Source organism: Rhinolophus ferrumequinum, chromosome 2 (assembly GCF_004115265.2).
Source record: "Rhinolophus ferrumequinum isolate MPI-CBG mRhiFer1 chromosome 2, mRhiFer1_v1.p, whole genome shotgun sequence".
NCBI lineage: Eukaryota > Metazoa > Chordata > Mammalia > Chiroptera > Rhinolophidae > Rhinolophus > Rhinolophus ferrumequinum.
In genome coordinates this window covers 10,558,297-10,846,654 of record NC_046285.1, presented here as the reverse complement: position 1 = coordinate 10,846,654, position 288,358 = coordinate 10,558,297, and the positions used below count along the sequence as shown (strand labels likewise).

The following is a 288,358-nucleotide window of genomic DNA, read 5'->3' as shown; positions in this document are numbered from 1 at the left end:
TATTTTTTTCATTTAAACAGTAGATTCAAAATATACAATGACAGTGCAATGACTGTAAGAGACAAAGATCTTAAATTACTTTAATTCTGTCATTCTATGTGACCACTTGGCATCTATCTTTGTGTTAAAAACATAAAAAAGTGAAACAGCATTCCATTTGCTAAGCACCAATTTTAATTTACACATATTGATTAGTACCTCTAAATTTGAAATTTATTCTTTTTAAATTAGAGTTTTAAACTAAAAAAAAATAAGAAAACAACATTTTATCAGTATTACTACTGTTGATTAAATTTTGGTTTTAATAAAAATTACTAATTATCAGAAAATTACTTACATAAGATATTATAATAGAATTATAACCAGGTGATTAAAGTTCAAACTGTTAAATAGATATAAAAACAATGAGTAGCTACATTTATCCATTTTGGTGCTGCGTTATTTATTTTATCTTTCACTTCTTTTTAATTGGCATGATACAAAGTTCAGTGAAAGAAATTCTTCCTTGTCTGTTTTTTTCTAGCCATTATCATTATAAGCTGTTTGTTTTATTTGATGATTATTTCTGAAAATAGTTTTGTCAAGTGAGGAAGTATTTAAAAAATGAGACACCGGTGTTAAATGTGCTAGGTGCACCTCTGTTGCCTCCACCCCCCAATCCTGCCATTGTTTTTTCTCAAACCACAGCATCCACTTCCTCTCTGGGCTTCTTCACCCTTATGATCCGTTTTCCGTACAGGAGTCAAGATGACCTTTTCAAAATACTGATCTGGTCATACCTGCTCCCTTCTCTTCAAATCCTTTCATGGCATCGAAAAGCTCTTCGGATAAAGACACATCTCCTTAGAATGGCCCCACTAGTTCTGCCCCTTTCCCATCTCTCACAGGGCTCTCATTGCTCTCTGCTCCAGTCACACTGACCTGACTCTCAGTCTCCTCTACTTCCATACTCCCTCTGGCCACAAGATCTTTGAAGCTGTTTTTCCCTTTGTCAAGAAGGCTAGTCCCTCTGCATTTCTTCTACTTAGTTCTTACACATCCTTCAGAGTTTCATTTAATTATGCATCCTTCATTTAATTGGGAGCTCTTCAAAGAAGTCTTCTCTGATCTCCCTTGGCTAGATTAAAACCCAACAATTACAGCCACACATAGCACCTGGTAAGTGTCCCTTCAGCAGCTGCTATAATTGCATTTTACTGGGTTTGCTTATGGATTAATGTTTGCTCTCCTGTTAGACTCTTCTGCTTGCTCATATCTAGGACCTAGCACGAGAGAGAGAGAGAGAGAGAGAGAGAGAGAGAGAGAGAGAGAGAGAGAGAGAGAGAGAGAGAGAGAGAGAGAGAGAGAGAGGAAGGAGGAAGAGGAGGAGGAGGAAGAGGAGGAGGAGGAGGAGGAGAAGCAGGAGGAGGAGGAGGAGGAAGAAAGAGAGAAAGGGAGAAAAGAGAGAGGGAGGGAGGGAGTTTAAAACATCAGGGAGAGAGGAAGGGAGAAAAGTGTGACAAAGAATACAAAAAGACACAGAAAACTAAACAAAATGTTAACTGCCAGGTGTTGGAATGATATGAGATCATTTGCAGACTTGAAACTTATGCTTCTAAATCTGTAAAATACTTGGGAAAGGTTAACTCACTCTCAATATTTATTTAGCTTAATCTCTTATACAAATCTCTTCTCCAATAATTACTTTGTGAGGTCTTCATTTTAGAAAGATACAGTCAAAATAAATGCAAGAAAATACCAAAATAAAGTAAAATTGCAAAAACTAAAACAATATAGTTACAAATTACATCACAGATAAAGTGTTAATTTTGCTATTATAAATGACCTTCTGAAAAATAAGAAGAAAAAGACTCACAGCCCTATTTTTATAAAAGGACAAAACATAAGAAGAAAGAATTCACAAATAAACACAAAATCTTACTCAGTCTCGCTCATAATAAGAGAATGCAATTGAAACTACCCAGATGAGATAGGCATAACTTCAAAAGTTTGACAACATACTTTGTTGGAGTGGCTATAGGGAAATGGGATCCCTTATAATTTGTTGGAAAGAGGGATCTACAAGGATATAATCCTTATGAAGGGTAATTTAGTACTAAGTGGCAAAATTACATCTGTATAATTTTGATTGCCCTCTAATAAAAATCTTATCTAAAAACCTATTTCGACGATACTCTAGGGGAAGGGTCCATCCAGTGAATTGTTCACAGGGTCCTATATTTTATGCCTCTATCTACTTTTGTGACTATTTATAAATACCCATAATGAAAAGATTTTAAAAATTGGTATCTACTGGTGATTTCTTTTGACCGCAGTAGTCTAATGTCTTCGCTTGGGTCTCCCCAAAAATTAAAGCCCAGATAAAAGCTGCTGCATGATTGCACTATTTAGAAATGTGGTGGCGGGGGAATGGTAAACAGGGAAGAACAGAGGGTCCTTACGAAGGTGCATCGTTGAGTTGGCCACCACAAGAGATTGCTCAAATGGAGGAACTTTCTGAGAAGCCTAAAGGAATGAACCTCAGAAGCAGACAGTCAGCCTCAGGGAGCCCCCAGGGCAGACAGCAGCACACCTGAAGCGCTTAAGTTCATGCCCTGTTAGGGTACCCCTGTTCGAAGCCAAGCCTGTGCAGAACTAGTTTCTGCTTTGGTGGCTGGACAAAGAGAATTCAGTATGGAGCACAAAAGGTATACCTTCCAGAAAAAGGGATGATTCTCATTTGGAGATGAGTTTTAGGACTTGCCTTTGATTAGGCAGAGTGAAATGAATAATATGATTAATTTTAGGAATTTTGGTATAAAATTCAGCCGAATTTTATACCAAACACCAAACACCGAAACACCAAATAGATCATTTCATTATTAGCAACTTTACCAAGTTACTTTACCAAGTTCTTCAGGAAAGAATAACACATACTAAAGCTAGAAAAGCATAATATAGATGTTAAGAGTTCAAATATGTACCAATATTTAAGACTAAACCAGTTGTAACTGATTTTCAGTGAAGCAAGTATAAATATTTAGCATACGTATTTAGCATATTAAATATGCTAATGAGGGTAAGAGAATCCTCTTAAATATATACTATAATAATATACAATAATATCATATAATATAATATGTATGTATATTGATTTTGAAAAGCTTGATAATAAAAAGAGAGGGAACGTAAGCTGGCATATCATATGCTGCATAAGTAGTTATTGAGGCGACGCTGAAACAGAGGACACTTTGAAATGCTGATTATTTCTCTATGCCAGACAGAAGTGGGAATCAGAATGATTTACTCTACAAACTTTGATGGTATTACTGTGAAATCACTTATACACTGTTAAATGATCTGAATACCCTCTAAGTCTATGAGTCCCTCAGACATGTTCCTTTGCAGTTCCCTGAGATTCTTCCACCAAAGCCAAATATGATGTGACGTAATGAGTCTGGAATTCATAAGCAGATAAAATTTATCTTGGTTTCAATCATATGCACTAGCTAAAACGTTGTTATCTTCTCAATATGGTCTTCTTATCTGTATTAATTTCCTATTGCTGTCATAACAAATGACCACAACTTTGGTGACTTAAAACAACAGCAATTTATTTTCTCACACTTCTGGGATCAAAGTCTAAAATCGAGGAGTCAGGAGGGCTGTGCTTCCTCCTGAGGCTGTCAGAGAGAATCCATCCCTTGCCTCTTCTAGCTTCTGGTGGCTTGGGGTTCCTCAGCTTGTGATCTAAATCAGTCCAATCTCTGCCTCTGTCTTTACTCTGCCTTCTCCTCTGTGTGTATTATCAAATCTCTTCTACCTCTTTCTTATAACGAGATGATGACATTTAGGGCGCATTGGGATAACCCAGGCCTATCTCTTCATCTCATTTATCCTTAACATATTCACATCTGCAAAGATCCTTTTTCCAAACAACGTAGCATTTACAGGTTCCAGGGACAACCTGATTACTTTGGGGCCACCATTCAGCCCATTACGCCAACCATGAGTTAATCTACTGAGATACTAGTTTCTGTTTTACTTATTGCTACTATAGAACAACAATTGAAAAATAAATTCTGCTCCTCCCATACTTATCCACATCTCCATCCTAAGATTAGCCATAATTGTGTAGAGGTCAGCACAGTTTTACTGCAAAGACCCAGATAGTAAATATTTAAGGATTTGTGGACCATCTGGTCTCTATCACAACTATTCAACTCTATTTTCGTAGTGAAAACAGTCATACAAAATATGTAAATGAATGTGTTCCAATAAAACTTTATTTTCGGAAACTGAGGACCAGAATTGGCCTGTGGACTGAGGTTTGCTGACTCTTGCAAAAGGTCTAACTTTCCTTGGGGAATATAAAAATATTTTTTGTATTTCAAGATCTGTACTACAGAAATTTCCCTGCATTTCTACAATTGCCCTGAAAGAGGAAAGAGCGGACATGCTGGAATTGAGATAGAAGGAAGCAAACTGTGTCAGAGAGAGTTGTGGAGCGAGGCGTCCCATGTCTAGGAGAAAGAGAAGTAGCAGCTCCAGCAGTACATCAGTTTCCTACTGCGGCTGCCACAAATCACCACAAACTTAAGTTTAAAACAACACAAGTTTATTATTCTACACTTCTGTAGGTTAACAGTATCACAGCAGTCTCCCTGGGCTAAAATCAGGATGTTCTTTCTCGATGTTCTAGAGGAAAGTCTGTTTCCTTGTCTTTACCAGTTTCTAGAGGCTGCCTAAGTTCCTTGACTCGTGATCGTTTTCTTCCATTTTCAAAACCATTGACAGCAGGTTGAGTCCTTACCTTGTATCTCTCCACCCTTCTTTTTTGCCTCTCTCTTCCACGTTTAAAGACCCTTACACTTACATTGGGCCCACATAGGTAATCCAGGATAATATCCTTATTTTAAGTCAGTTGATTAGCAACCTTAATCATTTCAGCAATCTTAATTCTCCTTTTCCATATCATGCAACGTAGTCATAAGTCTTGGGAACTAAGATGTAACATCTTTGAGGGACCATTATTCTGTCTACCACAAAGCACAAGCAGAACCCATATTATATTCCAAGCAAAGCTCAGCAGATGGCAGAATTTCTGATGGGGGAAAGTGAATGAAGAAATCCAAAGATACTGAAAACTAAAACCCCTGGCCCTCAGAGTAGCTACCATCTTCTTGGGGCAAAAATTACCACCATGTGAAAAGGCATCTCTGCAGCTCTCAACAGAGTTGCTCAGTAATAAAATCAACAAGAAAACAATGGTGGCCATCATGAAGTAAAGACCAGGGACCTCTTCTATTTTCATGCAATAATATAAGACTTAGCTTCTCAGATGAAAATAAAGACCAATTTCCAATACTGATAGAGATGTCCTCCCAGTCAGATGATTAGAAACTCAGAAACTTTTTTTTTCTTTCTTTACAAAAGCAATCCAATTCTTTTATTTTTTCTTATAGGGCCTATTTTCTATATACTTAATAATTTTCATAATTCTCTACTAGACCAAATTCATGTCATTAATATCAGACATTAATTGTGGAATACTTAATGAATACAGAACTCTCATAAAAGCTTATCGATAGCTGAATCTAGAAGATCATTCTCTCAGGTGCTATGTTGGATATTTTATACCTTTGTTCAGGTTAAATTTTGTTTAGAAAAATAGCAGAATACGAGCACTGGCAAGTAGGTTTGCGAACTCATCCTAGAAAATACTTCATTGTTGAACATCACTATAGTTACCTTCCAAGTACTCCCCTTGGGAAGGTATGCACTGATGCCAGTGCCTAGTACACTCTTCAAAGCAATTTGTGGAATGTCCATCACAGCTGTTGTCATATTACCTCGATGTCCTGAATGTCATCAAAATGTCTTCCTTTCAATATTTGCTTTATCTTCGGGTAAAGAAACAAGATATTTGGGGCCAGATCAGGTGAGCAGGGAGAGTGTTCCAATACAGTTATTTGTTTACTGGCTAAAAACTCCCTCACAGACAGTGCTGTGGGAGCTGGTGCATTGTCGTGATGCAAGAGCCGTGAATTTTTGGCAAAAAGTTCAGGTCGTTCTTGTCTTTTTCATGCAGCCTTTTCAGCACTTCCAGATAGTAAACTTGATTAACTGTCCAGTTGGTACAAATTCATAATGAATAATCTTTCTGATATCAAAAAGGCTTAGCAACATTGTTTTGATTCTTGATTTGGACTGACGGAACTTTTTTGGTCATGGAGAATTGGCTGACTTCCATTGTGCACTTTGACGCTTTGTTTCAGGGTCGTATTAGTACACCCATATTTTATCACCAGTGATAGCACAGCCCAAAATCTCGTCTTGCCTCTCCAAAAGGTCTTGGCAAACTTTGACTCTCCTTTGCTTTTGTTCATCGGTGAATTCCTTTGGAACCATTTTTTGCACACACCTTTCTCATGCTAAGATTTTCAGTTAATATTTTCCTAACTATTTCTCTGTCAATGTTTACTTGGACTGCTATGCTTCTCATAGTCAGCTGATGATTATGACGCACAAGTTGATGAATTTTTGCAATGTTTTCATCAGTTCTGCTCATTACTGGATACCCTGACCGCTCTTTATCAGTGACATGTTCTCTCCCCTCAGAAAAACATTTAATCCATTTGTACACTGCCTTTTTCTTCATGGCATTATCCCCATAAACTTGGAGTAACATGTCCCTTCTTCACTTCCACTATTGCCAAGTTTAACAAGAAATTTAATGTGTGTTCATTGCTCTAATTCAAGCTCAGATATTCTCCTGACGGCACACAAAACCACGCAACAACAATAATGAACGCCACTCAGCAAGACACCTCCACCTAACACAGCTGTGAGACACTGATATATCAAGGTTATGAAACTTTACCGAGCTGTTGGTACAGTGCTGCCAATGTATACATACAGTGGCAAGTTTGTGAATGTAATTGTCAGACCTCGTATGACACCCTTATTATCTCTGGGGTAACACAGAACTTACTCATGCTCACTACATTATCTTCCAAAGTATGGGTCTTCAATAATGTGTTCCTTCCTTTCCTCCTCTGACCTAATATTGCAACCCTGCTACTCAAAAGCCTTTAATGCTTCAGCAATTCTGATCTGGCATCAAAGATCCCTAACCAAGATCTAATCCAATTCTACTTTTGCAAATTTATCACCAAGTATTAACTTTGACACATTATGATTTCCAATATAATTACAATATTTTGTGTTTTCATTAATGAGTATTTTTCATAGTGCTTTCATGCCTTAAAAGGCTTTTTTCTTGACTTTGGATAGTGAACATACAATGCAATATATAGATGATAGAATACAGAATTATACACTTGAAACCTGTATAAGTTTATTAACAAATTCACCCCAATAAATTTAATAAAAAGGCTTTTTTCATCCCATCTTCACACTGCGAAACACCCATACTCAAGGTCATTTGCAAATGCTACTTTTCATCATAAATCCTTCCCTGATTTTCCCAATCAAATTATTAGAGAATCCCACTCTATTTGCATAGACCTTGAACTGCTACAGTCTTCTAGCAATATATCAGTTAAATGTCATCAGAAAACAAACCACCATAAGTATTTCAACAAAAATATTTAGTATACAGGCTAGCTATATTGGTGTTTGAGGGCTGAAAGAGCAATAGAGAATACTAAAAATTACCCACAGATAACAAGTACTTATTATCCATAGAGCTTGGGGAATAAAAAGAAAAAGGATAGATTATTAGAATTTAGGATCTCAGAGTAGAGTCCTTGCAGAACTGTGACTCAGCCCTCTAAGGAGGGGGCAACACCTGATTGCAGTTGGTACTTAGGGAAGGGAGCAGTAAACTAATTTTGGAATTCAAAGAAGATGGAGGTGAAAACCAAGTGTCACTGTTAAAACCAACTTGAAATGTCTCTGATGCAGCAAATTGTCACTGTCTAGGTGATAGCAATCAGGATAGCAAACAGGAATAAGGAAGTCCCTTCCTCCTTCTTCTTGTGCTTTTTCACTCTAGTGGTTCTTGGCAGGAACTAACAGGAAGCCAGCTGGCAAAGGAGTCTGGGAAATACAGCTGGCTATGTCTTAGCCTCAGAATAATAAGGCAGATATATAAGGTGGAATTGAAGTCAGACAGGGCAGGCATTCTGGAAGACTAATGAGGAAGAAGCTTTGGGGTAGCAATTCTTTCAGTATTTTTAAATTGCACCATATAAACGTTGACCATATGGTCAACACATAGGGCTGGTCCAAGTTCCAGTAGAAACTCTTATCTCTTCATGAAAAATCTTCCTTTTACAATTATCTGTTTCCATTGATAACACCAAGAAGAGCTCCAGACACAAATCAAAACTCTTGTAATCCACTAATTTTTTCCTCTCTATCACAGAATACTCATTTACCACCAAAATCCTATTCACTTTCTTTATAATGTCTTTATCTCTATCCACACTACCATCACTCATTCCCAGTCACTTTATATTTGGAAGGCTGCAAATTACCCAGCCAGTCTTGTTTCTTTCAATCTCAACAGGTCTTTGTTGAGTAAGCACTGTAAGTTAAATACTATGCAAAAATAAGATGGTTGTCATAGAAATAATTATATTGGATAATGCTAATGTGTATTTTTAAATTATGCAATCAATCATATAATAATATCAGTGAATATTTTGAAATTCATAAACAAGAGGAAGCAATAAGATTAGAGGTATCAAAGCAAGAAAATAGATAGATATTGAGGAATGATACAATTTGGTTCGGCAAAGACAGGAATAAAACACAGGAAGGAGACACTCCAAATTAAAGGACAACATAAGGAAACTCAAGAGGCAAAAATGATCATATTGACTTCTTTTGAGCAGATAGGACTTTTGCTCCTATCTTTTGAAGGAGATAGGACTAATCATACCTCAGGATGTGTGTAGGAAGTATCATAAGGTCCTTGTTGAGATGGCAGCCACTTTGTGAATAGATACAAATGAGTTGTTGAAAACACACATCCAAATTACTCTGAAAGTACCAGTAAATATAAGTGTACTTCCTATTTCATTGAGTCTAACCATGACAGATAGATCACTGTCTCCTTTATTCTGAACACGCTCCCTGTCTCTGAGATCACAGACTGATAGCAATAGCTTCCCTAATATCCAAACAATTTTGTTGACTTCTATTTACTGCCGTTTGCTTTACTCCTCATTAAAACAGTATTTTTATATCCAGTTCATTTAAATCATGTCTTTTCTCATTTTATAATATATGGGACTTTTATTTTTAAAATAATGAGAGCGCTTGAGTATCAGGATGCTTTTGTCACCACCAAAAAGAGAAGAGTAAAAAGATGGCTGGAACAAATAAGGAAAATATACTCTGTGCATAATAAGAAAACCTAAAGGAACACTTCCATGGTTGGTTAATTCAGGCACTAAACTACATCATGAAGACAGTGTAGGCTACTCTGGTAATGACTTTGAATGACTGCAGCAGCTCCAGGCATCCCATATTCAGCACCAGTGTCTAAAATCCAGAAGAGAGGAAGAGGGCACCACCCTCCCATGTGTGACTTTTTAAAACATAGGAACATTTCCAGGAACCCCCCCAGATAAGACTTTCTTCTCATGTCTCTTTGGCCAAAATGGTATATGTGCCCATTCCTAAACCAACCAATCCCTTAAATGTGAATGGAATCAGTGGGATAAGTTCTGAATAATCAAGATTCAACTCTTGGGGTATAGGAAAGGTCCTTTCTCCCTTGAAGCCAAAACCCACCCAATACTTGAAATAAAATCAGGGTTCTGTTAGCATAGAATAGGGGTTAAGGAGAGGTGAAGGATTGCTGTTGAACAGGAGTCCCTGCTCATTCTTCCCTGAACTTTAATTTCTTCTTAATTAAAGTTGTTCCACCCCTTCCATTTTTTCCTTTCCAAATTTGATTTTATTTTCTTGATAGAACATTCTATGTATTAAAAAGGTTGATAATATATATAAAAAGAAGTGTTGACCTGCTTTCTCCCTCTCACCCATCAGCCTTGTACAATCAGCCCCACGTACACATTATTTTTCCTCTTCATATAGCCTGAACACTGCACTGTCCTTAGCATTTTTCACACCAGTGGGTTCATATAGAGGTTCCGCTACCTGACATAGTCTCCCTAGATCTGCTCTACTCTTTCACATGGCTCTAATTATTTATGGCTCCTGCATCTTTCCCACATTTCTTATAAAAATCTGAGATTACCACAGACCTTCCTATATCACCACACTGATTTCTTTAAGTGTGTCTGTCTTTTCCTCCTCATTGCAAATTTGTGACTGTTTTGTCAGATTTTTCACGTTTGTGATTTTTCTAGCCTTTTACAGTCATCTTCCCCTTTAAATCTCTCTATACAAAATTATTAAAATTTTTCTATGAACTTCCTTAACTCTATTTTTTTTAATTAAAGTTTATTGAGGTGACAATCGTTAGTAAAGTTACATAGATTTCAGGTGTACACTTCTTTAATACATCATCTATAACTCTATTTTTCAAATGTTTATATTATATAACTACCTTCTGTATTATAATTCTTAGCTATGAGATACTTACTAAGTGACTAACAGGATAGTCACTTTCTTCTAAATTTCTGGTTATTTCCACAAGAAGCTTAAGTAAAAGAAAAAGTCCCTAAACTGAGTTAAAATTTTGACTTTTTCACTTAGTCGTTGAAGAAATGACTTAATTTCCCCAAGTCTAATATATAGTGTATCATATATATCATATGATATGATATATATATCATATATATATTTATATATATATATTCATATATGTATATATGTGTATATATATATATATATATATATATCTCAGAATTGTGTTTGCAGCAAACAATCCCAAGAGAGAAGTTTGTGTCCCTCTCTGAGCCAAAAAAAGATCTTGCTTATTGCTTGTTATAAAACGGTGATTTTCCCAAACTCAGTGTTCCTCAGCTGTGATACAACTCTACTGTGTACACAGCATCCATCTGGTTCCAGTTGCACAATTCCCATGCAAAATAAGCTAATGTTCATACTGCCTGCTGTGCTGGGCATACAAGAGAACCTTGTCTCTGACCCAACAGTTTCATGTCTTCTGCCAGCAACATGAAACAGTAACAGGGTATCTATCTTACAAATTTCTAAGTAGGTAAAATCCCAGATTACACCACAACATTATATTATTAACTTAATTATTATGTTTATTACTAATTCTTTGTCTCTTCATACTAAAGTGTTATTTTCTTGAAAGTGTATATACTTGATTTATGACCGCCATTAAGTTAAGCCTGGCATATAGGAAAACACTCAGGACGTATTTCTTGATTAAATGAAGGAACAATGAACAAACTTCATCACAAAGTTTAAGGACCTAAACTTAGTTGTGTTTAAGCTTCCATGCTGGGAGTAGGAAGCTATTTTAGATAATTTCTATGTTCTACTGTTAAGATTATATACTGCTATGACTAGTTTATAAGCAACCAATACTATAAAAATTACAAAAAGTAGAGTTAAAATATAAGGCACGTATGAGAAATACTGAGGAATCCTGCCTCCAAGAAATTCAGGAACATGACAGCATAATTTTTTTCATAAATTATTATATAGAAATGTGCCATTTGGATACATTTCATCATGAATATGGTGTGTGTGTGTGTGTGTGTGTGTGTGTATGGTACAAATATCTGCTTCATAAATTGTGAGAATTAAATGTTTTGTGTGTGTGTGTGTGTGTGTGTGTGTGTGGTCTGAGTGGCTTCACTCTTATTCTTTTTCAAATGTCTAAGAGGTTGAAATGTCAAAATGCGAAGTTCCTCAAAACTACCGTGAAATAGGAGCTACAAATTAAATAGGAGCTGGTGGCAATTAGCCTTGATATGGACCGTCACTACTATCCTTTCTTCAGCCTGTAGCTTTCTCCCTCCGTGCTACCACTGAAGTCTACTTGAGTAGTTCAAAGCATGTTTGTGTGACAAAGTCCACCTTTGCCATCTCTTTCAGGACCTTGGAAAGGTCAGACTCCCCAAGGGCAGGGCCGCTCTGCAGACACTGGGACATCTTTCAAAATTGCAATAGTTAATTTGTGGTCCCGCTTGGCTTTTCCTGTGTCATTTCAAGTTTACAGTTTATTATACAATTTACTTTTTTTTTTCCTTTCCAAGGAAGAGAGATCCCTCTAGTGGTTCAAGTGAGTCTCTATTTTTCAGTGCCCAAATGAGAACAAGGGAGAGAGCCCATTTAATTTCTAAGAGCTATGAGAGTTGATGAGCTGGGAGGAGAGAGAGCTGAACTGCAAAAATCTGAGACACAAAGAATCATGACTTGATGGGATACCTTTCTTTGCAACTATCATCAAAGAATTTTATGGACCTTTAGAGACACTAGATCCTTGCCACTGATTTATCAGGATCTTTCTGATTATCATTTATGATTTACTACCATTTTCTCATTCTTGTTATTTCAGTTCATTTCTCTCCTATCTGCATTGCTTTTGGAGGATGAAAATTCTTCACACACAACTGCCAAGTCTGCATACAGCATCCCATGCATAATTTCATATGGAAAGAGGTGAAGACAAAGAGTTGGTTATCATTCTTATGTTTGTATTAAAAAAAAAACAGTCAATTATGCTAAGTAAAATAAGACAGAAAGAGAAAAAACAAATACCATATGATTTCGCTCACACATGGAATTTAAAAAACAAAATAAGTGAACAAACAAAACAGAACAAACTCATAGATACAGAGAACAAACTAATGGTTGCCTAGTGGGAGAGGGTTTGGAGGACTGGGTGAAAAAGATGAAGGGATTAAGAAGTATAAATTGCCAGTTACAAAACAGTCACAGGGTGTAAAGTACAGCATAGGGAATATAGTCAATAATATAGTCAGTAATAATTATGTATGGTGTCACAGATACTAGACTTATTGGGGGATCACTTCATAAGTTATATAAATGTCTAACCATTGTGCTGTACACCTGAAACTAATATAATATTGAATAAAAACTATAGTTTAAAAATAAAAAATTGTAAAGAAATAATCAAGAAAATCCATGTGCATTTCCAGTTTTGTGACTTTTACCTCATTAGAATGAGAGAGGAGGATCATGGAATGATATTTCTCTCCCTTCAATTCTAATGAAGCAGCTGGACAGATTAAAAAAAAAATCGTTCTGCATTGTCCAAACCAAATTTAAAAATGCTAGCAATCTGCAAGTATGCACATTAGAAAAAAAAAGCCTGACATTTAATTGGATTGAATAGAAGCTTCTTATCTTCCAATAATATTTTAACCAATTATTCGCTGCAGACATTTTGCCAAAGTAGTTCATATGTTTTGTATTTAGCCTGTGAATGGTCACTTGGTAAACCTGAGCTTGCACTTTTGTCTTCTGAAACAATACCTACCTCCCTTCCAACAGCAGCAAAGTGGAAGATCTTAAGAATGAAGGACAGATCCACAGTCCTGGGGTTGGTTCCTGAAGTGACCCTGGCAAGGAGAAAAGACAAATCTCCCATGTTCAGGGGGACTTTGTGTAACAGCCACGCTCCTTCAAGTGTCCCAGGGATAAAGGGAGTGAGTGTCATTCATGCAAATGATGACTTATCTAAAAACCACAGTCATTGGTTACAGGACGTTGTTTAAATGCTGTGGCGATAAATCATTTTTGTAAGTTAATATGTTGAAACATATATTGTCCTTCAATATAAGTAATCAACAGCGATGGTGTTTTTTGTTCCACTTCAAACTGCTGGTCCCTGGGAAATTTAGAGAACAAAATGTTTCAATGTCACAGTATACTCTGTGTTTCAGAAATTCCCACTTCTCCCACTTCAGTTCATGTTGAATGAATAAAAAGGCAGTCAGTAAATGAAAGAGGTAAAACCAAAAACAAAAACTAACCTGGCTAATTCATGAACCAGGTAATCTGTTATTACACTAGTTTGAGGATGACTATGAAGTGATAAGGACCAGTGCTAGATACTGTTCTTCATCAGTCTTCTACTTTAGCTACAGTATAAAGTAATCCTCTACCCAGCTCTCATGATTCAAGCTTATTTTTGAAGCATTATACCTAATATGTTTGACTCATCTTTATTAATTTAGTAATAAAGTACGAACCTCATTTTCGATCCTCAAAGTTCACAGAGGAAGATTGACACATGGAGTTTCTAGAAAAGATACTAGATGGGTCCCATGAGTCATTTCCATTCTAAGAAAAGGATCAAAATACTACCATGAAGTCACTAGCTTCAGTATCACTTATTTATTTAACAAACAATATTGAGCATCTGTGATGGATTCATATTGTGTCATCTTAGCTAAAATGAAACTCCATCTCCCAGAATTCTCTTCACTGTGTAATTTATGCAGACCACAAGTGACATTTGCATACTATCTCAGAGGTGGAAGTGAATCACCAACCTTTTTTTAATACTTGGAAGATCTGTGTAGGTTCTCTGTTTGGCGCTACTGCAGCTCATGCACACAGGGCCCACCTGCTGGCTCACCTTGATGGTGGGGGCATATCCCAGTCCACCACTTCTCCTGTTCCCATCAAATACCTCTTTCACGTCTCCACCTCCTGAGACAAGAGAATGTTTAGTTCTGTGACAAAGGACTCAAGTTTCTATTACACGTCAACTGCAACACTGAAATTGGAGATTTAGAAAGACTGACATGAGTTCTAGTCCATTCTTAAAAGTTCCAGCCTCCTTCTCATGGGTTCCAGTTTCTCCTTGCTCTTCACCACTTCACCTCCATTCTTTCTTCCTAGGTGACTGACCTCTTAATTAAGACACCAAGACAACAGACTTTATAGACTATTTAACCAGCACTCACAATTACACAAGGTCAACTCCCTATAATAAATTCCTTATTGTATATCACTCCTCGTGGTTCTGTTTCTCTGGTTGAACCCTGATAATATAGAGCCCACTATGAACATACCACTACAACAATAGGGATAAAAAAATAAAAGTCACTCTAGTGACAAAGACTGTTAGTTTGCTAGAATACCACAGCTTAGTGGCTTAAACAACAGAAATTTATTTTCGCACAGTTCTAGAGGCTAGAAGTCCAAGAGTAAGGTGCCAGCAGGCTTGGTGTCTCCTGAGGCCTCTCTCACTGGCTTGCAATGGCCGCCTTCTCACTGTGTCCTCATCTGGTGTCTCCTCCTCTTCTCATAAGGAAGCAATTCCCATTGGATTAGGGCCCCACCCTCTGCCCTCACTAACCTTAATTACCATTTTACAGGCCCGATATCCAAATACAGTCACAATGCCATCAGGATTTCAGCATATGAATGTGGGGAGAACACAATTCAGTCCCTAACAAAGATAAACAAGTAAATAGAAAATTTTAATTGCATGTGAAAATGCTAGATGTAATTGTAGAATGACATGGAAGGCCATAAGAGGGGTACGCCACAGTTCTGGGATTGTGGATTCAGAGAGAGGACGATTATATAATGCATCATCCAAAGTGGGACACTTGGGAGGTTGAAAGGATGCATTAAAAATAAACAGACACTAATTAATCTTCATCAGACATAATCTAGAACTGTCACAGCAAAAAGAGGAGACATAGACGTGCTGTTCAGGGAAGACCTGATGGAGGAAATATCATGTAAGATGACACCTGAAGAGGAATACAAGTCAAGGAAACAAAGGTGAGAGGGTGGGGAATGTATTCTAGGTGATCAGGCCGAAAGAACACAATCAGCAAAAAACAGCAGGCTGGAGAAACGGTGCCACGTTTGGGGAACTACAAGAGACCCCATGTGGCTAAAGTTTAGCAAGGGCAGGGGGCCAGACAAGAAGCAAAGTAAGCAGGATTCAGAGGAAAAGGGGGCTCTTTAAGGACTTTGGACTTGGTTCTGAAGTCAGCTGTGGACTATTACAAGTTTCAATCATGGAAGTGGCATAATTTGATTTACATTTTAGAAAGAGCTCTAAGAGATTAGATCAAGACGTGGTGACTATTGTCAATAACACTATTATGTAATTGAAATCTGCTAAGAGAGTAGAACTTAAATGTTCTCACCAAAAAAAAAAAAAGATAAATATGTGACGTAATGGATGTGTTAATTAACTAGATGGGAGAATCCTCTTATAACGTTCACTTATATCAAATCACCATAATATACACTTTAAATGTCTTACAACCTTATTTGTCAATTACACATCAATCAAGCTAAGATTCTTTAAAAAGATAGCAAACTTCCTCAATTCCTGACTCTTTTCCCCCAGTTACCTCATTTCCCCCTGGGACAAAAAGATACTGTTTTAATGACCAAATAAGTAACAGTTTTAGAAAACAAAAAGAAATTCCATTTACAACACAGAAACATGGAGAATCTGAAAAAACAAAACATCAAACAGGATCAGATAAGACAAAGGAAACTCAGTCCAACTCAGTATGAACCCCCAACGTCTGGGGAGAGTAAGGAGCCAGGTTTAAAATGCTCTCACTCACCAAAGGGGACAATTGGAGTGTCAATAATGATAATAACTACAATAGATTAAAGCATATCAAATGTTTCAGTCCATAAGTCTATAAACATATGATACAACTAATTGGTTGTCACTAAGAAGTACCACTAAATTATTTTGAAAACTGTTAAATAAAGAGAAAGAATGAACATTTTTCTTGCCTTTCCTATATGAATTGTATGAAGGGGTAACCAATGTTAGATGAGGGAAAGTTTCTTTGTATAGAAATACTCCAGCTACATGAGGAAGGAATGATTTAATTAGTACATCCTCATTTGAGTTAATAAAGGTAGGTATTGATCAGCAATAGCTGCTAAAACTACAAATGATAAACAACTAGATTTTAAATGCCTCCTGATAGAACATAACACTATCTGTGAATTAATTTTGCTAAAAAAAAAAAAAAGTTGAACATGAACCTAATCATACCTTAATGAAACCTCCAGAACAGTTACTAATGTACAGGGAATTTAGAACAACACAGGTTACAATCAGCAAAATCAGCCTACATTACAAAAGAAATGGAAGAAGACTATAGATTGGAAGTGTGTTCAGGGACATACCTACAATCACAATGTGTAGACTCTATATTCTGATTCAAAGAAATAAATGATAAGCCAAAATTGTAATATTAATGCCACAATTGCAAATCTAAATACTGGCTGAATATGTGATGACTAAATATTTTGAGTTTGGGGGATATATGAGGAGATATTTCGAGAGGGTGGGTGCATATTTAAGTTTACAGCTCTTGCTAGACATCTAGACTAGGGATATAAATGTGAGAATTGAAATCATCTATGGATTTTGCTGAACACATGGGAGTTGATGAGATATTCAGCTGTCTATAGAGTAGTTTCTCATCCTCAGCACTATGGAGATTTGGGGCCAGAGAACTGTCTTCTGTGGAAGGCTGTGCTGGGCTTTGAAGAATATCTAACTGCACCCATGGCCTCTACCCATTCTAGATGCCAGTAGCATTCCCCCACCCAGCTGTCACAACCGAAAATGTCTGCAGACATTGCTCCAAATTGCCCTCATTTAAGAATCACTGATGTAGAGTGAAAAGAGAAGAGGGAGGAGAATAAAGCCTCAAGGAATCAAAAAGACCTGGGACTACATTACAACTCCTTCCTTTACTACCTGCGACAATCTCTCCAGGCCTTACTTTTCTCATCTAAAATATGGAAATGATGTTGACTAATTCACAGAGTATTTATGGCAATTGTTTAATATGGAAAAGACTTCATTAATGAGAAGATATGTGACACGCCTCCCCTCGTAAGTGCACATTCTCTTTCCCTTCTCCCTCAAATCTCTTGGTCCAGCTTAGCTCCACATAATTCCACAACGCCACTTCTCTTTCTCTTATGGCCAAGAAACCTGGAGCTGGACTTTGTAGCTAGTGTGCTAAAGCAATCCTGCATCTGTGAAGCTGCCTAAAGATCCCACCAAAAAAAATGTGAATATCCACTTTCACCCCCTTCCCAGCCCTCCACATGAAGGTACTTGGCAGTAACAGAAACAAGTAAACGATCTCGAAAACCAAAGGTGAGCTATTGTTCTCTCTGGAGTCCAGGGTCAGAGCCCACACATACACCTCCCAGAGGGCTTTCCTAGTCTGACAAAGAAACAATAGATTCACTGAAGTTCTTCAGGTCAAAAACTAAAGAAAAACATATATTTTCGGTGAATGAAAAAGATTTGGCCGGGAGTAAGTCACTCTGTCATAAAAAGAGGCCCCATTTTTTCACTTAGTCTTTGAGGAAAGGTTCATGCTCTACCTCTGTTTACCCAACAGTTTAGCAGTTATTAACTCTTTTTATTAACAATGTTACTGAGATATAATTCACATACCATACAATTCACCAATTTAAAGTGTGTGATGCAATGGTTTTTAGTATATTCACAGATACGTACAATCGCCACCAGAGCAATTTTAGAACGTTTTTATCACCACCAAAAGAAATCTCATAACATTTAACTATTTCTTCATTTTTCTGTTTTCTATTTTTCTAATCTCTTCCTGAGTCTATAGATTTGCCTATTTGGTTATTTCATATAAATGGAATCATGTAACATGTAGTCTTTTGTATCTGACCTCTTTCACTTACAAAATTACGATAAAATTATGGAAAATATAATGTTTCCAAGGTTCATCCAGGTTGTAGCTTGTATCATAATCTTACTTATTTCTTGTAAAGGTAGAATAATATTACATTACATAACTATAACACATTTTGTTTATCCATTCATCAGTTGATGGGCATTTGGGTTGTTTCCACCTTTTGGCAATTGTGAATTAATGATGCTATAAACAGTCATGTGCAAGATTTTGTTTGAGCATCTGTTTTCAATTCTTGGGGTACATACCTAAGAGAGGAATTACTAAGTCATGAGCAACAACACCCAAACTATTTCCACAGTGGCACAGTCATTAACTCACCCAAGAAAATAATTTTTTATTGTTTATATTAGTTTCAGGCTTACAATATATTGATTGGACATTTTTTATACCTTACAGTGTGATCATCCCACTAATTCTAGTAATCATCTGTTACTGTGCAAACTCATCACAATATTATTGATATATTCCGTTTCCTCTTTTCACCCACCCCTCAAATCCCTCCCTTTTGGTAATCACCCCTTTGGTCTCTGTTTTTGTTTTGTTTGTTTTATTTTTAGATTCCACATATAAGTGAAACCATATAGTATATTTCTTTCTCTGCCTGATTTATTTCACTTAGCGTAATACCCTCTAGATCCATCCATGTTGTCACAAATGGCAAGATTTCATTCTGTTTTACTGCTGTGTAATAGTCCATTATCTACACACACACACACACACACACACACACACACACACAGAGGGTGCCAAAAAAATGTATACACATTTTAAGAAAGGAAAAAGCTATTAAAATTTTAATGCTCGATGTATACCGATAACAAAAGATGAATACAAGTCACGTTTGACTTCTGCAGTTACAAGAGGTGATAAAAATGGTTACCATCAGTATCCAGACACTTCTGATTATGGCGAACTACTGCTTGAGCAACGTTGACCAAAGTGTCCACTTGTATGCATTTTTTGGCATATATATATATATATATATGGCATATATATATATCTCACATCTTCTTTATCCATTTATCTATCAGTGGATCCCTAGGTTGCTTCCATATCTTGGCTATTGTAAATAACGCTGCAATGAACATAGGGGTGCATATACTATCTTTTCAAATCAGTGTTTTCATTTTCCTTGGAAAAATACCCAAAAGTGGAATTGCTGGATTGTATCGTACATCTATTTTTAGGTTTTTGAGGAATCTCCATACTGCTTATAGTAGCTGCACTGGTTTGCAATCCCACAACAGTGCAAAAAGTTTCCCTTTTCTCCACATCCTCGCCAACACATGTTATTTGTTGACTTTTTGATAATAGCCATTGTGACTCATATGAAGTAGTATCTCATTGTGGGAGAAAATAAATTTTAAAAGTAGGATAACACTTCTCCACACTCTAGAATAAGACATCTCTGCTTGGTTTGGTTGACTAGTTAAGTCAAGTCTCCAGAAAAGAAATAGTAGACATGTAATATGAACATACAGTCACTTTGAACCTTTCTGCACTTATAGAAACTTCTCATCTCTTTTGTTGTTCTTGTTGTTTCAGGGTTTGTTGGTTGACCTAGTCACCAAAACACCATTAAACCTTGTTTCTATGGAGAAATGTATTCTGACTTACAATTCAAGTTCTAGCAAAATGCGCATTCTTAGTCATGATAGCACTTAAGGCCACCTGACCAGGATAGGTCCCCCCTACCTCATCCTGCAGCCTCAACAGACATTTAACCTCTAACAAGGGACTCTACTAATCTTGGAACTGCAAGGCTGACTAGGTAGAAGACATTCTTCTTTCTTTATTTTCTTCACAATCTAACAGTCGCTGGCCACCCACCCAATAGATATGTGGAAATTTATAGACATACATCTGCTTCTGGAGGGATTCCATTTTCTCTTCCCTCTCCCGCTTACATGGTTCACAGACCTTGCATATAGCTGAGATATTCATCAGGCAAGCGTTCAACAACGAGGGAGCATCTTGACTCCAGGTGAATTCCTTGGCTTGAGGTTATTCTAATGGAGAAACTGATCAAGAGTAGAAGGCTAAGTCATGTTTCTAAATAAAGCAACAACAGCAGCCTAGACCACGAGGGATCACAGGTGGTGACCCGGGAGCTCAAGGACAAGGATTAGGAGTACAGTGAAATCATAAATAAAATAATGACCTCGTGCTTATAAAAATCAAAAATAGGTTGTGAGGTAGAATGCAGAGGGTCAGGGAGTGTGGATTAAGATAGAGGCTGTAAATACTAGGATGCCTGTGGTGGCAGCATTCTGAGATGGTTCCCCCAAATCCTAGTCCCCTGTTTTACATGTTTCATATATGAGTAATTCCCTCCTGAGGGCAGACAACCTGTGATTATCATGAGATATCAACCCTACAATTAGGTTCCATTATATGGCACAGGTGAAGGGATCTTACAGATAGAATAAAGGCCCCTAATTAGTTGGCTTTGAGTTTTGAGTTCATTGAAAGGGAAATTATGCTGGGTGGGCCTGCCCTAATCAAATGAACCTGTAAGGCTGTCCTTGAAGAAGTAACTGCCCTGTTGTGGGAAGACCTAGGGAAGGAGCCTTCTGGGTTACAGAAAGCAGCCTCTACTAGCTGAGAGTGATCCCTGGCTGACAGCTTGCAAGAAAATAGAAACCTCAGTCATATAGCTGCAAGAAGATGAAGTCTGCCAACCAACTCGGGGAGCTTGGAAGTGGATTTCAGGAGCTGAACCTCCAGACGAGGAAGTAGTCAGTCGAGACCTTGATTTCAGCCGTATGAGACACTAAGCAGGGGACCCACCTAAAACATGCCAGACTCCTGGCCCATGGGAGCTGTGAGATTATGAACTAATGTTGTAAGCTGCTAACGTTGTAGCAATTTGTTATGTGGAAATAGAAAACAAATACAGCCAGAGGCCATAGTGTGCATGTGTGTGTGTGTGTGTGTGTGTGTGTGTATGTGTACACTTTGTGCCCTAGGAGAACTTAGAGACGTTGAAACAATGGGCAGGACCTAATACATATTCTTGCTGTTGTTCTATATGCCTTTTGTGCACTTATCCGTGATTTATGTTTTATGTCTACATAGCTCTTTTCCTAACCTGTTTTTTTCCATATTTTACCCATGTCTCTTACTTTTTTTAATCTTTATTAAATTTATTGGGATGACATTGGTTAGTAAAATTATATAGGTTTCAAGTGTACATTTTTATAACACATCATCTATATATTGCATTATGTGCTCACCACCCAGAGTCAGTTCTCCTTCCATCACTATATATTTGACTCCATTTGACCCTCTTCTACCACCCACCTCATATGGTTCTTGACATTTTCTGTCTGACTTATTTCACTTAGCATGATAATCTCAAGATCCATCCTCTTATGTGCACACCTTCTATAATTAGATTAATTTTTTCTCATCTTAATGATCCAATGATCTACACAAAGCTTTTGTGTATTATTTTGTTTTGTTCTCAAAGGTGGAGTTCTAAACCCCTAAGCCTTGCAAATGCTTTTCTGCTTTGAATCCCAAGTTGCACTTATACACAGAATAGGAAGTAGAAGAAATTAGCGACTGGCTACAAGGAGATTTAAAGCTCCTCTGGGAGTGGTAAACCTAACAGAAAACCTGCAGTTTGTGTGTGTAAACACACAAACCATTTAGATGTGGATGTTATTGTTTAGTTAGCCCAGAATTACAGAGGGGGCCTGAAGCAACTTTATTTTGGTGATTTCAGAGTACAGAGTGGTATAAGTCTGTGTCATCGGATGGCAGTCTGAATAAAAACACACTACAAGATAGACTCAGGACTTTCTATTGCATTGCGGTGCTTGTCCCCTATTTTACCCAAAGACAGATGGACAACAAATGTCCTTCTGTTACTGGTACAAAGCTCAAACTGAATGGAATTTATCAGGGTTTTACTTCTAATCCCTCTTCTTAAGGGGCTCTGGCTGTTAGCCTTGGCAGGCAAGAGAAGGGGAACCAGATGCTCGAATGCCGAGGGCAGAGTTCTTAGATTAAAAACGACTTATTTTCATGTATTTGCATGTGCCATTCTAAGCACGAACATATCTAACTGATATCAGTGAATTTTAATGATGAATTAATATAAATAGCCAATCCCTCCCCCGCAAATAAAACCAGAATGTGTCATCTAAATCTTTAGCAATAGACATTTCTATGCTTATTACCCCAGATAATAAAGCCAGTTGAAATTTCTAAATAACACTGGTAAAAATATATTCATGAAGTAGAACATTTTTATTTTAAAATTCCCATAAAATGCATTCCCTCCTGGCCGTGGAACATCCTGTTCATGAAAATACTTGCAAAGCCTGCAGCTGTTCCTCTTCATTTTCCCCACATCATTTCCACACTATCATTTTAAAAGGCATAATAGGATTTTCCCAAATAATCACCAACTCATGATGAAATCACTTCTCCAGATCTAAGAACTCCAGCAAAGAATTTATAGGGGATTACTCTCTTATTTTCAAATAGTGCCCTGTTCAGATGTATAATCACCCTACAGTTAGAGCAATAATTTCAGAAAGTCCTCAGTTATCTTAACAACTGCCATGAGATTCTAAAGGAAAAATTAATTTAAATTTGCTCTCATAATAAAGACTACAACGTACGCTGTTATCCTTAGGAGTTGGAATGGAAGAAGAGTTCTAAAATCAAAAATAGAATAATAAGACATCATAATCACAAAGTATAGTGATTAGAACAGTGACATCAAACCTGGTGAGTCATAAAAAGAAAAATCTTGGAGAGGGATTTAAAATGCATGTTCCCAGGCCCACACATACCTTCTAATTCAAAATCTCTAAAATAGGACTTGAAAATCTCCAATCATGAAGCAATCCTGAGGTATTTCTGATGCAGTTAGTCTGTAGACCAGACTGTAAGAACTACAAAAATTAGGAGATATATCAATGTATCCCATTGATTCGATAGAGTTTTAATAAGCTATTTAACTTAAAATTTAAAAAAAACAGACTTTTGGTCTAAATCCTTGCGTTTAACTTTTCAATCTCCCAAATTCCCAAGAACCAAAGGATTTCAAAAATTGTGGAAAGTTTGTATCAGCTCTGAAAATCAAGGAAGAAAACCCAATTATTGTAGGAAAAGTCAAGAAATTCTGAAGACTATTGACAAGCAGACTAGATTAGGAGAATTGCTGGACAACTCACTATTCACAAACTGACCCCAAGTACAGAATAGCAAAGCCTGGAGTGGAAATGGGCATTAGAACAGTGATGGGCGGTGTGGGGAGGGTGTTGCAAATCCAGATCTAACAAGGGTGAGATGACTCTGCATAATTTGCTCCCAGTTTATGTTTGAGCCATAGAGTAAGCCAAGGAAACTAAGGCCCATGCCACAGCTGGCCTCTGAAGAGACAGGCTGTGCCAGTTAGCGAACAGGGATATTATTCCAGCAAACAAAGAGGGAATAGTCTTTTTCTGGCATAGGGCAAAACTCCCTGACGTGGCTGCCCCTGGCTTTAATCCACACCCTATTCTGTAGCGGTAATTGCCCTGTACTTCTGCAATGTAAAACCGTAGGAAAGCTACACCTTCCTTCCTCCCTTCCTTCCTCCCTCCCTCGCTCCCTTCTTTCCTTCCTTCTTTCTTTCCTTCCTTCCTTCCTTCTAGATGCCAGTAGCACTCCCACCCCCAGCTATGACATTCAATATATTTCCGTACATTGCCAAATGTCCCCAGGAAAAGCAAAATCACCCCCAGCTGAGGAGCCCTGCAACTGATAGTAATGTTAAAAAATGTATAACTCTATACTAATAACACTGACAAGCTGAATTAAAAAATAATTTTTTAGGAAAATACGCATTATCAAAAATTGAATTTTAAATATAGCTCAATAAACAAAAATACAAAGACATTAAAGTTCCTATTAAAGTCTCATTATCCAAAAAAGGTAAATTCCACACTTCCAATGCATTACATTGATTTGTCTATCTAGTCTTGCCCTCATACCACACTGTTTTAATTTTTGTAATAAACAATTCCTTTCAAACTTCTAAGGACTAGACCATTCACCTCCTATTTAGAATGTTATAGATAGGAGTATACAACAGAAAAATAATGAAGTTACATATAAGTAATAAAAATTGGGCAAATTTAATAATATATGAATAATTTAAATACTATATTAACTAAAAAATTAGATTTTATAAAAGCCAATATGTCTGAAATATTATTCCAACATATAATCAATATAAAAATGAGATATTTGCATTTATTTTTAAGGCTAGGTCTTTGAAGTCCAGCATGTATGTTACACTTACAGAAATTTTCAATCCAGATTAGCCATATTCTACTGCTCGATAGTTAGCATGGTTATAAAATATATTTAAAGACAAAATTTCTCAGATTTATTTTCTGAAGATATTATTATAGAAGCATGAAGTTATAAAAAAGAAAAGAAAGAATCATAATCTCATTTAAGAATTCAGATAAAAACTCCACACAAAATATTAGCGAATCACTGACCATTACCTTAAAATGATAATATGTTATTCATGATCAAGTATGGTTATTCCTGAAATGCAAGCTATAATTCAAACTTGGACTCTATTAATATTATATATATATATATATATATATATATATATATATATATATAGATAGATATATATACTATGTAAATAAAGAAAAATTATATGATCATCTTGATACAAGAAACGTATTAAGTTAATAAAACTTAGTTTCTACTCCTGATTAAAAAAAAGCAAAACAATTTTTAGGTAGCTCTTGGATAGGTTCTTAATATGTTACATACTACAGTTTAAAATTCAAAGGCTGATGTCAAGGAGAAAAGTAAAATACAAGCGTCATTTCCAATAAAGCCAAGAGTTAAGAATAGGAATATCTTAATGTTTAAAAGATTCACTATTTTTCAAATGTCTAAGTGTCAAACTTATTAAAAATATTATTTGGAAGATTAAGTGAGAGAGTAGCAGAGTTAAATAATAGAAAATAAGTAAAATAGAGTGGAACAAGTATAGTAAGAACAAGCAGACAATGAAACAGTATAAAGAAAGACTCTATCAATATGTGGTAAAAGTTACTTCTCAATTCCAGTAGAGAATAGATAGAATCCTTCAATAAATGTTTGAACATTTTGCTGCAATAAATGTTTACCGAAATACTATTGATATGTGAAAAACTGAAAGTAACTAATATATGTGACTATGAAATTTGTTATAGACATGATAACATATTTATGTAATTAAATATATCCAGCCATTTTAAATTATGTTGTGGAAGAATATTTAAATCTATAGAAAAATGTTTATTATATAGTGTTCATTAAAAATAAAAGTTTACCAAGTAAGCACTGTGAGGTTCTACTTTTGTATTCTCTCTGGTGTGTGTATAAAAATTGAGAAAAGACTAGAATGATATACACTAACTAAAATATTAAGATTAGTTATATACATATAGTAGACTTTTAGTTGATTTTTATTTTCTTCTGTGAATTCGCTATACTTTCTAAATGCTCAATATAAAAATATATAACTTCTCTAATCACTGAAAAAAAATCCAACTGTGTTTCCCAGAAAATAAGACCTCGCCAGACAATCAATTCTAATGCGTCTTTTGGAGCAAACATTAATATAAGACCCGGTATTATATTATACTATATTACATTACATTATATAAGACCGGGTTTTATATTATTTTTTCTCCAAAAGACGCATTAGAGCTGATTGTCCGGCTAGGTCTTATTTTCAGGGAAACACGGAAGTAGGGAAGTTAAAGCACACAAAAAAATATACTCTTTAACACTAAATCTACTGAGAAACATTGATCAATATATTCTAATGACCATTTTTATCAGTGTTACTACCCAACATACCCACCTGGATAAAAGTTCTGATTTTTGGTCAATGCTTATTCCTATATTTGGAACATCCTTTCTGTCCCTGAACATCAACTGTCAAAATTCCATCTAAAAACTCAAAAGCCAATGAAAAGGAAGATACATGAGTATTCAATAAGTACATAAAAAGTGTTAAACCTCAGTAATCATTAGAGAAATGCAACTTAAGACCATAATAAAATAATACAATACACAAACTAGAATATTTAAAGTTAACAAGACTAACAACACCAAAAGCTGGTGACGATATCGAGAAAACGTATATACTGCTAATATAAGGATAAAGTAATAGTACAACCACTTTAAAAGAATATTTGACAGTTTCTTATAAAGTTAAACATATGCCTACTCTATGACCCAACAGTTCCACCAGGTAGTATTAACCAAGAGAAGTATAAGCATATTGTACAAAAAGATTTGTACCGGAAAACTGCGTCATCTTTATTCATTAATGTTAAAGATTGGAAACCATCAAATGTTCATCAAAAAACATAACAGATAAACTTTGGTGTATTCAGAAAATGGAATACTACTTAGAAATAAAAAGGAATGAAACTGACATATGCAGCAACATGGATAAACCTCAAGAGTATCTGCTGAGCAAAAGAAGACAAATACAAAGGGCTATTTGCTATGCTATTCCATTTAGATAAAGTTCAAGACTAGGCAAAATTTACCAGTGTTTTGCTCTAGTAGGAGGTACAAAGATTGTCTGGGAAGGGACACGAGAACTCTGGGTAACAGCAATGTTCTGTAAGTGTGTGTGTTGCATAGTGTGGGTCATACCTTTCTCAAATGCATTAAACTCTAACACTTAAGATCTGCCAATTTACATAAAATATACCTCAATGAAAATAAATATGAAGAGGCAAAGAGAAAAAGGCCATGAAGCCCTGACACCTTTCCTGATCCCCACATGGGATTTGATCTTTCTCCTATTAAGCTCCCTCTCTAAGATTCTCCTCTGTTTGCCCTTATCTCTCACATTCATTTATAACCTGGCTTCAGTCCAGGACTAGACCTTATTTAATTTTTTTTTCCTTTTTTTTAAAATCCAACATATTTCTAGCAGGGTGTCTTAGTGATCCAACCAATAGATGGATATAAGGAAAGTACTTGCTTAATCATACTGACCCAAATATTTCTCAACTTCCACAGTTCAAAGGGAATACGTTCATACCAGTCCGTGGTACAAGCATCTTCAAGACCTCGTTTCTTTCCAGTGGTCTACAGGTTTTTCTTGAGATTGTGGTTATGGATTGGAAAAAGCCACTGTTCAGGGACACACACACATTCACTCACCACATACTTCTTTTCCAAAGTGTACTCTGTTGGATCCATGAAAAATCTTCTAACAACTATAACATTGTAAATCCCCTAATGTCTTGGACTGATAGTGGAGAGAATCTTAATCAAACTGGGATGGAGGCATGGCGCTGAAGGAAGTCAGACATGCCACCCCAAAATATGCTACCTTGCCATATTGACTATTTTGAGTTCAAGGCACTTAAGAAACAACAAATACAAGAAAAACTCTCTGAACTTCCTTGTTCTGAAAAGTGGGAGATAAAATTCCTATGTGAAAGATGTCCTCCCTGTACCAGAAGGAAAGTAACATTTTTATCATCAAGGACAAGAAGTTGAGACCTAGAGAATTGTACACAAACTGACCTTGTTAAAATAATTTTTGTTTTTCCCACGAGTTTAGTCACTTTTCCACAATTGCCTCTCTTTATTCAGCCTCATATAAAAAAAAAAGTAGGTTGCTCCATTTCTTTGGATTTTCATTCCTTAAGAAGGCTCCTGGGTCACCTCAAACTTGTATTAAATAAATGTGTATGCTTTTCTTCTGTTGATCTGTCTTACATCAATTTAATTCTCAGGCCCCGCCAAAAAGAACCCTAAGGAGGTAAAGATAAAAGTTTGCCTTTCTTATACCACTATCCTTGTTGTTGTATATCTTCCCCTCACATACCTAGATAGCAGTATATACTACTGCTGAGCCAGTCAGTGGCATGAGACCACCCAATTGTTAAACACTTCATTCAAAACCTGTGGAGCGGATAGGTTCCTTACATGTTGCCATACAGCATATTTTACAATGAAAATTTTTTCTATGAACTTTCATTAAAATTTGGAGAAACAATTTTATTTGAAAACATTTAGTTCCCAAATATATACAAATAATAATCTCTAATAAAGCATGCACTTGAAGAAGAAGAAAAAAATCACTGTAATTATGAAATGTCACAGGTATTAAAAATAGTTTCAAAATAGAAGTGAAAATATTAGGAGTTGGTATCAGTTGGGGGAGGTAATCATGTGGCAAAAGCAGAAGTAAGCCCCAAATCTTTCACCCTTTGGCTTCTCATAATCACCTTCTATTGTCCTAACACTTCTAAATTTTCATCCCATATAATTTCTAAGGATCTTGTTGTATTCTCTTTAATTTTTCCTTGTATTATCAAATCTCTAAGATATAATAGAATCAAATTTGAGATTTTTACCTAATATTTCAATGAAACTTTGATATTTTATTTCCCTATCACTCCCTTCCCTTCTGCTTTGTGGCCTTGTAGGCTTTCAGCAAGTTTTATTTAGCCTTTCTTGTTTTTCCCATTTTCATTCACCAAATTGGGAGCAATTCTGAAAATCATTTTAGAAGTTATTGCTTATGGGAAGAAATTATTAGCACATCACTTTATCTTGCACTACTCAGTCCTTCACTGCTCTTCATAGGGACTTCTATAACGCACCCTCCTTGCTACCAGCCTCATCCCCTGTCCGATCCAAACCTTAGCCTGAATGACCTTTCCAGAACACTGCACATTCATCTGCTGTCAGGGACAGGGAGAATTTACACACGCACGCACGCACGCACACACGCACGCACGCACGCACGCGCACGCACACACACATTTTTTTACTTTTTATGGCTAGACTCGTAGTAAAATTGAAACAAGACTAGATTAACAAGAGAAAGCCCAATTTCATATGTGGGTCACATGGAAGGTCGAAATAAGATGCTCAGATCATAACATGAGGCTCAAAGACACGACTGAAGCAGGCACGTTTTTAGACTTTTTAGACTAAGAAACAATACATGTGCGAGAAATTGACAGGACAATAAAAGGTAGAGCTCATTAGAAAGCAATCTAAGCAAGGTCTGGGTATTTGCTCATGAAAACTTTAAATAAAGGAGTAAATTAGAAAAGAGGCAACAGATTTGTTTTTTCAGACTTTCTGGCTCTGAGTTGTTTAAATCTAGCAATAGGTGGTAACGCCCAGGTACAGAGAGGATACCTTTCGCCTGGGAGATTTACTTCCTTCATCCAAAGAGACAAGGGAGGGTCCAGCTGCCCTTCGGGCACTAGCTGCTTGTGAAGTAACTTTGATTCAAAGTCGTCAATACGCCATTGTGAGATATTTTGGGGTGTCCCACCTTGGATCCTGCCACTGCCTGTAGGAGAAAGTTAGAATTCCTGAGAATGGCTTTAAAAGCCTGTGACCCCAACCTGACTTTCCATCCTCACCTGAGTTTACCACTCCCCACCTGCCACACCAAACCCCATACATCTTAGAGATACAGGACCTTTTGAAGCAGTGCTTCTGATAAAACAGTTTCAACACCATGGACATTTTGCCAACTGCTGTATTTTTTTTATTAAGTTTATCAAGGTGACATTGGTTAGTAAATTACATAAGTTTCAAGTGCACAATTCTATAATACATCATCTGTATATTGCATTGTGTCTTCAGCACCCAAAGTCTAGTCTCCTTCTGTCACCATAAATGTGACTCCCTTTACTCTCTTCATACCCCACCCACCCACCTTCCCTTCTGATAAACACCATACTGTTGTCTGTGTCTATCATTTGTTTGTTTTGTTTGTTCTTTTTCCGCTTTCTCTTTTACATCCCATATATGAGTGAAACCATATGGTTCTTGTCCTTTTCTATCTGACTTATTTCGCTTAGCATAATAATCTCAAGATCGATCCATGTTGTTGCAAATGGCAGTATTTCATCTTTTCTTACAGCAGAATAGTATTTCATTGTAGATATTTAGCATATCTTTTTTACACAATCATCTATCAAAGGACACTTAGGTTATTTCCACGTCTACTGTGTATAATACTGCAATGAAACAAGTGTACATATATTCTTATGAATAAATGTTTTCAGTTTGGGGGTAGATACCCAGAATAGGGATCGCTGGGTCATGTGGTGGCTCTATTTTAAATTCTTTTAGGAACCTCCATACTGTTTTTCATACATCTTCGCCAGCAATATATGAGGGTTTCTTTTTCTCCACAACCTCTCTGACACTTCTTACTTGTCTTATTGATAATAGCCATTTTAAGAGGTATGAAGTGGTATCTCACTGGGGTTTTGATTTCCATTTCACTTGTAGCTAGTGAAGTTGAACATCTTTTTATATATCTATTGGCCATTGTATGGCTTCTTGTAAAAATACGTGTTCAGGCCCTCTGCCCATTTTTTAATAAGATTGTTTTTTTGTTGTTGAGTTATATGAGTTCTTTATATTTTGGGGGTATTAGCCCCTTATCGGAAGTATTGTTTGCAAATATCTTCTCCCATTACATTGGTTTCCTTTTTGTTTTGTTAATAGTTTCTTTTTGCTGTACAGGAGATTTTCAATTTGATATAGTCCCATTCATTTATTTTAGCTTTTACTTCCCTTGCCTTTGGGGTCAAGTTCATAAAATCCTGTCTGAGATCAAGGTCCATAAATTTAGTACCTATGCTTTTTTCAATGTATTTTATTGTCCCAGGCTTTATATTAGGTCTTTGATCCATTTTGAGTTAATTCTTTTTGTACAGTGTCATATAGCAGTATAGTTTCATTCTTTTGTATGTCGCTTTCCAATTGTCCCCACACCATTTATTGAAGAGGCTTTCTTTTCTTCATTGTATGTTTCTGGCTCCTTTGTCGAAAATCAGTTGCCCCATACACTTGTGGGTTTATTTCTGGGCTTTCAATTCTGTTTCATTGGTCTGTGCATCTGTTTTTCTGTCAATGCCATACTGCTTTGATTATTGCAACTTTGTAGTATCATTTGAAGTCAGTGTGATTACCTCCAGCTTTGTTTTGTTTTGTTTTTTCAGGATTGCTTTGGCTATTTGGGATCTTTTATAGTTCCATACAAATTTGATGATGATTTTTCTGTTCTATTTCTTTGAAAAATGATATTGGAATTTTGATGACAATTGCATTAAATCTGTATATTGCTTTAGATAATATGGTCATTTTAACTATGTTGATTTTTCCAATCCATGAACACGGAATATCTTTCCATTTCTTTGTGTCTTCTTCAATGTCTTTCAACATTTTTAGCGTATAAGTCCTTCACATCCTTTGATAAGTTTATTCCTAGGTAGTTTATCCTTTTTGTTGCCATTACAAATGGAATTTTTAAAATTTCTTTTTCTAATATTTTTTGTTATTATAGGAACACAACATATTTTTGTACATTGATTTTATATCCTGCAACTTTACTGTATTTGTTTATTGTTTCTAATAGTTTTTTGGTGGAGTCTTTATGGTTTTCTCTATAAAGAATCATATCATCTGCAAAAAGTGACAATTTTACTTCTTCATTCTTCCAGGACTATGTTGAATAACAGTGGTGAGAGTGGGGGATCCGTGTCATGTTCTTGATCTTAGATGGAAAGCTTTCAATTTTTCACCATTGAGTCTTATATTAGCTGAGGGTTTGTCATATATGGCTTTCAGTATGTTGAGGTGCATTTATTTTTTACCCATTTTAATCATAAATGGCTGTTGTATATTGTCAAGTGCATTTTCTGCATCTATTGATATGATCATATAATTTTTATCCTTTATTTTGTCAATGTGGTGTATCACATTGATCAATTTGCCTATCTTGAACCATCCTTGTGCCCCTAGAATGAACTCCACTTGATTGTGATATATTATGTTATTAAATATTGTTTTATTTAGTTTGTTTGTATTTTTTTTTAGGGGTTTTGCATCTATTTTCATCAGAGATATTGGTCTGTAATTTTCCTTTTTTGTGTTGTCCTTGACTGGTATCAGGGTAATATTGGTCTCATAAAATGACTTAGGGAGTATTGTCCATTCTTCAATTTCTTGGAAGAGTTTGAGAAGGACAGGTATTAAATCATCTTTGAATGTTTGGTAGAATTCACTACTGAAGCCATCTGGTCCTGGACTTTCACTTTTTGGACAGTTTTTCATGACTGTTTCAATTTCCTTACTGTTGATTGGTCTATTTAGATTTTCCAATTCTTGATGATTTAGTCTAGGAAAGCTATATATTTCAAAGAACTTGTCCATTTCCTCTAGGTTATCAAATTTGGTGGTATTCTTGGGTAATCCTTAGTATTTCTGTGGTGTCCATTGTAACTTCTCCTTTTTCATTTCTGATTTTGTTTATTTGAATCTTTTTTTTCTTTTCTCCTTCGTGAGTCTAGCCAGAGGACTGTCAATTTTATTAATCTTCTCAAAGAACCAACTCTGCCTGGGCATTTGTGGAAATAAAATCTTCCTTTCTTTTTAAGTATTTGCATTAAATTTTTTTCTACAGTCTTCTTGTTCTCTATTTTATTTAATTATGTTCTAATTTTTATTATTTCCTTCCTTCTACTGCTTTGGGCTTTGTTTTTACTTTTACTTTTCTTTCTTTTTTTTTTTCCTAGTTCTTTAAGGTGAAATGTTAGGTTGTTTATTTGAGATTATTCATGTTTCTTAAGATAGGCTGTAATGCTATATATATTTCCCTCCTTCACATCTAAATGATAACTTTGCTGGATATATTACTCTTGACTGGTGATTTCTCTCTTTCAATAATTTGAATATTTGATTCCACGCTCTGCTAGCTTGCAGTGTTTCTGTTGAAAAATATGATAATGATCTAATGGGATTTCCTTTATAGACTTACTGTCTTCTTTTCTTTGGATGCCTTGAGAATTCTTTGTCATTAATTTTTCACTAATTAATTAATTTTCATTAATTAAGTTTTAATATAATGCCTTAGAGAAGACTTCTTTGGACTGAGATAATCATGTGTTCTATTAGCTTCTTGGATACAAGGATCCAGTTTTTTCCATATGTTTGGGAAGTTCTCCTTGATTATTTCTTTGAATAGGCTGTCTGTTCCCTTCTCCTCCTCTTCTCCCTCAGGTATACCCATTATTTTTATATTGCTGTTTCTAATGGAGTCAGATAGTTCTTGTAGAATTCTTTCTCTTTTTACTCTTGATTCTTTCCCTTCTTCCACCTGAGTCAATTCTAGATTTCTACCTTCAAAATCACTATTTCTTTCCTTCATCTTGTTTGTTGTATTCCCTAAGCTTGCTAGTTTGTTCTTCATTTCATTTATTGAGTTCTTCAGCTCCAGAATTCCTGCTTAGTTATTTTTTATAGTTTCAATCTCTTTGGTGAAGTACTCCTTTTGTTTATTGATTTCATTTCTGAGCTCATTCAATCGCTTTTCTGAGTTTTCTTTAATATCATTGAGTTTTTCCAGAACTGCAGTCTTGAATTCTCTGCCATGTAAATCACAGTCCTCCATGTCTTTAAGTTTATTTAGAGATTTTTTTCTTTCTGAATTCCCTGTTACCTTGATTATTCATTACGCTTGATGTGTTATTTCTCTGCCCGAGCATTTCCATTTATGGGAATGAAATCTTCCCTTCTTTTTTAAGTATTTGACACTTCACTGTTTAGCAGGTTGATAAGTAGAGATCTTTCTTTTGTTTTCCAGTAGGTGGTGCGGAAGAGTAAGTTTTTATTTTCTCTTACCTGCACTACTGGGGCTTCCAGGATCTCTGGAAGTAGTGTCATCTGGGCCACAGGAAACACCTGGTATTCCCTGAGGAGGTAGGAGTCCCTTTTACAACCAGGTCACCTCAGTCTCAGGCACCATTCCTGTGAATTGAAATGTCAGGCTATGGTTTTCCTGGCCTGTGTGTTCCCAGCACAACCTTCCTGTAGCCAGAAGCCATCAGCACAGCCTCTCCGTCTGAATTGACCCAACTACCTCTACCAGGTAGCCATGGGAGCGTGGGGGAAGGGTGGGTGAGGGAAGTAGATTCATGTTTCTGAGGCTCTGTTTTCCCATGGGGTTAGCCACAATGAGGATAGACCTCTTAGGCTGGAAAGTGTTTTTCAGCCCTTTGTGATCTGCCAATCTGCCAAGTGAGGATTTTACTGCTGGGCAGACCCAGGGGGTTGGGGTGTGCAGGTTTCTGAATCTGCAGGTCCCTTTGTCTTGTGATGGCAGTTTATGGAATGCTGTGACCTTTTGTACTGCTTATCTACCCGTGACCCTGGGCTCAGTCTAAATGTGTGCTGGCCACCCAGGCCCAGTTGCTGACTTTGCCCCTCTGGTTTGCCCAGTGGAAACTGCAACCCAATCCTAAATTACTGTCACATCTACTGGAGCCTCAGTGAGTGCTGGACTGTGGGTGGCTTCAGCCTCTGTCCTCACCACCTCCACTCCTGTCCTATCTCCTCTGTTTGCTCCAATACCTCCACCTTCAAATGTCTCAGCGTGCAGATCTCTCAGACATGTTTGTGTGTGAGCAGGGAATCCTTTCTTGAATTATAGCTGTCCAGCTTGTTGTAACTTCAAAGGGACAGACCTGGAGATCTCAAACCACCATGCTTCTTTTATCACTCACCAACTGCCATTTTGATACCACTGCAAATTTAAAATGACACTTTGTTTTCCAAGCATTTATTTTTCACTTAACCATCTCTGACCTTTTTAGTAATAGTAAATTTTAGTAAAATTTTTCAACTGTAATTTGTTTACAAAGACCAAGTGCTATTAAATCTTCTTCATGCAAATACATTATCATCTTTTAACTTGTTTGGCCCTAACCTCATCCTACATGCTTTTCCTTTTGAGCAGAAACATGCTTAGAGGTTTCACTCCTATTTCATTTGTTAAAATATCCCACACTGTTAAACAAAAAATTATTCTTCCAAATGACCTATATTTTTTCATACTTCTCTTTTTTTGCTTATGTTATCTCTCCCTGAAAATTTCTTGATATTATTCTCCACCTAACTAAATCTGACAGTTTATTCAAGGTGAAAGGTACTAGAACATATGATCTCAAATATGCCTCTTTAGCATACGGGTTATTTTGAGCTGAAGGCAATTGAGAACCTGCAGACCCAGAGAAAGCTCTTTACCTCCCTTGAACTGCCTTAAAAAATAATGCATAAATTTTCCCTTTTGTGAAGGAAATTTACATTTGTAGAGATACCTCCAAACCAGAAAGAGAGTTACTCCAGGGAGAAAGCAGTCACCTGAGAGACTCTTATCTGCATAACAAAACATCCGTTATTTACCATATACTTTCTCCCCTTACTTTCCCATAACTTGCTACTTCCATGCAGAAGCCCCAAACCTCTTTTCCTTTGTTTAGCCAATAATGGCATGTAAGCATTGATCCTCTGGCCACATTTTTGTGACACATTTTTCTTTGTGAACTCCCATGCATTTATACGTAACTACAACTTTTTTTTTTTCCTCTTGTTCATGTCTCTTTTGTCAGTTGCATTTTGTGACCCAGCTATAGAATCTAGGAGGGTAGAGGAAGAGGGGTTTTCCTTTTCCAACAAAGTTCCACTCTAAACATTACTCCTCCTCAAAGTTTGTCCCTCTTGATATTCTTAACACATCACTTTAAACATGAGTAGAAAGTTGAATTAACTTAATCTCCTCATTATTTCCATTAACAGAGGCTCAAAATTGAAGATATATCTATATCAAGGCTCTAGAAGTAAAATTTTTAAGGTAAATAGCCTACCTTTGTTCCCAGCTTATACATTACTCAAGTTTCACTCCACTCTTCCTTTTGCATTCCTATCGTTTTTTGTTACCACTCCTTTGAAACATTTAACATACTCCTTGTCTCACTATACACAAAAGCAAGTATAATTTATATGTGACTTTTCAGGCCCAGGATAATTATCACTAAGAGTTGTTGAACATGGAAGGAAGGAAGGAAGGGAGGGAGGGAGGGAGGGAGGGAGGGAGGGAGGGAGGGAGGGAGGGAGTGAGGGAGGGAAGGGAGGAAGGAAAGGAGAAAGGAAGGAAGGAATAAAAAAAGGAGAAATGAGAAATTGTAAGGGAGGAAAGAGTTTTCTTCAACGCTCGTAAAGTCCCTGGCTGGATCTGAAAATTAAACTGACAAAGACTAATTGGAGAAAACTATACAAATATACTTAATATAAGTTATATGTGATATGGCAGCCTTCATAAGGAGAAGATCCAAAGAAACAGTAGGACCTGAGTATTTTATGCTAGGTTTGATAAACAATACACAGCCATGGAGGAACATGACAGGTTAAAGAGTATGAGGTAAGTGCAGTCAGTGAGAGAAACTGTTTGTTGAGATTTTTTTTTTTTAAGTTTATTGGGGTAACAATTGTTAGTAAAATTACAGAGATTTCAGGTGTTCAATTCTGTATTACTTCATCTATAAATCCCATTGTGTGTTCACCACCCAGAGTCAGTTCTCCTTCCATCACCATATATTTGATCCCCCCTTACCCTCATCTCCCACCCCCCACCCCCCTTACCCTCTGGTAACCACTAAACTATTGTCTGTGTCCATGAGTTTTTGTTTCTTCATTTGTTTGTCTTGTTTGTTTGTTGTTTTTTGTTTATATACCACATATCAGTGAAATCATATGGTTCTCTGCTTTTTCTGTATGACTTATTTCACATAGCATTATACTCTCAAGATCCATCCATGTTGTCACAAATGGTCCTATTTCATCTTTTCTTACCACCGAATAGTATTCCGTTGTATATATATACCACAACTTCTTTATCCATTCATCTATTGAAGGACATTTTGGTGGTTTCCATGTCTTGGCCACCGTAAATAAAGCTGCAATGAACATTGGAGCACACAAGTCTTTATGTATAAATGTTTTCAGATTTTTTGGGTAGATACCCAGGAGAGGGATTGTAATTCTATTGGCAATTTTTTGAGGAACCGCCACACTGCCTTCCATAGCGGCTGCACCAGTCTGCATTCCCACCAACAGTATATGAGGGTTCTTTTTCTCCACAGTCTCTCCAACACTTGTTACTATTTGTCTTGTTGATGGGAGCCATTCTGACAAGGGTGAGGTGATATCTCATTGTGGTTTTGATTTGCATTTCTCAGATGATTAGTGATGTTGAGCATTTTTTCATATGTCTATTTGCCATTTGTTTGTCGTCTTTGGAGAAATGTCTCTTCAGGTTGTCTGCCCATTTTTCAATTGGGTTGTTTGTTTTTTCGTTGTTGAGTTGCATGAGTTCCTTGTATACTTTGGATATTAGCCCTTTATTGGAGGCACTCTTTGCAAAAATCTTCTCCCATTCAGTTGGTTGCCTCTTTATTTTGTCGATGGTTTCTTTTGCTGTGCAGAAGCTTTTAAGTTTGATGTAGTCATATTCATTTATTTTAGCTTTTACTTCCCTTGCCTTTGGAGTCAAATTCATAAAATGCTCTTTGAACCCAAGGTCCATAAGTTTAGTACCTATGTTTTCTTCCATGCAGTTTATTGTGTCAGGTCTTATTCTTAAGTATTTGATCCATTTTGAATTAATTTTGGTACATGGTGACAGATAGCAGTCCAGTTTCATTCTTTTGCACGTGGCTATCCAATTCTGCCAGCACCATTTATTGAAGAGGCTGTCTTTTCTCCATTGTATGTTTTTTGCTTCTTTGTCAAAAATTGTCCATATTTATGTGGTTTTATTTTTGGATTCTCAATTCTATTCCATTGGTCTATGTGTTTGTTTTTCTGCCAATACCATACTATTTTGATTATTGTATCCCTGTAGCACAAGCTAAAGTCAGGGAGTGTAATACCTCCAGTATTTTTCTTTTTTTCTTAAGATTGCTTTGGCTATTCGGGGTCTTTTGTGGTTCCAAACAAATCTGATGATTTTTTGTTCTACTTCTTTAAAAAATGCTGTTGGGATTTTGATGGGGATTCCATTAAATCTGTATATTGCTTTGGGTAATATGGCCATTTTAACTATATTGATTCTTCCAATCCATGAGCACGGAATGTCTTTCCATTTCTTTGTGTCTTCTTCAATTTCTTTTAAAAATGTCTTATAGTTTTCAGCATATAGGTCTTTCACATCCTTTGTTAAGTTTATTCGTAAATGTTTTATTCTTTTTGTTGCAATTGCAAAAGGAATTGTTTTTTATATTTCTTTTTCTGAGATTTCATTTTTAGTATATAGGAATGCAATGGACTTTTGTACGTTGATTTTGTAGCCAGCAACTTGACTGTATTCGTTGATTGTTTCTAATCGCTTTTTGGTGGAGTCTTTAGGGTTTTCTATATATAGCATCATGTCATCTGCTAAGAGTGACAATTTAACTTCTTCATTCCCAATTTGGATGCCTTTTATTTCTTTCTCTTGCCTGATTGCTCTGGCAAGGACTTCCAACACTATGTTGAAAAGCAGAGGTGATAGGGGTCAGCCCTGTCGTGTTCCTGAACTTAGTTAGAATAAAGGGCTTCAGTTTTTCACCATTAATTATGAGATTAGCTGAGGGTTTGTCATATATGGCCTTCATTATGTTAAGGTATTTTCCTTCTATAACTATTTTATTAAGTGTTTTAATCATAAATGGATGTTGTATCTTGTCAAATGCTTTTTCTGCATCAATTGATATAATCATATGATTTTATCCTATATTTTGTTTATGTGATGTATCACATTGATGGATTTGCAGATGTTAAACCATCCTTGTGCTCCGGGGATGAAACCCACTTGGTCGTGATGAATAATCTTTTTAATGCATTGTTGTATTCGATTTGCTAGAATTTTGTTTAGAATTTTTGCATCTATATTCATCAGAGACATTGGTCTGTAGTTTTCTTTTTTTGTGTTGTCCTTACCAGGTTTTGGTATCAGGGTAATGTTGGCCTCATAAAATGAGTTGGGGAGTACTGTCTCTTCTTCAATTTTTTGGAAGAGTTTGAGCAGGATTGGTATTAGATCCTCTTTGAAGGTTTGGTAGAATTCACTAGTGAAGCCATCTGGTCCCAGACTTTTGCTTTTGGGAAGGTTTTAGATGACTGATTCAATCTTGTTACTGGTGATCCGTCTGTTTAGATTTTCCAGTTTTTCATGGTTCAGCCTAGGAAGGCTATATGTTTCTAAGAACTTGTCCATTTCTTCTAGGTTATTGAATTTGGTGGCATATAGTCCTTCATAGTATTCTTGGATGATCCTTTGTATTTCTGTGGCATCCGTGATAACTTTCCCTTTTTCATTTCTGATTTTGTTAATTAGTGTCTTCTCTCTTTATATCTTAGTGCGTCTAGCCAAGGGTTTGTCAATTTTGTTAATCTTTTCAAAGAACCAGCTCTTTGTCACATTAATTTTTTCTATTGTCTTTTTGTTGTCTATTTCATTTAGTTCTGCTCTGATTTTTGTTATTTCCTTTCTTCTGCTGACCTTGGATTTCATTTGTTCTTCTTTTTCTAGTTCTTTAAGGTGTAATGTGAGGTTATTTATTTGGGATTTTCCTTGTTTCTTGAGATAAGCCTGTAATGATATAAATTTCCCTCTTAAAACTGCTTTCGCTGCATCCCAAAAAATTTGGTAAGATGTATTTTCATTGTCATTTGTTTCTATGTATCTTTTGATCTCTCCTCTAATTTCTTCTTTGACCCGGACGTTCTTTAAAAGTATGTTGTTTAATCTTCATGTACTTGTGTTTTTTTCCTGCTTTCTTTTTGCAGTTAATATCAAATTTCAAAGCCTTGTGATCAGAGAATATGCTTGATATGATTTCAATCTTCTTAAATTTGCTTAGGATGATTTTATGTCCCAATATACAGTCTATCCTTGGGAAGGTTCCATGTACACTAGAAAAAAATGTATAGTCTGATGTTTTAGGATGAAGTGCTCTATGTTTGTCAATTATGTCCATTTCATCTAATGTGTCGTTTAGGGCTGCTATTTCGTTATTTATTTTCTGTTTGGATAATCTATCCATAGCTGTCAATGATGTATTTAAGTCCCCTAGTATAATTGTGTTTTGGTCAATTTCTCCCTTTAGTTCTGTTAGTAGTTGCTTAGTATATTTTAGTGCTCCCTGATTGGGGGCATAAATATTGATGACTTTGTGTCTTCTTGTTGTATAATCACCTTTACCATTATGAAATGTCCATCTTTGTCTCTTGTTACCTTTTTCACACTGAAGTCTGTTTCATCTGATATCAGTATGGCTACACCTGATTTTCTCTCTCTATTTGCTTGGAGTGTCAATTTCCACTCTTTCACTTTGAGTCTATGCTTGTGCTTGTAGCTGAGATGTGTCTCTTGGAGACAGCATATGGTTGGGTTTAGTTTTGTTTGTTTGTTTGTTTGTTTTTTTAAGATTTTATTGGGGAAGGGGAACAGGACTTTATTGAGGAACAGTGTGTACTTCCAGGACTTTTCTTTTTTTTTTCCAAGTCAAGTTGTTGTCCTTTTAATCTTAGTTGTGGAGGCTGCTGTTCAGCTTCATGTTATTATCCTTTCAGTCTTAGTTGTGGAAAGTACAGCTCAGCTCCAGGTCCAGTTGCCATTGCTAGTTGCAGGGGGCACAACCCACCATCCATTGTGGGAGTAGAACCAGCAACCTTGTCGTTGAGAGGATGCGTTCCAACCAACTGAGCTGTCTGGGAGCTCAGTGGCCGCTCAGGTCCAGGTGCCGTGTTCAATCTTAGTTGCAGGGGGCGGAGCCCACCGTCCCTTGCGGGACTCAAGGAGTTGAACCGGCAACCTTGTGGTTGAGAGCCCACTGGCTCATGTGGGAATCGAACCAGCAGCCTTCGGAGTTAGGAGCACAGAGCTCCAACCACCTGAGCCACCGAGCCGGCCCTGGGTTTAGTTTTTTGATCCAATCTGCTACTCTGTGCCTTTTTATTGGTGAGTTCAGTCCATTTACATTTAGGGTGATTATTGATATGTGAGGATTTCCTGTCATGCTATCTTTAGTTTTCTGGTAAGGCTGTGTCTCCATTGTTTCTTTGTCTTTTTGTTGTTGTCTATTATTTCTGTGTGGTGATATTCTATGATGTTTCCCTCTGTTTCTTCTTTCATTACACTATATATTTCAGTTCTGGATTTTTTTTTTTTTTTTGAGTGGTTATCCTTAAATTTATGTAAAAGAAAGTTTGATATTTAGGGTATTCCATTTTCTTCAGCACGCTTACTTTCTCCATTCCCATATTCCGGTTCAGGCCTTACTCTCCCCCTTTTAATGTTTTGGTTGCCACAAATTGTCCCTGTTGATGGCGGTCAAATAGCCTCCTTTAGTATTTCTTATACTGCAGGTCGTGTATTAGAAAATTCCCTCAGCTTCTGTATGTCTGGAAAGGTCTTTATTCCTCCTTCATATCTAAAGGATATCTTTGCTGGGTATATATTCTTGGCTCATAATTTCTCTCTTTCAATAGTTTGAATATTTGGTTCCACTCCCTCCTGGATTGTAGAGTTTCTGCTGAAAAATCTGATGATAATCTAATGGGCTTTCCTTTGTAGGTTACCGTCTTCTTTTCCCTGGCTACCTTGAGGATTCTTTCTTTGTCATTGATTTTACACGGCTTCAATACAATGTGCCTTGGAGAAGGCCTGTTGGGATTGAGGTAATTAGGTGTTCTATTTGCTTCTTGGATTCGAGGATCCAGTTCTGTCCACACGTTTGGGAAGTTCTCATCAACTATTTGTTTGAATATATTCTCTGTTCCCTTCTCTCTTTCTTCTCCTTCTAGAATGCCCATTATTCTTATATTGCTCTTTCTGATGGAGTCAGAAAGTTCTTGTAGAGTTCTTTCATTTCTTTTAAGTCTCAAGTCTCTTTCTTCTTCCATCCGTGTCATTTCCAGGTTTCTATCTTCGATGTCATTGATTCTTTCCTCCATCTGGTCAACTCTACTACCTAAACTGGCTATTTCATTCTTAATTTCTTCTATTGAGTTCTTAATCTCCAGACATTCTATTTGGTTCTTTTTTAAAATTTCAATCTCTTTCATAAAATGCTCATGTTGTTCTTTGATTGTGTTTCTGAGTTCATTAAACTGCCTTTCCGTGTTTTTTTGTATCTCGTTCAGTTTTTTTAAGAACTGCAATCTTGAATTCTCTGTCAGTTAAGTCACATATTTCCATATCTTTAAGTTCCTTTTCTGGAGACTTTTCACTTTCTTTCTGAGCTGTCTTGTTGTCTTGGTTATTCATGACAATTACTGATTTATTATTTCTCTTCCTAGACATCTACAGGAGTGGCCTCTGCAACAGGTCGATAGGAAGAGGTCTTTCTTTTGTTTTCCAGTAATTGATGGTAGAATGTTTTATTTTCTCTCTTACTGCAGCCTTTTTTTCTCTCTCACACTGCAGTGCTATGTTTTCTCTGCACTATTCCAGCTTCTCACACAATGGGGGGATTCCCTGGGAGACAGGTTTCTCCTCTGTTAATAGTTCTCCTGTGTCACAGGGCGCAGTGTCCGTGTGGGTACTCGGAGAGCTTTTGAAGTTCCAAAGCTCTTCCTGCACCAGATTCAGAGCCCATGAGTTTCAGCAGTTCTGTTTACTCCTGCAGGGATCCAACCAGATAGGTGGGGCCAGGGACAGGGTGAGTTGTGAGAGGTGGCCCAGAGCAATGGCAGAGACCACCACCACAGCCGGTCCTGCTTCCACAGCTCCCTCCCCTTTGCTGGAAGTAGTTGGGCTGCGAATCTGTGTCTGCGGTCCACAGTTCTCAGGACAGCAAATATTTTGTTCTTTTGATCTGACATTGCTACTGTTCTGCTTCTAGCACTGGGCCGGTGGGGGCAGGGCGAGCTCTGGGAGGGTAGGGAGGGGGCAGCTAGTCTCAGGGCTTAAGGTTTCCGTTCTCTGCTCGGCAGTGAGGGCTTAAACCACCGTTTTCAGCCTTCTTCCCTCAGTCTTTTCTCTGAGCGTTGGGTTCAGCCGTGTTATATGCTGCCCCTCAGCCCTGTGGGCCATAAGCGGAGCCCTAGCAGTCCGAGTTCTTCCCTCTCCCTCAGCTGCGGTAGTGCCGGGATGCAGCGAGCTCAGCGCACTGAGCTAGGTCTGCGTCTTGCGCCCCCGCGGTTCTGTCTCCGCACTTCTCTCCTCCTCCCCTGCTCGCGCGATTCGCCCACATTTAAGTGAATTCAGTAGTGGGCCTCTTCGTCTTGCCTGTCTCCTGTGCAGGGAGTCCTTTGTGGAGTTATAGTTGTTCCATTTGTTGTAAATTCCAGGAAAGATTCACAGAGGCTCACATTACGCCGCCATTTTGATGACATCTCTGTTGAGATTCTTCTTGGGATTCCTTTATCTTCAGAGATAAGGATGCTCCTTTCCTCTAGGTATAGAGAGGGCACTTCTCAAGTGAGGGTTTTACCAAATGTTTCAGGGGAGAATAGCAAAGAAGTGGGGAAAATGAAAGTGGCCTTCCTGCTTCTGCCATTTTCTCAAAATCCTTCAATTTAAATATTCAATATTTCAAGGTACCATTGAGGGGTAGTGTGTCCTAAATCCCATCAAAAACATTCTATTCAAAATTCTAAATAGCCTATCCCTCTAAATTTTGAGTGAGAGAATGAATGATCAAAGAGGTGAAAAGGCAACCTGGATATCCTTAAGCTAAAAGTGAATTCCTGCAAAGGTGGAAGTATATAATCAAACTTCCACACACACACACACACAAAAAGAGTTAAATTACTTCTTTCTCTTCCAATAAGCTTCTGTTTATTACATTGAGGCAAAAGTTTGTATATGGAATTGCTTTTTAACAACAGGAAACCTGCTTCTCTACAAACATTGGTTTGTACATTCTCTTTCACTTTCTTGACTAAAGTCAGCTGTGTAAATTGTTGTAGATACTCAATAAACAAGAGCTAAGTTGTGAGCTCCCTGAGGACAACCATGTCTTATTCAGTGATATTTCCCCAGAACCTCATGAATACTAAGTGAGCAAGATTACCTACACTTAATTGAGAATATATGAGTATTGTTGCTAATTTTCTTAAGACCAGTGGGGGACATATTCAGGCAATGTCCATCCACATGGCAAAACTGTGGGAAGAATAACAATAGACAAGTCTCAAAATTGCTCATTTGATGTTTTTTCCTGGTACATGAAAGGGTAAAAGTATAAAAAACAAAACAAAACAAAACAAAAACCCTTTCTGCTGCATGCTACTTGCCTCAGATCAATAATATGCAGAAAATACAATCACAGGACAAATGAGAATCATCTTGCCTTCAACCACAGCACAAAAGGAAAAACGATATAATGATACAACTTTTGTCAAAAAAAAACATTCTCAGTTAAAATGAATTGCTTTTAGAAAGCTTTCTTTAATGCCTCTTGCAGTTGTTTCTATTATACTCTAGCAATGGCTAAGATTTAGATGTTCTAATATGAGATAGAATGTTCAGGAAACACAGACCTCGCTGGCCTTATGATTGTTAACTTATGGAAAGGCATTGTAACCACTGGACAAGCCAAATGAAGTCACTGACATGCTTCTAATATTTTATGGTCCATTTGTCAAATTGACTCAGAGCCAATCTCACTTCTTGCTTTCTTATCCTGTGCCTGGCTTTAATCTCAGATTTAGTTTAAATAGTTAATTGCCTTAGAAGGCTGGTAAATTGATTTTAATGTTTATTAAACACCAAATTTAAGTGAATCAGTCTGCTAGATGCTTTACATGTTCTACCCAATTTAGCCGTTAAATAACCCTTCTGAGGCTTATGTTTTTATTCCTATTTATATTTGAGGAAACTAAGAGTTAAGAGATCAAGTACCCCCACCACATTCCCCAGTCAAACAATTCTAAAGTGGCATATTAGAAGTCCCATCAGAGTTCATGACCTTTCCACTGCCAGACCTACCTCCATGTTGATCTGACCTGTGGTAGTTTCAAATGGTAACCTCTTTATAAAACACGGTTAAACTATGTAGGAATTCTCCCCCTGTCCCTTTCCCCAACAAAAATTCTAAGGTATGAGAGCAATTTGCCTTATTACTTCAATCTCCTAGGCAAACCAACTTCAAAATAGGTATAACCAAGAACAACTGTGTGTACCCCAAAGCTCCGTGCCAGCTGAGGAGTTTTACTGTCTGGGTTCCATCCACCCCTCATTCTAACTGGCTATGTAACCTATGCCCACTGGCTCAATTTCTCTTAGCCTCACAGTCCTCCTCTTTAAATTAGAAGGTTAACCATCCAAGGCCATAGGATATTTTAGTTTGATTTATAATGAAATTTCTGGGAGAGTAGGTATATTTTGTAAGTCTCCTTTAATTAGCATTTAATGAGTACATTGCAAAGTAAGAACATTGCCTACAACCTGAAAAAAAGAAAGCATAGTCTCTCAACTGCACTCTAATGTCATTAGGCTTATATTTGTATACCCCAAAATATCTCTTTATTAAAAGAATCCAATTACTTAAAAAGAAAAACTCATTAACATGTTTTTGTTTATTATTTGGCATTTAAAATGTTCTGCTCCTATATTGAAATATCCATATCCAAAGTCTACCAAAAGAGAGTGGATTCCTTAAGAGGTTCCAAGTACAGCAGCAGCATTTTAGCTATCAAACAATAATAAATTGGGAACGACAGAGAGTGCTGACCGTTGGTGATTTCACAGTGAGAATGGTAAGGGCTTAGCAGCTTCCCATTAAATTAATGAGAAACTCCAGCCTTTTTGGCCAGGAGGAGTGAGCAACGTAACGGAGACATCTGAATACCTTTCTACCACCCTGGGAACAGAAGGCAAAATTGAAAGGACAACCAATTCAGTTAAGTGTTTGGCTTTCCATGCAATTTATCCCCTCAATCGGGCTGTTATTCCATTATTCCCTCAGTTCAGTTTTCAACACCAGCAGCAGCTTAAATAGCCTTTAAATGTATTTTAGGTTGTTGACATCCCTGTTTCCTGAATAAAGAAGAACTAAAAAGACCAGGAATCCCTCCAGATCTCTAAAACTGTCCAATGATGGTGTCCTTTTGAGTTCATGAAGTGGGATTTTCATTTTATGATCTTCTTGCTTTTTACCATCAGCAAATCTTTGGTCTGCTATATAAAGGAAGGTATCACAATTAGTTAAAAGTAAATAAACAAACAAACAAACAAACTAGAATCTAATTGTGGGTTTTATCTTGAGGCAGAATTCAAAGATCAAAGAAATATTAGATCAGGAATCAGGCATGTTGTGCTACCAACAACCTGTGCGTCCAGGAACAACTCATTTCTTCTCTCAAGGCCTCAGTCTCTGTACTGGTAAAAGAATTGGTTTGACCAAATGATGGATAAATTTTTCTGAGATTTTTGAAAGATACTGCTCCCTTGGAAAACTTAGAGAGATATAGTGAATAAGCAGGTAGCTGATACTATTGTTGAAACAACTAAGCCAGGATTTGTCATTTTAGATTCATGTATCCTTTTCTGTAGTATTCCATACTACCTATTTTCCTATTATTGATCACACAGGTTGTAACCCATGGAAACACTGTTTATGTATTGAAGAGAATGCACACAGAACATTCTTCACATTGCTGCCATTAGTATTCTTTACCATGACTTGAATCACCTGTTTAGTCAACATTGATCAACTAGTCTTGACGCAATTCGTTTGTTTTCTGACTTACTTTAGCCCACGATTTAATTCTCTTAACCCTCAGGAAAAATCCTTAGACATCACTTTGAAAGAATTCATTTCTTGTAATCTTTTTCAACATACATCATGCAGTGGCTGCATTTCCATTTAGTGGATTAATCCCCTATGTCATTTCTAATGCCTTAGACTGCAACATCTTACCCAAAGAATGGAAGTTGAAAGGAAGCTCCTGAAGATTGAAAATATTTTATAGGTTTGGATAAAAGGTTTTAAAGTATGAAAACCTGCAATATTAACATTTACATGAAGAAAAATAAAGGTGTTTGTTTGCTAGATCTGCATGTTCTATACACTCCTGAGAAAGCTCAAGCCCTGATTTTATTATTTAAAAAAAACAAAACTTCAATATACAAAGTTGTTGTTGGTGTTTATAGAAGTCTGCCAAGAAAAGAAATAGCAGTCTTGAATATCTACTGTTTGTCAAACATTTTACATGTGTTAGCGTGTTTCATCTCGTATTAGCCCTAAAAGGGTTATGAGTTCTGATTTACAAATAAAGAAACTGAAACTAAGTGATGCAAAGTAATGAATGCATGGTCTTATTTATAGCTAGTAAACAGCAGAATCAGGATTTCAACTCTGGTCTTTATGACTCTAAAAGTAGTGCTCTTTTTTCACTGTGTATCACTGCTTCTCTTGCAAAAAGTTGTTAGATAATTCCCCTTTACCTGTCCTTTGTACTTTTCTTTCTCTTTCCCTCTTTAAGCTCAAGGTGAAGACACTTTATTTGAGTCCTTTCCCACGTGCCAAGACTCTGAAACTCATAATAATGTCATTTAATTATTAGAGCTAGCATTAATTCAGAACTATGTGGCCTAAGTCCCTGCAAATGTCCTCTAATTTAACAAACAATAGGGGTGGGTGCTCTAATAAGTGTTTGCAGATTTGAAAACATCGGTTTCAGGAGATTTAGCAATTTGTCTAAGATAAAATTGTTGGATTTTCTGAAGAAAAAAATTCAATCCTATATCGGTCTAATTATTAAGCTTGAACTCCAGGCTAATATAAAGAAATCTAAAACTGAGGAAGAAAATATGTGGCATAATTTCTTTTATTTCGTGTAGGGGGAATTTAATTATATTCAACCAATATATATTTTTTAAATTGGCTGTTTGTTTTTGTTCAAAAAATTCCCGTTAACATTTTCCTCTTCAAAAAACCACTTGTTCTACACCTAGGGAACACAAAAGCAAAAGAAAAACCAAAGGAAACAAAATGCCACTGATATGGTATACTACTGCCATCCAGTGGCCATTGAGGAAAACAAATTGCAAATGCTTCATGGTTGCCAAGGACTGTCAGCGCTTTTATTTAAATATGAAATGAAATGTTGAAATTGAAGGGAAATGTTTAAGTAATAAAGTTCGATTTTATTACTTTTCCTAGACATGAGCCTTTCTCAAAGTGAATAAACTGACCCGGTGTGTCATGATGTAATGCTAGTGTTAGGGTCCTTTAAACAATTTAAAAACATGAAATAAAAAATGAACACGTCATGTTCAATTGTGAATTTCTCTTTAAACTTTGTAAATTTTTTGGTTCAACACACATTTTTATTAGCATATATGTTTTCAAAAGCATTTTGGAGTAGCCTGTGTAAATGCAGTGCTGGGCTTGGTAATTAAGGTGCATACACAGTGAGCAAAACCACCTGCGTTTTGGTCCTTGGGGCATGGATGCCACTATTGAGTACAGCATGTTGAATTTCTGCAAGGTGGAAAATAATACAATCAAAGGCATGCAGATTAATGTACACACTTCATTTTTCATTATCTGTTGGCTTTGTTTTGTTTCTATATTTGTTCAAACACTTTGTTTTCTTTGTTGGCTTATTTAAGCCACTTGTGCCAAAGACACTTGTTCATAATGGAGGGCAGAAGCCAGAATGTTTGGGTTCAAACATATTTAGGAAACATGAGTTGGACGCACCTCTGATTACTCATTTAGCAAATACTAAGTTTATTCGTAAGATGTTGCATATGTAGTAAATACAGCACAGTCTTGCCTTCAACGTAATTACTGTTTACTACAGAAAACAGAAACACAAATAGACAAATACAACGCAGTATTCACTATATTAGGAATAGGCCTAGAACAGTGTCCCCTTATTCCTATGAGACCATAAGTGCTTCACACGTGGTAGAGACCCAACGGTTGTTGGATGAATGACTGGAGTAGTATGACTGAAGTAAGCTCAATGCATCACTAGACACTGAACCACAATTGGGAAGGTTGCGGGTGGGCGTCTGGGGGAAGAAAGCGAGCTAAGGCGTGATTAGGCATGAGCCGTCAAGAGAGGAGAGTGGAGTCATATGTTTCAGAGATCAGTAGGTGGAAAGGTCTGGAGTTGACCCGAGAATTACCTAAGTCAAGTCATTTAAAAAGTAGGGAAACTACAAGTAAACAACTTAATAAAAGTCACATGATGGGCAGTGTCACAACCAAGTTTAGACTGGGTCTCCTAATTCCCTCTCTAATTTTCTTTGATTTATTCTAGTGTAACTGTGAATGAATTTTTCTGGGGGGAAAGAAAGAAATGGGTTTCATATGTGATGGTAATGAAAATAGAAGGAAAGGAACTAATGAAAAAGACATGTTACAGGAGGAATCTGCAGTGCTCAGTTGGACACAGATGGACATTGAGGATGTTCTGCTTCACAAGTAAACGGACAAAGAAATGAGAAGAAGCAAAAATGAACCATCAGCTGAACAGTAAGAGCATTTTGTCTACCAGCTATACGCCAGGTCATTAACACCATTACCGTCAATAAGAATAAAATCCACTCAGGAAGGGAACAGCCCGGAGGGCAAGATTGACAAAAGGTTGAGGAACAGCCTCTGAGACATAATACACTGTAGGCAGTATTTACTCAAGACACATTTGTGGAGGGCCTGTAACACAATGCCACTGTTGGGGAAGCAAAGAAAACAGAAGAAATAATTCCTTCTTTCAAGTAACTTACGAGGTCTGACAATTAAATTCGCGAACTCATCCTAGAAAAAGTGCTACATACCTCATTGCTGAATATCACTGTGGTCACCTTTGAAGTACTCCCCTTGGGAAGCTGTGCACTGACACCAGCGCCTAGTCCATCATCCTTCAAAGCAATGTTGGAACTCTTTATCTGCAATGGCCATCAGAGCTGTCGTAATATTATCCTTCATGTCCTGAATGTCATCAGAATGTCTTCCTTTCAATATTTCCTTTATCTTTGGGTGAAGAAAGAAGTCATTGGGGGCCAGATCAGGTAAGTAGGGAGGGTGTTCCAATACAGTTATTTGTTTACTGGCTAAAAACTCCCTCACAGACAGTGCCGTGTGAGTTGGTGCATTGTCCTGATGCAAGAGCCATGAATTGTTTGTGAAATGTTCAGGTCGTCTAACTTTTTCACGCAGCATTTTCAGCACTTCCAAATAGTAAACTTGGTTAACAGTTTGTCCAGTAGGTACAAATTCATAATGAATAATCCCTCTGATATCAAAAAAGGTTAGCAACATTGTTGCAAGAAGTTTGTGAACTTAATTGTCAGACCTCATATGTTCCGTTTGAAGACTTAAAAAGAAAAACATGCAGAAATGGGGTATTAAAAGAAAACCCCAGGGCAGCAATAGCACAATGAGGAGACATCGTGGTGCATGTGCACTGGTCTTAGCCCAAAGAAGCCCATGTTTCAGTCCCAGCTCGGCTGCTCCAAAACTGCTGAGCGGGGCTGTTCTGAGTCTGTGCTGGTTATGCTTTATTTGCACTGTTGTCATACATTTGTATACGAGTTGTTGATGTAAAAGTTTCTGGCTAATAGAAGTAAAATAGCTTGAGGAAGACATATCTTTTCAAAACTCTCACAAAATAGCCAATTTGGCAAGTGTGAGGGCTACCCTCTCTTGATCTTTCTGTTCCTCATAATTTTCATCTCTACAATGAGTGAGTTGGTCTTTCAATGTTCTACATTGGCTCTCTTTCTACTTAATATGTTAATTTTGTACAGACTCCACTTGGCTGTTGAAAGAAGATAAAATGAAGAAAAAGACCAGCATACTTTCTGTAGCCCCTGTGATCAGGCCAAATGTTGGTTTTTGAATCCTGCTCCCTTGGTCAGATGCGGCCACTTGTTCCTCAGCACCGATCTGTCAAAACCAGCCTCTACCTTGAGCTCTGTGGATTAAACACAGCACTGCAGACGGGGGCCCACTGTTTACGGCTCATCGTCCCTGGTCCATGACTTGTATTAGCATCTATACCCTAATTTGTGATTTGTTTTATACTTTGTATGTCCCTCTGACTTTGCTGGCCTGCTGTTTCTAAGAAAAATACACTATGAGGTCTGCCAATTAAGTTTGCGAACTTGTCGGTGCATAGCTTCCCAAGGGGAGTACTTCGAAGGTGACCATAGTGATTTTCAGCAATGAGGTATGGAGCACTTTTTCTAGAATGAGTTTATGAAGTCAATTTTCCGAGCCCGTATGAAGACACTATTGTTCTTTGAAAACGTGAAGTGAGTGCAGTAGACCTTGAAGAAACTGTTGGACTTAGGGTGGTTAAGAGAATAGCTTGCAGCATTGGTATGTGGGGAGAGCTTATAAGAAAAAGAACAACTCAAGAAAATACTGCTATTCGTTGATGTGGATTACTATAAACTTTGTATAGTAAATTTTGTATGTGTGGGATATTTAATCATTTAAACCTCAAATATCAATAGAATTGGTTCTCAAAATCTGTAGCGTCCTTACTTTCATTATGAAATAGAATAATTTAGTTTAAAGAAAGATAATTTAACGTGGGATATTTAAAATTGGAGTATTTTTCCATTTTTTTAGTTTTGATGTCTTAAAATTTGTGATGAAAAGCAAAGCTTGTATTGTGCCTGTTTCCCTGACAGGAAGGTTGGAGGCCTGAGAATTGTCTTGCCTACTTCATGGGATCTACTAAGGCCGACTTGCCTGGGCCAATGAACAAACCTGGACTCATTCTGACTGAATCTGGTGGCTGATGTGTTAAGCCATACTTCCGGGGACTGAGTTTGTTTCTTATAAAGAGTTGCTTAATGATAAAACTTTCACATATCCTGTAAGTTGAACTGACCACAATTGTACTAGTAAGAGGCACTCAAATGAATCCCCATATCTGATTTGAGGGCCTATCCTCAGACACCTTAAACATCGCTGTGATGTCGTTTGTCACTTATCGATGCAGGCTGAGTGAATGACCAGATACCGCTTTTTTCCTCTTTTTCCTCCTTAGGTGCAGAAAGTTGCTTTGATTATATTGCTCAGTTCGTGGCACATTTCATTCTTGCAAAACCTCTCTTGCTTTTCATTCTTTCTTCCTTCCCATCATTACTTTTATTTCCACCATGGAAAGTGGCAAGTGCTACAAACCAGAACATTTTTTTCCTACCTTTTTCTTTTTTTTTTCCTCTTTGGAGATCTGTTTTTTAAACATTTATCAGCACATGAATAGTTCTAATCCTCGGTGTCATTACTTGTATCTTGAGAAAAATCTCTACCCTGCACTAGACCTCAGGTCTTCATCTGAAGAATGAAGAATGTAAGGGTTAAATTTTATGTGTCAACTGGACTGAGCCACAGGGTGTGGAGATATTTGGTTAAACATTATCCTGGGTGTTTTTGTAGTGTGTTTTGGGATGAGATGAACACTTAAATCGACAGACTGTTTAAAGCAGATTGCCCTCCATGGTCTGGGTGGGCCCCATCCAGTCAGCTGAAGGCCTGAATAGAACAACAGACTGCCCCTTTCCCAAGTAAAAGAAAATGCTCCAGCCCGACAGCCTGCAAACTGGGACATCAGTTCTTCCTGCCCAATCGTCTTCGAATTGGGACATCAGCTCTGCAGATTTTAAACTTGTCAGCCTCCATAATCGCCTCAGCCAATTCCTTTTAATAAATCTCTTTATAGTACATGATTATATATTATATAATATAGTGTTATGTATTATAATTGTAAAAAACTGTCTCTATACATTTATAAATAAATTTATATATTATATATGTTATAAATCTCTTTATACATAAATATATTAAAGAGACTTATTACATATAAAGAGATATATAATGGTTTATTATAATGTATAATATTATAAATATATATATGTATATATATCTTATTAGCTCTGCTTTTCTGGGAACCCTAACTAATATAAGGAAATTGAGCCTAGGTGATCCAAAATCTTTTAATTATGTGGTTCTAGATAGTACTGACCAGACAAAAATGTACTGCCTGTCTTGTCAAGATCCCTTCTTGTCTTGTGTTTCTATTTTATATTAATATTCAAATCTTATATTGATATTTGCTGTCTCAAAATGCAACCTACATCTAATAAAACTTCAGTTAACAGGAACCCAAGATGATTTTAGAATGACATATCTTCAATGAAAGAAAAAGATAAAACAGGAACAATTCATCTAAAAATTAAAAGGAAAAGAATAACCATTTGGGGAAGCTTACTATGTTTACCTTAGCTTCAATCCCTAGGAAAATATTGGAATAATATGATCAGTTTACCAACTTCAATAAAATGAATATTGCAGACCAACTGAACTTGATTCAACAAGTATAAGTTGGGGATGTTGCTGTAATCAGAGCCAACTCCCTGCCCCAATCTTTAAAAAGTGACTTTGGAGAAAGAGAGTTCAGATCTGTTTAATGGCATTGTGTTTTGGGGTGAGCTATAGACTGACAGTTTATGCTCCCCCACATTTGTATGTTGAAATCCTAAATCATGCTGGCAACCTATTTCAGACTTTCTGTCTCCAGAACAGACAGAAATAAATTTATGTTGTGTGCAAAACACCTAGTCTATGGTATTTTGTTATAGCAGCCCAAATGGACTTAGGATGGTTGGAGAAACGTGTCAATTAGTCAAGAATATGAGTGCCTGCAGGTAGTCAGTGTCTAAGAAGCAACAAGCTGCTTTGGAGGAAGCAACTATCTCTTTTTATATAAGTATTTATAGCAGGTACTTTGTGTGTAGTGTCTTAAGTCTCTTTAAATAATGATATTATCCTCATTTTAAAGAGGAGGAAACTGAGGATCTGTCACCCATGGTCACAGAGGAAACAGTGTAACCAGGACACAAACCAAATCTACGGTATGTGGCTTCAAACTCAATCTACTTCCCTTTCCATAGCATTCTGAAAAATAGATATGGGACCTCCTTCAAGGAAATTGCTCTAGCTAAAGAGAAATATAATAGTTCAGATCTCCTTTAAGAGCAGAAGGTATTTGGGATACTGACCAGTCATAATTGGAGTTGAAGCATTTAAGCAATTAAAGAAATACGAATGTTTATTAAAGTAATTTTAACTGGAAAGCCTCCTTCCTTATGATAACCTCTTGTACACCTCTCTCATTATCCACTGCTTTAGAATCCTAGAGAAATGGTAAGGAAAGATACTTGGAAGAGGATTCCACAGGTTAAAACAATTACAAGATGTAGACTGAAGTTTTCTTATTTGAGTTACAATGCCTAAAAGTATGCTTCCATGTTCGTCTCCTATAACCTACTCTGGAGTAGATTCTGAAGTGTGCTCTATTATGGAATACGTGTCGAAAGATCAAAGACAACTAGTAAAGTACATAAATCAGTGTTTCTCAAATTTTGATATTCTCTGCATTCATTATCTATTGCCATAATAATGCCACTTTACAAACCTCAGTGGCACACCATAATAAATATTTGCTTTTGCTTCTGAATCTGTGGGTCAGCTGGATGGTTCTGTTGATTTGAGCCAGTCACAGCTGACCTTGGCTAGGCTCACTTAGGCATTTGCAGCTGGGTGGGCCTTCCTTGAGAGCGAGCCAACCTAGGATTTCCACAGCTGGGAAGACCCAACTTTACTCTATTTGGTCTCTCGTCATCTTGCAGACTAGCCTTTGCTTGTTCTCATTGCTTGGCAAGGTTGCAAAGGAACAAAAATTGCAAGCGTTCTGAAGCCTGAGCTTGGAACTAGCATTCTATCACGTCTGCCACCTTCTGGTGGCTGGAACACATTACAAGGCCCAGATTCAAAAAGTAGGGAAATGGACGCCACCTCTTGATGGCAGGAACTGCAAAGTCAAATTGTGATCAAATGGGAACTATTTTTGTAATCAACTTACGACACTGATCGCCATCATCATGAATTTTGCAAAATTCCTTTATCTACTTATTGACATGCCTATTATTCATGAGGTCTACATTACCATAACCATAGTTGTGAAATCATGGGTTTCCAGTTTTATTATTTCATATGCATTAAAAGTCATAACTATTAAAGACTGAGGAAAAAAACCACCACATACCAGTTAAAATTCTCTCAGTAAAATTGAATTAAGATAATATTCAGAAGCTTCTATGGGATCCAGAACGCTATGAAAAATCTCTAACTTTCAGTGAGATGGTCAAAGTGATCCCTCTAACAAGTGCTAGATTCCCTATTGTACGTAAAGCACTCAAATAAATTCAGAGACACGATGTGTGTTATACAGAGAATAAGTAAAATGATATTTCAGAAAAGGAAGTGATCAAGTGGAGTGAAGGGGTAGAAATCATGGCTAGAATTAGCTGTAAGCTGGACCTTTAATATGGGTAGAAGAATAGGCAAGCTTGAGGTAGGGAGGCTCTTTACATCAGAAGAAAGCCCCTGTCAGAGGCCCAAAGGCAATTGTCTTGCGGGGCGGCCTGCAGGGTCTCTAGTCCCGCTCCCCACACAAGAACGCAGGACATGGTGAGGCCAAAAAGGAACACCCACAGAGCCATAGATAGGGAATCATACCTCTATAGTCTCCTTGGCGGCCAGAGTCACACGACCTGCAACGTGCTGTCCGCTTCTCTGCCTGCCAACCGACCAACTGACTCGACTCTCGACTCTCTCAACTCTCTCCACTCTCCAACCAGCGCAGCCGTGGCAGTTATATCAGGGGCTAATTGGCTAACTGGGAACAGCTGATGGTCAGTTAGCCACAGCTGACTCCCATCTACTACCCGAGTCAGCACCTCTCCATGTGAGGCCGAGAGCCTGGAAACTGCTCCCTGGGACTCTGTCCCCACAGCAATCAATAAACAATCGTAATTCAGGCTCAGGAAAATGAGACAATGTTAAAACCATTATCTACATTATAGTATGTAAATTAGATTATATAACACTTAGCCTTGATCTTCAATATGGTGGTCTCTGTGTACATCCGAAATTAAGAGAGAGAAGGAAAGATATAAGAGTTGAGAAATGGGGATGGACTCTACTTCTCGCAAAGGTGGGGCTGCATATTTTGAAGCAAAATTACTACTAAAGATAAGGACCAAAACTGAATAGAATGTAAAAGCCATTAGTTAGATGGCATTGGAAACCTCACAAAATAATGAAGAATTATCAAGTCAAAGTCTAAAAGAAGATTAAAACCCGGAAAAGTGACCTCAGTCGGTGGGGGGCAATTTTTCTTTTGGAGACATTAGCTACCACGAGCTTTACCAGCACTTTGGACAGCCTCCCAGGGAAAAAGACACCAAAAATGGAGTCCTGGCTCTCGTTTTAGGTTGGAGGTCTAATGGCTACATCCTGAGTCAAGTTCAAGTAAAACTTCCCATTCACAGACTATGGCGCAGCTACACAGCATCTAAATCTCTGAAATAGAGTTACGGTGTCCCAGAGCTGCTGGCACTTTAGAAATTTTGTTTTTATTTCCATCTCATTTTCCTTTCAGCTCAATGCTCCTACTACTGACACAGACAGAATCATGATGAGAAAAAACATTCATGAAAGTACTAAGGTAATATGAAATGACTTACCACATGTGCTGCAAAGGAAATTTTACTTACCACACTAAAGAATTCAGAGCAAAATATTGCATCTTTATTCAGTATAAAAATAAAAATAAAACCTTTTCATTAACCTCAATATGCATCATTCATATAGGGGGCTTTCTTTTATTTCCTGTATACTTGATCATCTGTTTAGATGACTTTTTTAATGTGCTAAATGTTGTGATTGAGAGCAAGATGTAGAACAAAAACAATTCTGAGTGGCACGTGAATTATCAAGTCATATTGTAAGGATGGTGGTATCCCTTTAAGGATTTAGCAATCTTGCTTGGTTTACTGAATTAGAGTTTGATTCACTTTATTTTGTAGTGTTTTTTTTTTCTCCTTCTTTGTTTCCCTCCCTCACTGCTCAATTTAATTGCTCTGCTTTCCCAAGGCTACATGCATACCTTGTTAATCTAGTTAATCAGAACACTAACTTGCAAGAAACTGAGTCAGCGCTCAGCCATCTGGACACCAGCAAACAGGCTGCAATTCTGGACTGTGATTTTCTGTCAGATGACAAATGAAATCACCCATAATACCAGGTTCAAGATAACCATCACAGAACAAACTGAACCCCAGGAGTAGTCCTCCTGGATGAGTTGCGTGACTAACTCCCCCTTTTCTTTGTTCTACTTCTTACCTATAAAATCTTCTGACCATTCTAGTAAGGGGGAAGGTGGTTTTGGGAGGCAGCAGTCCACCATCTTCCCTGGCTGCCGGCATCTAGAATAAAGAAAATGCCTTTTCTCCTCACCAACTCTTGTCTTTCAAATTTTGGGATTTCAGGCAGCAAGTGGCATCAAACCTGAATTTAGTAACAATATCAGAGAGAAACATTCCAGTTTCTGAGGAAACAATACAGTAGCCTTGTGCCATTTAACTTGGATGAAATTTGATTTTTTTGAAGTATGGATGTTTTCAGAAATTCTTGATACATAGTCTCCAGATGGAACTAAGAGTAGGCTCTGCTAAGCAACAGAAGTGACTTATAACACACGACAGTTACTATGTAGGTTTATAATCTGCTACTCAAAATATCCTAGTATGTCTTCCTGTTTAATTCATTTTTCTGGTTCTCAAATATGTCAGAACAAAATGTTCTCATTCTTTCACTTTTGAGGACACAATTCTTATTTGTATAATTTTAATTGGCACTTGTCTACTCTGTTCTTTACACTATTTTTATATGTGGGCTGCTGTGTTATGTAACTAAGCAAAGCGTGAGCCACCAGATGCTGGCTTGCAGAGAAGAATGGGCCTACTGCATTCAAGAATATTCGGTGCTAAAATTTTCCATGGCTGAATCTTAGAGGATAATGTACTAAACAGGAATCTGTATCTAAGATATTCAAAACCATTTCAAATATTTAGTAAAATCAATTAAGAAAAATAACCATAAAAGAAAAAGAAAAAAACCTCAGGCAGTTATAACCAGATTAGATCGAAAATGTCCTTTCCCTCAAAATCTTCTATGATCATTAATTTTATGGGTAAACTTGACTCAACTACGGTGCCCAGTTGTTTGGTCAAACAGTAGTCTGGACGTTGCTGTAAAGGTATGTTGTAGGTGTTATTAACATTTGAAGGTATGTAGGTGTTATTAACATTTGAGTCAATAGACTTTGAGTAAAGCAGTTTATCCTCCAAAATGTGGGTGGCCCTCATCCAATCAGTTGAAGAGCTTAAGAGGAAACACTGAGGTTTTCCAAAGTAGAAGGAAATCTGTCTCCAAACTGCAATATAGAAATTCCACCTAAATTTTCAGCCTCTAAACTCAAAATTGTGACATCAGCTCTTAACTGAATTTCTAGCTTTTCATTCTGCCCTACGCATTTCAAATTTGTTACCTCCCACAATCATGTGAGCCAGTTCCTGAAAATAAATCTTTCTCTCTATATACATATGTATATATCCTATTGATTCTATTTCTCTGGAGAACTCGAATACACCTTCCAAATCATAGAATGAAGGTGCATGCAATAAATTTCAAATACTCATTTGCAATACTTTGGGTAAAGTTATAGAATGAGCTGAGAATGAATTCTTAGAGTAATATTTTAATATTATATCTTCGTAATTTTTTAAAAAAACAATTGGATAGTGACAACTTACCACAACCCATTTATTATGAATAATTGTTTTAGATTCTCCAGGAGGATATATTCTTTTGACTCTCCTAGGTTTCTTCCCTCAGTCTTATCTACTGTGGCTTTCATACTAATCCTCAAACAGCATTCAAATGTATTATTTTCCCACCTGAATAAATGAAAGAATTATAATTATGTATCTAATGGCCCTTTGTGGATTTCAGGCCAATGTTTTATTTTTTTCTTTCATGAAAATTACTATTGACATTAATTTTTTGTATATTGTAAAACATTAAATTGCAATATATTTTGGGGTTCATCCCAGGGGCTCAAGGATGATTCAACATATTGAAACCAATCAACATGATACTGAGACACGTTAGTTAGCATGTCCCTAGGTAATAACAAGATAGCAATATTCTGATACTCCATGTTTTGAAATCATTCCTTCGCTCCAGGACATAATGTAACAAGACCTTGAGATTAATCATAAAATTCCATTTGGCCTGACAAATGGAACAGATCTGATAGATAAGAATGGGTTACTTTGCTAATTCCTTCAGGATGGATAAACAGAACAAACCTGGTAGACAAATTTCATTAGACGGCACCAGTTCCCTTCTTCAAACAGTTCCCCTTCCCCAAACACATAAGGGAAGGCATAAAAATAAGAGCTTTTGCCTCAGTCATGGGGCACCCCTATTCAGGACCCCCTCCCGCTGGGGAGCTCTGACTCTTTGCTTTCAATAAACTGTCCTCTTTTTAAAACTCTTTGCCTCTTTTTGGTCCATGTTTCCATTCTTCAGTCTCACGAGACACGATCACAGCTCACACCCAGAAACTGCGGGCAGATCCAACATCATCTACATCATTTGGGGTCTCACAGAAAATTATTCCTTCTTCAATACACCACATAAACAGAATAAAACATAAAAATTATATGATTATATCAATAGATGTAGAAAAAGTATTTGACAAGATACAACATCCATTTATGATTAAAACACTTAATAAAATGGGTATAGAAGGAAAATACCTTAACATAATAAAGGCCATGTATGATAAACCCGCAGCTAATATTATAATTAACCATGAAAAACTGAATGAAGCCTTTTGCTCTAAGTTCAGGAACTAAACAGGGTTGTCCATTATCACTACTGTTATTCAACATTTTATTGAAGTCCTAGCCAGAGCAATCAGGCAAGAGAAAGAAATAAAAGTCATCTGAATTGGGAATGATGAAGTTGTCACTTTTTGCAGATGACATGATTCTTTATAAAGAAAATCCTAAACACTCCACCAAAAAGCTATTAGAAACAAATGAATACAGTAAAGTTGCTGGCTACAAAATCAATGTACAAAAATCCACTGAATATATACAAAAAATGAAACTTCAGAAAAAGAAATGAAAACAACAATTCCTTTTGCAACTGCAACAAAAGAATAAAATACCTAGGAATAAACTTAACAAAGGATGTGAAGGACCTATACACTGAAAACTATAAGACATTTTTAAAAGAAATTGAAGAAGACATAAAGAAATGTAAAGGCATTCCATGTTCATGGATTGAAAGACTCAACATGGTTCAAATGGCCATATAGCCCAAAGAAATATACAGATTTAATGCAATCCCCATCAAAATACCAATGGCATTTCTTAAAGAAATAGAACAAAAAATCATCAGATTTGTATGGAATCACAAAGATCCCAAAAAGCCAAAGCAATCTTTAGGGGAAAAAAAAACAAAACTAGGCTAGAGATATCACACTCCCTGATTTCAGCTTGTACTACAAAGGGACAATAATCAAAGCAGTATGGTTTCAGCAGAAAAACAAACACAGAGACCAATGGAATACAACTGAAAACCCAGAAATAAACCCACATACATGGGCAGATAATTTTTGGCAAAGGACCCAAAAACATACAATGGAGAAAAGAAAGCCTCTTCAACAAATTGTGCTGGGAAAATTGAAGAACTAGGTGCAAAAGAATGAATCTAGACTGCTATCTATCACCATATACCAAAATTAACTCAAAATGGATCAAAGACCTAAATATAAGACAATAAACTGCATAGAAGAAAGCATAGGTACTAAACTTATTGACCTTAGGCTCAAAGAGGATTTTATGAATTTGACTCCAAAGGCAAGAGAAGTAAAAGCTAAAATAAATGAATGGGATTATATCAAACTAAAAACTTCTGCACAGCAAAAGGAACTATCCACTAAACAAGTCAACCAGCCAAATGGGAGAAGATGTTTGCAAACACTACTTTCGATAAGGGCCTAATATCTAAAATATGTAAAGAACTCATACAACTCAACAAACTACAAAAAAAAACAATCCAATTAAAAAATGGTCAGAGGACCTGAACAGACATGTTTCCCAAGAAGACATACAAATGGCCAACAGATATATGAAAAAATGCTCAACTTCACTAGCTATTAGGGAAATGCAAATCAAAACCACAGTGAGATATCACCTCACCCCAGTCAGAATGGCTGTCATCAACAAGACAAGTAATAACAAGTGTTGGAGAGGCTGTGGAGAAAAAGGAACCCTCATACACTGTTGGTGGGAATGTAAATTGATGCAGCCGCTATGGAAAACAGTAAGGAGGGTCCTCAAAAAATTAAGACTGCAATTACCATATGATCCAGAAATCCCTCTGCTGGGTATCTATGCAAAAAATCTGAAAACATTTATTTGTAAAGATATATGTAACCCAATGTTCATTGCAGCATTATTTACAGTGGCCAAGACATAGAAACAACCAAAGTGTCCTTTGATCGATGATTGGATAAAGATGTGGTATATATACACAATGGAATACTATTCTGCCATTAGAAAAGTTGAAATACTGCCATTTGCAACAATATGGATGGATCTTGAGATTATTATGCTAAGCAAAATAAGTCAGATAGAAAAAGTCAAGAACCATATGACTTCACTCATATGTGGGATACAAAACTGAAAGCAACAAAGGAACAAGACAAAGAGACAAAAACTCATAGACATATACAACAGTTTAGTGGTTACCAGAGGGTAAGGGAGGAAGGGAGTGGTAGAAGAGGGAAAAGCAGGATCAAGTATATGGTGATGGAAGGAGAACTGACTCTGGGTGGTGAACACACAATGTGATATATAGATGATATACTATAGAAATGTACACTTGAAACCTATGTAATTTTACTAAGCATTGTCAGCCCAATAAATTTATTTTAAAAAAGAAAAAAAATGCAATATATTTAAATCTATGGAAAAAAATACTGCCCATTTTATGAAATAGTTCCCAGAAAATTATTATTAAGGGCAATTTACCAAAGGCATGAGTGTGAAGTCCAACTTAAGGACAGCTCCTAGTGGTGGGAGGGAACAAAAGCAATTTATCGAAAAAGAAAAGTGAGTTAGAAATGGAGAAGTCTGGAAGAAAAGTGTTGAATGAGTGTATGAAGACACATTTTGATATTTTCATGCTCACCTCTCTCTTCCTTCTGTGGCCAAGCGAAAGAAAAGACTTGGATTTTAGACAATATGAAAAATTCTAAAAGATACGTGTTAGGCCATTGTTAGGCCGGGAGCAGAAACCTTCTTATCTTAAAAGCCATCTTGTCTTGCTTTGTACCTTGAACCTGCCGGCTTGCATTTACCTTAGGCCTGGAGAAACCACCTGGAATGTGGAAACCATCTTATCCTAAAAGCCATCTTGTCTTGCTTTGTCCCTTGTACCTGCTGGCTTGTGTTTGTCACCTAGGGGCTTATGATCAGCAGCCTGGGTGATCTGGATGGTGGCACAGGAGCCAGGATATGGAGCAGGAGGGTTTGGTGACACCCTGAAACCTTTTGTTGTGAGACACAGTGCAACAAAAAGCCCCTTGAAGGGGAATAGCCTCATTTACCCTCCTTCTATAAAACTCCATACCCCTTTTTGCTCGGAGAGGTTATGGTCCTTTCTAGCCTGACCTCCCTCTGCTCAAACACGCCAAATAAATTCTAATAGACAAATTTTGGTCTCTCGCGACTTGTTCCTCCGGCCATGCCTAACAATACACATAAAGTTGTTTCTTAATCTTTTCTCATACCCTAGTGAGACTGAATGTATCACTGATAGTTATTCGTGGAAAATAAACCAAGTGTAGGCAGTTAAAGGAAGGATATGGAGGGACAGAAAAGAGAACAGTTGTCAAAATGTCCAAAATTGCATAATCCATTAAACTTGTAATTTGTCAAATGCATTTCTTTATATAGTCACTTGGACATGATGATTAACTAACTACATTAGTTTCTTCAAAACACACTTGAAAAGAGTTTAACAAAGTTATATAAGTACCCACGTTCACAGGGTGGCAATAGAAAATTTTATCTTAGCAACTGGTACCAGTGATCTAAAAATGTTTCAGCCTTGAATGAGCACCCTAAAATCTGTTCTTATTTATACATACTCTCTAGATTTTGCCAATATAAATTGGCAAGTTGTTGATTCCTTTTCATGGGTATACCATCAACTGGATTTACAAGGCTTTATTTGTTGTTTATCTCCTTTGCTATACTGACACCTAACTCTAGTAACAGGTCTACATAAAGTAGGGATGGGAACAGATGTGGGTAATGGACTTCCTCTTCAAGGAAATCATTAATGTGAGATAGTAACAGAACAATCTTTAATTACATGAGAAAGAACCATCAGACACGAAAGGGGAATCTGCTTCTGAAGGCAGGGATGCTTAGTGGGAGGTGGGCGAAAGCCACCTATATACTCTATTTCTAGTTCTTGAATTTAGATACTTGAATTTTGAATTCCCTTTCTCTAAATTAACAAATTTAACCAGAAGGAGCCTTGCAGTCCTTGAATTCTTCCTACCATACTTTCCCGGCAGCAGTGCTGTCCCCCAGAGCTTGTTCCCAGGTAAACACAGGGTGATTGAGTTAGGAGTTTCACAACCTGTGCCATGGATTTCTAAATTCCCATACCAGAATATTATAACACTTTTAACAGATACATCAATCCCAGGTAATCAGTCCCATTTTCTCCATATTTCCCCAGGGATATTTTGCTCATGTTGATCTAAGTTCTATATTAGTTGGACACTGTTCTATAATAAGTAACAGAAAGAAATATATCGTAATTAGCTTAAGGTGATTGGTGATAGATCAATCGATCAGTATTGATACATTTCAGGATATATATACAGAGGGTGCCAAACAAATGTATACACGTTTTAAGAAAAAAAAAAATTGTATTAAAATTATAATAATTCTATATATATCGATAACAAAAGATGAACACAAATCATGTGTATACATGCTTTTAGCACCCCCAGTATGTGTGTGTGTATGTGTATATATTTTCTGATACTGTTTGCATGTATACACATCATATATATATATATATATATATATATATATATATATATATACTCTATGACATATATATACTCTCTATATATATAGTACACACACACACATATATATATATATATATATATATATATACACGTACTATATATATATAATCAAAGCCTAACTATATCTTGATAGAAGGCTCATCTGAAGGGGCATATCTTAGCATTTCCTCTGGTCCAGACGTGGGTACTGCTGTTCAGAGTGAATTGCCTCTATCCTTACATGCATCACAGAGTAAAGATTCCAAGTCATTTGTGAAAAAATCCAATTGAGGGGATTAAATCGCTATCACTATCCGGCTGCCAGGGTGTGCCCTGTTCTTCCAGCCCTATGTAGGAGAAAATAAGATACTGCCTCCGAATGAGATTACACACCACGGGAAATTACCCCCAGATAGGATATTATAACAGACAGCCTCAAAATGCAAGTGTGTATGTATTAAAGCTTAGGTATCTTTATGCCCGGCATAGCCTCTACACTGAATAAAATGCACTCTAGCATAGCTAACTTGTATATGCCTCTGAGAACTCTGAATGACTTCCACCCTGGATATGTCTTGGTCTTTTTTTCTTTTTTTTTATTCTTAGCAAGCATGAAAAACAAGCTTTTTTTTTTTATTATTATTGTAATTGTTCAGTCATCATGAACCTATTAACTTGTGTTGATTTTTGAAGCAGCAGTCAAATGGTTGTCACAACAGCAAAAACCAAGTCTCCTTTGATCATAGAATCATCAATGACGTTCAGTCACTGGTCTCTGGCATGCAACAACTACTTTTCTACTACAAAAAGTCCATCTTAACTGAGTTTGTATTTCCTGTTTCCCAGGCATTTTGAGAAGGAAAGCAGATCTTCCCTATCATCTAATGCAGTGGTTTGCATCATTTTAATTTGATTGCAGTCTTACACCCCCTAAATCCTGATTGTCTGCATTCCAAGCTGTGGGGTGTGGCAAGCAGCCTCGTTGTTTTAATTCCAGAAACTGCTTGATGAGGTTTTGTTAAGCCTGTTTTATTTATACACCCTCATGGAGGGTGGGACAATTTTGAACTCTGTGTTTCAGTTCATGTGTTACGTTTATTGAATATGCAAATAATCAAAGCACATTTGTTTACTTGGTTTTGACAATTTCAGACCTTAGTGATACTTTTCTCAACACACATAGATAGAATGCAAATGAATGTTGCTCATCACTTGTTCCCAATAAAATTGAAGAAACAAATGTTTGAGACATTAAAGGATAAAAAAAGATCATATGTTAAGTACCAAATGAGTAACAAAAGGAGCAAGAAAGAATTTTGGCAGTGGTGTTGGCAGTGGTGGTAATGGTGGTTATCACTTCCTCCAAGTTCTACTTCAGAGAAAACAGGTCTCTTTTTCTTATGTGTTCAAGTATAACCAAAAATTGTTTTAATTTGTTTCATAAATAATTTGCTACATAAATTTTAATTTGCTACATAAATATTTCTGCCTTTATGACAATGGGGGAAGATACCTATAAACTTATTCCATTTTTAGAAATATCTGTTCAAACCAAAGTTTGAATAAAGACTTAGCCCTGAAGCTGAATCTATTGCATTTTGCCCTTAGTTGCCCTCCTTAACTATATATAACTTGGCGTTGCACCCCAGGTTAAGATCTTTGGGGAAAAAAAAAATCCCTGAATTGCTATATCCACAGAAAAATGTTTCAGAATATGACATGGAGCGTTACAACTTTTTGTCCAAATGCACACAGAAACTGCATCTGTTTTTAAATCGTATCTCCTTCTGCGAGTTGATGATTCTTATAAAATGAATGATTTTATGGGACTACCTGTGTTCACAGCTTAAGCAGAACTATAGAGTTATACAAACGGAGAAAGAAACAGCTTTTTAATAAACTGGTGTTACAGGGTTTTCCAGTATGAACTCCAGAATACTTCCCTATAGCCCTTCTGAGTCAGTTGTATGAGTGTGAAAGAATAAACAACAAAGACTTGTTGGACTGGTTCACGCTCATTCACCAGCACCTACGAAATTTGACAATTGAGTTGGCGAACTCATCCTAGAAAAAGTGCTCCATACCTCATTGCTGAATATCACTACCTTCACCTTCGAAGTACTCCCCTTGGGAAGCTGTGCACCAACTCCAGTGCTTAGTCCACCCTTCAAAGCAATTTTGGAACTCTCTTTCTGGAATGGCCATCAGAGTTGCTGTTGTTTTGCCCTTGATGTTCTGAATATCATCAAAATGTCTTCCTTTCAATATTTCCTTTATTTTTAGGTGAAGGAAGAAGTCATTGGGGGCCAGATCAGGTGAGTAGGGAAGGTGTTCCAATACAGTTGTTTGTTTACTGGCTAAAAGCTCCCTCACAGACAGTGCTGTGTGAGCTGGTGCATTTTCCTGATGCAGGAGTCATGAATTGTTGACAAAAAGCTCAGGTTGTTTAACTTTTTTTTTTTTTTTTTTTGGGAATATTAGGGAACAGTGTGTTTTTCCAGGGCCTATCAGCTCCAAGTCAAGTCGCCATTTTCAATCTTTAGTTGCAGGGAGCACAGCCCACCATCCCATGTGGGAATTGAACTGGCAACCCTGTTGTTCAGAGCTCATGCTCTTACCAACTGAGCCATCCAGCCGCCTGGGAATTAACTTTTTCACGTAGCCTTTTCTGCACTTCCAAGTTGTAAACCTGGTTAACTGTTTGTCCAGTTGGCACTAATTCATAATGAATAATCCCTCTAATATCAAAAAAAAAAAGGTTAGCAACATCGTTGCAACAAGATAATGAACTTAGTTGTCAGACCTCGATATATAGAGGATTCCTAAGTGCCAAGCACCATAGTAAACAGATTATGGGCACATAAGTATGTGGAATTCTTCCACTAGGGGCAGAAACCTCCATGGGAACTAGTGCTGGGGTAGGAAAACCTGAACTATAATTGATGAAGTGCTGGAGGCTCAGTGTGGACTACTCTGAGAGATAGAAACTCCAGGGGAACCCAGTCATCGGGACCCCCCCCCGCCCCCAATTTATTGAGTCCTACTTACTAGAGCTCTACCAGGTTTTCACAGTAACTACAGGAGAAAAATCCCATCTGCTTCCAGGAGGCAGGAGGAAAAACAACCATAGTAGAATAAACCACATCATTTTTTTTTTCATTTTAATAAGGTCTGTCCTCAGGAGAAATAATTTAACCAGAGCCTACCCACTATAATTTTATCACAGCCTATCTTACATGTGGGAAAAGAGAAATAACCCAACTCCAGTTCACTCTAGCCATCCTGTTCTCACCTAAGAGACCCACATTCAATTCAAAGCCACATATAAAACTAAATGGATGAAGAAAGATATACCATGCTAATACTAATTAAAAGAAAGAGGAAGTCACTATATTAATTTCAAAGCAGACATTAGAGCAAAGAAAGTTATCAGGGATAAAGAAAGGCCTGACATAATGACGAAGTTGTCAATCCTTCAGAAAGACATAACAATCTAACATGTATGAAACTAACAACAGAACATCACAATATGTGGGATAAAAACTGATAGAACTGCAAGGAGAAATAGATAATTCACTATTATTGTTGGAGACTTCAATACTACTTTATCAGAAATGGCAGAGCCAGCAGGCAGAAACTCAGTAAGGACATAGTTGAACACAACACCATCAATCAACTAGATATAGTTGACATTTGTATACTACTTCTTCTAACAAAAGCAGAATACATATTCTTCTCAAGCTCATATGGAACATTCACTAAGACAGACCACATTCTGGGCCATAAAACATACCTTCACAAGTTTTAAAAGAACATAAATTATGCAATGTTTACTCAGACCACAATGGAATTAAACTAGAAATCAATAACAGAAAGATAGTTGAAAAATCCCAAAAGATTTGGAGATTAAAACACACACACACACACACACACACACACACACACACACACAAACACTTCTAAATAACATATGGATCAAGGAAAAAATCTACAGAGAAATTTTAAAATATTTTGAACTAAATAAAAATGAAAACGCAACTTATCAAAATATGTGAAGTACAGCAAAAGCAGTGCTCAGAGGGAAATTTATAGCACTGAATGCATATATTAAAAATGAAGATCTAAAATAAATAATCTAAGCATTCACTTTAGGAAATTAGAAATAGGAGAGCACATTAAATCTAAAGTAAACAGAAGAAAATAAATAATAAGAATTGAACAGAAATCAACGTAATGAAAACAGGAAATCAATAGAGAAAACCAATGAAACCAAAAGCCAGTTCTTTGAAAAGATAAATAAAATTGACGGGTTAACTAAGTAGGATAACTAAGAAAAAAAGAGAGAGAACATAAATCACTAATACCAGAAATGAAAGCAGGATATATCTACAGAACATATGGACATTAAAGAGATAACAAAAAAAATACTATGAACAAATCTATGACCCCAAATTTGATAACTTCGGCGAAATGAAGCAATTCCTTAAAAAATACAGTCTGCTAATATTCACTCAAGAAGAAATAGACAATCTGAACAAGGCTATATCCATTTAAAAAGTTGAATCAATAATTAATAACCTTACAAAACAGAAAACAACAGGCCCTTGCTGTATTCACTGGTAAATTCTACCAAATATTTAAGGAAGAAATGATGCCAATTCTCTACAACCTCTTTCAAAAGATGGAAACAGAGAGAATACTTCCTAATTCATTCCATGAGGCCAACATTACCCTATTACCAAAACCAGAAAACTACACTATAAGAAAACTACAGACGATATCTCTTATGAACATACATGCAAAAATCCTCAACAAAATATTAGCAAACTGAATGCAACAATGTATAAAAAGAATTATATACCATGCCCAAGTGGGATTTATCCCAGGTATATCAGGCATGTTCAAAAATCAAACAGGAGTTCATGTAATCAATCACATCAAGAGGCTAAAAGGACATTTGTATGTCTTCTTGGAAGAAGTATTTGTTCAGATCCTTGGCCTATTTTTTAATTGGGTCAGTGGGTTTTTTTGTTGCTGTTATTGAGTTGTATGAGTTCTTTATATATTTTGGCTATCAGCCCTTTATCAAAGGTGTTGTTCGCAAATATCTTCCCCCATTCGCCTGGTTGACTCTTTGTTTTGTTGATGATTTCTTTTGCTGTGCAGAAGCTTTTTAGTTTGATATAGTCCCATTCATTTATTGTTTTCTTTTATTTTCCTTGCATTTGAGGTCAAACTCATAAAATCCTCTCTGAACCCAAGGTCCATAAGTTTATATCTATGCTTTCTTCTTGACTTATGTGTAGGTCTTTGATCCATTTTGAGTTAATTTTGGTACACAGTGAGAGATAGCAGTCTAGTTTCATTCTTTTGCACGTGACTTTCCAATTTTCCCACCACCATTTATTGAAGAGGGTTTCTTTTCTCCATTGTATGTTTTTGTCTACTTTCTCAAAAATTATCTCTCCATATATGTGTGGGTTTATTTCTGGGTTCTCAGTTCTACTGGTCTGTGTGTCTGTTCTTCCATCAATACCATGCTGTTTTGATTATTGTTGCTTTATAGTATAAATTGAAGTCAGGGAGTGTGATACCTCCAGCATTGTTCTTTTTTGTCAGGATAGCTATTCGGGTATTTTTGTGATTCCATATAAATCTGATGATTTTTTGTTCTATTTCTTAAAAAAAAAAAAGAGAATACTATTGGGACTTTGATGGGGATTCCATTAAATTTGTATATTGCTTTGGGTAATATGGCCATTTCACAGATATATGAAAAAATGCTCAACTTCATTAGCTATTAGGGAAATACAAATCAAAACCTCAATGAGATACCATCTCAGACCTGTTAAAATGGTTATTATTAACAAGACAAGTAATAACAAGTGCTGGAGAGGTTGTGTAGATAAAGGAACACTCATATACTGCCGGTGAGAATGTAAATTGGTACAACCACTACGGAAAACAGCATAAAGGTTCTTCAAAACATTAAAAATACAGTTACCATACAACCCAGCAATCCCTCTTCTGGATGTCTACCCAAAATTTCTGAAAGTATTTATCCATAAAGATATATGTACCCCTTTGTTCATTACAACATTATTCATAATAACCAAGACATAGAAACAACCAAAGTGTCCTTCAATAGATGATTGGATAAAGAAGACGTGGTACATATATACAATAGAATATTACTTGGCCAAAAGAAAAGATGAAATACTGCCATTTGTGACAACATGGATGGATCTTGAAATTATCACACTAAGCAAAATAAGTCAGACAGAAAAAATGGAGAACCACATGACTTCACTCATATGTGGGATATGAAACTGAAAGCAACAAAGGAAAAAGACAAACAAACAAAAACTCATAGACACAGACAACAGTTTAGTAGTTACCAAAAGATGAGGGGTAGTGGTGGTAGAAGTAAAGGGGGTCAAATATATGGTGATGGAAGTACAATTGACTCTGGGTGGTGAGCACATAATGCAATATATAGATGATGTATTATAGAATTGTACACTTGAAACCTATATAATTTTACTAGCCAATGTCACCCCAATAAATTTTATTTAAAAACTAAATTTAAAAAAGAGGCTAAAAGAAAAATGCACATGCCAATATCAATGCATGTAAAATTCAACATGTTGACAAAATTCAACACCCTGTCATGATAAAAAAAACTCTCAGTAAACTGGGAATAGCTTAATTAAGAATATCTACCAAAACATACAGCTAAAATTATACTTAATGGTGAGAAACTTGAAGCTTTCTTCCTAATATCAGGAACAAGACAAGGTGCCCCCTCTCACCACTCCTTTTCAACATTGTACTGGAAATCCTAGCTAGTACGATAAGACAAGAAAAGAAAGGAAAATGTGTACTGGTTGGGAGAAAGAAGTGAAACTCTCTTTGTTCACAGATGACAGATTCATCTATTTAGAAAATAAAAAGAATCAACAAAAAAACTCCTGGAACTAGTAAGTGATTATAGAAGGTTGTAGGATACAAGGTTAATGTATGAAAGTCAATTACTTTCCTATATACCAAGTGGAACAAGTGGAATTTGAAATAAAAACACAATACCATTTATATTAGCACCCAAATAGATGAAATACTTAGGTATAAATCTAACAAAATATGTACATGATTTATATGAGGTTAACTACAAAACTCTGATGGAAGAATAATTAAATAAATGAAGCTATATTCCATGTTCATAGATAGAAAGACTCAATATTGTGAAGATGTCAGTTGTTCTCAACTTCATCTATAGATTCAATGCAACCCAAATCAAAATTTTACCAAGCTATTTTGTAGATATCATCAAATTGACTCCAAAATATATATAGAGAGGCAAAATACCCAGAATAGCCAACTCAATACTGAAGAAAAACAAACTTGGAGGAATGATGCTACCCAACTTCAAGATTTACCACAAAGGTACAATAATCAATACGGTGTGCTACTGATGAAACAATAGACAAATAGATCAACAAAACAGAACAGAGAACTCAGGAATAGAGTCATGTAAATATAGTAAACTGTTCTTGACAAAGGACCAAAGGCAATACAATGGAGAAAATATGGTTTTTTTCAACAAATGATGCTGGAATAATAACTGCAAAAGGTGACTAGACACAGATTTTACATACTTTACAAAAATTAACTCAAAATGGATCACAAACCTAAATGTAAAATGCAAGCTTAAAGTTCCCAGAAGACAATATAGGAGAAAGTCTAGATGACCTTAGATTTGGATTTTTATAATACCAAAGGCATGATCCATGAAGGAATAAACTGATATGCACAACTTCATAAAATTAAAAATTTGTGTTCTGTTAAAGACACTCTCAACAGAATGAAAAGATAGCCACAGACTGGAAGAAAATATTTGCAAAAGACATCTGATAAAGGAGTGTTATTCAAAATCTGAAAAGACCTCTTAAAACTTAACAATAAAAAAACCTACCAACCCAATATAAAAATGGGCCAAAGACCTTAACAGACATCTCACCAAAGATATAAGGATGGCAAATAAGCATAAGAAAAGATCTTCCACATCCTATGTCATCAGGGAAATAAAAATTAAAACAACAGTGACATACCACGACACACCTATCAGGATGGCCAAAATCCAGAACACCGACAACACTAGATGTTGGTGAGGGTCTGGAGCAACAAGAACTCTCATTCATTGCTGGTGAAAATGGAAAACAGTGCAGCCACTCTGGAAGACAGTTTTGTGCTTTTTTATGAAACTAAGCATAATCTTACCATATGATCAAGCAATCATGGTCCTTGGTATTTGCTCAAAGGAGATGAAAACTTCTGTCCACACAAAAACCTGCACATAGATGTTTATAGTAACTTTATTCACAATTACCAAAACTTAGAGACAACCAAGCTGTCTTTCAGTAGATGAATGAATAAATAAAGTGTGATATTATTCAGTGATAAAAAGAAATGAGTTATCAAGCCATAAAGAATCATGGAGGAACCTAATGAAAACCATTGACCATCTCTGCAGAGAGATGCAGCATATTTTACACACCCACTAAAGTCTGTGGAGGGGGTCCCAGGTTAAGAATCTTGATTTAAATGTTAAAACAATGCTTCTCAACACTTTTCACACGATGACATCCATAGAAATAATATTTATAAAGCACATTGGGATAAATTAAATGGGATTTGGAGACAACAATATGGAGCTAGATTAATTTTTTTTCCTTTTTGTTATATCATATAATAAAAATAAAGTAAACATATTAAGGATAATATGAAATGTTTGTATAAGCTTCCAAATGAAGTCTTAGAAAATACTAAAGAAAAAACATAGAGGAAACTTAAATGCGTATTACTAAGCAAAGGAAGACAATTTAAAAAGGCTATATCATTCCAACTATGTGACATTTCAAAAAGGCAAAACTATACAGACAGTAAAAAATCAATGGTTGTTCAGTGGGAAGGATGATTAGGCAAATTACAGCAGATTTTTAGGATGGTGAAACTACTCTGTATGCTACTATAAAGGTGGATACCTGTCGTTATACATTTGTCCAAACCCACAGAATGTATACGCCAAGAGTAAACCATAATGTAAACCGTGGACTTTGGGTGGTAATGATGTGTCAATGTAGGTTCATCAATGGTAACGAATGTACCATCTAGTGTGGGATGTTAACAATGGGGCAAGATATGCATGTATGAGGGAAGGAGGTATATGGGAAATCTCTGTGCCTTTCACTGAATTTTACTATAAAATTAAAACTGCTCTAAAATATAAATATAAAATAAAAATGTAAAATCTATTGTCTACTGTGAACCACAGACCTGGTCCCTGGGGACCATGGATAAAGAATCCTTTAAGTGAACTTTGCATTTGTATACCAGCTCTATGATAAAACTGAAGTACTTGAACTCCTGTGCCTATCTCCTCATATCTACACTTCTTACATGAATATTTCTAAGCTTTCGTTCAATAACTGAAGTGTGAAGAGAACAAAAAGGAGAAGAAAAGATATAAGTTAAAGTGTTAGTAGCATCAGGTGTCTGGAGAAATACAGAAGAATGCTTCTCACTTCTAATGAGTTTTTCCATGAAAGGACCAAGGACTGAGCCAAACATACGGTGTTGCAACTGAATGATTTAAGCTTCTTGGACAGGATTTCACTACATAAAGCAGGAGAGGTTAGTAGCCCTGGACTATAGATAGAAGCCTGCAGAGGGTTATACCAGTGATTTCCCTCCGTATTTTAATTCCTGAACTTGACTTACTCCTGAGACAGCAATTTAAGCCTGGTGATGAAATACAATGGTGACTGGAACAAGTCAGATGGTAAGACCTGAATCCACAAGGAACTCCTGGGTCTTTTAGAGGTCTGCTTATGCACTGGAAATATTAAACAGTTGGCCAGTAGGGGGAATAAAGATGAGAAGAGAAAGTTACTAAAATCATATTTGATTATTTTACCTTCTGAAAATAGTTAACCCAAAGGTGAAATATATTTAGTCTCTATCTCAATTGTGCCTCATCATTCTTGCCTAAAGGTTTTGAAAGAGCCTCTAGTCTTTTCCTATTCTAATCAATTGTCTACATTATTACTTGAAATTATTCTAATTGATGAATAGGATTAGTGCCTGGTAATGACAAACACTCAAATTATTTGTTGAGTAAGTGAAGTTTCCTCTTCTGATTAAAACTCTCCCATGACCTCTAATTGCCTATAGCAGAGAGTATAAATTCCTTAGCATGATGTCTCTAAGACTTTAAGACTTCACGCATCCCCGCCTTTTCTAAGATTTTATCACATGTATCTCTGTGACTTCCTGACTTTGAGATGCTGTTTTATGTTTCAAAATGATTTACATAGCAGTTGCTGTCATACCCTTTTTTTCTTTTTTTAATTTTATTGGGGAATATTGGGAAACAGTGTGTTTTTCCAGGAACCATCAGCTCCAAGTTGAGTTGTTGTCCTTCGGTCTAGTTGTGGAGGGTGCAGCTCAGCTCCAAGTTCAGTTGCCACTTTTAATCTTAGTTGCACAGGGTGCTGCCCACCATCCCATGGGGGAACTGAACCTGCAACCTTGTTGTTATGAGCTAGTGCTCTGACCAACTGAGCCATCCATCTGGCCACCCCTCAAGGGACTCAGTGGCAGCTCGTTGTCTTCAATCTAGTTGTAGAGGGCACAGCTCACTGACCCATGTGGGAATTGAACCGGCAACACTGTTGTTCAGAGCTTGCACTCTAACCAACTGAGCCATCCAGCCGCCCCGTTGTCCTACCCTCTTTTCTGTTCAATGTTGAACATTTCTATTCCTAGCGTTAATAAAATCTTCCCCAATTCTAAAAGCAAATTAAGTTGGTCCCATCAAAATGTTCCCATGATGTAAACCTGCAGTTAGAAGATGAATAAGTTGTGGCGATCTAATGCATAGCATAATGATGATAGTCAACATTTCTGTATGGTATACTTCAAAGCTGCTAAGAGATTAGATCATAAACGTTCTCACCACAAAAAAGAAATGATAATTATGTGACGTGATGGAGGTTGTTAGCTAATGTTAAGGTGGTCATCGTATTGCAATATATAAATACATCGAATGAATATGTTGTATACCCTAAACTTGCACAACATTATATGTCAATTATATCCCAATAAAAAAATAATAAAACAAATTTTTAAATTTCCCATGAAACTAGTAAAATTTATCTTGCTTTTCAAGTGTATTATAAATGGTTGTTTACATATTTTCCTCTACCTTTAGACTGTCTTTTGAGGACAGACATCACAGCTTAATTGTCTATGTCATGGCATAGAGCATGGTGGAACAAATAAAAGCAGTGGTCTTAGGAAAACGAATAGACTTCTAGCTCCCACCATCTAGTTGTGACCTTAGTTCAGTTCAGTTTTCTTCTTTATAAATAAAAAATAAAGTTACCTTGGCTGGTAAAATACTTGATAGATAAAATTTATATTTCTGAATAAAATGCAGTGAGAAAGAAGCAGTGAGTGTGTGTGTGTGTGTGTGTGTGTGTGTGTGTGTGTGTAAGATTTCCAAAAGATTATTTTAACATTTAATGATTTTTAGATTTGTCAAAACTTAGTCCCATTCAAAACTTGTGACAAATGCTGTAATGACAAAGTCTATTGTAATTATAGACATTTGAAGTACCTGTAATTTTTGTGAAAATGAAAAACTGACTTATGAGGTATGCTTTTAGTTTTTCTTCAAAATACTGTTTCTAAAATGTTTCCTTTTTATCATCTGACTTAGGTCATTTTCTTATCTTGGGTTTTAGAATCAGTTGTTCTTATTCACAGAACACACTATTATTACATCATAGAATCAAAGTGAGTTCACTAAGACAATAACATAGATCTGAACTAACCAATCAAGTCGAAATACACAGTTCAGATGTTAGAACTGCAGATTTTACATGTGAACCATGCTCGTGCCTGGTCTCTCAGGAATAAATGATTAAAAGCTTGTAAAGTACCCAGGGTTTTACATTTGTTCCAAGCCGTCCTGCTATATCTACGTTTGCTTCTTTGATTCGTAAGTGTGAAAGTCAGGATAAATGAAGGGAAACTAAGATAAGCGAGCTATTGTGATCAGCGATTTAAAATTAATAATTGCATTTAAAAATCATGAAATTTCAAAGCCATTCTCAATGAGGAAATGTGTTGCTAGGTCCATGAAAAAGGATATTTCAACTTGAATTTAGTATGTGGTATCTCTGTTACAAAGTAATTGCAAACCAGTGTACTTTTGGTTATATTTCAGGAACATAACTTAGATCAAAATATAAAATTTATCCTCAGTAAATTCTTTACCTTTAAGAAATTAAAATTCCTGGGGGGCCAGTTGGCTCAGTGGTTGGAGCACAGTGCTCATAACACCAAGGTCTACAGTTCGATTCCCACATGGACCAGTGAGCTGCACCCTCCATAACTAAATTGAAAACAATGACTTGACCTGGAGCTGATGGATCCAGAAAGACACACTGTTCCCCAATATTCCCCAATTAAAAAAAACAAACGAAGTTAAAATTCCTTTTATTATATACATACAGAATAAAAAAGAATAAAAACCAAACCTGCCATTTTTAAAAAACACCTCCACAATTTGGAAGTTTTGGTTGTTCTTAAAAGATAAAATTTCTGCCAAATGGATGACAAGCTATTGTCAAGGCATAACGGGAAGCTTCTGCGGGAATATGCAAAAGATCAATGCACAGAAGCTGCGTCACATTTTGAGTTCACGTACTCTTTGAAATAGAATCTAAATTTCAAAGCTTTTACTAATATTTCTAAAGAATTCCAACATTTTATTCACAGACATCCAATATAAACTTGTAGCATTATGCCTAGAAATGAAAATACTTTTTAAAGAAATATTACAATTATTTTCAATGGCTTTTTACCTTACTAATTTCTTGGAAATCTGAAGTAATATGTCAATGAAATTAAACCATACTTATCTTACAGGTTCATAAAATGAATTCCCAAACATAAAGATAAGAGAAAGAGTAGGAACCAAGACTTATTGAGCATACTGTGACCAATGACAAAGATTCTTCCCTTGACCAAACTTTAGTCAGTCTCCGGAACCTTCTCCTAGGTCCACCTGTGCACGTCCTTGTAAAATCCAGTTTTAGGAAGACCCCCTAAGAATTCAGTTCAGCAAGACTTTCCCATGCTCCATATCTGATCATCCTGGATAGCTCATTGGGTTCCTCATCCTTTACCATCCCCCAGGTGATGCTGATCACCCTGGCCTATATAGCTTCAGCAAAGACCCGTCAGGTTGGGCTAGCCAGAATCTCCATTACCTCTGATGTGTCCTCTTAGTAAAGCACTGACTCCACTGGGGTCCTTGGCGATAGATTCCCACTTGTCCATGCTATATTTGAAGTAAGGCCAGTTCTATAGCAAGTTCTTTTTCCCTATTGCAATAGCTATGAATAAAATCTGTTTTTACCATTTTAACTATTGTCCAGCTTTGGTTTTTCTTTGACACCAAGAATAGTTAGGTCCTTTCACATACTTTTACCATTAAGTCCTTATGGCAACCATAGTATGTTTTATTATTCTCATTTCAAGTTTAGAAAGTAAAAGGTAGAGAGATTAAGATTTATTGAAGATCAAATAACTAGTTGATGGTGGAGACAAAACTCAAGTCCAGGGTTTTTGTGGATTTTTAAAAGTCTTATTTATTGCAAAAGTCATTTAATTTTAATTTTTCTAGTGTTTCAAAATTTTCCCAAATATAGAAAACACAGGAGCAGTTAAGTTAAACAGGCAGTTTTTACAATATAGGAGACATAGATAGCTTCTTGTTTTAAGATATCGTAAATTTATTTCAGCATCAACACATTTTGAAAAAAAGCCATCATCATTATACAAGGGAGTTCCCAGAACCTAGCCAAAACAAACCCCTTGAAAATAGAATCATATGAACCTTCACTTCATATCCTCTTGGGAAATAAATGAGGAATCTTTATCCCACGTGGTAATACTCCCTGCTGACCATCCGTTCTTTGGGAAGGGTTATGCTGCATTCCTAGAGTGTTTGAGGTCATTATGAGGGATTGGCTGCATTCCTGCCCACATTAAGAAAAATAGTGTTCAAATTCATCTAGCTGATGATTACAGACTAACCCTTTATAACATAGAGCTCCCTTCCATTCTTGAATTTACAAAATGGCCTTCAATGTAATCTTATACCAATAGCCTACCATTGATTTCTAAGGAAACTCATCTTATTTTGTTGTAGATAATGATAATATATTGTCTATTAACCTCATAATAGCCAGGTTAAATAATTTAAGCAATTATTTGACTCCCAGGCTTAAGAATGAGGCATTTTACCTCCAATTGGAGGAGGAAGTTTCACCTTGTATATGGAAGCATAGCACTACAAAGAGCAAAAAACTACTTACATAACTTAGATTGGCTCATACATGTCTTTCTCGTTTGTTGGAATTTGTGTTTGAGAAGTCAAGGGAACCCACTACATGCACTTTGTTAATTAAGGATAGTAAGTGAAATATCACATTCTAGCGGTCTATCTCCTTAAACATATCATTTCTATCTCATATTCAATGGATGTGATTATGGATTTGAACCATGACCAGTATCGAGGAGGAAAAAATAAAATATCCCTCTATGCTCTTAGTTTCTATGGCTGGGCCTGAGAATTAAGCTGACAAAAAACAGATTAACAAGGAGAAAATTATTATTTACTTTTATTTAAATTTTATTTAATATTTTTATGTGCACACAAGAGGATTTATAGGAAAAAATGAACACCCAAAGAAGCAGTTAGGTCTGAGAGCTCATATGCTTTTATTTTTTCAATCAAAGAATGGTAATTTTGTGAAGAAATGACTAGACAAAAGAAAAGGGCCTGAGCTTTTAGGGGTGGTAAATGGTGGGAAAGTGACTAGGACATATGTTGAAAAGACTAATGGAAGACAGGGTTTATTTTAGTAGGTTTGTTTATACAGATCCATTTTGGCATGGATTCCCAGTCTTTACTGATAAGAATGTTCTTTTCCTCGTACACGGAGAGCACCTTTCTCATGGGAAATTTTATGACCTGTTTTTAGATAGAAAGTGGGAAGTCAGAGAACCCTTTCTGCATCTTCCGTTTTTCAAATGCCTTCAGCTCGAAATAGTCAACATGCCAAAGCGGCATATTTTGGGGTGGCAAGTTCTGAACCCCTCATCACTAGCAGTAGAATAAATACGTACTTTTAGGTCTTTAGTCTTGTGAGAAAATATAACATAACAAATTATAAGATTCCATTTAACACACACTCATCATCAAGTAACATAAAAGTCACTAGAAGGAAAACTGGGGAGAGGCATAAACCTCCAATTTCACAGTAGGTTTTGCTTTAATAATTGACCACCTTAGAGTCTAAGAGTTCAAACAAGTGAACTGCATTGCATACAACTGATAAAGGAGAACTTTCCAGGGAGGAGACATAACCAATAGCAAAAAGAAGAAAGAGTTTGTTTTCACAGCATTATTCTCAATACTCATAGTAACGATTTTATATCACAGCTCTCAATTTTCTGAATTAACTAGGCAATTGCTGGTTGACTTGAAAGCATACGAGTAACTACTATAAAGGAAGGCGTAAACTGATGGGAAAATCTTGGCTGTATCACACCTACCATAGGACACCAGTACAGAGCACTCTTGAGCAACTGTTTGGTGAAACGCCCAGTGAGAAAACGCAAAAAATGCCCTGGAGAACTAGAACTATATTTTACATGGAAAAATGAATATGATAAATGCTGTAATGAGTACAATTGGGGTTTTATATTGTTTCTAACAAACAGAATTGGGAAAGACCCTTGGAGGCAGACCACTGTACCTTGAAGTCTCTTTGAATCCCGATTTCAACCTAAAGCCACAAATGTGAACCTTGAATAGTTGACCAATACATCTTCCATTAGATGGTCAAAGCACATAATTTGCTACATGATAAATGCAAAATTCTTTTTCCCCTGCCAGTATTTACTTTTAGAAATGCCAGGAACCCATTTTAAGGAGAAGGTTGATGAAAAAATAAGGCATTTGAATACTTAATGGAATACTGTAAAGAAGACATTACTTAATGAGTTGTTCACAGAGTATGCTTATACAACTCTAAAAACATACAACCAAGAAAACGGCCAGTGTCAGAGACTACTTGCCTGATACTTGATTCAAATACAGATGTTTTATGATCAATGAACTCAATCATAAATAAGGCCTAAAGCTCAGTAGTAAGATAATTGTCTTGTCTGATACTGTGCTTCCCCGAAAATAAAACCTAGCCAGACAATCAGCTCAAATGCATCTTTTGGAACAAAAATTAATGTAAGACCCGGTCTTATTTTACTGTGATCTAAGACCAGGTCTCATCTAACATAATATAAAACCGAGTCTTATATTAATTTTTGCTCCAGAGAACGCATTAGAGCTTATTTTCCAGCCTGGTCTTATTTTGGAGGAAACACCGTAATTGATTCATATAAACAGTACTGGAAATTACCTGCTTGATCACTTTTAAGGGAGCACTTGATGAACAGGAGTTCCCTGGGTTAAAAGATGTCAGAAAATTCTTTACACATCATAGTGACCTTGGGAAAGGAGAGGTATCGCCCCTCCCTCGTACCTCAACTTTGTCTATTTTAATAGAGATCTATCAGATTAAACTTGTGAACTTTCAACGTATTGTTTTCTCAAGCCTATAGCCTTCAATTGACTTCATTAGGGTTAGTGTGCAGAAACATCCATATGACCATATGGAACTCAGGTCAGAGCACAGCCCACCATCTGTCCATGAGAAACGGACTGGGAAGGTGTCCATTACTGATCAGGCATGTCTTGGCACTAACAGCAGAAATCGGTCATCTTCTGAATCAGAGCAGTTCATGCTGGACACAGGAAATCATTTTCACATTAATGTATAATAGGCCATTTATAGAGGACCCTTTTGAACAGACATTGACACTTCCTGATCATGTGGTGTTTATTACAGACTCTTCAGGGGCATTATCATTAAATCAGGCATTTGTTTGACTTTGTCGTAAGGACTTGAAGCTTATTTCTGTCTTTGCTACAGGTCCCAGAGCCTCTCTGCTTTGTATGAGAGGGAGAACAATATATAAATTAAACAAATTCAAAGAAGGCTGGTTTGCATTCTAGATGATAATATAGTAAATGTGATCTTAACAAGGGCCATATATGTACCAACACTTTAAAAAAAAATCCCCAAACACCGAGAAATACATATTTAGACAGTCTTTTAGCTTTCTTAAAAATCTCCTTTCTCTCAAGAATCACGGTATTTCTGTTTATTACAATACCTACTTGGGAAAACAACAGTGCTTTCCAAGAAACAAAAAAGTGCTTTTCTTCCCGGAAAATATGTGCACCCCTAAAAATTTTCTCACAATATACATAGAATAATGCAGGCATATAGAGCACGTTCTGTTTAGAATACATCCCAATGTAAACTTAATGTGCGAAGTCTTTGGGAAAGCTATGCGTTTATACTGTCACAGTAGTGACAGCAGCCATGATACCATTAATCACCTTTTGTTTACCATCTCAGTCCCAATGGCCTTTGAGAAATAGCTTTAATAATGAGCAGGCACTCTTTTTAGAACCAGTTCTGACCCACGTGATTATATTGACTAAGAAAGTGTTCTGACCCAGGGAATGACTTAGGGCCCCTTATATCACATTTGTTTCTTAAATCACCTATTCTCAGTAAAAGGTTATTATTTTGAAGTTGTACATTTTTCCCCGTAATTCAGTCACTCAGTCAAGAACTGAGGTATATGCCATTTATTCTTCTGTAAATTTTCTATTTTAAAGATTAGTTCTTGGTTTTTTTTTTTTTAAATCAATGTAAAAAATATCAGCTCTCATGTCTGAGATGATTATTTTTTCACTATGTCTTTTAATTTTACTTGTAGTCTTTGAAATAATTGTTTTTTTGGTAGTACTATTTCTTTACTTTTATTTATTTATTTATTTTATTAGTTTCAGGTTACAAAACGTTGCAATAGTTGGATATTTCACCCCTCACAAAGGAATCATTATTTTTGGTAGTAATAGTTATTTTCTTTTTATGTTACAAAGCCTTTCCAATCCATATATCTGAAAAATAATTATTGAAACTTTCTTATTCTAAAGGTTATTTTTAACTTTAATTCTTTAGTTCATCTGAATTTTCAGTAGTGTGAAGTATGGAACCACATACTATTTTAACATCTTTCTCCTCCATCTTGGAACTTTTGGAATTCTAAGACCTCTGTTTTCCACAAGAACTCACAGGTGGCTTCTGGCTCATTTCAGCTGATTATGCTATTCTTTGAGCTTTAGTTTTCAACAGAGATGCTGGACAACCCAAATAAGTTCAGACCAAAAGAACTGGGTATGTAAGAAAATTATATAAATTGCGAATGATAAGTAAAGATCTCCATATATACGAACTGGAGCACCTCCGTAGAAATCCTAAAATCCTGCCAACTAATCTTCAGCCAACGTGAACAAGTCACTTTTTTCTTATATGAGCTCTTTCTGAAAATATGTGTTGTTAAAACTCCCACATGTAATATGTTAGCACTTGGAACCTACTTACAATCTTAACTCTGATTTAGACAATGTCAAACATTAGACATTTTAAATATTAGAAGGGACCCATCCAAGTAGAAAATGGGACAATCTAATATTTCGCCTGTTTCAATGCATTCTTAAAATCCACCACTTTGGTCAATATTTGCAGGTAATCTTTTGGCTAAAACTACTAGATTATTTCTAATTTCCTTACTGCGTGCCTGTGTGTGTGTGTGTGTGTGTGTGTGTGTGTGTGTGTGTGTGTGTGTGTGATACGAGGGATCTGTCCAACTTTGTCCACTGATATTTGATTAAATCTGGAAGCCCATTTACCTATATTTAATTAAAGCACTATGCAATGCACTCATGAGATCTTTGAAATGGACTGTTTCCCTAAAAATCTGGAATTCCAAAGGGCAGGGTAGAGTTCCAGAATATTTTAGTACCTCTCCTGTACTTAAACAACACATGACTAGAAACTGAAGTGACTATATAACAAAGGGATTGAAATAGTGTCCAGTCTTAGAGGTGCATTTTGATTTACCCCATATGTAGTAAATCCAAGAAGTATGAATAATTGCAACTAAAAAATTATCTATTTCAGAATCTGTGTTGCTTGACCTAAATTAAGTTTTCAGATAAAATAGTCTCTTTAGTTGAAAGTACAAGTATAAATCAAATGGAAAAAATTACAAAAATAATTTTGTAATTTGCCTGTACTCAGTTGAAACTGTATACCAATTGTATAAAATGTATGGGAGACAGAGTTAACAACAAAATGTACTTAATTTTACGGAAATCTCTATCTGGAGTATAACTGACTTTAACTATAACTATGACCTATTCAACTGAATGCCATTTTATTAAAATAAAATATTAGAGCAATAAGAGAAAAAATAGACAGATTGGACTGCATCAAAATTAAAAACTTTTATACACTAAAGGACATTGTCCACAGAGTAAAAAAGCAACTAAATGGGAGAAGATATCTGTAAATCATATATCTGATAAGGGGTTAACATCCAGAATAAAGAAAACTCAAAAAGAGCAAAAACAACAACCTGATCTTAAAATGGGCCAAGAATCTGATTTCTCAAAAGAAGTTAAACAAATTGTCAATAAGCACGTGAAAAGATGATCAACATCACTCATTGTTAAGGAAATGTTAATCAAAACTACAATGAGATACCACTTCACACTGATTAGGATAGTTATTATAAAACAAAACAAAACAGAAGATAACAATTATTTGCAAATATGTGGGGAAATTGGAACCCTGTGTATTGCTGGTGGGAATGTAAAATAGTGCAGATGCTATGGAAAATATAGTAGTTCCTCAAAAACTTAAACATAGAATTACCATTGATCCAGAATTTCACTTGATATTATACCTAATAGGAGTGAAAGCAGGAACTTGAACAAGTATTTGTACACCCATGTTCACAGCAGCGTTATTCACAACAGCCAAAAGGTAAAAGCAACCCAAGTGCCTATGGACAGACAAATGGATAGACAAAGTGTGGCATATGCATGCAACGGAATATTGTACAGCCTTGTAAAGGAAGTTCTGACACATTCTATGGCATAGATGACCATTGAAATCATTATGTTAAGTGAAATAAGCCAGTCACAAAAGAATAAATGTTGTTTGATACCACTTATATAAGGTACCTAGAGTAGTAAAATTCATAGAAATAGAAAGTAGAATGGTGCTTGCCAGGGAGGAGGGGTGAATAAGAAGTTATTGTTTAATGTATATGGAGTTTCAGTTTTGCAAGATAAAAAGAGTTCTGGAGATGGATGGCAGTGATGGTTGCACAAAAATGTGAATGTATTTTAGTGGCACTAAACTGTATGCTTAAAATGGTTAAAATGGTAAATTTTATGTTGCCCACATTTTAACATATTTTTAAAATAAATAATAAAATAATTGAAAATGAAATACAATATTTAACAAAATTTGGGCTTTTAAAAATTACCTGTGTTTCTATGAGAGTGGCTCTTGATACCTTGATGTCTCACCTAGAAAATTCTTTAGCATTTCTTGTTTTGTAAAATGAGGTAGTGATATTTGTACCATTTCAGCTTCTTCTAAAATAGAAATGTAATTTACAATTACTTAGAGATTATAATCTATTGAAATCTTCTGTTTGAGAAAGTATGTGTGAACAGGTTTGAGTTTCATAATCCAAAGATGACATATTATTAAAACTATCTTATAATTAATTAGTACTTTTGCAGTTTAGTCTTCAAAATGTTTATTTCTACTTCAAAAACTTCTTCATGCAATGCAGGAATTTTACTAGGTGGTAATATGTCTTTATTACCTGTTCCAAAATGCTTTGTCCCATGCTCAATACATGTATGATTCTCTTCTTAACCACTCATAGATTTAACCTTTTTTTACTAAAATCACATTTTGTTACAAAGATTGAAATCAAGCAGATATCAAAGGTGATACCCAGATATTTAGGCATTGGTAAAAGCAAGGTTGGAAAATAGTTATCTTTGTGCATTTTCTACTAATGGTAATGACGGCTATCATTTGTTGACTACTTTCTTATTGCAACCTCATGTAAACTTAACCAACATGGTTTAATTTTTTTCTATATACAACAGTTTTTCAAGTCAGGTCATGACTTCATTTTAAGGGATGCATTCTGTGATGACATTCACAGCCTCTGATGCAAATTTCCTTTGTATTTTAAGCCTTTCCTTTTTTTCAAGCACTCAAAAAATTAGATCAAATTAGCATCTACTCTGAGAGAGAATTCTTCATGAATATAATGCTTCTGATAATAGAAAGTTTCTCTACCACTTTACACTAAAAAAGGGGGCGTAGGGGGAAGAAAATGTCTTTTGACTTCAGTTTGAAAGTTGCTACGCACTGTGTATGTATGACAGAAGAGGAGTGTTCTTCTATGAGGTTGGCCTAGATGAGGGTGACTTAAAAACATCTGGGAATCTTTAGAAGTTCAAGTTAAGAAGTCAAAGAAGAGACTAAATAATCCAATCTTACACTCATGAATTTGGTGTGAGAACTTCTCCCTTCTTATTGCTCTGTATGATGAGTTTTTGGGTAATCATTGCCGCTGTCTAACATTCTTCATTATCCTTTGACTTCAGAATGTTTTATAGTTGCCTTTTGTGTATCAGGTTTGGTATTGGAAATACGTGTTCTTCATTTTGGTTTGTACAATCTATGCAATCCTAGCTTAGCATCGATGTCACATCTTTAGGAGCATGTGACTGGCTCTGTGCAATGTTCAGGGTACTCAGACTCTTGAGAATATCTTGAAGCTTATAGTAGTTTTCAAATACTGAGCATTGGTAATGTGCCCTTGGCATAGTAACAACTCAAAAATCACCAAATGGGATCCTCAAAGATAAATACCAATACCACCTCCTTCAGCTCCCATGAGAATACTCTAACTGCTTATGGGATGTGGGTTACTTAAATGATGAGAAGTGGAATGATCTAGAAGGAATTCAATTCAGTTGCATGATGGGGAAGAACTTGGACTAGTTGTTTTTTATAAAAATTCACTTCTTTGAGATGGGCTTAAAGATGTTGCCATGACGCTGGCATCCCTCATGCCATCAATAGTCTCCCAGGCTCAGACTGGCCTTTGTTTAAACAAAAAAGTCATGACTACTGTAATACTGGTGATAACATTTATTAAATTAGGTGTGAATAAGACAAAATTTCTTTATAAATGTACTTCTTTTAATGTTTTAAATGGTAAATTTCTTGCAAAATGTTTTAGCATTATTAAATTTTTTTTTAAGCATACACCCAAAGATGCCACACTGAAATTATTGTGGTAAGGATGATTCTCCATATATTGGAGCTCTTAATTCAGAATTATATGGGCCTTTAAAAGGCCTTAAGCCCAATTTCACCCTCAGTGTGGATGTGTCTTCTAAAGCATCCTCTGTAATGTAATGTAAACTCTGCTTGGATACCTACAAACATACAGCATGCAGTCTTTCAAGAAAACACACTGCAAATAAATAAAATGTATATCCATTTTTTTAGACATGTCTTACTGTTATACTTACCTTTGATATCCATCTTAGTTAAAAATTCCCAGATTACAAGAAGTATGCCTTGCTTGTGGAGGGTTACTACATGATTGCACTATGTCTTAAAATGTAAAAAAGGAAATTCAAGTAGAGGGGAAAAACATGGGAAAAATCTTCTTCTCTAGTTGCCACCTCTTTCTCTCCATAAATGTGCCACTGAAGGTTTAGCAAATGCTTTTAGCAGTTAAAATAAACCTAATAAAAATTTTCTAACAGCATTACTGAGATAAAATCTATATATCATAAGAATCACCCATTTAAAGTATATAGTTCAGTTCTTTTAACATGTTCACAAAGTGGTACAACCATCACCACAAACTAATTTCAGAACACTTCCATTGCCTCCACATAATTTTTTACTTCTTTTGGTCTTACTTTATGAATTCTGGATAACAATGGTTATGTCAAATCTAAAATGAAGAAGCAAATATGCAAAAATTTAGACACTTGACAAGACAGAGGCAATAATAATTATTTTATTTATTGTCTTTAGAAAGGTAAAGGTTTGGGGGAAGAATCCTCAAATCTTAATTGTCAGTAATGGGAATTCTAGAAAGTAAAATATGCCAAACAGCAAATGTTATCATTCAATTGTTTTTAAACAATAATAGTCTGTGTTTGGAAAGTAAATTTCTACCTAAGATTACAAAGTCATTGGTTATAGATCCCCTTTGAAGGATTTGTACTATTCTAAGGAGAAAAATGAAGTTACTTAGATTTAATACTAGCCTTTGGCTCTGTCAATACATAAGATACATATATGCATGTTATCATGTGATTACATAGTAATAGAGTGTTTTTATAGTGCCTATTCGTATAAAAATGTTTTCACAGTCCTATGCAAACTGTTAAAGACAGCATATATACTATATTACAGCATCTAACTAGCAAAAAGGACGTGCATTCATTTGATATTCACAAGTCTTATATAATTCTTACTAATTGGTGTGATTTATTTTAAATTTGTACTGCATGTGTTGAAAGAAAGATCAAAGGTCAAGTTACTTGGGAAGATTAGTCATTATTCTTTATCATGGTCATTGCTGCACGTGGTTAAATGATCTTTGATAATTTTCTTCCAAATATGATTTAATGTGCTTATTCAATCAATGCTTGGTCACTTGAATTTTTAGATATTTCCGAATTTTTCTGATTTTCAAATGTTGCCCCCCTCAAACAAAACACACTTTTAAAAAGTGTTTTTAAGAACACTTTAAAGTCGTTTTTAATAATGTTGAAACTTTTTAAAAATAGAAATTCCTGGTTCAGTCTTGCCTACTGAAAGGGAATCTGGGGATTTAATAGGCTGAGAATTCAAACTGTCAAACATCCCAGGCAGTTCCTCATGGAATTGTTTGATCCCCTTCGGAGAGAGAGATTTGGGAAACACTGGGAAAATATGCAGCATGATTTGGAAGGGAACTTGTTCTTTGGTTGCGATGTTTCAGGGATTTGGGGCTATGATGTTTCAGGACAGAAAACCATTAGGATGAAATTCCCATGAAGATAGACACCTTCGCTGCCTCGTTCTCTACTCTAACACTTAGTACCACATCGTGTGCACACAAATACTGAGGGTGCCGAAAGATGTGTACTCAATTTAAGAAAGGAAAAACTGTATTAAAATTGTAGTACTCAATATATACCGATAACAAAAGATGAATACAAGTCATATGTATACATTTTTGGGGGGGCACCCCCGGTATTTGTTAAATGAAGGAAATTTCTTTACAGCAGATGAAATTGAAGTCATTTCAGAAAAATGTAGGCATGTGGACAAAGGAATCCGGAATGAAATGAATATTTCGTATGACTACATTAACAAGGAACTCTGGTTATTTCAGAGTTAAGAACATTCTAGACATTTTTGTAAAAAGTACACCCTGATGAGATTCACCTTTCTGGATGTTCCCTAAATCAAAAGAAAACTGACAAAGAGACTGAAGAGTATGGTGGAAGCATTTCCTATACCCTGTAATCGTTATTTGAAAAATCAGTTTTTCTAGAATGCCAACAAAATGCCAGCTTTACATCCAGTGCTTTGCCCTTGTTTGCTGTAAATGAGGGAGCACTGTGCAACATCTTACTCACTCAGCAATGGTACCTGTTGACTATCTTAATTGTTTGGGGACACAGCCCCCACTCTGTCTGGAGAGAACAGAGAGAAAGCAGAAGGAACAGCACATCTGGTTCCTCAGGCAGCGTGGCTGGAATTCTTTCTCAGCTTTTGTGTTCACATAGAAATGTTATCTTAATCTCAGTTGACAAGAGTGTTTTTAAAACAAAACTCACAAGTAGAAGGCTAGAGGAATGCTTCAGGGATCTGAGAAGGACAAGACGAGGAAGCTCTGCACAGGAATTACATTTAGAAACTGAAACGTGTTGCCCACAATGTTAGACACTAGAATGAAAGACAAGTTGTTCCGTTCTATTTTGGGGTGAAGATGACAAAAGATCATGAGTGGCTTTGCACCTTAAATAATGTCTTTCTGTTTCTGTAAAAATGCCTTAATGTCAAAAAGGAAGGAAAATCACTTAGTCACACTTGTGGGGAAAAAATAACTCTATGTAGTGGCAATATTTATTTATTTATTTATTTATTTATTTATTTATTTATTTATTCCTCCATCCAGAAGTTATTAAATATCTATTGTGTGCCTGGTTTTTTCTAAGCATCAAAAGAGTTAATTATCCTGAGGGATCTAAGGAGAGAATCTCAGGGTATACTGAAAACCTTTAACTGGGGGGGACCTCCAAGACCGGAGATGAGGAAGAGATGAATACTTAAAAATAGGCAATATGGAGATTTTAGAAATTGAAATTTGAAACATTTTAAAGCAGTATCATTAAATTATATTTCTATGTAAATTCACCTAATATTATTATTGAGATCTCTGTGTGTCCTAAGCATATATAACTCCCACAAGGGGAAAAAGAAGTAGCTCAATGCTGTGTATGAGAAGCAGGTGTTGTATTTAAATGTTTCTAATAATCCAGTCCCCATTAGAAAGACCTATTGATCTTCACATTGTTCAGACATTATGTTGATAACTGAAATTAGGAGAGAAGAAGAATTTTTAGGAGTACATGGGATGTGTAGTCTTGAATCATAAATCTTGGTCTGCTTGTTTGTTTTTAATCTTTAATCATCATTATGAAATGATTAAATGATTCACTTTATTCTCTAAGCATCCAAGGACACTTTTTTTACTTTCTTCCCTTCCTTCCTTCCTTCCTTAATTCATTCCTTCCTTCCTTCCTTCCTTAATTCATTCCTTCCTTCCTTCCTTCCTTCCTTCCTTCCTTCCTTCCTTCCTTCTCTCTCTTTTGCTTTATGTAAACCTCAGACCTCCAAGAACGATAACTGTATCACAGTCACTAGGAATTACTCTTTTGTGCCCACTCTACAAGTTCCATGACATTGCAGAGGAAGCAGGACACTTCGGCATTGAGTGATGATTGGGGAGGGGTAGAGATAAGGGCTAAGACATAGGAAGCTAATTATAGTTAGCACAGAAGGGTATCTGAGCAAGGAGAGCAAAGACTAGAAACAATATTAAACATCATGTTTTCAGCACTGCTGATACTGCCTCTACTCTTTCCTATAAGATACAATGTTTAAAATGACAAGCAGCAAATGATTGATAATAATATCTCTATACTCCTTTATGCTGGTTCTGTACTACTCAGTCCTTGTGATGCTACCAGAGTCAGGGGAAATTTTAGGCCACAGGCTAAGAGGAAAAGAATAATCACAGAGAAGGTTGGTGTGGTGAGAAGGGAAAATGCCATAGTCTTCAAAGCAATAATCATGTCCCGTTGTCTTCCCAGGTGGAGACTGGGGGAGGAGGAAGATTAAGACTGCAGCGAATCTGATTGTATAACAACTGCACTCAATTCGTAATTCTCCACTTGCAACCAGTGTTCTCAAACTTCAGTGTTTGTGGAATGGGAGTGGTGCTTGTTAAAACTGCGAAATACTAAACTCCATTTAAGTGTCTGTGACAGCGTACCTCTCTTTAAGAAACACTGGCAAACAAATGAAGTACAAGTTCCTTAAAGCTCCATGTAAAGTCTTTGGGGAACTGAAAGAAGCCAAATGGACCATTTAATAGTCATCACGTTCTTTTGGCAAATAGTCATAGCTCCCAAGGATTAGAGGTCAGTATTGCCTGGTGTTCCTCTCCCACATAACCTCGCTACCACACAGTGTATTAATAATGAAAACAAGCTTTAGATTAAGTCCTGTCTAACATTTACTAACACGCAAACACAGTCATGTGAACTGTGCTTGTAAGCTTGGGGTACACAGTTTGTTAAGACATTCTGAAAGCAGATTAGCCAACCTTCTAGTTGGAGTCAAGCAATGCTGCCCTTTCTCAGTCAAAGCTGCACGACCACATGGAGCTACTGCAAAGACATCAGCCGTGGCTAGGCTTGCCACCTCCTTACACCGTGTTCATACATAGGTGTTGATGCTTGTTTACTCCTCCTAGCTGATCACATAACTCAATTGTAACACATTTTACTACTTACTATGTTTTTAAATGTTTCTTATGTGAATTAAAAACTCTCTGGTGCAGATTTCCATAATGATACTTGAAGATTTTGTGTTGCTACCTCTGAAGTGTGATTACCTGACTACGGTACTTCAAATGTTAAATATACTCTTAGAACAATGAGCATAGTAAGCATTCAAATCGCAGCTATTACTATTTTCCTTATAATTACCATGGTTGTCATTTCCATATCTATTATCGTGTATGACACGTTAAGCTATTTCTCTGCCTAGCTAACTTAGTCACTGAACCAGTGTTTTTCAAACCCATGAGTGGGTTATAAAATCAGTTTGGCAGTTTCTACATAGCATTTTTAAATGAAATAAACTAGAAGAGAATAAAAAATGTTAGAGTGTATCAAATTTTGGCTCAGTCTTGTAAAAGCATATATATATATATATATATATATATATATATATACTGAGTTGCAATAGAAAATGTATTTTCTACTGTGCGACATGGTCAAAAGAAAAACACTATTAATTGTATGCCTTATAACAAAGAAATAAGAAGTACTGTCTTATTTATGTTGTTATCTCTAGTGTTTAGCATATGTTTAGATGATCAGAAAATGTTTGAATAGTTTCTTCTTTTTTCTGCTAAGAAGAATTTCTCTCTAAAATGGCCAAAGATATTTAAACATTTTGCAGAATCTGAAACAGAGCATATGTAAGCATTTATAACTGATACTTGTGGAACCAAAGAGTGGGAGTGTTCTCTACTGCTCTGATTTGAAGAGTACTGTAATTATTTCCCTGGAAATCTTCATAGCTCACTTTCTCTTATATCACAGGGTTCTGCGTTTTTTAAAAAATTATCCATTGCTATGAAATGTATTCCTGTACCCTTCATATTTGTTTCCTATTGTTGCTGTAACAAAATACCACAGATGCAGTGGTTTAAAATAATGCAAATTTCTTATCTTACTGTTCTATGAAATAGTCGTCCGACACGAGTCTCACTGGGCTAAAATCAAGACGTTCGCATGGCTGCGGTTTTTTGGGGGCTCTAGAGGAGAACTTGTTTCCTTGCCTTTCCCAGCTTCCACAAGCATTCCCTGGCTCACAGCTCTTTTCCCATCGTTAAAGTCAATCGTGTAGCCCTCTGACCTCTGCTTCAATGGTCACATTTGGTTCTCTGACTCTGACTCTCCTGCCTCCCTCTCTCACTTTTAAGGACCCTTGTGATTACATTGGGCAAAAACTGAATTCAGAATAATTCAGCTGAAGGTCCCTCTTTAGTCATGTATGAAAATTCCCTTTTGCCATTTATTATTCGCAGACCAGGAATAAAACTTGGGCGTCTTCGGGAAACCATTATTCTGCTTACAACACCATCAACTATGTCAGCTAAGAATTGCCCCAGTGAATGACCATTTGCAGAGCATTTTTGATAATTTCATTTACTTGATTCATAGATATCACGATCTAACAAATTTCCTATAAACCTGTTTTTTGATTTCATATGAATTTGGAGACAAGGGCCGATACAGTAACACCTTACATCTGTGATTTTAGCATCTGTGCTTTTGAGAATTTGCTGAAGTTTGTGTAACAATTCTAATTCGTATGTTGAAATTTTTAAAATTGTTAACTTTTAACATCTATATTGTTTAGTTAATATCCTTAAAGGAAAAAAAAAGAGAGAAATAGAAGTGCAATGCACAAAATTCTAAGCCATTAAAGCATGCTTTGACAGTTTATAAAAACGCATAATCTGCATAATATAAAACTTTGGAGAAAGAATATGGCTGTCCAGAACAAAGGCACTGCTGGGTTTCCTGAACAATTGAAGAAAGTGACTCGTAAGAGTTGCTACCTGTTGGCAGAACATTATATAACCTTGTCCACTCTGGTTTGCTTTGGAAGCCAGTTCCTTCTAACATGCTTATTTTCATTGACCAGCATTTTAATATTTTCCTCCAGCTCCCTATCTTCTATGAGAATTTGGTCTTGTCAATCAGATTGTTCCCAATCATGTGACTTAGCAACACAGATACTTGGCCAGAAATTATGGTCCTTCACTTATTTATGGCTCCTTTTAAAATAAAATGTGCTCTGCAAAGTAAAATTGAAAATCAAACATCTATCAAAAGAGTAAGTATTTCTTATTATCTCAGAGATGTTAAAGGGCTCTTATAAATTACTTTCCCCTCTCCTTTTCCAATCTCATCTTAATTTTCCTTGGTTTTAGTAGCAAGGTGCACTTGCTGCTTTCACTTGGCTTATTGCTTCCCCTAAAAATAATTTTAATAGCTTAAGTAGGCTTGAAAATTTGATTCTTTCTAACAGTTTCATATATAAGTGGTCACATTTTCTCTCTCAAGCACAATTTAATATTTCTATTGCAAATTGGGCTCAGATTGGTTTTTAAATTTGGCATCTAATTCAGTTTGAAGCTACTATTCTTTGTAATCAATATTAACTGAGGCAGATGTAGCAGAATCTACCTTAACCAAATGTTTCTTGGAATGATTACACTAAGGGTTCACTGAAAATTTGTTTGAGTCCAAAGAATTAGGCTGTAAAGCAAGCAGAACACTTCTCCTAGTGTCTGAAAGAAACCAACTATGATCTCTGAAGTCAAACCAGGTTTGAATCTGACTTTACCACTGACGAGAAATTACCATTGTTTATTGCAATGATTTCTGGTAAGTTCTTTCTTCTCTGTGAAACTCAGATTTCTCATCTGTGCAATCTGAAAAGCAGCTACTTTGCAAAAGTGATGTGAGAATTATATGACAGAGTGTAGGTAAATAGGATGGAGCCCACAGTAAGCGTCTAATCAGCAGCAACTATTATTACATTAAATGTTTTACTTTGGCTTTAAAAAAAATTCGAAGTATTTTAGAAGATTTTTAATGGATACATGCTATAAATAGTAGTTAACATCCACAAGGAATACACAACATCCAAAATAGACGAAGATCACAAAAATATATTAAACTTTAAAAATTCAATACATGAAAATTAAATCAGTATAATTTTTAATTTATTTTAATTTAATTTAATATTTTAGCTTAACAAGAATATTTTAAATAGAACCTTTTTATGAATAGACCCGTATTGGAGATGTTTGTGATGAGGGATGGATTTTTCTATAAACGTGCTGAGACCATTAATTTTCTGCATATAAAACAATAAAACTGGTGCCCTATCCCAAACCATATTAAATATCAATTCCAAAAAAAAAAAAACTTAAATGAGAATGAAAAACTGTAAGACTAACCCAAAGTACAAAATAAGTATATACGAATATACACTAAATATACATGAATATGTATATGTATATATATATGATAAAGATAAGTAAATGCACAAACAAATTGGGAAGAAGAGACAAATTTTCATTACAGAAGAATTCTATTTAACATTTGTGGATACTTTCTCCTCAAGGAGGAAGAGCTTAATCACCACCACTACCCTTCCTCATGAGTAAGATAGATGTGGTAACTTGCTTCCAAGGATTAGAGTATGGAAGGAGAAAAACAGTCATTTTTCAGTGGAGAAATCTGGCAGGTGTACTTAACCAAGTGATTAAGGTTAACATCCCCAGTGATGTAGACATGTACGCTGTGATATTTTGGGATGAAAAAGGCACTTCACATATGAGGCTTTTTTTTTTTTAACTCTTAATCCCACACTAAACATGAGAAAAACATTTGAAAAATTTAGATTCAAGGAGATGCTATAGCATACCTGGCCAGTATTCTTCAAGATTGTCAAGGTCAAGAAAAAATTGTCAGAAATTGTCACAGACTAGCAGAGAATGGTAAGAAATAACAAAGAAATGCTATCTAACTCAGGATTAGATTCTGGAACAGAAGAGAAAACACTACTGAAACCCAAATAAAATCTGGAGTTCAACAAATGCTAATATACTAATATTGGTTTTTTTAGCTTTGACAAATGTAACATTGTAATGTAAGATAGGAGCAAAGTACGGAACTGAGGGAGGGAAACACTGGGACACTGTATTATTGTTGAAAGTTTCCTATAAACTTAAAATTATTCCAAAAATATAAAGTGTATTAAAGAAAAATTCCAAGACTTAGAAAACAACATAAAAAATATCTGTATATTCTTAAGGCATAGAAGGATTTCTTAACCTAGAAAAAAGTGCAGGAAAATATTGATAATTTTGACCACATGAAATTCTAGAACATCTGTTCATCAAAAGATACTGCAAAGAGAGTAAAAAATATGTCACAATTCGGGAGAAGATATCTACAACAAATACATTTCAACAGCACAGATCTCTTGCAATGAAAATTGCAAAAGACAAGAAACTGTAGAAAAATGAGGAAAAGAATTAAATAGGCACTTCAGAGAAAAATAAATCCCAAAGATGGATGGCTATATAAAAGGTGTTCAACCTCATTACTATTCAGGAAAAATCCACAGTGGGATATCATTTTATGTTTTCCTTATTGGAAATTTTAAAGACTGAGAATATCAAGTGTTGTCAAGGATGTGGAATGCTAAGACATTTATTTATACACTGCAGGTGGGAGTGTTAAGCTATATTGTCACTCTGGAAACAGTTTGGCTGTATCTAGAGTTGAAGATGTATCTATCTATATATGGCAAAGCATTTGCCCATCCATGTTTATACCCTAGAGAAATTTTTCTATATACGAACCAAGAAACATGTACCAAAATACTCCCAGAAGCTCTGTTTGCAATAGCAAAAGCAAACAAACAAACAAAACCTAGAAGCAACTCAAATATCTATCACAACACAAGGCCATCCAACAATGAAAATAAACCAATAGTAACGAGCAACACCAAAGATGCATTTCAAGAATGTAAATTGGAGTAGGGGAAACTGCAGAAGAATGCACAAAGAATGATTTCATTACATAAAATTAAAAAATGGAGAACTAAATAGTTTAGAGTTTAGGATTACAAAATGTGGGAAAGCTGTAAAGAATAGCATGAGAATGGTAAATATAATTCTTAGAGTTATTGCCTTTAAGGGCTTGGGGGAGTAGAGCACAGTGAAGATTAATGCAATATTCTCTGTTTTTAATGGGATGATGGATTCATGGGTGTTTGTATTGTTATAATGTATATATTATGCGGTATAAAAATTATTGTATATCTATTTAATACAAAATAAATGAGAAGAAAGAAAAGGAGAGGTGGAGAAAGGAAGAGAAAGATGAGAGAAAGACGGAGGGAAAATGTGGTTTATGATTCCCATCAGCAACCATACCCAAGAAGTGTGGTTACCCCAACATACAAAGGGATTCCCAAGATTAGAACAAAGTTTGCTAGTTTGGTAGATTGCACTGCCTCTTTATACGATGATTCCATATAAAAGCTTCATTAAAATTAGCTGGGTCTAAAGTACAGAAGTGAAAACACCATTATCCACTCCCTCTAGTAGATTCTGTGACACAGCGTTCCAAAGCCCAGCCCCATGCCTGCTTTAGCAGAATCACAGCCCTCTTTTTCCTCCTCTCTTTGTAACAACAGAGATTCAAAACGTCCCTATCTACACACCTGGGCTCTTCAATGCTCTTAGAAGCCATCCTTCCTGAGGATTCATCCCCAGAGCCTCGGCCGCCTTTTCCTTCCTCCCTAGGACCTCCTTCCTCTTCACTTGTCCGGTGATATTAACACAGTGGTAATGGAAAAATGTCTAATGCAAATCTGGCCAATCATTGCCAGAAACACCTCTTATCTCTTCCTGTTCAAGACATCTATCAGGAATCCTGAAAAAGTGGCCTGAGAGAAGTGCAGACCTCTTCTTTTAAATGAAAGAGTCCATATTAGATTTGAGAATATCTTGTTTTGCCTAGGATGCCAGAAACAAGTGTAGAGGTAGGGAGACTAAGGGACCAATCTGGATAGAGAAGATAGTCTGAACCAAGCAATGGATGTGGCTGGAGAAAAAATAGAAAGGAAGGGACAGATATGAGAGAGAGTTGCCTGGAGGCTTGTTTATTAGTAGATGAAAAGCTGTCTCGGGGGAATGATGTAAAAGTGAGCCACTATCTCTATGAAACAACAGTGGGTGGACAGATTTAAACCTTTAAACCCTAATTTACTGTCTAACATGAGGGAAGAAGAAAACAAAAAAACATATGAAAGATATAGATTATTGGAGAAAAATGATTACTGGAGGACCAATTCTGCTCTTGCCTTCAGGAAGCAACAGAAAGAACATTACTTGTAACCAAGTAAAACCTTAAGAAACCAATGACTTTTGTTCATGACTGACTACAATTATTATGTTATACATAGGTTAGACTAATTTTTTGAATTACACATGGATTGAACCTATGTATCTGAAAATTCTCAACTCCTCACATTTATCCTTCTTGTTCCATAGAAAAGAAAAGTAAGCACTATATTGGAAAGCATGAATGTGGTTCATAAGATTCTTTGGGCTGGATAATTTATTCTTTTAATATTACAAGGGCTTTCTGACAAAATGTGAGAAAACTATCAAGAAAACAATTTTAAGTGTAACATATAAATGATGATAAAAAATCTGGAGAAAGGAAAGTGATCTGCTTAAGTCAACAACTGGTGCCATAAACAAAGTTTTAAAACAAAAATTAATTCCAAAAATAAAAAGAATAGTTCAGTCACATTGTTTTCACCAAGGAGACTAAAGCAGCATTTAAACTGCAGGAAAAAAAGAAATTGGGTAACTTTATTTTATGATGCTGAGTTCATCATAAAAAAAGAGCCCCTGAATTCCAGGCAAATATTTTTGTTTTCCCATGGGATAAACATATTTTTATAACATAATTTGCCACATTTTATAGCCACAGTAAAATAGGCAAAAAAAAAAAAAAATACACTGTAATATCAACGATACTCTAAAAGCAAACTACGTGAGGAAAATTATCCAAATATCTATTAAGTAGAATTCAAGGTAAGTGTGCTTTTTTTCTCTTGTTATATGTTTTTTCTCTTCTTAATCTACCCTACACATTAGCTCAAAATGTGTATTCCCTGAACAGAAGTTATTTCTTGTAGGTCTGTGTATCTCTCATCTTTGTACTTCAATTGATACAATGTCCCAATACACAACTTTTCTTATTGCTCTCATAACGTTGTACTATTTTTTTCTTTTATAGTTTGTTTTCTCCCTTAGAACATTAGTGCATTGAAGACAGAAACTTCCATTTTTACCTGGATCTCTTTAGTTTGCACAGTACACAGCACACAGAGGTTGTTCAGTAAATATATAATGAATTGATTTACACATACATAATATCTATTCTCAAGATATTTAATTTCCCTAAAAATAGTCAGCTCTAAGTATGAAGTCAGATAAGTAATATAGACATTCTCACCTTTGTAAGTGCTTGATTAGAATCTATAATTATATACAAGCTTTGTGTTAAAAACTTTGTACAAGCTCTGTAGTGAAAACTTTTATTCATCCTTCTAAAATGTTACGTAAATTCTATAAACCAAAGAAAACTTCAAAGTGCCTTTTCCCCATGAAACACAGTACAAAATTCAATGGCTTTCTTATATTTTGGAAAGGGAGTATCTCATCCAGATAATGAAAAATCATGAATTTTAACATTTTCATAAAATGTACCATATAGGATTGTGAATCTTCTTTTTTCTCAGGCATACATGTTCTGCTCTGTGGGTTGCTAAGATACACTAAACTTAAAAGTACAGAAATGTGATTTGGTTCTTTAAAAATAGCCTAGGCAGCTTTCTTATTTCTGACAAAATTAGTTTCTAGAAAATATATATACAATCTAGGTAAAATTATTTATATTAGTTATTTTCTGAACATAATTAAATTGTGTGTGTAAAGATTTTAATCTTAAGTTTAAATGTGGGATCAGCAAAATTATTTGCAAGCATTAACCAAATATCGCTGCCTTTTGGTTGCCCATCCTTTACTTAGGCAATCAGTAGACAACAAGTCAGATTCATTCCAATGAAAAGCCACTGATAATCAACTTCCACAAGTAGCTAATTCATGTCCTCTACCATGTCTTCTCCCTTTTGCAGAAAAAGAAAGTTTACACTATAGGACAGAAAAAACACTTATTTTGAGGTGGAGTAGTGGTGAAAGTGGGTGTGGGAATACCATGCTGAGTTCTTAGGTTATGACAAATATCAGCAAATATATTTTTCTCGTGGACCCAGACAATGAGCATTATGGATATCTTTAAAAGGTTCAAATTATTCTTATTGTGGAATCTGACCTCAGAACCTTTCACTTGTTTTCAATTGCTAGTTTTTTCTAGCTAAATGTCCCTGGCCGCAGCCTTACAATCTGTTCAGGGATAAGAAATAAACAGAGTTGATTTTTTTACAGGATCCCTGTCTTAGGTAGAAGCTATGAAAGTAATATATACATATACATATATATATGTGTGTGTGTGTGTGTGTATATATATATATATAAAACAAAATTAGTATATATACACAAATTTTATTACATATAATATAACTTGTATCTCTGAAAACTTAAAAGCAATAATATATATTCTTTGTGTATTACATATAAATGTATGTATATAAATTCTATATATTTTATATATAAATTTTATATATCATATAAACACTACATATACATATATACATATATAAACATATATACATATATGTATATATAGTGTTTATATGATATATATACACTTGTGGCTGGGACATTCAGCTAGAAAAAGCTAGCAATTGAAAACAAGTGATAGGTTCTGAGGTCAGATTCCACAATAAGAATAATTTGAACCTTTTAAAGATATCCATAATGCTTTTTGTCTGGGTCAACTAGAAAAATATATTTGCCAATATTTGTCATATATATATACATATATGGTGTTCTAGGATCCCTATACATAGAGATAGATTCAGATCAGAAATCTCTGCCATGGGAGATATCCAGTCAAGAAGGTAGAGTAGGAAAATGCTGTGCTTGTCTCGTCTCAGAACCACATCAAAATTACAACTAAACTGCAGAAAAAACATCATTGAGAATTACCTGAAGTCTAGCTGAAGTCCTACAACTAAGGACATACAGAAGAAGCCACCTCAAGACTGGTAGGAGGGGCAGAGACACGGAACAGATTGATCTCACACAAGCCTGTGATCATTAAAAATCGGGAGAGCTATCTCAGTTGCAGAGGTCCCCCCACCCCTGAGCAGTAAAGGGTCCCAGCCCTACACGAGGCTCTCCAGCCCAGGGTTCCAGTGCCAGGGACAGAAGTCCCCACAACATCTGGCTGTGAAAACCAATGGAGATTATAGCAGCGGAGGGCAGTTGCAGTTCCAGGTGATCCTCTTAAGGGCCTGTCCACAGACTTACTCACTGATGGACTCACTTGCTCTGAGCTCAAGTACTAGGGCAGCAGCTCAAAAGGCACTAGGAGCATACAGGGAGGAATTGAGGTTTATGGTTTCAGGGTGAGGCCTGGAGGTCCTGTTTTCTCCCAGACAGAAGTTCTGAGAGAATCCATTGTTTCTTTGTTGAGTCCTCCCGCCTCCCAATGTGAAGACTCGGATGGCAGCCATATCTGAGTCTCCATCAACCTGGCAAACACAGTTTGCCCCACCCTGAGAATTCCCTAAGACCCTGCCCCACCCAGCTTTTGGATTCACCCAATCCGCTTTCCATACAAACATCTGTCTTGGCTCATGCTGTGGACTTTCCTAAAATCTCTCAAAGGTTCACAAAACCCAAACAAGTAGCATCTGGCCTCAATGTGCCCCATACCTCTTGCTAAGCAGCCCCAAGCCTGGCACTAGCAGCAGCTGGCCTCAGTTTGTGGCTTGGCCTCTTGAGGTACCTCCAAGCCCAGCAAGAGTGGCGGCCATCTACAGACTGCACTGTGGCTCATGCCAGGTGGCCCTAGGTAAGGCACAGGCTGTGGCTGAACTTGGCCTTTGGTTGGGCTCCTCTGAGGGGCCCCAGGTGTGGCATGTCCGGTGGCCAGTTTTAGACAGAGTCAGAGCACCATACAGCTATCTCCAAGGATGAAACACCCAAAGAGCAAACTCAGCAGGCACCAGAGTTCTGCTAAAGTGAATCCTCCTCTGTAGGGTCAGTCCCTGAACAACAGCTCCTCCACAGTGGTTATGGCCAGTCCTTACAACCAATCAGCCCAAAAGTTAATCCCTTTGATTGACATGCAAAGAGTAACTAAGGCTCAACTACAACAGGAAGGCACACACAACTCATCCAGAGACTTACCTGGAGCTCTCAGCTCAAATGACCAGGGAAACTGTACCACTGGGCCCAGCATGACATCTCCAACATAAGGCCACTCTACTAAGACCAGAAGACATAGCAGCCCTACATAATACATAAAAACAAAAACAAGGAGGCAGCCAAAATGAGGAGACAAAGAAACATGTCCCAAATGAGAGAACAGAACAAAACACCAAAAAAAAAATAAATAAATAAACAAAATGGAGGCAACCAATCTATATGATGCAGAGTTTAAATCACTAGTTATATCTCAGTGAGAACTTCAACAAAGACATAGGAAACATAAAAATGTAGACAGAAAACATAAAAAAGAACCAGTCAGAAATGAAGGCTACAATAACTGAAATGAAGAACACATTTCAGAGGGAATCAACAGTAGATTAGATGAAGCAGAGAACTGAATCAGTGATTTGAAAGATAAGGTAGCAGAAAACATCCAAAGAGAACAGGAAAAAGGAAAAAGAATCCAAAAAAAATGAGGATAGTATAAGGGGCCTCAGGGACAACATCAAGTGTACCAACATTCACATCTAGGGGTACCAGAATAACAGAGAGAGCGAGGAACTGAAAACCTATTTGAAGAAATAATGACAGCAAACTTCCCTAACCTGATGAAGGAAGTAAACATACAAGCCCAAGAAGTACAGAGAATCCCAAACAAGATGTCCACAAGATGTACATCATAATTAAAATACCAAAGGTTAAAGAAAAAGAGGGAATCTTAAAAACAGCAAGAGAAAAGCAGTTAGTTACCTACAAGGGAGTTCCCATAAGACTGTCAATTGATTTCTCAACAGGAACTTTTCAGGCCAGAAGAGATTTGCATTAAATATTAAAAGTGAAAAAAAGCTAGGACCTCCAAAGACTACCCTACCCAGCAAAGCTATCATTTAGAATTCAAGGAGAGATAAAGAGTTTCCCAGACGAAAAAAAAAAAAAGAAGCTAATGGAGTTCATCACCAACAAAGCATAATTGGAGCAAATGTTAAAGGGACTTCTTTAAGAAGAAAAAAAAGAACAAAAATATGAATAATAAAATAGCAATAACTACATATCTATCAACAATTACTTTCAATGTAAATGGATTAAATGCTCCAATCAAAAGACAGCATTGCTGAATGGATAAGAAAACAAGACATTTACATATACTGCCTACAAGAGATTCACTTCAGTTTGAAAGACACCCACAGACTGAAAGTAAAAGGATGGAAAAAGATATTTCATGAGAATAGAAATAAAAAAAATAAAAAAAAGCTGAGGTAGCTATACTTACCCCAGACAAAATATACTTTAAGACAAAGGCTATAACAAGATAAAGAAGGACCCAGTAATCTCACTCCTGGGTATTTATCTCAATAAACCCAAAACACTACTTCAAGGGGGTGTGTGCATCCATATGTTCTGGCAGCATTGTTTACAAGATGTGGAGGCAGCATAGGTGCCCATTGCTAGATAAATGGATAAAGAGTAGCTGGTACATACATACAATGGAATATTACTTGAGCAGGGAAGAGAATGGGTTCTTGCCATCTGCAGTGGCACGGATGGAACTGGAAGGTACAGTGCTGAGTGGAGCATTAGACAGAGAACAATGTGATTTTCCTTACGTATGTAATCTAAAGAACAAAATTAACAAACAAACAAGACAAAAACAGACACAAACTCATAGATAGGGAAAAAATTTTCATGGTTGCCAGATGGGAGGGGTTTGGGAGTGTGGGTGAAAAAGAGAAAGGGATTCAGAAGTACAAATTGGTTCTTACAAAGTAGTCATGGGGATGTAGGGTACAGCATAAGGATTATAGTTAATAATATTGTAATAACTATATATGGTGTCAAATGGGTGCTAGACTTGTTGGAGTGATAGATGGGAGGTGGTTGGGGAGCAGGGTGATAAAGGGGAAGGGATTAAGAAATACAAATTGGTAGTTTAAAATGTCATAGGGATGTAAGGTAAATATATGGAATATAGTCAATGATATGGTAATAACTATGTATACTGCCAGGTGGGTACTAGACTAGTTAGCGGATCACTTCTTAAATTATATAAATGTCTAACCACTATGCTGTACACCTGAAATCAATATAAAATAATATTGAATGTCAACTGTAACTAAAAAATTTAAAAAGGTGAGGGAGAATAAGAGGCTCAAATTTCCAGGTATAAAACAAATAAGTCATGGGGATTTAATATACAACATAGGGAATACAGTCAATAATATTCTGATAGCAGGTACAGTGTCAGATGGTTGCTGGACTTATCATGGTGATCACTTCTTTAGGTATACAAACGTTGAATAATGACGGTGTATACCTGGAGCTAATATAATATTGTATGTTAGCTATATTTTAATAAAAATCTTTTAAAAAATAAAATAAATTGAAAAATAAAATGAAACTTCAAGTGCCTATTTCTCTTTTAGGAATTTCTCCACACAAAAAAATTCAAGGGTCTCTACCAGAGATATTTGCATTTGCTCACAGCTACTTCAGGTACAATGCTTAATGTTTTGGTTTTTCTGTATTCAAGGTACTATGTTTGAAAATCTTTATTATCCTTAAAGACATATGACAATCTTATTAGGTACAAGGAAAAGGAAAAAACAACTGATTCTGTGAGCTTTAAAATTAACAACCATTCTTTCTTTTTCTTGTATCATAAACAAAGCTCCATATTCCACTAAGAAAAATAACCCTAATTGCCCTAATCAATTTCAAAAAAAACTCAAATATAAAACTTCAAAAATGTTAAAGAAACAAAATATTCAATGCTTCTGGAGTGAAAGTCTGAGGACACTCAGACGAAGTCCTACCCAGACTGGTGAAATCCTACCTTTTCTTGATAGTTCAGAAATCTAAACAGATGGTTTTGACATGTTTTTTATAGAATATATTTAACAATTTCTTTGCACCACACACTTAGATTGCTTAAATATCTGGTCCAAGAGGATAGCAAAAAGATTCTCGAGTATGTCACTGACTTTTATATTCCGTGTTCCTCTGGGCTTTCTCACCAGAAGTCACTTTGTTAGCCACCCCTAAGTGATGACTTCTTATATTTCATGACCTGATGCTGCCCTGGGAATGCCCACAGCACAGCTGTCACCACCATCTGTAGATTTTCATTATCTCTGTGAAATATGTTTCTCTTCGCATGTGATATTCTGCTGCTTCCTAGTTATTCCAGTGGGGTAAAATATTTTTCCATCATCATTTTATCCTGGTGATCTGGTAGCATTGACTCACCTCCACAGTTTCCTGTATTAACAGTGATTCGACTATTATTTTATTTACTCTTCATCACAGCTTTCACCTCCTAAGGACTTGGGCAATCATCCAAAAAGGAATAGACCACAAATCAAACTGAATATCTTCACATTATTATGTACCAGTTATGAAAATAAATATGTGAATTATTCGTTCTTCCTTCTTTAGGGTGTCATTTGGTCAAGTTAACCCTCCGTTAACCTTCATGTCAACAATCTCCATTTAGGATCATCTGCATTAACAAGTTCATGTTTACATCTCAGACAACATTAACTGCTCCCTTCTCTGTGCTCTCTTCCATAGCATTGACGCCTGGCGCGTCAATATTTCTTTGTGTCTACCTGTAACAGATGTTTTCGGCAGAGCAAAAGAGCTATTGACATTGGCTAAGTGCTACTGCACATACCTGACTCTCACTGCCCTCCTTTAACCAGCACAAAAATCCAATGAAGTAGGAGCTCTTACTCTCCCATTTTACAAATGCAGAAATGGAAGCAAACATAGGCTAAATAATTTGCGCATGCACAGTAAGTGGTGGAGCCAAGATGAGCATCCAAGTACTGCAGTTCCAGAGCTGGCATTTTTAACTAGAGCTAAACTGCTTCTCTGAATACAACACACAGAGCCACTGATTTCTGAACCAAAACCAGACTGATGGACATTTAGGTGGATTCTAATCTTTTGCTTGTAGGAACAATGTCATAATGAATATCTTTGTTAATACATTGTTTTACACATGAGAGTTTATCTACAGAATAAATATCTCGAAGTAGAATTTTTGGATCAAAGAGAATGTACATTTTACATTTTGACAAATATTGTCAAAATGTTCTCCATAAGCAGTGGTAAGAATTTATATTCCCAAGAACCATACACTAGAGTAAAGCATGTGAAGTGAGGGGTTAAAAGCTGCTACTAGGGCAGTGAAAAAAAGACAGAGTAAAGCAATGTATTTCACAAGATTTAAACTATTTTTGGAGCGTATTCATGTGTTCTTCGCTTTTCTTCTCCCTCAGGTTCCCTCCTACACTAAATGGATGCAATTATCCAAGGACTTGGACCACACATTGTTTTGTTCAAATATTCAAAATCTAGGCAAAAGTATGTTTTAGGTACTTCTGAAGGATAGGGAAGGGTGAAGTTATCTAGATAATTAGATTTGTCTCCCCATTTCAACTAGTATGCTTAAATTAACAGATGTTAAATATACGCGTGTGCACATATATATAGGGAGAGGCAACTATATCCAAAGAATTTTCCAAAATTACTTCCATACAGAATATAACATTTATTAAAGAGGAAGTAATAAAAAAAGTGTGCCAACTTGAAGCTTGCATGCATGTTATTAAAACTTCATACTGTACTTACTACAGCAATAGTTTAGAATTTAGACCAACAGGAGACCTTTCCCTGGCAGGAGTATTTTATCATTGACATTGTTTGGAGATGCTGAAGCTGGTGATTATAGAAAGCAGACCGAATTTAGTGAGTTTTATAATTGTTTTTGAAATCTCTACATGTAGTGCTCTCGCTTGTCTGCCCTTGTTTTTCCACTACCTGAAACCTACTATTTTCAACTGAGATAATGAATATGAAAATACCTAGCACCAGCCCGCAACAAGTTATTTTATGGTGGTAACAGCAGGAGTGAGTGTTAACCATTGGCAGAGTTTATCCTTTACAAAGTACACAGTGGCTTCTTTATAAGCCACTTTAGCATCTCAGATTATGATTTTTGTTTCCACAGTCACTGCAAATAGATTTTGACCGTTTTCTTAATAATACTACGGATTTTATTTTAATGCAAGTTTTTAGCTGTTAAAATTTATTAGTAAAGAAAAGGCCTCCCTTCTCACTTTTCTTTTGCTGTAATGTTAATATAATGAAGACATTAGGAGAGTAATTCCAGAGTATAGCTTATAACTGAGCTCCTCAGCCAAAGCTGCTGCTTCTTTTCCCCAATTTCATGGGCTTTGAGCAGTATGAACTTGGGCAAATTTCTTAACACCTATAAGCTTCAGTAAAATGATTATAGTATTTGCTTTCATAAGATTGTTAGGATTAAATTAGATAATTCATAAAGAGGAAGTAGCACTGGTATCTGGGATACTGAATTACAAAACATTCTAAATTATTAGCTAATACTATTATAAACATCATAATAATTAGATAAATCAAACTAGTTTCTTTTACCCCACCCCGCCCTTCCTGTCCCTAAATTCTACATTGCTGCCACCCAAATAGGGTTAATTTGTCAAGACTCTTTTCTTTTTGTTCTCATTCTTTGTCTCTCTGGTCTTTAAAAATCCTCTTAAATCAATTCCCCATACAATCCTTTATCACTGAATAATAGCAGTATTGTTGTGTTTTCAATTCTTGTTTGCAATTCTCTAATAAATAGCACTACTTTGAATACTAAAACTCCAACCATTTTGTCAGTGGAATATTATTGATTCTGTATTTTAAAAATCTGACATCTGAGTTATGTAAGTTTTGGGGACTCTTTAAGTCAAGAGACTTAATTTGTTAAGAAAAAAAGAAAGAAAGAAAGAAAGAAAGAAAGAAAGAAAGAAAGGAAGGAAGGAAGGAAGGAAGGAAGGAAGGAAGGAAGGAAGGAAGGAAGGAAGGAAGGAAGGAAGAAGAAAGAAAGAAAGAAAGAAAGAAAGAAAGAAAGAAAGAAAGAAAGAAAGAAAGAAAGAAAGAAAGAAAGAAAGAAAGAAAGAAAGAAAGAAAGAAAGAAAGAAAGAAAAAGAAAGAAAGAAGCCATGGGGCAACCTGCATGTCTGGGCAGAGCAGTACCCATGTAAATCTCAATAAGTAACCATATCCCGGAGTTATCAAGAGTCAGATGCAAGAAAAATTATTTCTTAGTCCAAAGACTTTCAGAACAAGTGAAATATAACTGTTGCCATGGTAGTGCACCAAAATTTCTATCAATGAATAATGAAAGGAGAGATTGCAAACCCAAAATGCTTTATTTGGAAACAAACAACCTCAGCTTGACACCAATAGGATGTTACAGCATTTTCAAAAGCAAAAAGTTGTTCAAAAAGCACATCACAAAGTTATCAAATGAGATACTGCATTCTTGAAGATAGTACAGAGGGAAACATTTTGATTGGCTAAAAAGAAACCCCGCCCCCAACTAGTTTAAAATAAGAAATAATGTTATTAGCATATGGGAATTTTTTCACAAAGATTAGCTCATTATTTAACTATGACACAATTGATTCGTGTTGGTTAAAAAATCAGTAACATTCCATTAATATATCATGATTACATTGTCCTCATATTATGTAATGTTGACTTTATTTTTAGTTAAAACTTTACTTTTATTAACCTTACCTGCTAATCATTTACTACATTAGAATAGTAATTTATATTGATTCTCTTGTTATAAAATTTAACTTATGTAGTACCTTTACAAGTGCTTTATAAAAGTAAATACCTATCTATAAATATTTTATATATTTGTACATAAATCTCTAGTACTGGTGTTTTATTTTCTTAGTTCTAAGAGTTGTTAATGAAAAACGAGTATAAATAGCAATATTTCAGCATTTTTTAAATTAAACAAATTAAACTGCCTCAAGATACAGCTGTTGCTGTCACTGTGTATGGTGTCCTAGCTTACTCTGGAGGGAAAAAAGAGTATTTAAAAATCATCTTCAGCTTATCTTCAAACTCAACTGATCTCGTCTGATTTTTGGTTAAGCAAGAAACATGCCATAAACATGCCCGATTAAAGTATGATGGTACCAATTTTTCTTCTATATTAACTTTTTTTCTTCTGCTTTTAGAACTCTGTTCTATGGTTTTTCAGTACATTTCACACAAGGCCGTTGAGACAAATTTAAATGTGTCCTGAACATTCACTTATTTCTGCACATAAGTCAATTGAATGTCTGGTTTTCTTTCCATTTTGCAAATGAAAATATGATCTAATATATTGGTGTTGAAGGAAACAAGAGGGGATTCCATGGAATGTTTTTGATATCACCTTGAAGAAATTGTCATACACCATCTGCTGGTTTATTGAGCGTACAGAATGGCAATGTTGATGAATTCTTCTTTAATAAATGATACATATTGACAGAGCCATCAGCCATATCCTAATGACCAGAAGCGTGCCAAGGTGCTTTGAAATACATCCAGCTTAAATTATCCATAGGTCTTTGGTATTTGTGAAGTGACTAACACTCTAAATAATCTATTTTGGTTTGTGCTGTGCTTCGTTTATAAATGCTGGTAAGTATGTCTTCAATGAAAGCTCACAAATGAAAAGATTCACAGGCTTCTCTGTCTTCTTTGTCCTTGTGGGTTGTCATCTGAGAATTCTCAACCTGCTAAGAATGTATATATATGAGGTCTGACAATTAAGTTCTCGAACTTTTTGCAACAATGTTGCTAAACTTTTTTGATATCAGAGGGACTATTCATTATGAATTTGTACCAACTGGACAAACAGTTAACCGAGTTTACTATTTGGAAGTGCTGAAAAGTCTGCATGAAAATGTTAGACGAAAATGACCTGAACTTTTCCCCAACAATTCATGGCTCTTGCATCACGACGATGCACCAGCTCACACAGCACTGTTTGAGAGGGAGTTTTTAGCCAGTAAACAAATAATTGTATTGGAACACCCTCCCTACTCACCTGACCTGGACCGCAATGACTTCCTTCATTACCTAAAGATAAAGGAAATATTGAGAGGAAGATAAGTTGATGACATTCAGGACATCAAGGGTAACAGGACAACAGCTCTTGATGGCCATTCCAGAAAAAGAGTTCCACAATTGTTTTGAAGGGTGGACTGGGCACTGGCATGGATGCACAGCTTCCCAAGGGGAGTACTTCGAAGGTGACCATAGTGATATTCAGCAATGAGGTATGTAGCACTTTTTCTAAGATGCGTTTGCGAACTTAATTGTCAGACCTTGTGTGTGTGTGTGTGTGTGTGTGTGTGTGTGTGTGTGTGTGTGTGTATATGGTGGTTTGATTAAACTTCTTACTTTAATCAGAAAATAATTATTCCTTACCTAACATTTTAACGACAGACCATAATCTATACTTCAACTAACAGAACGAAAAAACAAATGGAAAGATTTTCTTTTTCCTAAATATTCTTCATAGCTGAGTAATTTTTAAAAGATCCACCAGGAGTGAGAGGACTGTAATTCAGCTTCTCTTTGTCCCAAAAACCTATTGAAATTTAGTCTCTAAAATACAATTTAAAAAAAGACCTCAAAATAAATCTGAGCAAGTACTCAGTATTACTTAACTGCAAAAAACGATTGATTAAGATTGGTTATTGAACAAATTTTCTTTCTTTTTTTTGTTTAGTTTTGATTTAGTTCTCTGAATGAGATTTTGTAGTAAATCAAATATGATTATGAAATTTTTACAATTGGTTAAGTCTTTTTTGAGACTAAGAGGCTCCTATTTAATTCACATTTGATGCTATGTGTTCAGAGATGAATCACTGAGATTGACATCTTTGCTTGTGTTTTAATTTCTAAAAATAGAATAATAATTATGTACTGTCCAAGAGGACGCTAGAAATAATTATTATTGAATTAATATGCCAGGGGTTATCATTGATGTATAATCTGGTTATAAGGCCATTGTATGTTTTTCCCATCTAGCTTCAAGTATTATTTTTTTAAATAAAACCTTAAATGCTGAAGTATGTATTAAATGAAGTTAAGGCCTGTACATTTGAAACACAGTTTATCTTAAATACTTAGAAATGGATAACTTTATTTTTTATGCCAATAAACTAGAACTAAGATAACACATTTTTCCTTCTGGGACCTTGAAAAACTACACATGCACACATATGCATATATATAGCTAAATAATTCTAGTTCAGATAATGTGATTTTTAAAAGCATGTCAACTTGGTTGTAAATTATTACACTACTAAGATATAATTAGCCAATCATTTATTTCCTTCATGAGTATACTAAAAATTAATAATACTATTCCTCCTCAAATGACCTTTCAGACTTCACCTCTGGACTCTCGCATCGTGCTCTGCATAATGTTATTCATACCTTGGCACTGAATTGAACTCCAATTTAAGGCGTTAAGTCATCCTGAAGAAATCAGTAAATACTATACATAAACACAAATCTGAATATCCATGGATAATTTATAGCTTCTACGTCAAATGTTGATGGAACGCATTTGAGAATAGGTTGTGGATTAAGCAGAGATGAAATTTCAAGGGGATTGAGTGGGGATTAGCTGCTACTCTGTTGGAATCTCAGGCCTGTGGAATGCTAGACTGCTCGACCTCACAACTCAGATGTTCTAGCCCAACTGATTTTTTAATTACCAGTGCCAGTCACCCCAATAGACTATGCCATCTTCAGTGGCATCTTGATATTTGTTTCCTAAGGGCTCACTCTTTCACCCCAGGATATATTCTGATCCCTTTCAGGAATAATTATTGTGTACTCCCAAGCTCAGCAGTCTCCTCTCTGACTCTCTATCCAAAAATGGACATTAGCCAAGACACTCTTAGTGGAAGATTGGTAGTCTTCATTACTGTTTTTGGCAGCATTGAAAACCTAGATGGACACACAAGACACTCCTACAGTGGTGATCACACTGTAGTCAACACTCCATTGATAGTTATGTGGCCTATTTAGCTTAACTATCATGGCTCATTTTTTTGCTATCACTCTTCCCCATCCACCCACCAAAGTTATGAACTTCCTTTGCTTCCAAGTAGTACTTGTGTTTTTAGAGAATGCAAGCAGATATGACTATTTGCTCAAACAAAATACTATTATGTTCATCTATAAAGCCATGTCATGGCCAGCCCAGAGAATACAGGAATTCATTCATTCCTTCATTCATTCATTCATTTGTTTATTTATTTATTTGCGGGGTTGGGGGGGGATTATATTTATTTAGAATCATGAAATTTTCGATTTGGGAGAATGATGCTTCTTCGTGTGGCAATAACTAAGAGATATTAATCTTTAAAGGATTGGACATAGGGATGTACATGTGAATTTGAAACAGATGGGGAGAGTGGGCAGATGTAGGCTCAAGAATTCAATTTCAGGAAAACACGAAACCAGAGATACAGGTTTCTATAAATCCCCATAAGCACTTCTTCCTTACTTTTCCTTCATGTTTTCTGTTCGCTTAACTTCTGTTACCTTGAAAGCCTTAAGTGGTAGAGGCATATGGATAGGAATGGTGAGGTCAGGGAAGAGAAGGGAGAAGAGGGAGTAGAGAAGGACAGAATTTTGAGGATTTTCAGGAGATGCAGAAGGACTAAAGTTTTCACCATCACTGAAGGAGTAGCAGGGTTGCCTGCTGGGAGCTGAGCAGCTGGTGATTTCATTACAAAGGCAGCCATAGCAAAGCTCTTTCCAAAGAAGGAATCAGTAACTGTTTATACAAAGGGCAGAGTTGCCCAACTGCAGTCCCAAGAGAGTTACTTTACCTGTTTGTGAGATGAGTGTCAGAATGTTTTGGGACACCTCCCCCTAGTCCCCATGCAGGGAGCAAGTTAACATGGTTGGTGGAGGGTTTGGGTGACATGTTTGACACGTACGTCCCCAAACCTTTCAGAGAGAGACAAAACAATGCTTATATCAGTGATGTGAAAGAACTGTTAAAAGTACAGTAAATCACCGAAGTCAAAGGTGAGCCTGAAGTTGCAGTTGGATTTAACAGTGCAAAAATTGCATTGAAAAAATCAGTATAGCTATGCCAATCTAAATATAGCGTGAGCACTTTGACCCAGGGATAGTATAAAAATATTTAACAACTGGTTCAACGTAGGTAATGACCAGTTAAAATGGACACAGGCCAGAGTGTTGGGAAAGAGCCCTAGGAGGTCTGGAGGGCTAACCTAGACAATAACATGTATTTCATTACTCTAACCACCTGTACAGGCAAAACAATGTGTGTACCACCTTAATTACAGCCCTGCCTTGATGTAATTCAACTGTTGATGACATTCCATTCATTGTCTCTAGCAGCCTGACCTTCTGCCTAACAACTGTGTAAAAGGAACCTGCTTGTTTACAGTGGCACATATCCTCGTATCATTTGCTATACATACTTTGCTCTACATCAATCATTTTTTGTTTTAATATTGGCTAGTTATGGTTTGTTTCCCAGAAACTTTGATTCCTATGAAAATAATGTCAAAACAAATTCTGTTGCTTTTCACAAAAATTATAAGTTTGGCTGTTACATTCTTCAAGGGTAATAATGTGTGAAATAATGGAATATTTCATCAAATGTTCACTCAGTTACAGCTAAATGCCGATATATATAAATATATATAAATGCCGATATATATAAATATAGCTAATATAATTTCACATCAGCAGTTCGCACTCAAATTTATCAATAACAACAAAGGTCAAAATAAAGCTTGAACTTTTCAAGAATAATGGTATTAAAATTTAGGTTTCTTAGATTACTTTATATATGTCTTATTCTAAATATGTAAAAGAATTAGCTATGCTTTCTCCAGTTCAATTAGGTATGGTTTTTATGTGATTATTGCAGCCAATTTACTGTTTAACATGGTGATTATGGCAAATTTATCAAATTAATAATGTCAAGTAATACATAGGTAAATAACTATAAGAATTACGTGTATTTTTTCAACACTTACTGAATCTTTAAAATTAAGCTCAGAAATTCACACATTGCTATATTATACACCTCCAACTATTTTGAAGTTAAGAAAGTGCATAAAACTATTTATGAGAGTTTTGTGTCTTCCAAAGCATTTTTATGGGAATTTAAATTATAAATAATGCTGAATTCTTTTTGAGAACTTTAAGAAGAAACCTAAATAAAATAGAAAAAGAGAAATTAAAATAAACTAAAAATCAGGACAAAACGCTTTCCCATCTAAACCAGAAATAGTTTAGAAGGGAGCAGAGAGCAATTGAAAATGAAGAGTCAGGTGCTACAACACAAGTCAATATGGAAGAATATAATGTAAGTTTTCCTACCATGAGCGCTAATATTAGTTAGAATACTTTGCTTGCAAATGATGGAAAATCCAACTCAACACAGTACAAAACTTGAAGAGAATGTATTGGCTCATGTAACTACAAAACTCAAAGTTAGGCCTTGTTCAAGAGACTCAAGCTACAGCTACACGTCCTTCTTCACCTGTTTTCGGCTGAGCTGGTTTCATTTTAAAGACGACTCTTCTTGTAATACCTTGATGACTAGACGCAGATCCCAGGGACACATACTTCCTCATTTACACTCTGGCAGAACTTGTGTTTACTCAAATGCTTCAAATGTTAGTGATGTGGGCTTGTCACAAAGACACCCACATTCTCTGTACTGCACACAACTCACCTGCCCCACTATCATAGAAATAAAGTTTTCCTCACTGTCCTAAAATGAATGATACTAAGGAGACAAATGAAACCCTGCTACTATAATCACTGAGTTAATTCATTTAACTTGTGAGTAGTCCATATGTGAGAAGAATCCCTTATTTCTTTCCCTGGTCTTTCCTACTATCTCCTGTGTCCTGCCTTTGGAATCAGGTTGGTTTTTTTGTTTTGTTTTTTTTTCCCTGCTAACTCAGTTCATTCCTTATGAAATTTTCTCTTTCTCTATAGACAAGTCCTTTGCATGCATACTCACACTCAACACCCCCCCTCCCAACTCTATCCTATTTTCAAGAAAAATCATCTTTCCCTCTCTGCTCTTGTGAGACAAAATTAGTTACGATCATGTGATCATAGCTGGTGTGTCCAATGATGATAAGAACTATGATTTATCACAAATAAAGAAACTCAGGATTTTGTAGTGAGATTAGACTCAAGAAGGAAGGAAGGAAGGAAGGAAAGAAGGAAAAGTATTGGTGCCATTATTTTCTAAAACCTTGAAAACAGGGTTCCTTCAGAATTTAGAAAAAGGGCTTCATCCATTTTCTGCTCACTTAAATGTAGTTCTCAAATACTAGAAATTTCCAAAAAAAGAAAGAAAAATATTTTTCTTTCCTTGCATTTTGTCACAATAGTCACAGAACAGTTACAAAAGTGTTTTCTTTGGTGTTTGGATTACAAATATAACATCTTGGCTAACCCATGTATTAAATAAGATTTGTAGGCTAGCCTGGGAATTAGAATGTTTATAATGAAGCAACATATTCTTTGTTCCAAATAATCAATTTAGAAGTCTGCTTTTGAAACACAGCTAATTCATATGTTAACTACTTATATCAATATACTATGTAAAAAAATATACAGTTGTAAAAGGGATACATTTATTACTGCATTATAGCAGTTAGCAACAATGAACACTTTAAATGACAAATTAAATTACATTCAGACCTTGTTTACTTACTATTATCAAGATTTTTAGCCGATGAAGTCTCACTAGCGCTACTTTGTGTCTTCTAGATTGAATTAAGTCAAAGGTACAACAAAATATTTTGGAAAACATAATTAAGTTTTGTTTATATCTGAAGAAAAAGACTTTTTTCCCTTTGGAGTGTCCAACATTGCCTCCCCCTGCCATCTAGCCCATTCCCTTATCCCAAAAGCACTGACACGTTCACAGAGGAGGGAAGCTGTATCATCCATGTTACAGATTCCTCCAGAGGTACCAGTTGAAGAAATAAATATTGAGTCCATTTCTGTTTTTAATAAATTAAGCTGAGGCATGTTTTACTCCTGATCCTTTTTGTTTCCTTTCAAAGATGATAGTTCAGTCAACAAAAGGATCTTCTGTCCAGCACTCATATCAATATAGTTCATCCACTGTGGGAAGCATTTTTCCTTCTGTATACATCTGTAGTTAGATTTACCTGCTGATGTCATGCTGTCTTGAATACATTGAAAGGAATCTTTTGAGAAACCAAGTAGCCCTTTAGTTCTCATTTGTTCTTTACTCTGATTAAGAAAAGAGAAACATATTTAAACCAAGATGCATCTAACAATCCAAATTATGCATTAAGATACAAATTATGCAATAAATATCTTAATGTGCACAAATAACACATTATAATAAAAAGAAAGGTTTCTGAGAAATGCAATTTATGTTCACAGACTCACAATCCATGTTGTACAATTAATACGCATCCATAGACAGGAAAGGGCACTTGATCACTAAAATATTCACTGCTGAGCTCAAATCTTTTCCATGCAGTCAATTAATTAAAGTCAATTCTTACTAATAATTAATTAAATGAGATCATCATGAGTCTCTTTTGAACCGACGTCTCTACACTAAAACAAGAAGCTAAGTAAATTAAGGGTAAAGTGGTTTCATTAACACCAATAGTAAATAAAGACTTTGAACAATTTTTTTTCCCACTTTGATATGAAGAGGAGAAAGTAAAATTCATGATTAGTTTGTTCAGGTTTTATATTTATTGATATTTTAATGGGGGTGTCTTAGATTCCTAGAGTACATAATAAAGTACCACAAATTGGGTAGTTTAAAACAATAGAAATTGGTTCTCTCATACTCTTGAGGCTAGAAGCCTAAAATCAAGGGGTAGGCAGGGCCATCCATGCTCTCTCTGAAGTTTCTAGAGGTGGACTCTTTCTTGCCTCTTCCAGATTTGCGTAGCCCCAAGTGTTCCTTGGTGTGCGGCAGTACAGCTCCAATCTCTGCCTCTATCTTCACACACTGTGTGTGTGTGTGTGTGTGTGTGTGTCTTCTACTCTTCTAATAAGGACACCAGTCATATTGAATTAAAGCCCCACCCTACTCCAGTGTGTCCTTATTTTAACTACTAACTAAGTCTGCAGTGACCTTATTTTCAAATAAAGTCACATTCATAGGTAGTCAGGGTTAGGACTTCAACATATCTTTAATGGAGGACATAATTCGACCCATAAAAGGAACTACCAACATAACACATTTGTTTCCCACATGAGTTCTGAACTAATTGAGAAATAAATCTAAAGAGAAAGCAAATGGTGAGTGAAATGCCATTTTTATTGGTGATAAAAGTCATTTTGGAGAATCTAACAAATCAGAAGGCAGATGAGCTTCCTAATAGTAGGCGCTGAAATTACCTTTACTTATTTATTCAGTGCAGACAGCGTTGGGCTGACACTGATCTCTTCGTGTGGTTGCTTGCCCATGAAGGCCACTCAGCATGCAGGAGCAGAGCAAAATACATGCTTTCTGCACACAGGCTGGCTATCCCCTAGCCCCAAATAAAAGAAAGGGAAAGACTCAAGAGTGTCATATTTAATAGCGCTCCCTCCACATAATAGAAACATCAGGAATAAGAAATAAGTTTCCCCACGACAGTAACTGCATGTGCTTATCAAGACATTTTCATTATTGTTAATACAATCAGTAATGCAGACCATTTCTCCTGGAGCTCAATTTTAGAGATGTTTTCTTAATATCATATTATAAATGTGAAGTTTGCTCTACATGTTCTGCAGAACTTTATGTTCTCTGTTTTACAGAATTTTAGCCTGATTTTAAGATAAAACTGTCTACAATATTTCGTGTAGTAGAAAAGAATTTAGAATCCTACCTCTTTACACCCATTCTACATTCAATAACTTGGGGCTTGCCACAAGAAGGGCTACTAGGACAGTCATTTGTCTAGAACTGCGTTCTTGAAGGATGTCAAACACTGACTTTTAAAATATCCTCTAAAAGGAGTAACATAAAATTGTACAGATTGAAAGAAGGTATGTGTTTCGTAACTTGAAATTTGTGTCCTAGTACCACACTATACAATCTATAGTAAGCAATTAATTAATAGTTTTTATAAATTCTGAAGTTAACTTGTAAATAAAAAAATATATTTTCATCTTCAAAGGGTTAATTTGTTTAATGTAAACAGGAAAGGTAAGCTATAATTTCATTAACTCTATTTTTTTTAGATACCTTCATTTTTAATATGTTAGGAGTAGGGATCTGTTTCTCTCCAATACTATAAAAAATAAACAAACTTAGGAGGTTTTGATTTTTGAGTAGGGGAATTTGTACTAAGGGGAGTATGTAGTGGGCAGCCTCTAGGATGACCACCTATGAACCCTGCCTCCCATTATTCACCCACTTGTGTGGAATCTTCTCCCCTTAAGTGTGGGCTGGACTTAATGAACGACTTGCTTCTAATGGATAGAATGTAACCAGTGTGATGGGATTTCACTTCCAAGATTAAGTTTTAGATGACTGTGGCTTCCATCCTGTTTGCTGTCTTGTATTATTTTTTGGACCACATGCTATGCGGTTCTCCCTGTGAAGATATTCACATCACGAGGGAGCTGAGAAGCAGATCTCCCCGCCAGCTGAGCCTTCACATGAGACTGCAGCCCCGGTCAACAGCTCAACTCCAACCTCATGAGAAACCTTGATCCAGAGACACCCAGTTGAGCTGTGCTCAAGATTCCTGATCCACAGAAATTGAGATAACAACTGTTTGTTAAGTTTCAAATCTTTAAGCTACTAAACTGTGGAAGACTATGTTATGTAACCATGGATAAAAAATGGGGGAGAGGGGCAAAGCCAAAGATGTTATTGTAACATAGTGTTAAGATCATGGGTTTAGAAGTCAGTTTTTCCAATAACTTAGAAACATTTCATTTAAGTACTACCTAACTCTTTCTTCATCAAATACCAAAGAGGTATAAAGGGTAAACTTCAATGGCTGATCTCCCTCAATTCCACATTCCTCTCCTTAGTTAATTATTATGTTATTTTTCCAGGCCTTTTTTCTCTGCCTTAACATTTTTACGTGCCATGTTTTATTTCACAGAAATAATATGAAATAATCTGCATTTTTTTTTTTACTTAACCTGTCCCAAAGATCTTCCCACAGCTGCACATAGATAGCCAACATACTCTTTTACCTCCTACAGTATCTTTATCTACATAGATATTTGTCAACAACATATCTGCAACACAATTTTATTTAACCTGCCCTGTACTGATACATATGTGAGTTGTTTCTCATATTTTACTATGACCCAAACTGTTGCCGTTAATAGACATGTACTCGTCTCCTTGTGCTCAGGAGTCTATCTCCTGAATATAGACTTGTACATGTGGAATCTCAAAGGGCATGGACTTTTGTTTTTAATAGATATCCCAGCTTGTCCTCTTGAACACAGTAACAATTTACACTGTCACAGAAGCATATTGGAATCCTCGTTTTCCCCCACACCTGTGTCAACACTAGGTAGTTCCCATATTTGAACACATTCTACCCTCTTCTTCCACCCCATGGATTAACAACATTTTATATTTCTTCTAATTTCTATAGTTTTGTTTTTAAATTGTTTAGATCTTTAAATCACCTGGCAGTTTTCTAATAATGTTTAATAAACTTGCAGATCAAATTTGGAGAAGACAATAACAATAAAAAAAACTCTTCCAAATCTAAAAATAAATAATATTTTCAGTTGACTTTAAATTAACACACAGAATGTAAGCCCCATTAAATTTCTCATTTCCTTCTCATTCGAATATCCTGCAGTTTTTCTATGCAGTTAGTAACCAGTACATGTTGGTTTAATTGAATTAATTAAATCGTCGGTGAAATTTTGTGTCAACTGCCATACACAGTGACTACTTAGAGCCCAGACCTTGGTTTCTAAATACCATTGTCTACTAAAAAAAGGAGGGGGCATTTCCTTATAGAAATGACTTAACCCACAGCTGGGGCAGGAAAAGTACAAGACAAGCCTGGAACATCTTGTGACAAAAAGTATAGAAGTATTCAGAGTATGATACAGACATGCCAAAAAGACACAGGAGGTGGTTTGAAAGGGCTCCAAATGGTCAAACTAGAACAAGATAGGCATCAAAATGAGTAAAAATAGTAACTGATTCTAGCCTGTTGAATAAAATAAGAATCCACAAGTCTATGCTGATAAAAATATTTTTAAAAATAAACAAATGGAGAGAAAGGGAAATTCTTCCTTGGGATGCCAACTACACGTAGAGGGGACAAGTCCAGATATGATTCTGAGGTATTTCTATCAAAAAATAACTAACATTATCTAATCAGGAGAGGCTATCATGAACCAAATTGAGGGATATTCTACCTAATAATTGGTCTGGACTCATACTAACTGTTAAGGTCATGAAACACAAGACTGATGAACTGTTCAAGATTAAAAGAGATGAAATTGATGTGACCACTAAATGCAATGGGTGATTCTGGATGGGACCCTAGACAAGGGTAGGGTTTGGGAGGATGGCGGAGAGGACTTCAAAAGCCATTATTGTTATTGAGAAAATTGAGATTTTAAAAAAGAATATGTGTTAGGTAATAGTATTGTACCTATATTGATTTTCCTGATTTTAATAATTATAGTGTGGTCTTTGAAGAGCATATCCTTGTTCTTAAGAAATTCACATTGGTATTTAGGGTTAAGTAGAAGGATGTCTGTGACTTATTCTCAAATGGTTCAGAAAAAGTGATCGGATAGATAGATAGATAGATAGATAGATAGATAGATAGATAGATAGATAGATAGATAGATAGATAAACAGAAGATGATTGATAGATGATAGATAGAAAATGATTGATAGATGATAGGTAATAGATAGAGTAGATTATAGATAGATAGATAGATGATAGATAGGATGCTAAAGTAAATGGGACTAAATATAAACTTTTTTTCAATCTGAGTTAAGAATATACAGGAGTTATTCACAGAATTCTTACAGCTTTTCACTAAATTTAAAATTATGTTAAAATATAATTTACCCAGAAAAGTATTGCTTAGGATTTGTTTCCAATAATATTGATAACTTACGTCCTTTGAAAGTGGAAATTTTTTTTCTCAGAGCATCTTGGCTATATGGTTCTCTCTCTTAAATACTTAGTTCAACGCAAACCCCACCATTTAATTCTCTAAGGAACTTGAGAGCTTTCTTTCCCACAGTTAAACTTTCATTTAATACTATGATTACTATGAACCTTATGGTTCACAGGTTTCAAATTGCTGCAAATCACAGAACAGCACAAAATTAATTGAAAAGTGTTCAGAATTAGGATACTAGGCTAATAGTCTAGAGGGATGAGTTCTGTTCTTAGATTTGAACACTAAGCAATCAATGTAAATTAGCCTCGCTTTGCTCATGTGAATACGATGACTCTACGTTCATGAACTATTTTATAATATTATTAACTGTTTTTAATTAAAATTATCATTGTATATGTTGAGTTTTAATACAGAAAAGAGAATGAGGTTCCCTAAGAAGGTAATTATGACATAGATCCACTTAGGAATATTTTTAGCTATAAAAACAACAGAAAGAACAGCCCTTATGATTCTACCCAGATGACTAGCTTTCATTGAAAACTCTGTTTTGTTTTGTTTTGGGGGAGATTGTTTTATTTTGTTTTTATGCATAGTAAAACTCAGAAAATAATCAGGGAGAAAGAATTCATTCTTTAAAATATTAGTTTCAATTTTCCTTGCTGGTTCTAGTGTGGAAAATTCAAAACAGAAATACTATTTACTGAATATTGTTAATTAAAACATTCTGTGTCTGTGACTTACACATTCTGAGTTACACTTTCGGAGACCAAAAATAACAATGCATAAAGAGAGTATATTTTCAGAAATGTAAAGTTTGTTATTTAAAAAAGAACAAAAATTTTAACATATTTTTGAAAATGGGTAGATAATACTATTTGGAACTGTGTGGTTATGGTTCTGAATATGAAATGCAATTTCTTACTATGACAATAGTTATTTCATGAAGAATTACACAGCAGTGGAAAATATGAATTGGAACTTACTATTCTTTAAACATCATTTACTGTTACTGAAGGTACTTACAATTTTCTTTAATAGTCATATAAATTCAATCCCATCTAGTACAATGGCAATGTAAAATTTCATTTATTACTTACATTCTACTTTAGGAAATCAGTAAGTATTAGTGTGTTATACTGGTGATTAACAACCTTAATGTCTTTGGCCATTTAAGTAAAACAGGATACTATCAAAGCCTAGCATGAAAGGGCTAACCACAGGTAGAGATGATTCTTGTATACTGAAGAATTAGGTTTCCTAATGTAAGAAAAATAATTGCAGTTGTCTACGAGTGTTTTAGACAACTGTTTGGAAAATAGGGTGAAACAAGAACTAGAAAGCTATTCCATTTTCTAAGTACTTGGTAGTATTTTAGAGAATGCATTCTGAACTTAAAAATACACAAGATACCAAATCATTTTCACTGACTTTTCCATCCTGATTAGAAAATAATAACTGTCAGTTCATGAGTTTCCACTTCTTTTAATAAAATGAGTGCCTTGATGAAGCATTTTCATCATCGCATTTCTTCATTAACAGTAGGATATGTGTTTTCAGAAAGTTATGAGAGAATCATTCCGATCCATTTTCAATGCTTTGGCCTATTTTTGACTAAAAGAAAGAATTGTAAAGATGGCTGACTGAACCCAAAATACTAGCTGAACTCAAAGTACTGCCTGTTAACTAAACCCAAGATAGAATAAACCTTTTACTTTAGCCACTACCATAACATGTTTTCCGAAAATGACCTGTGGAGAATGGCAGTTGCCTAGTGGAGTATCTTCCTGTGTAAGATACCTGCTCAACTCGAATTCATTTGCAGTATTTATGTGTAGAGTTGCATTTTGATTCAAAAACTTCACTCCGGTTCCATGGATATTGTTCTAATTAAAGCTACTAGCATCTCTTCCTTGGACTAAAGCAATATCATAATTGATCTCCCTTCATCTTCTCTTGCGTAATTATAATTTATTTTCTACATAACACCAGGGTAACTTTTTAAACATTATATCACTCTTGTTCAAAAATCCCCTGTGATTTTCAATTGCACTTAAAATTCAAACCTACATGATATTGTTACAACTTCCCTCTGTATCTTTGAGCCATCTGGCTCTCTTTCCGTTCTTCTGATATGCCTACACGGTCTCTGCTTGGAGTCTTTTGTAGTCTGTCACCTCTGCTCTACCTCCAGCTCTTTGCCCAGTGTTCTTCTTCCTAACATTCAGTTATCCGTCCAAATGTTTCCTTTCCAGATCAGTCTTTCCTGTAACTCCCTGTTTCAATACACTCTTGTATTGCCTTTACAATATTTATCACTGTCATTATCTTGTTAGTTTCCCTCAATGAAAACATAACCTCCATGACTATAAGGGCGTTTGTCCCTAAGAGGATGCTTGCTATAAAAGCAAAACTCAATAAATATTGGTTGCATGAATAATTCTTCAAAATCAGTATGATTTTTCTTCTTCTGACTGGGAGCTATTACTTTTGATGAAAATCTGAAGTCTCATAAACTGCCTCTTGACTGTACATTAACAAAGAATTTCTTTAAAACTGAAATGGAAGTCATCAGTTTTGTTGATGTTCCAATTTTTATTCCTTTTAAAGTTAAGAAAAACTATTTATAGGTAAAATTCTGTTTTGTGAGTTTGGGGAAAACATCAAAATGTCTGCCTTGTATTCAAATCCAATTACAATGGAAATGTTATTGCTTTAGTGTTCTGAAGTGTGTAGGTATTATTTTTCATTAAGCATTTACATAACAGATTCTGGTCATTGTTGAATTTGCAAATAACACTTAATTGGGAGGAGGAGGTGGCAAAAGGCTATGTCTTGCTTCATTACAGTGGCATAACATTTAGTCATTCTATTGTTTAAAATGTAGAGCAGGCAGTCCACACAAGTCTTCATCTTAGAAATGACATGAATCAGGTTCTAACCATGCCCTGACTGCATATTTTCCATTATAATTATAGGCTGAGACACAAAGGAAAACTGTGCACAAACCTCTCTCAGTTGGCTTGAGCATTGCAGTCAGCAGGCGCTATGTGCTAGGCTGAGGTGCCCAAGGAGATGAGCCAGCTAAGTTCATATCTCTGTTCCCAACACCTGGCATACTTCCTGGTGATGAAGGGAAAATTCACAAATGAATAGATCATATAGATGAGAATTGATCAGCCTCACACATTATCATTCATCAATGAATTAAAAAGTTTGTTGAAAAATTTAATTTCCCAGCCAACCAATTTTCTATTAGAAAATATATCCTTGGTTCTAATGTTAGTGGTCTAAGCAGCCCATTAAAAAAAGCAAACCTTGAATTCATTCCTTCATCAATATTTATCAAATGCTTTCTCCTGTGCTAGACAATATGGGTACAGTGGTAAAGACAGGGGGAAACAAACGTAGACCCTGCCCCATGGAACTTATGGGACAAAAAGTGTGTTCAGATAAGAACCTAAACATTTAATTATGAACTGTGATTGGTGTATTTAAAGAAGCTTTGAGAGTGTGACAAGGACACATGATTTAATCTGAGGAGTCAAACAAGGCCTTAACAAGGAGGTGACTTATGAGTTGAAACTGGAAAAAATGATCAGGAATTAAATAAAGTGAGGCATTTTGGAGAGTTGCTTTTATGGGGAGAGACGGACATGAAGATAGGCCTGACGTGGGAGGGAGTCGGACTGGTACAAGATGAAACTAGAGAGCTGGGCAGGAGACAGAGCGAGGACGGATTGTGTAGGTGTTGTCAGGGGGCCATTGATATGTTTTAAGACTAAGTAACAGTACGTATCAGATTTGTTACACTGTTGTTCCTGCAGTATGTGGAACGTACGTATGGCCTTGCCAAATGCAAAGCTTCGACTGGAGACTCGACCTCTCTCAGGCAATGACAGCGGTGGGAAACGGTATCTGACCTCTTAATTCTACCTTTTCTTGGTATATAGATGAACAAGCTCTTACCATAAGCCAGCAGAAACCTACTTGGACACATACGTTCAATGTACACACTTGGGGAGGGAACAGAAAGTTCATCACAATTATGGGGTCATTGAAACCGTATGTTTAAATGATGCCATGAGCAATTGCAAGTGAAATTTATAATCATAAGGTCTTGTCATAAAATGATTTTCAATTGCAAATAATGATTTCAAAAATGTTTATTTTTGCTGAATAAACTGAGATATAATGAGCATATACTTTGATATGTTTCGTTTATAAAAGCATAGAATTTGAGCATTAGGTTCTACGATGACCCTGAGCGTCCCCTATGACTTTGCTACTAAAATGTTGTCCAGGGACCAACAGTATCAGCCTCACCTTGGAGCATATAAGAAAATCAAAACCTCAGAATGTCAGCCTCCACCCAAACCTACTATATTAGAATCTTCATTTTAACAAGATCTCCATGTAATTTGTTTATACATAAAAGTTTGAGGATTGCCTTAGAACTTTATTCACATTCAGTACAGGAAGCTCTATTTGAATAATTGAAAGGGTTGAGTTGTATGATGTTTTCGTTTGATTTCAGTAAATGGAATCCTCTGTCCTTTTTTTTAAATTAAAGTTTATTGAGGTGACAATGGTTAGTAAAGTTACATAGGCTTCAAGTGTACAATTCTGTAATATATCATCTATTTATCACATGTGTGCTTACCAGCCAGGGTCAGTTCTCCTTCCATCACCATATACTTGACCCCTTTACCCTCTTCTACCATCCCCGCCCCTTATCCTCTGGTAACCACTAAACCGTTGTCTTTTCAAAATTAGCTATTTAATATTGAGTTGTAAGAGTCAAATTGGAAGAGATTGGCAAATCAACATTTTAAAAAATTTCTATTCCTCAAACTTTTCTTCTCCCATCTCTTTAACAGGCACATAATTTACACATCCCCGTTTAAAATTCTCAATGTAAAATATACAAATGTACTTTATTGTCTTCCTGGAAGAGGGGTAATATTATTTCTAAGGTCATAGCTTACCTACCATTCCCCACGCCCTGCCAATCCCAGTGTTCAGAGGAGGTATGCCTATGACAATTTATGATAGAAATGAAAAATGTCCTAAATACAAAAGGGCTTGAGACGAGAGGGCTCTTTTCCATTTATCTTCGGGATAGATTGCTGTTTGATAAGGTTGGTTAGTATTCTTGTTAATTTGGCAAAGGAAAACCCCAAAATTTGGGCTGGGGCAGATTTTGAGTCAAGAAAATGGAGATATTTCACAGCAGAATGAATTTGGCTTTGCTATGTTTGTCCTTGTATTTGTGTTCTATTTGCCGTTATAGCAAGTTATGAAAAACTTAATGGTTTCAAGCAACCCATATTTATTAATATCTTGTAGTTGTGTAAGTTAGAAAGCCAACACGGGTCTCAGGGGATTAAAATCAAGATGTCAGGAGGCTCACGGGAGAATGCATTGTCTTTCCTTTTCCTGCTTCCAGAGCCACCAGCATTTCTTGGCCGTGGCCCCTTCCATCTTCAAAACTGTCAAAGGCTAGTGGAGTCTTACTGTCCTTGCTGTCTCCCTCTTCACTTTAAAGTCTCCATGCTTACATCGGATCCACCTGGATAATCCAGGCTACTCTCCCTTTGTTAAGGTCAGTTGATTTGCAACCTGCATTCCTCTTTGTCACTTGACATAACAGAGTCACAGGTTCTGAAGATTAAGGCACGGGCATCTTGGAGGGACCATTACTCTGCTTACCACAGTCCTTGTATGGAGGAGTGAGTGCCGTGGCATGGGGAGAAAAGGAGGAAAGGAATTCTGGGGAGAGAAGGATTGGCAGCTCCTGCAAAGGATGGTAGGCTATGTTCTCATGAGAGAGAGATCCAGTGAGAATTTCCCTGGGGTAGGGATTGATGGTAAATGAGATTTCACACTGGTTTTTAATCACCATTTTTAATGTCCCGCTTTGCATTGATTCCTGTTTTGCACATTTCTGTATTTTTCCATGAAGGCCTAACATTATTGAAAAAGCCGTTACTTAGTGTGGCGTTTTGTAATGAGGAAAGAGGGTGGGTGAAGCCACGTTCATGGAGCCTGGAGTGAAGCCAAGTTCAGAAAGAATAACAGCTGCAAGACGAAGATGATTAAAATGAGTCAAGCCAGGAGCAGAGACGCACAGCAGGAGAGGACAGGGAGATTACCTACTATCCCAACACCCTGCCAATCAGTGTTCAGAGGAGGTATGCCTACAACAATTCATTTCAATTAAACAGAAGTGATCCTTGATTTAACAAATAGAGACAAAGCTCTTCACATACGTTAGGCTAGAGACACAAAGGCAAATAAGATGTGCTTTTTTTTTTTCAATCTGAAGGAGGAACTTGACAAGTAAATGTCTATTCTAGGACAAAGTATGCACAGAGCACTGCACAGGGAGCATCTGACAGCACAAGAGGAAACTTCTGAAGCAGATTGCACATGCCAAGGAAGGCTTTCTAGCAATGACATTTGAACTACTACGTGTGGAGGTACGACTAGGAGTATACGTGTACATAAGGGAGGAAGTTGGGAATTTCAGAAACAACAAATAGCAATGTGTACAAATGTGCAATCCTAATATATTATGAGATACTGGAGATCTACTCGAATTTTATTTTTTGTCGTGCATTAATCCTTTCTCAATTCTACCACAGCAATGTAGAGTTCCTCTTCCTGTCAAAATGAATCCAATCTGATCCCATCCACTCCTGCAGTTTTCCTAATTCCCACTTGAGTCTTCAGTCTTTTCCTATCTTCTGGATCCTTCTTTTATGTACTTAAACTGTCTAATGTTTCCTATGTTTGATAATTTTGTAATATCCACCCCAGCTCCAATTGTCCATTCTGCTCCTTCCTCCTGTCTCTTTCCTTCCCCACCCAACTTCTTGAAAGTTCTCTACACACTTCTCTATACTAGATTTTTCTACTTTCTAACATTGTGTTCACCCTCAGCTCTTGGCTGAGCTCCAATTGCTCCCTGCAGACCTGCCTAAAACTGCTTTCACTGACGATACCAACTTTTTTGTTGAAATCCAATGGTGTTTTTCGGTCATTGCTTTTCGAAAGTCTTAGACTCATCTGACATGGTTGCTAACTTGCTTCTGTGAATGCTCTTCCTCTCTCTTCAGGGATGACAAGATTCCAATCTCCCACTTCCCTAGTCAAGCCTGCATCTCTTTTTCAGCTTCCTCTTCCTCTGCCTTTCCAATATGAATCAAAGTTCTAGTGTACGTTGTTATGCATGTTTTTATTTTAAAGGTTATTCAATGAAATAGATTCCTTGTTGAAAAAAATATTTGAAGTGTGTCTTACAATTCACTTTCCTAGGATTCAACTTAAAAAATTTGCTTCAAATATATCAGTTTTGCTTCAGTGTTGAAATTGTAATTAGAAAAATAAATGAAGTCTACAGAAATTACGAAGAGCTTCATTATAAAAAATACAGTATGAGAAATACTATAACTTAAGCTTGTCCGCAGGAACATTTTCTCCCAGACATTTCTGTTACTGCTGTTCTAGGAAAGCAAGTATGCCAACTTGATTTGAAAAATTCTGTTCACATGTGGGAACAGAACAGTGCAGTGAAGAGGAGAGGGTAGAAAGTAATTATGGTTATGAACTTCACTTTGAAGTATATAATGAGTGGCATAAGAATAATGAAAGCAATGTGCTAACAATATTTAAATACAATTCCTTTTATATTATGGTTTTAATTAGGGGCATTTTTTCAAAAGAAATTAAATTATCAGTATCAAATAAACTGCCATCTCTTCTTCCTCTCTAATGATTGAGGTTGGTTTTTGTTTGTTTGTTTGTTTTTTTGTTTTAATAGCAAGTATCCTTTTAAAAAGTCATGAGCATTTTTTCTGGTGTTGTGAGACATTTTACTGCTTACAAGGCTCTTCCACAGCCTTCTGCCCACACAAAGACTGGTTTTGAAATAAGTTCATTTCCTTAAGAAAAATGAAGTGCTTATACAGTCTAATCCAAAACAACTATCTATAGGTTGAACAGCTTAAGTGGTCAGGGCCTTCGGAACTCCAAAGTGAATGAGTAGAGACCCTGGGATTGGATAACACAGCAATACTCTAATGGTGATAGAGTTATTCCACACATGCTACAGAAAACGGATTTTGTAGACACATCATTGTAGGTGGAGACACAATATTCAAATGGTATATTAGTGTTGTGTTGTTACTTGTATTCCACAAAAAAGTATCGATCACACTAAAGGTAAATGGCATGTTGCCTAGTTGATGTATTCCCCAAAACACGTTGGTAAGTTACAATTATTTTGTAAAAGCCATCGTTTTTTAATATTCCAGATAAACTCAATATTTTACCAAAAAAATGGCTCCTAACTTATCTTGTAAGTATGAATTCTTTTTGTGTCTGCCTCAAACTAAGACTTTTCTTTTGTGATTTATAGCTGAGTTGAATTTTAGGTGAGGGCTTGGTTCTAGAGTAAACTCATGATGTAAAAAATTTCATATAGTCAACATGAAAATCCCTTAAATTGCCTATAAAATATAGTCCATGGTATTTCTAAGCCACATTAGAATATAATCTACTATTTATAGAGTCCAATGCAGTCAGTTTTCCTTCAGCCTTGGACCAGAGTTTTGTTCTTTAAGGCAAAAATAACATAGTTTGTTTAAGTTAAGGATCATATTTTAATAAAAACATGTATATTCAAACGTTAGATCATGACTTGATGGGGGAGATGCTTACACCATGAGAGGTCCATGAAAACTATTAAGGAAACAATGTATAAAAAAATCACTCAAACTGGGTTTTTTTTGGCCTATCTATACAGTGTGTGTTAGTTTGCTAAGGATGCCTTAACAATTATCCATAGATTGGGAAGCTTAAACAATAGAAATTTATTTTCTCACAATTGTAGAGAGTAGAAGTTTCATATCAAGGTAACAGCAGGGTTGGTTTCTTCTGAGGTTTTTCTCCTTGGCTTGTAGACAACCCTCTTTTCTCTGTGTCTTCCTATGGTCTTCCCTCTGTGTATATCTGTGTCCTAATCTCCTCTTCTTATGAGTACATTAATCATATTAGATTACAGTCCACCCTAATGTCCCCATTTAACCTTAATTATCTCCTTAAGACCCTATCTCCAAATATAGTCTTATTCTAAGATACTGGGAATTAAGACTTTTCCATGTGAATTTTGGGGATACACAATTTAGCTCATAACACAGTAGAATTTAATTATATTGTGTTTGATGATACTAAATATATTTTCAGAAGGACTAAAGGATCAGGTAGCATAGGTATGAGACATGTCATTTCTTTGATCGGTATAAAAAGGCTATTATCACTACTGCTGTGTCCATCTCCACCACAACTACAGCTAACACCACCGTCATCACCATCCTCTGCTCCATCAACACAACTCGGCCACCACTTCCACTACCATCATCACTACCTTCGCCTCATCCCCACTCTGTAATAATATTTCTGGATAATTCAGTCTTGAATTCTAAGAAGACCCCAAATAAGGATGTGAATCAACTATTGACCAAGTCAAAAAATTTCCATGGAATAGATTCAGATCTTCAAACTGAATTCTAAAATAATGCAGACAATGTCTCTTGGTTAGAGATAGCTTTTCTAAATATGACACTAATAACATATATCACAGAGGAAAGTACTGACAGATTTGATGACATAAAACCTAGCGGCCTTAGCATGTCAGAAATACTACAAACACAATTGAAACACCGACAAAAACACTGGGGATTTGTTTGTTACATATACATGCAAAGGGTTAATAAAATACTTTTAAAAGTCAGTAAGAATAAGGGTAACTAGTGCTACCATTTATTAATATGAAAAAATATCGGAGATAGTTAGGTTTGGGAGAAAAACTAAGAATTTTATTCAGGGAGTGCTAGATTTGAAATGCCTGTACAACATAAAAAGATATGTAATAATTATATGTCATATTTACATAACTAAAAGGGCTTTCAAATGATTTTTGTTATTAAGATTTTACTTTTAATATGCCATGAAAATTTTGATTTTATATTTTAAAAATATGTTCCCAGGTGCATCTCCCAATGCTCCAAAGATTGCTTCTATTTTCTTGCTGCAATAAAAGATGCTGGATATAGTCCTGTCCTCCTTCTCTTTTTGAGAGTATTATGATATTAATTACTTTATCCTTACCATTATCCTTATCATCAATTACATACATTCTTACCAAATAAAGAAAAAAAGTTTACAATTGTAAATACCCTGGTTTTGAAACATTTCCACCAGTTTTTAATCCAATCAGTATTTTGTGGGTTTAAAAAGGAAAGAGCAGTTTGAACTCATAGCTTGCTGGAAAACATATTTCTGCTGAGAGAAGGATAAATAACTGTTGCATTTCTTTATTGGCCTCAAAAATGTACATTTCCTGAAAGGATACATCAAAATCAAATCTGCAATGATAATTTTAAAACTTAGACAACTACCAAAACAACAAAAAATGTGAACTAGAAACTAACTACATTTGTGTATAGTAACTATAAATTACACAGTTTCTCAAATCATCTAACAAGGGTCTTACACTCAATGATTAACATTTTTTTAAATTAGTAATTATTTTTATTTAAAGAGAATATTTTTCCCTTTTCAAGTTTTTATCATGAAAATATGTTTTCTTACACAAATGTCATATGTATTTGAAGTAACAAAATAGTCATCAATAATTTGGCGGTTCTGTACACAGGTACTCCAAAATATTTTCAAATTTCACAAAGCCATTATTCAGTGTTGTCATGAAATAGGGACTGCAGATTCAGTCTGAAACCAATATTAAGTCAAAGAAATGTAAGACAGGGCAAGAAGCTAAATTTTTGGACCCAGTATATTAAGAGTAACTATCTAGGAAAAGTTACCTACTATTTTATGGAAGAAATAAAGACCTGAAAAACCTGATTTTTATATAATACTCTATGCACTGTATGGACATACAATTTAATTTAAATAGACGTACATTATATCCATCTCTGTCCTATTTCCTACCTCTTTTTTCCCACCCTCAATAATATGCTACTTTTTGAGGATATCCAAGATAGCAGAGTAAATAAACACTGTGCCTGCTTCCTTCCATGAACACATTAAAATTACAACTAAATTATAGAACAATCAACCTGGAGAATCATTTTAAGTCTAGCTGAACAGAAGTTTTATAAGTAATGGTATAAAGAAGCCGCATTGATACTGGTAGGAGGGGCAGAGAGGTAAAATGGGCTAGCCCCAAAATTCCATGTGGCAGTTGAGAACTGGGAGGGATCCCTCACACTCAGAGATTCCCCCCAAAGGATTCAGGGACCCCAGCTACAAACCAGTCTCCCTCCCCCCAGAGTACTGGTGCTGGCAAGAGGAGCCCCCACAACATCTTGCAGTGGGGATTCTTCCAACCATCCAGGTGGGATGGAAGGCTGCAAGAAACCCAGGTATCCTCTTAAACAGCCAACGCACACACTCACTCGTTCACAGGCACTCACCTTGGGCTTTAGCGGAGGGACAGTAACTTGGGGGTTGCCAGAGACATACGTTGGGGCGGGAGGGCAGGCTGAGGTAGGTGGTTTCATAGCAAGGGCTGGAGGACAGTCGCCATTTTCCCTGTGTTCGGGTCCTTCTCCTGTGCAGCTGGCAGGTGGGTACCATCTTACCTAACTCGCCCAACACTAGAGACACTTTCTCCACTAGCAGCTAGCTCCACCTGAATTGCACATTTCTTAGAAAACAGTCAGAGTCTATGAGCCCCAGGCAGGCAGCAGCTGGCCTCGGTGTGCTCTCAGAATTCTGCTGAGTAGCTCCAGGCTCAGCACTGGCAGGAAACCAGAGTTAACCTGTTGACCACACTCTTCCTACTCTACTGATCCCCTGAAACCCTGCCTCACCCAACTTGAGTATTGCAGGAGGCTTTATCAGTGGCTGAACCTTAAGGAAGCTGACACGTGGCAGCAGGCCTCAGGGTGTCCTAGCATTTTACTAAACTACCCCAGGCCCAGTACTGGTATCAGACATCCTTGGTCCACAGTATGGCCGCTCCCACACAGCTCCAAGGTTAACACAGGCAGCAAATAACTGCGGATCACTTTGTAGCTTCTATCAGGTAGTCTCCAGCCAGTCACATATAGTGGGTGACCTAGGCCTGAACTGGAGTCCCTCCCAAGAGGCCCCAGAACCAACATACTTGGAGGCTGGTTCAGACGACACAGAGCACTGCCCAGTTGGCCCCACAAGCAGCACACACAAAAGGGCTTCTCAACAGGCACAAGAGCCCACTAAGGCAAATTCCACTCAGTGGGGTAAGCCCCCTGCACAGAAGCCTGTAAGCTATGCACATGGTTTAGTTTACCTCCACTGAGAATACAGACCCATTTAAATGTATTTCTATTTAAGTCTATACTAATAGAACAATTCAAGAGACCACCAAGGTGACTGAGTCATACAGAGGCACCCTGCTTCCCAGGATTGGCTGTTTGAAACTATAGCTTTAGAAAAAGGGTGCCAATGCTGACCCACAAGTGGCCTGGAATATGAGAGAAGACACCACATTATCATAGATCCCCTCCAATGAGGAAACCCTTCAGTATAATATGCCAAAATAGTGTTCATTTAAACTCAGATAATGTTGATGTCTTGTTACAACATCTGTAAGTGACCACCTCATACAAACCAAAAATCAAAAACAAAAATAAAACTTTTTTATTTGTTATGTAGGGAAGGAAAATTTATTTTTCCTGTTATCCTTCTAGGTTCTTGGCTGGATCTCTGTAACAATAGACAGATAAACAAGAGGAAAGCACAAATCTTTATTTAATATAAGGTTTATGAGAAATAAGAGTCTTCTTAAGAAAGTGAAAAGCCAAAGAAGCAGTTAAACCTGAGTGTTTTTATACTAGGTTTGATGAACAGTGACAAACCATGGAAAAATCCGACAGGACAAAAAGGATATGAGCTAAGTGTGGTAAACGGGGGGACACTTAGCAAACCTGTTCATTTACTTTCAGAGATAAGGGCGCTTCTTTCCTCTGTGTATGGTGGGGGTCACCTCTCACATGACATTTTTTGACCGGCTTCAGGGAAAAACGGTGGAGAGGCCTTCCCGCACCTATTGTTTATCAAATTCCTTCAGCTTAAAACATTCAATGTGCCAAAGTGCCATACTTTGGGGGTAGCGTGTTCTGAACCCCGATAGCAACAATAATTTCCCTTTATTTCAGAGAAGCTTCAATAACCAAAATAATCCTGAGATTGTGACACTAAATGTGATTTCAAAATATTTTAGCTTAAGAAACCAGAATCATTTCATAAATATAAAGTTAAATGCTGAACTTAATCAAAGTTTTCAGATATGAGTTATTTAAATAATATATTAATACCCAAAATAAACTGACAATAAAATAAGAACAAACATTACTCTTGATTAATAGGAGTATAAATAAAGTTACATCTGAAAAAGATTTCATGATATGACAATGATTAGCTTTGGTATATTTATTAATTGAAAAGCAATTTTTTAATTAAAAATTAAAAACAATTTTCATTGCATCAACAATAAAAATTGACAAAAATTAAACACCAAACTTCAACTAATGTTAAAACTGATAGCTTTTTAAAAATAATTTTTATGTTTTCAAATATAATTAAATGACAAGATATTTAGTTCCAGTGTAATATTTTTAAATCTTGAATTTGACTATTACATATACCCACAAGTTTAGAAATATATAATCAGAAATAACTTGGGTTTCTGGTTTCAGCTTTGACATGTAAATAACTTGGAAATTATCACTGCTGTCCTTACAAGAAAAAAAACTGGACAAACTGAAAAGTTATGCTTATTTTCAACTCCTCAGGGAACTGACGTTCACAGGGCTCATTGCAAACCAGAAACTTGAAGAGACAGGTTCATCCAGAGAGACACACAGGTGAGACTTGCTGACCTGGAATGAAAGTTTCTGGAGCCATAAACTGGTAGGAACACGGAAACAGTAATTTTGGTAAAAGGCTGGAAGCTGAGCGTGGACTAAGGTAAGAGTGAGACACTCCTGGGGTTGTGATTTTAGGAGGGTACCCACATTTTCGTGGGCTTTGATTCTAGTCCCTCCACTAGGTCCTCACTCTGAAGATCCACGAAAGATCCCTGTGGCTCTGGCACAGGGAGGAAAAGAGTAATTATTGTGACATAAACCAACAGTTTTCACCATAATGGAGGACTACTCTCGTGGGGAAAGGACTTTGTTCGATCCTTAGCCCAGCTGATGGAAGGGAATTCCTCCCACTCCAGCTTTCCCATTTCACCTGAAGAGGGAAAAAAACCAAAACAAAACATAGTTGAAAGGGAACAGGGCTTCAAGGAAATTGATTCAGAAGGCTGAAGCTGGGCAAGAGAGTACAGGGCAGTGGGTGGGGGGAGCTATACCACTGGAGAAACACTTGTGAAGGTCACAGTCCAAGGACAATGGCCCACTAAACACTGACATCTCATTGAGAGATTATCGAATGTTCCCCCTTACCCCCACCACTCGGCCACACCAACAGGGCTCCAGTCTAACAGTGGTTACAGCTGTAAGCCCTGCACGGAGCAGACTCTCTCTAAGGAGGCATACTTATAGAAGCCCAATGTCAAGGGGGGAAACTGAACAAGGACACCAGGGGGATTTGAAGTTTCTTACACCTACAACCATAGGAAAAATTAACATAAATCCTCACATTAGAGGCCTATGTACCTCAGTTCTAATTATTCAGACATATCATATTCATCTTTCAGCTAAGAAATTACAAGGTCTGCAAATGCAAGAAAAAACACTCACTGTCTGAAGTGATAAAGCAAGAATTAGAACTAGACTCAGATATGACACAGATTCAGGAATTATCAGACACGGAATTTAAAATAACTATGATTAGGTTTTCCACACCACCCAGAGAGGGGTCCATACAGCATTGTTCTAGGTTCTCATTGTAACTTAAAGTGAAAATTTCACAACATCCAGATTCCTTGGTGTCCCGCAAATGAAGGAGGAGGATGTTATCAAATTCCTTATAGCAGGAACCCATTTGGGTGGCATCAACTTTGACTTCCAAATGTAACCGCATATCTACAAAAGGAAAAGTAATGTCCTTTACATCATAAATCTGGGAGAGGACCTGGGAGAAGCTTCCTCGGGCAGTTTGTTGCCACTGAAATCCTGGCTAATGTCACTGTCATATCATCCAAAAATATTGGCCAGTGAGCCATGCTGATGTTTGTTGCTGCCACTGGAGACACTCCTGTTGGTGGTCACTTCACTCCTGGAACCTGGAACCAGATCCAGGCAGCCTTCCAAGAGCCAAGACTTCTGGTGATTATTGATCCCAGGCTGACCACCAGCCTCTCACAGAGACTCTTATGTTAGGCTGCCTACCATTGCGCTGTGTAACACAGACTCTCCTCTGCACTGTGTGGACACTGCCATCCCATGCAACAATAAGGGAGCTCGCTCAGCAGGTCTGACGTGATGGATGGTGACCTGGGTAATTAATTCTGTGCATGCCCGGGAACATCACCCATGGGCAGCCATGGCAGGTCATGCCCGTTATCTACTTGTACACAGAATTTGAAGAGATTGAGAAGAAAGAGCTGGATGCTGCTGAAAGGCTGTGACCAAGGAGGAATTTCAGGGTGAATGGACTGCTCCAGCTCCTGAATTTGTTGCTACTCAACCCAATGTCACAGACTGGTCTGAAGGTGTGCAGGTGCCCTCTGTGCCTTTTAGCAGTTCCCTTCTGAAGGCTGAAGTGCCCAGCCTACCACTGAAGACTGGTCTGCATCTCCCACTGCTCAGGCCACTAAGTGGGTAGGAACAACGACTGAGTGGTCCACAGACTCTTACACAGAAAATGGAAAGAAGGTTGATGGAAAACAAACAGTTTCTAAATAAATTTTTAATAAAATAAAATAACTAATTAATATGGTAAAGGCTATAATGGAAAAAGTGGAAACATGGAAACATGCAAGAACAGAGTAGTAATATAAGCAGAGATGGAAAATAAAAAGGCTATGCAAGAAATTAAGAACACTGTAACAGAAAGGAAGAAAGACTTCTAAGATGGGCTCATCATCAGATATGACATGGCTGAGGAAAGAATCAGTGAACTTGAAGATATATCAGTAGAAATAATTTAGTTAAAAAGTCTAAGCATTGAAAGAGACATTAAAAATTGCCTAGTATAAACGAATAATTTTCCTTCTGAAAAATTGGATTAAAAATTCATTGTCTTTTCTGATGGGATGCCAATGATATAAATAGTTATCTAACTCTTGTTCTCAATAGAAACATATAACTTTAGCACAAGTAACATAGATTAAACAACTTTAGACACGTAAATACCATTTGTAACACACGTTGTCTAGTTATGACTTAATTAGAATTAGAACAGGATTCTGCATTTTCCCCTATGCTATTTGCATAGCATTCTGATCAATTTTTTATAACATCTTTGCATTATCATTTTAAAAGTAAATAGCCTATATTCTGCAGGCTATAACCTTTACACTTATCTCCTGCTACTCTGATCCCCTCTGGGATTAACGATTAGTTGTGAAATGGTGGAACTAAACACTCTTTTTTATGGCCTTGGCTCCTTGGTCTCCAGTATTTACCATCACTTCAGTCAGTGTTTGATTTCAGTCCAGCTGTTCATGTTTGCACATTTAGGTAACTTGCTTCCAAATATTCGTAACACTGAACTACTAAAGGTCAAGTTACCGTTAAGTGGACTTTTTTTATATAGTGTAATGTCAGAAGAAGAATAGTGCTGCAATTTCTTAAGATTATTAATTTTTCCTACTTTTATTGACTGAAATTGGTATTTGAGTGTAAATTCACATATTTCACATATTATATATGTGAAATTTTGTGCTGGTGCAGAGGTGGCTAAGAAAAGGTTGCCCCTGTCTTCACAGCATGATCAGGGTATAACTTTGGTATTAGAATCACCTTGGAAGCTTTTAAAAAATTCTATTAGTCCAACCTGTCTGAAGTAGGGATAGTTTGAGTTGGGGCCCAGGCACCAATACTTTTTAAGAATTCCCCAGATAATTTTAATGTGCAATCACAATCAAGATTAGAATTACTGAACGATGTAGTAAAACAAATATCACACAAATAGATTTCAAAGTGATAGATAAGAATCACACACACACATGCTCACATACACACATACGCTCATGAGATTTCAGAGGAGAAAGAGTTCATTTCCAATGGAGAAATTAGCAACAAAGATTTTAGAGAGAAATACCTAGATGAGTGGAGATGCATTCCTGGCAGGGGGACACTGTGACTGAAGAAGGCAAAGAAATGCACTTGCCAATGACCTTTTGGAACAATGTACAGAGGATATGAACCCTGAAGAAAATTGTGTAAGGGACTGTAGGAAATAAAATGAGACAGGGAGCAGAGTCCCAAATTAAGACCTTAAAAACTTAAATTTCAGGGTGCTGTCATTATAATGTATTTCTTAAATAGTTTTTATTATGTAAATATCCAGAAACCTAAATCCATGATCCTGTTACCTAGCTTCAGAATCAAATATTATTAATGCAGTTGAAGTTCCTGCCCTCCTTTTCCCATCCTTGTCCTACCCTCTGCAGAGATAATTATCACCTTAAATTTGATGTTCATTATTCTCATGCATTTCTTAATACTTAGATACATAGACACTCATGTTCCTAAACAAAAAAAAACATTTTCCAAGTTAAAAAATATATTGTAAAATATGGAAGAAAATAAATGCAATGAAAAAGGTGTTTCAGGAAGTTGGGCACAGCTGTAACATGTAGGAAGTGTCTGCGTCAGCTAGGTGTATTTAGACTTGTGTATGAAACTGGGCTTAGAGAGAAAGGGATGGATATCAAAGAATAGAAAGAAGATCTTAGTGCCTTAAATGTAGAGAGGAAGGAAGAAGGATGAGTCAAACAAAGATTCTCGGCTTTGGACTCTGGCAGATTCAATGAATCCCATAGGAAGAATTGGTTTCCAGGAGGGTAGATGTTTTGTGGAATTTGGCCCGTTGGCCATTCCCTCACTGCTGTAGGGTTCTTCCCACTGGCCTTCTGCCGTACCTCTCTTTGGACTTTGTTTCCACCTCTCCCATTGTTCCTTCTCAGTCTCCCTCATGGCCTCCATTTTGTGTCCCCCTCTTTTTGCACCTCATGCTTTCCTGGAGAGACTCGTTCACTTCCGGGGCCTTAATACACAAATCCTGAGGACTTGCACATCTGTGTGGTCAACAGCTATGTCTTCTCCGCTCCAGACCTGAATCTTTAATTGCCTGTGGTTGTCTAGCTCCACAGTCACTTTCAACTTGTCCAAAATTAATCTTATTACTATCTATTCCCCTTCTACTTGATTCATACATTTTATTATTACTTATTCCCTCTCCCTTTACTTTCTATCTTTGAAAATAGTCCCCCAAATCTATTTTCCTACCCAAGCTAGAAAGCTGGGAGCCTTTCCCACCCTTTTCCCTGAGGGTCAGCTGTGCCCACTAGTAAATGTCATGTCCTGCCAAATCAACCTCCGGACTGGTGCTTGTATCGACTGCCCTCCCCAACTCTCTCCACCGTCCTAATCTCAAGTTCTTCTTGTCTGTTCCCTGGCCTATTATAATTGACTGGGAGTTTATCTTCCCAGCTCTAGTTTTGTCTGACTCCTACTCCTACTATCTGTCTCCCATCTGCTCTCAGGGTGATTTTCTTAAATATAAAACTGATCATTGCCACCCTTAGGTGAAAATATAAAAAGGACTTCTCATTATCTTCTTCAGAGGCTTTCTATTTTGTTCTTTTGAGCCCTACATAGGATTCTACAGAGTTAACTCAAAGGCAACCAATGGTACCAAATTATAAGCTGAAAGGGCAGGTAACTCCTTTGGGGAGATGTAAAAGAGTTGGATTCAAAAGCTTAGAGCCTTGCCCCCCTCCTGTCCTGCTGCTAAGTAGTTCATTCACCAAATAATTATTGAGTACCTACCACATGCCAGATATTCTTCTGAGTATACTATTATACATAAACTCTTCTCACTTTCACAACCACTAAAAGAAGTAGGTAATATTATGATTCCCATTTTACAGATGAGGAAACTGAAGCATATAGATGTTATATTACCCAAGGTCACTCAGCTTGGTGGAGTCAAGAACCAAGACTTGAACCAATATGAGTTGACTCTAGAATTTTGCTACTCAATGTGGATTACATGGACCAGCAGAATTGTATCACTGATGATATTATTAAAAATGCAGACCCTCCCCCACATCCTAGACCTATGTAATCACACTTTGATTTTTTACAAGATTCCCAGGTAATGTATACATCCATTCATGTTTGAAAAGTGTTGCTTTTGGGTCTGGGCTCCTAACCATTGTGTTGCCCCATAAGAGTACGCATATATCAGTAGTTGAACTGCTCTTTCTTTTTCAGACATATAAGTGAGCCGTTCTTTTTAGGGGCCTGTCAAAAACAAAATAACAATCTCCAAAACCTCACTCCTTTACTTTTCCCCAAGGGGATGATAGCGAGATGAACCCCATATGTATGTCATGAAGGTGAGCTAAGCCTCCCTGAGCATGGCTTTTTATGGCTGCTTCATCATTTGACTTGAACCTGACATCTGATACTCTCAGCAGAGTTACGACAGGAAATCAAGAAGCTGGGACTTTTCTATTCAGGGGAAATACGAACCTGTATCCATGATAGTTATTATTCTAACTAGTTCTTGGTGTAGGTACATTTTATAGCTGCAGAGGAGGAACTAAGGACTGATGTTCAAAATGACCCCTGGTCACTTCATGGTTGTCCAAACACTTGTTATTAACTTAGTATGAGTGGCTGGGAAGGTTGAAAGTAGCAGGGAAAGTGGGGGATCAGATGCCATTGCAACCTTAACATCACAATCACACATCACAATTTTAACAGTGAGTTAAGGTGACATATCTTCTGAGTTAACATGGGAGGAGGGGGTAGGTTTTAGGATACTGTAATCATTCACCTGTATGAAATTCACTCATGGAGGCTTTGGGGGCCAGCCTCCACCTGGCTCCACACACCCCTGGAAGTTATCTCCAGCACTTTTTGGGTCCCTCACAAAGCCTCAAAACTCTGCCTAGCAGTAATGAGAAAGGGATGGTTTAATGAAGGTTTTGCAGACAGAGGGAGAATGTGTCCCTTCACGTACCAAGTGGCAGAAACCTAAGCAAAATCCTCACTAGACATAAGGATTCTTCATGTCTTTCTTCCCAATCTAAATTGTTTTCTTCCTCTCTTCTTTCTTTTCTCCCTCTTCTTTCACTCAGCATCTAACAAACCACTGTATTGTCATCAGCATCAACTATATTCCCAACTTCAAATAATTTAAGCAAAACATAGAAAGCTCAAAAAAGAGTAGTACAGGCGGACGGGTGGCTCAGTTGGTTAGAGCGTGAGCTCTGGGCAATGGGGCTGCCGGTTCAGTTCCCACATGGGCCAGCGAGCTGCGCCCTCCGCAACTAGAATGAAGTCAATGAGCTGCAGCTCAGCTCCTGGGTGGCCAGATGGCTCAGCTGGTTGGAGCACGGGCTCTCAACCACAAGGTTGCTGGTTCAACTCCTCAACTCCTGCAAGGGAGGGTGGGCTGCGCCCCCTGCAACTAAGATTGAACATGGCACCTTGAGCTGAGCTGCCACTGAGCTCCCAGATGGCTCAGTTGGTTGGAGAGTGGGCTCTCAATCACAAGGTTGCCAGTTCGACTCCCGCAAGGGATGGTGGGCTGCGCCCCCTGCAACTAACAATGACAACCGGACCTAGAGCTGAGCTGTGCCCTCCAACTAAGATTGAAAGGACAACAATTTGACTTGGAAGAAGTCCTGGAAGTACATACTGTTCCCCTACCCCAATAAAATCTTTAAAAAAAAAAAAAAAGTAATGCATTTCTTAGCTGGATTTACTATACATGGTATCCAACCTCAATCTTAGGACCTTGCTAAAAACAAAAGCAGGTCTCTTCCTAAGTGGGGGTAGGGATATCTACTGTTAAAAAAATAATAATAAACTTTTCCTTCATATTGCTACATTCTCCATTATTGCATTACTTCTTCATATTTTTAATGCAACTAAGAATAAAAGCTTTTATCCTGTTGGCAAAGGGCTGAGTACACATGCCATCCTCAACATTCAAAACACAAGGTGCCTGCTCTTTGAATGTATGTATTTTTGTGATGAGCATTTGAAACAGGTCTTCATATCACTGTAGTGACTCTGGGCATTTCACACTCACTTCAATCAATGAGGGCCCATATATATATATATACCAGGGGTGCCAAAAAAATGTATACAAGTGGACACTTTGGTCAACGCTACTCAAGCAGTAGTTCGTGGTAATCAGAAATGTCTGGACACTGATGGTAATATCCACTCAGAGCACCTCTTGTAATTGCAAAAGTCAAATGGGACTTGCATTCATCTTTTGTTATCAGTATATATTAATACAGCTTTTTCCATTCTTAAAATGTGTATACATTATTTTGGTACCCCTAGTATATATATATATATATATATATATATATACATGAAGGGCTGTCAATTAAGTTCATGAACTTGTTACAATGATGTTGCTAACTTTTTTGATATCAGAGGAATTATTCATTATGAATTTGTACCAACTGGACAAACAGTTAACCAAGTTTACTATTTGGAAGTGCTGAAAAGGCTGTGTGAGAAAGTTAGATGACCTGAACTTTTGGCCAACAATTCACGGCTCTTGCATCACGACAATGCACCAGCTCACACGGCACAGCTCAAACTAGTTTGTTTACTGGCTAAAAACTCTTTACTGAGAGTTTTTAGCCAGTAAACAAATAACTGTATTGGAACACCCTCCCTACTCACCTGATCTGGTCCCCAATGGCTTCTTTTGTTACCTGAAGTTAAGGAAATATTGAAAGGAAGACATTTTGATGATATTCAGGACATCAAGGGTAATAGGACAACAGCTCTGGTGGTCATTCCAGAAAAAGAGTTTCACAATTGTTTTGAAGGGTGGACTGGGCACTGGCATCAGTGCATAGCTTCCCAAGGGGAGTACTTCAAAGGTGACCATAGTGATATTCAGTAATGAAGTATGTGGCACTTTTTCTAGGATGAGTTCGCAACCTTAATTGTCTGACCTCCATATATTGAGTTTCCACATGGTGTTTCTTAGGAAAAGGAGCTACAATTCTAGAAATGGTTTTAAAAATATTGAAGACAAGTGATAGACAACATACAGTTTTACAAGCTCAGGCTTCTCTGCATGGTACATACAGGCTCTACATTATCTGGCCTTTGCCAGTCTTCCCTGCCTGAATTCCTATTGTGCTCTTCTTGCTCCCACCACACCCTCGTGCTGCCAACCAGCACTATTGAAGTTCCCAGACAGCACATGGTGCTTCAGCTGCTGCCTTAGCTTATGCTGTTCTGTCTATTCACCTTGAGACACAACTGGCATTACTGTTGCTATGAAGACTTTACTGGCTATCGTAGTCAGTTCTGGCAGCTGTAATAAAGCAGCATAGGCTGAGTGGCACAAACTGCAGAAATGTATTTGTTCACAATTCTGGAGGCTGGAAGTTCAAGATTAGGATGACAGTGAGGTCATAGTCTGATGAGAGCCCCCTTCTGGGTTGCAGACTGTTGACTTCCCTTTGTATCCTATGGTGGAAAGAGGACTAGAGACCTCTCTGGTGTCCCTATATAGGGGTACTAATCCATTCCTGAGGATTAGTTCATTCATGAGAGCTCTGCACTCTTGACATAATTCCTTCCCCAAGGACCCCGCTTCCTAATACCTTCACATGTGAGATTAGGATTTCAACATGTAAATTTTGTTGGGGGGACACAAACATTCAATCCATTACATTGACCCTCCCTATTAGAAGTAATCACATCTGTCTTTGTTACCCTGAACGTACCCATATCCTTGCACCTGCATCTCTTGTATTTACCTATTCAATAGTAGACAATAAGTTTTTGACAGCAAAAACTGTTTCCCTTATTTACTCTTGAAACTCAGCCAGTGCCAGACTAATGTGAATATCCTTTGAGTCAATGAAAGTATATTCATTTGAGTGGTTATTTCTCAATTTAAATGACAATTGACTTTGATGAAAAAAATATTGTAAGGGTATAGTGCACATTAAGGTAGAATTCTGCTTGAGAAGAGTTAATTTGTCTTTTTTTTTCCACTCCTGTATTCTATTTTTAAGGTACCTCAGTCAGCATACAATATTAATAGTTTAGTCAGAACTAGTATCAATAGTGTTTTGCCTTTTAAAAAAATTTCCTAAAAGTCTCTATTCTGTTGACAAACACAATTGTTCTCAATTAAGAATAATTCCATACATCCCCAGCTATTGTGTCTGCTTATTTAGAAAATCAACTTATCAACCCACTTTGATCATTTCTAATACAGTAATGCAGTATCAAACAAAAGGGTAATATTTCTCCCAAGTTACAAAAATCAATGTAAATTTTAAAAATATTGGTAAGATACCTGGAAAAATTGATAAGCAACATAAATTAATTCACATTCTAAAAAATAGGACATACATTTGTGTTTGACACCATGTTGATAAAATGAAATGCCTGGGTTGAACCAAGATGGCGCAGTAGGTAAATGCTGTGTTTACCTTCTCTCACAACCACATCAAAATTACAACTAATCTACAAAACAACCATTATTGAGAATTGCCTAAAATCAAGCTGAACTGAAGCCTTTGAACCACGGATGCGCAGAAGGAACCACCTCCAGACTGGTAGGAAGGGCAGAGACACGGCACTGGCCGGTCCCACAGGCGTGTGTGACCACTAAGATCGGGAGGGATATTTTGGCTGTGGGAGGTCCCCCCAACCCCTAGAGGTGCTAGAAGTCCCAGCCCTACCCAAGCCCAGGGTTCCAGTGGTAGGGAGAGAAGTCCCCATAATTTTTGGTTGTGAAAAACAGCTGATATTGTGACTGAATGAGACTGAGAGCGATTGCACTCCCAGGCACTCCTCTTAAAGGGACTGCATGCAGATTTATCCACTAGTGGAATCACTTGCTCTGAGCTCCATCACTGGGGCAGCAGCTAGAAAGGCAGCAGGGACAACTGGTGGGGAACTGGGTTCTCTGGCTTCTGATGGGGACTGGAGAGATGGTTTTCTCATAGACAGGGGAGCTGGCAGAGACTATTGTTTCTTTATTGAGCCCTCCCCCTTCCCTGCTTGTGGATGTAGGCAGCCACAATATCTCAGTCTCTGCTGTTCATTCACCACACCCTGGCAATTTGAGACCCTGCCCCACCCAACTTTCAGACACACCCAGGCCGCTTCCAGTGGCTTTTTCATGCAGACCACCCACCTTGGCTCAAGCTGTAGACTTTCCTAGGCTCTCTCAAAGGTTCGTGGACCCAGATAAGCAGCATCTGACTTGAGTGTGTCCTGTACCTCTGGCTGAGCAGCCCACAGCTGGCACTAGTGACAGCCAGCCTTGGTTCACGGCTTGGCCTCTCAAGGCACTTCCAAACATAGCAGGCAGCAGCCATCTGCTGATTTCTTTCTGGCCCTGGGTGAGGCATGGGCTGTGGCTAAAATAGACCTACAGTGGATCCCCTCCAAGGTGGTCCTGGGGCTGGTGCCCCAGCGTCCAGCTTCAAAATGGTCTGGAGCATTAACCAGCCACCTCCAAGTATAACACACCCACGGGGCAGATTGGCAGGCACCAGAGTCCTGCTGAGGCAGATCCTGGTCCATAGGGTCAGCCCCTACACAACAACTCCTCCACTGTAGTCAAGGCCAGTCCTCACAACCAGTGAGCCCAAGGGTCAGTCTCTCCCACTAATGTGCAATTATCAACCGAGGCTCAACTACAACATGAGGGCACACACAACCCACACAAGGGACACACCTGGAGCACGTGTCTCAAGTGACCAGAAAGACTGCGCTGCTGAACCCCACAGCATGCTTACTACATAAGTCCACCCCACTAAGACCAGAAGACATAGCAGTACAACCTAATACATAGAAACAAACACAAGGAGGCAGCCAAAATTGGGAAACAAAGAAACATGTCCCAAACAAAAGAACAGAACAAAGCAAAATGGAGATAAACAATCTATCATATGCAGAGTTCTAAACACTGGTTTTAAGAATGCTGAATGATCTCAGGGAGAACTTCAACAGAGAGATAGGAAGCATAAAAATGGAGATGGAAACCATGAAAAAGAACCAGTCAGAAATAAAGGATACAATAAAAGAAATGAAGAATATATTACAGGGAATCAACAGTAGATTAGATGAAGCAGATGATCAAACCAGCGAAGTAGAAGATAAGGTAGCAGAAAACACCCAACCAGAACAGCAAAAAGAAAAAGAATCCAAAAAAATTGAAGAGTTTAAGTGGCCTCTCGGACAATATCAAGTATACCAACATTCACATCATCAGAAGAAGAGAGAGCACAAGGAATTAAAAACCTATTTGAAGAAATAATGACAGAAAACTTCCCTAACCTGGTGAAGGAAATAGACACACAAGCCCAGAGGAAGCACAGAGTCCCAAACAAGGTAAACCCAAAGAGGCTCATCAAGACACATCATAATTAAAATGCCACAGGTTAAAGACAAAGAGAATTTTAAAAGCAGCAAGAGAAAAGCAGTTAGTTACCTACAATGGAGCCCCCATAAGACTAGCAACTGATTTCTCAACAGAAACTTTGCAGGCAAGAAGGGAGTGACAGGAAATATTCCAAGTGATGAAAAGCAATGACATACAACCAAGATTGCTCTACCCAGCAAAGCTATCATTTAGAATTGAAGGACAGATAAGGAGTTTCTAGACAAGAAAAAGCTGAAGGAGTTCATCACCACCAAACCAGTATTACAAGGAATCTTAAAGGGACTTCTTTAAGATGGGAGGGGGATTAAGAATGGGTGAAAGGGGAAGGGATTAAGAAGTACAAGTTGGTTGTTACACAGCAGTCATGGGGATGTAGGGTATAGCATAAGGAATATAGTCAATAATATTGTTATAACTAGGTATGCTAGCATAGCTACTAGTAGCTATGCTCACCAATAGCTACTAGATCATCAGTGTGATAGATAGGAATGGCGTTGGGGGAAGGGTGAAAAAGATGAAGGTATAAAGAAATACAAATTGATAGTTAATACAATATGGGGAATATAATCAACAGTGTTGTAAAGATCACGTAAGGTGCGAGATGGGCACTGAACTTATCAGGGGAACCATGTCATAGACTGTGTAGATGCCTGACCAATGCGCTGTACACCTGAAAGGCTGAAGTAGAACAATATTGAATTTCAACTATAACTAAATATATAGGTATATATAATCATAGGATTATATATAGGGAAGATAGTCGATGGTATTGTAGCAGATATATATGATGTCAGAGGGGTAGTAGCTTGCGGGGTGGGTTATCATTTTAAGAGAGGTTTAAATGTCTAACTATTATGTTGCTTTGTACACCTGAAACTAAAAAAAAAAAAAAAAAAAAAAAAAAAAAGGAATGCCTGACAACACAAGAATATAGTGAAAAAATGAGCACTATCTTTTAAAAGTGAAAACAGTCTGAGTTAGAGCAATAAATTAATGCAGACCCGATCACTTATATACTGGAATTAGTATGGATTTGAATTAAAACTTTGAGACTCTTAAGAGTTCTTTTGTAATTGTACTGAAGTTGGAAAAATCTATTTCTAACCCTGTGATTTATTCATATTCATTCTATGACTCACATTTGTGGTTAAATTTGGGGCACAGGCTTGGATAGTCACCTAGATATGAAGACAAGAGAAAAAAATCTGTTTATCATCATAAGAATGGAATTAGTAAAAAATCAAATTAAAATGTGGAAAAATGAACAACTATTAGTATGTTATTTTATCAAAAATATGAAAGGCAACTACTTACTTTTGTAAACCCAGTTAAGTGCTGTTTGTGTCACAAAAATAGGCAGAATATACTCTTTTCAAATACCAACTTTATGTTCAGCAAAACCAAAATATCAAAAAGCAAAAATCAAAAAAAAAGTTTTACCTCAAAAAAAGGAAAGAGAACAGTTTCCAACTATGTACATTTTACTTGCATTCCACAACCACTTAGTCCAAGATGGAGAAAGTATACTGTTTTTATTTATTTAAGTTAAGAAATAAGAATATGTAAAATTCCCTAGATTTTTAGTTATAAATATATGGTGCATATATATAATTTTTGGCTTTGAGGATGCCCCTGAGTGAAACTTTCTGTCATTAAGTTTTCTTTTTCTCAGTTGTTCCCAAAGAGAATATCAATATTGAAACGCAGAAACCAATTCTAATTTGTTCTAGTGCATGTCTAGTATCACAGAGGTTTTCTGTTTAATATTTAAACACATTAATAAATATTTAAACAGCAAAGTACTTGTGCTGGGTAAATTCTAACTAAAGTAAGATGGAAACTATTTTACCGTTCCCATCTTACTAACTGTAAATTGGGGATTCTCATATTTGAAGTTTCTTGATATGTATACATGTGCGTGTGTGCGTGTGTGTGTGTGTGTGTTATCATTTTAGTCTGTTCAGTGTAATTTCCAGATTAATTTTGGTTCAAGTTGAACAAGCAATCAAACTAGATTAAAGTTGAAGGTTAAAATGACTCCTTTTAAACTTTCATTTAGCTATATGCTTTTGAACAAAATAAAAATTTCAAGAAGAAAGTAAAATTCTTTTGAAATCCAAATTCTTAGCCATTGGTATTTAAGCTTGGTTTTATTTATTTATTTTGCACCTGTCTTGGATAATAAATTAATGTCTTGCCCTTAAACATACAGTTTAGAGTCTTAGAGCATAAATATTTGCAAAAAAAATACTTTCCAATCCTGTTAGCTATCTTCATGACAAATATCAAAAGTAAAAGTAATAAAAAGGTTAGGATTATATGAAATAGTTATTGCCTAGATCCATTAGGGCAAAGGTCCCAGTGTACCAGCCAATCCCATAAGAACTCTATATTTTAATCACAAAAACATTGCAAACTTAGATTGGTAGGTAAATTTTGATTGTTAGGTAAGGATAAAGAGAATGTGGATTCGATGTCATCTTTTGAAATTGGTATGGTTCTAGCACAGAACTGCTCCCAGAGAATATTGCAAGAGTCTAACGCACATTAAAGATTTTTACCAGTGTATCAATCTACTGAAATGCTTTGAGGGTATGTGCTTTTAAGGACATGAAATGATCTCCAATATGTATTATTAAATCAAAAAAAGAAGGTAAAGAATAGAGTATATGTGATGCTATCTTTTTTCTCTGGTTTCTATATGCTCATATATGCACAAGGATAGAAAAAAAACTGTAAGAATAATTGTCCCCATAGAGGAAAACAAGAGGATTAGATGAAATAAATATTTTCATGTGAATATCCTTTTGAAATTTAAAATTTGGCTTTATATGCATGTATTATCTATTTTAAAAATCTGCACAGATGCTGGGGACCCAGTCCTGCTGAATCAGAATCTCTGAAGTCTGGTTGAGGTATCTGAATTTGTATAAGCTATAACTCCCATTTGGGACTTGCTGCCTTCTCTTATAGGACTTGCTGCCTTCTCTTCTCTTATATTCTCTTATAGGAATAACTTTTATTCCCCCAACTAGAGAAGCACATGAGTTGGGAGTGGGGGAATCTTATGCTTCCTATCCACAAGGGTTGTGCAAAAATATAAATGCCATTCTCCTGTTACCTTATGTTATAATGAAGAAGGGTTTTGGAAATAAATTTCAACACAACAGGATTATGAGGTCATTAAATTTTTTTTCTTGGCCAAATGTCAGTCAGTGCCAACAATATGATATTCCCACTTTTATCTTTTTGAAGGCCATATAATGAATTAATTGAACCCTATGCCAGCAAGGGCAAACAGTAGAGTCCATAGCTAAGACTGTAGGCCTTGTGTGTGTGTGGTTACGGGATATAAAAGTCACATTATACTACACAGAGGTTCCCAATCTCTAGGGCGATAGGTAACGGGCAGTAGCATGGTTCTTTGCTTTCTCTTCTGTTCTTAAGTCCCTAGGAGACGCACTTGGTCAGGTTATGGAGGGCATCCATGAAGATCGGGCATTCCACCATTTTCTTCTTTTGGACACCATGTTGCAAGTTAGTCCCTTTCCAGCCTCTGGGCTACCTCACAGCTCTGATCAGTACTTTGAGAGTATTCTCCAAAATATCACAAGATGCAATATGGTAATGCACCCTGAATTTTTTTCTTCTTGTTCTATTGATCAACCCCTTTGAAGGTAGTTCTAATGCAGGAAGACCCAGCATGCCCAGAAAGAAGCTTCAAAGGCCCAGCCTCTCCAGAGCTGCATACTCCACCTACCTGAGAGCAAGTAGCAGATGGTCCCTTTCAAGATGAGGATGGGGCAGTGGCCACCCTCATTCTCCCACATGCGAGCAAAATGGAAGCGGTCAACTGGGCCTTTCCTAGACTGTTCTGAATGAACAGTTTTAAAAATCACAGCAAAAGGTACATGAATCAGACAATGAAAGGTAAGTCTTGTAGGTCTAGCTTTCATTAAGGGGACCAGAACCTTTCCATATCTTTCTGGTATTAGCCAGATATTCTCTGGTCCTATCCACTACAATGGGAATGGGGACTTCAAAGGAAGTTAAAAGGTGACTCCATTCTTCATCTCATATATATTAATTAAATCGAGGTTGGGCTCAATCTTTTCTCTAAATTATGAAAAGAACCTATCCCTTGAAAGGAACATGTACATGGATATGGAGAATTATGGGGGCTTGGGAAAAGAGGGCAAATACATTAGCTTTAAAAGAGACAAAGTGTTGTTGAATCACTGCTAATCTGAGTGCTTGCCAATGCAAGTGGGATAGAAGGTATGTCCTGTCTAGCTCTCTCTTTAGCTATAAATCCACTAAATGCAGGAACTTTTTATGTTCTCCTGGGATGCCCTGAACTGAAATGGACAGCACAAAGCTTTGTTGAGTGAAACTGAAAATGACTCTGACCTTTCCTTGGGCAATGGGTTTAAGACCTGATTCCCGCAAGCGAAAGGCCTTACTCCAGGGGAAGGGCTAGGCTGGTAGTTTGAGTGACTTCTCTCTCTGGCTTGTCACTTGCTTAACTTTCCTTCTGCTTCATACATTTAGGACTGAAGATAGTGCCAAGCTGTGGTAGGCAGAGATGTTCCCCGCCGTGACCCAGAACCTTGTCTAATCCCCTCCCCTTCAGTGTGGCTGGGACCTGGAGCTTGCTTCTAACCAATAGAATATGGCTAATGTTTTGGGATATCACTCCTGAGATTATGTTACCATATGGAAAAGGTGAAGGGATTTTGCAGATACAATTAAGGTCTCTGATCAGTTGACTTTGAAGTTAATCAAAAGGGAGATTATCCTGGGTGGGTCTGAACTAATCACACGAGCTCTGTTAAAGAGGTTTCGAGACTCTCTTAGTCAAGAGAGACTAAGCCTTTAAGAAGAAAACTGCTATGACTTCCGCAGCTGCCAGGAAATATATTCCGCCAACAGCCTCGTAAGCTTGGAAGAGGACCCCGAGTGTAGGTGAGATCCAGCCCCGATGACTCCTTGAGTGCAGCTGTATGAGACTTTGAACAGAGGGCCCAGATAAGCTGGGCCTGGACTCCTCACTTATGGAAAACAGCAATAATAAAAGCAAGTTATTTTAAGTCATTGTGTTTGTGGTAATTGATTCATAGTATGAACCATAGAAAATGAATACACAAGCCTATGGAATATTATAGGTAATTCTGGTAGCTTTGTACCATTATATTAAGTTTTTACACGTCTATATTCTCATTCACTTGTTGAGAACTGGACTCCCCTTTGCTTCTCTTTGTGTCTCCCTTCATTAACACATAAATATTCCTTGAATGTTCTTTGAATGAATAAATTAATGGTGAATTCCTTCTTGTAGCACCCTGAGTCATTTTTATGTTCAATCCTTCTGCTAACAAACTGCTCTTTCCATCTCTTACTTTTTTTTCTCCTTTTTCTGACTGTTCCCAACTGGAAAATAAGTCGTATTCATTAACCAGCCATCTTTTGGTTATAATTAGCACGCATTAGCATTGCAAAGTCTAGTGTAAGTTTATTCCGTTGGGTTTGGGAATCCATGTGAGCTATGCAAATTAATGTATCTTTCTTTATATTCAATCAGAAAGACATCATCATTCCTTTGAGATTCCATCACCTGTCACTTAACAGTTGTTAGGACAGTCTTAAAATGCATTTTCTATAGACATTGTCCAATTAGAAGTACTACAAGACACAATTATACATTATACATTCTGTCACTTAGGAAAAACTCGGCCAGTCAAGTTTCATTGTTATAAGTGGAAAAAAAAAAAATCAATACTGCCTTTAAGAAAGAAATTTGTTGGAAACCTATCTGGCAGCTGAGAGGATAAAATGGATAGAGAATTCTGCTTGGAAATAGGTAGGAACCAGGAAAGTGTGTAGCGGGGAGTTAGAACTCCAGCTAAAGAGATGACTTTCAAGCAGCCAGTGTGGAGTGTTGTCATTACATCCTTGGCTTGACACTGGACACTACTCATGAAGCCCGAGCCACCACCACACCCCTTCCCTCCCCACCACAACTGCCACCAGAAAGAATTCTAAATTTTTGGCATCACTAAATTTAGAATTCTAAATTTTTTGCATCAGGGGGTCTGAGGGGGCCTCTGATTGGCAGAGTTCATTCTACAGATTGGAGGGAGCAAGTATCTCCCAGCATTTTTGGGTTTTGTGGCAGTAGGTGTGGCTCTACATCTTACCAAGACACGGCAGCCAATACCCCAAACATGGGGTTCTAGTAGTGGTCTGCCTCTGCCCCAAATCACAACCCCTGATACATCTGGTACAAAATGTTAGTGTTTTCTAGAAACAGGCTTAGGTAGATGGTATTGTTGAAATAAAAAGTGCAACAGATATGTGGGTTTCAAGAAAGACTGGAGATATGCACAGAGAAATCTAGGACATCAAAGTAAGATTATTTAATGGCCAAGTGTACAGCCACTTTAGGCAATAGTTACATAAAGAAGGAGATAACACAAAATAGTTCAGGAGACTTCTGATCTTCCCAGAAGTTGCCATTCATATGCACAGTTGTGAATAATTCCATTGAAGTGAAATGAGGATACTGCAATGTTCAAGAAGTGTGATTGCCATTCTCAGGGGTGAATTCCACCCTCCCCCTCCCACCCCCCCCCCCCCCCCCCCCCCGTGGCCAATGTCTCCTACTTATCAGCCTAACTCTTGTAGAGATTCTGGCTACAGGACTTCCTGCTCATCACATGCAGGTAATTGGTTCAAACAAATGCAATAGATTCAGGACCATTTACTTCAAGTTTCTGGGAAGCAAAGGTAAAGGAAAAGTCAAGTTTTTAGTATCTTCATTGAGTAGGCTGGGACTTGAGGCCTATGCTGTCAATTAATTCTACTTCATTCTTTCTGCCAAGTCCTATAGCAAAAGTCACTTTCTCTGTGAAACTTTGCTTTGTTTTCTGAGACTGAGTCAATTTTTTCTTCCTCTGACTTCCAGTAATTTGTAAATAAATTTGCTTACTAACATCTCATATTCTGTTGTCTGTATTTCTGATTCTCCGATTGTAAACCGTGTCAGAGCCAAGACTGCCTTTTTTTAGACAGAGTTAGGTATTCCCTATTTCTCATTTCCTCATTACCTTGTACACTATGACATTGTTTCAGTATCTGATTCCCCACCAGGCTGTATGATTTGGGGGGATAGAAATCCTTTGTTTTCCTTCAGTCTTTGTCCATGGTACTGAAATTTGAAAGAGCCCATAGGGTGGGATCATTGGTTTGACTTAAGTGGACATATCATAGAGCAGATATATACTATATTCCTATTTATTTGGCCAAATTATCATACTTTTGGAACTCCAATGAAATTTGTGTGTGTGTGTGTGTGTGTGTGCACGCGCGTGAGTGAGTGTACACACACAAGTCCAGGCATCTGTTTCTTGGAAGTGAATCCTAACATGCCACATGAAAAAGAGTTTGCATTATATCACTCTTTGAAAAAAATTAATTTGAGGATTGAGTATAAGCTCTCGGTATAAGAATGCATATCATCTTCATCTGTTATTGCTCTCCGACAGAGATCCACATAAGTGAGTGCTAACTGAATGCCACAGTGTGCCTTTTTAAATTCATTTTAAATAACATTGGTAAATGAGGCAGTGTTGAAAAATACATTACCCTCTTAAGTCAGCATATGCCAGAGCTGAGACACCAGACCAGGAGTCAGAAGACCTGATTTATTTACTTTTTTATTCAATAAATATTTGCTGAGGTATTATGGTAGGTACAAGCCGTAACATGACCATATACTTGCTATACACCGTGGAAAGTCACTTGGCCACTCTGAGACTAGGTGCCTGCATTTTAGAATGAATATAGAGTTTGTCCCACCTCATCTTTGTCCAGCACAGTTAGCGAGAGCCAAATGAGGCAAGTGATTTTTTTATATGGTAAAGAACTTAAATATAAAGTTATTATATTTATTATGTTATGTCAGTTATGACACATTTATAATAATTAGTTAGCATAATAAGACTATACTTATATAATTTTAAAGATACCTGTGGTTATCGCTAAAAGCCAGTTCCTAGATTCTATAATTTCATTACTACCAAAATATTGTAACTTAGAATAACGTAGATTTGAATTGTGCTTTACCATTTTCAGAGCACTTTCAAATAGTTCATCATTGATCATTTCAACGACAGAAAAGGTGGAATCACCTCCAGTGGCTTATTTTTTCATTCACACATTTCTAGAGCTCTACTTTTCTATATGCTAATTTCTAAACCTATAGCTAAACTAGCTTTTGAATCTACTTGGATAAGAAAGAAATTTTGATTCAATTTATTTCTACCTCAATTTCTTGAGGGTCTCACTAGTGATACTTGATACTTGAGAGACATAAAGACCTATCGGGTCAGTTTTATTTCTAGTTTTTACAAAATGCCTAGTGACAATGAAAGTCTACAGCCACGGGTCTCAACATCTTTGGTTCTAGAACTGCTTTACACTCTTAAAAATTATTGAGGACCATAATGAGACTTTACGTCTGAAGATTATATCTATATCAATCTTTATTTTATTAGAAGTTCAAACTGAGAAATTTCAAAAAATATTTATTATTTCATTTGAAAACAAGAAACCCATTATTTTAATGCAAACATTACTTTTATGAAAAATAACCATATTTTCCAAATCAAAAAAATATTAGCAAAAAGATTGACATTGTTTTACGTTTTTGCAGATCTCTGATGTCTGGTTTAACAGAAGACAACAGAATTCTCTAATCTGCTTCTATATTTAATCTGTTATCATACACGTATTGTTTGGCTTGAAGTATATGTGGAAAATCTGGTCTCACACAGATATACACATATATATGTAGTTGGCAAAGAGAGCATCTTGCTGACCCCATCAGAAGGTTTTCGAGGATTTCCAGGAATCCATCAACCACACTTAGAAATGGTTGGTCTATAGTGTAGGGAATTTCAATGCAGAAGCTTTGAAGTCAGGCAGACCTCCTACCTGGATTCAAGCCAGTTTAGTATGTTTTGGTTGTTTGTCTTTGGGCAATTTACTTAAACAATAAGCCACAGTTTCTTCCTCTGTGAAAAAAGTATAATAATTCCAACTTCATGGGGCTGTTGTAAAGGTTAAATTGCTTTAAGCATAATAAAGTTCTTTAGTTCAGGTTCTGGCACATAGTAAGTGTACAAAAAATAGTAGCTGGCTCTAATAATGTATCATAGACTATTTTATGTACTCCCTTCAAAATGGAAGACCTCGAATCACAACTCACCAGACAGTAAGGCCAGTCTTAGAGGGAAGGTTCTGAAATTGTAACCAATAGGATCTAACTTTAAAATATGCTATCCTACTGTCACTTATACAGAATTTGTTCCCCGTCAGTATTCCCAAATAATTATTGTGTTTATAATATGACAGACCAAACTGAAAGCTATGGTAGATTTGAACAGAACCATTTAACTAACATTCACATTAAAAAAAAGTTGTGTTGTTCCTGATGAAAACCAGACCAAATTAATACACTGAGCTATATCTCGTTTTATAAGATGATATTGAACATACTAAATATACTAAAAACATTTTCTAAAAAGCCTAGAAAGTAGGAAAGATTTTTAAAATTTGTTTTTATTTTTGTTTATAAATTTATTTCAATGATACTTATTGAGCATCTATTTAATATAAACGTCATTGTGCAGAATCTAAATACGAGTAGCATTTCTGCCTAATATTTGTTTTTTTCCCTTCCTTTTGTTTTGTTTCTATTTCCTAATAGCATTGTTTGTCCAAAAGTAAATTTCTGATTTGCTGTATCTCTAGTACGTATTTTTGAAAATTAAAGACATTTACATCTGACCTTTGTGTCTTTTCTACCATCCAAGAGAGAACACAAATAATCACCAAGGGTTTGAAGCTAGCAATAAATAGCTGCTTAGGAATAACAAAGTAAGTTCTTTTGTACATAATTTGATATATGAAACTATTACAGAAATGTCAGTGGAACAGTCCCTTCTTAGCCTGTCAGATTTTGTAAACTGACCTACTTAACTCTGCTTCTTGTCCTAGACTCAGAATATTCAATCCCAGCTGACTAATTCTTCTTGGTGCTCATCTACTGGTTTTAACTTCTCAATTTATAGGTCTCAGTGAAGCCCTAATAATAATAATAGCAAGAACTTGCTCACATTTATTATGTACTTACTTTTTGCCTTATAGTGGTCTAAGTAGTTTACATTTACTTAATCATTTAATCATCAGAATAACCCTATATTATTATTCTCATTTTATAGATGGCAGAACTGACCCAGAGAACATGTATAACTTAAATTCATGTCAGAACAACAAAATACTCTCTAAATATTTAAATCAAGGCCTACTTAATTCGAAGAATGGGTTATACAGGTAACGGAAGACCTGAGAAGACAAACAAGGACAGTGAGTTAAACCAAGTTTAGCAACAGCAAGAACTCATTTTGACTCTTAAATTGGAGGGATGATGGAAGCAAGCAAAATTTCCACCAGGACCTTGAACCAGGGTAGGCCAGTCTGGTGAGAGCTAGAACCCCCAAAGACATATGGCCCAAGGAGATGCCACCCAAACGGAGAAGAAGGAGAAAGAGAAATAGCCTGGCTTTTTTTTTTCTCTCACGCCCTCTCCCTCCTTCCCCCAATACAATATCTACGTCTCTCATTGGCCAAATCCATTCTCAAACCAGCTGACCTGAGAGCATGGACTATGCAGGGATAGTTTTTTCTGTGATTCAGAGAAAAACAATAGAAATGCATGGAATTTACCTGATAGCAAACAGGCAAGGATTATCCAAAAGGCTTAAGTTGCTTAAGATCATAGAGCGAGCAGTCCCTGGGTTGTTCTTTGGGATTTGTATATGTGTAGCCATCATGGGCCCTGAATATGGAAGACAGAGGTCTTGGGAAGTGACATTAACTTATATAATTTTCTCTGTCCATATATGTCATAGGATAATTTCAGGGAAGTGTATGCCTACTACTGTAGAAGAGGAAGAAAGGTAAGAATGAGAAAGGGCCTGGGGACTAACCATTTTCATTGCCCGAGAATGCCTTTGGGCACGTTCAAGGTAAGGGAGCAAGTGATTCACACAAGAAATCACCACTTTTGTGCTGGCTCTCAGTTGATAAAGCGTAGCTGTTATCCAAGTAGGACCTTGCTTTTAAAGCAGAACTTGCAAATCAAAAAAAAATAGTTCACATTAAACTAGATTTCTATTTCAGAACTCTTTCCCCCAAAATTATTCTAATTGGAAATGTCAGTATTGGCAGAAAATGAAGAGGTCTATCTATCCTTTAAAGTGTTAATACAGCTCGTAGCAATATATGAGGTGATAGGATGGAGCAGGAAAAAGGATATTTAGTGGCACATAGGCATGAAGTGTAGGATTAAGTAAAGTAGATTAAATATGACTGTTTCGAGCTGAATTGTGCTCCCCCAAAATTCATGTTTTGAAGTCCCAACCCCTAGTACCTCAGTATATAACTGTATTTGGAGGTAAGGTCTTTAATAAGTTGGCTGAGTTAACATGAGGCTGTTAGAGTGGGGCCGTAAGCCAATATGACTGGTGTCCTTACAAAAACAGGAAGAGACACCAGGGGAGTATGCGCACAGAGGGTCAACCATGTATGAAGAGGCAGCCAGAGACTGTCATCTGCAAGCTGAGGAGAGAGGCTGCCAGAGGAACCAATCATGCTGGCACGTTTATCTTTGACTTCTAGCTCCAGAACTATGAGAAAATAAATTTCTGTTGTGTAAGCCATCCAGTCTGTGATATTTTGTGATGACTTCCCTAGCAAATTAAAAGGTAATATTTAAAGATTCTCAATGGGTAAGGCACCATTGGCTGCTGGAGATACTAAAATGATATGCTTTGTAATGTAAAACAACATGGCTTCCAGAACCACAAAGCTGTGCAATTGGAATGAGAAGTTCAAATTAGACATGCACTGCAAAAGCATCAATAAACTTGGTTTCTCTCCTTCATGGCTGCCCACTTCATTCAATAAGCATTTTATTGTGACTGTATCAGGCAGATAGCACTTTTACAGTTTTGAATCTATGAATGCCCTATCACTGAATGGTACCATTGTGACATCATAGAAAGCTCCTCTTTGAATAACGAGGTTTAATAATAATAATGCTTATGGTTTCCTAATTGGTGGTGGTGGGGGGGAGTTATCCCAGGATGTCAACATACTTACTTAAAGAAGGAAAATAATTCTTAACCTCCTTGAAATAGATTTAAGAACCACTCTTTTATCATGGAAATTGTTCAAATCTACACTACTAATTAAATGATTCTCTCTTATTCTTGTCTTACAAATGTGTTTTAGTAACATATGAAATTTTTGGTGTCCAGAAATGGATTTTCAAACCCTTTCTAAATAAAGAGAAATGAATAATCAAGATAGAAGAAAACCAATTTCCTTGGTTCACATACAAGTCACAATAGTGAATATTGTTGGAAACATCATTTTGATCCAAAATAGAAAAATAGACTTGTTAAAAACTAAATTTCACATTTTATAAGAACTCTATCACTTTATGTGTTTACCTGAATGTCAAATATCAGAGTAATGGAACAATTTAGGAATGATTAAATAGTATCCTGAGGCTATCTTACTCTAACAACTATATATACTAAGGCTGACTTCTGAACAGCACAACTGACACTGAGCAAATTTTGTAAATAAATTGGGATATCTGGCAAAGGGTCTTATGTGAGAATTTATCTCAAATTCTCAAATTTCCATCTTTTACTCATTCCAATTGTACTCTTTTTTAAAAAAGAACGCATATAAGGAAACTTGAAAATTTCTTATTAAAGTTCTACAAAATAACAATTAAGTTTAAAAAATATTAAATAGGAAACCATCAGAAGCAAGCTGGGAATCAATGCTCAAAGTTCGCAAGTATGACTACCCTCTAAAGAGCTTTTATTTGGGTATAAAAATGGGTATGATAATTTTTTGTGTGTGGAATTAAAACATTTAATTCAAAGAAAGATTTATTGCCAAATTCTTGAGACTAATCTTTAGTATCGGGCAATATCTTTTTAAACCACAGTACTAGATTTTATGTTAAATTTAACTTTCTTAAATTCAAATGTCATGAACCAGATAGATTTAAAACAAAATCTATAATACAGAGAAACATGAAGATATGTCGGAAAGAACTTTGGTCTATAAATGAGGAAAATGGGTTCTAGTATGCCTTCTTTGACAAGTCACCTCTTAGGGTCTCAGTGTTCTGATAAAAAATTTCTGCATTCTATCAGGACTGTTGCATTATTCCTAAAATCCTGGGTTTCCAACCATCTCACTACTTTTCAAATTCTTCTGGCAAACACACAGGATATCAATAAAATAAAGTTTGTAATTTGTCAAAATCAAATGAGCAAAATATGTGAAGACTCGAGGGAAAGATCTCAAAAGGTGGTTAAAGACATCTAAGGTACAAAGTCAGTTGTAAAGTGAACAGATTTGTTACAAAGACTTAAGAAGTACTTGATTCAGGATTATTAAATAAAACTAGATAATATTTCAATGATCATTTACCAAGTTTGTTTTTCTTGTCAACAGATTAAAAACCGGATTTGCATGTGTGTATTGTGTTTGGGACAATATGCACTGATCATTCCGCCCCTCCTACCGCAGCACCCTCACCTCCAATCCCCAGGTTAACTCCTGAACGTCAAGATATTTTTGAGGGTAGAGATTGCTGTCTCAATGTTCGGTTTCCCTTATAATTCCATATATAGTCAAGTATTCCATGCTGGGTGGTTAATTGATAGTTTGGCAACTGGAATACTAAAATTATGCACCATGTAGGCAGTGATACTTCTGTAATGTCTGTTGTATAGACCGTAATTCATTTACATCAAATCTTGGAGAAGTAAACCTTATTTCTCCAGATCCTGGCAGTGACTGGCACATGTACGAATGAATGAAGTAGACCGAGAATGCCAATAATCATTTATGTACTGATTACTTAAGGAGAAAAGTGCATTCCAGCCTAAGGACTTCTGACAGCCCTACGCTTAAATCACTCTTTTCCCTTAGGGCAAGTTTATTGCTTGTGAAATTCCTAGAAATGAGAGGGCAGAGGACCGCAGACGTAGAAAGGAGCCGGGGTTCGGGACCCAAGCGGTTTGGGGACGTTACGGGGCCTAGACAGAAATGTTTTGTCTTGGCGGAGTTGGGAAAGCCGGCGACCGGACAAGTCCAGGGCGCAAGCAGGAACGCAGCCCTCCGCTCTCGGCGTGGAGTTTAGCGGAGCCAAGTTCTGACGTCGCGTAACCTGCCGCAGGGGCGGCTCCAAGGCCCAGCTCGCCAGGCGCGCCCTCGCCCCACCCGGGGGCGCCGGGCCCGCGCCAGGCGGGGCGGGGCCGGGACTGGGGGGCGGGACCCCGGGGCGCTCCGCCCCGCCCCGCCGCCCCGCGGGTCACAATGTAGGGTTAGGGCGGCCGGCGGGCGGGGCTCGGCGGGGGAGGAGCCGCCGGGCGGGGGCGGTGACGGCGGCTGGGGGAGGGGAGGGAGGAGGATAGCGCCATTCTGGCCGGCCGCTCCCTCCGTTCCCTGTGCCTTCCCCGCAGTGGCCCGTGAGCGCCCGCGAAGGAACGCGCGCGCGCGTGACGCGGCCCGCCTCGCTCGCGCCCTCCCGCGCCCCAGCGTCCGCCGACCGCCCATGGCCGGGGCCGCGGCGGAGCAGCCGCGCTGAGGCGGCCGCACGGAGCTGTGGGCTCGCCGCCGTGGCCCTCGCCGTCCGCGCCGCGCCGCCAGCCCGCGGTCCCCGCGCACGCCTGCCGCCATCGCCTTCGCGCCTGCCTGGCCGGGGCGCTGTCCTCCCCGGCCGTCCGCGCCGCTGCCTGGAGCTCGGCGCAGCGTGGCAGCCAGGGCCGGCGGAGGCGCGAGGAGCCGGACGCCGCCGCCTGTGTCGCCGCCTGTGTCGCCGCCGGTGCCGCGGGGGCCATGACCGTGGAGCAGAATGTGCTGCAGCAGAGCGCGGCGCAGAAGGTGAGGCGAGCCCGCGAGCCGGCGTAGCCCGGCCGCTCTCCTCATTCCGACGTGCTGTCCGCACCCGCCGGGACCCCGAGCTCCCCGGCCTCCCCGCCCGCGCTCGGGCCTCCGCGGCCCGGGCTGCCTCCCCCGCCACCCGCCGCCTCTGCCGGTGGTCTTCGGGGGTGTCGCGCCCAGTGCCGGGCTGCGTGTGGGAAGCGGGAAGTAGTTAGCGGGTTTCAATCCACTTCCTTTTGCTGATTGTTTTCCTGCAACCAACGGAGCCTGGTATTTATTGGGAGCGACTCTCACATTCCTACACTGCTTTATATGGCTTCTTAATTAAACTTTATTAAAACAAGAAGAGGAATAGCCAGTTGTCATCCGTTCTGAACACAGTTTGTATTTCGAAGGCAGGGACATTCCAGGCCTGCTAGTTTGCAAAAGGGTCTCCTCCAGAATTGAATTGCTTGCCTGGCAGGGCAGGTACGTTTACCAGGTGGACTCTATGTACAAGTAGAGGATTTGGTTGGTTCCTTTTCCTCTTTCGGTTTCTTTTTCTTTTTTTTCTGAAACTGCCCCTTAAGAAAGGAAACCTTCCTGGCCATGTTTGTTCCAGGAATCTTTTGTCCCCTAAGTTTGACCTTGTTCCATCGTTCACCCTTGATTCTTGCCTCAGTCACACATTCAAATGGTCACTCAAGTTTCAAAAAAAAAAAATCTGTTTGTGAAGCTTGAGATCGTTCGTTGTGAGTAGTGAGAGGTGCTCCTTTTATTCTAGATTTTGCTTTCAGAATCTCCAGTGCACTATCATGGCTTGAACTATGTTCTGAAGAGTAGTTGTTGGCTATGACTTATTGTGTGTGTGTGTGTGTGTGTGTGTGTGTGTGTATGTGAGAGAGAGAGAGAGAGAGAGAGAGAGAGAGAGAGAGAGAGAGAGAGAGAGAGAGAGAGAGAGAGAGAGAGAGAAGCATTTGGACAAAAAGAAAACAGTGCTTTAATCGTGTTAGAATTATGGAGATAACTGGTTTACTGTCAACGGCTGCCAAAGACGTGTTTGGCTTATCTGAGCGAGGGATAGTGCCCCGCCCTGTTACAGGTTTGACGTGGTTATATCCTACCTGTGCTTGGTTATAGAATAGGGCCTCCTGCCCTAAAATGGGCTATGCATTTATTTACAGCCTGCTAAGTTTTTGCTTTGAAATTATTTTTAGAATTTTATGATGGTACACGAGGTAATTGAAGATGCTCAAGAATTTTGGAAAGCAAGGATAGTGCATTGTTATTTTAGGCACTTTGAGAAAGTTGTCTTGGAACTTGTGTATTGGTTAACTGTTACTGGTAAATTTAGAAGATTATTGCACACTGCAAATTATTTGCAGAGTGAAATAATTTCTAGATTTAATAATAGGACAACAGTTCATCTCCTAAATCCCCTCTATTCTATTCTGAATATCTAAAACTTTAGTTTTTGATGTTTGAGTATATAATAAAGTGTTAATACTTAGAACAGGATCTTGGGATCATATGTATACTAAGTAATGTTTAATAGGTTTGTTATTTTTATTTATAGTTCTTTTCAGTGTCAAATATTAAAGTCTATTTCAAAGTGGAAAATGTAGCTAATTCTCACGTCTCTTAAATTTGAACAATGGCAAGAAATTTGTGAGTTTTTTATTAATAAAATTGATTTTGACTTAAAGTATTTCTTTAGTATAGAACCAAATACAGATCTGCATGCTTCAGAGTTTTGTGCATAAAATTGTAAGATCAGGAATCAAATTACTGAAATTACTTGATCTTGGTCATCAAGTCCAATTTCATAGTTTAATGGACCCTCTCCTTACATAAAGACAATAGTTGTTAAATTTAAAGTATTATCATTATGATGCTATTTTTAGAGTGTGTATGTCAGATCATTTCATTGATATTGGGGAATTGTTTTAGAGCATTATAATTTATTATACTTCTGTCATGGTATTTATGTGTTTTTTAAAAGAAACAATGTGTTTGTTTGCTTCCTGTATTTATGTACTATTACTTTGTTACTCAGATTAGAACTATTTTAAAAATATTTATATGGGTATAAATACTTTATACTGTCTACTTCAAATAAATTGATAGATTTAAATCCACCAAGCTAGTAACTAGGAAGTGGACTTCAAGCTAGTAACTAGGAAGTAAACTTCATACTTTACAAGAAACAAAAGTGAAACTCTTTGTTTTTATTTCTAAACTTGATGAATTACCAGTAAAGTGAGAGTTGTCTAGTGCGTATTGCACAACCAAAATTTTAGTCTATTTTCTGCTCTCCTTAAAAAAATGGTGTGTGTGTGTGTGTGTGTGTGCGCGCGCGCGTGCACATGTATAACATTAGTTTTATGTAAATAGCTGTATCTGGTGGTTGGAACAGTTTCCTGTACTTTCAATATTCTTTTTTTGTTTTCTTCCAGAAAGATGTGTGATTAGTGATAATTTTTTTTAAAGCAGCACAACACAAGACTTTCATGGGTCTTTTGTTTACCTACAAAGTAGCTTGTTACAGTATAAGTCAAAGGGCTTCCTTTTTCTCTGATGTGTTCTTTGCTTGATTGCTGAAGTTTGGCCATGCCAGTTAAGAAATGTAGGAAAACTGCAGAGCTGCTTTTCTGAGGTTTGGATAATGCAAATGAGGGGAGTTGGAGGCAGATTATGTACAGTTAAAGCTTGTCATAGTTTGATCTTGAATATGTATCTTCAGCTTTTGTGCTTTATAGTTTTCCTAAGTGTAGGATCCTTGGATCTTAGAAATTTGATACATAGACTCCGATCCCAAGTGAGGATTCTTTAGGACAGCAATGGAAGGCTTCTACCTAGGGACCTAGACACTGTTTTATAGAATGAAGTGAACTGGATACTATTTACATTAAATGCATCCTTCTGAGTTGAGTAAAATGTAACGTTCATTAAGAGCAAGTATTTTGCCTCTTTTGTTTCACCCTTTGGCTTAGAACAGTTCCTTGCACATAGTAGGCTTCAGTAAGTATTTGATGAAGGAAATGAGTGAATGTTTTCTAAAATGAACGCAAGTGCAGTAGTTATTTTAGTTCCCTAGCTCAATCCCAAGATTTAACATTATTGAGAGACAATGAAAGCTCAAAATTAGAGAATTATTGGAATTTTAGAAATGGCTGATTTTTAGTTTTGATGCACTGTTCAGAGAATATGATTTGTAATAGTTTTAGAAATTTATTAAGATTTTCTTATGACTAAGTACATGAGGTTTAATGAACATATGAAAAGAATGTATATTTGAAATTTATAGTTCTATATATATTAAATGAACACTTACAGTGTGATTTGAATATTTAATTTTTTTATATTTATTTCTTAAATTCTGAGAGATGTTGATTTTTTTTTAATGTAACTTCATCAAATTATCTTTGTATTTCTAATGGATCCAATCCAAACTTGTGTGTATTTGCTGGTCGTTAGTAGGATTTCATCATTTACATACGTGGCGATAACTTATAAATTTAATTTTTTTAATGTCATCTGTGTTTCCATTTATTAGTCATGTTTTCCCCATTCAGTTTTGGCGGATTGATCAAGTTTTCATTGTATCACCTCCCCTACCCTTGCCTGTATGTCCTGTAATGATTTGGAAATCTATTTCTCATTTCTGCTCTTTTGAAACAAATTTATCTAAACACATATTTTTCTGGGAGTGTCAAAAATTAATAATTAGTTTTCCCTCCTTCCCTCTACCACCAATAAGGCAAGAGTTTTAGCGTATTTTTATTTACAGCATTCCTGATTTTTATTGGAATAATGTAGCATTGTAATTCTAAATGATGCCCTTTTAATTTCTTAGAGTATACCTTATGTCAACAATATTACATAATTGTGTTACAGACACATGAGTAGCTAATGAGATTTTTTAAATTGGGTATTTATTTTTAACTGTGTTTTTTGGTACAGTATAATAGTGTTTAATGTTACTCTGTTTTTTTTTTTTGGTAGAGATTTCCTCTTTGTTGTTAGAATCCAGAAATTTCGTGTGTGTGTGTGTGTGTATGTGTGTGTGTATGTGTGTGTATCTCTTTTAACAGTCTTGCCTCGGTTTTTGATCTGAAAACTTTAGTGTTCTTCTCAGAAAAAGATATTTTAAAAGTATTGATTCTATTCTATTCTTGTTTCCTTCTGTAACTACATTATTTGAATATTAGATGTCATTTATGCCTCTTGCTTCAAATTTTATTTTATAATTTCTTCTCTCTTTTTGTCTTATGTATTCAGATAACTTTTTAGTTTGATTGTCCAGATGATTATTTTTGTAATGCCAGTTTTATATTTACTACCTCCATAGGTAATCAGATATTTTGTGGGGGAGGTTGTTTAAATAATATACACTTTTAGTTGATTATGAAGTGCACAGAATTGAATTAATAATCATTTTAACATTGATTCATAATAAGCTATATATGCACATGTTCCTTTTGTTTATATGAAATTGCATATTAATTTTTAATAATAAACACACACGAACCCACTTAAAACAAAAGCTAGAACTTTGAAAATAGCCTACATGTTTTCATTAGAGATTGTGATCATCTTGTATCTTGTGTTCATTTCCCCCTTTGATTTCCTTTTTGTTGCATCTCTATGAATTCCTGAAACTATATAGTTTTAATTTTAGTTGTTTTAAATTTAGGAACTTTTTCCCACTTTGATATCTAAAAGATATTCATCTATCTTTTCCATTAAGAGTTTTAAAGTTATATTTGCAACATTTAGATCTTACTCCGTCTGCACTTAATATTTGTACCTCGTACAACGTGGGATCCAATTTAACTTTTAGTATACACATGATTTTTTTGTTGTTAATCTTACTTATTGAAAAGTGAATGCTCTCTCCCACTGAACTGACATGCCATTTCTGTCATATATAAAAGCTTTATGTAAAATGCTCTTTTTTCCCCTGTGCTCTCTATTTTTTTGCATTATTCATTTTGTAAACCCATTCTGTCTTCATTGCTTCATAATAATCTCTAGTACCGGAAAAGTAGGTTTGCTTCTCTTCTTCTAAGGTGCCATGGCACTTTATTCTTCCTTAGAAATTTTAGAATAATCATACCAAGTTCATACCAAGTTCTCTGAGAAACCTTTGTTTGAGGTGTTTTTTTTTATTATTATTAATTTCTTTGAATCTATAGACCAATTTGGGATCAGTAACATCTTTATGATATTGAGTCTTTCTATCTACAAATAGGGTATGGATTGGTCTCCTTTAATATCTCTTATTCAGTTTATAATTTTAACTATAGAATTCTTGTTCTGTCTTATTCTAGTTGATAATTTCTGATGACAATTAGATGTAGTGCTTTGAAATATATGTTATTTGTTACTGGTGTGTACAAATAAATGTAACTGCCTTCTGTGTATTGACCTGATATTCAGCCACCTTCCTAAGCTTTTCTATTTTAATATTTTTTCCAGAGATAATTTTGGATTTTATGTGTAAAGGGTCATATCAGGAAAAGTCATGACAGTTTTCTTAATTTATTTCAATTTTATGTCTGTAATTACATTTTTTTTCTTGTTGCATTAGGTAAGACCTCTAACAAATGTTAATTAGAAGTGGTAACAGTGGATATTGTTTCGTTGCTGATTTTAAAGGACAGCTTCCTACTTTGGCCTCCAATGAGCTTCTGAAATATTTGTGTGTGTTAGTTGTGCAAACTTATAAAGAGAATTCTGTTTCTAAAGAACTGAAGGATATTGTGTTACTTCACATTTTGATGCTTGCGTATACTTTTTCCTTTGAGTCCAAGTGACTCTTGTGAAAGCTTTCACACCAGGCATCCTGGGTGGAAGGTAGCTTGTTTGTCAGCTGTTTCTCTGTCATCCTAGGTCTTTTGGTGGTGTGTGTGTATGAATCATTGCTGAATATTATTGTTTTATGTATATAAAACATAGCTTATGGAAACGTATGTATAGCTTAAGAGTATAAGGTTACTACACTTTCTACCCCCCGGACATGAAATAGAATAGCTTATTCTAGAAGTTTCTTTTGTGCCTCACCCACACTGTCCCTCCCTTCCACATCCCAATAGCTGCTACGTATCTTGACTTTTCGAAGTTAATGTTATTTATTGTTGGTATCATTTACAACAAACAAAAAGAAAACACCCATTTAAAGTGTATAATTAGATGCATTTTGGCATATATAGTTCTGTCACTCTAGAAGACCCCCGTCACCCTTCCCATTTAGTATCTCCTCCCTCCCTATTCCAGGTAACCGTTGATAATGATTTCTATTACTATAGATGAGTTTTGGCTGTTTTAGTTCTTCACATAAATGGAATCATATTTTTTTTTTTGCATTTGATATTTTTTTGCTCAGTAAAATCTTTTTGAGATTCAACTAATACTTGTTGCAAGTATTAGTTTTGGTCCTTTTTATTGCTGAGTAATATATGAATATTCCAAAATCTGTAAACATGTATGTGTTGGTGAACTTTTGAGTTGTTTGCAGTTTGTGGCTCTTATGAATAATGTTGCCACGTGTACATTTGTAAGCAGGTCTTTGAGTAGACATATTTGCATTTCTCTTGAAACAATACATAGGTGTAGAATTGTTATAAGAATTGCTGAATGGCTATTCTTTTATGTGGCAGCCATTGTAGCGAATATGTTGTGGTGCCTCATTGTGGTATTACCTAATTGGTATTTCCCTAGTGATTAATAGTCGTGGACATTTTTTTCATGTGTTTATTAGCCATTTTTGAATGCTTTTAAAATGTTGCTTTTCATATATTCTTACAAAATCAGCAATAACAGTAGCTGCTTATTCTTAAGTCTGAAAATGGCTAAAAAGTTGAAGATGTTGCTAAAAGTAAAACATTTTAGGAGCAAGTACTAATATGCACACAAAACAAAATGATATTGCACAATTTTCCCTTAATTTTTTTAAACTGACACCTGATAAAAATGCTCACTGCTAAAGAATGAAAGCTCTTTTGTTATTCATGCCTCAAACTCACATTAAATTAATCTCTTTGATAATCAGTTGTACACGCAAGAGAAAGTTTTATGACGAATATTTCGTCCCACAGGATACAGAATACTTTCACATTGTCATTGTTTTGGAAGTTTGGGTGGGATGAGCTAGGGAGTTGGGCGGCTCGTAGGTGGTAGTCATTCAGGCAGCAAAGACTTTTCTTACAGTTTGTGTGTGGTCCACGTGAGAACAAGGAAAAAGAGGAGCCTGTTTTAAACTAGAACACACTTCATATTTGCAGGGGTTTTGTTAGTGCTGTTCAGCCTGGAAGTAGGTGGGGTGAGGGTGAGCTGCACCGGGCCTGAGGGCAGCATTGGCTGCACAGCTGAAGGAGCTGGGTCCTCTGGGACTCATCAAGAGGACCCCTGCGCTCTTGAGGCCTTAGAGAAAGATGTGGGGGCGGGGCGGAGCTGAGGAAGGGGACTGAAAGGAAACGCGCAGCAGCCCAGTGTCTCAGGAGGGAAGCAGCAGCTCCCTGCGCAGGCTTCCTGGGCTCAGTGGACACTCTGTGCCTCTTCTGGTTCCACCCTCCAGATTCTCATAACTGACTCCAGGCTTCTTCCCCAGGGGGACTGGGGCTTCAAGTCAGTGCTAAGACTGCAGAACTAACAACTGGCAGTATCCCATCCTTGCTGGAAGGGCGCTGTGCATCTGAGCACGGGGGCTGTGGCTGGATAGGTGAAGGCAGCATAGGAGATGGCTGGGCTCAGCCAGCTCTGTGGTTGCTGTGGTATTTCCTGGGGAGGGGGCCAGGCTTCTGGGGACCTGGGGATCCGAGCAGCCCCCTCAGGGCCTGGGGTCCTGCGTGGGGAGGTATGGTCCTAGGGCCCTGGAAACATTTGTATTATTTGGTGTTGCCAGGTTGGCCCAGGCAAACTCTAGCCTCAAGGTCTGCAGTTTCCAGGTGGAAGCAAATCCTGTCTGTGTTCTCGGCTGTGTAGTTGGGGTCAGGCACCCTTCATACCCCTTGTACTGCCTGGAGAACAGGTGGCTCTCTGGGTTTAACGAGCAAAGGCAGGGGCTGACTGACAGCATGTCTGCTTCTGTTCCTCCTGTCTGAGGATCACAGGGGGCTGTCTGGGCGGGGGTAGGGGGAGCCAGGCTGTGGGAGGGGTGGTAGGTGGGCAGGGGGTGTGGCCGGGAGGCACTGGGAACACGCTGCCTCCATCTTTTCCTTACCGTTTTTTATATCTTCTGTAGGTTCTCTGCGTCTTGCTATTGAGTTGTAGGAATTTATACATTCTGAAAATGTGTTATAAATACATTTTTTCTCTCCATACGTAGCTTATTTTTTTCATTTTCTTGTCATTTTCTATGAAGTCAAAGTATTTTAACATTGATAAAGTTTATTGTACCATTTTTTTCTCTTAACATGCTTTTAACCTAATTTTTTTGAAACTTAATTCACACAACATTTTTTCCTATGTTTTTATTCTAAAATGTTTTATTATTTTGGCTTTTACGTTTAGGTCTGTGATCTATGTGGAGTTTATTGTTACATGTGCTCCGAGTGTGTAAGAGTCAAGGTTCATATGAAATTAATGAACCTTGTGTTGTAGTTCATATATACTTATGTACACACCAGAACTTAACCATTCTATTGTTGATAAACTATTTGGTTGTCTTTTTGAATATTTATGAACCGTTGAGATTTTTTTTCTGTGTAATTCATATTTTTTCTCTTGTTCGTTTTTTTTCTTTTGGGTTGTTTTGCTCTCCCCCCACCCCCTTTTTTTATTTAAAGGAATTCTTTATAATCTAGATACATTTTTTTCCCCACTTACATATTTTACATATATTTTTTCCCATTTTCAGGATGTCTTTTTACTCCCTTTATAGTATTCTTTTATAAGTTTTTGCATATTGAAATGGATTTCAGTTTTGCATATTGTTTGAGTAGGTATTCACATATATTTTTCGTCTCTCGAATACCAGCAACTTTATTGAAAAGTTTCTCCCTGTTAATACTCCACCTGATGACAATATATTTTTTATTCTTGAGTTGGGGCTTTTTTATTTATTTATTTTTTTTAAGAAGGAAAACAGGTCTCAAAGACTTTCCCTTGAATTGAAATATTTTTTATTTTTTATTATAGTTTTACTGAAGCTTACATTAAAAATAAAGTAGGTGTACATTTATCATGTTCTGTTGTATAGCTCTTGTTCACTAAAACCAAAAACAAATAACTTAGATGTAACCAAAACCATAAAATTAGTAAAATCTAGAATAACAGGGTTAACTTAATTTGACAGATGGTAGTTTTTTATAGCTGCTAACTTGGCACTTGCAGCTGCAACCAGGGAAATTAATATATGTGTATCAGAATATTCTTGTAATATGTTGTTAATAAGCTTTGGGAGTAGATTTTATTGCTGTTGTCATCCACTTTACATCTGTGACCCTAGCACTCAGTTGATAGCCGTTGTCTTAGAGTGGTCTTCTTAGCCTTTTTGTTGTAAAGTCTTCACAGATGTGCCTCCAAGTTTAGTCATACCGTGGTTACCTGAAAATAAGACCTAGCCGGACAATCAGCTCTAATGTGTCTTTTGGAGCAAAGATTAATATTAAGACCTGGTCTGACTTTACTATAAGACTGGGTATAATATAATATAGTATATATAATATAATACTGACTCTTAATTTACTATAAGACCAGGTCTTTATAATATAATATAATACCGGGTCTTATTTTACTATAATATAAGATCAGGTCTTATATTAATTTTTGCGCCAGAAGATGCATTAGAGCTGATTGTCCGGCTAGGTCTTATTTTCGGGGAAACGGGGTAGTTTAAAACATTTTTTTTCCTATAACTCAGTAAGTGTAATTGCAGTGTCTCTCAAGCAGAATGTTGAACTCAACAGGTTGTGTGATTTATTGTAGAGCGGAGTACAGTTGCTGTGAATAAGAGATAACAATTATAGCTTACTTTTAAGTTAGTGTCAACTACATATTATTTATTAGAACTTGTAAGTACTTTACCTTGTGAGCATATCTTAGTGCTTAGGCAGTCAAGAGGGACAGATACTGCCTTCAGTGCCATAGCTGCTTTTGCAGACACCATGGGACAGTGTTATTATACCGGAGTAATAATTGTGTGATAATTATTGCTACCTCTTTTAGGGTTGTTGCTTTGTTGTGGTTAAGGTTTTAAACCTTTTCAAAGCATGCTGCCAAAATATTTAGTATTTGCATGCATATTACAAAACACAAAGAAGTTGAGAATTTTGGGGTAAGAAGACAATAGCAAGTAGGCCTAGCTATTGGGAAAGATTTCTTTGAGCTTGGCAGGTTTTGTTGTGCGAACTTTCAGTACATACATTTACACTATTTGCAGTTGAGCTATACAGCACAGTAAAATTTGGCTGCTAATGCAATATATTGTGTTTCGGCTTCTTAACTGTGGCAGTTTTCCAAGGTTTGGTCTTTGGTTTTCTGCTTTATTCTTTGCAAGCTCTATCTTTGAGAGATCATGTATTTTCTCAGTCATGTTATGTTCATTACTACCAAGTTTGCATATATGAAATGAATTAAATTTTACACTCTTAACTCTAGTTTCAAGTTTTCAATTGCCTGTTTCTGCTTAGATAACCAGTTATCTCTCATTATCATGTCCATACATTCATTTTTTCTTTCTTTGTTTTAAGCTGATTGAGCAATAAGTAATGCACAAAAAGCTTATAGTAGTTTGGTAGTGGTGGGAGCCAGAAATGCATATATGATATGAGAAGTTAAATGAAGTATTTTTAGGATGTGTTGGTATGACTAGGGAGAGGATCTAAGAAGAATGGGAAAGACCTCACATAGGCGGTAATGGTTGAAATGAACTGTTGAAGACTAGTAGGCAGATTGATTGGTGGTATTATTCTACACAAAGAAGTCCATGAACAAGGAAGAAACATAACAAATGGTGCCTTCTGTTAAGTACTAGAAGCTTTACGAGGTCTGACAATTAAATTTGTGAACTTGTTTCACCGATGTTGCTAACCTTTTTTGATGTCAGAGGGATTATTCATTATGAATTTGTACCAACTGGACAAACAGTTAACCAAGTTTTCTATTTGGAAGTGCTGAAAAGGCTGCGTGAAAAAGTTAGACAACCTGAACTTTTTGCCAACAATTCATGGCTCTTGCATCACGACAATGCACCAGCTCACATGGCACTGTCTGTGAGGGAGTTTTTAGCCAGTAAACAAACAACTGTATTGGAACATCCTCCCTACTCACTGATCTGGCCCCCAATGACTTTTTTTTTACCCAAAGATAAAGGAAATATTGAAAAGAAGATATTTTGGTGACATTCAGGACATCAAGCGTAATACAATGACAGCTCTGATGGCCATTCCAGAAAGAGTTCCACAATTGCTTTGAAGGGTGGACTAGGCACTGGCATCAGTGCATAGCTCCCCAAAGGGGAGTGCTTCGAAGGTGACCGTAGTGATATTCAGCAGTGAGGTATGTAGTACATTTTCTAGGATGAGTTAGCACACTTAATTGTCTGACCTCATATGTAGCTAGATGTGGTATAATAAAAAATAAATGATTAGTCCTTTTTTTCTGAATCCTGCCACAGAGCTGCTATAACCCTTGGAATTTACTCTTTTGTATGCTAATGAAATAACTCTTGATTGGGGAACTAGATAGCTTCAGGATGGGGCCTGTACCTTGGAAAACCAACCATATATGATTATAGACTTTCAGCCCACTCCCCAGTCCAAGGAGGGGAGATGGACTGGAGATTGCGGTCAGTCACCAATGGCCAGTAGTGTAATCAATCATACCTACATAATGAAATCTCTGGTGCCTTTATATACTTCCAATAAATGCTCAGTAAATAGTAGTTTTAGGATAGAACTTAGCACATATGGATAATTTTTCCCTTAACAAATTGTTTTTGAGACTTATTCTCTAAAAAAAGAAATACAGAATTACATCATTAATAGATTGTTAGAATACAAAAATTGCTCTTAAGTTGTATCAGCAAGGGTCCAGTTAGGACACAGACACCACACGATAATTTGAACAGGGAAAGTTAAGTACAAAGAGTTAAGTACAAAGAAATATTGACTAGTAACAGATGATTGGCTACTAAGGGGTAAAGAGAACTCTAAAGAATAAAGGAAGGAATCAGCTTGGAAGAGGTCTTCCCCAGCTCCATGACTGAGATTCAGTGCTTGTTGGAGAGGTTATGGTTGAAGCTTACTGGCTGGGGGACAAGTTTGCTGAGGTGCTGGAGGCTGGCACACTTTGCAAATAGCTCTTTTATGGGTCCGGGAAAGGAAGTTGTATATGCTTTATTAAACCTATTGCTGTTATCTAGAGGAATAGAGTTTCTAATAGGCAGTAGGGTCTATTATGTGTGTGTAATTAGTGTGACCAAAAACTGTATTGGCTTTCAGGAATTGTCTGTGACACATAGAGCTGCTAGGAATTATACAGTATTCTAGTTTGAAAGTTCCACTTAGTGCGTGTTTATTTTCTTTCATTAATATAAAAGATTCTATTTTTGGACTGCAAGTTGATTATGCGAATTTAAGTAAGGAAACAAGATACATAAAGATACAATTGGATAAGAGAGAGAGATATTAGGATCAGTCAGGTTATTAGCATCAAAAGTTAAATACATATTTTATTTAACCTGTGGAGATCATAGTTTAAGGATGTGATTTGATTCACAAAAGTTTTGTTTAACCACGTTTTCCAGAATATAGGCACTTTAATTTATGAACACACTCTTCCAAAAAAAAGATTTTGCAAGTTGGGTTTTTTGAACTCAAAATGCGTTTTCCCATAGAAACCATGTTTCATGGTGTTGGATTCTTATTTGGCCTAGAACTGTATTTCACTCTGTATGAACTTAGCTGATAGTGCTGTGTACTGGTATTTTAGGGGGAAATTGCTTCGAGTTTCTACTTGTGGTACATTTCTTTTGTCTGCCCGTTGATAGGGATGGGAGATTGCATCAGGGGCTGGATATCATGCAGATGTTAGACTGGCTGAAGGGTTGGGTGAGAAGTAGAGACGTGAACTTGAGGAAACGTTTATTGAGCACCAACTGCACCCATTGCTTCTTGCTACCTACTTCCCATAAAGTATCTCCTTTCTTTACTTTTTCCTCTGTTGTGGGTGTTTTGTTTGTTTTTTGTTATATGAATGTTTGTTGTTCTGGGATTTTATAAAAAGATAGGAAAAGACTTTAAATTCAGAATTTCCGGCATTTCTAAGCTTAAGTGTAAATAGTGAAGAATAAAAAAGCATACATTCAGATTTATACACCCATAGAGGTATATGATTAATTTATTTTAGTACTAAAGTGCTGTTAACCCAAAAGATTGAGATAAGCCTTGACTCTGGCAGGAGAAAATACAAGCTACCCGAACCTCATGGGATTACTGTATAGATTATTTGTTACTGAGAATTTCAACAATACTATACTGTACACTCAACTTCAAGCAGGTTTGACAAGACCGTAACTAGGAAATGAAGCTTTCTGTGAAATTCGAGGTAGAATGTAGGAGAGTACAGAACGTTTGCCTAGTAAGTAGCCTGCTGTACGTAGGCTTTGGGTTCCTCTCCCCATCAGTAGTCAGTACCTCTTTCCTGGGGGGTGCGCTTAAGCCCTGTGATCTGACTTCTCCAGTTCTCCTCTGCAAACTCTGCTATATTCATTTATTTAGTCAGTACTTATTGAGTGCCTGTCACGTGCCAGCAGCTGTACTATTACCAGGAATACACTGATGAATGAAATAGACACTCTGTGCTCTCTGGACCTAGTCTGGTCATTAACCATGGGATATTATTATAATCTGTGGTGCCAGGAGAACCTCCAACTTCATGAGCCGAATACACAAAAACCTTTGCATTAGAAGCATAATGGTATTTTATACCATTAAATACCCTAAATGAAAGTTAGAGGGACGAGGGAGGCAAGGTGAGGCTAGAGATAGCTGTGGCCTGGAAAGGGCCCTTTTAAGCCATAATGAGGATTGTACTACAGGAAAATTCCTCAGAGAGGTCATAGAATAATACATATGGAGGGAAATGAGCCGTCATGTACCCTTCCTCCCCCATTAAATTACAGATAAAAACAAGATTTAGAAAATAAAGGTTTTTAGGGTTGTTTTTTTTTTTAATAGCTGTTTAGAGGTAGGTTTCATGAAGGACGTGTGTACTGGAAATGATCTGTCGATGAAGTTTGGGGATTTCTTGTTATGATAAAAGACAACATAAACTAGGGTAGTTTAGTGTTACCACATAGGTGCAGAAAATACTCACAAAAATACATGTGTGTGTGGTTACATACCTGAAAGGCAATAGTATGTTTTTTTTTCATTGATAGGTAACTCTGAAATGTCACCACTCAGGGCCTTAGCAGTGCTTTAGTGCATGTGATTCTGAAGTTGAAGAATGCTTTGAGATTTTCTATCAAATTGGTTCTCCCCGCCCCCCATCTTTCCTTAGAAAATTTGAAAGCTTTTTTAGAGGTCATTCTAAGAGTTGCCTTTCTTTCCCCTGCAGATGGAAACCTTTTGACTTTCTTTCCTTTGCACTAAACCAAGTTTATTTATATTTGGAATTCAGTTAGAGGAACCAGTGACTAACTTATGAGTCACTCACCCTTTCACACACACAGCTTTCCTGCCCTGCAGTCAGTGGTGCTCCTCTTACACCATCATCTAAGCCTTTTACGTCAACACAGTAGTGGATTTGGGGGCTGTTTTCATTTTTTACTGAAATCTTTAATCTCCAAAATGTAGAGAGAACATGGGCTGTGGAATTTGAAAAACCTGTTTTCATTCCTGTCTTCTGTAGTTATGAATCTCTTGAAGAGTCTATTAACTATAAAATGAGAGTAACTTCCCAGAGGCTGCGTATGTGTGCACTGTATTAAATGGATTAGATACTGGAAGCAGTCTGGCATACAGCACATCTAGTAAGTGCTTATCCTCTTCCCTTGGCCTAAACTAGTGACCCCCCTTTTTTTGCATCTTCAAAGTTATACCAGTGTTATATGTACTGTAGTCTTTACTGAAACAGGTTTAAAACAGACCCGACATTAATGGGGAAGGGAAGGAATTCTGTGAAACCCTCTGATCCTTAATTTATATTAAAATGACTGATGCCTCCTTTTCTGTGAAGGGCATAGTACTGTATTCTGCACACAGTAGGCACTTAAGGATGTCATCGTGCAGTAAAAAATAACATTGAGGAAGGAATTTGAAGGCCTGTGTGTAGTCTTGACTTTTTGCTGACTGATTTTTGTGGTGTTTGCAAGCCACTGACTCTCTTTAATCATGGTGGCTTGCCCTTCTTGGTCCAGCAGTGTGAACAAGTTGCACCCACCTCCTTATACTTTAGTAGAGAAGAAATCTGGGCAAGGAAGACCTCAGAGCTCAGAAAAGGAGCTCTAGGGATGGAAGTGGGTGGATCCAAAATTACCAGTCAAGGAGGAGAAAACCATATGCAGGACATTTTTAGTTGAGGATCAGGGTGTGTCGAAGACCAGAAGTTTGGCAAATAGGAAGGCGAAAACCTGGAAAGAAAGGCCAGGTCTTAATTATAACAAAAATAGCAGGAGCAAATTGCAGGAAATGAAAGTGCAGGTTTTCAAAGACAGAAAAAACAGCTGGAAGATGCCAATAACAAAGGGAAAACTTGACAAATGAGGTGGCTTTTCTGCCATAAACTTAAAATTTTCCTCATAGCTCACCTCTTTTGATCACTTTCCCATTTCTTGCTAAGTTAGCTAAGAAAATTCTTTCACCTTTGCTCCTTCCCACTTAGCCATCTTCCCCACCCCAGTGCTTTTCTCTTCGTTGTTTTATTTTCAGTCAAAATTCATGAGATCATGAACTATGCTAGAGATACACCTGGCTTATGTTTTCTAGGATATTTAGCTGAATTTATTGCAAAACACCAAACTATAATAACATTTTGAAGACATTACTTCTCTTCATAAAATACTCAGTGTTCTTCTTGCACTCTGCATCAGTCAGTTATCACCATAACAGACATTCCAAAAGTTAGTGGCATACCAAAATGTTATTGTCATGTTCGCAGATTTGCAGGTTGGTTGGATGGCTCTTCTTCACACGTGCCTCATTCTTCTGGGACAACTGGGCTGTTTGGGTCATGCATGTACTTAGGAAGTTGCAGAAGTTCAAGAGGGCAGGCCCAGCCCTGCAAGCACATTTCCTGTCTGCTCGCATGCTGTCTGCTAATGTGTCATTGGTCAGAGCATGTCCTATGGCCAAGGCCATCATCAGTGCAGCAGGGAAATATGGCCTGTCTCTAGTGGGAGGAAGTGACACATAGCAAAGGGTATGGATACAGAGATGGGAGAAGGAGAAGACTTGGGAGTCTGACACAGGCTCTAATCTTTTCTGGGCTTTATGTTCATGTTCACATTTTACGTTGTGGTCATTAATGTGTATATGTACTATTTTGTATTCTACTTAAACTTATTGTGATTTTGTAAAGGTAACTTCTTTAAAGACGACATATTCACTATTGAAAATACACAGTTGTTTGCTTAACCCAGACTGTGCTTCGGGGTCCCATCTGTATCAAAATCATTTGAGATGCTTATTAGGAATGCAGATCCCTTAGCTTTAACCCCAGTCTTCCTGGAATCACAATCCAGGGAGGTGTGGGGGCTGGGAATCTTCGTTATGCACATTAAAGTTCAGAATTTCATAGTGGAAGGACATTTTCACTGTTTCCATTTTTCCAGCATTATAAATAATAACTGGCAACATTTGTACAAATTATTAATTTTGGGGGGTGTTCAGTAGTTTTTCCCTGATCTACGATTGATTAATTTGTAGTTGAGGAAAATAATATTCGGTCTAAAGAATGGAGTTTGCAGTGCTGATGATGGTGAGATTCCAAACAGGCTTATACAATCTTTTAAGTATTTTATGCTCACTAAAGTAAGACATTGTAATACATAAGGAGAATTTCTGTAATGTTTTTATACATCTTTAATTCGTAATGTTGGGTATAGCATAACTTAGTCATGGTTCCATTGCCAGTTATTGGTTATTTTTTTTTAAATGAAAGTAGACAAGTTGACGGGTTTAAAGAGAATTTTATTTTTCTTATGTTTCAGCTCTGTACATTTGACAATTGATGGCATGGCAGATACTGCCAATGCCAATGCCTGTCTAGTATACTTTCTTTTCTTTTTTCCATACAAACAGAACCCTGATTTCATTTTCAGAGCAGCGTTTTGCCTAGCTGAAAAGTACATTTCCCAATGTCCTTTGTAACCATGAGTGGCCATGTGACTTTGTTTTGCTCATTGAGGCTTTATGTGAAAGTTATTAGATGGAGTTTGCTAAACAAGGCAGAATCGTTTCGCAGAAATCTTTTGTCCTTTGCCCTTCCCTGTATCTTACCTACCCAAAACTTGGACAGGATGCTGGAGGAGGAGACGTGGAGTGACAGACATTTGATGACTGTTACCTATAAGAATGTTTAGTGGGAAAAACAGGAGGAGCTTAGATCTTTGATGTCATATGGGGTGTCTTTATCAGATGTGAACTACCCACCTCCAGTCTGCTTATATCAGGGAAGAAACACACTGTAGGATGTTGAAGCTACTGCTTAGCTGAAATTCCGTTGCATGTAGCTGAATGTAATTTCAAACTTATACGTGCGGTTTCTGTAAAAGATATTTACACTATGTTATCTCAGACTTGACCTTCAAGTCGCTTTTGTTTTTTCATTTTATTTTGAAATTTGTTTAGGATTCTTCGTCTCTGAATGTATATACATTATATATATTTAAATTAGCAAACATGTTTTGAAATGTACATTTTACAATTCTGACATCAACAAATCTATGCAGAATATTTTAAAACTTTTTATTTTGAAGTAATTTCACATTTAAAATTGCAAGTTAGTGTAAAGAACTTTCATAACGAATGTTTTTCCTGAACAATTTGAGAGTAAGTTGCCTGCCCCTACACCATGTAAATACCTCAGGATGTATTTCCTAAGAAAAATATTTTTTCTTACATAACTGTAGTAAGTTATGAAATTCAGGAATTTAATATTAATATTGTTACTAAGCACTCCGTATTCATATTTTTCCTACTGCCCCAGTAATATCCAGTATAGAGTTCAGTATGAGAAGCAGTCTGATTTCCCACATTCCGTTTGGTTGCCATGCCTTTTTGGTCCCCTTTAATCTGGAAACTCATCCTTTGTCTTTGATGCCATAGACCTTTTAAAGATAACAGAATAGTTATTTTGCGAAACGTCCCTCAGTTTGGATTTATCTGATGGTTCCTGAAGATTCGATCCAGTTTATGCGTTTTTCGGTACAGATGATTCCGTCGTGGTGGCTCCTATCGTATCAGGAGGCGTACATGTCCTCGTTTCCCATTATTGGTGGTACTGTGATCACTTGGGTAAGGTGGGATCTGTCAGGTTTCTGCTTTATAATTACTCTTTCTCTTTTTGTAATTTCTTGGAAAAGAGTTTGAAACCATGTAACTATCCTGCTTCTAATCAAGCTTTCACCTAATAGTTTTATCATCCATTTACGATTCTTGACAGAATTATTACTGAGATGAACGTAAAACCATTTTCAAGAAAGGTTTCATCAGATCCTTTTATTCTATTGGCATCTCGTTTTTCGTACCATATCCATTGAGCTGTCTTTATTTCGTAGTACTGTCTCGGGAACTTGTTTTAAGAAATCCAGAGGCCTAAGGAGGAACTTGGCTCTGAATGAGGGAAGTTCAGGGAAGGACTTGAGTGGCGTCCTATCTACCTACCTCTCTTTCTCTCCAGTACAGTGTATATAATAGGTTATAATATAATAGGTTGCTAGTATATAGGCCAATAGAGGATAAATGGATTTGAAGCAAATGGGGGCAAGCGATCAATTCTGTGTAGGATCTTTTATGACAATTGGAGAATAACATGATTCTTTTCTTCCTGGGATAGATCTTTGGAACCCTATGATGTTATGTATACCCATCTAATGCATGGCCTGCCAGAAGCATGGCTTTTTTTTTTTCAAACATCTCTGGTGCCTGGATGCTGGCTGACCCTAGGGACAGGGAGAGATTATTGGAGCCAGCTGATTTCACTCAGTGGAAGTGGCTCAACGGATACCGGTTTTCCTTAGTTCTTCTTAGAGTTAGCCGTCATAATCATTTCTTTTCTTTTTGGGAGGCATAAATTAGGTGAAGAATGGGCCAGAAACTTAGTTCAGTAAGACCTCTTGGAGAGTAATGTAAAAGTTCTTTTGGAAATATGAGAATGGAATAAGGGCTCCCTACAGCATGGTTTATTCTTCCTGGAAGAATAAAATTTGTTCAGTCTCTCTCAAGGTTTTGTTCTTTTTTACTCAATTATAGTTTATTTTGTATTTTCTGCTTTTTTGTTTTTTTGTTTTTTTACCCAAAGGTTATTTATATTTTCAGATTTCAGAGTGTAATGATTTTGATTTTTCCCCTCCTCCAGCACCAGCAGACGTTTTTGAATCAGCTGAGAGAGATTACTGGGATTAATGACACCCAGATACTACAGCAAGCTTTGAAGGTATGACCTCTGTTTTATGACATACAGTTTGTGTTACACCCTCATTTCTACTGCCGACCATATTTGAAAGTTTAGTTTTTTAGTTATATCAAGTAGTTGTAGTAGAGAGATAAGAAAGAGCTTTTATAAAGTAAGACTTTTAATATAACATACTGCGACTTTGAGCATGTTAGCCTTCAGCAACCTAATGTTCCAAGACACCTTGGAGTGTCAGATAATAACTCCCTCCGTTTGAAACACTTTTCATGCAAAATGGAGGGGTATGAATCCAAATTCTGATGGCTGGTGTTACTCAAGAGCCATGTTTTTAGAGTTTAAATGGGGGGTGAAGGGTGGGGTGGGGTAGAGGAGGAATGAGAAGTAGAAAATTAATAGACTGTCATAAGCTTACATTTTTTTCCCTCCATAAAGGAGAAATATAAATTGGCTACCATTCAACTTATTGCACCTTAAGACTATTCAACATCAAGCTGTGTAGTACATGGAACAAATAAAGTGTATCACTTTGGTAGTATCTTAAGAAGTACCCTCATTTCCACATGGGGGTACCCAGATGAGTCAGATCATGTAGATGGGCACATTGAAAAAGGTCAGCTAACAAAACACGTTCAAGAACTGGAAGTGCGTTTTAAGCTTATTTATGAGTATATGTTGCTACTGAAGGCGAATGGCAGTATCGTACTTGTGCCACTGGAGGCCTGCAGACAGCTTCCGTCCTTCCGAATGTGCTCCGTGAGGCAAAGTTAATTATGTAATTTTTAATTCTGAGCCCAAAGTTCATTTGTTTCTAGAAATAATTTATCTTTTAGAAGAGTGTAATCATACTCATCATAACGATAGTGATAATAACTAGCACTTACTAAGCACTTAGAGTGCCAGGTCTGTTCCAGATACTTTATTTGGCTAACGCATCCTCCCGGTAACTCTCTGAGGTAGATAGTATTTTCATCCCCTTTTAAAAGGTAAGGAAAGAGAGAGGTTAAAGTGACTTGCTAAGATCACACAACTTGAGAGCTTGGAATAGAAAGCAAGCAGCCTGATTCCACACTTAATTTCTGCTTTTACTAGCTTTGCTTCAGCTTTTTTTCCTGGTAGAAAAATGATGAAACAGTACTGTTTAGAGCATGAATGCAGGGTTTATGAAGCCAATATAAATATTTGGAGCGGAAGCAAAAGTGTCATACCTCAATTTTTATGATTAAGACCTTTAGATGATTGCCGGTTTTTTCTTTGCTCTGATATATATGACTAAATCACCCATGTGTATCTTCAGGAAGTGTCTTTCCCATTCTGTGTCACTGAGTGTGAGACCACACTCATTACCTTGTCAGGGCACATGTAGGGGATTCGCTTTCTTTTTATAAACTTGGGAAACATACAGAATATATTTAAATAAATAAGAATAAAGAATCAAATTAATTTCTTGTCCACATTTTCTTTGAGGTAAGTTGTGTGACTACAGTTTTGTTTTTGTTTTTTTAACTTTTATTTCAGTTGCCAGTAGCTGGGGTGGGGGTGAGGGGAAACAATGTGCTAAACGTTAACTGTTGCTCAGTATAAGTTTGTAAGATGTTTAATAATGAGCTGACTCTCTCAGTTATATGCTGACAAGGAGTCTACTTTTGGGAGCCACATGTTATTGAATAATTTCAACACTTCTTTTTTTATGTTATTTTGAGTATCCAAAGTAAGTGACCTTCAGGTTGTGTAAATGCCTGTTGCATTTAGTTTATTATGATGTGAGATACTATGTGAAAATTACTTAGCCATTTCTTGGCACATACTAAGTGCTCGATAAATGTTAGCCCTCGTTATTGCAAATTATTTTACAACTAGGGCCAGCCCGGTGGCTCAGGTGGTTAGAGCTCCATGCTCCTAACTCCAAAGGCTGCTCGTTCGATTCCCCCATGGGCCAATGGGCTCTCAACCACAAGGTTGCCGGTTCAACTCCTCAAGTCCCGCAAGGCATGGTGGGCAGCGCCCCCTGCAACTAAGATTGAACACGACACCTTGAGCTGAGCTGCCACTGAGCTCCCAGATGGCTCAGTTGGTTGGAGCGTGTCCTCTCAAACACGAGGTTGCTGGTTCGACTCCCGCAAGGGATGGTGGGCTGCGCCCCCTGCAACTAGCAATGGCAATTGGACCTGGAGCTGAGCTGCGCCCTCCGCAACTAAGACTGAAAGGACAACAACTTGAAGCTGAACGGCACCCTCCACAACTAAGATTGAAAGGACAACACCTTGACTTGGAAAAAAGTCCTGGAAGTACACACTGTTCCCCAATAAAGTCCTATTCCCCTTCCCCAATAGAAAAAAAATCTTTAAAAAAAAAACATTGTTTTACAACTAGTTTCCTTATCTCACTATAGAACATTATACCCATACTTTGGATGAATCATTTAAGTAAGAATCTTACATTAGCTGTGATAAAGTTTAAAGCAGTGTTGCTTTTCAAACTGCACTTTTTTCTCTCCTCACCAGCTGCTAGAATTGGAGTTAGGGTGGGTCGGGGACTTTATTCCTCCAATTGCTCAGGCCTCATATCTTGAAATCATCCTGATCTTTCTCCTTCTGTCACCCCCCACATTTAATATGATAGCAAATGTTGGACTGTGTTTATGCCCTTTGTCTCCTATAGTCTATTCTCAACACACAGCCCAAGTGATCTTTTTTTAATGTAAGTCATTCCCTGTCATTTCTGTCCCAAACTCTCCACTGGCTTCCTGTTACACTTTGCGTGTACTCATGTTCTTAAGGCCTACATAGCCTCACGTGCTTGGGCCTTCTGTTACAGAGATAACTTCATTATTAATATCTGGATTTCCTACTGTCTCAATTAGCTGTAATAGAGCCAGTGTTACATTCATTGTTAACTGTACAGAGAGCATAGCGATATAACTGGGCAAGACTCCTCTCATTATTCTGCTGTTTCAGAAATTCTTAGTTTTCTAGCATCTGCTTTCTTTTAAATTAGCGTTAGAATAAAAAGCATACCTTGTGTCCAGGTATGCTTTTGATGAGAACTCCATAACATATATATAGTATGTATATTTGGGTAGGATTGTCATCTTGTCAGTACTGAGTATTTCTGTTTAGGAGTTCTGTCTTTTCATACTATGAAGCTTGAGAAAATTTTGCTATTTTCTTCCTAAAACCCTTTGAAATTTGCTTGTTAAGGTGGGCTGTAGGCATGTATTCAGCGTCCATATTAAAGGAAGTATCTTTTATTGTCCTTATTTTCAGAAGTACTATTATAAATGTTCATTTTTCACCATTTTATATGGCAGGTTCTAGAAAACATTTTTTAGTTTAGAAATTTGTGATTGACTTTTGTTAAGCAGATATGAAAGTAATGGAAAACTAAGAAATTAGTTACAGAATTGATTTTTACATCATATTAATAGTTTTAATTAATAGAAAAGGAAATTACACTTGATATAGTATACTTTGTTTACCTTGAATTTATGCTATAAAATTAGAATCACAAAAATAATTTCAAATCAAAAATGATTTTTGCTGTTAAGTATTAGTTCTTATGAAAAACATTACATAAATCATGTGAGAATGTTTAGAAATATTTCACCGTATTTGATGTTCTGTTCTTGCTATTTGAAGGATAGTAATGGAAACTTGGAGTTAGCAGTGGCTTTTCTTACTGCGAAGAATGCCAAGACCCCTCAGCAGGAAGAGACCACTTACTACCAAACAGCGCTTCCTGGCAACGACAGGTACATCAGTGTGGGAAGCCAAGCAGACACAAGTAAGGTTACTTCTTTTTCGTAGTATCTGAATAAGAATGTAATGAAAAATTTCCTTGGAAATATGTTTATTTTGTTTAAGCAGAGGTGAAAGACAATGAAAGAAGTACTTTAAAACTTGGTTCTTTTCAGTGTAGTTGAAAGGAGCACATCTTTTTATTAGCCACATTATATTTTTTCCCAGTTCAGGAATAAAAGATTGTATTTAAGTTATATATCCTTTCATAGAGCATTTCATTTAGTATTCATTGTTTTGAAATAGGAAACAGCTACAGGTGTTACTCATTAAAGAAACAGAAATTTCTAGGATATTAAATGGCCATAGTTATTTCTTTTATGGATTTTAAGTGTTGGTAGAGGCCTTAGTATTATTTTTGAAGGTAAACTATTATTTCCAATCCCTGATAGGTTTACCATTTAACAGAATTTCCTTTCCTTCAACCCCCGCCCCTCCCCAAAATAAAGGTTTTACAGAAAGCTTTATTATTGCCATGTAACAAAATAAATAGACACACATATGCATGCATATATACATATGGAAATTTTTACATTTTAATCTTTGTTCATAATATGAATACTTAATGCTTATATAGCACTGAGTTTTCAAAAATATGTTCAGTTAGCTCCATGTTTCATGATGGTATAATAACCACTCTGAAATGTATGTATTTATTTTACGCATTTTGGATTTGAGAACTTTTATTACTAATTTATATTTAAGAGAATTTCTGATTTTGTTTTTAGACTTTCTCAAAGTTAGGAAACAACCAGGAAGAACCCATTCACATAAATGTTTATAGCTATCAGTGGGCATTAAACACTGCGTAATGTTTGTTAATAAAATACTTTCATTTCAATTTTTCAGGATAATCTTAATATTTTTGCTTCACAAATGATCTTATGTCAGCCAAAGCTGGAATAGTCCTGTCTCACACAGATAATAGGTGATGGGAACAGTTTTATGTATGTAAGACAGACTAGTTGCTTATATCCAAGTTCAAGACAAACTGTGGTTTGGCCCCTGTCTATTTCTCTAACTTCATTTTCTACTGTTTTCCTCTTGTCATTGTGATAATACAGAATAGCTTGAAATTCTCATTCACCCAGTGCTTTTTGATTTCTTTTGTCTTTACACTTGCTGTTCCTTCTTTCTGGAATCCCCTCTAACCTTTGCTTCCAGCCTAATTTCTTCTGGCTTGAGACTTAGCTCAGGAGCTGCTGGCTCTGGAACGTTTCCGCTGGCCTCTAGCTTGGACCAACTGCTTCTCTAGCACCAAGAGCATACCTTTGTTTTAACGAGTAGTGTTATTTTAAAATTATTTGCTTAATGCCTTTTTGCTTACTAAGTTGGAAGCTTAACCGGGCAACAGACGATTGATGTATGTTCCCATCATCATACTAGAATGTCATAGTTTCTTAAAAAAATCTTTGTATAAAAAAGCTGTTTCAAAACCAATGAAAGGGAACAAGCTTGTTGCAAGAAAAAGAGAAAAAAGAAGAAGTGGTTAAAAAAGGTGAAAAAAGAGAAGTGGTATAAATAGTGGAGGCATTAGTGTGTGCGAATAACATATCTATCAAGGTTCTGAGACTTGGGAAAAGGAAATTAGTTAGGTAGAAAAAGGAAAAATAGAATGATTTTAACTGAAGGCAACTGGTTCAAGTGAAGGAAACAGGAAATTGACTAAACACTGTTCAGTGTTCTAGTTGAAAGAATGAAAAGATTTTAGAATGATAACTGAATTCTTAACATAGATGGTAGACTTTGTGACAAGAGATAGCATATATAGGTATGCAGTGGAGAATTAGGATTACAAGACTGTTATAAACAAAAGAAAATGTCTTATTTGCTGTGTCAAAGTCATAAAATATTGTTTAAGCCAGACATTAATACTTGTCCAAGATTTTTTGACAAGGAATAGTGAAAATGTTATGGATAAAAAGAGAGATTTGAATAGGTGCTCTGAGGGAGAAGGCAACCAGATTTCAGAAGGCATGTGTCCCATTGGCTGATAAATTTTTTTTTTTTTTTTGCGCGTGCGTGTCTGTAGCTCTTGAAAAATATGCATAAGTAGTTTTATATTCCACTTGAAAGATATGGTAGAGAAATGGAGTTTCTGGTTTCATCTCAACTGATTGACTCTTGTATTGAGCTAATTGCTTGCTGTTGTGGTTTCTTTATAATCAGATGCTAATTCATATTTAATAATTCAATTATTTGGATAGTGTCTCCATAAAGTTGGTTTGAGATTACTAAGAAAAAATTGTTGTTGGAATATAATGTGATGACTGTATTATTAATAGTATCAAACTGGGAAGACTAGCTGATGAGGTAACAATAACTCTTTTCCATTTAACAGATTTGTACCATATTTTATAAAGTTCTAATAAGTACATCTGCCTTCAGGAAATAGTCTAGATTCCGCATTTAAATTCCATGGTGTCATAATAGCGTTATGTGGTTTAAAATTGAGAAAGTAAGGAGATGTCATGCATTTAGCAGATTCTTTAAAGTACTATGCTATTATTGCTGAGAAGAATTGAAATCTGTTGTGTGTTTTTAATTCTTGGAAAGGGTGGTAAAACTTGTGGGAAGGAAACAGGAATAATTAATTACAAATGAATACGTAAACGCAGGCCTCTATTGAAAAAAACTGTTAAGTGCTGAAGGAGTATGTAATATGGGAGTGGTCAGAGTGTGCGGAAGTGTTCAGGGATTGTTCTAGGTATAAAAACGCTGTTTGAGCATTTTCTCAATTTTATGTGAAATACGTTGTTATTTGAAAGTTAACCAGGGTTTAACTTATTTCACTTATTTCTTTCAAATACGTGGGGAGGGGTGTTATTTTTTTAATTCCTTTTTTCTTTTATTTTTCTTTTTTTAAGTATAAGTCTGTTACTACTAGGGCTGAAGCATAAACAAAGCCTTGCTAACTTTAACTGTGTCATCTATATAGCAGTGCTGACAAAATAGTCTCTAAAGCAAAATACATGTAATTCATTGTTGATATAAGCTGGGATATAACTGTTTATAACTGAGGGTCTCTTTTAGAATAAATAAAACACATGTTTTTTTAATGACTAGAAAAATTTAGCTTTTAAAATAATATCCCATAGGAGTCACATTTGGTACTCATGGGGAAATTTTCATTTATTTCTACCTGGGTATATCGGAAGATAAGCAAATCGTCTCACTTGATTTGAAGAACAAGTAGTTGTGAACCTTCATTTAATACTGAAGAAATAATTACATTTTGAATAATAGGACGATGATTAGCCTTTTTAGTGCATTTTTATCTTTCTTTTAACATTTCAAGGAAAGCTTGTACTCTGCATATCAAGAAATTAAGAAGTAGAGTACTTAGTGTCTTTATATTGCTTTGGTAAGATTCCATACTACAATTTAATACTCTTTTGAATTCTGGAAAAAGGCCTAAATCATTTGTATCAAAATCATTATTAGCAAAAACTTTAGGCACCTTTTTCCATTACTTAGGTTTCCCGTCCAGATTGGATATTGTGGATTGTCAAAGGAGTGCCTTCTACCTCCAGCTTAAATTGGAAATAAAATTGTATCGGAGTTTTGCAGGGAAAACAACAACAACAACAACAAAAAACCTAACGCAAAGAGGACTGAGAAACAGTGCGAGATACTAATGTCATAGGTGTACTTAATAGTCAGAGGAGAGATTCTGTGACGTTTTTATAGCATGGCAAACTCAGTCATAGCCACGACCATAGAAGGCTTTGGCCCAGTTTGAAATCAAATAGTAATATTATTTCTTTCATGACTATTAAATTCTTTTGACCTTTTTTAAAACAGGAAAAAAACAGTATATGCCCACCAGAACGAGATGTGTCATAATTGAGCAATCAAAGTATGGACCAAAAGATGAGAGAGATTTAGGCAGGTAATTTCAACAGAGAAAGTAATGCCACATATTGGCTTAAGTTTTAGAGAAATTGGTGCAGTACATTGGAATGAGTGTTAAGTGTTCGACTCTTCACAAATTTAGCATCAATGTATTTTTCCCCCTAAAAGAACTTGAAAATGCCTAGAAAGTGAGAAAAATATCGAGGTTCTTTCCTAGAACTCTGGTCTTGGTCATGTTACTTGGCCAGCCTAAAAGTGATTTAAATAAAGCTCAAGTGATAAATAGATCCAAATTTAGTGCTGTCATCCCTGCTGAGGATAAATCATAAATCACTTAGGTTAAGCAATGTAGGGTTTTATTGAACACTGATGTTTTTCCCATTCCCCAAATTTGTTAAACAAGTAACTGCAGATTGAAATAAAATGAATACACTGAAAGTTAAATCTCTTTTTTCGTAGACATTCCTTGGATGCATAAAATTATTTTGAAGATTCACCAAAAGTTCAGGTTAAGCTTAGAAATACAATGCCACAGTGGTGTGACGTTACTTGTAACTAACTGGATGTAATTAGGTTTACATTCTATAAGATATATACTATAGAGTAGGACTTGCATTGTTTGACAAATTTTCTTTCATTTTAGAGTAGAATGATAGCCTGGTAGAATGATAGCGCTTTTTGTTGAGTAATATAGAGTGTTAGCTTTATTTTTTTTCAACAATCCAAGTTGGAAAACATAGTAAAATTGATGACAAAACTCAGGAATGGCTCCTTTACTATTTACTTTCCTTACTTACCAATGCTGCCATTATAATTTTTTAGCAGCTATTATTAAAAACAGAACAAGACCATTTACAGCTGAGCTATTCAATATTGTTGCCAATAGTCACATGTGGCAACTTAAATATAAATTAACATTAAATAATATTAGAATTCAGTTTCTCTCTTACACTAGACACATTTTAAATGCCTAGTGGTAGTCACATGTGACTCGTGGCTACTATATTGGACAATGCGGATAGTAGTCCATTTCCATTATCACAAAGTTATATTGGACATCACTATTTCAGAGATCTGAGTTCAACAGTGAGAAGGTTGGAAAAGTAGGAGCATCTTAAGAGAGCTGTCTAAGGGCAGAGAAGAATGGGGAAGTGGGGTGGGCAACACAATTTACATTGCTTGTGTCTTCTTGCTTTTCAGTGTTCTTTTAACATGATACCTTATGCTATTTGTCCTTTCACTTACTAGAAGAAAAATTTAGGTGGATAAAGCATGTGTTCTCAAGGCTTCCAATTAGTTCCACTATGAAGATGCCTCATTGATTTTTATCTCTATTTTACAGTCTAGATAATAACTTTAATCTGCTTACCTTTTATTTATTGATTGCCTAATAATATATCTGGTACTTTTTTAGTCCATTAAAAAAACACATGCAGAGTCTCAGTTTCCGTAGGAGGAAGACAGAGAGTAAACAATAAATAAATAATGTCAGGAAGTGGTAAGTTCACGGAGAAGGTTAGAACGGGACAGGGACGGAGGGTGACAGGGATGTGGTGTTTTAGGCGGAGTGAGAGTTCAATCCATGCAGACACCTGAGGGAAGCGAGGGGTGAAGCTCATGGTGTGCAAGGCCTCGAGGCAGGAGGGTGGATGGCTCAGGAGACAGCGGTGAGGACACAGCCTTGGTTGGAGCAGAGTGAGTGAGGGTGAGAACGGGAAGTGGTTCATTTCCGATCTCCTGCTGACCACCCCCTGCTTGTATTTACTATTCTCTCAAGGACACTCCCATCCTTTTGTTGTCCCAGTGTTTTGTTTTCTTTTTTACAGCTCTTCCTAATTTCCCAAAACAAACAAACAAACAAACAAACAAACAAACAAACAAACAGTTTGCTGTTCTGTCAGTTTTTTAATGCATATTTTTTTCCTTCATTTGCTCTTGCCTGGTACATATTCTTGTTACAACTCTTCTCAAACTGTTGTTCAATACTTTAACTCCTAACTCCCAGAACAGAGTTCTTTCTACTCCTGTCACTTCCCTGCCTGAAAATCTTTGCTGGTGTTATGTGTAAAATTGCTTATTAAAATAAAAAGTACTTCCCCTAGGTTTAGCCCTGAAGATAAGGAAAACAACAGGAAAACTTTTTTCCTTCTAAAATCAAAATCTTTATATACATTGTGGTTCAACTAGATAATAGGCTAAATTGGCTTTTGTGAACTGATTTAGATGCATCATTTTCATTGAATATGCTGTTTTCATGGGAAAGTGAATTGAGTTAATAAGCAGTTGTGTACGTTTGAAGTCTAATTCATTGTTACCTTGACGAGTGCCTATGTTTTGGAGTTAGCAAAGAAGTATTTAGTAGTTGGTATTTAAGTTTTACTCAAATGGTAATTATTTGGAAAGTGAAAGATTTATTAGGATGAATGTTATGTTTTGGTATATATATTTCTGATTTTAACAGAAAAAATATTTTAATTTGGGCAGTCTTTAAAATGTTGGCGATTACTGTTTATAAGCTTTTGTAATGTGAATTTTCTACAGTGTTACTCAACCAGCACTAACATGCTTATGCCCTGGAACTGGGTTCACACTGATACTAGAGTGAGGCGTGGTTAAAACAAAGGTTAGCGTTTTACCAAGGTCCTCCCTTGGCACAGATATAAAAATATTCATAATACCTTGGTATTTGGATGAAATTGTTACAAAGGCTAAATTTTTATATTGACTTTCGCCAATTAGAAATAGTTTACAGCCAAGCTTATTCTCTGTTCTCTTCTGAGTGTGTAAGCATAGAAGAAAATCGTAGCGGGCTAGTTTTTATTGTGAAATTGATAGTTCATTACGTGTTTTACAGAAATTGTCCTAACTCCACAAAAGAAGAAATTCAGTTTTAACTATTCTTTTGAAATAACATTTTATTTTCTGGTCTTATAATCGTAATATGTATTTAGTATGTGAGTATAATAGTCTGCTTTCAGGATTGTTGTACTATGGTATCCTATTTATGAAATAATGAGAACATCATGGGAAAAGTTATTGTAATTATAGTGAAACTACAGATAATCGATAAACCTTCTTCCTTGCTTAAAGGAAGAAGTCTCAGTTTTTCAGCTGAAGACCAGTAGTTTCTGGTCAACCAAGCTTTCTAGCATTAAAGACGACCACTGCTTGTTTCTTCCTCTGCCCACGCTCACAACACTTCTAACACCAGATGTGTGAGTTTTTCCCCTGAACAATTCTTCAACAGCACCTGGGTGTCCTATAGTTCAATTCACTTCTGGAACTGTCTATTTGGAGTTAGGATCAGATCCCACAGGTTAAGAGGGCCCAGTCCCACATGACTGCCCCACTTGAGACACCATTCACAAGCGATGAGTCCCCAGGTTACTCACTTCTATCTGACTTGGATATGAATTGGATTCTCACGACGCACTCCTCAACTTTGATAATTTGCTATTATGGCTCATAGAACTCAGGGAAACACTTAATGTGTACCGGTTTATTACATAATAAAAGATAATGATTTAGGATACAGATGAACAGCCCGGTGAAAAGCTACCTAAGGCAAGGTCTGGGAGGGTCCCAAGCACAGGAACTCTGCCTTGTGGAGTTGGGGTGCACCACCCTCCCAGCCTGTGAATATGTTCACCAATCTGAAGCTCTCTGAACCCTTTATTTTAGGGATTTTTAATGGAGGCTTCATCAGGGAGGCATGATCAATTATTAACTTAATCTCCAGACCCTGTCTCTTCCCTGGATGGTGGGAGGTGGGGCTCAAAGTTACAAGGTTTTCATCATGACTTGGGCTTTCTGGTGACCAGGGCCCATCTGGAAGCTATATAGGAGCCCACCAGGAGTCACCTTATTAGCGCGAGATGCTCCTATTACCCAGGACATATCAAGTGATTTTTGAGCTCTGCGTCAAGAACAAGGGTCAAAGACCAAGTACTAGAACGCAAGTTGCTCCTAGCATCTTAGTCACTTGGCTCGGTAGTTACCCATGCATGATTTTATAACACCATGCACTGGTACTTTGGAAAAGATTGCTTTCCAAATGTTGGAAGAATGTCAATATTGTAAAACAAATTGAAACCATTAATATCACTTGATTTCATCAGAAAAGCCTTTAAGTATTGGGAAGATACCAAGCTTGTAGTGGTGGGAAGAAGTTTAATAAAGTTCCTATTTTTGCTTGAAAATTTTATACTAATCAATGGCAACAAATACTCTTATTTGTTCTTCAAGTGACAGGCTCACTTTATTTTTGAGAAAATGTCTACCAAACACTGATGTCTGTATAATCATAGTTTGCAGTTTTTCAGTGTTCTTTCAAGTAAAAATAGTGTTCCATGAAAAAAACCAACCACTTTAGCTTACACCTCAAGCCCTACACTAGTATTTCTTCTTCAACAACAGTGTCCTTTGGATGTAGGACCGAAGTACTTCCTGTTTTTGATGCATAGTATTAAAGAATAAGTAAGTCCGTGTTTCGATTTAATAAAATTAATTTTCCTCTTTCTATCTAGGACTTAGGAGAAAATGGCTTCTTAAAAACAATAACGCGTGTGCCTAGTTGTAATTCAATGAATTGCACACACAAGTTGATACTCCCGCCTTGATTTGTACTGCGATGCGGAAGTTTTAGGCACTGTTGTTTTACATCATCAGTGCAAATGTGATCACAGTAGAATAGGCAAATAACATGTGACTATTATTATGAGAATACTTTTTACTTCAGGGTCGTGGGGTAAAAAATGAGCAAGTTTTTTAGAACAGGGTCATGGGGATCCACAAGGATCCAGAGACCACATTTGGAGAATGCTAGTATGGAGGAAAGACCACTTGATTTAATAGTTAGAAGACTTAAATTCAAGCCTAGCTACCATTTTTTATTCTTATAATGTTTTACGTCATTTCTTCCAACATCAGTTATCTCATTTATGAAATACAGTTAAACACATGTTGCCTTGTTATTTGCTTTTGTGTTGCTTGAGTTACAATTGATAAATTATGAAAAGCTCTAAGTTTAAGTCGTTGCTATTTCTAAATGAGTTTTCTGCTTTAGCCAGTTTGGTTTACTTGTCAGTCACGAGGTTATTTATTTATTTGTTTGTTTATTTTTAAGCATAGTTGGTATGCAGTCTTATCCTGGCTATATTAGTTTCAGGTGTACAATATAGTGATCTGGCATTTTTATACCTTACAGTGTGATCACCCCACTAGTTCTAGTAATCAGTCATCTGTCACTGTGTAAAGTTATCACAATATTACCGACTACATTTCCTTCTCCTTTTCACCCATCCTCCCCCCCTCCTCCCTTCTGATAACCATCCCTTTGGTCTCTGTTTCTGTGAGTCTGTTCTTATTTGTTTTGTTTTAGATTCCACATATAAGTGAGATCATATGGTATTTGTCTTTCTCTGTCTGACTTATTTCAATTAACATAATACCCTCTAGATCTATCCATGTTGTTGAAATCGGCAAGATTTCATTCTTTTCATGGTTGAGGAAAATTGCATTGTATTTATGTACCACCTCTTCCTTATCCATTCATCTCTCAGTGGACGCCTCGGGGGCTTCCATATCTTGGCCATTGTAAATAATGCTGCAGTGAATATAGGGGTGCATTTATTAATAGTGTTTTTGTTTTCTTTGTGTAAATACCCCTAAATGGAATTGCTGGGTCATAAGGTAGTTCTATTTTTAGTTTTTTGAAGAACCTCCGTACTGTTTTCCATAGTGGCTGCACCAGTTTGCAGTCCCACCAACAGTGTACAAGGAAGGGTTCCCTTTTCTCCACATCCTCGCCAGCACTTGTCTGTTGACTTTTTGTTAATAGCCATTCTGACTGGTATGAGCTAGTATATCATTGCGGTTTAAATTTAAAATGGGATTTGGTTCTTCAGTAATCACTGGAAGAACTAGAGGAGGGATCTGCAGCTCAGCCTTCTGAAATGACCCCCAGGTTCTTGCAGGACTGGCCAGCCAGGGAAGCTACTCCCTCTGCTCCAGTCAGGAAGGTCATGAAGTGGGAGGCTGCCTGTGGGACCACCGAGTTCAAGAACATGCCTCTGTAGCTGTAGCCCAAGGAACAAGCAGCCAGGTTCAGTAACTGCCACTGAGCTGGGCCTGGGCATTGGAATGCAGAGTCTAGTCGTCACTTCTCTATATCTCTTGACATCCCTGAAACTGGAAATTGGGCACCGGAATGCTACCAGGGAACACCCCACATCTGTTCAGTCATGTTGGAGAAAACAGCCCAAAGCAGCAGGATAATCGCTTCCCCTTCACTTCTGCCTTCCAAATATCATATTAGTGCATCCAGTTGTTAGAACCTAAATTCTATCCAGAACTTGAACCACAAGTGAATCGGGAGAATAGATTTGTTTTCATCTTCCCATATTCTGTAGTTGAAGAAAGCACACTAGGAGGATGGGAGAATTGAGTCTGAGGGCTAATTGATCATATCACCAAAACCTGTTTTTCAGCTTGTTTGAGCTTTTCAAATTCCTTTACTTTCATTATTCTCTCTTTAGTTTCCCAAGTTATAGTCATTATTTAATGACCATGATGGGCGTCATTTTTATTAGGCCATTTCCTGCCTCTCTAGTCCTAGTAGCTGCTGCTTCATCAATATTTAAGTTGTACTAGACAGCTGTGGTCTAGGTGGACTTGGATTTTGTAAGCCAGGCTTAGGAAACCTTTGGCCTGCTGGTATGTGTAGGGTGCTCCATCATTTCGGTTACCTTGCTGTATAACTAACTATTCCACGTTATAGTTGATGGAATTTATTTGGACCCTACTTACTACATTTTTGTGAGGTTTATTATATTAAGGATATTTAAAAAACAGCTTCCATAGGTAACTATTATTTCTCATATTTTTAATATTCTTGTAAGCTACTGTTTGGAGAAAAAGTGTGGATAACAATAGAAGAGACTCTTGAAACTGTCAATATACATTAATTCTTGCTTATTAAATATGGGATAGTCTTTTCTAGTTAGTATGTGTATAAAACCCAAAGCCAGATGGTAAAATGCAAGTGCCTATTCTCCCATCCCCTACCCATTTTGTTTGTTTCTCTTTTGTAACGTACCAGGATTACAAAGAAAGAATTATTTTTTTAACATGTCTCAAATACAAATAAATTAATGCAAAACCTGTCTAAAATATCATAAGCATACTCTCAACCACGGAAAGATAAGGCAATAACAGCTATACTTTCTCATCATACTGTTTTTTAATCTTCTAAGTAGCAACATATGGTTCCTATAATTTAAATGATAATGAGATATTATTGGCATCGTTTTCGTTATGGAAATTGACCAGTTTATATTGAAAAATTGGATTAAAAAGTGGGGTTTTTTTCTGAAGATGGTAATAGTTATAGCCTTTATTCTTTGGAAAAATAATTTTTACAGCATTAAGCCTATTTTCTTTTATTAGAAAAGAAAATAGTATTTATTTGTATATTTCTTTTTGTGAAATGAAATCCTTTTTTAAAATTAAAAGAAGTGCATGTTTATTAAATATTTCAGAAGGTACAGAAGTGTTTAATGTAGAAAATGAAACAGTTTGATTCACTTCCAGACTTTAAAAATAATGTATACATAAACATATATAAAGGGTGCCAAAAAATGTATACACATTTTAAGAAAGAGAAAAACTGTATTAAAATTGTAATACTTGATATATACCGATAACAAAAGATGAATAGTATGGATGAACTGTAGTGTGTGTGTATTTGGGTTAAATTCCTAAAGCCTAAATATAAATGTTTAATTATGTTGATTGCAATTTTTGTTGGTAAAAAATTGTTTTTAGCAGTTTTCTGCTTATTAACTTTTAATCAGAGACTTCATAGTAAATATTGAGATTCCTTTGCAATGAAAAATAGGTTCTTATTGCTTTAGATGTATTTTAGAGAAGAACATTAAGTTTTGAAGTATAACTAATTTACAGTCGATTTGCAATCTCTTCAGAGAGGCTCTTACATAGAATCAAGCTGGTGCTGACTTTGATTTAAAAGGGGATGTTGGGTATAAAATCTCCATGATGCGAACTACCTTCATTTTGTTTGACTTTTGATTTTGAGAAAGATAGTTTTGCTTTTCAGATGTGATTGATCTCACTGGAGATGATAAAGATGACCTTCAGAGGGCAATTGCCCTGAGTTTGGCGGAATCAAACAGGGCATTCAGGGAGACTGGAATAACTGATGAGGAGCAAGCCATTAGCAGGTAAACACGTCATTTGTCTAAGTCGATACAAGTGCGCTTTCTAATGGAAACAGTAATTGGCTTTCATTTCAAGAGGCACAAAGATATATTTTGTTATTCTAAGTAACTGTGGATATGCTTCAGTATTGTTTTTATATTTTATGTAACCCAAATTTTCATATTCTAGTTCTAGTTGCATTTGAAGCTTACTAGATTTTTAAGATTTTGAAGTGGCATTATGGGGCACTAAGTTTAGATGTGCATTTTAATATTTCTTTCATTTTTTTTTCTTCCCTTAATCCCTTTTGGGTACATTGTCCGACTCAATTTATAGCCTTTTATAGCAGATGTCAGAAAACCTTTTCTGTAAAGAGCCTGTAGTAAATATTTTCGGCTTTGTTGGCCATATGGTTTATGTCACAGTTACTCCACTCTGCTGTTGTAGTGCAAAAGCAGCCACAGATAATGTGTAATTTAATGAGTGTGACTGTGTTCCAATAAATCTTGATTTACCAAAATAGTCGGCCAGCTAGATTTGGCTCATGGCCCATAGTTTGCCAAACTCTAATCTATAATGTGATAGTACATTTATAGGTGTTTTGTTTTTTTTTTAAAGAAATTGGCAAGATCCTAAGATGTGTGATAGAATGCATCTTTTGATTTAATAGCCAAAATATTTTAGTTTGAAACTATTTGATCCACCAAAGAGTTAAATAAATAAAATTTGATTTTTATCACAAAATGGTGCTGATTTTTAAAAAAATGTATTTAAATTATAAGTAACATGTAATCTTCTAAACAACTCTTTGGAGACATTGATAACTCTCTTGCTGAAGGAGAAATTTATCTTTTAAGAGGTTAAATAAATGATTTTCCAGAAGTACATAGCTGAAATGGGCCTTACAACTCCTGTGTTCTGCAAAACAGGTTGGTAGCAGACCATATCCGCGCTCTCAGATAAGTTCCCTTGGCACAATATCAATAGTATATTTCCTTCTAAATGATCTGAAATTACTCCATGAGTAGGAGAGGTCTCAAAATGCTATGTTTAACAAAGGCACATTTTTTCCTAGTAATATTTTTAAATGTCTTTGAATGTTACTTTGGAAACTACCTTGTAAGACATTATATTAACATGGAAAGACTTAATTAAAATCTATTATCCTCTTTAGTTGTGGTTAATATCATTTAATGCCAGTAATTTTCAATGAAAACCAAAAAGGCATAGGCAATCTTTAGACATTTTAATTAGACTTATTTTGTAAAGGATTTGAAGAAATGATCAAATTAATTTTTGTCTTTAAAAATACTGGAATGAAGTAATTGTGATAATTATAAAACTTGATAATACTTAAACTTTGATAAGAAATGTTTTAAACATGAAATACATGAATTGGATTTCATATTTAAGGGGCCTGAATATCTATTATGTGAAAAAGAGGTTATAAAATAGAACATATATTGTGATACAAATATTATTTTAGAAAGCATATGCATATTTTTGTTTATATGAATTTACATTAGAATACAAATTTTAAAAGTCTGCAAACATATATCAAATAGTATCAGCAGTTTTCTTAATCTGTTATTAAGTTTAATGTATATGTTATATATTGTTTTAGATACTCATTTTTGTCCCAAGGGGACAGGGGGGAATCTCTTAAGATAATGCTCATTTTTATTCATGGTCTTTTAATTTTTAATGTACTTTAAAAATAATAAATACTTCATAAATATTTTTATTGTACATAATATTGAAGAGATTTGGCATAATGTAATTTTACATAAAATTATACTTGGTAGAAGTAAAAAAATCACTAATATACTGTTGAAAAATATAATATTTTCTTGGTATGTAGATTTTATAATTTATAGTTTTAAAACATGTTAAATGTAAAATGTGCAGTTAATGAGCATATACGTAAATCACATTGTATTAGAAAAAAGGGAATGTGAGAATTCCAAGTAAACTTTTGGCAAAGATGTGTTTGTTCCTGAGATTTATTAAGGCTTGGGAATTAAGTTCAGAAGGAAAAGTTATGCATTTTAAAGGAAAAATTTGATATATCATGCTTATTAAAAGTAAATTTAACTGTTTGCTCATTATGCAAGTTCATATGATGAAATCTTGCCAAATTAAATCCTAGAATCATTTAACTATATTTATATTTCAGTGACACACTGAGTATGAATTCACACGTTTGGAATACTATATTATTATATATAATTAGGTGAGATAAAGCCTATCTTTTTTACATCTCACATCTTACAATACCATAAATTTCATGGTATAATTTCTTAAGTTGAACATTTTTTAAAATTGTACTTCTTAATGTAATTTCTCCTTAGTTTTAGAATTGGGTGTATTTATAATTATCTCTTGGTTGCTTAGATAGAGAACAAATAGAGTATGGATAGTTGAAATTTGCTAATAAACTACATTGTAACTGCTTTGTGTCTATGGCATATTTCTTGTGAAAATGGCTTGCCTCATGTAATGACTTTGAACTAGCTTGGAGAAGGTAAGGCTAGGTTCTAGTTGGAATTGTTAAAAAGAGCACACCTGCAGCTGTTTCAAGAAATACGGTAAAATAAGGTACATTTTTCTAGTGGAAACAGCCAGAATATATTGTTCCTGTTGGATATAAAATTTATGAAGATCTTAAAAGTATTGCAAAATTGTTAAGATAATAAAGACTAAAATCAAAGTAAAAGAAGGAGTGTAAAGAAGTAAGTTTGGACACTGAAATTTATTTCTTGACATGATAAATTTGCTTGGTATAAACTTAAATTTGGGTTATTGATATCCTTCTAGAATGTGGGGAGAAGTAGTCTCAGGCCATCTTCTATGTAAGGTCGGGAGCTTTAACAGGAGCTCATTCCCTTCATTAAGTGGCTATGCCAAGGGATGACTTATACACAATAAGGGTAAAATGATCATTTATCTCCCCTCCCTTCAAAACCCCTAGAGTATGATGACAAAGATAGTTAGTTTCCTTGGCTCTGAGGGGTGCTGTTGGAGGTAATGAGACTTGCCCCTGAGAAGTAGTACCATAATTTTGCAGCTGAAATCTGTGTCACTTTAGTGGTCCAATAAATCTTAACTTGGAGATTTATTTAGTTTTAAAAGATGTTATATTGGTGTTGTCTGTAGGTCCTGACAGAATCAAAAATATATTCTCCAGGAAAGTGTCTTTATCCTTGGCCTCAAAGAATCCACGTCAGTAACTTCTGAAGCTGTACAAGCCCTACCAGTCAAAATTATCAAGCATACTTGGAAAAAACGTTACTGTGAGAATCAGCAAAAATTATAGGCCGCAGAAATGCACCCATTTGTGTAGATATTGTGATTGATAGACCTATGCTTTAGCTTTTAAAGGAAATAAATGCTTGAAAATATGACCTAACACATTTGAAAAGGAACTAAAAATATCTTTTGGAAATTAAAATTACTAAAGATTAAAAAAAATAACAGAACACAGGCTTAATAGCACATTAGAAATAGCTAAAGAACATATTAGTAGACTAAAAGATATATAAAAAGAAATCATCCAACCTGTAACAGATAGCTGAAAAAACAAAAAAAGTTTGAAAGATATGGAAAATAAAGTGAATAAATCTAACATTAATTGGTATTATCCTGTTTCCCCGAAAATAAGACCTAGCCGGACAATCAGCTCTAATGTGTCTTTTGGAACAAAAATTAATATGAGACCCGGTCTTATTTTTACTATAATATAGGACCGGGTCTTATCTAACATAATGCAAGACCGGATCTTGTATTAAGTTTTGCTCCAAAAGACGCATTAGAGCTGATTGTCTGGCTAGGTCTTACTTTTGGGGAAACAGGGCATAGAAGGAGAGAGAATGATCAGAGGCAACATTTAAAGAGATAATCACTGAGAATTCTTCAGAAGTAAAAAATGAATCTGTAAATTCATGAAGCCCAACAAATCCCATTCGGGAAAATTAAACGAAACCAACACTTAGATTCATTATAGTGATCCTCCAGAATACGTAAGACTAAGAAAATCTTAAAAGTACTCAGAGGAAGAAAGTGGACTTATCCCAAAAATAGTGACAGTAAAAGTGACAAATGGCACAAATTGACACAACAATAAGACACATGAAAATAGTAAAGTGATTTTCAATGAATGGAAGCAAATTAACTGCCAGAATTCTATATTGAGTGAAACAGTGTGAAGTGGTCTCACCAGGACATTTTTCCTTGTGATTAGGGCTCCTAGGGCACTTCTGAAAGACAAAGATTATTAATCTCTCTCCTGTCCCCATATCTCCCATACCTCCAGATATGGGATACTTGTTCTGCCTCCACTGCTACAAAATCAGTATCTCCCATTCTATTAGTTATAATTTCACCTTTTTGCCATAATTGCCTACTTGCACCCCACCTTTCATCCAGAAGGCTGGATGTAAGAGAATCAAAGGCACTTTAATACAATTTACAGGGCCCAGTTTTGCCTCCCACTTTGGCCAACATGGGCTACTGTAGAGGAACTGGATGATCAGTGTAGTCAACCAACTATTATCGTTACACTCTAAGACCGTTCAGTGCCACAAGGAAATCCAGGGGTCTGAAATGGAATTAAGTCTGGGAGCCACCTGGCAGGTTTATCAACCAGAACAGCCTAGAGTTGTCATTAGGGGAATGAAAAAGCATGTTCAGGAATGGTTAGGGCGGAATACTGAATTTTTAACATAGCTCCGCATACTCCCACCCTTTTCATCCTCAGCATTACCTAGGAAGCAGCTGTGCGGGGGAATTGCCTTAGGAAGGGGTGTGGAGCAGGAGTAGTTGAGGCAATTGCAAATCTTTTTAAATTAAGTTGATTTGTGAGGATAATTCTAAGGCTCCGTGATACCTTTTGCCCAAAAGTGGTAGGAAGCACAGAAGGTCCATCGAATACTTTGACTATCCTTCCATTTTTGAGTGGTTTTTATGACCAAAAAATGCACCATTGTCAGATTACAAGGGCTTATAAAAGTTGCAAATATGAAACAGATTAGTTTCAAGGGCCACAAGGCTGTGTGGCTAGAGTTGGGTGATGAGACTTGAACAGCAAAACTGTAACTTGAAAAAGTGTCAGCAGCTGTGAGGAACCACTCATTGTCCTAAGAAAGGCTGGATGGAATGGAGGGGAAAGTGGTCAAAGGTCTGATGTAGTCAGTCTGCCAAGAGTGGTCAGGAGCCACAGCCTGGACAGTGCGGCCTCCCTCGCCATGAGAAAAAAGATCAACTTTGGCAGGACTCATATGTCCGACATGCAGTGATAGCCTCTGTGTCGGAAACAAAGTCCCTTTCTTTGTGCTCTGTGGGGTTGTGGACGTGTTGCCATGTTGAGTATGCTGATGGATTGCAGCAGTGGTGGCAGTCTGGGCGGTGCAGGCTCGAAGAGCCCTCTCGTTAGATCCAGGCTCCACTATGCATCCCCGTGGCTAAAGTGAAAAAGACAATAAAACGGTGGTACCTTGATTTTCGAACGTAATCCGTTCCGGAAGACCATTTGAGTTCTGAAATGTTCAAAAACAGCCGCCAGCTAGGCCTCAGGATCTTGCATTCAGCGGAAGCCACGCGACATGTTCGACTTCCGAGGCGTGTTCGAAAACCGAAGCACTTACTTCCAGATTCATGGCATTCATAAACCGAAATGTTCGTCAACGGAGACGTTGGAAAACCGAGGTACTCCTGTACCTCGACGAGCATGTGCAGCGACTAGAAGTGTCATACACTGTTGGTGGGATGTGTGATGGTGTAACCGCTTTGGGAAACTGGGAATTTCTAATGAATTTCAACATGTACTATGCTAGGACTTAGTATTTCCACTCTTAGGTATAGACACTTGGGAAAGGAGTGCAGAGTAGCTTTATTGATAATAATTAAAAACTGCGAGCAACCAAATAGCCATAAGAGCAGAATAGTAAACAATGGTGGTATATTCACTCAGTTCAATACTAAGCAACATAATGGAAAGCATTTTCCTGGTACTTCCAAGAATGTGGAGGAATCCTCAAAGCAACATGTTGAGTGAGAAACTTGATGTAGAAGGATAACTGCTGTGTGATTCCATTTATGTGATGTTTAAGGACAGGCAAAACTAATTTACGGTGCTAGAAGTCAGAATGGTGATTATCTGAGAAATGGAGAAGACACTTCTGGCTGAAAAATGGCATGAGAGAATTTTCTGGAATAGAAAATGTCACTGACCTGTTTACTTAAGATTTGTGTTCATTATCCCACAATAAAGTACTCCTACCAAGAATAAAAGAATGTATTTAGCTATGTCGATTGATAATATACAAAAGTTATATTTCTATGTATAAGAAAGAGTGAGAAAGTGAAATTTTAAAAAGTTTTCATTTATAACACATAACACTATTAAAGACCAGGAATAGATTTAATAAGGAATGTATAAGAACTTCATGAAGAAAATGATTAAATATCATTGAGATATATTAATGAATATTTAATAGTTAAAAATATATTCTCTTTCACAAATTGGAAGACTGAACATTGGGAAAAGTAGTTAGTTTTCCTTAAATTTACTTATGGGTTTTGGGCGAGCACAATCAAAATTCCAGTAGATTTTTTTTTTAAGAAAATCAACATGATCCTCCCTCCCTCTCTCCTATCTTTCCCTCCTTCCCCTCCCTCCCCCCTTCCTTCTTTCCTTTCTTCCCTCCTTCAGCTTAAATGAAATGTTTGTTTTTCAGTACGTTGCTTACCCAAAATGGACTTAAATAATCTAAATGGGATGTTTTCAACATTATTGCTATAATGCAATTTAAATAACAATCAAAACAAGCAAAAAAGAAAAACCCACAATAAAAATTTTAATGAGAAGATGAACATTTACCATAAGTAGGTGCTTCTAACTTTCAGTGTAATGTGTGAAAGGAAGAGAAACAGCAAAACATTTTGTGATCTTTTTATGTTACGGAATGCCATAGTAATGACCGGTGTTGGGAAGAAAAGAAAGCATGTGAAGTGTGGCGGGGCTTAGTTTTTGATTTGTGTCTTTTCAGGTTGCCTCTCAGCATGCTACATTTTGGTATGATCTGTTTCGGAGCTGTTTGAGGTTTGCAGTGTTGTTTGTTTATTTTTTCCTCTCCCTTTGCTGGCAACCTTAATACCTGCAATGTAGCTCTTGCATGCTTTGTACCTCAAAGCCCAGCTATTCAGTGGTACCACTGGCTTTACTTTGGTGAGGCCAGGGAAGGAACCCTTAGGTAGAACTTAGCTTTATAGGAAACTTATTCATTATGCTAGTACTGAACTGTAGAAAGGAACTGGGTTTGGGAATAGAGTAGTACTGGTATTTCCTTAAAAAAAAATAAAATACAGAGGTAGCAGCATCTAATATGTTAATCATCCACTTACTTTAAACACTACTATTTATCATGTATGCTCTAAGGATGAAACAAATCTGTGTTTCTTCTCTCCAGATGCTGAGGAGAGAGTGATTGATTAACAGATATTTTTGGTGCAGTGTGATCACGATATGTTAATAAAGTTCTTTAGAGCCAGGAGGAGGTAATAGGAAGAAACCTACTGGCGCTTGTTCTTAGTCCCTGGTGTATCAAAACTGAATGTGTGTAATCTCTAAATCAAGGAGATTACAAAGTCATGGCATTCTTTCATCCACCATTTCTTTGTACCATAATTCTTTAACCATATGAATACTATAATACATTTATTTTTTTAAAACCATACTTTTGTTATAATGACTGATGACATCTACCATATGACTGAATTGAGTTACATGAATATTTCATTTTGTGTGTGTGTGTGTGTGTGTGTGTGTGTGTGTGCACATTCACGGTGCCAAAAAATGTATACACATTTTAAGAAAGGAAAAATTATTAAAATTGTAATACGTGTACTTAGTATATACTGATAACAAAAGATGAATACAAGTCACGTTTGACTTCTGCAGTTACAAGAGGTGCTCAAAGTGTTTACCATCAGCGTCCAGACACTTCTGATTACAGCGAACTACTGCTTGAGCAATGTTGACCAAAGTGTCCACTTGTATACATTTTTTGGGCACCCCCAGTATATTTATGTGTGTGCGTGTGTGTATGAAATATAAATATGTTTTAGGAAATGGATATTCTTTTATTTTCATATCTTAGGTGACTTTGAAGAGAGCCATGAGCATGTATCTCTTGAGCCCTAATCAAACAGTTATTATAGTTTGTACCTAGTTCACCTCTGTAAAGAAAGGTACATGGTAATGCTGGGGAGATGGTGTCTGTGGTTTGTATCTTTGACTTTCTTTCCCTTCCAACTTCCTTTGTGGATACTACAAACAGTGCAGGCAAGCTGCTTGGTCCTAGAAAGTAGCTTCTCCCAACTCCTTTGGGCGAGAGAGTAGGCAAGGGAACCACAAAGCTTTCTCTATCTTACTCCATGAAGGTAATGTTTATATCACATTATTTCTATGAAGTTTATTTTTTTGGTGGGAGAGGGGCAAGAGAGGAGAGTGAGGGAATTGACTATATGGAAACATTAAAAAAAAAAAACCTAAAAGCTTCCTGAGTTTTAGTCATCTTAAGCAGCTCTTGCATAAACGAATATCCTTATCTCAGGGAGTCTAGATGTAGATTTGGGCTGGGATGTTAACACTTTGGGGAGCATGAGACCTAGTTTTACTCAATCTGGTCTTGAGGGTGAGTCTTATTTTTTTTATTACCTCATGTGATACACAGATTTTAGTTTTTGCAGATTGGGGGTATTTTGTAGAAATTAAGTATTCTCAAGTTTTCCATAACTAATCATTATGATAAAAGTTATCTGGCCTGTTGGCATTATTAAGAAGGGTACATTTCTTATTAGTATTTTATTATGATTAGTCATTAAAATACATATAATGGTACAAGTTCAGCCACCAGGAGATTCAGGATTGAGTGTAATTTTCCTAGACGTTTGACCAGTTTATACTTTAGACTATGCTCTAGAATTCTCTTTTTAGCGGTTATCGTACATGCCCAGCAGTACGTGTTTGCCTCTTCTGTCTCGTATGTGACCATGGTGCTAATTCTTCTTTCCTGTTTGTGGTATTGCTGCTGCTTTCTCCAGAACTCACCATTTGTTTTAGTTCATTCATCTCTAATTACCAAGATAGAAATGAGATTCCTTTATTAGGAATACATACGCATTACAAAGGGAGCAAAATTTTCAAAAGAAAACACTAGTTGCCTTGTACAAATTCAGTATGTTTCAGTTGATTATTATGTTACTTTATGCTGAACTGTACAACTTGAACACTAGGAAGTCTCAATTGGCTCTTTGACTTTTATCTCCCCTTATGTTCTTGCAGACTTGTTTCTGGTAACAGTGGGATATCCTGGGTAAATTCTGATTTTCTTCTGCCCCAGTCTAATTCGTGCCTTCCGAGTAGTTCTGGTACCTTTTTGTGGTAAATAGTTTGAGAAAAAGCCTTTAGGGGCTGAGGTTGCATTTGAGAGTTGAATATTAGGCAAAGAGGGCTTGCTGATGTTGGATCACTCTCAAAAATGACAGAGGTGTAAACTGTTTATTTTTAAATATGTGAGTTTACTTTGATCTTTACATTTTAAAATATGTTGTTGTTACCTGCTTTGTTTTTTACTATGTGGTTTTGTTGATTCATTCCCAAAGAAAGACTTTACATCCTATAAGCACATGAGTTATTTCAAGTAATGGTAACTTGGAATCTTACTGCATTGTATCTACTGTCATGTTATAAATATAGTGCTGTTAGAGACAAAGGAGTCATTTACCTTTTCCTCATAATTAAGGAATATAGCTATATTATTTTGACAGTTATCTGGTAGGGCAAAATCTTTAGGATACAGATGGTGTAGCATGAATGAGATTTTCTCAAGAAGCCAAAAAGTTAGAAAAACTCGTTTTGACTGAGGTTTTTCTGATTAACACACAATGTGTAAAGACACCTGAATATTATTTATGCTTGTTTAGAATAGTAAGTAACACATGTCTTGAGCAGGTAATATGCTTGGTTGGTTCACATGTGGGAATAAGGATTTTCCAGCATGTTGTTGCAAGAAAACATCATTAAGTAAAGTAGCATTATTCTTGCTTTGTTTAGATATATTTAAGATATTCTATGGGTAAGTTCATTGTGAAGAGGTTAGTCTTTTGTTATTCTGATAGTTATTTCATTAGGTTTTTCCCTAGGCAAACTTTTGGGTGAAGAAATGAACACATAAGTATTGTCTTCCTTTATTTAGCTGTCATAGTCGTAGATCTCTAGAACTGAAAGGAACCCTAGAATTTCCCTTAATTTTTTCTATAGAAAAGCAAATTAATGGTCAGAGGCATAAAAATGCAGTTTGTTCAGTTTGTAATGTTTTCTTGATGATTCAAAGTAATTTTCATAAAAACCAGTCATTTCGTTATATTGTAAATATGTACTTTAAAACAGTGATTTCTCAGAACTTATTTAGGTGCCATATTCCTGGCATTAAACCTCTAATTTATTGAAACATAATTTATCATACTTTCTATCATAAACATTGTCTTTGGGTTTGACTTTTTTTTTCCTTAGGAAAAAAAGGTTGTCTCTCTTGATCTGTTGGCATTGCCACTGCTATGTTTTTAAAGAAAACTAACCTCTACTTGAGTAAATATAGCCTTAAATGTTATGTCCCCAGATACATTGTCCAGAGCTTAAGTAATTAAAATCCTTAGTTTATGGTGTGCTATTTCCCCAGAGTACAGCACTAAATTAATACTGTTTTTCTCTTCATCATTTTCTCCCCCTTGCTTAGAGTTCTTGAAGCCAGCATAGCAGAAAACAAAGCATGTTTGAAGAGAACACCTACGGAAGTTTGGAGGGATTCTCGAAACCCTTATGATAGAAAAAGGCAGGACCGAGCTCCTGTTGGACTGAAGAACGTTGGCAACACTTGCTGGTTTAGTGCTGTTATTCAGGTAAGGACGTTTCTGCAGACCTTACGTGGTGGGCTTGGTAGCAATGGGAAGTAGGTTGGGGTTGTGTTTCTTTGGGGTTGGGTACTTGAAACATAACTGCAGGCAAGGTTTTAAATACGCCTTTCTGTCTAAAGAACTAGTGTGGAGATTGAAGCCCTCCGCATCTTCTGTTCCTCTCTCTCAGTATGGAGTTTTAACAACAGAGCATGACCTATGTATGCCTGATTTCGAAGTACCTGAAATACATCTCTTACTTGAAACTAATTTCTCCTCCCTCCCTGATGTTAGGAATTAGAGTGGAAAGAAAATACTTCTATATGTATTCCCCTACAAATTTAGGGAAGAATGTAACCAAGATATGAAACCAGAACTAATTTTTTTTTGTGTGAGTCAGATCAGATTTCTATCTGTATAATAGAAAACGTTTTTCGTAGAATTATAGTCATTTATATACTATTTTTAATATAAGAGGTCATTTTATTTATTTGAGGAGTGTATAGATTAATAACACATTTTCTTTCTAACTTGGAAAGCCCTTAGTGGAATGTTTCTTGAGCCCCTTATTCTAAAATGAGACATGTTAGTATGCATAGATATTTATCCTCTTTTAAATTTTGACTAGTTTTTCTTTTTAAAACTCTTTTATGTGATATGACTATTGTCAAATTTTTTGCCATTTCAGATATTGGTAATGTTACCCATCAGATTACAAAATCTTGAATTAAACAATCTCTTTAAAACAATCTATGTATATAATAACATGCTTTTAATTTTTATTACTGATTAGGAAAATTAATATTTTGTATTTATTTTCCTAATATAGTTGAATAGCAAACTTATTATTTGGTGTTCCTGATGAGTACTTTTTCAATCATTGGATCTGTATGCCATTTCTTTTTGTATTCAAAACACCTTTTCATTTAGTAGCTTTCTCAGTCTGTATGTTGGACAGCGTAAACTTTCATATGATATTAAAGCAACTAACTGGTTAGTTCATTTTCTACAAGGTTGTTAACTGTGTTTTCTAGGCTATTAATATGAATTTTTAACTTTTTTCTTACTTCAGTGGTATAATTTTCAACTCCCCTTTTTGCTTGGGTATAATACTATACAGTTTGATTTCCTTTGGTTTCCTGCATTTATACATCACTCTTTAATATATTTAGGTTGGTGCAAAAGTAATTGAGGTTTAAAAGGTTAAAAAAAAAAAAATTGCAAAAACCGCAATTACTTTTGCACCAACCTACACTACAATATATGTTAGTTATATATACTAATATATGTATATATTAGTTAGTAAGTAATATGCTATGTTATTTGTTTTTCAGGCCATTAAAACGTTAAGGAATACCTGGATTAGCATAAAATTGTAATAATATCTTTGTTCCTAGCCTTGATTATGCATTAATTATTTACTTACATGCCAACAGTATCTAAAATTTTATTTTCTATCTTAGATTCTCTTAGATCTGTTTAATAGACTATCTGGCTGTATCGTACTTGTGTTATTAGTAAGGGTTTTTGCATTTCATTGCCCAATCTAAATTTCATAATCTAGACTTCATTTTAAAATAGGAAGCATAGTTTTAAGGCTGTGATCTGAATGTTCATAAATATGCTTCGCTGCCTGTATTTGCGCAAGTAGATGCTATTGCTGCACTGTTATGGCCAAATAAATGAGGCTTATTGATGAGAAGCTTCTCATAGAGAACCGTAAGAAGAAAGCAAGCACTTGCAAATAATGTTTGTCATTTAGAATTAGGTCCTCTTTATTTCTTCACACATATTGTAAGAAAGACCCATTAGAAATAATTAAATTAATATTAACAGATTTGGGGATAACTGCTTTTTGTTTTAATAGTATCTTAGTATCTCTTAGTTCAAATATAAAAGAGTTGTCCATCTATTTATACCTCAAGTGGTGTTTATTGACCTTAGCTTTTTCTTTACATTTCAGATTTTTGGTGTTTTTTGTTGGGATGGGGAATGAACTGGACAAAATTGTTTGTCCTCTAACATTTGAAGTAATTTTACTAATTTTAAATTTTATCTTAGATTAGTGCTGCTTAACTGGTAATGTGGCTTTACCACTCTCTTAACATAGGCAAGTATAAGGCACTTGGGATTGTTTTTTCTTTTGGAGAAATCTAGACACTAGAAGTAACTTCTAACCTTGAAAAAAATGGGTTATTAAACTGAAGTATTGATATACTGACTTTTGGAAGTATGGAAAAACTTAACGCTTCAGATCTTAGAAAATTGTGGGTGGGACGAAAACTTTGTCTAAAGATCACTTCAAGTTTTGTTTTTTTACTGTAATTTTAAAGTCTTTTCTGTTTTAAGTAGCTTTTCATTTTCACTGTACTCTCATAAATCATATAATTCCAGGTTGACTAAAATACAAGCATCCTGAGGGCAGAGACACATCTTTTAGGTTATTCTGGACCAGAATATAGTAGTGTCTGACACATTAGAAGAGCCCTTTATGTAATTATTGAATGAATGAACCAAAAAGGAACATTAATTCCATTTATGTTGGAATTAAGATTTAAGAAGCTTCTATCACCCTAATGATGTATGGGATTGAAAAGATCCTGCAAGTTTTCAAAAAAAAAGGTTTCTTATTGATTTGTGGTGCCTCCTTAATCTTCTGTCAAGTTGGCTAACCCATCCTTACTTAGATTTAATACATTATCCCCTCCTGTACAGTGACTTTCAAACTTTATAAACTGACTCACAGAAAGGAATACATTTTACATTGTAAAACACCTTACACGTACACATATGTAAAATATCTACAATGAAATTTTACAAACAGTACTCTGTGGTAAATTTACTGTGTATAATATGTTCTGTTATTTTCCATTGTATTTTATTTCAGTTTTTAAACAAATATTCTTCATGATGACATTAATGAATTATAAGTTATAGTTTAAAAATCAGCTCCAGGAAGTCTTTCCATGGGCGTCTTTCATATGCTGCCATCATAGTCTATGTGATCAGGATTATTGTATCTTTGAATCACATTTCTATTGTTATATACAAGTATTCATCTCCTTTCTAGTTCCGTGTCTCCTTGAGCATAGAGATAATATGTAATTGCTTTGTGTCTCCATCACCAAGCATCTGAATCATATATTTATTTGTACTATGCTTCTGTAGAATTGATACCTCTAGATAACTTATAGTGAACATAGTATGTTTGAAAAGTTCTAGACTTTGCATTTGTATACTTTTATTTTGAGGAAACTGTATATTAGGAGAAATATAAAGAGAGAAAGCTTTTAATGTAACACATAGTATTTTTTTGAGTTGTCCATGTATAATTTTCTGCGTTGTAATGCAATAAATATTGTTAATGATCAAGAATAGTGTGTCAAAATATAAGAAATTTGACTTTCCTCAAGAGAAAAATAGGCCTTGTTGTGCCAATTGCAACAATTCTGTGATAAGTAGTATAATTCTCAAGAATAAGTCGTCAAGAATAAGTAGTATAGTTGTCAAGAATAAATCACATGTCATGTTTTTACAGTTCTGTTAATAGAATTTTCCCTTGGGTTATCTTAAATTGTTGTTCTTTTTCAGTCATTATTCAATCTTTTGGAATTTAGAAGATTAGTTCTGAATTACAAGCCTCCATCAAATGCTCAAGATTTACCTCGAAACCAAAAGGTAAATTTGTAAAATTATTTTAAAATTCAGATTTTTAAGCAGAGCTTCTCCATTTTTTATCTGTGTTTATTTGGGGGATACTTGCCTCTCATCAAATCTGAAACAGTGTCAAATTTGAAGTCAACCCACTAATCTCAACTACTACTACTTTCTGTAGTAACTTTCTGTTCTTTGTCAGTGTGTTATAAATATGAATTTTTCTTCACCCGTGTGTCAAGTATTATGCCAGTTTTTTTGTGTAACTTTGGTAAGTGCTTTTTTCTTTTTCTTTTTGGACTGTCCAATTTTAGGAAACTTTATAGGCTGCAATTTACAGTTCAAGATCTTTCTTTGTCTCTTGAGAAATTGTGTTGAAACTTTTTTTTTCCAATTGTTTTTATAGACAAGCCCTTTAAAAGATTAGTTTTGCACTGGCTATCTTTGCAGTGTGATCTATTTTATAAATTAATATTGTTAGGCAATCTAATGTGGCCGCACAGACACCAGGGCCACATTGCCTAAGTTCTGGGAGCAGACCTAAAGCAAGACATATCACCTTACTTACTTTATCTGCTCAGTTTCCTTATATAAAAAGTATCAATGACAATAGCAACTATTTTATCAAGTTGCTGTGAGAATTAAATGAGATGAAACATGTAAAGGGCTTAAAAGTACCTGGTACATAGTAAGTACCAGGTTTCAACTGTTGTTAGTTATTATATTGTTCACTATAGCTTTTCAAAATATAGGACTGATTTGCATGCAGAAATTCATACTTAATGGAAAAAATTAATTATAGTGATAATATAGAGATAATATACCTGAGCGTAGGTAGTGATCTTGTCATAAAGAAATTATAGCCCTAAAGGGAACTGTTTGTCAAGATGAAGTTAGTTTTAGGTGTCATTCAAGTATTGCGTTTGTGTGACCTATTGTTAGTAGTAATGATAAATTATTAAATTACGGTTTTCTTTTATTGTATAATTTTGAAAACTAGTTTTTCTGCAAACGTGAAATGTTTATAATGCAAGCTAGTGAGAATACAACTATTTATAACCAGCTTTTTAGGCTATAATCTTTAGGTCATAAAGTGTCAGGGTGATAAACAAGCCATTTTCAAAAGGGAACCAAGATAACTGACAGCCTCTCATACCTCCAGAGAAATTAATTAATCAAAACTGCCTTCAGTCATTATAAGATTTAAATGAAACTTTTTGGATTATTGCCTCCCTTTATCACAATTTGTTAATATCAATGGTCCTCTCTTCTGATGTCTCTGTTGGAGTATAGTTATAATTTACATAACGTTATTTAGAATTATTATTTCCAATTACATATTCATATATTTCTTTTCTATTCCTAGATTTTAGTACTATGCAGAGTTTTAATTTCTTATGTTCTTCAAAGTGTTGAATAAGACCAAGTTAGTTTTCTGATCTTACGTAAACAATTGCGACATCCATGCTTGTGTACCAGAGCAAGTTTGGGGGTCATGGGAATGTCCAGCTGAATGCTAGAGAAATATAAATCCAGTCCCCAGCACCTCTCTAGAGAAATCTGTTTCTTATAGTGGCATGGTAAGCATGTCCAGGTGTCCCTTCAGCTTAAGGAATAAAAAGAATCTCTACTTCCGTTCTGAAAAAGACACTTATTTAGAAGACTTCTGTGCAGTTTTATAAAACATTGTTCCACAGACGAGGTTATTCTTTAGTTTGGCATGCTGACAGTAGTACATACTATAACTTGACATCTTTGAAGCAGACATGTGGGATTTATAGGTAGTTAATCAGCCACTGATTGGTGCTACATTCAGTTGAGGTGACAAAAGATAGGTTTTTAAAAAGGTGTCAGTGTGACTTTTGTCACTTATCATTTAATAAGGAATTCACATCTAACTCATGTTTACTCCTACACTGAGTTTAAAAACTAATGTGTTAAGATATAGAATATCCTTGGGGATCCTTTGATCAAATTCACAGATGTCATTTGCTTGCATTGTTAGGCAGGATATTTTTTTACCAGCACTTAAAGGTTGCCACAAATATTCCGTACATGCTGAGTGAGAGAAAGAGATGGAGTCTTCGAAATTAGTTTGTATTTTAAGTACTTGGTTATTGTTTCTAGAAGTTGAAATTAATTTAATACATTCATATTTATTTGTACTGTTTGTAATTTTAATGTCTAGTAGAACTAGTGAGGTTACCAGAAATTTAAAGATAGAGTCTCACTGTGAACAGCTCACCCTTACTGACCTCCACATATATCCTCTTTAACTTAAAAAGTTACACACTGATAAAAAAGTAACTGCAAAACATGTTAAACGTTGAGAACACAGAGATGCTTAAGCTCAAAATATTTGGAAGTAATCATATAAACAGCTAAAGCTTTGTTAATCATAAGGTTATATTATTTAAAGTATTTTAAGGCAAATATTTCCAAATATTCCCCTACTTTTTTACTACTCAAAAGTGAGAAGAATATGAGAAGGGAATGTGATTACATGAATACCGTACTACATTACTAGGCAAGTACCTGAAGGAATTTTGAATTTTACAAATAAAAGAGGCGTTCTAGAATTTCTGTCTTTAGGCCTAGTGAAGTAACAGAGACTGGATTTACAAGTCTCAATACATTTTAAAGGATTCAAAGCATACAAAGTATGTTTTCTGACTGGAATGAAGTTAGAAATTGACAAAAAGATATCCAGAAAATCCCCCTGATAGTTGGAAATTAAGTAATACACCTCTAAATAACCCAAGGGACAAAGAACAAGTCAAAAGGAAGGGTTCATTATATTCTAAACTGAATAAAAATTAAAACATGATATATCAAAATTGGAGGGATGCAACTAAAGCAGAGGTTAGTGGAACTATATGAACAGAACACCTTATTAGAAAATAAGGATGGTTTCAAATTAACAACAATTAGTTGTAAAAAGCACATTAATTTGAAAGTAGAAGAAAGGGAGTAATGAAGAGCATAAATCAATGACAGAAATCAGAAAAACAATAGAGAAAATTAATGGAATCAAAAGCTACTTAAGACGATTCGTAAAATTGATGAACTTCTAAGTAGGCTGAGCAATAAAAAAGAAGGAAGAAATAAATTCCCAATATAAAGAATGAAAGGGGAGATAGCACTGCATATTCCACAGATAATAAAAAAGAATAGTGGAACAGTATAAACAACAGATAAATATCTTAAAAACCACAAGCTATTGGAGCTCACTGATGAAAAAATAGGTAACCTAAGTATCCCTATATTTTAAAAATTGGGTTTTTAGTTCAGAACCCAACCACCAAAAAGTTAATAGCAAAATAGTTTACTGGTGAATTATTCCAAACATTAGAGAAATAAATAATCGCGGTTCTCTAAATGTTTTTCCAGAAAATTGAAGAGGTAAAATTTCCCAACGTATTCTGTAAGCCCAGCATTATCCTGAAACCAAAAGTAGAAAAAGATAGTCAAAGAAAATACAGATCAATATTCCTTATGAATATAGAAACAAAAGTTGTAGTAGATTATGCAAATTGAATCCTGCGATATATATATAAAAGGTAATACATTATTAGCAAGTCAAGTCTATCCAGAACTTCAAGATTGGTTTAGTGTTCAAAAATCAGTGTAAGTCACCACATTAACAAACTAAAGAAGAAAAACCACGTCATCATCTTAGTAGATGAAGAGAAAGGATTTGACAAAAGCTAACATCTATTTATGGCAAACGTCTCTCAAAAAGTAGGAACTTTCTTACTCTGTGATAAAGCTCATTTTTTATGAAAAATCTACAACTAATATAAACCTAATGGTGAAAGACTGAATGTGTTTTCCCCCAAAACAAGAACAAGCGGGATATCAGCCCTTACTACTTCTGTCAAACATTAGACTGGAGTTCTTAACCAGTGCTCTAAAGCAAAAAAAAAGGAATAAGCATGCAGATTGGAAAGGAAGAAATAAAGCTGTTTTTGTTTTTAATATTTATAACTTGATTGTGTATAAAATCCCAAGTGCTTTAACAACAACAAAAAAAGAAGATGCTTAGAGCAAGAAATCAGTTATCAAGGTTACATGATGTAAGGCAAACATACAAAAATCAATTATATTTCTAAATACTTGCAATACACTGTGAATTTAAATTTTAAAAATACTATTATACAATAGCATAAAATATGGACTGTTAGGGATACAGTGCACAAAAGATATATGGAAAAGTACAAAATATTACTGAGAAATTAAAGAAATAGATATATACTATGTTCATAAATCAGGAGATTCAATATTGTTCAAGTATCAATTGTCAGCAAATTAATTTGTTCATTCAGTATAATCCCATTCATAATCCCAGGAAGCTTTTTCATAGAAATTGATAAACTGATTCTAAAATTCATATGGAAAGTCAAAATATGTAGAATGGCCACAACAATTTTTAAAAGAAAGGAGTAATTGTCAGGCTACAGTGATCAAGGCATTGTTATTGGCAAAAAGTTACCGTATTTTGCCATGTATAATGTACACTTTTTTTGCCCAAATTTGTGAGAGAAAAATAAGGATGCGCATTATACATGGGTAGTACTAATTCTGTATCTATATAAGTGTTTTTTGTTCTTTTATTTATGCTTCTGAATTAAAAGTGTAACTCTAGAAATCAGTAACGATATCTGTATGCAAAATAATACCCTGGAATATGATCATCGGTTTTGTTGAATTTATGTCAAACTTGCAAGACGAAGAGTTCTTGACCTTCTGTGACGTGTAAATTGTAAATTTGTTACTGGTACATAAAATTGTACCTTGTGTCTGTTCTTGTGTTTTGTAATTATTTTTTACGTAAAATTTATTGTGCCATAATGTGTTAAAAATAAATGCTAAAATTCCTTTATAATACAAAAAACAAGTACCTAAACGTAAACAAATAAAAACGTGAATAAAAAAATTAAAACGAAAGATTTTTTTTTTTCCCTGGAAGTTTGGGCCAGAAACGTGGTTGTGCATTATACATGGGAGCACATTATACATGGAAAATACGGTAATCATATAGAGCAAATGAACAGAATGAGTCAAGAAATAGACCTACACATACAGGGTAAATTGATTTTAATCGGTGTTGCCAAAACAATTCAATGGGCAAAGGAAAATCTTTTAAACTAATGGTGTCACAGACAGAAAAATAATCCTCAGTTCTTACAAGACACTATACAGGTGTCCCTGCTTTAGAAATCCAAAGAGTATTTTTGCTTTTATAAAAAAAGTTGTTACAGTACTAATGTAGGTCTTTTGTAACAAAAGTCAGGTGGCATAAATCGAACTTTCGGAAAGCAAAGGATACTCTTCACTTTATGCCATTTTAGCTTAGGAAAGATCTCACAGGAACACTACTTTAGGATAGCATTGGAAACCTGTATATGATCAGAAAATTATAATAGATTATAGATTTAAAAAGAAGAACTAAACCTATAAAAATTATTGAAGAAAACATACAATATTTTAGTGCCTTGGGTTAAAAAATTTTCTTAAGTAAGTCAATAAAGGCACAAATCATTAAAAAAATTGATAAATTGTACTTCATAAAAATTATAAACTCGTGATCATTGACAAATTCATACAAAATGAAAAAGCAAGCTGCAGACTGGAAGAAAACATTGACAAAACATGTAGCAGATAAAGGAATTGTATGTAGAATATATACAGAATTTGTATAACTCAATAATAAGGCAAGTAACCTATTAATGTATTGGCAAAAATATTTGAACATACACTTCACCAAATAAGATACGCAGATGATAAATAACCACATGAAAAGATGTTCAACATTATAAGTCATTAGGAAAATGCAAATTAAAACTAGAGGTGCTACTGTGTACCCACTAGAAGAACTAAAGTTAAAAATATTGCTAAGTGTTATAGAATGTGGACCTAGAACTCTCATTACACTACCAGAATATAAAATAGTGTAATGCCTTTGAAAAACAGTTTGGTTGTTTCTTTAAAACATCTATAAAATCTATCCCTACCCCTCCAGGGTTTTACTCAAGAGAAATGAAAGCATATATCCACACATGTACAATAATATCCACAAAAGCTGGAACATATTAATGGATAAGTAAGTGGTGTGTATCCATACAATAGAATACCACTGAGCGATAAATGGAATGAGTTATTATTCATACAATTGCATAAGTGAAGCTCAAAATAATTATACCTATGGCAAGAAACCAGCCTAAAACAAGTACATAGTGTATGATTTGATTTATATAAATTTCTAGAAAATATAAAGTGACCATAGTTGCCTGAGGATGATTAGGAAGAGGAATGAGGAGTGAAGAAGAAACTTTTGAGGTGACGGATAGGTATGTTCTCTTGATTGTGGTGATGCTTTCATGAATATATACATGTCTGAAGCTAATCATTAAATTGTACACTTTATCATGTACAACATGTTGAACATCAGTTATACCTTCATAAATCTGTTTGTGAAAAGAAATACAGTGTTTGTATGGTTTCTATATGTGGTGTTATTTTCATAATTTAGCCAAATGCAGTAGCTACTCAACGTCATTTACATTTTGCCATTTGAAATTCAGAAAGATTTTCTAGCCACAGGAATTGACTGAGAGAAAAATGTTTCATTCTATTAAAGTATTTTACTTTTCATGTATGCTTCTCAACATAATTCCACTTAATTTTCAAGTCATTTATTTTATCTTTGTTAGTTGGCAAGGAGTGTCTCAAAAAACTGCACTGACTTTGGATATAGCGATAAATGAAGAAATTGATCTTGGCAAATTAAGAATATTTATGGAAATTATTTTGTGGATTAAAATTCTTAGTAGTTACACTTTTAAAATGTATTCATATAGGGAAATTGTAGACTAGGAAATACCACAGAAACATCATGGATTAGTTTTCTATCTCATTTAACTTTTATCATCTATGATGAAATTTATTATACTTAAATAAAATCCAAATTTTCCATACTTAGCATTTTTATGTCAGACAATGCACTTTGTGATTACTATAGTGGTATATATAGTTTTGGGATCAAATGGTAAGTATTTGGGATCAACTTTATTCCCTTACACCTGTTTTTTAAGATTCTTTTTTAATGCAGTCTGGGAGCAAGTATTTCTGTATTGAATATTAGTCCAAACAGCAACGATGCACATACACACACACACCCCTACAATTTTATAATGTTGACAATGCCAGCCATGCAAACTTGGAAATGTTTTTAAATATTTAAATAGTATATAAACTTTATCTGTTAAAATTGTTATTGTAAAAGCTAATTGTATATGTCCTGCTTTTGTTACCATAAAGAATTTTTGTAAGGTATGTGAATTACATTCTTTTTAAAAGTTTCCTTCCTGTTTTAAAATAAATTGTTCATGATTGATAACATTGGATTGCTTTTATTCTTTCTGGAGGGTTTGGTTTAATCAGCAGTTAAGAATTGAAATGCCTGCTTTGTATAGCAGAAAGTTGTGGGATACAGAAGAGCTTGTCTTTGAGAAGTTTACAGTCTTATTGAGAAACAAAAGGAAGATTTCAAAGGAACACGAGGATGTCGTCGATTCATTAGTCTAATATAAGGATCTAGTCTAATTATCAGACTCATATTAGTCTGATAATTAGGATCTTCACACGATATTGGCCGGTGGTGATTCGTGGTTACGTGAAAGACATTCATTTTGGTCGATGTGGGTTTTGAAGGAATCATTGACTTGCAGGGGCCTGGGAAGGCTTCACGGAGGAGTAGGGATTTTTGCTTAAATGGGTTTATTGAGGTAAAGTACTTAAACGTTGCCTGGCACATAGTTACCAGTCACTGAAGGGTGGTTGTTACTGCTGTCAGCAGCAGCTGGGCCCTGCTGAATGAAAGGAGTATAACAAACAGACTTGAATAAGGAGAATAGCTTGGCTGGGTATTGACATGATTTGCTATGAATATGTTGCATTTATGCTAAAATTGTGAGTTTAGCTTTGGTCCTTTTCTGATTTTGTGCTTGATTTCTTTGAATCTTCTACGTGACACCAACACTCCTTTCATTGCAACGCTGAAGTGCTGCTCATTCCTGATTGTATTACTTAAATGTTTGGTTAGTTCTAAAATCAGTACCTGTTTATCAGTAAGATTTTGTTGATCTTCATTTAAAGATTTTTTTTTTTCCTCCACTAGGAGCATCGGAATTTGCCTTTTATGTGTGAACTGAGGTATCTATTTGCACTTCTTGTTGGTACTAAAAGGAAATACGTTGATCCATCAAGAGCTGTTGAAATTCTGAAGGATGCTTTCAAATCAAATGACTCCCAGCAGGTAGCTTTATTGTGCTTTCCTGATTACTAACCCTTTGTATTTTATTTAATCTGATCATATAATAAGCACTTTTTTCAAAAATCCATGCAATTGAAGATGTTTTTATTCATCTTTATTAAAAATAAGCTGGAGCCATTTGGAAGATTGACTTTAAATTAAGAAGAAAGTCATAATGATCTTGAAAGTGTTAAGATAAAAAAAGGTGTAATTTATATTATGATTGAAATTGATAAGTGAAAACTGTGTAAAATTAAAAAACAAAAGTAATGTGTAATTAAAAATCTTCACAAGTGTGTCACCTAATGACAAATACAGTGTACACGCTTTTGATATGCCTGTTTTAGCTGGCAAGGAGTAGTTTTTCAATTACTCAGAAAGGATTTCTGAACTACATTAACTTTGTTATTGTTGCTTTTATTTTCCAATCTCGGTGTAGTGCTATCTGATAGCTTTTTATTCATTTCTAAAAAGAATATTGGGAATTTTCCTATGAAATAGAAAATGTCTATAATCAAACCAACATTTTCACATATAATTTGAGAAGTCAAGAGAAATTAAAACAGAAGAGACGCAAGAACCCAGAACATAGCAGAGAATAAAGGCAGCAGTATTGGAAGAGGTGGCGATGAAGAAGTAATATGCAGAAAAGCCACTACATTTGCAGTGTAGTTTTCATGGTATTGGCTGTATGTCCATTATGGAGATGTGTGGGCGTTGTTTGGAGGCGAGTTCGGAAAGAGGTGTGATTCTGCCACTGCCTTCCCTGCGCCTTTTTAAAAATTTACCTTTTATGGCAAAGATACATGAACCAAAAAGGTGCTCATCTCAGTATTTGCTTTTATTTGTTGTTTTCATGTTTGTTTGTTTTTTTAGTTCTAGCAATATTCCAGTTCCTGTTAATGTTTATTGTCTTATCTGTTACAACAGTCCTTTAACACAAGTCAAAAATAATCCTAAAAATGATCCCAAACCACCATTTTAGGACACTCCTGCTTGTTCTAAGTGTGTGTGTTTATTTTTTTTATAGCAGTATTTTCTTATTTAGTATGTGTACTGTATTCTCTGGTGGCTACAGAGAGTTGAATATACAATTATATTTTAAAAAGACTTCTGTTCCTCGACTTAATCTTTTCTTCTGGAGTTGCTTTTTCTTTAACATTCTCTTGAGTACCCTGTTTTGTACTGAAGCTTTCTACAGATGTATAGTAATCTTTAGGTAGCTTTTCACATTTAAAAGTGAGGCAGCACGGGCTTCACTGGGTACCTCACAGGTGGTACCTGCACAGACTTTTCAGTTTTGTGCGAGTGGACAGGAGACATTAGCTGTTAAGGTGGGTGTGGACTCCAGAATGCTTATAAATGTGTGAATGCCGTTGCTCTGGGCTCGCTGCACAGACCAATTGGTGTTCTCGTTGATTTTTTTTTTCCTCTGCAAGATCTTTTGAAGTAGTTGCACATCAACTGAGGTAGAGACAGGTTTGATTCTCTTCTATTCCTCCTAGACACTTGAATCTGAAGTACACTTTAGTGACATAGGGGAATAAATCTATAAGTGAAATAAGCATCATGTTTTTTTAAAAGTGAATTTATACTTACATATTCTTCCTAAATATATTTTGAAATATGCAGGTTTTGGTGGGATACCTTTTGGGATATAATACTGTCAGTTTTAATCATACTTATAACTGTTTCGATTTAAAACTAAAATGTTATAATAAAGGCCTCATCTTTTTCCTCTTGATGAAAGCAGGTAGAATTATTGTATAATTGTAAATTTTAGATTGAGTGCTTAAAAAGATGGGATTAATTTCTTCTGAAGAGTTTTGTGATAACTAGGAAACCTTTTTGTTTCTCGTTAGATATAACCTTACAAGATAAGTAAAGTTATAAAAAAGTTTGGAAAGTTGTCTTAAGGTGTTACAGCGTGCTAGGACAGCTGCAACAATACAAAGCAAGTGACTTCAAAACAATAGAAAATGATTCCCTCGTAGCCCTAGAGGCCAGAAATTCAAAATCAAGGTGTGTGCAGGGCAGTGCTCCATCCAGTGACTCTGAGGGAGAAGCTTCCTTGCCCCTGCTCTCCCCATCTTCTGCTGGCTCCTGGTGTTCCTGGGCTTGTGGCAGCATAGCTCCAGTCTCTGTCTTCAGTTCAGCTTCACATGTCCCTTTTCCTTGTGTGTGTGTTTGCTCCTTTCCCGTTTCTTGTGAGACTACTCCATCATTGGATCCTAATCCAGGGTAATCACATCCTGAGATCCTTACCTTATTACATCTGCAAAGACCCTTATTCCAAAAAATGTTACATTCTGAGGTTCCAGGTGGACATGTATTTGGGCCGGCCACTATTTGAACCTACTGCAGATAGTATGAATGTTTATAACTGGATTTTTGTGCTGAGTTTAGTTGTCTAATGGCTTTGGAGTCATTTAGTTAAAGCTTCCCAGACATTAGTTTCAACATTTTAAAGGTGAGTAGGATGGCCGAGATGCCCTTTATACAACTTGTAGATGGAAAAATAAATGATAGTAAGTTTGTTTTATAGTTAGGCCTTATTTTGATAAAGACAAATTGTTTACAGTAATTCATCTGTCTTTGATGGGTAGTCTTAGTAGGACTGAGTTATTTTTCCCCCCTAGGTTCAATATGAACAAATTTTCTACGTTCCAACTCACATTATTGAAATAATTATGATAGTTGGTAAATACAACTGCTATTGCCTCTTCCATTTTTCTGGTAGGATAGGGGCGCCAGAAGCGAAGGAAGGGATGCCAGAAGGGGGTGGATGTGCTGGTTCTGAATGAGGGTCAGTTTGAAGTTCATGAGATGGGGAGTCAGTGATTGGACTCCTCCTGTCTAAGGGGAGCATGCATCTGGGCGTGGCTTTCAAAAGGTGTGTATAAAAGGTAAATTTAAAAAAGCACATCTTCCTTTACAAAGAGAGGCCAGTAATAATTCTTTAATATGAAGAACGTCATGTTATAAAAATTTATTACAGAGCTTTTGGGGGGAGTAATAATTCTTCTGTAAGTTTCAATTTTTGCGCATGTACACGCGCACGAAGGTCTGACAGTTAAGTCCACGAACTCATCCTAGAAAACGTGCTATGTACCTCATTGCTGAATATCTCTATGGTCACCTTTGAAGTACTCCCCTTGGGAAGCTATGCACCAATGCCAGCATCTAGTCCACCCTTCAAAGCAATTTTGGAACTGTTTCTGGAATGACCATCAGAGCTGTTGTCCTATTACCCTTGATGTGCTGAATGTCATCAAAATGTCTTCCTTTCAATGTTTCCTTTATCTTTGGGTAAAGAAAGAAGTCATTGGGGCCAGATCAGGTGAGTAGGGAGGGTGTTCCAATACAGTTATTTGTTTACTGGCTGAAACCTCCCTCACAGACAGTGCTGTGTGAGCTGGTGCATTGTAATGTCAGAGCTATGAATTGTTGGCAGAAAGTTCAGGTAGTTTTCATCTAACTTTTTCACGCAGCCTTTTCAGCATTTCCAAATAGTAAACTTGGTTAACTGTTTGTCCAGTTGGTACAAATTCGTAATGAGTAATCCCTCTGATAACCAAAAAAAGTTAGCAACATGATTGCAACAAGTTCATGAACTTGTCAGGCCTATAAAATAATTATATATATTATACATATAAATATATATGTTATATATATTTTCCCTAAAGTGAAACCCAATCACAGTGATTAGCAACATAATGTTTATTTTTCTCAAATACTGATTTTATACTCTGGTTGAGTTATAAATATTTCTTGCATTTGGTGTGAAACATTTCTTATGATACCTTTGTGAGAAGTGAATGTCTGGCTGTAAATTTTAGGTTGCAATATTTAGTATCTTTATTTGTGGACTTAAATATCAACAAGATTTTTTTCTTTTCACAGCAAGACGTGAGTGAGTTTACACACAAATTACTAGATTGGTTAGAAGATGCCTTCCAAATGAAAGCTGAAGAGGAGACGTAAGTTACCATGAAATTTAGTGATGGGGTTTTAGAAGACCTGTAAATAGCACTTATTTTTTTCCTGTTATGCATTCAGTGTTAACAGAGAAATAGGAATTGAGACAGATCTATGGGAACCCAACTGTTACCTCTGTATTATTGACAACCTGTTTGGAATTTGTGGCCACACATGCTGGGTAGTTTTGTATTTCCACTATAAGATCAGAATCTAGCCAAAAAGATCTAAACAAGGATCCCTGCAAGGACTAATCCCTTATTGCCCAGTTCTTTTCCTGAGATTCAGTGAGAAGAGGGACATGAAATTTCAAGTTAAGACTTCAGATTTCAGAAGAAATGGAAAAGTTCTAGCTTCTTTTAAAACACTTTCAGAAAAGGGGGAGATAATTTGTTAGTTACTGGATCAGAGAGGTGACTAAGACCTAGAGAAAATTAACAAAAAGTAAATAAATAATAAGCAAGATCCCCAAAATCAGAATAAAATGACTCCTTCAGAAGAAGCAAGGTTTCAGGAAACAGTCAAAGGTCACTCTTCTAAGTTACAGATAAAACACCAGTGGGGAGTTGTGTGCTGAAGATAGGGTACTGTATGGAGTCCTTACAGAAAATTGGGATAGATTTGATAGGAGGAAGTAGGGGTTTCAGGGTAAAATATTCAGAGAATTACTGAGAGAACTTCAAAGAGACGCAGTGTCATAGATTGGGATACAGACATCGTTTACACCTGAAGGAAAATGAGGAATAAATTTTTGGTGTTACAACCCTAAAGGTCCAAGGAACATGAGCTTTTATAAGAGAGGATAGGTCAAGTCCACATATTCTGACAGGACAGTAACGCTGGTGGAATCCTCCAACTCAGAAGGTGGAGAAAGCATCCAAGAATAGCTTTTCCCTTCCCCAACAAGTCCAGATAAGTACAGACGACAGTCCAAGATTGAAATATATAATGATAACAGGAAGACCAGACACTTCATGAGCACAGACTGTGTCAGGTCCTCTTGCAAAGTTGTCCCGCATAGTAACTCATTTTAACCATTAAAGTAGCCTTGTGAGTTCAATTACCATTATCATCTTCAGTTGGCAGGGGAAGAAATGGAACAGTAAATTTAAATACCTTGCCCAAGGTAACACTAAATACCAGACCTGAGCGCATGATAACCACATAACGTTATCTTTTTGACATGTATTATTGTTTGTTTAATGTTTTCCCTATTATTTACAGATCCAAAAATTATAACCACATTTATGTTTTTTTAACATGCCTTAGGGATGAAGAGAAGCCAAAGAACCCCATGGTAGAGTTGTTCTATGGAAGATTCCTAGCTGTTGGAGTACTTGAAGGTACAGTTACACATTTACCTTTTATTACAATCAAAGATATTGCCTGTTAGCTCCTTTGTCTTGATAGTAACTATTTGTTAAATGGTTTTTAATTTTAATTTGACTTGCTCTATCTGTGGTTCCTGTTGCATTGCTACTACTAATCATTTGTATAGAAAGCACAGACTTGAGTGAATGAAAACGAAGGTACAGAGTACATGCATTACCCCATGCTAATTGATACTTAGTTAACATGATCCTGCTGTCCTTTCTCTGTGAAGGTCTCTGTGATTCTGTGACTCAGAATTGTTGGGGTACAGAGATTAAGGGGGCAACTGGTGGATCTTTTGAAAATAGTATTAGAATTGAATACAGGGTTTGGTATGATGGTCACTGTTTTTTTAGGATTTCAAATCTATGAATTTGAAAGTTGCATCTAGCAATTTAGCATAGTCAGGGTATTGCGGTTTTGGGGTTGTTATAAAATTCTTTAGACATCTAGTTTTCAAGAAAGAGTTGTACGCTTATCTCCCTAACAGTCAGTTAAGAATGATACTATTCCCATCTACCCTAAATGTCTGTTACTTAAAATCTGGGCCTAACCACTTGCTCTTTGATTTTTTTAAAAGGAAAAGGGAACTGACTCAGTAGATACACTTCAAATAATATTGCTAAGTTCCAAAACATACATTTTGAACACTTATTTTTTCTGAATGGCCCAATGCATCAACTTTTGAAAGTTCATCCAAAGTATAAAATTTGGAAAATTGGGTTTTCTTCAGAATCTTAAGTAATGGATTCCCATGAAGTTTTGTTTGAATATGCTTTTATAGTTTGGAATTCGGAAAAAGGCAGAGACTAAGGATTTGGTCTCAGGCATTTAAAAGGTTATATTGAGGTGTCAGTATATCCTTGTTTATCTCAAATGCTAAATATTCATTTTATAATAGTGGAATATTTTTATGTAATACATTAAATTCCAATTTGGAATGTCCATACTGTCATACTGATTTTTCTTTGAAGTAGAGCTCTGCATCTGAAGCAGTAGAGTAGCTCTAATGGGGTTGTCACTGGGCACTACTTTTAATACCCTTCATGAGCATTTCTACCTGTTTTATCTTAATTCTTGAAAGTGATTGTTATTAAAATACTTAATATGTCAGTCAGTGTTGATGTCTTTGTACTTGGTATTAGTAAGTTGTTTCAAAAGTTGTGCTACATAAATGTCATTTTAATACATTTCCACATGAACTATGTGTTTGCTTCAGTAAAAATAATTTATTTTAGAGCACTTTCTTATCACTTAACATATATCTTCCTAATACTTTCTTTTAGACCAGTAACTCCCACGTGGGGGTGATTTTCGGTTTGTTTACTGAAGTACCTTCATTGCAAAAGTTCCTCAACTTTTCCATTGAGCCCTGCATTTAGTTCCTCTCAGCCCTTTTCTTCACTTCCTTTCTTGTCCATTATAATTATTCTTGTAAATATCTAAAGCTCCATTTCCCTCGTTCCCTGCTGGCACCGTCTCTCCAGCTAGTCTCAGACCTTCATTAAGCTATTCATTTTCTCTCTGCATGTGTTGCGTACCTGAATATTGCTGGGGGAACGTCACTCAAGTGGGCTAACTACAATGGATCAAGGGTTTGTAGTAGCTACTAAGTTTCACTAGTCCCAATTCTGTAACCCTACCTTCCAGTTATCCTTATTTTCTTTAATCGCTGCTTTCCATCCCATTTTCTGCATTCACAATTTCCATATTTTCTACTTCCAATCTAACTTCTTTGTCTCTTCATTGTCTGAGAAATACCTTAAGATTTCATGGATTTCCTATGAAGTTGATGGAACCTAACCATGGATCCTGTCTAAAGCTCTGAATCTAACTTTGTGTTTGTAATACTGTATCATAGCTCTTAAAAATGACTTTATCAACTATATGAGCTTCAGGCTTCACAATCTGGATCCATTCCTAATAGCACTACGTTATTTTTGTCCCTCCAGATAATAAAGGAATTATTTAGTCTTATATCAAAGGCTCTTCTTTGTATGTGCCCAGAGTTTCATTCCTTCATGCTTTCACTCAGACCTTACTGTATGCATGATCTGGTGGGTGTTGGGTTGTTGTTTTGTAGCTTTAGCTTCTTCCTCTTTAATGTGTCTTCCTCATTAGTATTTAAACACGGTCTAGTATCTCATATGTTAAAAAAAACTTCTCCCTTCACTCACTCTTTTTCAGTTACTCTTATTCAGAGTTCAGCCCCTTTAAAGAAAGAAGTTTGTTTTCACCTGCTAACGCCCCATGTATTCAAACTATCCCACTTTTGCTTCTGGCCCCAGACCTCTTCTAAAAATAATCTTTTTAAGGTTATTGATTTCCTACATGAGTTCAAGTTCATTGGAGCCTTCTCAGTTTTCGCATTGAAGTCATATCAGCTATTAATTCTGTTTACTCTTCCTCCTTCTCCTTTTTCCTATTTTCTTAAAAACAGTTCTCTGGCTTTTATGGCACCAGAGTTTCTTGGCTTTTCTTTTATGCCTCTGTGGGTACATTTTAGAAGTATATTTATAGTCTCTTCTTATATCTAAAAGTAGAAGAAACTTGGGACTCAGCTTAGGCCCTCTTCCTTTTCCTGTTTGCTAATTCCCTAGGCAGTCTCATTTACTCCCTTGGTTTCCTGTTGTCAGTAACCCAGCAATTCTCTAATTTATAGCTTCAGCCCAGAAGATTAATCTTAGTTACAGAGTCATATATCCAAGTATCTTCTCAACTTAAGATTCATGGGCCATTCTAAAAAAATGATTGCCACTACTGCCTTACAACAAAAGGGAAAAAATCTTTTACGCTTCCTTCAGTGGGCCCCGTTCAGTACATAAATAGCAATCCGTTGATGTTTTCTAATATCAATCTTGATACCTTTCCTGTTAGTCTACCCCTATCCTGTCTACAAGCCAGCCAATCAAGTCTTACTGGTCCTCCCTCTTGTATATGTGTATAAACGTGTGAATGTTTAAATTAATCTTTTTGTACACTTTTACTATTAACACCCTTTACCACGCTTCCTTTATTTCTAGATGGATTCTGTAATAGTCTCCTAACACTCTACCACCTACTTAACAGAAGCCATAAGGATGTTTCAAAGACATAAACCTGTTCCTATTAGTCCTAGGTTTAACTATTCAGTGATTTTCTATTATATTCAAAGCATACTGAAAAAAAAAATTTTTTAAAAGGGCTGTTGGATTGTAGATTTTGACCCACCCATTACTTCTCCATTTATCACTCCATTGCTTCCCCTAGCTTTACTGTCTTCTTCTTAGTTCAACGAGCGTGCCATGTTCTTTGCAACCTTAAAGTACTTACCTGTGCTATTTTTGGCCAAGAATCCTCTGTGGCTCCCTGAAACTCTGGCCTGGCTAACTCCCCCTCACTATTCAAATCTCAAGTAATGTCATTCTGCTATGGAAGTCTTCTCTGTTCTACCCTCTAGCCTTAAAGACTAGGTTAGCTCCCTTCTTTATACCTTCTCATAACATTCCATCACACCACAGCTTTTATAACACTTAGAATAGTAAACAATTATGTGTTCATAATGTGTATGATGTCTTCCAGAAGAGGCTGAGAGCTTCCTCAGCTTAGGGACCATCTCTCTTTTGTTCACTGCTATACATATTCTCAGTGTTTAGTACAGTATCTTGCCCTAAGAAGGTATTTTTTGAAAGAATACACACACACACACACACACACACACGTCTGTATAATTACATACGTACTACATATGGGTGTGTGATGAATATTTGTGGCTGGATGTGAATATACATATGTACATATGTATGTGTGTAAACCATCAGGAAAATGACACTAACTCACCACTCTCAGGAGCATAGAGTTACAGTTTTCAGGTTCAGGAGATAATTCATATATTCCGTGTTTTCCCTGAAAATAAGACCTAGCCAGACAATCAGTTCTAATGCTTCTTTTGGAGCAAAAATTAATATAAGGCCCAGTCTTATTTTGCTATAATATAAGTCTGGGTATAATATAATATTAATATAATACTGGGTCTTATATTAATTTTTACTCCAAAAGACACATTGGAGCTGATTGTCCAACAAGGTCTTATTGTCAGGGAAATGGTATATTTAGCAGCTAGGATGCCACATTGAAGAACATTAATTTAATTAACTTTCCCTCCTATAGGTAAAAAATTTGAAAATACTGAAATGTTTGGTCAGTATCCACTCCAGGTCAATGGGTTCAAAGATCTACATGAGTGCCTAGAAGCTGCTATGATTGAAGGAGAAATAGAATCTTTACATTCAGAGAATTCAGGAAAATCAGGCCAAGAGGTGAGTTTAGCATCTACTTTATTCCCCTTCTCCCCTGGTCTTTTTTAAAGTGTGTAAAGCACAATTTAAGGCAGGCTCCATTTGTATAGCTGCCTCATAACTGAGAAAGAATACTCTAAATATGTTTGAATTAATGATGGTAATTTAGACATATGTGGGAAACCTGCACAGTTAATATAGTCTATAACCTGTATTAAATTGTCAAACAATTTATCTCAAAATTTTCTGTTAAAATATTCCTTTAGGACATTGTTGAATCTTTTTAAACTTTTCAGTCAAAATACTAGTCTTTACAGCGTGCTAGTCCTGGAAGTAAAGAAAAACACCGATGTTCGGTTGGACTCAGATGGACGGATGTTGCCTGTATCACACATTGTTGGAGTCTGTCCATGCCTAAATAGGCAACAGCAGACTCTTTGTGAGTTGCTGTGTAATTTCATGAAGGTCAGATGGAAGAGCTTGCTTTCTCAAGAAATAATTTAAAAAAATATAAACCTATTTGTGTTCACTGGTCTGTCTGGTCACCCAACTCTGTCCCTCTGGCTCCATCTGTATGCCCGTCTACCCATCCATGTATTGGTCCATCTGGCAGTGTTACTATAATAGACAGCAAAGAACAGATCGTGTGCTCCAGAATCAGTTGTCGTTAAGCAGATGCCTCTTGGTCAGCTCCATGCATGAGGCCAGGGTCTTCATCTGTGCCGTATCCCTTCTGGAGAGTACAGGAACTGCAAATAAAACCGCATAATACATAGTCATAGACTGAATGAGTGAAATGTCTCAGTGTTATCAGAAAAGTGCCTGAGGTCTTTATTCCTGAATAGGTGCTTAATAAATATTAAGTGATGGTATCTCTGTGTTTATCTAAAAAGGGACTGGATTCTTGTATCTTTGAGAATGAATTGCATTTGTCTAAATTGTGGGGTTTTTTAAAAAAGATGTAATTAACCATTTCTTATTCTAACTGCATTCTCATCTCCTCTTCCCTCCAAAACCCAAACAAAAACAGAAATTTATTTTTTAAAGTGAAAGGGCAAATGAGTAAAGACAATTAAATGACTGAAACTAATTTTTGAATTGGAATAGGAAGTTTTTGATTCTCATTCTTAGTTTACGTCCTGGCTTTGTTTGGTGTTCTAGGGGGAGTTTGAAATGGCGGGTCTGTTTTTTCTGTTTTTTTATTCCTACTCTGCATTCATGTAATTTCACAAAAGCAAGGTATTTAAAACATTTATTAACAGAAAGATCAGCTGTTATAACTCATAAAAATGACTATGTACTAGAAAATGTTTCTGGTAACAGGTCAGATTTATAATCATGGTAAATTGAAGAGTGCCTTTGTTGCCAGTGCTGATTATCTACGTTGTTTATTCATTAATTGCATTGACCTATTACCCCTCTCGGTCCATTATATAATGGAATAATAATAAATATATTTAGGGATAGGGAGGATATAAGCATCAGTTTTACCTTTAATGACCTGTGTCTCAAGCGTTGTGTACCAGGTAGATTAAAGAAGTAAATACAGTTTTTTGTTGCATGGAAAAATAATATTTTGAAAGAAAAGTCTCATTGTTGTACATTATTTAATATTCTAATTAGGTACTGCTGTAAATCCTAAAATCGTAGAGCTAAAGATATCCATAACATTTTAAAAAATGAATTTAGGAAGTATCTGGCTGTCTCCTCTTGTCCCCATCAGCTTGAGAAGGAGAAAGTGAAATCCTTCCACTTCTGTAGTAGCAAGAAAGTGTCACTAGTGTTAGAGGAAATGCATTCACACAATTAGAGAAAAGGTATGAAAGCTGTTTCCTGGACTTTTCATGATTTACAGAGAAGCATGCCCCAATTTGGGTCATTTCATTTCCACTGGCAATTGTAGGTTCCCATGAATTAAAGTATATGATTGTTTAATCTTAATAGTGACATTTAAAGTATTGCAATAAAATATGAAAGTATTCGTTTTTGAAATCTACTTATATGCTTATCATAAAATGTAGTAATGATATCATAAGGCATCAAAAATTTTCTTTATGATATACATGGGGTATGTTTTAGTTCTTAATAGGAATTTTAGGTGTGAATTAATACTTAAATTCTTGCCAATGCCCAGTGAGAACAAAATAAGTAAATTTGCTCAAGAAATTTTAAAACTTAAGAGATGTTTTGATATTAGATTTTTTTCTCTAGTCAACTTTGGGTAATACCCATATAAAATGAAACAAATTCCTTAAACTTCAACTTTTAGTAAAAGATAAACCATGATCCAACTCAGGAAACCTCGATTCAGATAATCGTGAGCATTTGGGGAGAGATAAATAGTTTTGAATAACCATTTACTTTTATTTACTTTATTAGAGAAAAGTAGCAACTTTCAAGATCTTAGTTAAATCCAGTTTGCTAAATGTGCATCGTTGTTGCTTTTTTTTTGATGTTTAAATTTAAATTAGTGTATATTTAGCTTATTGACATTTGTGTGGTAGGGTTTCTGGCAATTAAAAGTATCACACAGAATGTAGTATGTAGCAATTTATTTTTACAGTAGCAAAAAGCCATATATTTCAAGGCTTATAATAAGCACTTTAAACATATTTGTTACATTCCTTTATATTTCTGTACTTGTCAATTCACAAGTTTGTTCATTTTTCTTTCTTAAGTAAATAATGTTCATGTAAAACTTCAATCTGTTTTATGAAAGTAATTTTCTTTTGAAGTTTTGTTGTATTCAGTGCTTAACTGAACAAGTTACCAAAGTTTGAGGAGTTGGTTCTTAGCAGTGAGGCATTTGATTCTTTAACTACTAGTCATTTAAAATGATTTTAAATATAGTTACAGTAAGTATTAACTCTATATGTGTTAGTGATAAATCTTTTTCTTAAATTAGTCAAAATTCCAGTAGGAAAATTAAATTTAAAACAGGAAAGTATCAATTTCTAGATTTTAGCATGAATATTGTGATCATTTATGCTATAAATCTTTTTTCCTTTGTGTCCTACATCTTACAAGTTACTTTCTCACAGGTTTTTGACAGTGTGGTTGATTATAATAAGTATATGTACCATTCATAGTAGTAATAGTGACATAAATTTGAGCTACTAAGATGTGGCTTTCTGTTTGTGTTAGAAGAAATTCTAACCCAATTCTAATGTGAACAATTATCATGGGAGAAGGAGAGTCATTAGAAGATTTTTCTCTTTCTTGGTTGTGTGTTATCCTTATCCTTGGAATTTTCAAGAGGTGTGGAAAATTTTTAGGAAGAGGTTGAGTTTTAAATAAATTGCATACTCAGTCAACTATTTGTGATGTCAGCATTGTGACGATACATATGAAAATGCCAGTTGTAATATCCTGCACCTAAAATTGGAATAGAGAAAACAGAAAGGTGGTATTAAAGTTTTTGTTGTTGTTTTCTTTCAGCATTGGTTTACCGAACTACCACCTGTGTTAACATTTGAATTGTCAAGATTTGAATTTAATCAGGCATTGGGAAGACCAGAAAAAATTCATAACAAATTAGAATTTCCTCAAGTTTTATATCTGGACAGGTATGGTTTACAGCATGACTTAGTTTTGAAACAGTTTAGTAACCAGGTGAAGAATTATTGTTGTTTTTAGAGAAGAATGTTGCTTAGAATTAATCTTTATTTTTTATATAATATATCTAGTAGCATTTGTCAAGGAAAATGGGAGTCTTTTTCTGTCTAGAAAGGTATAGTTACTGGGAATAATGCAATAAGGAAGTTTTAAAAAGTTACTTTGTATTATAATTCTGTCAGAATTTTCAAAAATACTATTTTGTATTCTCATGGTATTTTATTATGAAATTTGAACAAATTGGTCTTTTGTGGTATTGTCTAGACTTAATATTGTATCTACTTCCATGAGATTTAGAAACACTAATGATTGCTATTTTTCTTTTTCCTGACAGATACATGCACAGAAACAGAGAAATAACAAGGATTAAGAGGGAAGAGATCAAGAGACTAAAAGATTATCTCACAGTATTACAACAAAGATTAGAAAGGTATTGTAACTTTTACAGAACTGTGAGCTATCTATAGGAATTCATATTTTAGTGACTGTCTAGAATCTTGCATTTTAAATTCGCCTTGAGTAATTTATGATTCTAGGAGTAGATAATCATTGTGAATTGATAATTTTTGCTTATATAGTTTAGTTTTGAGATTTCTTAGAAACTTAAAATAATTTATAGTTGGCATTTTAAGATTATTTTGGTGTTTAAAATTAAATATTCTCACCATCGACATTTTCAGCTTATGGTGCTGAAAATAGATACAAAGTTAAATTAATCTACAGTTGAGGTTTCTTCTTTCATGAGACTAATTATTACTCTTGAGATTCCATTAAAACAGACAGTGACTGACTTTTCCTGTTTAGCACAGAAGTCACAAACTCACATCCCTACCAGGGCCTCATGGAGGCTTTATAAAGAAGGGAAGCAAGTCAAATATAAGTGGTGGACAAGGGTTGCCGAGAGAGTACATTCCTGTGGAGTGGCTACCGTCTGACTAGTGGGTGGTCTCATGATGAATGTCATCTCACTGTTGTCTAGGGGTTCAGAATGTTTCCAAAAGAAGCCGAAATCTAGACTGTCAATATTCTATAGTTCAGACAAAAGTGTACAGGCTGAAATGTGGCCCAGTTTGCAACCTCTAACCTAATCTGCATTCCCTTCTTTTAGTGTTAATTTTAAAATTAATACCCTAAAATTTTTTATACAAAAATAATACATCCTATTTCAATAATTATTATTCCTAAAAAGTATCAGAACAGAGGTAAAAAGTAGGATAATACTAGTCACCATCTTGATCTTGAGACCACATGACAGATCTAAAACTAAAGTCTCAGGAGATTGAACTGTCACTTCATTTTCCTCTTGGGTTACAACTTAAGAGCAGCATTTAAAAATTATAACAATTTGTACGCACATTCAGTCTTAATCAGCTTTGATTTCCTATCTTTGGAGACTATTTAATTTATTTCTTGAATGTATATTCAGTCCTACCGTTTTCATTAGTAAGCAAAATTAATTTCACTAGAGGAAGATTCATTAAAGTGTTTTTATCATGATATATAAAAATTATTTTTTAAAAATTGCTTTATATGCAAATAAAAGCATTCATACATTTTATGGTTAACAGATATTTAAGCTATGGCTCGGGTCCCAAACGATTCCCGTTGGTAGATGTTCTACAGTATGCATTGGAATTTGCCTCCAGTAAACCTGTTTGCACTTCTCCTGTTGATGATATTGATGCTAGTTCCCCACCTAGTGGTTCCATACCATCACAGGCGGTACCAAGGTAAAAAGTGTTTTTGATACAAGAGACAGCTGTGTTACCTATATTACATAACAATGTATTGATACCCTTTAAAGAAGGTTTATAAGATACATGTTGTGGGCGATTTTAATGAACTCTATAAAGATTAGATTCACTTAGAAGATTGTATGTCTTCTGGGTGCTTTCTTATTTCATTGTCTCAAGCGATTTAATTTTTGTAGATTGCATTTTTCATCATATTTTTTTCTGTCCAGAATTATACTTTAAGTTGTTTTGGTATGTTATATGTTTCAACCTTTTACTCATGAAAATAATACTGTTAAATTAGAATTTTCTTCTGTAGTGTAAGCTGGTAAGTATTAGCAAGGGAAGGTTTTTATAATTTTGGTCCATATAAGATTTTTTTTAGTAAATATAATCAAGCCATTTCTACTATAATGCTACAGTTTCATCCTTACAATAATGTAGTCCTCAGATGTTAAGAGTCTCATTAAGATATTAGATTAATCTACATGTTTCTTTCTTTTTTTTTTTTTAAAGACCTTGTCCTTTTGAAATTATAAGCCAATTTAATGCTATATGTTTGGCACAGTCTTTGCCCAGAGTTTCAGTTTGGAAAGTTTAACAATATTTTATACTTTAAAAATACAGCACAACAGAACCACAGGGAGCGCCTCCTTCAGAACTGCCAAGCACGTCACCTTCATCAGTAGCTGCCATTTCATCCCGATCGGTAATCCACAAACCATTCACTCAGTCTCGGGTACCTCCAGATTTGCCCATGCACCCAGCACCAAGGCACATAACAGAAGAAGAACTTTCTGTGCTAGAAAGCTGTTTACATCGCTGGAGGACAGAAATAGAAAATGACACCAGAGGTAAGAAGCTTCTCATAGCCTAGTTACTGTTGCCTCAGATGGCTACATATAAACTTAAAATTGGGAAGGGAAATCGCCTCTGGATTTCATATGCAAATATTTAAAGTATTTTTCTTCTAGAAAGGGTTTTCTGAAAGATAAGCTAGTCTGGCGTCCCATTTTTATGATCTTAATATCAGGTTCAGCGAGACCGAAGATTTTCCCTGGATTACTTAGCTGATTAATGTCATAGCAGATGGTCTGATTTTCTAGTTTAGTGCTCTAAATTTATATCAAACTGGTATTCACAGCTACTCCATGGGTGAAACATCACACAGCATCATATTTTGTACATATAAAGTATGTGCTTACAAGTACCTGATGTTTACACTGTGAAGCTCAAGTGATAAAAATTTTTCTTTAGGCTTAAGAATTAGAAATGTGAATTTTAATTTTCACTCTGCTCTAATGAGATTTCCAAATACAATCTCTGAGCTCAGTGCCAGCTTGTAATTAGTTTTAACTGACATGTAGCAAAATAAGAAAAATAAGGACAGTGCTCTGTGGGGGGTATGTGTGCATATGTGTGTTGGTGTTAAGTTGCCATCTGTCCTTTCTTGGAAGGCTCTCTCCTTTATTCTGAAATTATGTCCTTCCCACTTTACTATTGTTAAAATGTCCTTTTTTAAAATGAAGTGATGTTAACATTTTATGGTAGATTTTATTATAATTTTTTCTTACATGTCAAAAATATAATACCTATTATCATCCCCCAATTTTATTGATCTATGAAAAAGGAAAACCTAGGATTTTTAGAATTAAAACGTTAAATTTAAATTTAAAAATCACTACTGTTTTATACCAAAAGATTGGAACTATATTAAATAATATCGATTGTTGGATTTTAGATGCCCAACTTGATGCTTAACAGACAACATGTAAAGAGCAGTTCTATGACAATTAGCATTAGTAACTGTAAATATTTCTCTTAGTATATTTTATATATAAGGGAATATTTTTTGTATTTAAATTCATTAGCACACATTAATTAAGCACATAGTGTTTCCTGGACACTGTGCGAGGTTTGGGATAATTTTCTACTGAACTTGGCAGATTGTGTTAGTTGTGTAAAATTTGTAAGAGGAGAAGCTAGGAAACTTTTGACATTTAGGTAGCATTGAGAGAGGAAACAAATGAATGGATTTAAAATACTCTTTGGAGATAACTGACAGGTGTAAGTCATGGACAAGAGAGGGAGGAATGAAGGATGTTTCCCTTAGTCATTCATAATGGTAGGAATCACGGAAGAGTTTGGAAATTGGCAGCCTGGTGTGGGGCAGGAAGTAGGAGTATGTGAGTCCCCTTCGGGCCATTGTAAGTTTGAGGAACTTGAGACACTCACATGATAAGGTTTTGGACTGATAATATAACATGGAGCAGGTAAGAAGATATTCCTGGGAATATTGGTTTCCTCTCTTTCATCCCTGTTGATATTAGCTGTTAGCATTATTTTTTAAGCAATTGATTAATATTGTAACATATTAATATGATGTAATTTATTTGACTTCTATATTGATACTCACTGAAAATAGGGCTGGTCTTCTGCATACGTATTTACACACTTTTGTGAGTATGGTATATTTTTTAAAGTGCTATTTCTGGTCCACTGTGTATATATTTAAATTTGGCTATTTTAAAATTGTCCCCACAAAACATTGAACACTTTTACATTCCCTCTAACTGTATGAGAGAGCCCATCTCAACATCCTCCTGAGCCCTGGGCATTTTTTAGTCTGTGGTAGTGTGATAATTGAAAGAAAGTGGTATTTCAGTGTGTTCCTTAATTAGGAATGTAGTTTTATTTTTCTATAAATTTATTGTTTGTGACATGTACTCATTTTTTTATATTGAACCATTTGTCTTAATAGAAACTGTAACGTTATTGGTATTAGCCTGTTTCCTATAGTGTATGCTGCAAATACTATTTTCCCTGTTTGTCTTTGTTATTTGACTTCTTTTATGTTTGTTTTTGTTTCATTTTTATAATGTATATTTTCTTATGTTTGGGAAGGGAGTCTTATCTTTTTCCTTTATGGTTACTTGATTTTTGTCTCAGGCTTAGGAAGGCCGTTCCCCACTCTAAAGTTACTAATACTTTTTTGTAGTCATTCATCGTTTGTTCCTGATTTTTTCCAACAACTTCACAGTATAGTGTGGTTATACCATTATACTATACCCATTTCCCTATTGACAGATATTTAGGTTGTCTCCAGTTTTTTACATTATTATAGATAATATAGTTATGAATACCTGTGACTCTGAATAATTTTGTAACAAAGGGTAGATTTCTACTGGAAGTAGAAATAATGAGTAATGAGAGTCTCGTAATTGTATTTCCATTGGTGATTATAGTGAATTTTTATTCAATTACATATACATAAAGAGGGTGCCCAAAAAATGTGTATACATTTTAAGAAAGGAAAAAACTGTATTAAAATTGAAATACTCAATATATACTGATAACAAAAGATGAATACAAGTCATGGGTATACATTTTTTGGGGCACCCCTGGGGTATATGATATGTGAACTTATTCTAAAGTTTTTCTGTTATATGTAAATATGTAAAGGGATTTAGCTTTAATTTTGATTGAAGCCTGCCTTTATAGATTTGAACAAAGTTAAGTTTTATTGGTTCTGCACATTTTCTAAATGAACCATGTTTGTTTTGTTTTTTAATTATGCATTTATGCTCTATCTTTTATTAAAGAGATCAATATTTTATATTAAAGAGATCTATGTTTCTATTTATACAAACTTCAAATAGTAATGTTTTTAAGAACAGTTTTAGGGAACTTTCCTTATTCTTCTAACATATTGGTAAGAAAACCTTTAGTCCCTACCTTAAAAGTCTCAGTAAAACATACTTGATGTTAATCATTAAATGACATCTATTCTTAGATTTACAGGAAAGCATATCCAGAATCCATCGAACAATTGAATTAATGTACTCTGACAAATCTATGATCCAAGTAAGTTAAATTTTGAGCTAGTAAATGTTATCAGAATCATTTACATATTTTTATTTATCTTTATTTATCTTAACCTAATTTTCCTTACATGTTGTTATTAAATTGCTGCACTTAAGCCATATTAATATTCCCCCCATTCAGTTATATTTTCATACTGTATTTATTGCTTACTCTTATTATTTTACAATAGGATATATCACAATTTTCCAAAACACCTTAATATTTAAAGATAAAATATTATGGGAAAAATTACACGGTTGTTTATTAAGATTATGGGAGAAAGTATAGAGTTCAATTACATTGGAAGTTCTGGTATACATTATATAAGTCATTTTGTTAAACTCAGTCATCAATGTATAATTGTGAAGATTTAGAAAAATCATTACTATAAATAAAAGTGTTCATCATAAGTTTTTTATTTGAAAGAAATAACTGAAATTGGTCAACAAATACATGCATACAAATACATTTTCAGAGTTTTGAAAATCATCTTATTAACACACCTGTCTGCTATCCATGTCTTTAGCTTATTTATTTCCCCTCCTTTTATTATCTTCAAACTTTTAATCTCAACCAGTTTTCTCTTGTGAGAAAGCATATGCTCCTATGGTATCTATTCTCCAGTCAGATAGTTTGTGGGTTTCATGGAATATAGTACAATAGACTGCTTGACTGCTGTTTAACTCTTCTGTTTTCACATTTAGGTTCCGTATCGCTTACATGCTGTTTTAGTTCATGAAGGCCAAGCTAATGCCGGGCACTACTGGGCATACATTTTTGATCACCGTGAAAACAGGTGGATGAAGTACAATGATATTGCCGTGACAAAATCATCATGGGAAGAGCTAGTGAGGGACTCTTTTGGTGGTTATAGAAATGCCAGTGCATACTGTTTAATGTACATAAATGATAAGGCACAATTCTTAATACAAGGTAAGAATTTGAAATATATAGGGTGGTGTAGATTTTTAAATAAGTGGTCCTTTTATGTGACTCTGGTCTCTGGCGTGATTAGTTAAGTGTAATTCATCCAGAGAGTGATGGATATGGTTAGGAAGTGCTACTGGGTAAGTGAGTAAATTGGGATTGAAAAGTATATGACTGGGGCTGAGAACAGGAATAAATTTTGTATTCAAAGTTAATTATTTAGTAACTTATAAAATGTAAATGTGACATGTTTCTTCTTGCTTAAAATTCTTTAATGACTACGTCGCACATTGACTTGTATTCAAGCTCCTTTGCCTGTCATTCTTCATTTTTTGACCTCTAATTGTCTCTCCAGCTCTGTTTCTGACCATTGTCCATTTCAAACTTTATTGATATTTGAACTTCTTGCTGTATTCTGCTCACACCAAATTATTTCACACATTTATATCTATATGTGCTTATGCTTTTTATTTTTATTTTTGGCTAGTTATGTTCGTATTTCTTCTTTGGCCTAATTTCTGCTCATCTGTCAATATTGAATTTAGGTGTCATCTGCTCTGCCAAGTTTTGTCTGCCAGATAGTAACCCTTCTTGTGTTCTCATAGCATTCCTCTATCGGGCACTTATTGTGTGTTGGAATTGTATGTTCACTTGTCTTTCCCACTTCACTCTGAAGTGGCATTATGTCATACTATATCTTAGTCTTTTTATTTTTCGTATTCTAATATAGGCTTTGCATATAGAAAACAATAAAGGTTTATTGAAACTGAAAGAAGGTTTATTGAAACTGATTTCCTTATGTTTAAACCATTCAGCAAAACTAGCCTAGGCAGTCCACTTATGACTGAAAGCTAAAATTTATTTTGTGTGTGTGGAGTAGAAGTTGAATAACTCTTTTAAATAACATTTATGCAATATTAAAAAAAAAATCTTGCTATGTTGATTTTCAAATTACATACAAATATATTGCTATACTTAACTGCTTCAGATGAAAAAGAATTGTAGTTCTATTTTGAGTTTAACAAGGTTATGAGTTATTTCTTCTCATTTTGTGATAAGTTTTACTTCACGAATAATCAAACATCTGGTATTTTCTTAAAATAGAAAAAGTAGTACTATGTCAGTATTTGCGTAACAATTTTGGCTCTATGTCTGTTTCATTTTTTACTCCAGATTAAATATAAAAGCTGAAAGCATTACTTACACGTTATCAAATATTTGCATCATTGCTTTTCTTAGCATTTGTTTTGAGTTTTAATTTTTAGGTAACATTGATTTGCTAAATTGTAATAATTCATATTTGAAATGCATTCTATTTTGAACTTTGCATTTTGCCTTTAATCCATAATTTTATATTAGTTTTTGAAATATGATTTGCAGAGGAGATTAATAAAGAAACTGGGCAGGCCCTTGTTGGAATAGAAACATTACCACCAGATTTAAGAGATTTTGTTGAGGAAGACAACCAGCGATTTGAAAAAGAACTAGAAGAATGGGATGCACAACTTGCCCAGAAGGCTTTGCAGGAAAAACTTTTAGCATCTCAGAAATTGCGGGAGTCAGAGTCTTCAACAGGTTAGTGCATTTTTATTAAACTGTATATTATTACAATATCATACTTGTTATTGATATTTTATTATAAAATAAGATATGCTTATTGAAAAAAAGCAAACTTTAGTTATCTTAAAGTATGAAGAAGATAGTTAAAATCATCTGAAATTTCATCACTCAGAGATAACCATGGGTAACAATTTAGTTTACCCCTTTGCCAGACATGACTGTATACATATATACAGTTGACCCTTGAACAACGCGGGGGTTGGGGGGCCAACCACCTGTGCATATAACTATGTATACCTTTTTCAAGGTAAATGAGATGATTCGGCTCACTCTCCCTCTGCCTATCCTGCCTACTTTGATTGGGCTTGATCCTTCTTGGCAGGAAGGATCAAAATTGATTTCTGAAACCAACAAGTAACCCAAATCAATTCACTAAAACTATGAATAAAATGAACTCTAGTAGAGCAAAATAACACTAATCCATATATATGTGAACATACTCACATATATATCCTGTAATGGTGCTACTAATAATAGAGTATTTATTCGATTTTTTTTTTGGAGGGGAATTCTTAAAATTTAAAACAAAATTGGCCAAAACTAAATATTTAATATATTCCAAGTAAAAATGTACAGACCTATAAAACACAGAAATGTATAAAATACAAATATTTTTAAATATTCTAAAAATTATTTGATGAAATCAATATTTAGAGTAAATACTATATAAAAATAAAGAAAATGGTTCTAGCAAAATAGAAAACAGAATGTCTTAGTTTTTTTTTTTAAGATTAATTTCCTACTGTAGAAAAGTGCTGTCTCTCTGTAGTAGTTGGGGAAATGGTGAGGTAAATTAAATGCACATTTTTTTTCTCCCAACTTTTTGTCTTTTTTTTTTTTTTATAGTTCTGAGTGGATCTTTTTGAATGGCCTTTTTTTATTTTCTTTGTTTTGCAAGGTCTGCGTGTTTTGTTTTTAGTTGTTTGGAAGCATTTTGTTTGTGTAATTTCTTCTTTTACAAACAGATCCCCATGCAGCATTATCATTTGATCTTTAGAAGGAATTACTCTTACAATGGGAGATAAACAGGATCACAGCGTGGTATTGTGACTGATGCAGGCACGCACAGACTATTCAGGCTTGTAACTTGTTTTCATATAAATTGAATAGTTGAATCCTTGATCTTGACCTTAAGAGGCATTCATTTAGAACTCTTAAAAGACCAAGATAATGGTATTATACCAACAAAGGTACCATCATTTTGATACTTGCATGCAACACAGTATAGCTGAATACCGGGGTAGTGGCCTGGTGAGCTTTTACTCATGCAGGACTGCACTTCCTTTCCATACATCAGCAGCCACTTTGTAGAACAGGTGAAGCTTGGTGGTTTCACAACAGTGCAGTTTCATTACAATGACTTTGTCCACTTTAGTAGGAAAAAAAATAGCTTAGTAGATGTCAGGAGGTTTCTGAGCTCAAATCACAGTGTGGAAACTACATTGTAGTTCCTTTCAGTTTCATCCAATTCCATCCCTGTGTGATTTCATTCCTTGTCTTCTGTTCATACCATTCCCAAACCACTACCCAGAACTTGCCCCAAGATGGAGCTACTGTGTTACTCTCCCCTTAACTTTTACATCCTCCATATGTATGTGGCTGTTCTTAGCTTATTGGTGGGAGGACGGGCTGCATACTTGGCGTAAGTGGTAGTACCTGAGCACTCAGATGAAGGCGCATCCTCCGTTCTTTGGTTAAGCTACAACTCTGTTCCTGGTTCATCTATATTTTTGGCATCAAGGTATTAAATTCTGTAGTCTTCTCCTCTTCATCTGGTCTGTTTCCCACTCTAAAGACGCTCTAAATTTACAATTTAACACATTTTATTTCTACTACTGTGTTTCCCTGAAAATAAGACGTAGCTGGATAGTTAGCTCTAATGCGTGGAGCAACAATTAATATAAGACCCGGTATTGTATTATATTATATTATATTATATTATATTATATTATATTATATCATATCATATCATATCATATCATATCATATTATACTATACTATACTATACTATATTATATATTATACTATATTATATTATACCTGGTCTTATAGTAAAATAAGACCGGTTTTATATTAATTTTTCTCCAAAAGACGCTTTAGAGCAGATTGTCCGGCTAGGTCTTATTCTCATTAGTCAGACTAATACATACTCCCACATTAGTGGAGAATATTAATTCCTGTCTGACAGGTCTAGCTAACGTTGCCCAACCATTTACTTTTGTCATATTTCTTCTGTAGAAAAGACCATGTTTATATGCCCCACACCCTTTTTTGCTGACCAATACATTCCACCATACACTTTATGTACTGTTTTATCATTTTAAAAAATTCAGTAGTAGGTAGTTGGCATATATTTTCATGTCTCTCTTTTTAGCATTAAACAACTTGGAAAAAATGCAGATACTTCTGAAAGGAGCTAGAATAACTGAAAAATAAAGAGACTGAAATGGTCAATTCACATATAACTGTTATCATAATTATCTTCCAGCCTGGGTTTTTAGAAAGCAATGGCAACACTGCCTTAATAAGAAGCATTATGTCCTCTGTGGAAATGCTAGAAGTATATACTTTGTTTGAGTTAGTAGAAATAGAAAGTGCTAAGTCTGTAAATTTGGAGCATGAGATTATTGTTGAAAAGATTGGTTTCTATTACTTATGTTACCTTGCATATCATGTTAAGAAATCTGTCATGTGTTTCAGGGGAATTTAATATATCACAACTGAATAAGGGAACTTACTATAAAGTTTATTGGAACCACTTGTCTGCTATGTTTAGTAGTCAAATTTTCCTTGAATGCCTATGTCATCTTCTTCCTATTTCTCTTCACAGTTTTTAAAGTAATTTGTTTAATTTGGTGTGATACTTTAAAACTATCAAAGAAACCTAATACTTAAATCTCTCAGGTGTACACTAGGATTATGAGTGATCAGTGGAAGTAATACAAGGAAATCTTATTGATATAATCCATCAGTGATTTTCTTTCCTCCCTGCAAATCTTCTCAACAAAAATAAAACATAAGAGATACTAAAATCAATTTTTTCTGAGTGATATTCCAATAAGAATATTATATAGTATTAATTAAATCAGTACTTATTTCTCTTCTGTTAACATACGACCAAGAAATCCATAGGCATCACTCTTCCAGTACCATTCATTATCTTATTGCAACCAAGTGATAAATAATGGGAAAGTATTCTTTGATCCATCTCATGCTACCTCCCTGACCTGCTTACTGCAAAGGAGAACTTACACGTGTGTTTACAGATGTAGCCAACAGTTCTTTACCATGGGTGTATACGTCAGAATTACCTGGGGAATTTTCTTCTGGGTGTAAACACCTTACCCCACCTAAGAGCACCTAAGAATTACTGGGATCAGAATCTCTGAAGGAAGGGTCCAGAATATATATTTATTAAAAGATCCTCAGATACTTCTGAGGTGTGCCTCTGAGTAAGAGCATGGCTCTAGGCTATATTTATAAAACAAATTAATCTGAAGGAGAGAAGAGCTTTGCCTGAATTATTATTTTACTTGTGTTACTCCTGTCTTACTAACAAAACTATTTCAAGTCCTTACAACATACATAGCGTACCCTAATTAAAAAAAAAAACAAAGAAATTGAAACAAAAAATAAGGTAAAAATGGTTAATATTGGTATAAAATTATTCCATAAGATTTCATAAATTTACCTCAAGCTGGCATGCAGAATTGGCTCTGGGACTTTTGTACAAATACTGCCTACAAGTTAAAAACAAGCTGGTGTTCCAGGAAAGCACAGCTGGTTACTAAAAGTAAGACCTCGCGGAAGGAACTGTGTTCTCAGCATTCTCAAGTTCCTTGAAACAGGGCCTGGGTGATGTTCCTGTGTAAATTTGCAGAATCTAGCACAGTAAATGACGTACGGTAGATGCCCTTTGAAAGGTTTCTGACTTGAGTTCATTCCCTATGGAGATTTCAGTGAGTTACTTAGGGGTGGTCCTCGGTGTCTGGGAATGCCAGCATTTTAGAAGTAGAGCCAAAATAACTGCATTAGGGAAGCAGGCTAGCAAAACGTCGAGTACAGATGTAACTCTGTCCTGGGTGAATTTTAGGTTTTACTCTGGTTCCTAAGCCTCTAAGCCACCCCCCATTCCCAGGATGCTGTTTGTGGTGGCACCCGGGAATCTGGAGTTGTAAAAGTTTTGGGGATTATGTGCAGCCAGCCTAGCATGGCTCTCTATAGGCTGCTTTTGGGGACTCATCTGATTTTAATTACGTTTCTAGAAATGAATGAACTGCGTATTTTTGAAGCAGTCCTCTTTAAATATTCTTCTGGATGTGAAATAAGTATGACTCATTAGTTAAGTCAAAGTTTTAGATACTTCTGGGAGATACGAGATGTTGCTGCTTTTTTTGTTTTTACAGTTAAAGAGCAGATCCTTACACTTTAACAGAAAACCAGTTGATTGTCGAGTTGACCCTCTTACAATGTTGACGAGCATAACCAGGAAATGTGCTTCAGTAGAACCACTCGCAAGCCTCCCAGGCCCTGACTTCACGTGGAAGTGGGCCAAAGGCTCAGCCTCCGAGTACTCAGATTGCTGGGTCTTCTGTAACCGCCAAGCAGAGAAATGCAGCCTCTGCATTAGCAACATAGGTCATGGCCAGAAAAATCTTTCATGTGGAGGGTAGCCATCCACAAATCTCAGCGAAGCACCCATAGAACAAATAAATAATTTGAGAGGTACGTTAGGTACAGGGATATTATATACCTCCATGGAGAACTGGCCATTTAGGGTGAAATGAGTGCATTTAGGAGTTCGTAGCTGTAGGTAGAGAGCCAAGGAACACTTCCAGGAATGAAGAATAAATTATGCACACTTAATCACCTGCTGTATTCCGCGTTGAAGCCTGAATAATCCATTGAACGGAGGGACCAGTCAGTATATGAAGTGCCAGTTAGAACAGAAAGAAAACAGCATGGGCCTTTGTGCTGAGTGCCTGCCATTTACACAGGCCAGCAATGACGAGGCTTCTGTAGGGTTACAGGATGAGCAAAAGTCGTTGTGGGTATTTACACACACACACACACAGCCAAATTTTTTGTCCTACTGTTGTTTTTAAGTAAGAAATGGAAATTGCCTAAATATACAGTATGGTATTAGTTGTATTAGCCATCCATACAGAAGAACACAGTATAACCAGAAAAAAATTATATTGACATAAAAAATACTTGCTATATTAAGTTAAAAACAGTATATTCAGAATATTTTTTTTTGTTTGAAAAATGTGGGTAGGTAAAGTCTAGAAATACATGATACTAAAAATATTAATAGCACTTACCTCTGAGTAGTGGGAAGAGCTTCTTATTTTTCTCATTTGGGTTATTTATTTATTCTAGTCAACATGTTGTTTGTTCACTCTTCTAGTTTGACAAAATGAGCCAAAATTTATTTTCTTTGTTATGAGGGCCCTCTGTTACCAGCTGACTCCTTTTAATTCTTCTAAGACTGCTTCCCTTTGAGAACCTGTGTTTCATCTAAACCAGATGATTCCCTATTACTCTTATAGGGAACTTTCCTATTGTTTTTCAAATATCCTTCATTTTAAAAATGTCCTCTAACCGTCAATATTCTTGAAATTGTGCTTATTCTTTAAGACCTTCCTCATTTCCCAAAGTCTTTATGAACCCCCCTAAAGTTACCCCCATAGCAACTCTTATTTTTAGGTCTTGATCCTAATCTGTTCTCACCACCAAATTTATGTTGTATTTGTATTTTAATTTGCTTACTGGTGTAAAGACTCATTAATAGCCAGGATTTTATTAATCTTTTATCTGCCCTTAAAGTGCCTTTGCATATGCTATTCCCTCTGCCTGGAATCTTCTTTCCCATCTTCAAGTCAGTTTTCTCTACAAATCCTTCAAGATTCAGCTCAGTTGGCATTTCTTGTAGAAAGTCTTTCTTAACCTGCAGTATCATCCCAAGTGTGTATATTGGGTCCTCAGTGCTTCTACAGAACCTTGTGCATAACTCTATTACTGCATTCAGTACTTTATTTTGTAATGAAGTTTATAGTTATCTGATTTTAGTGAGAGTTCCTTAAAGTGAGTGAATTTTATGTCAGTTTTTTTTCTTACATTGTCAGCACCAAGCACAGTACTAAAAATGGCAAAAGCTCAATAAACATGCTGGGAATGAAGTGTGAGTTTTTGTTTTCAAACTCCCAGATCTCGAATCCTTGCGGGTTTCCCTACTGTGACTACAGCACCACTCAAGTTAAGTTCTCTGGAAGGTTATAAACAGGGAAAACTCTAGAGCAAATAGTTCTGTATGCCATGTAGGCACAGTCATTCAGCATTACTCATAAGGTTTTTAGACTCAAATTCCCATGTAGACGGAAACCCTGGCCCCCATGACATAAGGTGTATTGACTGCTGATCAGATAAAAGTACTCTTGCTCCTAAGGACTTATATTTTACTGTCCAGGTTTCGATGAGTTAGACCAGTGTCAGACCAGATGGATTTCCTGGCCCTTGTTGCATTAAGCTCACTATCAATCAATCATTGATGTTTCATCTATTACAGTGAGAAGAGACAAAGGGGCAAACACAAGCAAAAGCATTATCAGTGGGAAGCTTCTCTGTTAAGCCCTAAAGCAGCTAGCTTGAGCCTCTTATCATGAACCCTACCAGAAGCAGAAGCCCTGCGAAGCTGGAGGTGTAGCCTAGGATTTTCTTTACCTTCTCCATTATAGAGGCCCTGAGAGAACATCCCAGTCCGGTCAGGAAATACAGAAATGAGGACATTTCACGTCCCTCACCTTCTCTCCTTATCACGCACGTTTCTCCCTCTAGTGTCCTTGTTATAGTACATCTCACCTGCTTGGAGTCATAGTCACATCCAGCCTTCAAACCTATTCATATCCAAAAATTCATCTCGAATCTAATCAGTTCTCTCCCTCTATTGCTCTCTGTTACTCCAAAACACAATCTTATCTTGCTCATGTCACTCTAGTTCCTTCACAGATTTCAGTTTTACTTTCCTGTCTGATCCATTCTTTACATGTAGCTGGAATAAATTTGTTTAAACTTGCCATGTTGCCATTGTATTGAAAACATGTACTCACTTCCTTTTGCCCCCAAAACTTAGATGATTTTTGCCCTGCCTACTCTGTCTCTTGTCCTGTCCCTCCTCCTGTGCTGCAGTCTAGCCACACTTCTCACAGAGCCAGCTCATGCCCGCTGTGTGGCTCTTCATTCTTCCATCTGGCAGACCCACTCCATCATCCTGCAGCTAAAAAGGCATGTTGTCTCTTACCCATCATTCAGATTACACCTACCCCATTTTATTCCTAAAATGTATTATTGTAAGACTGGCCCAATTCATTTGTGTCATTTTTTGATTAATGACTTTCTTCATAGTTGACTGGCGTCGTCCTGGGGCAGAGACTAGCTGTATTGTTCACACTCAGAATCCAGGTCCCTAGCCTGGTACCTGGCACACAGTTAGATGCTTGATTAAAATTTATTGGATAAATGGATGGCCATGCATTGGAATTGTAGTATTTTTCAACCAGTATTTTACTTTGAGAGATTTTTTAAAAATTAATCAAATATTGGAAGGGATAAGAGGAACCCTGTGTGTCCCACCAGTTGACTGAGGAACGATTCACTTAACCAGTCCCAGTATCGTAGAACATCTCAGTGTGCTTCCTTATTCCTCACATCCATTCATTCATTTATTTGTTAATTCATTTGTTCCGTTAAGTTACTGTGTGCTTTATTATATGCTAAGTGTTGAAGAACTTGCAATGCAGAAGGGAGATAGCACCCCTGCCCATACAATCCAGCAGGGAATATGGGCTCGAAAGAAATGCTTACAGAAACAATGAAGTCATAATTATGGTGCCATTAAATAGAAAATATGTTACTTGAGAGCAGTGGTTCTGATCTGAGACTGATTCCCCCGCCCCAGGGGCATTTGAAATACTGGATACACTTCCGGTTTCACACCTGGGGAACAGCACTATTGGCATCTAGAGAGTAGGTGCCAGGCTGCGCCAGACCACCTTCCACACCAGAGGATCTGAACCAGAATGTCAGTAGTGCCAAGGGTGAGAAACCTGCTCTAGAAGTGGAGCAGTCAGTAATGCTTTCTCAAGGAAGGGGTGTTTAAGCCAAAGGATAAGGTAGTAATTAGATGAGGGGAGTGAGAGTAGGGGAACATACAGCCAGGAAGAAGAAAATGAGGAAAGAGCGAAGGTTGGAAGTAAACTCCTCTTTGATGTAGTTGGTAAGTTGAAACAAGGCTAGTATCTGCCCCTTTTTGAGCAAGGGGCGAAGGACCAAGGTGACGTTGGAGAGACAGGAGGAGGCCCACTTGAAGCCTTTGGCGTTGTGTCCGAAACACCCAGGCACTGTTTTCACAGCGCGCTGGTGCGTCTGTGGGTCTGGACATCAGCGCGCGGGTAGTAGATACACCTTTGGGAGCTCTTCGTAGGGATGATATTTGACGTCTTGAATTTATGTTGGTATCCCTTTGCCCAGTTCTAATTGGTTTTCCTCTGACAACACTCTCCCAGGGGCAGGTTCAGAAAAGACAGAAGGTTGGGCTCATTCAAGGTTAGGGTTTTGTCAGGGAGGTGTGAAGAACAGCTACTGTGCTGTCTGTAGAAACCTAGTACAGGATTGTCGTACAAACCAAATTCTTTTTTTTTTCCTGGTAGAATGCTAGTGGTTTTCCAAAATAAGATTTGGGTATTTATTATGACCGAAAAATGTACTATGAATTCCTTGTCATAAACTATAATGGATGCTTTCTTTAGTAATTATTTGATTGCTTTTGGATTTTTGTGTGTGTATGTGTGTGTGTGTGTGTGTGTGTGTGTGGTAAATTCTGGGGGAAGTGCTGTGTGTTGACAGATATATCACTTTAAATAGAAGAGTGAAATGGGTTATTGTGTAACTTTGAATTAGAAATATGTAGTAGAGTCATCTTAGTATAGACGCTCTGTGATTTTATTAGATATACAATTGATTCTTTTCTCATGAAGCACAAGCTGGAGAACCAGAATATCTAGAACAGCCATCAAGAAGTGATTTCTCAAAGCACTTGAAAGAAGAAACTGTTCGAATAATTACCAAGGCATCACATGATCATGAAGATAAAAGTCCTGAAACAGTTTTGCAGTCGGTAAGAACTTTTCTTTCAGCCTCTGAGCATAGACTGTTCACGCCGTTTCCCAGCAGTGTGTTGGAGAGCCACTGTCTGGGATCCAGAGACAGGGCCCAGGGAAGGCTCTCCCTCCCACACGATCAGTGGCTGAGAGTCGCCTAACCCCCAGGCTCTAGCTTTCTCAGCTGCAATTTTAAAAAAGGCTGTTTAAAAACTAAGTATCTCTGTTCCTATAGAGAATTATGAAAAATTTCAATCATAGACTACGTTGGTCATTTGATTGGGAACGTAAGAGGAATAGCATTTGACATCACAAGTTGACCCTTGCACAACACGGGGATTGGAGGCGCTGGCCCCTGCCCAGTTGCCAGTCCACATACAACTTTTGACTCCTCAGAAACTTAACTAAGAACAGCCTACTGTTGACCAGAAGCCTTACCAATAACATACAGAGTCGATTAACACATGTTTTGTATGTTATGTGTATTATATACTGTATTCTTACAATAAACTAAGCTAGAGAAAAGAAAATGTTATTAAGAAAATCATAAGGAAGAGAAAGTACATTTATAGTATTTATTGAAAAAAGCCACATAAGTGGACCCGCACAGTTCAAACCCATGTTCAAGGGCCAACTGTATTTCTCCTGTCCCTTACCCCTCCTTCCATCTTTAGTCTTATTACTTTGGAATATAAGGTATCGTTTTCTTGTTCCATGGAATGTTTAACAATAAAACACTAGATACTGTAGGTTAGAGTACTATTAGCAGGGTAAATATGATCTTACAAAACGGTTCATGCATATTTCAGTAGTGTCCCATTCAAAAATTGTCCTGTTTTATAAATCTCAGATGTATCTTTTTATAACAGTAAATTGAGCATATCAGTGCTCAATTTACACTACCTTTTTCAGTGAAGATGACATTCTGAGAGATGTTATTTCAAGAATGCGGTACTACAAAACCATCCAGTTTCTGTGGTCTTTCTTTGTTTGTTTTTAATGAAGCACAAGCAGCTCTAATGCAGATAACTGATTTTAGTATTGGAAGATTCCCCTCCTAGAGAATCAAAGAGAATGGGACATAGCATTTTGAACACGTAATTTTCTACTTCGTCAGTAAACTTAATTTGAACAATGGCCTGCTAATTGCAGTGAAGTCTTTAATATGGTAAGACCTCAGTTAACCAAAATGTTTAGTTAATAAAAGTGTTGCTTTCATTGTTTTGATGAATGAAATAATCATATATTACTTTATTTCCTGTTTGAAAAATTTTGATTATATATCTTCTTACCATAAAAAATGTATTAATATAATAGATTGTTTTTTTTATCATTCCAAATTTTCCAAATGTTAGAGACTCTAAATGACCTTCAAATGAACACCTCCTAACTCTGAAGCACTTGTTGGAAAATGCTTCTTTAAATGAATCTGGGATGACTAGTTCTTGGGGAATGGTGGAAGAGGAAAACCTAGGGAGGGACAAAGGACAGAGAAGAAGGTACAAGGGAGAAATGTTTCTGCTGGATATAAAAAAATTAATTTGTCATGGCCTTTGCTAATTAGAATTTTTATTTGTTAGAGCCTACATTATGATTAATAAGTAGCATCCTTTCAACTGGCATCAGAAAGCCAAAAGCATTACTTAGCTTAAATGTACAATCAGGATTTTTTTCTTCAGTTTGGCTAATCATGTGTAATTTAAATTTGTCTAAATCAACACTTAAATTTTGATTACTTAGTTTATTAATATTTCATGTCATTTTATCAGCTAGCACCCTACTGCTTCACCTTTACTTGAGAAAGGAGGATGGAATGGAGAGAATATAATAGACAGCTAGCATAAATATTTTTCCATTTGGCTAATCTTTTGGAGTAGTGCTACCAGTTGGCCCCATTGTCTTTATATGTAAATCCTGCAATATGTCTAAGCATGTGTTAATCATAGCTGTCTGAAGCAGCCTGTGTTCTTGGTCTCATGGTGAGTTGCTTAGAATTATGAGAACCAAACTGGGTTTTTGATTTAAAGGTATACTTTTAGAAACTAAATTCAAAAATGAAGAGTCTCAGACTTTGGGATTAGATAATCCTGTATTTTAAATATTGGTTTACTCTTACTAGCCGGGCAAACTTGAATAAGTTGGTTAATTTCTCTAAACTTCAGTGTTCTTTTACATAAACTGGAGGTGACTGTGGGATTAATTCAGATCATTTTTTTGAAAGTGCCTAGCATGTAGTGTAGGCACTAAGTAGCTATTAGTTTCCTTTTGTTGCTTAAATCCTAATCATTTCACAGATATGCAACATTTTAAGCTCCAACCTTAGTGTAAGAAGAATGCCCTGGAAAGCTTGGAACCACAGAAACCACAGAAAGATACTCTCCAAAGATTTAGACAGCTTGTTTTTTAGAAGAATGTCCTTAAATTTAAATGAAATATTTTCGAAATTTTGAAAAATACAGAAAAGTAGACTCCAAGAAAGAATCATGCATAGTCCTGCTCCCCAAAGTTAAAAACACTGTTCATATGTTGGTATGTTTCCTTTCATTCTTATTTTTAGATATACAGATTTGGAGTTTATTTTTGTAGTTGAGTTACTACTGCAACTAAAATTTTATATATTAACTTTTCTTCTTTTAATCACTTAACATTATACATAACCATTTCCCCATGTTATATATATATACTCTTTGTAAAAAACGTTTGATAGTTGAGTATTCCATTGAGTGATTAAATTCTTGTTTACTTACCTATTCCCCCATTGCATATTTATTTCTATGTTTACATTATTCTAAATCAGCTTCTAGAAATGAAACTTTTTCCACATTTCAGGTTATTTCTTCAGCTTCCCTACAGTTGAATTACTGATAACGGGTATGAGCATATTAAGAGGGCAACAGTGGTTGCAGTCATACAGCTTTCTAACCACCCTTTTATGCGACCACTTTTTTTAAAAATCATATTTATTGGATTTCAGCAGTTAATAAAAATCTTTGTATTTTAATTATTTTTGCAACTTTTTAGCTGAGGAACTTTTTAACCCCTTTCAAATTCAGCCTTTGTTAAAGTGTTTGTTCATAGAGGGCCTGACAATAATAGGAAAAGATAAATATACATGTACTCATACTTGACTTCACTGAATCCTTAAATTCTTCATATGAAAAAATGTTGTGGTACCTTAGGGTATCTAAACTTGATGAACAATACTACAGAATTATTATATGTATGCAAAGCTTCTTCACCTTTTCAACTTTCACCCATATAATTTCATCAGTATTATTCTGTTGAAACGATTCTGCGGGAACTGGAAAGGTTTATAAACATTAATTTTTTTCTAAGTGCAGTTTTATTCCCCAAAGGGAATGTGTTGTTTTGTAAGGATCGATATTCTACGGAATACATTTCCCAGTTGCTAGTTGCCTTAAATTTACATTTTTCCCGTCTTAAGATAGTATTGTTTTGGATTGGTTTGCTTGTCAGAAATTTTTTCACCAAAAAGTCCAGACAAATTTCTTAATTTACTTACCTGCTTGTATTTCACTCTTGTGATTGGAGACCTAGGACAATTATTATTCCTCTCTAAAATGCTAGAAAGATTAAAAATCCTTTATTAAATGTCTTGGGCCAAGCGTATCTCTATAGGATATCTGTGAGAGTAGTGTTGTGTTAAAATTATTCAAATCTAAGAAGTTTAAAGTAGCATAATAGCATGATAATATTGGTAATACCTGTAATTTATAGAGCAACGATTTTGTACCAGGTATTGGGTTACCTGAATATTGTCTCTCATGATCATGACAACCATGCAAGTTGGTTATTTCCTCTTGAAAAACTTGAGGACTCAAATAAAGTAAGGAAATATTTTCTTAAAATGTTATGGTTAAAAATAGCCTTTCTATTCAAAGGAATGGCCATTAGCCTTGGCTGTTAGTTCTGGGGTTTTTTGCTTAATTAAATTCTTTCTGCATATGTACTTCTGGAAAGTCAGAATATGATCACATCACTAAACTGTACCTATATTTTAAGTTGAAATAGAACCCTTTAATTTCTCTTATTCAAGTTTTCTGTTTATTTTTATGTCAAAACTAAACTTTATTTTTGCTTAGGAAAACTTTCATGGTGCAGTTTGAAATTACTTAAACAAGGTGCTTTGAACCACTCTAAGTACTTTTGAAATTTGTTGATAGGTAAAGAGTGAATATGCTAGTTATAAATCTATTCAGTAAAATAAGATTCTTGTGAAGTCTGAACAGTATTGTGAATGAGCCGTGTTAGTGTCTTTGAGTGGACTTTTCTGGATTTCATACTGGCTTCCACTCTATTAGTGTAGATTAGCGAAATTTATAGAATATGTTAAAGGAAAGAAAAAAGAAATCTGAGTTAAAAATAGTTATCACTTTCAGCAGCTTTTCTAAAAAACAAGAATTCATTGGACACTTATGATGTAAATATGTGGTACTAGGTCTTATACTGTTACAGAGTGAGTTAGTGAGCTAAGCACAACAGAGTGTGGGTATACGATTGATTCCTGGGAAGGGTAGAAAGGTAAAATCCTAAGAAAACCTACAAACTCTCCTAGGTTCAGAGGAGGGTCGTATCTTATTCTGATGGAAGTATAAAGACTTTATGGAGGTACTGGAATTTTAAAAACTAATATATAACCTTCAGCAATAAAGACAGCAGTAGGAAATAGAACTCCACAGTTTATTGTTTTTAAGGATTAGGAGTCCAAGATACTGTGTGGATAAAAAATGAAAACTTATTGTTAGAGATGCAAAGGGAAAGCTGGAGATCTTGTATTATCATTTGATTAATGCATTTGCTCCTAGTACTCAGTTTTAGGTGGTTCATTTCGTACTAAGCAAATGCAGGTATTTTCAAAAGACTCAAGAATCTCTGCACATAAACTGCGTGCTTTCATTGTTCTCTTTTGTAATGTTCATACTAATGATTTTCTTCTGCAGAAACCTGAAAGTACCACAAGCCAACCACCTAACCAGCAAGTTGTAGAGGTGGCGATTCCTCATGTAGGGAAATTTGTGATTGAGTCAAAGGAGGGGGGTTATGATGACGAGGTACCGTTATTGCAGTGCTCTGCGCTGTTACTACTTCTGTGCTGCTATTTCATACAAGTACTCTGGGCATGCTTCACCATCACACTTGTGTCTATTGCTGCGTAACATACAGCTTTGCCACCCATGGTCTGAAATTGCCTTATACCAATTTCTAACAGAACTTTGAATTTCAAATGAAAATTTAAGTAGGAAGCTTATGGAATTTACCAAAATAGTAGTTTTCTGTTTCTGTTATGAATTCTTTTATGCAGACATAGGATCAGTTTACTCTCAGGTTGATAGATTACAGTAACTTTTGTTTAATTAAATAGCAAAATTTTGAGCATTTACAAGTAATTTTTATTTTCCTTTCCTGTTTTCAATAATTTATTATAAGACTTTAAGCACCATTTCCTGCGAGAAGAACCTTCATCCTGATTGTGACTAGATAATTGCAATTTTTGCTTATGCAACTTCCGTGTGACCGAATTGAATGATTCATCAACATTGCTGAATGTTGCCATAAAGCCAGTGTTTCATACACGGTGGAACCTCCATCCTATTTCGTCTTATCCCTTCACTGTTAATTCTCAGCTACTTAGTTTTCTAACAGTATGGAGGCATTTTTGCTTCTCATGATACAGTTTCGTCCAGATGAAAATGCATTGCTAATCTTGTTTCCATCAGATTGTGTCCCCCCTCTTTTTCACTTTTCTCTTAAGACTCTTGCATTATACTTTACCACATTTCATGGAGGGCTTGTAAAGCTGTTTCTGAGTAGTAACAACAGAGAAGACCTTGGATTCTATATAATTCATTAGTTTTAGTCGCATGGATGAGAATTGAATATATATTAAACAGTTTTTTCCAAGTAACTTTTTTCCAGACTTACTCCAAGATTGTGATAAAACTATTATATAAGAGTTAAAATGTCTTTATGACACTAAAATCAAGTGTCATAAAAATATTAGTATTACTTTGTCAGTGTAAGAAAGCCTGGCCACAAAGAGCATAAGAAGCAGGTTTGTGAGATAGGAACTGGTCAGAAGGATTTTCTGAAGTACTTAATGTTATTGCAACTCTCAGTGTATAATCCAAAATAAATACTGTATGAGTAATAGGCTTAGTGAGTCAGAGGTAGTGGCAGTGGATCCAATATGATAGCTTCACAGTGCCTTGAGTTATTTCATTTTGCAGATATTTTAAAATGTAAACAACTAAGAATAATAATCTATTATGCAAACAGTATACTTTAGTATTTAGTACTTAATAGAAGTATGCTCTTCCAGTTAACTATTTTAATGCTGTGTTGGTGCTTGGAAATTATGGAAACTGGCATGTTTTTATTAAAAATGTTAATTTATTGATCAAGCACCTGAGTGCTTGTTTTAGGGTGAGTCTTCTGGCATTTGAAAAACTAGAATTGTGATTAATCATTTAACACTGTCCTTTGTGCAAGTGCTTATGCTCCTGGCAGAGTTTTGTTTTGTCTTTCTAATTCACTGGAGTGACCATTTAACAGTGCACGCGCCTTGGAACTAAGTCCTGTGGCTACAGGGCTGCTGCTTGTGGGTGTTTAGCTCGTACGGTTGTGCAGGGATGCCTAACAGAAGTGGAGTTGAAATTGAGCTCACACTGAGCCCCAAGCCTTAAAGAAGAGGCACCTTTAAAAAAAAAAAAAAAAAAGACTGTTGCTATTTTTAAATGGTTTTCTGGGTGAGCAGCACATTTGTCTTAAGTTGTCTAGAAGGGGGTGTCTTAAAATTCTTTGGTTCAGAGAGGATGCCTTTTTGCACTTTGCACAAAGGCACTATATGACCTAGATGGTGGCCCCGCCCTGTGTGGATGATTTTGAAAGCTATTTGCTTGTACATTGGATCTCATGTGCTATAAAAAAATGCAACATTCTATTTTTAAATAGTGAAAAACAAGGGGCTTTTAACTTGCATGTAAAGAAATTATTTTGGTTTTTTTAATGTTAATCATTCAAAAACTCTTACTTTCAATCCCTGTAACAGATCATGATGACACCGAACATGCAAGGTATTATCATGGCCATAGGTAAATCCAGGAGTGTGTATGACAGGGCTGGCCCTGAAGCAGGGTTCTTTAAGGTACAACTGATGTTTTCATTCTGTTTCCTTGTTTTTTTAAATTAAACTTCCTAAAATGTTTTATTTTCTCAAATTGAATTTGGCTTCCATGGTCCCCTGATGCTCTGGGGGTTTCTTTTATGCATGAATCTGAGGCTGATCTTCTTTTCATCTAGATAATTCAACAAAAACAAAGTATTTTATCCAAGTTACCCTAAGAGTGCACCTCTGATTTATTAGCAGAAATTTGAATTGTGTTTTTATTTGAAGGGAATAAAAGGTATTGATGAGCTACACTAGGAACTGAGTAACTGTTTCTGTTAATGGTTTATTTTTTCCTCATTCATAATACTATTCGTCAGTATTATTATATTTTTCTTTAATTTTATTATGTGGTACTAAATTACTTTCTTTATTGGGTTGTTTCTAAAATGATTTGTTCACATATTCTCTATTTATGTTTCCTGTTCACTTCTGCTTTCCCTGTAGTTAATTTTTGATACCCTTGTCATTTCAAGACATGTGAGACCATCAAGCTGATGCATTATTCCGTGACTTGGTCTTTTTTCACTCAATAACAGATCTTTACAGAGTTTTCATTACAATATTATTTGCTTTTGCATATTTGAACAGTGAGAACACCATGTATATTTTGTCATTTTATTTAGATTAACCAAAAATCTACCAAATTTTTTCACTCCGATCACCTTTTTAGTATTTGTTTTTTACATGAAAAAGAATAGGTTTATTGAGGTATATAGTTCACTACAATAAGCTGCATGCTCCTTTCACATTAAAAATCTAAAATTTTCCTGTAAAAAAATTGCCATCGGAGAACTCAGTCTTCAAAAAACCTGCTTATGTTCAGTATGCCTTTCAATCTATAGTACAAATCAGAAGTCTTGTCTATGGTAGCCTGTAGTAATAATAAACACTTTGGAAGTTACTAAGGTTAGTGTGAGCAACCATCCTGGCCTGCCCAGTGGGGTTTCCTGGGCTACAGGAAGTTTAAGGGTACACTGTGGAAGTTCCAGCAAAATGGTCCCTGGATGAGTTGATCACCCTATGAAGATCGCTTAAGAAAGTTTAAAAACCTGCTCTATTAAAAAAAAAAAGAAAGAAAGAAAGAAAAGAAAACGTTTACGTTTAAAAAGAAAAAGTCATCCTTCTTCCTAGGTAGTCTACATTGTGGTGAAGTTACGTATCGTTTGCAGTGCCATTGTCACTTTTTGTCAAGTTGAATTGGGAGTTGCATTTTTATTGAATTAATTCTTGTATTTGTTTTTAACAAGACAATTATACATACTACAGACAACTGTCATCTCACCCCCTTCCTCCATTGTGACAGCTTTCAATTTTATCTAGTTCTTTTAGCATTAATTCCATAACTTTATGTAGAATGCTTGTGTTTTTATGAGTCTTAGTTTCCACATTTTCTTTGAATTCCCTGCTGTGAGATGTGAATGATGAACTTTCTCCTCCTGCCCCACGTACTCACTGACACATACAGTTTCCATCCTTCCATACACACACACACACACACACAGGTAAAAATCTTGTTTTAATTAAACCAGAATTTTTTGTATTATTTCTATGTGTTTTACTCAGGATTGAACTGAGTCGTAAACATTACTTTTACCTTTTTTAACTTCAGCTCTCATTTTCCTTGGAATTGGATGTTTTGTTTTTTGATTTGCTTAATTTTCTGTTTGTATCACTGTTTCACTTCCAAACTTTCCACCATTTGCTTAAATCGCCTCTTACTCTGTTCTTTGTCAATTTTATCTTCTTGGGGACATCTATTCTGGAGCTTCATGACCCCCTGTCTGCACTGTTTTCCTATTTTCCTGATGGATAACTAATATCTTCATATATCCATTCACCATCACGCTGGACATGCCCTTTGTATCTTGTTCTTTGTGTATTTTCTACATCTCATAACCTTTCTGTTTTTTGGTTTACCCTCTAATTTTTATTATTTGCGGCAGCAAATCTCTGAAGTTTATATTTGTGTACATTTCACCCATCTGTGATTGAGGAATTTATGTGTGTAATCTTATGTAAACATTATCAGTTGTTTAAAATTAATGTAAATTTTTTGTATAGGTAAATGGCTAGAATTTGGAAAATTCTAGCTGGTAATATATACTTTTAGAAAATCTGTCATGTAAGTTACAAAAGTAATATATACAAAGTGCAGTCATTCGGTAACACAGGTGTCTAAAATATGTACATAGCACAGTAACATATGATGGCCACTCCTGTCTTCTTATTTTCCTTAGATATAGTATATTTTTAACTTTTATTCTTTTTAATTCTTAGTTTATTACAAATTGAGGGAGAAGGGTTTGTTTTTTTAATATCTCCGTCACATTACCAAAAAAATCTTTGTTGGGTTTATTTTATATTGGCTTTTTAGCTAAGAGAAGCAGCTTTTTACACGTGCCTAAGTACTTCTAGATATGGTGTTCCTTATGCGTTATGATCAGGCCAGTCTTTTATGTGTTGTATATGTTTGCTAGTGGTAAAACCATTTGATGAAAATGTTAGCTTTGTTTACTGATAAAAATGTAAGTTGCAAAATGAAATACACAAGTGCATCAGACTGAGCAAGTGGACTTGCAAGGGTTAGCCTCTGAATTAGGAAGAGTTACCATCCCAGTCACTCACAGTTACTATTTCAACCACGGGCCCTCCCACATAGGAATCCGCCCCTGTGAACATAATATGAAAGGATTAATAGGCAGTCCGATGTGGAAAAATATTTGAGGAAAGACAGTTACCTAGATCCTTCTCCCAAATTAACAATTTGTTAGGATTAGTTTTCATTGTTAACAGAAAATCCCTAGTGGCTTAAAGACAGAAATTTCTATCATGTAAAATGAAGTCCAGAGAAAGACAGTGCAGGACTACTATGAGGAGCAAAAATAAAAGCCAGAAGGAAAAAAAGAAATAATATTCTCAAAGTATTAGTTGCTTGTATGTATGTACAGGGGTGGGACTGGGAGGGTAATAAGATAATTATGATCGTGGGATTTAATTTTTTTCATTTACCTTAAAAGACATTAAAATTTCTTTTTGTATACTTTTTTCAATACCTATTAAAGTGCCCTTAGTATTTTAATGAAATAACACTTTTATATTATGAAACTTTTTTTCTTACTAGTTATTTCATTGCTTTATACAAATTGTTACCAGTTGACATAACTTTATCACTCTTTTTTACTTTTGAAATGTGTATTATTATTATACCTTTGTTAATTCAGTAGATATAAAATATACAGCAGAATAGAGAGACCCAAAGAGACAGACTTATGAATGGTAATTAATATGGGACAAAGATGTTATTTCAAATTAATGTAAAAAGGATGCATTAGTCAAAATTTTATGTGTGGACTATTTGGTTATTTCTCTGTTGGAGAAAGAAAATATCACATCTAAGAATCTATAAACAAAGAGTAAAATCATGAAAATACTAAAATTAAAGATGTGCATTATTTTGGAAGTGTTCACAAAGCCCCAAATCCATAAAGAAATATTGCTATATCTTACAAGATTTTAAAAATTCTACACAGTAAGACACTAAAAACAAATTTAAAGATAAATGACAAACCACAAAATACACTTTGGAAGTTACAGATGAGTCAAATTTCTTAGCAGATCAAATTATCATTTAAACAACAACAAAAACTTTGAGGTTCCTTATTTTAATGAGAATGTATCTAGTGTTTTATTATTAAGTATATTGTTTTTTTATAGATCCCTCTTATAAATTTAAAAACACGGTCTTAAATTCATAATGAAGGTTTTTCTTTTAAACTGATTCATGATTGAATTCAGAAATTTTTTAATACATCTTTTTGTATGCTGAAAAGGTTTCTCTTTAATCCTTAATCCTTGGAATGTAGAGATCTTGACACTGACTTTTTTTAGTCATTGTAAACATTATCTGTTCCTATATATTCTTTTTGTATACAATGCAGTTTATCAAAAATGGATATGAATGTTGGGATCTATGTTCACCGATAAATTGATCTGTAGTTTCTTTTTTGTATTTGTCAATATTTGATATTCAGATTAAAGTAGCTTTGTATAATCATTAAGGAGATTCTCCCCTTTTTCAGGCTTTGGAGAAGTTTAGATATCATAGAAATCACCTGGTCCTTGAAGATTTGACATAACAGCACAACTGTAAAACAGTGTGGGCCTGATTCCTTTATTGGGGACAGATCTTGGGCACCCTTTTCAGTTCTTCTGTAGTTTTGCTGGGTCTCTTCAGTTTTTCTACCTCTTAAAGCATTCCTGGTAATTTGTATTTTCCTAGATGATCATCTGTTGTATCACGATGTTATAGTTTATTGGCCTAAAGTTATATGTATTGTTGTTTTATAATTTTTTAAACTTTTATCTGTATTTTTAGTATTATCACCTTTCTCGTATCTGGTGTAGAGTTTTCTCCCATTTTTTGGTCTTCCATCTAGCTTTTTGGAGAGAAAAGGTCATTGCCTGTCTATCCAAGTGCTACATTATTTTATTTTTTTCTACTTTATTTTGGTTCATTTTCTTCCTTTACCTAGCTTCTTAACATAAATTTTATTTTGTTTTGCTTAAGTTGGAATTTTTTTTTGACTACCAGTCTGGCTGTGTCCTATAGACTTTGATGTCTCATATTCCCAATATCAATATAATTTTTATTCTTTCAGCCCAGGAATAATTTAAAGCAGTATTTTTAAGTCTCTTAAGTATTTAATTGGGGAGTTATCTTCAGTTTTAATTCCTATCTGTATCACCCTGTGGTCAAAGAACATAGCCTATGTGATTCTCATCTTCTGGAATGTGAAGTTGGTTTCTTCATCTCCTGGTACACTGTCAGTTTTTAAAAAAATAGTTCATAAACATTTAAAAATGTGTGTGTGTACACACGCACACACACACACACACACACACACACATCCCCCTACATACATGCTCTCTATACTCAACCTTATTTTAGAGAGAAAAACATTAAGAGTTGGAGAACTATGTGACTGGTTTTATGTCACTATTAGTAAGTGGTATACTAGCTATCTGAATCTTAGTCTAGCCAATTTTCCCGTTAGTATGTTGTATGTTTGGTATCTTCTAATGTATATGTATAGTTATATCAAAATAAAGTCTGTAAGAAGTTACAAATTTAGAATATGATTTTATGATTCAGAAAAGTAAAAAATGTCTAGGTAGAAATTGTTTGAATCTTTAGAACTGAAGATTTCAAAAGAGAGACTTAAACTCGTCTTATTGAATGGGTAACCTGTATATAGATAGTGAATAAACAAGAAAGGACATCATGCATATAGAGAACTTAAGAAACAAAGGCACTTGTGCATCTGTGGGGAGACAAGCCTGACCTGGGTGAAAGGAGGTCTTTGTTGAAGAGTAATAGGAAATAAGACTAAATAGGTAACACTGGGCCTGATTAGCAGGAACCCTGTTAAAGGTCTGGTGAGAAAGAAGTTAAAAAATTAAATACAAAGCAGTTGCATCACTTAATGACCAGTGTCACATTTCATTTTGTAAATATGTGGTGGTTTCATTGCAGTATCTGTGATAATTAACTTAAATAATTGCCTTCTTAGGTAGCCAGATAGTATTGAAAGGACGAACGTAATTCTAAGAATAAACAAAGGATCCAGAGGAATTAGTATGAGGCAGATTTAACAGATCTGCAGTGTTAACTTTATTCAGTAATGACAGATTGTGTAGAGCTCTGCTAAACACGTCAGCATGGTACCCGTGCTGGGAATTTGAAGGAATAGATAGGTATAATTGCCGTATAGTTTACAAATCAGGAAACTATGGAAGCTCATAATAAACAAAAACTGAGGAATGAATTGATGCTGGTAAAAAGTTGTGTGAGTGTGTGTTTGAAAAGTACTCCTAGAAATTTAGACATGCTTTTCTACCTCTACTGTTTTAAATACCTATAGATTGAAAATTAGGATACTCTTAAATAGAGCAAAATCAAGAGATAAACATAATCTTAGAGTAAAAGAAGATACATATATTTTTTTCCAGCTCTTTAACAGAAATCTATTTACTATTTATAAAAATAACCACGGCCTCTATTTTGAAAGTAGGTACTAAAATTGGATAACCATTTAATGTTATCATCCCTTGTCTCTAATCCCATAATATTTTAACAGACTCAATACAATTTAATTTATTTTATTTTGGTCATACTAATTCTGGCCAAGAGCATGATATCTGAAATATTTGAATATTCAAAAAATCTTGTAATAACCTATAACAGTCATTGTCTAAAGGCTATAATAAGGAAGAACAGTTATTGACTCTTTTAGTTTGATATTTTTTCTCAGATTTAGTATAGTGTGGTTGTTAAATGAACACGTGCCTTTTTTTCAATTGGGAAGTAGGAAGTTTTTGAAGAGTTCTAAGCAAAGCTTATGTGCGCTAATTAGGTATGCTAAGAAGTGAACCTTGATAATCTTGCATGTCAAAATACAGTTAATTTTCATGGCTATTTTTAACCACAGCTGTAAGACTTTAGAATCACACACACACACACACACACACACACACACACACACACACCTCCTAAAAAAGAGTTGGAAATTTTAATTGTAGCCATAAAGCAATTCTCTTATTCTGTTTACAGTGCTAATCTATATAGAAAAGACTTTATTAGCCTTCCCCTTAATGAAGTATAAGAATATATAACTACCACATTTCATTTAATGTTTGTCAGTTACATTTTCTCCCTCTGTAAAATACAGCCACATAGGTGGTAATATCTGTATGGCCAAGAATTGCTTAAAAGAGGCATGCATTTAACAAAGAAAAACCTTTCCAGTAGAATGGATATTTTTGTAATATATTTTGCATGCAGCCCCAGAATGCTTTATGGTTAATAGGGCTAAAATTTATATATGTCTAATATAAATGAGTATTTTTAAAATTACCATCTTGAATCATATGGGCTTCTTGTATACACCAGTGTTTGATATATAACTTTACACATATTTCTATATGACCAGATATTTTCCAGATTATTTGTTCATGTGTGGAAACGTATTAGTATTTATATCCCATTATAATTCATTATAAATTATGAGGTGTTCCTTTCTATAAAGAAAAAGCTCAAACATCAAGTTTGGTAATAGTGATAATATTAATAAGTTATTATTTCACTAATAAAATGCAAATACTTTTGAAGCAACAAGGAATTGTGTGATAACTGCAATCTCAGGGCTTGCTTTTCATCTCTTATTTGTGGACTAATAAGCTAAAAGTTGTAGTGATATTGTTATACGTTCAAGAACCATCCATTTTCCTTCAGATAGAAGTATTCTAGGAGCTGTATTTCAGCCCTAGAATTTGGGATATGAGATGATACATCAAACAGAGGCTAGAAAGCATAGGGTAAGAGAGACTTAGTTTCTCAGTCTTAGGATGCTTCTGCTTAGGCTTTGGCCAGGCTCTGATAAGTTTTATAAAATTACATAGTAAGCTTAGATGTATTATTTATTTTGCCATGTCTCTCTGTGGAAACAATAAGAATATTTATATAGTGAAGGCAAAAGTTAAGGTTTATGTAGTCAGTTTTTACAAAGTTATTTTAAACTATGGACCATGGAACAATATTCTTAGATGTACTACGTACTTTAAAAGGAAAAAAAGCATTGGAATGCAAGAATAATTAAAGTTACAATATTGATTGATTGAATTATTATAATTAGCCAAAATTGATATTGTGTTACATTTTCTAGGCAATTAAGTTGGAGTATTCAAGGTTGGTTAAATTGGCCCAAGAAGATACCCCACCAGAAACAGATTATCGTTTACATCATATAGTGGTCTACTTTATCCAGAACCAGGCACCAAAGAAAATCATTGAGAAAACATTGCTAGAACAATTTGGAGATAGAAATTTGAGTTTTGATGAAAGGTAATTTGAAAATTTGAAATACCTAATTCATATGCTAATATTGTTCTTGTTTTGAAGCTCTCAATGCAATTTTTGAATGTTTGTGTAAGAACAGCACAAAATTTGACTTCACTTTATTTGAACGGTTGCCTTGTAGTTCATCTACAATTTATAATCATGACCTTTAAAAGTTTGACTGAAAATAATTCATATCGTTTTAGTACATTTTGTGAACCAAGGTACTGGTTCACAAACTAAGCAATATAATGATACACAGAAGATTATAACTACTACCCTTTTGGGACTCAATATTTTAGAGAAATAAAGAATTTCTCAATCTTTACACTGGATGTTTGGGGTCAGATAAATGGCTAAATTAATTTTGGTTTACCAAAACATTTTTCTCTTAGAAGCCCCTATAAAACTATTTACTAATGTTAAAAATTTTTAATTTAACCTAGTTAGAATGAATACTATTAAGAGTAACAAGTCTCATTGTAGTCACATTTTAATTCTGATATAAATGATTATCATTTTATGACTGTGTCAAAAATACTGAATGAAAAATATGTTTAGAATATGAGGAGAAATAAAGCTTCTAGGATTAATTCCTTCCTCAACATGTGTCAGTATTAAAATTTAGGATTAAGTGAAATAATACAAGTAAATGGTTTTGAACAAAATCTGGTAGAAAGTGAGTGCTCAGTGAGTGTTGACTGTTACTATTTTGCATAGAAAGTTGGCATCATGATTTTGTTACATATGACTACAAAGAGCTCAGAAATATGACTGATTATGACCTTTATTATCTGGGCTGTCAATGCACTGTTCAAATAAATATATGCTATTGAATTTGGGGAAGGTATTTATGGAAAAATCACACTGACTTTTCATTCTTTGACAATTGTTTGTCCTGGGGACCGAAAATAGTCATTTTGTTTTAATAACCTAATTTCTATTGTGCTTGAAAGACAGAGTAAGATGTGTGATAACTAAATATATTTTCTAGGGATTTTTAAGCTATGATTCTCATCATAAAATTTATTGGAATATTTGCATTCAGACCTGAAATATTAGGCACATTTTGAATTTCTTTTAACTGTTTACAAATAATGCCATTTGGAGGAAAATGTCTTTTGAGCTTGCTTAAAAAATATAAATTATTTAAAACAACACTTTTTTTACCTATGCAATCTTTATTAATAAAATGTAATTTAAAAACCATATATAAATATAACATAGTTGCTATCTTCTTTATATACTTCGTAGCTACCCAACATTGGTCCAAAACACATGTTTTTCACCTAAGTTTATTTGGGAGTTGTTTCCTCAAAAAAGTATTGTTCAGTGACAGTGGATTTCAGTTGCATGTGTGTTGGGTAGTTTAATTTTGTATAACACACATTTTTCAACTTTATGGATTATGTCTTTTATTTAAAGGTGTCACAACATAATGAAAGTTGCTCAAGCCAAACTTGAAATGATAAAACCTGAAGAAGTAAACTTGGAGGAATATGAGGTAATGTGCCTTTGAAGAGGTTAAACTGTAGATTAAGGAATTCTGTAGTTCACTGATCTTCCTTTCATTTTAGCACAACTAAGCACCTGCGAAAATGAAACACAAAGTAGTGAAATAATCTGCCCAAAGTTAACAGAACCTGCATTCTTAAATGCTATACTGTGCAGAACCCATGCTGTATTTTTTTCATTATTTGCTTTATAACATTTCGGGAGTTGTTAGATATTCATTTTAATCATTTAGCGCAATATGTATTTATCATTATTGGACAGTGTTGTACATATGAGAGACAATGTGCATAAGTACTGATATTGTGCTTGCAGTAATTTTGTGCAGAAAATTATCTTCGTGTTTTCTTTGGCTTTAAAATAAATACTTTTTTTTTGTTCAATTGCCAACTCAAATACCTAGTATTTCTTCAAACTTACATTTAACTTTATACTATATGTGGTATATATGTTTATATGCTTATTATTAAATATAATACATTATTCATATATGTATTTAACTATACAGTCTTTTTTAAATTTATAAATCTAGTAAATATTTAGTTTCTTTCATGAGTGCCTTTGATTAATGTTTATGGGAATCTTAATTATTTTAGATTCCCATAAACAATCAGTGTAATTTACTATGTTATAACAGATAAAAGGAAAGATACAGAAAACACTCATTTTTTTATGAAAACCTTTAGCTAACCTGGAAAATAAGGTAACTAATCTGCTAGAGTGCCTCAAAAAACAAAATACAGCAAAATTACAGCAAATGCATAGAATTGTGAACATCGAAAGCTTTCCTTTTGCGACCAGAAAAAAACACAGGGAGATCTGCTATCACTACTTCCATTCAGAGTGGTACTGAAAGTCCAAGCAAGGCAGTAAGGCAACAGAAATAAGCAAAAAGTAAAAGATTAGAAAAGAAGAAACAAAGTTATCGTTATTTGCAATTTTATACTTAGGTAATATAAACAGAATCCATAGATAAATTTATTGAACTAATAAGAGCTTTGCAACATGCAAATCTATGTCAAATATCAATTTTATTCCCTTATATCAATAACAAATAATCAGAAAATGAAAATTTGAAAGATACCATTTACAATAGCATCCCAAACTGTGGAATACCTAGAAATGAATTTAACAAAAAATGTGTGTGACTTTAGGAGACATTGAGCAAGACCTAGATTAATGGATAATGTGCATCGTGTTTGGAAAACTTGGTATTTAAAACGGACACTTTTCCCTAAATGGTTCATTGATTCAGTCCCTACCAAACTTCTAGCAAGTTGTTTTAGGAAGTTTGTTAAGCTGATCCAAAAATGTTTTGGAAATGGGAAGATCTCAGTCTAGTCCTGATATCCTTGAAGAACAAGATAGAAAGGCTTTTTCTACTATTATGCTTGTAATAGTAACATTACAATAGGTTAATTAGAACAGTAAAGCTTAATAGAAGATCTAGGAACGTATTCACAAATAAATGGGCACATAATATATACCAGAGATAGCAAGCAAATTGTTGCTAACTCCACCTCTGTCTCCAAAATTCAGGACTTAATTGTTAATTGTGATGTGATTCTGCAACCCCTCCCAGAGTCGCTTCATCATGTTGGATTCAGCATACTTTTATTCTGTAAATTTCTCATATTCTTTTAAACTGCAGAGCCGTTAAATCTTACAGCTAGTCACATAGCATGTTTTTGGATTTTGTACATCCTACACATCTTTGTCCTGCTGTAAGTCGGGGGTCAGCAAACCTTGACCTGCAGACCAAATCCAGCTCACTGCCTATTTTTATAAATAAAGTTTTATCGGAATACGGCCATTTGTTTATGTGTGCTTTCACACTACAGTCACATAGTTGAGTAGTTACAACAGAGACTGCGTAGCCTTAAGATCCTAAAATACGGACTGTCTAGCCCTTTGTGGAAAAGGTGTGCCTGCTCACAACTCTACGGTAGTTCTGATGACAGTCGAGTGGCAATTTGAATACCTTCCCAGGAAAGCTAACTTTATACTTGCAAGACAGATTTTGCTTTTATTTGTTATTAAAGTCTACTAATAGGAGAATTATGCCTCAAATATTTAAATTAAAATGGTATATCCAGGGAGAGTATAGTTGGCCAATAACTGATTTATATGTTTTTTTCATTTGCTTATAATAATGTGTATATAAAAGCTTTTATTATCAGTATGTCGTTTAGGTTAATCCTATATTGTATTTTAGTTAGTCAATTTTTATTAAATAAGTTAAATCGATTTTTATTAAATAAGAAAAAAAATCATGATTTTTTGTTTGTTTTCTAATGTTACAGGATGTCAGTTCTCAATTGTTTAGTCCTAACACATGCACTGTATTGTTTTTGTTTGTGGAGATAGGACAGTGAAATGTGAAATGCACCTATCCTGTTCATTCTATCTCAGATGAATAGACTATTTAGCTACCACATTTAAAATCAAATGTAACACAATTTGGCAAAATTAAAAGGTTAAGTAAATGTATTGTGATACAACATTTTTTTTCTTAATTTGGCATCAAATAACAGTCTTCAAGCTTTGGTTTATATTAAAGTAGTAACTTCATTTACCTCCTACGTTCAGTATGATGTTGATATGTAACATTTTAATACCATGCTTTTATAATGAGGAATTTTTTTAGAGATAGCCTGATTGATTATCCTGCCTTTGTATTTCTGTTATCTTCTAATGAGATTTTTGTTTAATTCTTCATCAGTGTCTAATAATTTTTACATTTATCATTTTACTAATAAAGTCTTGTTTATCAGAAATTAAATTCTTGGTTTAAGTCTAGTTTATCTTAATTTTGAACTCTTTAATTCAAATAGTTATCAGAACAATGTATTACTTTGTGAACAGTTTTCATCATAGTTTTAATAACTTCCTGTGTACACTTTTAATATTTCTTTCACCTACAGGAGTGGCATCAGGATTACAGGAAATTCAGGGAAACGACCATGTATCTCATAATTGGGCTAGAAAATTTTCAAAGAGAAAGGTAAGGGAAAATGGACACATCTGAAAAGAAGATATTAACTTTTGTACTTAATTCTGTTCAGATAAGACCTTATCTATAGAGAAGATTTTATTCACACTAAACATTTTTAATAAACATTTTACTTTAGAACAGTTCTAGGTTTACAGAGAAATTGCACAGTTAGTACAGAGTGTTTCATATACCCCATATACAGTGTATTTTTTGTTTTAAATTAGATCTATAAGGTTGGCGTTATTGTGTTTTTATCTGATCTCAAACACTGCAGCTGAAGTTTAGGATGAAACAGGATTATATGGGAGCCTAGAAGTTTGCTGGGACCAAAGAAGCTGGTAGCCTAGCATGTGGAATATTGGTGTTCCCTGACGTCTGCCTGCAGGACACCTTCCTTTTTCATATTCTGTCTGAGTCTAATCGTGACCTTACGTCTGAAACAGTGATTCCAGTGTGTCTCTTTGCCTGAACTTTCAGGTTCTATAAAAAATACAAAAAACGGACACATTGTCGATTATTTTTCATTTAAATTACAAGTGGTTTTAACTGTAATATTGTTATGTATTATTATTTTAATTGTTACCAAGAAGAAAGGATGGGTATTGATTATTTACCATTACAGATTACTCACTAGTTTGCATTTACTTATTTCTGCACATATTTCTTAATTCATATCCTTTAACATTAACTTACTTGACAAGTGATTTGTTTTAAAAAGTGTTGTATTTTAAATAGTGCTCTACTGCAGCCAGGTGAAAAGTATATTGAATTCTTTCTTCTTTTACTCTCCTTTCCCTTTCCTCTTTCCCACCCCTCCACCCCCACTGAGATAATGATGCTTTTTTTTTTTTTTTTAATGACAACATAGATCTTTATTTCTGGAGCTATGCCATCCATCATGGTGGCCATCAACCATGTGTGACAATTGAAACTTTTTAAAACTGAAAATTTAATTTCTCAGTCAGACTAGCCACATTTCGCATGTTCAGTAGCCACATTGGGCTAGTAGCTATTGTATTGGCCAACACAGATACAAAACACTTCCATAATTACAGACAGTTCTGTTGGGCAGTGCTACTTTATTGGTTTGACAGGACGCAATGTTATTATTTTTACACTTATCACAATTTTAGAAGTATCACATAAAATTAAAAAGTAATGTTAATACTTGGTTACGAATTATGACAATCCTAGTGATTGCATAATTTATAAGATAATTCACATTGGTCATTGAAATAAAAAACTATTTTGATAAATAGTTCTCTTTTATTGTTATTTTTTTGGTCAAAGTTTTATTTCTTTAATGGGAATATTCAAATTCACAGTAGGATTTCTGAGATTTGTACTGATGTGAGAAAAATATTAATATGTAACAATTGAATAGTGTCTAAGACCAAAAAGGCATTTCCATTTTACAGATAAAGAAACTAAGCTCCCCAGTGTGATAATTTTGTCAGGTCACACAACTAAGTAGGGAGAGAAAAATTAAAATAGAGAGACCCCTGTACTCTTTATAATTTAATGAAATCAGATAAGCACAAAAAGTATTACACATTTATCTCATTCAGTAAGAATTAAAAAGATTAAACTGTCACTTTCTAGCTCTCTGCATAGTGCCTACATTAGCTTTTTTTATTTAACATTTGATAAAGGTCTTTAAGGTATAAGTGGGAAATATGTTGAAATTTCATAATTTTATTGTTCAAAGGTCAGTATTCTAGTATAGCAAATGTTAATTCAATTGGAAGAAATCAACTAGAAAGTTAGTAACGGTAACAAATTGTGTTTATGGAATATTGTAAAGAAGAAGTTAATTTTATCGCTTTAAATACAGCAGTTACCATAGCTAGCAGCATATAAAATACTGCCAAAATTTTCTGTCAGACTTGTTTTTAAGGAAAACATAGCACTTAAAAGCCATGAAAGGAACACTTATTGATGAGTCATTGTCAATTCTATAAGTAGTGAAGTAAAATCATGTTTTTAGTAACCATAATGTTACAGTAGTATAAGTGAAGATAGAGAATCAACCAGGCTCCATAGTCTTATTTTATCTTTAGTAAGAATCTTTTAACCAGACTGCTGAATCTTATTCTGAATTATTTGAAAATGTGTTTATAAGACTTTAAAAGTTGATAAAGCATGGAACATTTTGTGCACCTCAGTCGAAAATTGGAACAAGGTCTCGGTTCCAGGGCTATTCTCAGGGAGGTGACTCAGGTCTAGGAGGCCAGATATGAATGTCATTCAGAGAAGACCTTTTTAACAGGAAACTTAATAGCTGTAAAAGAAAAGGTAGATGTGCCAGCAGACTCCTTCAACTTAGTGGCAAAAAACAACATTTAATATTGTCACTTCCTTTTTTTATTCATAAATAAAACAAAAAATCTTTAGTTGAGATTGTGTCCATATTATTTCAAAGTCAAGTTTCATAATACTAAGTTTTCTCAAAAACGAATTCCTAGAAGAAGCCTTTTTCAATAAGTGTGTATAAAATAACTTATTTTTTTAAGACATAGTTTCAGGTATGTAATTTGACTTGTCATAAATGTGTACATTAATTTCCAAATAATTCTACCTTTAATCATTGGAGTATAGAATTGATTTGTATCTAAGCATAAGAAATTAAATAATAAACAATAACACTGATTGGCAGTGTACCCTAGAATTTAAAGATAGATTTTTATTGTAGTATTTCACTTTTTATTACATTTTTCTGAATTAATCTATGGGAAGATATGTTACGATCGGACAAACTGAAACAATGGAGTTATCTTGAAATATCTTCTGTGTTTCGGTTATACAAATATATGGCTGTATGTGTTTTGTCCTGTGGCATATTAGGAGAAGGATAATTATTTTAGAGGCAATTATAGCACTCTTAAACATTTTTCCTCTCCCTTTTTAAAAACCAGTTTGAACTTCATAATACCTAGATTTTATTAATATAACATATAATATTACTTACGTTAAATATAATACAAAGGTCTACCCTGACAGCTTTTTATTTGGTATTTTCTTTTGTTTGCTTACATCCCACTAGGTTTCCCAAATTTAGAGGCATTGTTCTTTTCCCTTTCTACTTCTGTCATCTCCTTTGGATATTCTCCCCTCTGTCTTTATATTCTTCTCAACGTCTAGAACTGTGCTTGCGCATCGAAAAAAACCTGACCAAATAGTCACTGAATGAACCAAAAGATGTTTGTGATCAAAAAACAAAGTAACACCCTTCCTTCATACAAAAGGGATATTATGTTGTTAAATAAGTAGCTTGTTGACTTTCATATGTCTTAATTTTGACTCTAAATGGAAGACATCAGGAAAATAAATGCCAAAGCAGACAAAATGAACTACCAGAATCAATCAATTAAAGCCTTTGTTTTGTTTTGTTTTTTGATTTTTGTTTTTTACTTGTTAAGGTATAACTATCTCCTAATTTCAGATGTATGCTTTTTAAAATTTTTTTTTTCAGTTATAGTTGACATTCAGTATTATTTTATATTAGTTTCAGGTGTACATTGTAACGGTTAGATATTTACTAGTGATTCCCCCTTATTAGTCTAATACCCACCTGACACTATGCATAGTTATTACAATATTATTGACTGTATTCCTTATGCTGTGCTTTACATCCACATGACTATTTTGTTTCTAAAACAATGCTGTCAGTTATATAATGCATTCGATGACATTTTTTATCATAATGTTGTTCTGGATAACCAAAAATTTAAATGTTTATTTAAAATGTTTTGTAATTCTTGTTGACTTTTTAAATAAGAAATACTAATGCTATATGTTTCTTTTCATTTTAAGTTACATAGATTCCTTGCTGTTCCTTATCTGTGCTTATCAGAATAACAAAGAGCTCTTGTCCAAAGGCCCATACAGAGGACATGATGAAGAGTTGATATCACATTATAGAAGAGAATGTTTACTAGTAAGTTGAATACACATAGTATGTCTTTACTTTGTCTTACATTGGGCGAATTTTCCAAACTCATATATAAGTGATTTGCTCTATAAACTCTGATGAGGTAGAAATCATGGTGATGTCTATAATCAGGTCTGCTCCCTTAAGATGAGAGAACGCACTCAATTCTGTATCCCTTCTTCTTCATGGATCCCAAGTATTGCACGTGATAACCCATAAATGTTCTTAAAATGGGATCGGTATGGTTACATTTTTATATTTAGATTTTTTTCATCACTCTACCACTCCCTTTTTTGGTAGAAGAGGAATGGCTGCATAGAGCACAAGGAATTACCATTATTCCAGAAAAATGATAGGGAGGTCTGAGTTTTTATAAGTAGCAGTATATTTGGTGGACATCGGTCAAAGGATCATGGTAACACAGTATCCTTTTTTTTCACCTAGTCATTAGTAGTTTTTTCCTCAAATGTTATTACTCTCTTTGTGCTGAATATTGCTGCTATTATAAACTTTTTAAAAATCTTTATAGCAGTTTTTTTGTACCACAAACTTATGTACCTTAGTGGATGAGTGGGAAGAAAAAAGTAGAGTCATCAAAGTTGCGTGACTTTCTGGTTTTGTGTTTGGCTTTGGGGAATCTTCAGAGGGTAAACAGAGTTGGTTTTGGGCAGATTATATTTAAGGTATTTCCAGGACATGTTTTAATTCAGTCTTTCCATTCATTCCGTAGTTACCAAGTCCCTTGATTTCATTTGCTTCACCATTTTCTATACCGTCTTCTTCACACCCTTGTGCTTCTGCCTTACGTGAGGCTCTCACCCTCCTTCCTCTGTCCCCTCTGCTTCTTGATTTCAGTCGCTACTCCTTTGTAGTCTGTCATCTCCTATACTGCTGCCAGAATTTTCTGAAGACAAGCCCAATCATGCCAAACCTAACATTAAATTTCAGAGTAATAACTTAATATGTCTTTGCATATTGTAAAAATTATAGTAGATACTTGAAGGCTAATCTCATTTAATCCTCTTAACCACTATGTAAGGAAGTATAATAATAGTATCTTGTTTTTCAGATAAACTGAAGCTAAGAGATTACTTATTTTCTCAAAATCAGGTTATTGGTTGGTGGCTGAGTTAGACTTTTAGCATAAGCCCCTCTGCAAACTAAAGACAAATTGCACAAGAATCATATAATATAAACACAAATGATGTAATTTTTATTTAAAATTCAGCTTAAAACTAGTCATTTAAAAATCATATGTATCATGCTATAAACACAAGATTTCAAACATAAACCCTTAAAATTAATGCTCTTGTTTTACCTGTATTCCTTATCTATCTCTTACGTCTCTATTTTTTATCTTAAGGATTTCTCAGTTCCCCTAGATCAGGAGTCAGCATACAGGGTGTGTGTGTGCCCTAGCCCATCACTTGTTTTTTATAAATAAAGTTTTATCAAAACACAGTAATGCTCATTCATTTACATATTACATAAGACTGCCTTTGTGCAACAATGGCCGGGTTGAATAATTGCAATGGAAGCTATTGTTCTTGAAGCCTACAATATTTCCTATCTTGTCCTTCACAGACAAAGTTTGCTGATCCCTGAACCAAATTGTAGGCTCCATGAGTTTTCTTTATTAATCACTTGGGTACCCCTGCATCTAGAACAGGCATATAACATGAACTCAGTAAGAATTTTCTCAGGGACTAAATGGATCGATTACCTTTATATTGTTGTCCCAAGGAATATATTCAGTTGACATTTATAGAGAACATAATGAAGAGTTTTTCAAAATTAATGTAGAGTCTGAATTTCCTTATTTTTAAAATTACTTTGAGTGCTTATTAAATTTTAGAATTGGGAGTTCACCTCGAGAATAAATAAAAATTGGCACCTATAGTGATGATCAAAGTAGTATAAGCTGGACATGAACTTTAAAATCATGACAACAGTATTTTTCCCACTTCTTTTTCCTTCTATTTCTGTTGTACATATAGCTTTCTCTAGGAGAGTTTTCCACGCTAGAATAGGTTGAGATGATTTATTTTTCCTGATTGCCCTTTGTTCTAATACTGTTCGGAGCATACTTACTATATTGTCTTCAGTATTTACACATACAGGTGTCTTTTGTTTCATTAAAAAGGAAACAAACCTATTCTTTTTCTCATTGCATTAAGAAATTAAATGAGCAAGCTGCAGAACTCTTTGAATCTGGAGAGGATCGAGAAGTAAACAATGGTCTGATTATCATGAATGAGTTTATTGTCCCATTTCTGCCCTTGTTATTGGTGGATGAGATGGAAGAGAAAGATATACTCGCTGTGGAAGATATGAGAAATCGATGGTGTTCTTACCTTGGACAAGAAATGGAAGGTGAGTTTAAACAATGCTAGTGCACACCTGGGTTGTTGGGATTAAAAGCAGTTAGAATTAGGTGTTATTTATTCTTGTCTTTATACTCTGTAATATTCACATCATTACTTTTTTTATTCACAAACTAAGCTGTTCACACTAAGCCGTTGCCATTTATATTTTACCTCTTTCCCCGAAATAGTAACTACTTTATATATATTGAAAATACAGTATGAACCGAGCAGTCCAAGTTAATAAACCATGTTGAAGATGGCAATTCCTCCCCCTCCCTCTCTGCCCTTAGTTACCTTTAATTGTTTGTATTTCCAGCACATCTCCAAGAGAAGCTGACAGATTTTCTGCCAAAACTGCTCGATTGTTCTACCGAGATTAAAGGTTTCCAGGAGCCGCCGAAGTTACCTGCATATTCCACGCTGGAACTGTGTGAGCGGTTTGCCCGAATCATGCTGTCCCTCAGCCGAACTCCTGCCGATGGAAGATGAACGGCACACACTTGCCCTATACACACTGTATAAACTTGTTTTAGTCCTTAACCCTTGCCTTCCTGTCACAGGGTTTGCTTGTGCTGCTATAGTTTTTAACTTTTTTTATTTTAATAACTGCAGAAGACAAAATAACTATACAGACTTTAGCCGGACTGCAAACAATAAAGCTGAGAATCGCATGGCACTCAGACTTTATTTCATCCAGAACTCATGTCTAATTACAAATCTGATTGATTTTATTATGGCAAAACCATGTTTTCGCCACCTTTCTGTTACAGTATTACTTTGCTTTTATCTTTATCTATAAGCTTTCCATTCAGTCTGGATCCTTCCATGACCACAGCCATTTAAGTGTTCGGCACTGTGTACGATACATATTTGGTAGCTTGTAAATGAAATTAAAGAATAAAGTTTTATTTATGGCTACCTATGTGTTTGTAAGCAGGTATATTGTATATTAGTGTATTATTTTACTTATATAAATGAATTTTGGGGATTGTTTAAGATTGGGTAATGAATAGGTTAATACAAACTTAATTTTGCTCTGTTAGCGCATTGAAAATATACTAAATATTTGACACTTAAATATAGCTATATTTTTGATTAAGTTGTTAAACTTAATATGCTATCTAAACCTGTTTTGAATTCAAATCAGGTTTTCAGTGAATTCTAATCAGGTTTTCGGCTGATATTTAAGTCAAGTACACTGAAACTTTTAACCTTTTCTTAGATTAACCTTCTATTTTTTTATGTATTTACAAATAATATAGTAAGGTGACTATTTCAAGAGATACCAGAAAAAAATACTTGAATAAGGGCTATTTAATAGTGAAATTATAAGAAATATGTATATGTATATTTACACAAACACACACATGTACACATACACACACATTCTTCATAATGGAAGATAATGTTTTGAATTATATAATCATTCTATTTTTGTAAATTGTATACCACTTTAATTGAAAATGTTCTCTACTAATCAGTGCTGTGAAATGAAGTTGATATTGTTGAACTAGAAGTTACGAGTATCTTACCTGCTTTTATTTACCTCCTTTTCAAAAAGGAAAAAGCTGTAGAACATTTTATGGATGGAACTTCTGTTTAATGAAGTAATGTTGTGAATGAAAATCAATGCTTTAAAGGTAATCATGTTACCAACAACCTATTTTTGAATTTATAAAAATTTCTTTATAAACAATACTTTGTTAGCATAGTAAAATATATCATTATACTATGTGTATGTTTGTTGTAGCGTCGCCAAACTAGTGCTTTTTGAAAGTGCCTCTCGCAAAAGGCCCTGGATGGAGAAGGAAAAAGAAAATATTAAGTCATTAAATGATGCCACTCAAAAAGGTATCAGCTGCTAAGGTATTAATGACAAGGAATTGGTACTATTTCTGTTGTGAAGTTAGATTTTGCCGATTGTAGCTATCAGAATGTGTTTTGGTGTAGATTTTAAATTCTCTACTTGAGCAGAAGTCATATTTTGCATTGGTTTTCAAATCCGGTCAAAAGTTTAGAAACTTGGTATGTAGTATCAACACTTTTGTAAATTATCTTCAGTATTTTATAATATTCTACCATAACGGTAAAGTGGTTTGTGTTTATGTCATAACTGACTTCTAAGGCACAAAGTGCTCAAACACCATGTGAGAATTACTCCTTTCACAAGCCACATCCGGGGATCACATGTGGCTCTTGTGCCGACGGTAAGTGTTATTATTATATTTACTTTGTAGTTAAAAGCCAGGTTACTCATTCCTAGTAAAGAATATGAAGTACTTATTTACAGAAGTGACCTTTTTCAAGACCTGGGGAAACTTGTTTTTATGTCAGCTTTTAATCTAGTCTTAAGATTTGGGTCAGTAAAATTTCCATACACTATTTACTGAGTTAAATATAATGTATAGCTAGTAATTTAAAATTAGAACTTCATTAAGCTGTTGTCCATGGCCGATTTCACTGTGATTGAAATAACACTCATTTTGATTACTGTAGTCCTCTTTTCCCACCTCCCAAAATTACATTTTGAAGTAATTTAGGGTAGAATTCAAATAGAAAGAACTTAAGACTTATAGGAACTTCTTATAAACACAGGGTTTAGGCCATGAGTGAACCTATGAGACCCCACTAATACTTTTCAGATTCATTGAAATACTGTAATGACCATACACTAAATCACTTGTTCTCATAATGTGGTCTCAGACCAGCAACTTGAGCAACATCTGGGAACGTGTTGGAACTAAAAATGCTTGAGCCCCACAGCACAACTACTGATTCAGAAACTCTTCAATGATCTGTGTTTTTATAAGTCCTTGAGATGATTCGGATGTCTGCCGAAGTTTGCGAACCGCAGGCTAAATAAAACTATTAGCAGCATTTTATGTACCTTAAACTGATAAACTGATGCTATTTAATTTCTATTAACTTATGATCCCTGTTTGTTGGAAGATTTTCAGTATTTCCCTGACTTGTAATTTCAAGGAAGTGATTAAAAATTCTTTTGCTTAGTTTTAGATTTGAGACTAAGGTGATTTTTCTCCTATATTGATTTTCTAGAAGGTCAGTGTGTTTGTTTTATGATGCAGAATTGTTGACCTCTACCTCTGGGTCCCATTATTCCCCAAAAGTATAGTCACTCCAATGCTTGGGGGATGTGAGTAAGGATACCCTTGTGTAACCTTTTTTTTAATTTACATCATTAAACAGATTAAATACCATTTGTTGTACCCATGATAACGTCATCCAAAGTGTGTGTGTGTGTGTGTGTGTGTGTGTGTGTGTGTGTGTATGTGTGTGTGTATTTTGCTCAGGCTTCCATAGCAAATTACCACAGACCGGCTTGCTTAAACAACAGAAATTTACTTTCTAACAGTTCTGGAGGCTGGAAGTCCAAGACCAAGACATTGACAGGTTGAGTCCCTCATGAGGCCAGCATCTCCGTGGCTTACAGACAGACGGCCTTTTCACTCTGCCCTCACGTGGCCTTCTCTCGGGCGTGCGCATGTCTCTGGTGTCTCCCTCTTATATGGATGCCAGTCACGCTGCATTAGGGCCCCACCGCGAAGACCTCATGTAGTCTCTTCAACACATGTATTTGTGTTGGGGGCGTCACAGTACATAACCTGGCCCATCACAGGGCCCAGGGTATATGCCTGCTTTCCAAAACAGGATTGTTAACATACCTTTAGCCCCAGGATTACAGTGCAGGTATCTATAATTTTCTGCTCTTACATCTGCTTCATTGCTTTCTTTTACTTTCACTTAACTCAAAAACGCTATTAAAGTTATAGCAAATCAATTAGAAATTGCTCACAATGCATCCAATCAGTGTGTTTTCACTGAACAAATCTGCAGAATGAATGCAGTATTCCATGTTGACTTGTCCTGGTTCATGGGTTTATTTGTCGGTTTCACGTCCCATTATACCCTGGATCTGATCCTGTTTTCCTAGCGTTGTTGTTCTTACCTACTCTACATCCCTTTTCCGTTCCTCATCCCATCCCCGGCCTGGAGGTACTACTGGTAACCGTTGCGGCCGCATATTTCCCCGTGTTTGGATAATGTCATGTGGTGTGTACACATAAGCTGCGGTGGGTTTGGGGGAGAAGGAGTGGGTAGGGGAGGGGTCCTTGCTTTTACAAAAATGAAATAACCACCTATTTTACGTGTTCTTTCCCCTCCTGTAGATTCTAGCCTCCAGTCCTCTGTTTTCTAATTAGCTTTGATAGAGGTGGCTTAGAATAATCAAATAATAACACTAATAAAAGTTAAATGAGTTATGATTGACAACTATATACACAATTGAGTACACACATGTGCGCATACCAGAATTTCAAATACTGTTCATTCCATATACAGTTCTCAGGGGCTTTTTCAAACCTTCACTACCATCCTCAGCCTCAGCTCCAGGAAAAACCAAACGCTCCTTTTTTGCCTGATGGGTACATTGCGTATGACCCTCCCTCAGCTTTACTCCTCCCGACCTGTGAGCTTACAGGTAATTATTAGTTAACCAGGATGTAATAAGGGGGTGGGCATTATTGATAATCCAATGTTATGAGGGAAATAAATGTAGTATAAAGTGAACTTACAAATTTAAATTACAGCCAGTATTTTGGGACATAATTTCTACAAAATTAATTCAGAAAGTTCACTTTTTTTTCCTCCTTATATTAGCCGAAGACCTGTACTACATCAGTTTGTTCTTTAGCAAATGGTCCTCTCACTTTTTCAGTAATATAGAGCTAGACTAGTATGCTCAACCCTGATTGTGCATAGAAAGCATGTGAGGCATGCTCTTTAAAATGGGTCTAGGTCTTACGTGGATTCTTAAAAGACTTGAAAAAGGAGGATATTTGGTAGCTGCTTCTCCAACTTCTAATTTTTCGAAGAATCACCTGTGGCCCCACCCTGAGAGATTAATTGTGCCTAGCTAACGTATTTGGATGGAGAAATTTGCTTTTTGCATTAGTGTGTGTCACGTGAAAAGGCTGGGGGTTAAGTTTACCAATGGCCCCTCAGCCATGGGCATATTTATTTTGGTATGTGCCAAGCCAACGCTGCACTCAGATTTTTCCGTCTTGAACTTACTGGACTTCTGTCTCCTCTGAGCGGTTTAAGAGGACAGGCTCTAGAACCAGAGTGCCCAGGTCCAGACCCTGGTCCAGCTAGCTGTGTGTGGACGTTGAGTGAGCTCAACTTTTCTGTACCTCAGTTTCTCTGTCTATAAAATGGAATTACAGAATAACCTAACAGGATCCTTAAAAGATTAAATGAGTTTCTATGTACAACACTTAGAAAATCTCTGCCGCATAGTAAGTGTTCAATAATTGTCAGCCCGTTTTATAATTTGTCACTGTTGATTACTCCTGCTCCTGATTTTCAGAATCTGCCTGAGACAGACTTTTTTGAGCTACACTAATTCCTAACTATATTCCTTATCATTTCCTCTTCTTTCTGTTTTCTAAATATCACGGTTGTCAAGGCCGCTTCTAACCCTTCACCTTTCCTGTGTGGTTATGTCTACTAGTTTGTCTTCCTGCACTGCCTACATGCTGATGATAAACTGTTTCTAACACAATCTTAGGAGTTCTAGGCCCATATGTATTTCCATATAGACTTAGATGTTTCATAGGCACTTTAAACTTTGCATATCCAAAAGTGAATTCATCACTTCTTCCCAACCTAATGTTCTTAATTCCCTTGGTTAATTACATAATCCAGAAATGGGAAATTAAATTATTTTATTTTCCATTGATTACCAAGTATCGACATGTCAAATTTTTTAATACTTGCTCGTGCATCCCTTTACTACTGTTCTAAAGCCTCTCATCTCTTAATTTGGACAATTGGATTTGGCCTCTAGTGAACCCTCTGTCTTTGATCTTGTGCCTACAATTCATCTTCCACACTGTTGGCAGAATAATCTTTCAAAGAGTTTTCACATGTCTGTCTTCCACTGCTGGACTGAGCTTTAGAAGAAGATGGTACCTCTTGTTCTTGTAACCCCAATGCCTGTTAAATATCTTGCAGCTTAATAGAGGTGAAGTTTTGAGGGTTCTCCAGCCTTCCAGTCACCTTAGACCTCCTTTCATGTGTCACATGAAACGTACTTATTTTCTCTTATTTGTACTATGAACATATTTAATACTCTGGAGAATTTTTCATTATTTATACTTACCATAAGCTTATAAAAGTTAAAAGGGTTCAGGCATAATTTTGGTCAACCTACTTTTTCTTCTACATTTCATATAACTATTTCCCTGCTGTTTCTTTCCAAGTATAAAATTACTGGTTTCTCACATCACTTCTGAAGTCAAATTCAATTTAGCCAATATTGTATTCTTCAATACAATAGCCACTAGCCACACGTAGCTATTTAAATGTGAACCAGATAAAATGATTCATACAAGCCACATTTCAAATGCTTAATAGCCACGTGACTACCGTATTGGCTACCGTATTGGGCAACATGTTTTAGAATATTTCCATATTCACAGAAAGTCCTATTGTACAGAGCTGTCCCAGACCATTCCTGATAAGGGCATCTTCCTCCAATACCCCTGGAACATTCAAACACCCTCCAAGTGCTAACGTGAGCGAGTTGGCCTTCAGCATTCATGTCTCTATCTTGATCCTGCCATTACCACTTTATTACATCTGCTCTTCAGATAGCACCGTCAGCAGCATGTGCCCAATCAGGAAAGCCCACACTAGGTATTTCAACAGAAATGTGGAGGAGACATGAGAGGGTAGTCCAGAGATCCTAACTGCAGGAGGCAGCTACTGTTCCTAGGGGTAGAGAAACAAACGGGAAATCACTTAGGGTTACCAGAAACTTGGAGCTTCAAAAAAAGGGTCCCTGTGGCATTGTTGCTGAGTCTGAGGCACTTCGCCACCTAACTGCTCCTGCTGCTGCTAAGCGAAGCAATGAAGATAGTTCTAGAAGTTCTTAAAGTATTTGAAAACGAGTCAACTGACACGATTAGGTCAACACTGGTAGGATTGGCAATCAAAGACAGAAGTAAATCTGGTTTTCATTTTCTACCTTCCAAATTTCCTCTAATAGAACGTACCGGCAGCACCTAAATGGAATGCAGCAAAGGGGTCAGGAAAATGCAGTTTGCAGAGTCCCACCACCAGCGTCACAGAGCAGAGGACAGAAGGGTAGACTTGGAGCTGAGAGACAATAGACAGAAGCAACACACTAGTCCTTGCAAAGATTCCATTTTTTCTCCAAAGATGCCAATCCCTAAAACACCAAATATTCAGGAATGTATTGGTAGACTATCTCTGGGACCTCAACAGTAAATGTACTTGTCCTGATTGTAATCTGGTTGCTATTTTCTATAAAATGAGACCTTTTAATGATGCTATTTAATGCTTCATTTTTAAAATCAGTGGAGGGATGTCTATATAATAGGAATTCATTCCCATCCATTCAGTCACAATTTTTGCATGCATGCCACATGTCACACCATCTGCCAGGTAGTACGTACATAAAACAAACTATGTAACAAGACAAGTAATGATCCACCCAATTCATCTATCTACCCAGAGTTAGACACTTAAGATTTTTGTGTTGATGCTTCTAGACATATTTCTTTGCAGGTGCACTTGTACCCACGCACACATACAGACCACTATATCTAAGCGATTTCATAAAATTTTGAAAAATATAAATATAGACATATTTGAAGAAAGTGTGTAGATACAGATCTACCTGTCTTAACTGCTGTATAGTATTTCATTATAAGGAAAATGCACTATAATTTTATTCATGAACATACAATGTAGGCTGCTACTTAACGTCTGTGCTATATTTAATACTTTTGTTTTCCTAGTAAATTTCTAGATTTACAATTTTTGAGTTACCGCATACACAGATTTAAAATTTTGAGCTAAATTGTCAAACTGTTCTTCACCAAAATTATTCCAGATTACACTGCCACTACTAAAGTCTAAGAGTATTTCTTCACAAGTTCAACAACATAGATTATCAGTCTTTAATATTTTTCAGTGACAGCCAAAAGTTTATTTTTTTCTTTTTCTTTTTATTTTTTTTTTAATTTAGTGGGGTGACAATTGTTAGTAAAATTACATAGATTTCAGGTGTACAATTCTGTATCACATCATCTATAAATTACATTGTGTGCTCACCACCCAGAGTCAGTTCTCCTTCCATCACCATATATTTGATCCCCCTTACCCTCATCTCCCACCCCCCACCCCCCCTTACCCTCTGGTAACCACCAAACCATTGTCCGTGTCTGAGTTTTGTTTTTTTTTCCTTAGACGTTTATCATTTATATCCCTCACTCTGTGGACTACCCCTCCCCCCATCCACTATCTCTCTGACATCGCACCGAGCCATACCATTTCCACTATCTCCACTCCCAATGCTGTACTCTGCCTCTTGTAAATGTATACATACCTATATATACATATACATATATATATGTGTATATATATATATATATAAAATATTATAGTTGGCATTCATTGTTGTTCAGCTTCAGGTGTACAGTGCAGTGATCAAGCATCTACATCTTCCCTGAGATGGTCTCCGAAATGGGACACATGTCTATCCGATACCCTACAAAATCTTTACAACATTATGGATTACGTTGCCCAGATTAATTTTCAAAACCCCGTGACCATCTTGTGGTTACTGATTGTTTTCTAATCCCCTCACCTTCCCTCTTACCCCCACCCCCCCGCCCATCTAGCAACCCTCAGTTTTTCCTCTTTGTCTCCAAAATTGTTTCTGATTAGTTCATTCACTTATTCTTTTTAGATTCTGCATATAAGTGAGATCATATGGTACTTATCTTTCTCTGTCTGACTTATTTCACTTAACATAATGTTCTCTAGGTCCATCCATGTTGTTGCAAATGGTAAGATTTCTTTCTTCTTTATGGCTGCGTAGTACTCCATTGTATAAATGTACCACAGTTTCTTAATCCAGTCATCTACCGATGGGCATTTCGTTTGTTTCCATGTCTTGGCTATTGTGTATAGTGCTGCAATAAACATAGGAGTGCATAAAGATTTTTGAATTGGAGTTTTGGATTTCTCCAGATATATACCTAGGAGTGGAATTACTGGATCATAGGGTAGTTCCATTTTCAGATTTTTGAGATAACTCCATACTGTTTTCCATAGTGGCTGCACCAATCTGCAGTCCCACCAACAGTGCACAAGCGTTCCCTTTTCTCCACATCCGCGCCAGCACTTGTTGTTTGTTGATTTATTGATGATAGCCATTTTGACTGGGGTGAGGTGGTATCTCATTGTGGTTTTTATTTGCATTTCTCTGATGGTTAGTGAGGTTGAGCATTTCTTCATATGTCTGTTTGCCATCTGTATGTCCTTTTTAGAAAAATGTCTCTTCAAGTCCTCTGCCCATTTTTTAATTGGGTCGTTTGTTTTTTTGGAGTTGAGTGAGTTTTTTTATAGATTTGTGATATTAATCCCTTATCAGATATATCATTGGCAAATATCTTTTCCCATTCTGTAGGATCCCTTTTTGTTTTATTGATGGTTTCCTTTGCTGTGAAAAAACTTTTTAGTTTGATATAATCCCACATGTTTATTTTTTCTCTTACTTCCCTCACGCAAGGGGATATATCAGTAAAAATCTTACTCCAGGTAATGTCTGTGACGTTTCTTCCTATATTTTCTTCTAGGTATTTTATGTTTTCAGATCTTACATTTAAGTCTTTAAGCCATTTTGAATTTATTTTTGTATATGGTGTAAGGAGGTGGTCCAGCTTCAATTTTTTGCATGTGTCTGTCCAGGTTTCCCAGCACCATTTATTGAATAGACTGTCTTTACCCCATCGTACATTCTTGCTTCCATTGTCGTAGATTAATTGGCCATATAGGCATGGATTGATTTCTGGACTCTCTATTCTGTTCCATTGATCTATGTGTCTGTTTTTATGCCAGTACCATGCTGTTTTGATTACTGTAGCCTTGTAGTATAATTTGAAGTCAGGTATTGTTATGCCTCCCACTTTGTTCTTATTTCTCAAGATTGCTGAGGCTATACGGGGTCTTTTATGATCCTATATAAATTTTAGGATTATATGTTCTATTTCTGTGAAAAAACGTTGTTGGTAGTTTGATAGGAATTGCATTGAATATGTATATTGCCTTAGGCAGTATGGACATTTTAACTATATTAATTCTTCCTATCCATGAACATGATATGTGTTTCCATCTATTCAAAAGTTTATTTTTGCTGTTGTTGTTTTTAATGAGAGTGAATATACTTCAATATGTTAATGGCTATTTGTATTCATTGTGCTTATGCTCTGCACTTTTTCTTGAGGGTGTTCATGTCTATAAATTTGCAATAGTTCCTTATTAGAAATCAATCTTTTATTACACACGTTGCAAACATTTTTCCTTTGGTCATTTATTTTAAGTTTGCTTATAATACTGTCTTATGGTTTTATTTTTAATCACATCTCTTGACCTACTTTATAATTTCTGCCTTTAATAACATATTTAAAAAGAATTTTCCCTGTCCAAGATTATAAAAATACCATGTTTTCTTCTGACATTTTTCTGATTTTGTTTTTTATGTCAGTCTTTAATGCAGATCCAAATTATATTAATTTAAGAGGTGAGGTAAAGATTCATAAATTTCTGCCAAGGTTATATAGTTCTCTCATACCATTTATAAAATAATTCTTTTCCTTTCCTGATCTAAAATGAATCTCCACCAGATAATATATTTTTATTTTGCTATTTATAAACACACTGTTCAGTTCCACTTACGTTTTTGTCTATGTATTTACCGTTACTAATTAATTACTGTTGTTTGTCTTAACATTGATTTAAAATATTTGTTTTATATATAACTAATATAATTTTTCCTATCTAATACATCAAGTGTTTCATTCCAACACACCCTTAATGCTCACTTTTTTCAGAATTTTCTGTATTCTTTTTACAGATAAATTTTAGAATTATTTAATATTGTTTCAAATAAAAATCCTACTGGCCATTTTGATTACAATTACATTGGCTTACATAGATTGGTATACAGAGAAATCATGGTGCCCTTACAATGTTGAATCTTCCTATCTAAAAATATTCCATCTTTATATTACATTTATATTCTCTCAATAGAGCTTTTAAATTATTTTCATTTGTCTTTAATTCTAGGTGTCTTAATGTGTTTTAATGTTTTGTGGTGTTTATGAATAAGCTTTTTCCCACCTTGGAACAAAATGTTTTCTAATTGAATATTATGGATACAGAACCACAGCTGTCAAACATCTTGATCTCAGAATCTCTTCACACTCAAAAATTATTAAGAATCTAAAGGATCTTTTGTTTGGGCCAGTTATAGCTATTGATATTTACTATATTAAAATTTTGAAACTGTAAAAACATTGATTTTAGAATGATAAAATATCAACATAACATTTACATTAAAACCAATATATTTTAAGTGAAAAATTGCAAAATTTTCTGCCTCGTCCTTTTTGTGGAAGCTGGTATCCTTAAATCATAAGCCTGAGGCTTGAAAGAAATAAAATACAGTGATACCTCGGTTTTCGAACATAATCTGTTCTGGAAGACCATTCGAGTTCTGAAACATTCGAAAACCGACTATGGTTTCCCCATAGAAAGTAATACAAAAATGGATTAATCCGTTCCAGACCTTTAAAATCAACCCCTAAAACTGCAAATTTAGCATGAATTTTACTATCTAATGATACCATATTACGGCGTTTGTAAACCAAAATGTTCGTCAATGGAGACGTTCAAAAACCAAGGTATCACTATACTAGTTATAATTGTCTCCACTTCTTACAATAGTTATGGAAATTATGCTGTGCTCACA

At 35.8% G+C, this 288,358-nt stretch overlaps 1 protein-coding gene and 1 pseudogene across 4 annotated transcripts; both read left to right on the top strand.

Moving 5' to 3' along the window:
• The first annotated feature begins 136,043 nt into the window (after positions 1 to 136,043).
• LOC117037889 (40S ribosomal protein SA-like) lies at positions 136,044 to 160,871 on the top strand (annotated as a pseudogene).
• A 637-nt stretch (positions 160,872 to 161,508) lies between these two features.
• On the top strand, positions 161,509 to 277,413 carry USP25 (ubiquitin specific peptidase 25). Of its 4 annotated transcripts, XM_033130522.1 has the most exons (26): positions 161,509 to 161,714; positions 181,221 to 181,298; positions 184,913 to 185,057; positions 197,043 to 197,166; positions 207,940 to 208,102; positions 211,688 to 211,774; positions 219,930 to 220,067; positions 223,968 to 224,044; positions 225,312 to 225,385; positions 229,563 to 229,711; positions 233,129 to 233,256; positions 233,640 to 233,735; positions 234,874 to 235,035; positions 235,666 to 235,892; positions 238,832 to 238,902; positions 239,607 to 239,835; positions 241,210 to 241,404; positions 250,486 to 250,625; positions 255,570 to 255,680; positions 257,678 to 257,773; positions 265,519 to 265,697; positions 267,117 to 267,195; positions 270,128 to 270,207; positions 274,012 to 274,135; positions 276,307 to 276,502; positions 276,812 to 277,413. In XM_033130522.1, the coding sequence occupies exons 1-26, from the start codon at positions 161,670 to 161,672 to the stop codon at positions 276,982 to 276,984; spliced, it is 3,366 nt and encodes a 1,121-aa protein (XP_032986413.1). In that variant the 5' UTR covers positions 161,509 to 161,669; the 3' UTR covers positions 276,985 to 277,413. The 4 variants fall into 4 exon arrangements, with proteins under 4 accessions (XP_032986413.1, XP_032986422.1, XP_032986430.1 ...); XM_033130531.1 differs by lacking the exon at positions 255,570 to 255,680; XM_033130539.1 differs by lacking the exons at positions 255,570 to 255,680; positions 257,678 to 257,773 and having other exon boundaries at positions 161,512 to 161,714.
• The last annotated feature ends 10,945 nt before the right edge of the window (positions 277,414 to 288,358 follow it).

Excerpts from the sequence above, each read along its gene's own strand:
- USP25 (XM_033130522.1), top strand. The coding sequence starts at position 161,670 with ATGACCGTGGAGCAGAATGTGCTGCAGCAGAGCGCGGCGCAGAAG. Across the intron at positions 225,386-229,562 it reads AGCTGTTGGAGTACTTGAAG|GTAAAAAATTTGAAAATACT; the intron begins GTACAGTTACAC and ends TCCCTCCTATAG. Across the intron at positions 235,036-235,665 it reads CCATCACAGGCGGTACCAAG|CACAACAGAACCACAGGGAG; the intron begins GTAAAAAGTGTT and ends TTAAAAATACAG.